Genomic DNA, 232,992 nt, shown 5'->3' with positions numbered 1-232,992 from the left:
TGTTTTCGTTTAGTTGTGTTTAGAGCTTGGCGTTTGACTGACTGACTGACTGAGTTTTGTTTTACGCCGATTTTAGCAATATTCCAGCAACATCACGGCGGGGGACACCAGAAATGGGCTTCACTCATTGTACCCATGTGGGGAATCGAACCCGGGTCTTCGGCGTGACGAGCCAACGCTTTAACCATTAGGCTACCCCACCGCCCCTTTGGCGTTTGAAATCAATGACCCAGTTCCATTTAATGACGTCAAACGAAGCTGAATTTGTTCAGTGTTGATTAACATGAAACAAGGTTGTTTGATTTAACATCATTTTAAGTTGCGCCGGAAATCGATAACCATGTGTGAGAATTGTCATATAACATCGTCAAACGAGGCTGATGTCGTTCAATGTCAAAATTACGGATACTGTTGGTCATGAACCTTGGCCCTTCGTGACAGGGAACTTCCAAACAATTCACCTTTTTCATATTCTACAAAACACTTCCTTCGAAGGAGCGACCAGGGTTGTACAAAGAAGATTTAACCAGCGTTTTCAAAAATCCAAAGCTCTCCAAAAACTGCCAATTACGAAAACATCAACGTCTGAAGAAGGCCTAATTGGGGCGGTGCCAAACACGACATAGGGCATTGATTGACTCATTTGTCTGGGGTTATGCAATTGTTGTGCAACCTTGGCCATGACAGGAACATCCGATAAACTGGCACCAAACCCTAAACACGGCTTCCGCAACAACAACAACATCTGCTGCAGCGTCGTTGCTACCATATCGGTACACACAGACGAGGATTGCCCATGCCCATTTGGGAGGCAACTCGCTCCTTTTGCTCGCCTCCCGAATCTGTAAACACATACTGTCAATGGAGATCTTTGCTCGCCAATCTCCAAATGACATTCTTTCACCAATTTAGCGCGGGAAGCAGCAGACGAGAAACAGACACGCCTGAGGTGGTATGTCTTCCTGTATCTTCGCGGCTGTTGGTGTGAAAAGTTGTGCATTTTCTGAATTCTGTTCGACACGGCTTGGTTTGGGCTGGTCGCTGACGGATGTTCACTGTCAATATTATCAGTAGGTGATGGTTGTCCTACTACCATGTCAGGTCGGCCGTTTCAAAGATGGCTTTTTGTGTAGGGAGAGGGAAGTATGTTTATAATTTCCTGTCCGGCTTCAAAGCCGGTCATCTACACTGACTATGGTGTATCAAGTGGCCAACAGCATGGCGAGATATGATGGGATTACTGGGGAAATATTGACACAGATACGAAACCTCAGTGGTTTACGGTTCGTGTCCACACTATCCGACATAGCCCTACATGTTTGTCCTATTCCCCGGAGACTGACCGCGCGTGTCGTATATTCCACACAACTTAACACATATGCTGAATACTACATTAACACTAAACAGGATGTTTATGTTCGTACACTCAGGCTTGAACTCAGATAAGAAATTCTGAAAAACATTAACAGAGTACCAGCAGGTTACCGCCTATCAACTCTGCAAGCGTTGAGAAAAGGGTGAGGTTTGAAGTAAGATTACCTAAAAAGCTTGAAAGAAGCATATTTACAAATGATATTCTTTATGAATACCATTATTTCATTTTTGAATTTTTCATCTGCATGCCAGATTAATCATATTGATTCAACGTACAACACTGCTAAATCATGAATATCCTCTAAATAGACCTTCGAATCCCAGATAACGGAAGGAGGTTGGCAGCCTCAAGAAAGCCAACATAACTGGCGCCTTTTCTTGACATATAGTCGTGTCGATAATTGCAAAAGAAAGAATGGCAAAATATAATCTGCCAAAATTAAACCATGATGTCCGGACCAAGAAATAATCACTCCAAAACAAGTTCACTCAAGAAAACAAATAAGCAAATACAAACAGAAAAAACGTATCTGTTAATTCTAATTTCCTTACTCTTACCAATCTAACTGTTGAGCGACCTAAGACTCTTAATTTCAGAAAGAAAACACTAAATTAAAATGTTTAATGTTATGTAATGGATACTAAACCCACATTCCTCCTTGTAGTATAGAATCTAAGTTATTGACAACAAGAAAGACAAAAATAGTCCATAGTTTTTCCTTCCAGTGTACATAACAGTATACATAAACCAAGAGATCATACATTAGGAAACTTGTTAAAGTTCACTCTATTTTTAAGGGTTCCGTTAGAGCAATGCAATCGCTCCCATTTCCGTGCTGCATTCAATCGTGTTTGGATGTCGTCGTCATCAAAAAAGAAAATGTCCCCACTTTTAAAAGAAACGAAACTTTAAGAATGTGTCTTCCTGTCAGCGGCTCAGCCTCTTGTTCCCAGTCCATCGATAAGCTAGATGACTCTTAAAACAGTTGAGAAAGGCAAAAAAAGCGACCACTATTGACGTCCGCTTCTTTGATTCCAACTTTTTGGTAGAGTCGCGTGTAGGTTGCCTTTGAAAAGAAGGCGGCTCCTTCAACACAATTGATGGCTGTGTCTGGGTCGCCCCTCTTCAGCAATAGTCTAGGGATTTAGACGTGAAGTCTTTCCAAAAAGAGTTTGTTAAAAATACTTGTCTCCAGCATGGTGGATCGCAGTCTCGCATTGAATACGTCACGTGACTTCGAAACAACCCCCATCACACCCATATTGTGAGACGGAATCAACCTTGAAACAGGGTTGTATGTTTAGATGCCTGGATAACCGAATTTGGATTATAGGTTCGTGCATAAAGTACACGAGCCTATCATATATGACTTACAGTTGGGAATTCCGAGTTACAATTTGTTCCCAGCAACACATTGTCTTTGTATCACATAGTCAGCGACATCCATGTATCAATGGCATACTGAGATATTGGCATTGCATCTATTTTGTATATTCACATAACAAGCGACATATATTCTTGTTAGTACATTACATAACAGTGTGTGAGTTATGTTGTACGCCGCACTCAGCAATATTCCAGCTAATTTGGCTGCGGTCTATAAATAATCGAGTCTGAACCAGACAATCCAATGATCAACAGCATGAGCATCGATCTATGCAATTGGGATTAGATGACATTTGTCAACCAAGTCAGCGAGCCTGACCACCCGATCCCGTTAGTCGCCTCTTACGACAAGCATGGGTTACTGAATATCAGTATTCTAACCCAGACCTTCACGGGTATCACATAACAAGAGACATATATTCTTGTTAGTGTATCACATAACAAACATATATACTGAAAGGCAAAAGAAACGTCGTAATATTAGAAATGACATTTGAGTATCAATGGAGTATTTGAACCTATTTTTTTAAATATATACCAGAAGTCAAGTTTGAGGAAACATGAATCGTGGTCGTATAGCCTGCATTGCCCAATAAAGTATTGTTTGAGATTGAAGTTAGAAATGTTTTTGTTTTTTAGAGAGGGAAAAGTTCCCACAAACACAACATTGAAATCGAGATGCACGTGCATCATAAATGCATTCAGGCATAAATTGCCGGCTTGAATGGCAATCGTTCACTTGTTTTCTGAACACAGCAGCTATGACTAGGTTAACGAGAGATCAACCACAACAAGCTATTGGACGTCTGCACGCTGGTCAACATGCTCGAGTCATTGCTAATGACTTCAGTTGCAGCGTACGAACGATAGAACGTCTTAGAGTGCGATACAACGCCACCAGCAGCACTGATGACCGTCCACGTAGTGGTCAACCCGATGTAACAAACACGTCGCCAGGACCGTCATATCGTCCATCAACACGTGCAAGACCTATTCGCAAGGGCCAGAGAAACAGCTTGGGTGACCATAGGAAACCACCAGCGACCAGTCAGTGATCTACCATTCGGCGACGTCTCCAAGCCAGGAACCTGTTTTGTCGATGTCCTGCCAGGAGACCCATATTCACCCAACGTCACCGCCGGGAACGTATCCAAGTGGACACAACAGCGGCAAAACTGTCGTGGGGGACAATGGAGAGGGGTTATCTTCTCTGATGAAAGTCGGTACTGCATTTCAGTGGCGTATTATTTAAAAAAAATAGGTTCAAATGTTCGATAGATACTTAAATGTCATTTCCAATATTATGACATTTCTTTTGCCTTTCAGTATATTCTAGATAGAAAATGACACAGCTAGCGACACAGCACATAGGTAGCCAATCAAAGTGAAATATCTAGGAAGTTAAGAACACACATGGCGACATACCCAGAGAGTATGTCACATACAGCAAGCGGCATATCATATGGATAGCAAATGATATTGTTAGGGACACAACATCTAGCTAGCGACATCATATTATGTAGAAGATCATATTGTAGCGGGCATTTCTAGGCAGTATATCACACAGCAAGCGACATATCTAGGTAGCAGGGTGCCGTTGTACAAAGAAACCTTAGCGCTACGCCAGTCGTAAGTCTACGTTAAGGTATGGGATCACCTTAGTGGTCAGATCGCTTCGTACAACGGCACCCTGATCACATGGCCAGCGACACTATCATCTAGGTAGTATATCAAATAGCTGGCGACATATCATCTAGGTAGTATATCAAATAGCTGGCGACATATCATCTAGTAGTATATCAAATAGCTGGCGACATATCATCTGGGTAGTATATCAAATAGCTGGCGACAGAACATCTAGGTAGTATATCAAATAGCTGGCGACGTATCATCTAGGTAGTATATCAAATAGCTGGCGACGTATCATCTAGGTAGTATATCAAATAGCTGGCGACAGAACATCTAGGTAGTATATCAAATAGCTGGCGACATATCATCTGGGTAGTATATCAAATAGCTGGCGACAGAACATCTAGGTAGTATATCAAATAGCTGGCGACATATCATCTAGGTAGTATAACAAATAGCTGGCGACATATCATCTAGGTAGTATATCAAATAGCTGGCAACATATCATCTAGGTAGTATATCAAATAGCTGGCGACATATCATCTAGGTAGTATAACAAATAGCTGGCGGCATATTATCTAGGTAGTATATCAAATAGCTGGCGGCATATAATCTAGGTAGTATATCAAATAGCTGGCGACATATCATTTAGGTAGTATATCAAATAGCTGGCGACAGAACATCTAGGTAGTATATCAAATAGCTGGCGACATATCATCTGGGTAGTATATCAAATAGCTGGCGACAGAACATCTAGGTAGTATATCAAATAGCTGGCGACATATCATCTAGGTAGTATAACAAATAGCTGGCGACATATCATCTAGGTAGTATATCAAATAGCTGGCAACATATCATCTAGGTAGTATATCAAATAGCTGGCGACATATCATCTAGGTAGTATAACAAATAGCTGGCGGCATATTATCTAGGTAGTATATCAAATAGCTGGCGACATATCATTTAGGTAGCATATCAAATAGTTGGTGACATATCTAAGTAGTATATCAAATAGCTGGCGGCATATCATCTAGGTAGTATATCAAATAGCTGGCGACATATCATCTAGGTAGTATAACAAATAGCTGGCGGCATATTATCTAGGTAGTATATCAAATAGTTGGTGACGTATCTAGGTAGTATATCAAATAGCTGGAGGCATATCATCTAGGTAGTATATCAAATAGCTGGCGACAGAACATCTAGGTAGTATATCAAATAGCTGGTGACATATCTAGGTAGTATATCAAATAGCTGGCGGCATATCATCTAGGTAGTAAATCAAATAGCTGGCGGCATATCATCTAGGTAGTATATCAAATAGCTGGAGACATATCTAGGTAGCATATGAAATAGCTGGCGACATATCATCTAGGTTGTATATGAAATAGCTGGCGACATATCATCTAGGGAGTATATCAAATTGCTGGCGACATATCATCTTGGTAGTATATGAAATAGCTGGCGACATATCATCTAGGTTGTATATGAAATAGCTGGCGACATATCATCTAGGTAGTTTATCAAATAGCTGGCGGTATATCATCTAGGTAGTATATCAAATAGCTTGCGGCATATCATACTGGGTAGAAAATCATATTATTAGTGATATAACATTTAGGCTGTAAATCACTTAAAGCAAGCGACATATCATCTGAGTATAGCATATCACATACCTAGCGACATATCAACTTATTTTAGCATGAATCTCCGTAATACCTTATCCGTAAGAATGCAGGTGCGTCGGTTTATAGTTCAAAATGTAACATAACTTTTCAACTCCACAATATTTTAAACGAGTTTACGTCTTCGTAAGGCACCGGAGTTCACAAAGCACTCCATAATGACCTCTGCAATTACTTCAGTAACACCATATCCCAAATAGGACCCGGTGACTCGATACGACAGACACAGAGGCAATGACATAGCACACCTTGAACGAAAAGATATCCTTTTTATCAAAATATTTTTTTACAGTTTCCAAAGAGTAAAACAAACACCGTGTTTACACACTGGTCCATAGGGAGAACGAGCTGCGGAGCTGAAAACAATGGACAGTTACTCTGTCGTCATGTTCTGCAAATAGTTTTTACACTTCATATGTATTCAAACAAACAGCCCATGTATAGCATTGTTGAAATAAACTAAGTTTTCACCAACGGTGTATTTTGATTGCAACTGTAAAAGACATTGCACGCCAAGTTCAGCCAGTGAATGCGTCTGTATTGCAGCATTTGATTCAAATACGTGATTGTTGTTTTTCTGAACCTGTATTTTCTGCATGAGTGAGTTATGGTTTAATCCGTTTTGTCGATATTATACCAGAATTCCAACAATTGGCTTTATACATTGAACGCACCTCGAAAATCTAACCTGAGACTTCGACGAGACTGGTGAAGTTTTAGCCACAAGGCTACTGAATATTTTGTTGAATAGTTTACGTATAATATTGAATCTGTGATATTTGACTTGCTCTTTTACTGTCTTTAATTCAGTATATTGATTCATATATATTTATGAAGTGAGTACAATATATTTGTCCTCGTGACTATATGGCTGAAATATTGCTCGATATGAAACATATTCACTCATTCATTCCATAGTTTCTTATATAGACAATAGAACATATACTGGACAAAATAAGTTTGGGATATTGGTAATTATATGATTGATATTTTATCAGTGTGTCAATGATTATTCATAATTTCAAAATTTACGTATATCCCTAACTGTATTTTTGTCCAGTATATAGTACCGTATTCTATATTTGAATTGGAACCCGTGACCTTTCTTGAGGAGTCGTGGCTACGTCCCTTAAATAAACCAGACAACATACAAGGCAAACGACAATAAAGGCTGTATATTATATTTTTGGACAGTTAAACACAGTTGTGGGGAACATAAGGTTGTCTTCAAGTAAAACTCTGCCCCCTGCGTATTCTTCAATTTATAATTATTTTGCGGTTGTACTGAACCCCAGCTATCTCGCAGTACTTACGTAGGTCCCTTGGTCCTCGTTGACAAAAAAAAATTGTTTCATTGTATATGATATATTTCGCTACTAAATATAAACACTGAGAAAAGTGACTGAGCTACGCCGATTTAGCAATAGCCACGACGGGGCACAACAGAAATTTACAGGCTTCACATAGTGTCCATGTCTGATATCGACTCTGGAACTTCAGAATCAGACTGACAGACGAACCCACTGCACCGGTATTAAGAAAATGAGAGTACGTTAAGATGGGCTTCTTCGGAATTATTACTTTTTTTAATGATGGTGTTCGACTGTTGCCAGACAGTTACATGAGAAAGTGGAACTTCGGAATTAAAGGGAAAACATCGGAATCGGAACCGAAGTTATAGAACAAACATATATCCTTTTTTTTTGTGTGGGACCAATTCTTAGTTTTATGTGGCAAAACATACATACATATATGCAATATACATTGTACTTACTCAACTGTTTGGAAGTAAATGACTTTCAACGCCTTATTTATTTGTTTTAAACAACGCACCGTCCTGGCTGATTAAAGGCCAAATGAATGTCGCGTCACTCCATCGAGGTGCACGTGAAACATGTTTACTACGTTCTGTGCACGTGTCCAGGGTTTTGTGAAATGTCGTGTTTTAAATGTGTGTACACATTCATATAAACTGTACAGAAAATAGAGTATATTTCTCTTTGTACATGAATCGTCACTTTAAGCCCAGCTTTAATAATTGATACATTGAACTTAACATGATCAGGTACCAATTTGCTTCACTTAATTGAATGGCAATTCACATGCAGTGGTTATGCCCCATACCTACCCGACACTCAACTTGTTACCTGTCTCAGTGTCTTGTTCTAGGGTTTTGCTTCTTGGGTGAATAATTGGCATAATGAATGAGTGAGGGTACGGTTTTACGCCGCTTTTAGAACTATTCTAGCAATTTCACGGCGGGCCGGGGGCAGGAATTTGCTAGGCATTTTGCACACATGCGGGGAATCGAACCGTGTCTTCGGCGTCACGAGCGAACGTTTTAACCACTGACCTACCCCACCAACAATAATACTAGAATAGGAGCCGTTCCCCAAAGACTTCGTAGTTTTAAGATGATCGTAACTTTACGGAGCAGGGTCTCGATCCACAAAACGTACGTAGCGCTACGACATTCGTAAGCCTATGATAAACTATAGAGTTACGACAGGTCGTAACGTTACGAACGCATTGTAAATCGGGAACCGCGGCCCTGGTAAACAAAAATCATTTCTCCTTCTTGATCTGGAGGCCGATCCCTACATACTGGGTTGCGTCACTTTATAGTGACCGGATATGATCTCCATGGATTCCGAATACAAGATTCACCTTGATGATTCATTGGTTAACCAGGAACATATCCATACTTTTCATATTTAAGGTTTGTATCAGTTAGGAATTTCTGCCCATATTACACTAAGTTGATCGCCTTCTTGTGACTGAAACACTGTTCAAAGTAAGTTATAAATTCACTCCCTCAGGTGTATTTGGTTTGAAAATTACTTACCCATATCTCACACTTGCGCCACCGTTGGTTCAATCTGCTGGTGGTTCGATCACTGGGTTCCATAATACCAAAGACATTAAAAGCTGGTATGGCCAGGATTAGTTCCAACAGCCATGCTGATGATAATTCACTCACTCATCTGACAAGGGTTGTCGCTCATGCTACCAACCACTGATAAACCAGGATGATGCTACCTTATTAATACAGCTTGTTGAATTTCGCTTATATAACATACACACATCTCGGCCTCATGTCATCTGCATGGCGAACACAAAGGGGAGACAACTGTGTTTCTAAATGTCAGGTGTACTCCAGCCTTTCATCAAATGATGACAAAAGAATATATTCATTGACAATGCATTTTTATTCAGCATATATTTAATGAGTCGAATCATTCAGTCAGACGATCTAACCTATAAAAATACATCCCATAATGCACCAGTTGCAGTGAAGCAGACGACTGGACAGTGAAGGGAAGACTCCTTTTACAGCTTAAACTTTCCAAAATATCAACAAAGTAAACAAACTCTTCAACAAGTCTGGACATTCCATGATATGATTAAATGTTCGTACAAAATTTACAATGTGGTGGGTATACTGTGACCACGTGATAGCAAAACACTCCGAAGGTTTTCATTTGATTAAATATCGATTTAACATCACTTGATCAGCCATTTTGATATCTAGCATGTATACATATCACAGAGCATCAATCAAAATAGTTACAAATACAATTAAATTAAATTTGAAATGAAGTATACACTTATGAGTACATTTCAATATAACCAAAAACAATAATTTAACACTACCTCAAATGAAGTGCATAAACAATTATCAAAGGCACAGATAGCAAATTTTGATCCAAAGTTTGTTCTTTGAACATGCACCAATCTATTTTCGATGTGAAATCTCGCAAGCTATTGCTTATCAAAGGCATAACCATAAATGTAACAAATATACAACCTTATTTACATATTTACTCTCGTTTGTACAAATTGTATATTACACAGAATACAATATATTCTACATGAGTATTTCATATGACTTAAAAAGTTAGTATTGCTGAGGTCACATGACCTGATCACATGACACAACAAGATGAGGTATTGCTGAAGTAGGATGTTAAGTCTCCCACAATGCTTTGCATATTGAAGTCAAGGATTATGGTACCACTGTACGATTTCTACCTTTCCCCTTTGTAAGAAACAGCTGCGAAATGTTTACGAAAGACAAAGGCTTGAGTCTTACAAATGGAGGTAGGACTATTAAGTAAGTCTCCTCTCTAGGATCACATTCCATCTGAGTCAAAACCATGTTTTCAATACAACTACACATACATAAAGTTGAGAAAAAATAATAAATAAACTCATTAAGTGTCAACTTATCTAATTTTTCACATAGCACTTTTAGTTTGAATGAAATTAATTATTTCAATCCATATTTCATATTAACAATATTTCATTTTGTTTTATATATTAAACAAAAGTTTTGTATGCAGTGCCATGTGATATACCCTTGCTATCTAACTGTTACAAGAACAGTGACTTGTCATTGTCTATTCTATCGCTGTCACATAGTCAATATTGATAAAACTTGTAAATCTGCTCACTATTCATTTGTTGATTTATTCACTGTGCCTATGCACTGGTCAAAACCTATTTACTCTATTAAGTTACTGTTCTTCCATAAAAAAAATACACTTTCACAATAGTAATACATATCTAAAATAAATACCAAAACTTTTATAAAACGATTAATTTGATTCATGCTAAATGAGGATTGGTGAAATTAATTATCAAATTTTAATGTTTAAATGAAGTAATTTTTGTTATGAAGTGAAATAAAAACATGAAAACAAGTTGAGTAACATAACTGTGACATCAGATGCTGCGAAAGACCCTGCAGAATGAAACCTTCCGTGCTTGATTGGAAGATTCTACCTGCGATGATGTCCCATGAATGGCAGTCAGTTGTGATCAACAATGTTCAACATACACCACTGGTAGCCACAATACTGTGAATACTGTGACAATGTTGTTGGGCTTCGCCACAGTCAGTGTAACACAAGACACGTCCTAGTGAAAACGTCCTAGGAATATTTCACGGCACAGCTGGGTCCTAATGACCAAGAACATCCCACGACAGCACTGAACTAGTCTAGGACAGTAGGTTATTGGCAGTGAGGCTCTACAAGGTTCAAAGTTCAAAGTTCAAATATTCTTCCATTCACTCATTAGTCAAATGTTCTGGCACACTTCCTACACGTTGAACTCTACACACACGCACTCACACATACACACTAATGTCTGCTGCAAGTGACGTCTGCTCCAAGATGACGTCTGCTAGACATATGATATGTCTGTATAACAGTCTATTTCTTGATCAGACAACCCACTTCCACTCTCTTTCCGCCGAAACGGATACAGACTAAGTGTGTCGAGGTCTTCCGAAGAGGATGAGAAGGACCCATAGTCTAACGATTGTGGTCCGAACTTGCGAGTTGAAACAGACTTATGTGTCTTTGTTGAAGAACTATGATTGCTGGCACTGCCGTTACTGCTGTTACTAGATGTGCTCAGACGTGAATTGTCTGCAAGGCGGCGGAAGGGAGGTGGTGACTTGTAAGGTGGGGGTCCGGGACGCGAGGTAGACGTTATTGTGACGGATGACACTGAGCGGGAGGTCTTCTGTTCGGGAGCGTAAAAGTGAGATGAAGTCGTGGTTGTGATATCATCTGACTTTGCAGCAAACTTCTGCTTCAGTTGACTGACACTCCAAGGAAGGTCATGACTGGCTGAGGAGGAACTACTTTCTGTTGGATTATTCACAGTTACAGTTACCAAACTATGTGCTTTGCTTTTCGACTTGTCTACGTTTAACACACTGGAGGAAGTAGAAACGTTCTGAGTGGACACTTTAGAAGAATACTGATTCTGAGTGGAGGAAGAAGAGGCCTGTTTCTCCTCTCTCGGTTCGTAAAAGTATGTTGTCCTCTGTATGTTGTGCACAGGGCTGGTGTCCAGCCGGCCCCTCTTCTCCTCATTCTCTTTGTTAATATCATAATCACGCCTTGACACACGTGGACTGTACCGACTGAGTTTGTTAAGTCTGTCAGCAGAGTCACTCAAACTTCGATGCACACCCGGCAAAGTAAGAGTAGTCTTAACTCTTTCATTGGATTCCACTTTTGAATATGACCCGGATTCATTATTTGTCCGTACACCCTCAGATTTTGAATATACTTTCGAGTCTGGTTTATAGGATCTCGAAGACTCTGGATCATAGCTTGCTCTAGATGAAAGACTGGTTTTCGAAAAAGCACTAGAATTTGATGAGGAACATGATGAAGGCCCATTGTCTCGTTCAACCTCATTCTTCTGGGTCACCTCAGACTGTTGTTCATAAAGCTTCATGGACTGGGCATAAACATCGCGAGGATTTTTTCGATGTTTATCATGTCGAAGAGTGACATAAATGTCTTCTTTCTCTTCATCCTCGTCTGGACTGAAGACCTGGACAACTTTAGAACTCTCCTCTCTAACAGTCCGATATGTCTTTGTCACAGGGTCTGTTGTCTGCTCAATGTGCTGCTTTAGGTGTGACGTCTGCTTCATGACATTTCCACTTTTATCGGAATCATCACTAGCACCATAATATTTCTTAACAGAGTCTGCATAAAGCTTTGCGGCACGAGCACTGGCCTCTTTCTGTCTCTGAGTATCTTGTTCAGAAATCTCCATGAGAGGAATCCCATGTTTTATTCGATAGTTCCTACTTAAAGCTTCCTGGTAGGAAGGAGGTTGATGTGGCCGTTTGCTTTCAAAGTCTAAATTTTCAGAAGATGTTTTTGACTCTGAGTCGTAATTGCGACCATAGTTCCTTAGTAACTTAGATTTTGACAAACTCTCTGGCAAGCTAGAAGTCCTGGATTCACAGTCATCATCACTTTTGGAAGCAGATTCTAAACTATTTCTCCTGATTTGTGAAACAATAGCACTGTCATGACTGGCTTTCACTGGGGTGGAGTCCTTCCTTGGTGACATCCTCTGCCCCTGCAGCCGTGACTGAGAGCTGAGGCCCTGTGAGTACATTGAGATCTGCTTAACAGGAGCACCAGATGAAGAACCGCTTTCAAAACTCGCTCTCCTCACCTTATCACTAGAGTCATTGTCATCAAGACGCTCATCAGAGCCACTGGAACAGTACGTTATTGAAATCTGCGGAGACGTGGCAGCAGGAACTTCTTTCTGCACTGTTGTTTTATATGTTGCTGCTGGCACTGAATGTCTCGCACTTGGGTCTTTCACTGACTCCGAAGTCTTTACCCTCCTTTCCACAGCAGGAGATGCTGGAGGCGAAACTAAGTACCTCATGTTCTGCATGGATTTGAGAGTATATCCACCATAGGTTGCACTCAGATTGGTAGGCGATGTTGATTCCGTAGAGTTCACATTGGAATGAAGAGTTGTTGGATTTGAGTTGGATCTCTCTCTCTCCTCCAGCGACCACAACACACGATCTGAATCCACATCCGGCGTCTGGGGAGCTGAATTAATCGAGGTCCCTCGGGACAGGTCATGCATGTAAGAAGAGTCTGACAACACACTGTCATATGAACTACCGTACGAGTGCTTCGAGTGAGGAGAGAGAGGAGGTGTACTGTCTGTGACGGATGACTGCCGCACCAGTCTGTCCCGTCCCTGTCGGCCTGTTTGTCCCTCTACAGAGGAGACCCTCGGAAGGGTCTCACTGTCCATATACAGATGAGCACCGCTGGCTGACTTGATCAGATAAATGTCAGCGGATTTCCGGTGGCTAGAGAAATCCTTTTCACATTCTGCCTCTGTGCTTTCTTCCACGCTGTGCAGCGAGTCACATGAGATTCTTTTCTGGAGTTGCATCTGACGCAACACTTCTGGCTCCAGTGAATGACAAAGACGAGCACCAGAGGAGTACGATGTTATGTACTGGCGGTTGTAGTTGTCAAAGCTTGAAGACTGCATATATTCTTTCTTTCGACGATATCGAGGAGGGGGAACAGGGTTCTGGTTGTCAAGGTTATCGATGGACCTTGTGTAGATGTCGTTGTCGTGGTCCATGTAGGATGTGCTGCGGTACATCTTCCTCTCGGTTGAGTCAAAGTCGCACTCCTCATCGTTGAGTTGGGAGTCACTGTGGGACAGACCGGAGTCGTGGCTGAGGTTGGATGGCGACAGATGACTCTTTGCCAGTTTGGGACTGGCATCAGCTTCTGTGTAGAGATCGCGGTCGACCAAACTATCAATGGATGAGTCGTCCCGTCTTAGGCCATCTGAAACAAGATAACAATTTTAGCTCAGTCTCTTTCGTAATTGATTCTTATAACAGATATTGGAATATATTTTACGCAGCCATGATTGTTTCTGCTTACATACCAAAAATACCCAACCAATAAACTCTCAGCAAATATGTTTCTGCTTACATCCAAAAAATATCCAACCAATAAACTCTCAGCAAATATGTTTCTTCTTACATCCAAAAAATACCCAACCAAACTCTCAGTAAATATGTTTCTGCTCACATTAAAAAAATATCCAACCAATAAACTCTCAGCAAATATGTTTCTGCTTACATCCCAAAATTACCCAACCAATAAACTCTCAGTAAATATGTTTCTGCTTACATCCAAAAACAAAACAACCAATAGACTTTCAACAAATATGTTTCTGCTTAGATCCCAAAATTACCCAACCAATAAACTCTCAGTAAATATGTTTCTGCTTACATCCAAAAACAAAACAACCAATAGACTTTCAACAAATATGTTTCTGCTTAGATCCCAAAATTACCCAACCAATCAACTCTCACTAAATATGTTTCTGCTTACATAAAAACCCCAACAACTCAACAACCCTTAGCAAATGGTTACAGCATTGCAATTGTAAAACACAGGTTTAAATTTGTTGTAGTAACTTTTATCATGGAAATATTTGACATAAATGTCTACTCACTATTGAGACTGTCTGAGTCTGTTCCTGAGTCCTGCCTCATCTTGTGGTCCACTTCGCCCAACAAGTGAGGAGTATCGTCTCCGAACACGCTGCATGCATTTTTTATCATAAACTCCACCACTGCGACGACAGAGCCCACGTTGACAGAATAATTGGCCATGTCGTCGTGTTTTTGCCATAGCAAACTCGGGGCAATGCAGACGGAGATATTGTTGGCAGTCATCATGTTAACATCTTGATGGTGGTCGATCTGGTACAGCACACTCATCAGGAGCTTCAGCAGGAGCTGGTTGCATAGCGGCATTTCATGATACAACCTGCAACAGAATTATTTGAATAAATAAACCTTGGATGTAACAGGAGCATTTAGAATTTTGTAATGATATTGTCCATAACCCCTTAAAGAGGGCTTTGTACTTTGTACCCATGTTGGATTCAATGTCAAGACTTTGCTTTGACCACAGACGTATGTTCTATGTATAGTTTTAGTTTGACAAAGAACACTTCCACTACTTGCGCTGAAGTTGAATCCTAAAATATAATCATCCAACTGACCAATATCTGATTTCAAGGCATAATAACCTTCACAGATGAAACATTCAGTAAAGTATTTCTTTGAAAGTATTAAACTGTTCAAAATATCATATCATTATACTTAGTGAATAAAATTCAAAAATATTTTCACTAACCAGATCAATAACTCAGTTTGTCATTTTTTTAGACAAGTTATACATGTTTTCTTAATTCAACACACAGAATAGAAATGTCCACCTGTTAAAATGCCAGCAAAAATTTCAGAACAAACTTAAAATTGCTTTACAAAAAAGGAGCGTATGCTTCCTGCTAAAACATGCCTGCACTTTTACAAATGTTTTTAATGAGTCTGCAACCTTCAACAGTCTGGGCCAGGACTTAAGACAAAGACAACAGAGAGAGAAATCATTAACAATGTTGACACAGCCATATTAAACGCCGAATGTTTTTTCCAATTGCTTCAAATTCTTGAAATGGGACGAAGAAGTCAAACAAAGTACGAGTCGGGCCTCAGTGTTGGGAACCTGTTGTGCTATACAGAGATGTTTCTCCGCTCTTCATTCCAAGCAGGTGGAATGCAGGACAAAGTCCACGACATACTGTCTACCCATCAACTTGTGTTTATTCAAATCCCTCTGTCCATCTTTCAAAGCCAGACCATTGCAAATGTCCTCCAACAATGTCAAGATACTGAAATCCTTCCTTCAAGGTTACTGTTGAGGTGTCAGTGCCACTGTTAGAAATGTTTCAGCATAGGCACATTCTAAATCGTGACTAATGACGCTGTCGCCTGAAGGGAACCAGAAGAGCCTTGATTGAGTCCTCAGCCCTAATTCTAGCCTATGTTACAAGTCAGATTCCGTAAACAACATACTGGTAAATGTTTGAAAGTGTGATCTGGGTCTTCAGTAAACGAGGTGCTAATTACAAGGCCAAGTTTACTAATATGACTAAGCTTAGCTCAAAATACAAGACTGTGCAAAGCTAATAGCCACACATGCCGACATGACGAAGGTGTTGACTTGTAAACAGTGGCCAGGCTTGCTAACTGGTAAATAGTATCTCAAGCACTTTTTCACAAAGGTGAGCTTCACACAGAAAATAGCCTACGCAAATACACAAATTACGACCCCAATATCTTTCGTCCCAGTTGTCACATAGCTGCATTGTCCATGAGTGGATTATTTAAGGTTAAGAAAACGGTGTAAAGATAATGTTTCTAACAGTTGTCGATAAAAAATTAGGTTGTTAAAAATTTCAAGAGCCTATAACGAATGATGTCATCTGCTGAAAATACATGAGTTTGTATTTGTGTCTGAACCTGACGAGTCTGTTTGTAATTATCTGGCACTCACTCTATAACACGCGACAGACGCTCGTGTTCATCTTCTATCTCAACAGTCTTCACCCAATGTTCATGGAGGTTTTCTCCGAAGAGGCAACTCGGAAGTGTTCGGAAGTATTCCTGAAGTGAAAAAATAATTCATTTATATTCATCTATCTTTAATAATTATTATAAAAAAACTAACAACATACTGCCACTGAAATGTTTAACAAATGATCATTTGCAGAAGGTACATTGTCAAATGACTGTTTGAAATTAATTATTCAAAAAAATGTTATGGATCAATTAATTCCTTTACATTAATCTAGTTAATCTGTCATGACATGTTAGATGTAGCTGGCATATAGCTGGAACACTGCTGAGTGCAGCGTTAAACCAACCAATGTCAGTTGTAAGGAAAGTCTTACCTTCACAAGGGAACCAATCAGATAGCGGGAGTACTGGTCAAGGCTGACCTCCTCCTCACTGTCCAACTTCTGGCGCAATTCACGAATCTGGCGTGCATTTGCTGACTTCCGCAATATGCCACCTGTAAGGGGGCCCTCTCGGAACAAAATTGTCAAAAGTTCCTGAAAAAATCATTTGTATGGTCAAATGCATATCGAAGAAGGTTTAATAATTACCAAACTCCCCAGGGAGCTGATAACAACATCTGAGACAACACTTATGATAACAATATAACCCCATGAGCATTCACATATAACTATTACACAGATATATTATGTTTGATGGTAGTGATCTAATTATGCCTTCATGCCAACATTAAAACTTGTGACACGATAAAAAAAACTTTCGGTATCTGATACTGAGAGTGAATTCAATATTCCAGGAGGACACCTTCATATGTTTTACAAATATGGAGAATGAAACCAGCGTCTAGCGAACACTTTAACCACTAGACTAGCCTGCCACCCCAATTTAACTAAAACAATAAAAACATTTCAATGCAGTGTTTTCAGTTCAGTTTCTTTCACAGACTTACCATGATTGCTTTGGGTGGTTGGGAGTGTTCGTCACAAACTTCTTCCAGCGGACGTTCGAACAACTTCCCAGGCTTGCTGTTGCCTGGCACGTGTGACTTCTCATCCTTGTTCTTCTTGAACAGCCAACAAGGGCGACTTTTTGGCTTTTTTCAATGACTTCTGAGATGTGTCTTCTACAGGAGAGAAATGTAATGGTTAGAACTGATTACAAACTAGTGTCATACGACAGTGTTTGGTTTGTTTTTGGTGCTATTTAACATCACATGATAGAAATTCCAGCTATGTGAAGGCAATGAATCAAAATAATGTCTTCACCAGTCAATCCAGTGATTGATATTATGAGTGTTAATCAAGCCATCAGGGCAGTGTGACAGTAAAACCAAGTCTACAACTACCTGATCCAGTTGGTTGCATCTTACAACCTTCAACTCAGGAAACCGTTAAAGTGATATTACTGTGAAAATATTCATGTCATGGTTTAAGTGAGTGAGTGAGAGAGTTTGGTTTTACGCTGCTTTAGCAATATTCCAGCAATATCACGGCGGGGACACCAGAAAAGAGCTTCACACATTGTACCCATGTCGGGAATCGAACCCGGGTCTTCGGCGTGACGAGCGAACGCTTTAACCATCAGGCTAGCCCACCGCCCCCATGGTTTAAAAATGAGAATACTATTAAACCATACTCTTTGTTTTGAAATCACTGGGGCAATACAGTTAAATATTCTCCTGTCATATATCAAATGAATAGAATGTCTGTTATTTTTATGAACAACACTTTTTTACGCTGTAAGAAGTATACAGAAATTCTGCACTTTTAACATCTTCATCAATGCAACTGAAATCGCTAGATCAATACATGAGCTCCATTGAATAAACCACAGAAAACCTTGAAAACTATTGATTTTACCAAGTTCCTAAATGACAAAAGCCATGACAATACCATTTTGTAAAGTTTATTTCAAACTGTTAGCATAATGTTTGTTCTCAAAACTTCCATCAGTTGTATTCACTGCCACAAGGAAATACAAATCAGTTGAAATCTTTCAAAAATATTTCTGGACATAACTTTGTCCAGAAATTGAGACAGGTATTGTCAGACGTCATGAAGACAATGGCAGACGTGGCTGGAGAGAACAAGGGGAACCGTGTACATAAAACGACAACTCATCGCCATCAAATTAAAAGCATTCAACAGCACGTTATCCTTTGAGGGTCACAACATTCTGATCAGAGGTCATTGCCAGACGTTAGACAGCAAGAAGTGAAATGAACGACAAACATTGTGGTCAGCTTGATCACACATGCCAACCAACAGGCGGACAACTGGACAAACAACAAGCCAAGGTCACAGTCTTTCTAACCCATGATCGTTAGCTAGTATAGAGGAAGGGCTGGAGTTTGATGCCAATTAAAACACTGGTCTAATTGTGGTTTGATTGTTTGACTATTTTAGTCATCTCGCAAATAACTGCTCAAGTTGGCCTGATTTCGTGGTAAACATTTAATCTATTTTAAAACTGACCAGTGACTTTGAATTAACAGAACATATGGCACAAAGTCACATGTTGATTTGTTTATTTGCATCTTTCGTCCAGTTTCATCAGGAGAAGAGCCCTTTAAATAAGAGTGAGGGCTTCAGATGTTACTTTCTATACTGAAAACGTACATTTGATTTTGGGCAAAACAGCCATAAAATCAAATGAGATTATTCTGGATCTTAAGGCATGATAATCAAACACAACTATGTTGCTGTGCAGGTTCTCATTTGATGTGTTCCTAGAGGATCTTGTGCAGAGAAACTCATCGTTCCGTATTTCAAATCAGAGTAGATTATCCATATGCAAAGTGTTTGATTACATTATTTTTATCTAATTACTGGACTTTCCAAATTATTAAGAGGGTAAATATTACAATAAGGTCTTAAATTCTATTAATTTCAAACTTTCACGTGACACTTTCCCAAAACTGATGTTTTTCTTCATCACATCAAACATACGAGAGTTCAAGAAAACTAACCACATAAAGAAACAGCGTCTCAATGAACGTATTTAATTTGCCGAACATTAAATTAATATTTTTCTCGGGACATGAAACTTGTAAAGCTCAAACAGCCCAGTGATTATTTCAATATGCTGTTCATCTCATGTATCACGGAAGTGCTCAGGTGTCCCAGGGTGCATCTGCTGGACAAACATTTGGCCGATTGACACTCGAGCCTGTCGAACTTAGCACCTTGTCACCGGCCTGATGCCTGGACGTGATAGTCTGTATGTAGACGTATCCTGTGCGTCAATCTCAAACACAGCTTGTATAATGGCCATATATGTGTGAACACTGTGATTGAACCCACAACTTTGATACCCTCACTGCTTGTTGCATGACAGTGGTAATTAGAATATACTCTTTGCTGTGGCAACAAACTATGGAAAGCTTTATATCTTTTTCTGAAAATGTTTTTGAAATGTGCTGTGTCACCAGTACAGTAGTGTCAGTATGAAAGAGACCACATTTTACATATATTATTTATTCAATGAACTCAAAGGTCACCAGGATATTTACCAGAGGTTTCACATCATAATAACAATGCAATCACATAATTATGAATCAGTGAAGAGAGATAATTGTAATCCATTATGGATTTTGAGAGTGTTCCGTCTTTGGAGGTTTCAAATCAGATAGCTCCATAACAACCACATCAAATTTTAATAAACATAAAAGCTGCATTCAACATGACTTTGAAAAACTTTAAATTTTTTAAACTTTAACAATCACTGTTTTCAAATTACAATTATAAGCAACCACTTGACTCACGGGAAAAAGCGTGTTTAAATGATTTTTGAGATAGCACTGACCAACCACAGGTTTCAAATCACAATTACACACCACTGAATTTATCAACTGCATCATTCAATGAAAAGAAAAGCTACAGATTCAATATGAAGGATTTCACCTGAAACCCCACATGATGAAGAAGCTGAGAAATAAGATGTTAAACCATCACACTTACCAAGACTGTGTTTCTTCGGGGACTTCTTGTGTTTGAGAATGAACTCGACTTTAGAATTAGAAGACTCTTCCATGATGGAATCCATGTTGGACAGGACGTCGCTGTCTACATCTCCTTTGGGCTTCAGCAGGTCTCGCACATGGCTCAACTTGATGGCGTACGGGTACTCATGACCTGAACACACGAAATGTTTTTAGGTTGGAATATTATGTCGACTTTGTGGTATAAAAAAAGGAATGTAATTGTTTAGAGGTTCGTATTCCCTGACACAAACCGATTTTGTCAGTTGTTTTACAGTCAGCAATGTTCAGCCATATAATGTCTGCCTATAAACAATTAAGTTTGGTCCAAACAAACCAGTGATTGATATGAGCAAGTCCCCCATGCCAATTCATATTAGCTCAAGGGGCAGTGGTGAAGCCTAATGGATAAAGCCTTCATTTATCACGTCGAAGGCCTGGTTTGATTCCCCACATGGGTACAATGTGTGAAGCCCATTTCTGGTGTCCCCCGCCCTGATATTGCTGGAATATTGGTACAAGCAGTGTAAAACTAAACTCACTCACTCATCTGAGCTCAAGTCAAAGCCTAAACTAAGGTCTGTGATTTAGACCCTGTTACAACAGAAATCTAATTTCATCACCATCACAAGGGAGTAACAACATTGAAATCATTCCTGTATTATGAACAACAATGATTTTATGGATGATATTTCATAATCACATATCTAACACGATAGCCCAATCAGATTTGACTCACTTTCTACAGCTGGTACATCCGACAATGGTGTCACCTCCAACACATAATGAAATCGACAACACAAACAAAACATGGCCAAACTCGACACAAAATCCAAAAATATGATTAAAACGTCTGTGATGGGATCTGGAGTACGACATATCTCATTGTTCAGGACAGTTTGTGTCTCTCCACTGACGTCACAATTCCTCAGATAAGACAGCTGGCAGTGTGGTTACCTATCCCACAATCTCCGCAGATTTCATTCATTGTTCCAGAAGATACACTAGATAGTTAGAACCAAAAACGAGAAAAACATTTTTTTCGCAAATGGTCACATGTCTTGGATGAGTTACAGATCAAACATCAGCATCATCAAGTTTCATATTGCTTTGTAGTCTGATGCAGTTGCCAACAGGTAAGGTTTCATAATCCAGGTGTATCATCATCCAGGTAAGTCATACAGGTAAGATACTACAATGTTTCTCCTATGATGATATACTGAAGTGTGTCCACTTGTACTAGGTAGACATATTAGTGACAGGTAGTGGCAATCAGCTGATTACAGGTGAGCTCGATTACAGGTGATAAAATCCGATCTAGGTGACCTCACCTGTCCAGGTGATGCAAAGCTCACTTGCGTGATAAAAGTAAAAGCTGTGATTGGTACGATGTAAGTTAGCAGGTGTAATTGTGATAATTGTAATTGTAATAGGTTTTCTGCTCAAATTATGCTGATACTTAACAAAATAGGTACATAACCAACAAATAACACTTATAACTAAACAGCAATCTTTGAAATTATATAATCACATTTTATCTAATATATTGTAGTGAGTGAGGTTAGTTTTATGCCGCTTTCAGCAATATTCAAGTAATATCACGGCGGGGGACACCAGAAATGGGCTTCACACATTGTACCCATGTGGGGAATCGAACCTGGGTCTTCGGCGAATGAGCGAACGCTTTAACGATTAGGCTTCCCCACCGCCCCTAATATATTGTAATAGTCACAATGTCAGCTTTAAGAGTAAATATGACTACCCTATATATTTAAACAAATGGAATACATTTCTTGCATTACCTTGAACAAAGTGACACTCTCAGAATTTAGTACCCAATACACTGGAGCACATCACTGACATTGGAACATGTTTTATTTTGGATCATCTGCTTCCTATGTAACATGAATGTACAAATTATGTTAAACAAACAAAACATCCTAATTAAGCCAGGACTTCTTATTTTGGCTACAAGTCACTTCTCTGATGATCACAAACTTGATGATTGACAAACTACATTGCAACATATGTCAGCAGTCTAGACTACCAGTTGTTCGACTTCCATTTTTGTGGAAGCCGCGGTGGCTGAGTGGTCTAGGCGTCTGATTTTGTGTGCTGGTGATTAGGTGCCTGATTCTGAGGGTGTGGGTTCGAATCCTGGATGGGACTCAACCCCAAAAGTACTAGAATCTGTACTTTACTAAGAAAGTGTAATCCCAAATATAACATATGTTACATTTGACCACTTTCTAAAATGGCATTGTGTATTTCAAAACTACATTGTGTCAAGTGAACACCTGGCCACAGGTACCTGTGATTCATTGCTGAATTGTCTTAATAAACCAGTTTTTGTTTACAAACTGACCAAGTTCAGCCTCAGGACAATGACCACCAATATCTGACCACTATGATGTCATTTCATTGTCTGCTAGGACACAACATCAGACTAGTTCAACTTAACAAGATTAGAGTTCCCTCCCTACCAAAACAAAGTGATTAATAACCACGTTCCTGAATATCTGCAAACCTCTTGAACAAGGCACATAATTCAAAACTGACCGCTGACCTCAGGTGGTAAAGGATTAGCCTCAGAAGGTGATTAAGACAGATTAAGCCAGTGGCCATAAAATAATGCAAATGGCTCAGATATTAGAGTTGACATAAATCTCTCAAAGTAACAAATATTATTTCAGGTGTTTGAGCCAGCGGTCCCTTCAGACTTGAATCGTGAAATACTTGAAATACAATATAATCTATCCACAATTTCTGTAAAATATATTAAACAAAACAAAAATCACCACCTCCCACAAAACAAACTTAACTGTTCCAATGATATCAAAAACTAATACATCACTAAAAAACATTATTGACTTACTGAATATATACATGAGTCACCAATGTCTACACATTAACCAGCTAAAGTGTCTTCCGTCAACCAATACAGCTTGTTAAAATTTGTGGACAAATGTCACTGACAACACATGTTTCACCCAAGCAGTAAACAGGGAGAATTATATCACAAGAAGGTGCAACATGTTTTAACAGAAATATTATTCTTTTCCGGAAACAAAGTTCAAATAATTACTGACTATAATCTCTGTAACTGACACCTTTCAAACCTTGGATTTCGGAAGTGAGGCATGTAAATATTACATAGATGTGATGATGATATAGGTTTAAAAATACATCTTATTATCTCTCGATGTTTATACTATTATCTACGCAATGATGCTGGACTTTGATCAACTATCACCAGACAGTATTATCTATAAATATCAATAAAATGACCAATCAATCAGTTACAGCTGAAATTATTGAGGCTATTTTAGTTTGTCCTCAAAAGAACTGCAACCACTGTCTTTAAAAAGGATTTTTACAATTTTTAAATAAACTGATGTAGAACTAATGAAAAATCAATTTAATTACTCATCATATTGTCAATGAAAATACTTTAAAACATGACATAAATGTGTTGCCATGGTAACCCTTATACCGGAAAAGTTACCGGCAATTTAATTGTTATGTAAGCAATAAAGTTATAAAGGGCCAGTTTAAATAAAATTTCTTTTCCTGCCACTTAATTCAATACATTTACTGTCGTATACAAATTGAAACTGGAATAATTGAATATAAACATATATCATATTCCAAAGGTGTCATTTACGAACTTACGTTTTGGTAGCATTTCCTGGCAGTAAGTGCGACCACACTGACATCCAACTTCATGCATTAAAGAAGTCGGCAATAATGATAGCATCTTGGCAGAGTCAGGCAAACAATTTCCACTTTAAAAACAAGTGGTCAATTTTGTTGACTAGTTTCAAGGTCCCTCACTGCCAATAGCCTTCCGTGTTTAGTCCGATTCCAACCAGAAGCAACATGACGACCGTGCTTCGTGATCTGAGCACAAGTGGGACCCAAAAGTCAATACACTGTTTTACTTATGCCAAACACTGGACCATGACTTTTCAATGAGGTCTGCTGTCCAACCGCATGAAGGACCACTCGTCCATGTATGTTTTAGGGACCACATTCTAAAAGGCTTATCTTCCCCATAATGGTCTCCTTCTGTGTTGTGTCGGTGGAGTGTAGCGAACACAACATGTCTGACGTAGAGCGCATGACCATGACAGTTCGACAAAATAGGCAGAACGTTCACCGAGATTGCAAAACATTATTGTGGGTGGGGTCACACTTCAAAAGATGCACTGGGTACATCTGTCTTTAAAGTGGTTTTGATTGAAAAGGACATTTATAAAATAACTGTCACACCCTTGTCCACCACACAAAGGGAAATTGACATTTGAAGTCTACATTTCAGGGTTTTGAAATGTTTGAATAAAATCTGATTGATTATGAATGGTTGCAAGGAAAGCGGCACATGCCGTGTAAGGATTGTATGACCTTTAGTGTAGAAAGGAGTGACATGGTTTCTCAGTATATCTTGTATTTTCTGGGTGTTTGAATATGCTTTCAAATCACAACAGTAGTACTTGAATACTCTCATGGCTGACACACTTATGTATCTTCACAAATCTTATCTATACAAGGCAAGCCAAACACCTAATTCACCATGCAACAGACATAAAAAGTACCTTAATGTTCATCTCGACCAGCTTGGTGCATGGCCATTATAGAGCTGATTTATTACTAAGGGTGGACATAAGAGGGGTGTACTGACATATACCACTGACACACAAATGCCATTCCTTTCAGAAAGGTCTGAACCTGTTGAAGAAAAGGACTGAACCTGTTCTAAACAAGATCTGTCACAAGGACTGAACCTATAAAATTAGACCATTACATAACACAGAACTTATCAACCACCAAGATTGAACCAAGTCAACAGGGATTGAAGAATGTTGACACCAGGACTGAAACGACCAAAACGGATCGAGCTTTAAAAGGGGAGACTTTCGTAATTTCACACAAATAGTAAAATAACCTTATTTTTGGGATGGACTGAGTAATGAATTAAGGTCTGAACCTTGCATTGACAATGTTCCTCCTGAAGCACATCCTGTCTACCTCAAGGCCAGTAACTGTTATCTCCTCCCCAGTGTCACAGGGTACAAGCTGGCCCGATGCATGTACACAAAGCTGACTCTCCACTACAGTGTTCTGCAGGACCCATGTGGTGTATACATGCATACAGAGCTTTATCAGCATGCTTTCATGTATGATACAACTGTCACGTTAACGCACACGCTGACAATTTATTACCCACCCTGGAGATGTCTATGACATCAGTGTATAAGACTATTTTCAACTACATTTAACTAAAATAACTATTTTTTTTAAAACTACATGTGCACCTGTATTTGAAAAACTAAATTACTTTTTAAAATAAACTTCATATTTTACATAATTTGATATGGTAAATATATGAATTGTTTTGACCATCCTAGCAATTTCATTTAAAAAGAAGTATGTTTACACTTTATATTTTTTAATGATGTTTCATAACACATAAACTTATTGACTAATAACAGCCTAAAAAATTGATCACACTAAATAAACAACTTAACGTTATATGGTAAATATCATATGAATTATTTTTAACATGCAAATACTTTGATTAGAAATGTAAAGAAATATGTTTACATTTAAAAAAATGTTTATGTTATTTTATAACAGATACACTTATCGACTAATAAAAGCATACTAACACAATCAACCTAAATAAACAGAAAACATTCTAATTTTTATTGATAAAGGGGACAAAAGAGCACCTGCTGGTTAACCTGCATTCATACCCATAGAATAGAGGCTTATTGTGAAAAACCTGGCTTGGAAAGAACAGTGCCTGTCTCTATTGACTGACAGGACAAGCTGACAGATTTATGTGGGGTGGGGCAGGTAGGAGTATGATCTGATGGGGAACTGCCAGAGGGAATTTTGGTTAGAATGAACTGATTTATGAGGCAAAAAACAAGGTGAATTGTTTAACTGATGGCAGATAAGAGAAATAACCAGCTGAACAAATACTGACCAAGAAGTAAACAAATACTGACCAACAAGTAAACAAAGACCGACAAGTAAAGAAGTACTGACCAATGATAGTGTGCAATATATTAAACATTCTGATATAGGATTACCTAGTTTCACTTCTTATCTATATTTAGAAAAACATTTCACATATAAAAATATCCTTTTCCTCATCAAGGCTAAACAATAAAGTGAGTGAGTGAGTTCAGTTTTATGCTGCATTTAGCAATATTCCAGCAATACCACGGCAGGGGACACCAGAAATGGGCTTCACACAATTGTATCCATGTGGGGAAACGAACCCGGGTCTTCGTCGTGACAAGCGAACACTTTAACCACTAGGCTACCCCATCACCCCTAAACAACAAAGGTGTAGGTCAAACATCTCATATGTAAAACTGACTTACCTATAAGTGGGTAGATTGTTTCCTTTCCTGTCAACACCCACAACTGGTAATCCTTCTGTTCGCTCTCCTGTAATAAAGATAAAAAATATACAGACACGGTACCTAACAAAGATATAAATCAAATGAAATCTAATAATATCAAATACTGATTATACATACACTAGACTGTAAACCTGTAAAACCATAAACTTCTTTGAGTGGCATATTTGGAAGTTCGTGAATCAGATAACGACAAACTTTATGGATGCTTGACAACGATACAAACATCTATATCGAAACCTCCCTCACCCGAATAAGGAAGTTGTTCATCCATAAAGATTGTTCTTATCTGTAAACCATGACTTTCCCCTTTCTCGAAGCATGCGTCAGTCTATTTATGGACATACACCTCGTCTACCACATTCAGATTACAACATTACTCAGTGAGTTTCACATGCTACATCCTGTTAGATGCCTTAATGCTTCTTGTCCACAGTTTACTTTCATTTTCTGTATAAATATCATTATTATTTATTTTATAGAAACTTTCCGATACACAGCTCAAGCAAACAGCAAATACTACCAATACTGTATATAATATTACTTTATGAATCATAAATATAAATAAATGTCATAGTCATGGAACTGTTCATATAAAAACATTTCAAATACAAAATAGATGGAAACATCTGTAATAACTGCAATCTTATTCAGTGAATCATAATTATAATTAATGATATGTAGCAACATAAATTATATAATGACAGGCTCCTTATTCATAAGAATTAATATATTTTGTTGTTTAAATCACTGAGAAATGGTGATAAATTGTGAACCACAAAGATTTATCATTGGTCTATAAAAAATATATCCCAATCACCTTTGGTAAAAGTATTCCATGATGAAAATATGACATCAATATTACATGAAAACACTTATTTGTCTACCAAACCAGATTCACATTTTTCTAGCATTAAATATTCTTAACTTAAATACACTTATATTATATTATACCCTGTTGAAACAAGTATTCATGCCACTAGTTATTAAACATAAAAAGAATTTAACCATACCTTCAGTTTGTGCAAAAAGCTGAGACTTTTTGACAGTAGTTTGGGCCCCATGCATGGCATAGCTAACATTTGCTACAGCAAGACACTATAGCATCCACGAACACAATGACTGACCGATTGCCAACTCCATCGACACAATCCAACAAGTATAGAAATCCAATATGAAAGCTCCAATACTGAAAATCTCGATCCGAGCAATAATGCTTGTTCAATTCAGCCTCATCTCATATAAAACAAATGTGTCCCAAATCGGCCTCGTGGGGACCAAACGCTAGTTATGTCAACAGGCTAATCCAAAAATGTCTCGGATAAACACAGTAGTCTCCCTTTACGACAGCAGATCAACAGGTAATGTTGTCCGTGTGTTGTCGGTCAGCAGTGATTTGAGGGTGTGGATCAAGAGGGGGTTATTTTCAGACTCTTGACACACAGTCTCGACCCAGCTAGATCTACCAATGGACAGAGGCAATCTCAACAGTCATGAAGTTAATCCCAGATTTACGAGGGAGATTAGCCCCCCTCCCCCAGGTTTAACGAAGGCTTGCCAATTAGCAGGCAATTAACGGAACAGGATAATTGATGTTTTCCAACCTAACAGTACCTTGTTCTTCTGGGGTCTATCTAATTGTTCACTTCCTATTGTTGGAATAACACAGGGCAGCCAGTTGGGGCAGCCATTGTTCTATATACAGCTACTGTCTGGCTTAAAACAATCCCAGCCAGGACAACAATGGGGCAATTCTATCAATTAAAACATATCCTCTGATTGTTTGAAGCCTTGTCTGCCCTTAATGACAGTTAAAGGTAACACAGTATCGATTACATTGTTCCAGGGGTGAAATCTGAAACATATTAGTTATCTTAACATTGAATCAAAGTTTGAGGAATTTTTACTTTTTAATGACTGCTTTGAGTGTTGTGCTAGTTTTATTCCTTCTGTTTTTAGCAATACTTATTTTTATCCATGATTTTTATTTACATTTATTTACATTTAATATCATTCTAGTTTTATTCATTTGATTAAACTTTTTATACTAAAATATCACAACTGTAAATTCTTATTATTTCTGAAACATGGTTACAGATTATGGCAGACAACCAAATATCTGCACTCCTCTGTAGAATGCACTAAAGAATGTATAAATGCAATTAATTTTTGATAAACTATGTTCCCACAGACCTTCAATAAACAGTTGAAATAATAGTAAGGTCTGACATATATTATAAAAGAACAAGCTTGATAGTGTTGTATTTACCAGTATAGACATAAATATATAGAAATATCACAGCACATTATAGAGAAGACATAAAAGAAGATGATTTGGTCATGGATACTATCACTATAACATGCATATTCATAATTTCAAAACCATAATTTCATGGTTTAAAGTGACATACTAGCATTTGATGGACTTTTTAAGTGATAAATGTAGAGGGGTGTCTTCTTGTTAATTGTTCTACATATTATGTGATAAAGTTTCCAAATAATTAAGTGAATAATTCTGAAATAAACAAAAGCATAAGCAGTGTATTCTACAATTAATGTGAAAAAACCATGATAAAGTCTTCCTAGTAGCTTTGATTACAGGTGTAACTTTGTCAATTGTAGGTAAGCACTGATTACAGGTAAAACTTACCTGTATAAGCAGCTGTGCCATGCACATCCGCAGTACGTCTCTGGCTTCACAGGTGTTATTGACAGTCACAGAACATTTCTGAAAAAGAAAAGAAATAGTCATAAAAAGCAATACTAAAACAAATGTCCATTTCTTGTCTACACTAACACAGCCAGTGAGTTCTATAACTGTACATTCAAATACTACATTTTGCATGCACATTTTTGTTGAGATGCTCTGGAGAATCATTTTACAAAAAAAGGTAATAAAATATATAACATATGTGCAAAATAAATGTAACTGAGGTAATGAGTATCCTAACCCAATTTTGAAAATGACCCTATCTGCACCATCAGCAGATTTGCAACCAACCTGTAACAAGTTTCAACACACTATAGCAGTGTCAGAAATACATCCACTTTTTAACCCAACGGAAGACAAATATTGTGAAACTACCTAATTTCACTTATTTAGTGAGTTGCCGAATTTCTGCTCAATCTTCTAGAAAATATAGCAGTTTCAACTTTCAGCTGTATTTTGTAAACAATCAATTCCCTTTGAAACACATATGTCAAATAACAAAAATAAAGAGCTGCTATGTCAAGTTTCTGATAACTGCAATTGAAACTACTTAATTAACCCATGGCAAGACAGTCGCATAAACAAACAGAACTAAATGTCAAACAAATTCAATCAACAATCTAAATGATATTGGTTTAATATTTACAAAACTCTCTGCCAGTAAACCAGCCTTGGACATTGATGTCAAAGGAAATCCATTGAACACATCCTCAAATGTGTCAAATAATTCAATGATATTTGCTTAATATTTTCCCAGGCCTTGCCACTAAGTGAATTTAACTGTTTGTGTACATAAGGGTTAATGGTCATTCATCTGTATCAGGCACTGCAGGAAAGGTGTTGCCTTAATTGACACCAATAGCTTGTTGTGTCAACATCTATTGTCTTATTGTTACACACAGGTAAAGTGGATAGTATACCTGTCACTATATACTCAGCTGAAACTTAAATACTTGTACAGACAAGCATTTGTTTGCTTACACTATATTGGTTTGTGATTTTAATTTAATTAACTTCAAAACAGTACATTTTATCTCACTGTTCAAATTTTTAATTTTCTTGACATGGGTTATTTGTTCTCTTTCATTTACAGGATAAGTAAGTTAATGTTTTTCAGCTGACATTTTCCTGGATAATTGACTATTTTATTGTTTTATTATGCCTTATTATGGTGCAGGCTGGTCTGGTGTGTCTACTTGAATGACAATCCTATTCAGAACAATGGGTAATTTCGGCCATGTGTTTTTATTTCAAGATGACATACTGATAGTCATAAACAAGGTTCCACTGATTTTATAACCCATTCTTAATTACATCATGAATGGACATTGCAGTGTTTATTGCAGAATTTATTGATACCATCTGCCTGGATTAAATCTAGTAAACAAATATTAAGATTTTCTTAAGGAAATCTTCAGAGTCAGAGGAAATCTTTTAAAGAATAACACCATTTTTGTTATAGCTTTTTATGTAAATGGGCAGTTCCGAAAACTGTCTGTATTTGCAATCACAGGATGTCTAAAGCCAGTGAATCATAATTATAGAAAGAAATATTTCATAATTGTCCGGATGGAGTAAATATGGTTCTGTTTAAAGAGATTTCCGTTTCTCAACAGATGGGTTGAACATGAGAGTGTAAACCAACATGTCCGTCAGATGAGGAAGCTTTCTGGTCATCCATGATGAGTGGACTCAAAGAGGATATGGCTCCGTTCAGATACAGTCCAGATCATCAAGCCTTTATCTAAATGTTGACCTGTTGTAATTTCATGTTTACTATTAACTCTGATCCGTGCTGAGCCAAGTCCTCCCATATGCCCACATTAGTGGAAAGGCAGTTTTCTTAAACAGATCAATTGCGTTAAGACAATAACGTGTGTTTGCAACCTTCACCTGCCACCTTGTTGAAACAATTTCATTAAAAAACTTTCTTAATTAGTTTATTTTCACGCTAATTGAGTTTAATCAACAAACTGTGGTACACTTGGTGAGTTTAAAGAGACGATATTCTGCCCTTGTGGCGTTGGCAAAATACGGCAATGCACCAACCTGATCGATATGCCTATTGACAACTTTGAGCTGGGTTGTGCGGGACTCCTCTTTCAACTTCTCTTCCTGAATTTGTCTGGAACAGAGTAAAAGACAATAAAGACCCAGGAAGCTTATGTTGAGAAGAACTCAGGTTCCTAACCTGTCTCAAAGGCCTTGCCATAACCCAAGACGTTTGTAGATTATCATAATCTTGTTAAATTACAACATTTGTATTTCTGAGCACAAAGCAAAAATTCCTACACAATTCCCTTGGAAACAAATATGTACATTTGCATGTGAATTTTATTAAGAAATGTGACTTGGGTTCCGGTATGAACACAGGAATCAAATGTTATCCTTTAAAAAGCCATTCAGTTGACTTGGTGCACCTTGTGAATGTAATCAGAATCTTATCGGCCGGAGGATCATATTGCAGTGGATGGTGCATTGTGGGTACCATGACGGGTGACAATCTCCCGGTTGGCTTCAGGTCAAAGCACAAGGTCATCAAACAAGCGTAAATCACTACATCAGTTTGGCCAGTGTCGAAGACAGGAATTATACAGTGAAACAACTTCAAACAATTGGGCAATCCCTAGAAATGGTTTCAAAATATCAAAGGAATCTCGATGATCTTTTTCATATCCAACATAATACATGAATTAACACTTAGAAATTCTCAAGTTTGGAAACAGCTTCAGCATGTCAGTATGGGAATCGAACAATGAAATTTTTGGCTTTAGCTTGACCCATGTAAAATATACATACATTCAGATGTTTGAAACGCAACCAAGTGTGAATAAATTTCAACAATTAAACAATACAACTGCAATGTCAACTTAAAAAAAAATCAGCTATGTGAATTTCAATACCAACCATCCCTTTAAACAATACCAGAATAGCAACCTCTTTTAAAACTATATGACACTATATAATTTATAGCAACACCCCTTTAAAAAGCAATGTCCTTGGAAATAATACCACAGCAATGTCCCTTTCAACAGTACAACAATGCTCCTTTCAACAGTACAACAGCTATGCTCCTTTCAACAATACAACAGCAATGCTCCTTTCAACAATACAACAGCAATGCTCCTTTCAACAATACAACAGCAATGCTCCTTTCAACAATACAACAACAATGCTGCTTTCAACAATACAACAGCTATGCTCCTTTCAACAGTACAACAGGTATGCTCCTTTCAACAGTACAACAGCAATTCTCCTTTCAACAGTACAACAGGTATGCTCCTTTCAACAGTACAACAGGTATGCTCCTTTCAACAGTACAACAGCAATGCTCCTTTCAACAGTACAACAGCAATGCTCCTTTCAACAATACAACAGGTATGTCTTTCAACAGTACAACAGCAATGCTCCTTTCAACAGTACAACAGCAATGCTCCTTTCAACAATACAACAGGTATGCTCCTTTCAACAGTACAACAGGTATGCTCCTTTCAACAGTACAACAGCAATGCTCCTTTCAACAGTACAACAGCAATGCTCCTTTCAACAGTACAACAGCAATGCTCCTTTCAACAGTACAACAGCAATGCTCCTTTCAACAGTACAACAGCAATGCTCCTTTCAACAGTACAACAGCAATGGTCCTTTCAACAATACAACAACAATGCTCCTTTCAACAATACAACAGCAATTGTCCTTTCAACAGTACAACAACAATGGTCCTTTCAACAATACAACAGCAATGCTCCTTTCAACAGTACAACAGCAATGGTCCTTTCAACAATACAACAGCAATGCTCCTTTCAACAATACAACAGCAATGCTCCTTTCAACAGTACAACAGCAATGCTCCTTTCAACAGTACAACAGCAATGGTCCTTTCAACAATACAACAACAATGCTCCTTTCAACAATACAACAGCAATGCTCCTTTCAACAATACAACAGCAATGGTCCTTTCAACAATACAACAACAATGCTCCCATACCCAACTTTGGCAAAACAACGCCGCCACCAGCACAGCATCAATGCCATCAAGAACATCACGCAAAGCACCACCAACTGACAACTCTCAACTTACGTAGTTAACTTCGTCAGCCATTTCTCTTTAGTTTCAGCATCCTTGAAAGTGGCCACGGTGTTGGTAGTTGGCCAGCCGATGACAAACGATCTGTCCTGCGGCCGTGTTAGTTCACTCACTTCCTCGATACAGTTCGCGATCCACACGTCACACAGCTGTATTCGATGCTTCAACTTGAACGTTGTGTTTGACCTGGAACAAAACACAAACCATTATAGTTCATAAACTGACTGACTGAGTATGGTTTTACACTGCTTTTAGCAATATTCCAGCAATATCCGGGTTGGGGACACCAGAAATGGGCTTCACACATTGTACCCATGTGGGGAATCAAACTCGGGTCTTCGGCGTGACGAGCGAACACTTCAACCACTAGGCTAGTTCATAAACAGACCATAAACAATGTCAACAATTAATAATAAATAACGCAGCCAACAAGAAACAAAGCAAGTCTTCTGAGAGATTTAAAGGTGACTTTAAAAGTTCTTAATCATCACTGTTACCTTTAAATGCTAGCAAAACTGTTAAAAGGTCTGCTTGCCAAGAATATTGCTCCTATATAAGAAACAGTTAGGATGAGACTTTAGGACAAGCGTTTACAGCTACGAATCACTTCGTAAACAAAGCAATAGGAAGGAAGCATTATGAATCTCAATAAACAGGAAGAAAGAAGAACAAGAAATCAACAAAATTGGACGTCCATAAAAACAGGAAACACAACAATCAAAGAATTTTTCGAAGGCCTTGGAAAGTTTGCAATATGTTAGCATAGTGAGATAATTATGCAGACATTGTTTTAAACCAACTCTGATATGAGTGACATATTTGGAAAGCTTTGAACGAAGAATGTGGAAGCAATGGAAGGGGGACCTCTGGCCAAATACCATCAAGCCCCAGCACAAATACACGCTATCCTCCCTCAAATGAATCTGTTTGTTACACGATTATAATCAGATGAAGGGTGTACTCACTTCTGCTTAGCGATGAGCAGCAGATCGCTGAAGAGGAAAAGGTAGCGATCCTGCGTCTGCATGCCCTGAAATCATAAGCAGACGTAAATAGTAGACTTCGGTACAATAGTACTTATGGCCTGAAGTTAAAAGAAAACAAAAAGTTAAGGTTTGCTGACATGGATATTTCACAATCTGGGATTATGACTGTGAATGATGAGGGCTACAAAGAATATATATTTGAAAACTTCATTTGTTGGCATGGCTTTATGCAAGAAAGCTCCAGACAATACATAGACTGGGTCATGAAATAGAATATTCGTTCAGCACAGAACAGAGTGGGTGGGATTTATACAGAACTGTTTGAAAAAAAAAGCACTTAGGATAATGCTGGATATGATAATTTGACTCGTTTCAGAAAAAATAAGCAACAAAAAAACAAAAACAAAATAGAATTAAAAAGTTCACTTCTTATTCTGAGGGATCTTCTAAAAAACATTGTGTTGTGGGGTGCAATATTTGTTTCTTCTTTTCATAGTTATTGCATGTAAGCCATGAAGCACTGTGTAAAACATGTTGTCAAAAAAACCAACCCAAATCCCACCCCCTAATTATTAAGAAACTGGCCCTAGTTAGACATTTATCCCAAAAAATGAATTTATTCATAAATATATTAATCCAGAAACTGCGATACTGAAGTTTACCACAACACATCTCCACACATCGGAGTTGTCGTATCGCTAGCTCCCCAAGGCTTGGATGACAGCACTTAGAGGCTAAATACGTGAATGGATATAGTTTTTCAGTTTAAGGAAATTTTCTCAATGAAAGTTAAACATTTCATGACATTTATTTTTCTAAATGGGAAGACTTATCCCAAAGGAAACAGATGCAAATCCATGAATGGACGATGTAAGATGTGACTATTTGACAGGCTGTCTGAAAGAACACTGGGCCTAGATATTCGAAGCTCTCTTAGCACTAAGATAGTCGTAAGTGCCATACATTAACATTAACTTACGACTATCTTAGCGCTAAGAGAGCTTCGAAAATCTAGGCCCTGAGTAGGAGAGTGAGTGGCTTCATAATACCAAAGCATATGTGTATTGTAATCTAGGCTTTGATAAACACTGACTTCTAATCTGATGAAGCTGGTAATTTGTATTTTGTAACTCATTTTGTTTTCTCTTTCATTTAAAAATAGAAGACATGACTGAAGCCAGTTAACTCTGCACAGTGCTTGTGTTGTCGGCTTCACTGTGTGGAGCTCTATTGTTCTGGTTTGAGTTTGGGCATGAACGAAAGGTGTGATGTCACACAGAGACATTATTCCATGCATGATTTCAAAACACACAGAACTGTCAATGTACTGTGCCTTTAATGTAGGAGGAAAATCCGAAGTGATACTCTCTACATATTCATCTCCAAAGCTTTAGTTCTCACTGTAGATACACTACCCATCAAAAGTTTAGACTCGCCTAAAGCACTCACTATATGTTATGTATATATATGTGGTTACATCGAAGATGAATTTCTCCACTAACTTGGGGGAACCAACTGCAAACTTTATGCAGATGAATTGTACGAGGATCATGCATCAAATTGCTAAAAAGCATGTGCAAATAACGTTCATGTGAACAGCTGCGTTTTGGTGTAAAGTTTTGTTAAGAATTTGCCAATTTTCACTGATTTTCATCATTTACTGAATTCATGACAATAATCTTTTCAACGTTATGAATTTGTTTTACAATACATTAGTTCATGTGTAAACAGTACCTTTAAACTGAATGGAATATTTTGCAAAATCAAGTTTAGAACAACTGACTGAAGTAAATGGCTACATTTACACTAGTGAGTCTAAACTTTTGATGGGGAGTATATATAGCAAACCAAACCAAAACTTGGCACCATAAAGATTTGGTTGATATTTTTTTAGTGTAGCACACAAGTTCATCAAAAATATCCTCCCAATAATCATGATTCCTGAAATCTTTTCTCTGAATAGCTCCACTGCCAATCTACAATGCTAAAAAACAGCTGGCCAATCAAACTAACCCCAAGAGCAAGAGAAATTTAGTGTAAGGCTGCTGATATGAATGATGAGTGAGTGAGTTTAGTTTTACGCTGCTTGTAGCAATATTCCAGCAATATCATGGCGGGGGACACCAGAAATGGGCTTCACACATTGTACCCATGTGGGGAATCGAACCCGGGTCTTTGGTGTGATGAGCAACCTCTAGGCTACCCGAACCACAGGAGTTATGAACATGGGAGCTAATAATAGAGGTTATTAATCATAATAGAATGGGGGGCTAATGTACAGTATAGACAATGTACTATTCAGGGTATTGGTAATAATTAATAACCAATATTTTTTTATGGCTGATCAAGCTTTTCTGTGTAATATTAATTGTAAATAGTTATTGAACATAATTCACTTCATACTATTAAAATATGCATGTTGAAGTTTTGCAAAAATTATTTGAATTTGCCCTATGATTTTTTTTATTGAATTAACTTATAAAACACATCACCAATGTTTTACATGCCAATCTGTGATGCAACACAAAAATCTTCAAATGGAATGTTACTTAACATTTCATCTATCATTTCTTTATCCCCTCCAGCACTGCACTGACATGAACCAGAGATACAGATGGGAAACCCATTAATCTCACGTTTTATACGACATATCCTATCCTGCCATGAGTGTAATTGATGTTTTTTCGATTTTTTACCCTTGACAATTGACAAAACAAAACAAAAAATGTCTCCATCAAAGCTGGCAACGAAACCTCCCGCAAAACTGATTAACAAACACACAGAGAGTTTTTACACCGATATAGTTTGTTTTATCATAAAGACGACACGAATGTTGATCACATGTTCAAATACACCAGGGCTTGTGACTCAATAACCACGACAAATAACCTCTATCATAAAGAACAATTAAATATAACCTCCACGATCCTATCAAATATTAGCTATCTGTCCTTATTTGACATATCAACAAGACGAACAAGTTAATGTTTGGTATGGTTGGAAATGCAACCAACAAACACATCTACATTGACAATTCAATACTGTTACTTCGAAACTACATCATAAATCAAATATATGTGATTAGATGGACTATTTACATAACTTGAACTCGAAGTTCAAAATCACGCATATTTGCAAAAGCAACCAGATATTTCATTTGCTTTCGCAGCATTCTTTCTTCAAACATGAGATTTATATGATACCAAATCTCATCATGTAAATATTGGTTTTCAGAAATGTAACGAAGACGATGCTAATATTAACATCGAACAGCCATCCTATGTAAAACATTTCTTTGTGACATTATAAGTATGCAAAAATCACATAGAAAGCTGTTCACATGCGTTCAATGTGTGGGTAAATGTAAACAGAGTCTAGAAGACAATTCCGAAGAAGATATTCTTCGTAAAGGAAATGCGTGGTATTGTTTACAGTATTTATACAGTTATGGTAATGTGGTTTAGATGTATAGAGGATAACCATTACACAGACTCATTGTCTAAGCCATCAGGTGTATTTGGTCAAGGGAGTCAGACAGGGAGATGCATGTGGTCAGTGAGCTAGACATACACAGCTGAGATTACTCTGTCCAGTTAGTTAAAAAGGTCTTCAACATGTGGTGAATTGTATCAGAATTGTAATGGACTCCTGTTAAGTATACATACCCAAGTTAAACATTTTGTACAATTATTATTCACACAGCACTGAAATAGTTCATGTGTACAGTTGAGATCCCGTGAGGTTGGTAGTTTGTGAAAATTCTTATCATTACCTATTTGTGTCAATTATATACATACAGGCATCAAATTACGCAGTATTACAAATAGTTAAAGGTGTCCGATTCAATCAATATATATTTAAAATTGAATATGTATCAGGAATTGTCTTAATTGTTGACTCCTCTTTTTCCCATATTTCTGTTCTTTCTTCTCTGTCCATCTTGTAGAATGATACATACCCAAAATTAAAGTTGTATTTTGTATAATTATTATTCATATACTAGATTTCTTATTTGGTTTCCTTATGTCTAAATACATACTGATGAAAAGAAAAAAGGGAACATTCATAGGAAAGAGAGAGTGAGTGAGTATGCTGATTTAGCAATATTCCAGCAATATCACGGCGGGGGACACCAGAAATGGGCTTCACTCATTCGTTGTACCAATGTGGGTCATAGGAAAGAATATTTTAATATTGAACTCCTTTGCACCACATATACCTGAAAGATCACTGATGAAACGAGAAGCAATAATTTCTCACCCACTCACTAACTCACTGCTTCTTATTAACATGTAGATAACCTGATGCTTCCATTTACATGGTAACTTATTTTATTTCCAATTTAATTTGGAAACATTAATATTCTGCACAATAATTATGATGACTTTCTTAACAGCTTCAGTATATAAATGAAATCTAGAACATAAATCTTTCCATTTTCTAATACTTACCGCTGCAAGCTGGGCTGACCCCTCCATGACATAGAGGCGGTTTCCTTCAGACCCTGGTCGAGTCGAAACGTCACCTTCCTTTTTGACCATGTTGTGTGACCTAAAGTAGAACATTGTGACATTGAGCAGTTTTCAAAATAGATCATCGATAATGAATAGAAGATCTCATTTTCAGTTATGAATAAAGATTCCAGTACTTTTTTCCAAAATTAGACGAAAATATTTTGTAAGGTGATTTAACACCTAATAAAATTCAAGGAATGATCAGATCTCACTTTTCGATGACAAACAGACTTCCAGAAAATTATATTTGTTATAGTTGTTTTATATTTTTCTTTTACACGTTTGAAAACAGAGACATAAAAAAGAAAGAAGAGAAATACTGGCGAGTACTGTTCTATCCATTAGATGTGTATCAGTCAATGCTTAATACAGTTGGTTGAATTGCAAACTTCAAACAGGAATTATTTTTTCTTCATCCAAGACAATTCCAGTGAAATTTGCTATATAACATGATTCACCGACAGGCGATCCTGAGTATCTACATCAACAGGAAGCACACAAATGTGAAGGTCACGACTATGATATCATTGGTGAAACATGAACTAATTCCAAACTTTGCAAGAACATTCAAGTGTTCACTGAAAACAATTCCTGCGTTTCTGAAAACACAATTCCGCCATTCAAACAGGAACTAAATAAAACAAAAGCTAAAGCAATCGTCTTTACCTGTAAAGAGAACTTTCCTCATTGGATTTTATTCCTGTATTGGATGAATCTCATGTGTGTCAACTCGTGGTAGATGTTTCGCGGTTTATTTGTACATAAAACTGCGTCATGTGTTTCGAAGTGACAGTTTTTCTCTGGGTTTCGTTTAATGAGAGTTTGTGTTACGTGAAGCTGTACCATACCGAGACTGTAACAGCTCGGTCACACCGTGGCGTGTACGCTAATCACAAACATCGCCAGTTCTCGGACTGCCTGTGAATAGGGCGGTCAACATGTTCAGGATGACAAATAACATGCAAATACTCTACAGTACTGACGTTCTCAAGGCCAATTAAAAAATATTCCCCCTGCCAGAACAAATCCTTGACACATACTTAATTAGTTTGCCAAATTTAAAACCATTCTACAACAAATTAACATTCTCCAATCATCACGTCAGTGCATTTATATGGTTTTCAGATGAGATTGGTTCTACGTTTCGTGAATATTCAAAATAATTGTTTTTTAAAACCTTGATCTTGAGTGTTAATTACACTTTGACAAATATACATTCACAAATCATTAATCAAACATTCAACTGTTTTTTAGATAGACATGTAGGTTGATGTTTAATTGTCATAGGATAGAAATATATTCTTTTTCTTAAAACTTCTATCTCTGACAGTGTTGAGTATGCAGTGTTCAGTACGTTTTCAACAAAATAGTAAGTCTTAAAAAATTCCTACCAATTTTATAATATATTGATATTCAGAAATGAAAGAAATCTTAGAATTGGTTTATATGTAACAAGGAAAATATTTCATGAAATTATTCATATGTCACTCCATATAATTCTGTTCCTCATTTACATAACGACGATTCGATCAAAAGGTATGGAATTGTTTTCGTAATGCCAAGCACACACAATGAGGCAATACTAAGTACACATGTGGCCGGTCTCTCAATCTCCCTTGCTACTGGTTAGAGGTCACCTGAAATACTGACCTCACAATGCAGTGGTCACTGCAGGTCAGTCGATATAAACCCAGCCGGAAATTCAGCTATCATTTTGGTAGCATGCAGAGAATCTAGACTTTGTCGGTTGATCAAACAAAACAGGAATCCCCTTAAGAGCCCTCCATGGCCAGGAAGACATTTAGAGAAAATCATTAAACTGAAAATAATGGGATCCTGTCCATTTTTGTTTTCCAAACTTTAATTTTGCTTCCGAAATTTTGCTTTTACATCTTTGATTCAAATATAGGCATTGTATCAAGATTAGTTGTGTTTTTTTTATCCATAATTTTGTTGCTGAAATTTGTCTTTTACATTTTTGATTCAAATAATTGGATTACATCAAGACTATTTGTGTTTTCCTATCCATTATGTTGTTGTGAAATTTCTATTTCTAACCTTTAAATTGAATTAGTGGGATAACAAGAAGAACATTTGTTTTTTGTCCAATCCATATTTTACTAACATTTCCATTTTTAAGTTTGATTGAACAATCTGTAATCTGTAATTTTCTAAATTTCCATTTCCCATAACTGAAGGAAAGTTTCCAAACATCCTGGTCCATCATGGCGGAAAACATTTAAAAAAAATCGTAATGAAGAAGACACGTGTCAGTCACACACTAATCCAAGGGAGCAGGTTACGAGGAAATGTTGAATGGCAACTTTTCTGAATATAGTTTCACATTCACTAAAATTAGTTAAAAAAATAATCATCCTGGATGTATTGAAATTCATCGACTTGGTGACATGTTTCTTCCTGAGCTGTAACTTCCTGGCAATGCAACTCAAAGCGAGGAGCGCAAGGTGAGGTATATGATTCTCAACACCTTCCACTCGCTAAATTAGGAAAAATCTTGCTAAAACAAACTAAAAATAATATGTCATGTGTCTTACCATAGCGAAGATGAACTCTTTGACTTCCCACTGCCCAGGGATTTGAACAAGACGGCACTGGGTGCAGACTTTCTTCTTGACGATACGCCCCGTAGCTTCTGGAACGGAAAACATAATTTTGCAATTTTTAGAACAAAATGGTCACTTCAGCATAAAATCGCAGTTCACAAGTGACTCAGGGATAGTTCTGAAATTAAAATTATGTTTTAATAGTCTTAGTTTGATTACAAAAACAAAAACTAAAATTTATGAAATAACAGATTTCAACAATACAATAACAGAGTAACACTACCTTCATAACCTTGGCGAAAGTTGGTGTAAAAAATCACAACTGACCAAGCATCTCAGTGTTATATACACTGACATTATGCATGTGAAAGATGACCTGGTATGATTATACGATATCCATAACGAGGGTCCAGAAGCGATCTGTTGATAGATAGCTACCTTGAAATATCGTACACATGAAACTTGACTCCACGGGATCAACACATCCTAAATGGACGACATATTTGGATTGTTTGAAAATGAGGCTCTCTGAAAGTTGACACCTGCACCAGTAACGAGTACACCTGGATATAGGTAAGGAGGAGAAATGGAAATCTTGATCCTGTTAAAGGTCTACCTGCCTGTGGAAATTAACTTGAGGCTCCACAGGGGTGCGTGATATGGCAGCCTGTTGGTTTGTTGATTTGTACAGGGGGATTTAACTCAGAGGGGGCTTGGCTTGGGGATTAAGGATTATAATTGAAAATGGATGTTTTTTCTTGCATGTGGTTTTGTTAAATGGGTTGTTGACATTTGACATGTCTTGGAAGGGAAGGACAATTGAGGGTATATTGAAACTCAGGAAGGGGGCAGACTTGGAAGAATTGTCAGGGACACAAGGAACTTCATTAGTTCACAAAGGTAGACACGGGGGTGCTCCTAGTGGCACACCTTGGTGGGTGGGGGTGTAGAAGGTGGGGCATGGTGGGGTGCTCCTAGTGCCACACCTTGGTGGATGGGGGTGTAGAAGGTGGGGCATGGTGGGGTGCTCCTAGTGCCACACCTTGGTGGGTGGGGGTGTAGAAGGTGGGGCATGGTGCATGGGTGTGTGGGGCATGGTGGGGTGCTCCTAGTGCCACACCTTGGTGGGTGGAGGTGTAGAAGGTGGGGCATGGTGCATGAGTGTGTGGGGCATGGTGGGGTGCTCCTAGTGCCACACCTTGGTGGGTGGGGTGTAGAAGGTGGGGGTGCATGGGGCATGGTGGGGTGCATCCTGGAGCCACACCATGGTGGGTGGGGGGTGTAGAAGGTGGGGCATGGTGCATGAGTGTGTGGGGGCATGGTGGGGTGCTCCTGAGTGCCACACCTTGGTGGGGGCATGGGGTGTAGAAGGTGGGGCATGGTGCATGAGTGTGTGGGGCATGGTGGGGTGCTCCTAGTGCCACACCTTGGTGGGTGGGGGTGTAGAAGGTGGGGCATGGTGCATGAGTGTGTGGGGCATGGTGGGGTGCTCCTGGTGCCACACCTTGGTGGGTGGGGTGTAGAAGGTGGGGCATGGTGCATGAGTGTGTGAGGCATGGTGGGTGCTCCTGGTGCCACACTTGGTGGGGGTGTAGAAGGTGGGGCATGGTGCATGAGTGTGTGGGGCATGGTGGGGTGCTCCTGGTGCCACACCTTGGTGGGTGAGGGTGTAGAAGGTGGGGATGGTGCATGAGTGTGTGGGGCATGGTGGGGGTGCTCCTGTGTGTGCCACACCTTGGTGGGTGGGGTGTAGGGGGGGCATGGTGCATGGGTGTGTGTGGGGCATGGTGTAGCTCCTGATGCCTGTTGGGGGTGGGTATGATGGGCATTGGAGGATTGGAGGATGTGGTATTGGATTGGGTGGGTATTGGAGGATTGGTATGATGGGTATGGGAGGTGGGTATTGGAGGATGGGTATGATGGGTATGATGTGTATTGGAGGGTTGGTATTTGAGGGTGGGTATGATGGGTATAGGAGGGTGTGGTGTAGGGTGAGGTGGAGAGAGGGGTGTAGGGTGAGGTGCCCTGGTGGACTGTGTGGTCTGATGATGCATGAATTGTGTGTTGGAAGGTGGGTGTGGTGTTAGAGGGGGTGGGGCTATGGTGGAGGGTGGGTGTGGTGTTTGGGGTTGTGGTGGGGAGGGTGGGTGTGGTGTTAGAAGGTGTGGTATTGGAGGGTGGGGATGGTGTTTGGGGTTGTGGTGGAGGGTGGGTGTGGTGTTAGAGGTGGTATTGGAGGGTGGGTATGGTGTTTGGGGTTGTGGTGGAGGGTGGGTGTGGTGTTAGAGGGTGGTATTGGAGGGTGGGGATGGTGTTTGGGTTGTGGTGGAGGGTGGGTGTGGTGTTAGAGGGTGGTATTGGAGGGTGGGGATGGTGTTTGGGGTTGTGGTGGAGGGTAGGTGTGTGTGTTAGAGGGTGGTATTGGAGGGTGGGGGGGATGGTGTTTGGGGTTGTGGTGGAGGGTGGGTGTGGTGTTAGAGGGTGGTATTGGAGAGTGGGGATGGTGTTTGGGGTTGTGGTGGAGGGTCATGGATGGTGTGTTGTGGTGATGGGTGGTGTTGGAGATAGGGTGAGATAGGTAGTACTGGTGATAGGGTGAGATGGGTGGTATTGTTGATGGGGTGAGATGGGTGGAGGTTTGGAGACGGGCTGTGAAGGTGGGTGCCATGTATTGCTGTGAGGATGTGTTGTGTAGTCTCATGTTGTGTTGGTATTTCGATAAAGGAGAACAACCAAAGCTGATCCCTCAGCAAAATCCTTCTTCAAACATTCCCAGCATAATATCTGATCTCATGAGAATCAATGAACACAAGTCCTATACAAATACAAGCTTACACGACACAACTGAAGCCCATAATTTAAGTGGATTTAAACATTTATTTAATACGCAACAAAATAACTCCATTAGAAGATGACTAAATTTATTTAAACCAATCAAGCCTTATATACACACAAGAAATGCAGTCTTTGATAGAAATGGTGGCCCTGTAAGAACAATATTTAAATCTGAATTAAACTGGACCAGAATATCAGCTGTCGTTCATATTGATGAAACAACAACAACAACAACAACAACAACAACAACAACAGCAACAACAACAACAGTAACACCAAAGATCTACATTATTACTACACCAGTAACTGTGTCAGTGTGAGTGTCAATTTTTTAAATTCTTATATTCTTGACACCCTAGGGACTATATATCGCATGAGGGCTTAGAAAAGCTTGAAAATTACAGTTACATAACTTATGTACCAGGATGCCATTGTACAAAGCGTTCCTAGTGCTGAGATGATCATAACTCCCATACCATAACATAGACTTATGACTTATGACTGGCATAGCGCTACGGTTCGCTAACGACATCCTGGTATCCAATAACTGCTGGGTGAACAAAGGCATATTTTTCGAACAAAGCTTGAAAATTAGTCACATAACCATCTTCTCCTACCAGGTACCCAGTAACTGCTTGTAGAGAGGACCCCCACCTTTACTTCAGTATGGGTCAAAACCAAATCCCAAGAAACTCCTAGATGTCAAGCTGGTAAACACAGACACCCATCCAACTACTCTCCAACATTGAACAACTTCAACCGGTTTGTTTCCTGCACACAGGTCGCCCTGCCACCATGTCTTCTCGTTCCCAGTAGGCCATGACGTGATATTACATAATGGTAAGCTGTAAGCTTGGGTCAATGATTATACACACCACTTACAACTAGTAACAAGCACAGATGGTGCCACAATCTGCAAGAACTGGTTTAACATGATGAGGGCTTACTTTGTACTTATTATAAGGGCAATACTAGAGTGAGTGAGTGGAGTGAGTGAGTGAGTGAGTGAGTGAGTGAGTGAGTGAGTGAGTGAGTGAGTGAGTGAGTGAGTGAGTGAGTGAGTGAGTGAGTGAGTGAGTGAGTGAGTGAGTGAGTGAGTGAGTGAGTGAGGTCTTATGTCACTTTTAGCAATATTCCAATATCATGATGTAGGGACATCAGAAATGGGCTTAACACATTGTACCCATTTTGGGAATCGAACCCAGATCTTCAGCTTTAACCCCTTGGCTACCCTACCATGAAAATGGTACTGGCAGACATAAACTCAATGAGGGCAAACCAGGATTAGGATCCTCAATCACCAATCAATTGCTGTCATGTCCAAGAGAGGCAACTCTGCACAGTTATTGGCCACAATATCATAGCAATCCAGTGAGATACAATCCAGTGAGAGACAATCCAGTGAGAGCAAGGATCCATGCATTGGGGAGCAACTGACACTTGTTGCTTCCTTACTGTCACCCAGTACAATCCACACTCAGCCACCATTTTGACCACACAATCTCCAAGGTACCTTTTTCTTTCAAACAAGGCTATTAGATTCCCCATGATGACAAGTTGAAAATCAACATAATTAATTACTCGTATATTTTTATATAAACATCATCTCTATTCCACAAAACCTAATTATTGTGAAAAACTAATTATGATGAGGTCAAAAGAAGACTGAATGGTTAATTGTAATCAGTTGTCATGATGGTAGCATAATGTTTTCCTTCTCATACAAAACTCTCCTGGAAACATGGATATTAACAAGGGTCCTGAATTAACATTGGGATGGACATAAAAAAACACTGACCCCCCAAAAAATAATAATAATTTGTTGACAAATTGGGCGGTCTGCATCTGATCAGAGACCATATTATATGGTCTCTGATCTGATGCATTTTCAGAACAAGCCACATGTGTATTCTGGTTCCAAATGTGACCCACCATTAGGGAGCCTCACCACTGTACACCTACAGGTCAGCAAGCTCTTTAACCTGACAGTTCCTACACTGGCTCATGACATCTGACCCCTGACCGTGACCTTGTGCCAAGGTGACCACAGCAGCTACAGCTAACCTGGTGTCATCTTCATCAGGTCACATGACCTCATAATAATCAAAATCAGGTCACATGACCTCATAATAATCAAAATCAGGTCAAACCCTCAAAATGAAGCATAAAAGCACAAACTTATTCCTTTCAACCAATCAAACATCATATCTTGATTATATCCAAACTGGATCTACACGAAGTAAGTCCCGAAGATATACGACCTAAACGCCCACTCCCAAATACTTGGGATTTGTGAAGTAAGCCTACTTGAGATTGGATCAGCAACATTTGCATGTTATTGCTTCATAAAATGTCATGAATGAACCAGAAAGACCATGACTCTGTGAAGATTGCAAAAATACACTACCGCCCGAAGGTGTGGTAAACTAACCCTGGCCGTTTGCTGAATGAAATTTTCTCACATGCATAACACGATACACCCACTCTCAGTCAGACAATGACGACTTTCTGCGTATCATTTCGACTCATTAGGAAGCAGTCTGAGCTACCCCACACTGAGACTGTTCTCCTGACAAAGTTCACATGCTGGAGCCAGGTTGAGTCATCACAATCAAACCACGGGAGCAGAACGGACACCTGTAATTTACACTTGCTTGATAGTAAATGATCATTGTGTGGTAGTGATTCAACTCAAGGTAACAATCACCACGGAATGGGAGACAGGCACATGCTGTTCTCTATGTTTACTGAATAACCTCACGTCTCAGAGTTTAACTGAACTTTAAACACTGTCAAATTATTATCTCCCTTCATTTGACATATCATGTTCATAGTAATAAGAGAACATGGCAACAAAAGAATGCTATATAAACCATCCATGAGTTAAATCAAATCTTGGGGTGGCACACAAACTTTGTTCAAACATCAATAAAACTGATATTTTTTTTCATAAAAGTTACCAGGCCTTACATTTTCATCTGCTGTTTTCTTAAAAACATCTGCAATACTTGTATTCCATAAATATTGATTGTCATGGAAATATTTCATTTTGTATGGGTTCTGATGAAGATTACTAACGGTCCAGGGCCCCATTCCTCAAAGCGATCGTAGCGCTAAGGTGATCGTAACTTCCATACTTTAACATAGACTTACGACTGTCGTAGCGCTATGATCGCTTTGAGGAACGGGGCCCAGAACTTGGTCAGGGTCAACATATAAAAGGAGGGCGTTTAAAACAGCAAATACTATATGTGGTACAGGACACCATTAATTTATGATTCTGAATTCTGCTGTGATGTAATAATTGTTAGCAGCAAGAACTCCAGACAACACACTTCTGTGACAGTGCCAGGTAGAATAAACATGGTTTCCCTTTACAGATTTTCCCACATAGCTTATCTTACGGCAAAAAAAGAACAAAAACAACGTCCTGTATCGACAGGTCAATTTCAAATGTCAAATAGAATTCTTCTCTGACACTTACACACATTTAAGATTCACAATGAAAGATGTTTTCCATTTTACTAATAGTTATTTTATACCTCAAAGAAGAGTACATACAGAACATTTTCTTGAAATCTAAGTATACACATGACTGACAATACATGATGATAATGTTACACTTGTCCTTTGAGGAAACAATCAATGTAATTGATTTTCTTCTTCCCCGACCAAAATCTCAAATTCTTCAAGGAAGTAGTCATTTGAGCTCTAATCTTCCCACATTATTCTGTCAGCTTATGGGAATCCACTCACAAACATCAATGCAGCCTGCAGCGACTTCACACAACACAGTCTAAGCCCAGAACTACTTTTTATTTATGTGAAGACTAGAAACTTGCATAAATTCCATCAAAAATGTTTTATGTTAAAACTCTAAAATTTCAAAATTGAATTTTTGAGAAAAGCTCGTCAAAGGAATCCTTTGATAATATGTAGTCCTCTTCATGTAAGCCTCGGGGCGGTATGAAGACAGAACCTTGACAATTTGATTTTCTGTGCCATTACCTTTATGAAATATTGGCAAAAATATTGCATCTACACAATAAACCCTTGGGTATGAATAAATTAAAATCCAGGCTCCTTCATATCGCTTCCCATATGCAGTAAACATTCCATTCACAAAATACGACTTTTTAGAGGCCCAAGGTCTCTTGGGTAAGCCATTATGTAATTCTGCAGATAATCCTGTTTACAGATATCCAGAGTTCACATACTGTATACTCCCCAGGGAGTTGAGAATGACATTCAAGCATCAACTAATGCACTGATTGTGGTAATATAGTGCTACAACATGTTCTAGTGTATCAACATTATTTGTACACCAGTCACAAGAAGTTATAAAACATGCTGCTTTCATATCACTTAATGAATTGAATTAGTCAGGTTGTCTTTAACTTCTTTAGTAGTAATCATTATTATTATTATTACTATCATCATTCCTGGGGTTGTGTCTACAACAACTGGCCATCCACTGATACACAAACCAATATACAAGTTACATCTGAATACAACACATGTGTTGTTTACAACTTCTTGTTTATTACATACAGTGGCACTTCAGTATCTATAGATTCTTACACTGTTATCAAGCATAAGAATCTAAGGAAGAGAGATTATATGGATGTCAACGTCTTTATTATGAGGAGCACAACATATATCCTTACACCTTCATCAGGTGAAATGTGATGTTCCTCAAAACAAAGAAGTTGACATCCATAAAACTCTCTTCCTTATGTGTATCACTTCTACATGCCATTCAAAAATCTCGTAGAAATCTACACCGAAACATCGCTCTATGCAATAAACAAAGAGGTGTCATCCATAAAGTTGTATGGATTGTTTACATAAGAACAAACATGGGGTAGTGTCCAAAATAACAACCACCAAATACTGGATGGCCTACACAGAACTAACATTTGAAAACCACTATATCCTAGTCATGAAATTATATTTAGGGTTGCATCCAAAACGATAAGCCAATAACTATGACAAGAACAAAACAGCTGACACCAACCTTCATCAGTCCATACCATATCGTACAGATGAGCAGAATTCAAGCACACAAACAATAACCACATATTTCTAACATTAATTGCTTGAACTCAGATGTATACCAACCTGATCAGAAATATCAGTTGTACGTATACATCAATTCCAAACGAAACAGAACCATTACACTGTCAACATACAGCCAGTATAGATCACAGTCCTCCGTATCCACCAACCTTGCCACAATGGTCTAGAAGTCAATTCAAAACACCTGTATTGTGCTTACTGACTTGCTCAAAAACTAATCAGTCTCATGTGGTGAAGATTATCCCTCAGATTACAATAGTCGATATTCCAATACCATAAGCCATGTGCATTCACCATTGCAATATACACACACTCTCAGCCAGTCAGATCCCTCGAGGCCAATCATCAGCCAATCATATTTACACAGACTGTAATATCCACTCTGAGTATATAATATTGAGCTAGTTAATATGCTTCATTAAACACCAGCACTGCAGGGTTATTTCGTAGGTGACTTTCACCAACAGAGTACAGGGATTTGTTGTCTATTCAGAACAGTACACTAATGTGGAAATTATTTCAACAAATTCTTTGTTGAATGGAAACAGTCCATGCTATGATATACCTAGCTGATTAGACTAATTCAGGTCCAGAATTATAGATTACAGGCTTTTTGGATTCACATGACTGATGTTGCAACAAAGACTACAAGCTTCTTTAGATATTTACTGTCCAGGAATGTGTAACACATTTTAGAACTTGTGATATCATGTGATATCCTGTATCAGTTTCCATGACATCGATGGTGTTCAAGTCAACAAGATATCAGGAATGTGTAAGGTGAAAAAATAATATTTGATAATGAAACAGTTGAGAGTCAAGGAATCCAAAACACAGTTTTTTAGGAGCTGGGAAAGGGATGAATATTGGATGCTTGACTTGAGAAGGGGAAGAGGTGGTTTTTTGGATGATTGCTTTATTACATACATAGTCTGGGGTTTTAGGAGGAACTAAAGATGTACTTTTGCTAAATGAAGGAGTGAATTTAGTTATACACAACTTTGAGCAATATTCCAGCAATATCACGGCGGGGACACCACAAATGGGCTTCACACATTGTACCCATTTGGGCAATCGAACCTGGGTCTTCAGCGTAATGAGTGAACGCTTTAACCACTAAGCCACCAACCATCCTGCTGAATCAAGGAAGATGAAATTAGAAATACAGACATTTTGAATAAACTTTGAAAACAAACATTTTTCGACATTATTTTTCAAAATCTACAATGATCTCAATGATGATGTGACACTCCCCACCTATCCCCAAAATCATCAAAACAATGGAACTCACAGAGCTAGAATGAGAGTTTTGACAAGTTTAGGACATCACTGATGAAGTAAATCTGGGGGACACTGATACTGATATGTCAACACCTTGTCCACCCACGTCAGAGTTGCTAATCCTCCTCGGACATATCATGCCATCCCCAGCCTGTATGATTGATATATTGACGTACGCATTGTATGATACTCACTGCCTGGAAACCAAGATCCCTTATGGCTTGGAGCAAGTGGATAAGTTACTGAGTTTAATTGATAATTGACTTCAATATTTTGTACGTTTAAAGAGGTATTAATGTAAAAGCCTGTGCACACACTTTGTGTAAATCCACTTACTGTAACATGACTTTTTATGTTTAAACCTCTATAAACCACATAATACGGAAGCTGATTCTGAGAAGACCCAATAACTGACTGACTGACTGAGTTTGGTTTTACGCCGCTTTTAGCAATATTCCAGCAATATCATGGCGGGGGACACCAGAAATGGGCTTAACACATTGTGCCCATGTCGGGAATCGAACCCGGGTCTTCGGCGTGACGAGCCAACGCTTTAACCACTAGGCTACCCCACCGCCCCCCCAATAACTACAAACCCATAAAATATTATGTGCACACCTTTGGAAATCACGGATATGAATGTGCATGCCGATTTTTATGCTTATATGTCCACAAATGCAAAAAATATACATTGTCAGTGATTGGTTTTTTGGTTGTTAAATGCCGCCTTCAGTGAAATTCCATCTATATGGCGACGGTCATATTCTCATTGAACATAAATGATGCCATCTCATGCAAATATGTCATTATATCATTTAAACAGCAAGATTAACCAAATACTTCATCAATGGACATAGCTATGGCAGAAAGCAGATATCTGATAACACGGAGACATCATCAGATTGTATACTTCATCTGCCAAAACAGATTCCACTGGGTATTAAAGGAACAACAGTAGTGACAATTATATGATGGGTGGAACAGCTGGATAAAGATCAGGCGCCACTATCCAGCAGGTTAGAAACAGTTACAAGCAATCATTTGTCTACAATTCAAAGTAAACATGAGCCACAAGACAGGTACGTCTGCTACGTCTGTTACTGGACAACAGCAATAACCCATGGTTCTCAAAATATTAACAAGTGGAACATCTCCAAACAAAGTGAGTGAGTTTGGTTTTACGCCACGTTTAGCAATATTCCAGCAATATCATGGCAGGGGACACCAGAAATGGGCTTCACACATTGTGTGGGGAATCGAACCCGGGTCTTTGGCGTGACGAGAGAACACATTGACCACTAGGCTACCCTCTCCAAACAAAGACCCTATAAGGATTTCTTATATCTGATGCCTTAGGATTGAAGAAACCAGCATACATTTAGACTAACACTAAGTCTCTGATAATATGGAATTGTGATAAAAACAAATAACTCCATTTAAAATGAAAAGGAGGCCAAACGAGATGGAAGATTGAGACCCTGAACAAGGTGAAAATCTAGATACGCATAATTACAGGCTTTTACATTACAGAAATGGCTGAGGAAGAGAAAATGGCATGGTGCAGGGACTGGGAGACAGACTAGGTTTGAGCTGAAATGTAATGTCAGTCATATTTTCAGCAATATTTCACCATACATCATCATTGAAACTGTTTGATGATGAAGATAGAGAATGTTTGTTGCAGCAATGGAAATATTTTTCATTACCGGTAATTTTTATCTGAAGATGCACTGACCTGCGTCTTGTCGCGATCTCGAAGTTGAAGGTCATCGTGAGGGAAGCGATCCTGTACGGCCTCAACCTTGTTGTCATTGTCTGCCTCCCGTAATTCATCCTCACGCTCTCTCACCATCTGTTGATGCAAATACATAATCATATACATAAACGTATCATAAATGCCATATTTAATAATAAACTTATGCACAGCCATGAAAGTGTCACTGCACATTGATACAAAGCTTGCCGCTGTCAAAAGTCCTGCAAATTTCAACAATCAAGTGGCAACATCAAATATATGAATTGTAACATACAACGTCAATGCCAGAGATTAACCAGTCTCAATTTTCCGTCAAAAGTGTAAAAGTCAAAATATGCAATACTTATATGAAAAGATCACTGAACACCAGGTGCATATGAATAATACTACAAAATACCAACACCAAGGAATAACCAATCTCAATCATATGATGGAACCGATTCCACTGGACATAAAAACCACAACGGTGAAAATTACAAAAATATTATCACTATAAAACAGTGATAATACAAAGTTTCTGTGAAAAAGGGTAAGCATGTCCTACTGCTCCAGTAACACATACTCTTGATAATTTGCAATCATAATTTGCAATCAAGCAATCTACAATTCAAAGTAAACATGAGGCACAAGACAGGTACGTCTGCTACGTCTGTTGCTGGACAACAGCAATAACCCATGGTTCTCAAAATATTAACAAGTAGAACATCTCCAAACAAAGTGAGTGAGTGAGTGAGTATGGTTTTACACCGCTTTTAGCAATATTCCAGCAATATCACAGTAGGAGACACCAGAAATGGGCTTCACACATTGTACCCATTTTGGGAATCAAAACAGGTCTTCTGTGTGCCGAGGGAATGCTTTAACTACTTGGCCACCCGACCACCCTTGCATATGATGATAAACCAGACAATCAAGTGACAGACCTTCCAGGAATCGGACCATCCAGTAGCTCAGAACAAAACACAATATGGCACATCCTACTCCAGCTGCATATAAATGGTTCCTCAGACCCTGATCCTTGTTTTTGTGATTATTAGACAACCCCTACCACACCGTACAGGCTCCACCTCACCCATCACAACACCAGGATCTAGCAACATTAAGCTCCTGATGGCCCATTGCACATTTACCCAACCATATTTACATTAAATCCCCTTTTAACCTTGACAGAAGTAAACAACTTTCAACAAGATCCACAAGTGACAAAAACACAAATCATATCACATGCAGGATTAGACACACTCAAGCCCATACAAAATAAAAATTTGTAAAATATTACACAAAATAGTCACTGTTTTATATTCCAATTTACTGAAAAATATCATGTCGGAAGTTTATAGACAGAAATTGTTCTTACATACTCATGGAAACATATAAGGGAACACATGAGACAAGTGTTCCTTTATTCTTTTCCAGGTTTTTTCACAAGGTATGTATTCAACTGTGTGTGAAATTTCTGGAAATAAATAAAGGAACACTTGTACTTTCATGTGTTCCCCCATTCGTTTCCATGAGTATATTAATTATTTTCACCACCTTTTTCTTTCATTTTTCAAATCAATATTGAAACTTCTAAAAATACAATTTGGAAATCTGTAAACAGTTTGAAAAATAGGAAATCTAACTGAAAAACTTACACATTTCTCATCTTGTGTAAGGAGCACGGATGAGAGAGGTATGAGCATGGCCGCAGCGGCGCGATGCCTCGCAGGAATGTCACAAACACAACAGTCAAGTATCTCACGACGTAGGTGTGGTTACGCCAATGACTGACAGAACCTTGTAGCAATCTACGATCTAGGGTAATAGAATCGTCATTGGACGAGAGAGCGGATCTGCTCGCTGACATGAGATGTCGGAGTCACACCTGAAGTGCTGAAGGCCATTACACTGGCAGACACTCACAAAACAAAATAACTTTAGGCTGGACCTATTCAGGAAGTTTTTGTCAACTTGAACTTGAAACTTCAACTACGTTGTACAGATCTATATTTTATCAGCTCGTAAACTTTGTCCTAAAGCAAGCATCTACCTGATATTCATATGTTAGACCTATTCAGGAAGTTTTTGTCAACTTGAACTTGAAACTTCAACTATATTATACAAATGTACATTTTATCGCTCGTAAACTTTGTTTTAAAATAAGCATTTTCTTTATATTCAGGTATGGAGATAAATTCTTTTGGCTTACAGATATATTTTAATTTTTTTTATATGAAATTAAAAATAATCATATTCCGAAATTCCAGGAATTCATTTTGGGGCAATTACATAAAAATGTTTTTCAACAAAAATATTTTAAACATGACAGATTAAGTGATAATCTGAAATCATATTTAGAATTGCAGAAATGGGAAATGATTTGCAACATCTTTGACATTAATGAGTTTGTTCTCATGGCAAACATTCTGATCATGTTTTGTAGTTACGTAATCCAATCACCTCTCCTGACCTTGATTACACCAAACACACCGGGACACTAATTGAATGAATAATACCTTCACAGTTGAGCAATTTCCCCACAAACATACATTCCTCCAGAGAGGTGATTATGTCAGAGACACGTGCACATTGCCCATCCCAACTTGTTTATGAACCAAGCCGCCGGGCATGGTGGGATTTTCCATGACCTTGCTCTACCTGAGAATGTATATTACCATATTATCATGTTCCCTTTCCTTGACCATAACACACATACCCTGGCCCGCTCTGTCTGGCACCTTGCATCCATCTTGAGCCACCCTATCTCTACCCTCCCGACCCTTCATTTGTAACCTTAGTAGACCCTTGAAGGTCCGGCTAGAATTGGTCTTCAGTAACCCAGGCTTGTCGTAAAAGGTGACCAACGGGATTGGGGGGTCAGGCTCGCTAACTTGGTTGACAGGTGTCATCGTATACCAGTTGTACGTGTGTAGTTCCATGCTCATGCTATTGATCACGGGATTGTCTGGTCCAGACCATATTTACAGACCAGGCCATATGGCTGGAATATTGCTGAGGTAGGTTTTTAGAAAAAAAGGGAAGTAGGTTCCAGTTACCCAGGATACTCATTCTGCGGTAAAAACAAAGGGAAGCTACCGATTTGATGGGTTACAGGTGCAAATGACTAAGGTGTTTTGTGTAACAGTAAGAGGTTTCCTTATATTCAGTCCAATGCTGGAGATGTGTTGTTGCCACCTGTGTAGGGATGTGGGGCACGGACTGTAGCAGCCTTACACCTGTATCTGTGCAGGTATATGGTATTACCTACGTTGATGGAACTTAATACGGATGACAAGCGTGTACCCACCTGGAGCAGTGCATTCATTTGGAGACCTTTGCCCCTCCAGATTTAGATAATACTTAATGAGTCAGCATCTTCAGCTTTTTCACATATTTCAGAATGAGCAACCAGTGAGTGATAGTGTGAGCAGAGATTAAAGTTGTCACGACAGTATAGAGTTAGGGAATGATACAAGGTGCCTTGATGGAGTACCTAGAGGGTGGGGGTTAGGGAATGATACAAGGTGCCTTGATGGAGTACCTAGAGGGTGGGGGTTAGGGAATGATATTGATGAGTACCTAGAGGTGCCTGAAGATGGAAGGTGCCTTGAGGGTGGGGGTTAGGGAATGATACAAGGTGCCTTGATGGAGTACCTAGAGGGTGGGGGTTAGGGAATGATACAAGGTGCCTTGATGGAGTACCTAGAGGGTTGGGGTGAAGAATGGTACAAGGTGCCTTGATGGAGTACCTAGAGGGTGGGGGTTAGGGAATGATACAAGGTGCCTTGATGGAGTACCTAGAGGGTGGGGGTGAAGAACGGTACAAGGTGCCTTGATGGAGTACCTAGAGGGTGGGGGTGAAGAACGGTACAAGGTGCCTTGATGGAGTACCTAGAGGGTGGGGGTGAAGAATGATACAAGTTGCCTTGATGGAGTACCTAGAGGGTGGGGGTGAAGAACGGTACAAGGTGCCTTGATGGAGTACCTAGAGGGTTGGGGTGAAGAACAGTATAAGGTGCCTTGATGGAGTACCTAGAGGGTGGGGGTTAGGGAATGATACAAGGTGCCTTGATGGAGTACCTAGAGGGTGGGGGTTAGGGAATGATACAAGATGCCTTGATGGAGTACCTAGAGGGTGGGGATGAAGAACGGTACAAGGTGGCTTGATGGAGTACCTAGAGGGTGGGGGTGAAGAACGGTACAAGGTGCCACGAGGGGGGATCAGAAAGATGGGGGTCAGGAGGGAGACAAGGTGCTATGATAGAGGCTATCAATCCCGTTAGTCACCTATTACAACAGGCATGACTGGCTGAAGACCACTAATCCAGATCTTCACAGGTGTGATGAAATTCTGTCAACAGTGGTGACACACACCACTTGATCCCTGAATAAAAATGCCAGCAACTTATTAGAGACCTCAGCTCTAAACATTTCAAAATATGTAACTGAATATCAGGTTGTTAAGAATTAATTCAAATCCTCATAATAAGTGAAGACCTAAATAACATCCTTGCCTAACCCCTAATGCCCTGATTTTGGCAGGGAAGTACATCAGTACAGGTGTACTGTGTGAAGCTATAGGAACATGGCAATAAAAACAACATGTAGTTAATATCTACTCTCAAGTGTATGCCTTTTCATATCATTGATGAGTACATTATATGATATTACAATGCAGTGTATTATCACTTTAGAGTGACGAAGAAATAAATCTGTGGCACATGAGGGGTTTTCTATTGGTAACCAAAATCTTTGAGAATCGACTTCTGTAAGCACCACTGTGTTTAACTGAACCCAAGTGGTACTACAAGCAGAGAATACAACCTCGATGACCCAAACTACTTCAAATTCTATTCACGTTGTATTTGACTATACCGTTACAGAGCATGTCTTACAAACCTTTCTTATTCAGCCCTTTCATATTCTCAAATGCCTTTACAACTATACTGATATCATGTCATATTCATCATTTGAAGTGCAGGATATAAATCTGTGTTCGCAAATAGACCAAAGATGACAGATATTCTGAGTAAATTCTTGCACGCGTTGCTTTCAATGTCTCACTTGTGTTCTACAAAGTTCTTTTGTGAATATTCATATATCGGTTACACACATACAATACACACTCCACCTTCTTTCACATTTGGCCATCTCTACATTAAAATTCATGAGGCATGTGATAAAAAGAAAGACGGTTTAATCCAACAATTTAACCAATGATTCTGCTTGACCTGGTAGGGAATTTGCACTGTCATATCTTGCATAAATCAGGGTCAGAGATGTGGGGTGGGGTGGGATGGGGTCACTCATGTAATGGGTGTATATGACATGAGTATACGACAGCATAGCTGTATACACATAATTCAATCACAATGATGTATATTTAGCAATAAAACTGTAGGGGGGGAAAGAGTTACCCTGTCGTACACCCTGGAAATTGAATAAGGATAGACCAAAATAATCAAGAAACATGTCAATTGTGTCTTGGGATGGTGCATATGTTTACAAGCTGGAGGATTATTTAGTCTCCAACAGCCTGAACTATGTCAAGAGTAAACCTTAGTCAAACAGGTCACTTCTTAGCCACATTTTACAACCTACTTGGTAGATCTCTCCACATGTGTAATGATTCAGCCTGTCACAAATCTGGTCAAGATGAGCATGAAAAGGACGTAAAATTACTTCTTGGCTCTATTTTCAAACTCTTTGATAGTCTTGCAGTGGTTTACAACAGAAAAATAAAGAAATCTGACTGCCAGAACCCAAATAACACTGGACTGTTTTTGCAAACAAGATTTACTTTTATCATTGTCACTAATGATGTTTTAAAGAGCCTTCAATAATTGCAGAAATAACCACTCTTTCAGCAGATATTAGAGACAAATTCCTCTCTGGTATGATCAACTGCATGATCAAGGGGATGCTCTTATCAGACACATATTCCTTGTACATCAGGAATGTCACAGGGGTTTCATGGATCACATCTTAATTTTTCAACATGCTTTTTCTAATTTCTTTGATTTTGGATGATAATTAGCATTATATATAATCCATATTTCACAAGGTCATTATCTGTACTATCTCTATATGCCAAACTTACAGCCTAGAAACCATATATCAGACCAAGCCAGTGATATATGTCACAACTATTTAATATTTCCCAATATATGTAAGTCATGTAGGTAATGTGGAGAGTTGACAACAGATGGTGGTAAGACTGCCTAATAACAAGTTGTGTGAGAGGTAGTATCTGTAAGAATGTCCTGAGGCTAGTTGACATCTGCTTGGGCAATATATCAATGTCAGCAAGTAACATGTTCCTAACAAATCTTTAAAGTCATATGCCATAATCTTACCTAAAGGTATATCATGTAACCCTTGTACACTTGCAGCATCATAGAATGTAAATGTACCGTAAGCATCATTGCTTACTTTTCTTGATAAAGTATTTGGTGATATTTTATTAATTAATATTATTGATATTATACGCACATCTTTTAAAACATTTTACATTTCTAATTTTAGTTTATTACGAAAGTGAAAAAATTGTCTCGGTGGTCCATGCAGTCTTTCTTTTTTATGCTCCAGGAATTTTGAAAATTCTTTGAAAACATTTTTGTTTGTTTTCAGATTAATAAAGATGTCTAGCATAAACCTGTTGAGAATCCAACGTTCATTTTCAAAAGTGCATGGTTGACATTCTATTTTATTATAAAAGCAAAAGAATTTTGGAATGATGCACGCAGACCTTTTATGTTTTATACTCCAGGAATTTGAAAAATTACTCGAAACAGTTTTCATTTGTTTCCAGATTAATAAAGACGTCTAGTTGTATAATTCTGTTGAGAACCCACCATACATTTTCAAAAGTGCATAGTTGACATTTCTTTTTTTCTTGAATTCCAAGAAACTGGAGAATAATGGTTGACGCTGTCCAGTTTGGAGAAATGTTAATCTATAGGCAGACCGCATGACGACGTGTGTAATGACAAACTCACAAATGAAAGAATCAACTGTGCCGCATGCAAGCACCGTGTTTGTCTCAATCTTTGCTACTCTTCACACCTCGTTGCGCTATTAAAGTTTATAAAGTTCAAGTTCTATTCTGTCTGGGGAGATGGGGCCTCCACTATTTGGCCTCGACCCACACTAGCCCTCGTCCATCACCCACAGGTGGGACCAACTCAAGAGACATGTCTGTAGAATCTTGGCACTCTGTGACCCTCGGTTGCACCTTTGGAATGTTGCATGTAAATGTGTTGATTCGTTCGCGCCAACGCCACCAGTTAAGCGTAAGACACATCAAGCCGTCTTGGAACTCGGCAAATGTAAGAACAAATGTTATCTATACAAAGACTCAAGGCTCATCCACTCTCTGGTCAGTCGATAGCAATGATGCTCAAAATAGACAAAGTAACGGTGTGAAGAATGACAGCTACCTTAATCCTTCAATAACTACATTTGCACATGTTTGCGCAAAACAGTGTGAGTTAAAAAACACGATTTATGATCGATAACAGACAAAAAATATCAATTATATAAAATGGAAGGCATCCATTTTTGAGAGCCTCAAACTTCGGAAATGACATACTTTGACATGACATATTTATGTTTCTTCAAAAGTTGGAACATGACTAAACTGAAAAAACAATATCAACTATTTCAAATGAAAGGCATCTTCTACTGAATGTCTAATATTTCAGAAATAAAATGTTTTGATGAGACATATTTATATTTCTTCAAAAACTGGCTATGATGGTTAGCTTCAGGATGTTCTGAAGAAGAAACAGAGCAACTGGGCCGAGGTTTTCATGATGAAGTTGCTGAAGTTTGTCTTAACAAACACTATGTTTCTCATCAGCAATTTAAAAGCATTGTATTAGAACATATTTACATGTCTTGTCATTGCTTATCACTGCTATGTAAGATTATACATCAAATGTTTTGACCTTAGACATTTAAAATTTAACTTTTAAAATGCAACTAAATCTAGCAGTAAAATCCAATAAAGTAAATACCATTTTAATTAAATAAAGTGAGTCAGTGAGTATGGTTTTACGCCACTTTTAGCAAAATACCAGCAATATTTTGTTTATATTATTATTTTGAAGGGGGAGGTGTTTTTGACAGGACTAATGTGGGGAACCGATGTGGCGAGGGAACAATTTAACCACTAAGCTGCGACAGCCCCCCACATTAAATATAGGGAAAATATGGTATTGTATTTTAATTATTATTTTTCAAGAAAATATAATCAATATAGTTACAAATCAAGTTGTGTCTGAAGTATACATAAATCTTTGAAAATCTCGCAAGTCCGCAACTGAGGTGACGTCTTGCCTGTATCTACACTTGACGTAGAAGTATTTCGAACCTCTGGCAACAACGAAATCTTCAGCATCATTAACGGTGTCAAGAATTTTTCTTTCTTTTCTTTTGCATTTCAGACATTCGGAACACTGCTTATCCTTTCAGGTTGACCTTGACCTTTCTGCTAACACTTACAAAAAACATTTGACAAGGTCACAGTCAAAGGTCTCTAATTGTTTTTGTACTCACAAATGTGTAATCTTGGTCGTTAGGAGGCAAAGCTCCGCTTCAGTCAAACAGACGATTGTCTACCAAACTGACCTTTGAAACTCATTCCGCCATGAACCGTTTTGCTTTTTCGCAGCTTCATGCTAATCAGGTCTGTGTTAACGTCTTGTGACATTAACAGTTGGTACTTAGTCTTCAAAGCAGGAATGATGATGTAATTTGGGAAACAAAAAGGCTACTTACATTATTAACCTTGTCCACGGCCTTCTTCAAGTCATCAAAGTCTGTATGACTTGAATCTGTTTCATCGAGAAGATCATTTAAATACTTGTCGTATTCCGGGATGCTCTTGATCTGGAAGAAGAACACAAAATGAAGTATAATGTTGACTTCTTATACTTTGTGTTCTTTTGTCTTTTACAAAACAGAGATGAAATTGCAATTCTTCACCTGCCCTACAACCATCAATGGTTGCAATTCCAAAATAACTCATGACATATCTTTTTCCACGGCATCTGTTACCGAAATCTACAAGTTCAAAGTCAAACAGCCTCGTTTTAAAATTTTGTTTAAAATTTGGGGTTAAAGACCCATTTCTGGCAAACAACAGGAATTTCAAGAATTCTTGGACCAAAACCTCTAGACCTCTCTTGAATAGGTCTGTGACAAAAAACAGTTATAAAAAACGAGAAACTGAAAAAAAAGTAACATTCTTTAGAACCAAGTTTACTGTTGCATTAAGAAGCTTGAGCAGAACATAGTGCAACATTTGAAAGTTAAACTGTGATTTTCTTCGCATTAAACCACATGTAATCTCCCCTGTCACAGAGCCAGGGAGGGATCTAAATGAGGAGTGTCTCTTCGTATGTGATAACTGTAGATCTGTTTGCGTGTGAAAAGATTAGGCACACTCTCATGGCTGCCAGTACAGAATTACTATAACATCTCTGGCAAGCTTTCTTTTGCTTTCGCTATGGTTCTTCTGGATTTTTGGATTCTGATTTGAGTCAAATGAATACTCGATTTGATCTTAGAAGGGTTAAGTGTTAAATAATGACGTGACATGGTGTGACATGACGTAACATGTCTTATATGATGATTATTCAATGAAAGTCCTCAGATATCTGGTCCAACATGCTGAAAATATAGTCTGCTCAAAACACAAGTTTTTTTGCATCCACATTTCTTTTCCCACTAACATTTTTTGTCAAGCTTTTACACAATCCAAGTAAAGCCCTTCTACTTAATTATTTTTAGCAGTCATCAAACTTCCAAACAAGTTTAACAATTTGGAAATAAAAAGTAATATACTACTCAAAAAAGTTTAGGAACGGACCCAATTGCTTGACAGATTAACTATAGTCATATGAAAATAGGCTGTGCTTAACTTCTTTTGAGTACTATCAAACATTAGACTAAGGCTTAGTCTCTGAATATATATAATTTTGATAGTAACAAACAAGCCCATTTATATTGAAAAGGAGCCCTAGGGAGACCAGAGATTCTGAACCTGAGGAAATCTAGACTTGCTTTATTTAGGGCTTTAGCACTGCAGATAGGGCTTGGCAGTAGGGAAATTAATGTGGTTCAGGGACTGTGAGACAGACTATATCAAACATTAATACCTTTTAATTTCAAAACTTTTCCTCGAAAAATATAATTATAAAGTGGTTTGATTTCTTTAAGAAAATTCATACAATATACATGCCCCATGATATTCTGTCTAACAGTTCCTAAACCATAATTTCCCTACAGCTTAGCTCTCTCTGCAATGCTAAAGCCCTAAATGAAACAAGTCTAGATCCTAGGTTAAATCACTGGTCTCCCTTGGGCTCCTTTTCAATTTGAATGGGTTTATTTGTTACAATCAAAATTATATATATTCAGAGACTAAGCGTTAGTCTTGCCCCATTATTGTGTGTGTGAAAGTGCAGGGGTATACCTTTCCTGGCAACAAAAAGCACCATGCCATCAACTGTATTAATGGCCCTGCGTGTATCAGGTAACATCAAAGCATTATAAATCTGTGTCAAGAGGATAAGAGTGTGTGGAACAGAGTCCAAGGAGACGTTTTGGAGCTAGCCTACATCTCGCTATAAGCCACGTCTACATTTACATACGTCGGCCAGTCAACCATGACCAGTTGGCCTGGTCATACTGACATTTCACATTTAAACTCATACCGTAGTGTCACAGGTATAGGCCCACGAGTAAATCTGATTCATTTCTTACAAATTTGAGGGTGGGCTATTACCCATGAGTGACCAATTGCAACATCTCTGATGTCAAATACTTCCAGTCCCAAGATATACATCGTTTCACCCAGCAATAAGCCACGTTAACAATGTCTACAATAAAATAATAAAATACAGTCATCCCTCGCAATAACGCCATTCGCAATCCCACGGATTCGGTTAAACTGCTGGGTAATCCGTGTCTCCAATAAAAAGGTTGCCCAGCAATCACACATCTTCACATCATCAAAAACAACGTATCAACAATCTGATGTTGAGCTCAGAATAATCACGTTGTAAACTAGTGAAATTCAGCGACCCGAGACACGTGTTATGGCGAGGGATGACTATATATTGGGCATTATTATTTATGGAAAAAGGTATTATTTGATTCTGGTCTGTATAAAAATTCAGCAAAATTCAGGAATTACCTCAGTTCAACACTCAATGAGACTGGATGAGGTTGCTACCTATTGTGTTTGATTCAGTGAATGTGTTTTTATTGGGTGCGGGTAGATATTTTGTATCAATTGCAATCATTAAAAGTGGAGGAATATTTCAAATTGTATTGATCTTATTCAATCAATGAAGTGGAAAGTACTGTGCTAATATTTGACATTGTTTTACACCTAACAATCATAAAGAGTGAATGATACAAAGAGTTTTATCACCTGCGAGAGACGGTTTGTATAGAGATTTGACAAAAAATAATAAAACAATAGATAACAAAAAGATAAAATCCTGATGTCATTGAGAGGAAGATAAAAGAACAGGGATCAAATGGTTTAAAACTCACATAATATGGAGATAAACCTGTTCTATTTCAAATTTGGAGGATCACTGAATAAACGCCACAAAACATCAATGAAAGCCAAAAGTACTTGTGTGAGGTTTTAAATGTAACACTTAGTGGTGTTTAAATAACAATAAACCATCACAAAATTTAGAAAAGAATAGGTGTATGTCCATTCTACCTTGAGTTAAATGCATTATATTTTAAACAGACTCAGAGACTCTATTGTGCTTATGCATTCCATTTAGTGATCAGAAACGATGATTGCTCATTCAACTCGTCAAATTTAGTAAAACTAACCAACAGAATTAAATCATCATTAATATCATGGTGGAATGAGCTTTAAACCCTGACGATTTAAAATCAATGTAAAATATCTCAAAGCTTTATTCCCCAACCTGTGGGACATCAGCTTAAGTCAACTGTTCCAAAACTACAATAGACTTGATACGAATAACTCATATTATCACTCCATCAACAATTCTAATGACAATTGACATCTGACCCCAGGTAAGAATACAACAGCCCCAGGTAAGTACAGACCAACAACAACCTAACGAGCAGTCAAGCAGAAAAAACATGGTGAACACGTGGGCTGAGGTACAATAACTATAGCTCTCACTAGGTCCTTGCTGAACAAAGTGGGAGGCAGATCAGACCCCCAATTGACATTCACACCACTGATTTAAAATGAAAGTGTCAAAAATGCCTTCCCTTTAGATACATACTTTTTGACAGGCAGAAAGCTAATTACAAAATATCCTGTAAGTCCGACATTAAAATGTGACATTTGTGACAAAATGAACCCAAATCGAGTTCAGTGACATGCTATCTGCATGCAGTAACTGATCAATTATAATAACATGAGAGAATGTTTGCCTTGATTTCTTTTGGGTGGTATATTATACACATGGTTACAATGTTGAAAGGATCAGGTTTACAAGTCGGAGTTGAAAATTGATTCACACATCCGTTAATGTATTTGTACAAGAAAAACATTAATTTATCTTGTGGCAACACTGCATAACATTTATAAATCTCTTACGTCAATGAAAGTCAGAGAAATATTACACAAATTTGTACTTAGGTTTTGTAAACAGGAAAATGAAGGTTGAAATTCAGAATTACAATGATTACAACCATCAGTGTGTTTCTCAACAAACTTTAACCAAACATTCGAATGATTTCAAAGCGACATACTGCCAAAAATCTAACACTGAGAAATATCCTGTTCGGCATATTATCAAAAAACACATTAACATGATCAACAATGACAGGCGATTGAAAGTATGACAAGACATATTTCATTTATGATTTCCAGGTGATGTAACCGCTGAAATATTTTCAGTGTTGAAACAACGACAAATAACGACCCTCGATGACATAGCTGTCATGTTCTAATCGCAACTCAAACAACAATCAAACAATCAAACACAACGTCTTCATACTTCCACGAAACAGAGCCCTCTATACTACAAGCACCTTGTGGATTGTTACCATCATGTGAGGTATTACAACTGATTTACAGGGATGTCATATGAACACTAAGAATGTTAATGTTCATTTTTTCGACTCGTTCAAGGAAGGATAGGACGTGAGCTCCGTCAAGGGGACTGGCTGACATACATTACGAGTAGGTGTTAAGAAATAGATTCCTTCCAAGACATGCAATAATGTGGGAGTGGTTCAGGCTGAAATATTTATCAAAATGCTAATTCTGTCCATAATTTTTTCCAAAAATTGTGTTAATAAATTTTCATTCTTTGACACATTGTGAATGACTGAATATATGACAATGATAATAATAATAATTATAATAATAATAGTCCACGTTTATAGTGCCTTTCTAGGATGAATATCTTGCTCAAAGCGCTAAATATAAATATATATGCAATTTTTAAAGTCTTATTGATCTACTTGTGAAATTGGTATGCAAATAGTTAAGACATATTTACACTGGAGAAGAATTAACAACACAAACTCGTCATATTGTTGTTAAACATATCTGTTAATAACAAGCTGACAGTTGCTTGTATAAAAAGTCATTGTTTTACTGACAGTTGGTAGAATTAGTTCAACTAAAAACCACCTGAGATATAAAGTGCTGACAGGTATACTTACTGATAGGGCTGTCAAACCACCCAGGTACTCATAACATGATTCTGTTTAGTGTACAATCCCGCCTGAAATCTCTCCAAACGTCACGCACCACGTTGTCACTCTGTGCCGTCCACATTCATAACCTCCACACGGACAACAGGAAATAACTTATCTTCCCTCTCCTGTCTAGGAGGTAGGAATCAAGGTGTAATACAAGCCCCTCGCCCCCAATCTGCTGAGAGGGACCCCATGCTGATGGTCAACCAGTGCCTGACTCAATGCCTGGTTTCAGCGGACAACCTGCCGTGGCCTCTGTAGGACAATACAAAATGGCCTGAGGGCGCCCTGTCTTCACCCCAACACAGGCCACGACGAAGACAGGTGAAACAACAGGCTTCCTCTTCACCTCAACTCGATGGACTGCCCGCTAATGGGGATGGTCACTGTATGGGTATCTGTGAGATACCTTGAGGTACCCAGATATTTGTTGGTATCTTGATATCTTAGGGTATGTTGATGATATCCTGGCATATTTGCAAGATACCTTGAGATACTTCAACATTTTTATTATGTGGATATCTTGTGGTATTTTGATAATATCCTGTGATATTTGCAAGATACCTTGAGATTACCTGATATTTTGTGGCATTTGGATATCTTGGGGTATCTTGGGGTATTTTGATGATATCCTAGGATATTTGCAACATACCTTAAGGATACTTCAATATTTTGTGGTATCTGAATATATTGGGATAATTTTATGATATCCTGGTATATCTGCAAGGTACCTTAAAATATTTCAATATTTTCTAGTATCTGGATATCTTGGGGTATTTTGATGATATCCTGGGATATTTGCAAGGTACCTTGAAATATTTCAATATTTTCTGTAGATATCTTATTTTGATAATATCCTGGGATATACCTTCATATTTTCTGTATACCTGAGGGGTATTTGATAATATCCTAGGGTATATTGAGATGTATGGATAATATCCTAGGGTATACTGAGATGCATGGATAATATGCAGAAAATATCCTAAGGTATCTGCATGATATCTAGTTATATTGGGACAATATTCTATGGCATCATTTCTTGAAACATCGGAATGACATCTTGGGGAATATTCACAATATGCTTGGTCATATGGATGATATGCTGGGATATCAGAACAATATCCAGGAGTGTTTGGACGATATCCTATAGTATCAGATAAAATCCTCCTGTATCTAGAGGTCCCCCAGAGCACCGGGACAACCCAAGGTCATCGGGACAACCCACTAGGGTGACAACAATCAGGCTGATTATAACCTAAAAGGGGCTTCACGATGAAGGGGGAGGGATTAGGGGAATCGGCTGAAACCTTTTAACTCAATACAATGAAAACAGAAAGTTTATAGCTATGGATTAGAAATCCAATGTTCGTATTAAGCCCCTTCACATGAATTTAACTGGTGCTTGAGATTTGAATCTATGGTTGAGGAGTTAGAGATTCTGGTACGGGTTGATTCAATTGACTGAGCTGAATAAACAATCTAATGGCCACAGAACCATGGAGAGTGGGGTGAATGGAGAACATAGACAGTACTAAAACACATAGACCATAAATAGTTTGGATGGATTGCTTTCTTCAGGAAGACAAATTAACTTTTATCTTTAATGTTCAATAATTTAGTCCAAAGTATTTTGTATTTGACAGTACAAAACTCAAACCTCATGCTTATCAGATTATTCCTGCAATGTTGTTTAATCCACCTGGTCATGGTTCTAAACATTATTCACTTGTATACTATTTGCAAACAGAGCTATTTCTGAATATTATTTGCAGCTACTATGTCTACAATCAAGTGAAGAAAGTCTGATGTTGATAACATTTAAACTAATGGTTTCCAGGTTCGATATCACAGCATTGATGACATATTTCAATCAGAAGATTAATAAAGTACTGATATGTCCATAAGAGTTAATCACTGTTGCCTTAAAATGCTGATGTGTTGAACATAATGTTGTCTCTTATTCAACATTTTTCAGTGGTATTAAACCTTGGTGTAATTACGTAGATCGCTCCAACTTTGACACAATTGTGTTTGACTGTTCATAAAATACACCATGTAAATACATCACTAAAATACACCATATATATAATATACCAAGCATACCATGTATATCATAAATATCAATATATCATAATCGAGGGGGATAGTCGGTTAGTCTAATGGTTAAAGCGTTCGCTCATCACACCAAAGATCCGGGTTTGATTCCCCACATGGGTACAATGTGTGAAGCCCATTTCTGGTGTCCCCCACCGTGATATTGCTGGAATATTGCTAAAAGCAGCATAAAACCAAACTGACTCACTCATATTCAAGGACATCATGTATATATATATATCATGTACACCATGTATATCACATGCATCATATAGCATGTATTTATGAAGTATACATTGTATATCACATACCTCAAGTATACCATGTACATCTTGAATGTCATCCCTCCCTCCTGGTGAAGGGGTCATCAGATAAACCCAGGTGTTTCTGCAGCACCTTCTAAAGGCACTCCGATGAAACCGATCACAACCTCTCATCCTCTATCACACCCTGCCCACGTCAACAAACCCGTGTCTTGATACCCAGAATCTGTGACACTTGGGACACTAAGGTCACAAGATTTCCTTGATGAGTTCATATCAGTTCCTGATCCAACGTCCTGACGACTCCATCAAATCTGACCATCTACTATCTTAACTGTTCTTGTCTAGACTGCCTCTGGCTCCATGACAATTCATTTTCTGTCCACTTCCCATTATATGATTGCTTAAACCATGTTTAATGGATAAGTAGACAGAATATGTTAATGATATTGGTAAATAGATATATGCGAATATGACCCCACCCTCAATAAATCTACTAAAATGCAACCGTAATGAAAAACAATTCAGATTTGAATGGTGAGCATCATATGACAAAACACATTATAATTATGATCATATTGACTTGATTTCATATAATTAGACTAATCATCACACTGTGTGATTGATAGGTGAGTTAGTGAGTTTATTTTAGTGTTATGTTAGTGAGCCACTTTTAGCAATATACCATCAATAACTGCATAGATCAGTGTTCATGATGTTTATCACTGGATTGTCTAGTTTCTGGCACCAATCAATTTGGAAATGAGTGATTGAGTTTTACACCACTTTCAGCAATATTCCAGCAATATAAACTGATACAGCTGGGGTCTCACAATCCAGATTGTTATATCACGCTTTACCCATTGTACCCATGAGTCAGTGAGACCAGGGTCCTATACAGAATCACACTATTTTGATTATTTGGTAACCAGATGAAGAATGGTCAAAGCAGACTGGGTTCAAACCCAAACAATTAACCAACACAAAGCCTTCAGATTTCCTTATAACAACTCTAGATCAATCTGAATGATTGGTTTAGGAGACCAGGGTCCCGAATGACACTGATTATTTGGAACCAGATGAAGAATGAAAGCGTTACAACAACTCTAGAGTCTGAGTTAGAGTTAAGTTTTTACGAGCTTTTAGCAATATTCCAGCTATATCACGGCGGGGGACACCAGAAATGGGCTTCACATATTGTACCCATGTGGGGAATCGAACCTGGGTCTTCGGCGTGATCGAGCGAATGCTTTAACCACTACGCTACCCCACCGCCCCCAATCTGAAAGGAGTCATTATGTATGTCCCTACTGAGACCAACAAGCCCCCAAATGAAAGCAGGGCTTACTAATACCCCTGACTGTGACTCAAACTTCACCTGAACAACAAACCTAAACACATTTTAGTTTGAAGTTTTTCTTCAAGGATTTTGTGCATTAAGGGTTAGCTTTCACATACATGGTGAATTTTGATGATTAGCAATTAACCCTTAACCTATGTGTCCCAGGATATTTCAGCCTGGTTGCTGCTGCCCCAGTTCCGAATTAGCATCCACCGTAGCATTAGGTTGATGAGTGGGTTAAAAGTTTAACAAATATAGCCCCATACTAAGGCCAAAAATGTATGAGATGAATCTACTATAACTATACTATAATAAATTTTTCATTGACCTTTGACCATTTCGAAATCTTTAAACAAAAAAGCTTATGAACTTTGAGGCCTTTTGTCTGAAGAACCGTCGATATTGACGAGTAGGGCTGGGTTAAACGTCTGTGGGTCGACAGGACCTATTTCAATTAGCACTTTGGTGTGACAAGAAATATATGACAGTTTACACAGAGATTGCCACTAAGCTCAGACTTCCGCATGCTCACTCAAAAAATATCAGGTTAATACACAGATTTGTTTAGCCCTCTTTTGCCGGCCATTCCTGCTCACATGCCTGAACTCTGACCCCTCAAACAGCCACAGGGGGGCTTTGAAGTACAGAGTTTGTATACCTAATTCTTGAGATCGTCTTTTCTGTATTCCCGAGTATGTATCCACAATCAAATTTCTATGTGTGAAAATACTGTCTGAAGGATGTAATACGTCTTTACCAAAGACAAAATCAAGCTTATGCCATTCCCCACATCATGCAGTATAATCATGACCCTCGTAAACAAACAGTTAACTTTTGGATGCAGGTCTAGGCATTGCAGCTTACATAAAACGTGAGCTCAAGCAAACGTCAAAAACGTCTGGCAATAATTCGTCTTCAAACAGACGGCACACAGATATCATCGCTGGGGGGATTATCCTTTTAACTTGGATGAAACGTGATCAAAAATAATCTTTGTTAAAGAACCCTTTTGGCACAGTTTTTCAAACTTCAGTGTTAATAAGTGGAACTGGCATTGGAATTGTCCAAGAGGGCAGTAAATGGTATAATTTTCAGTGTCACGTGTTGTGGCCTTGGCAATGACAGGGTGAAAAGATTATAGTGTGATGAGATGAGTTTCATTTACGTCTTTTTGTTAACAGTGATCTTTGTTCTTGAAATGTTTTCTTCGCATTTGCTATCATGCTATTTCTTACATCTAGCCTTGAAAATCTCCTTGCTTTGTGTAATATTTCTCAAATCGGGAAGACATATAATATTTAATGGAAGCTGTTTCAAAATTTTCAAATGATTTCAATATTGTTTATTGTTTAAATCATTCCTATTAGAGGTAATTTATACATATGCATTATTACAAGAATAATGAAACAAAAGGAACTAATTGAAAACAACATATAGAAATAAGAATCTGAAATCTTTTTACCATCTACTAAGCTTTAATGACTTGAAAAGGATCTAAAAGATTTTCTTTCGAATTTGAAGTTAAACTGGAACCACCTTCCTCGAAATTCTTTTCACTTTTCACACGAACATAATAATTGTTCGACATTTGTAAAATTTTGTCACATTCTCTTCGCCCACACAAATTACTATGGATTATCAGGTGTTGACATCTGACCACAGCAGAGAGGTAGCTGCACTCGGTCAATCACGGTCAGTGGTTCAACCACGACAACCCAAGTTATTGATGTCTTTTCTTGTCAAACTTCCTTCCTTCGGAGACATCCTCTTGGTGACCAACTAACAGTCGGACCACACAACGTTACACATGGATATCGACCAAATAACTCTTAATGGCCCTAAATAGCTCAACCAGATTTGAGGAATGACATGCTCTTCATTACAAGGCCAGAGTTGGGTTTTTAGTTAGTTTAAACATTTTTTATTCAAAAAGTGAAAAGGATCGGAACTTCACAAGCAACTATTAGAAATGGACACACATGGAGACTGCCATTTAGAAGGGAAATATTATAATACAAAAGGTACAGAGAAAGAATACTACTTGTTTAGCATAACTTCATGTTTATGATCAATCAGATCTGTAATGGCATCTAAAAGAACAGAGAATGTAATCACAGAATTGCAATCACTAACATTTTGAATAGCTTTAAACAGGATTTTTCCATGCTGATTGCATAATGAACTCTCTAAGAAATAACGATGAGCATTTTTGAATGGGTTACCAGATGCACAGGATGGATATTTTCGGTTATTTAAAATGCTGTATATACCTAGACTCATAGACTATTTGGGGAGTTCCGCAGCTATGCAACACAACTATTAAAATGTTTTTGTTGCTTTTAATCAGTTCTGTTGGAAGAAATGAGATCTTCAGGCAAAAGAGGAATATTGTATTTTATTTTGACAGCTCTGCTTCATCTTCCTAATGACATTCAGAGTTAATGAAATCTCTGAAGCAAAACTTGGTACAATGAGTTGTCTAAGAATAGGGTGAGATGATGACCTAGTCAATACATACAAATACATATTTTCATACAAATCTTTTAAAATTAACACTGTAAAGTAAAGGATGATAAATGTGATATTTAACACTACCCATCACAGTTAACAACTCAAAAGATTTAGAAGTGTTCAATTATAAATTCTTCACAAAATGATTAAAACATCCCCCCTATTATAAACTAAAAATAATGTTATGATTATGCAAAACTTCAAAACCTAAAACAAAATAAGAATCTTGAAAGCTTGTTTTCACACACTGATTGGAACACATCCATAAACAGTTGAAGACAGTAACACATCACAGCCCAAAGTTGTAACTAGTTGTCATACACATAGCACAAACGATGCAATCTTTAAAAGCAAAAATAAAGATTTATTTAAAAACTTAATCAAATTGTAACCATGGCAAGTATTTTATTTAAATTACCCTTGAACAAAATACCCTATTCTTCCACTTGATCATGAGATCTAACTGTCACATAACACCGCTATAAGAAAACATTAAATAAAGATAAACAGGGCCCCTCTTTAAACTATGGAGCATTAATGAATTTGATCCTTTGCTTCCTCCATTTGGTGTCACCTTTAAACCTAAATATTGGAGGATGACGCATTTGGTGTGCATATACCCCTTCGCCCAGACAGGCCACTGTTTTACTATGAATAACGCTGTTTTCAGTCACGTTGAGCGCACTTATTATTTCAAGCCCTACTGTGATATTGTTCAGTGTTGTTGATTCAGGTTGAATTTTGCTTATTATGGATGGAGTAGCCTGTATATCCATTAAAACAATATTGAATCTTCATTTTTCATTTGAGTGACAGGCTCTCATTATACTCTTCTGTGTTGAAATGTACACCAGACTTTTCCAGTCAAGGGCACGGATAGTTTGGCGATATTGGTTAATAAAAATATTATTTTTATACACATGTAAACATGAATCAGCATAATAAAATGAAAATTGATGATTAAAAACTTTAAAAAGTATCAAAGTGTAAAATCATAAGTATATTATTTTACAGAACAATTCTTCATGAACTGGTTTACAAATGATTTATTCAAAGTCAAATTATCTTTTGGAAGATTTAATCATTATTGGAATCTGAGTTAATATCGCAGATTATGTTATAATCTTACATGTTTCCAGCTATATATGTATCTTTATGATACAAAACTGACAGCCATTAAAATAAGCTGAATGATAAGCACAGAACTAGACCTCTCTTGATGTATGCAAGATCCCTAAAATCAATTTGGAACCAGAATCATTGTGGCAATCAGTGTCCAATCTTAGTCCATTTCACTGACCTACCACATAACACCATCATTTCTTTCATGAAATATTCAATTTAAATTTAAATTTTATTAAATTTGTCAACATTTTATAAATTTTTAAAACATTGCAAAGATCATTGCCAGTAAAATAAAGATAGCCCAAATAGTAACCAAGTGTCCTCATGTATGGTTTTCACACACTAAAGAAACATGTTGTCTGGCTGATCATGTGAACGACTGTAAAACATATCTATATATAAAGGACAACTTTATCCAGAAACAAGCCATCAGCTGAGTATCTGCAATGTATATTTGACACAATACATCTTGTGAATATTAACAAATACCCTCCAATACCCCTGTCATTGAATGTGAAATAAGACTACCTAAATATTTAGAATACTGTCATGGTCAATTCTGGTGATAATAACCTTTTAATACAATTCATCAACAATGATATCTCACCTCCAATCCCAAAGAACACACATAGCATTAACACACACATATAGTCCATGTATGATAGTTCCAAAGATAGGAAATCATGACAATCACCCTACCTGCGGTAAACAATCGATGATCCGCAATTTCTTGAAATGTTCCACACTTTCAGCCAATATTGTTTGTGTATTGGTGAACCTTAACAGCTCCTTCAGATGCATGCTGTACAGATCAGAATCGAGATTCACAATAACACTTTCAGCATCACCATTTCCAAACGTTGTACATCGTTTTTTGAGCTTCTCTACTCATCACTTGTCTCCGAGACGGTTTTCATCATTTGAGCAGACTCTCCATCCTTCTAACATCTTGTTATATTTAGAAAGCAATAGACAAATAACCCCTCCACACAGAACGATTCTACTGGCTGGTTCTTCCACATGCTGAACTCTGACCTCGCAGTGGGGTCATAGGTCGGATGCTGTTTATACAAGATTCCATCCTCAGGTGTGTTTTCACAGGTAATTTCAAAATATGGCGCTTCAATCTTTTTAAACCAAAACCAATATCCTTTTTAATACCAGTTAACATGTGTAAATTGAACATTTTTGCTTTTGATAAATTTTATTTTATATAACTGGTTTTGTTTTTAGTCTAAAGGTGACATTGTGATCAAGTAAATAACATTCTGTTTGATAATTATTGGAACAACGTAGCGGTAAGTAAGATGTTGGATGATGGGGTGTGGCTGAAAGTGAATACCTGTCAATATTGATTACTTCGCTGATAACAAGATGTTTGTTTGACCTGTTTTTAAAGATCACTCAAAACACAAGTCAATGCAGTTTTCAAACAGTTATTTTCATTTCTTTCAAACCCAACATTGGAAATGTTTTATATTATCAGCTGATATGGTCTATATTGTTTCTGCAAATGTTTTAGTTTTATAAATGGAGGGCTTTTATAACGAAGAGCTCATTTGGGATTTTATGTATTTTTCTCTTTTCCTGAATGTTGTTTTTATGAGAATACATCACTTTGTTTTTCCTGATAATTTGTTGAATCCTTTTTCTTTCGGATGTTGAACTTGAACTGAAATGTTGGTTCTCAGCTGGGTCAGTGGTTGGATATCTTAAAAATGTGAGAAAGAAATCTCACTTGTTTCCTTCTCTGCCAGTGACCTGTTTCCTAATGCCGAGTGAGAATGTGAGAATGTGAGAATGTGAGACTGGCCAGACATCTAATTAGAAACGTTTCTCTGACGCACCTATACAAGCCTGGACACTGTAGAAGCAAATTTGGACGTCAAGGTCTCCCAATGTCAAGGCCAACATGCTGACCAGCACACTGTCATCTGTTTACAAACATGGCACAAAATGTGACGAAAGCATCAGCAAGAGGGATGACGATTCCATCAACAAACACTCTCAACATGACGTGATGTGTCGCGTAGTCCCAGAGTCGACTTAAAGCACACTCTGCACAACCACCTCTACCTCATCCACATGCAAAGACCAGCAGTTTTGAAGATCGTGTTTATGGCGCCGAACCAACTCTCATCCCTCCCTCATCACCCCTCCCACCCCCCAATCACCCTCATCTTCTGTGCATGTCAGTGTCTTGTGTCAACAGCATCTTCTAATACTGGCCCTCTGTAAGCTAAAGTCGTGCACAGGAAGCATAGAGGAGGTCTGTGAAACTGGAGTGACGCTAAATTGTTATGTGTTTTACTGCAGTTGGTCCTTAGCTTTAGCTCCTGACATTAGCCATGTTAGCAGCAGTCAGCTCACAAACATGTGAGGAACTTTAAGTTTATTTAAGGTTCTCGAATGTAGGTGTAAACATTTTAATTCGGTCTATTTTTTATGTAAATTACTGCTTACTCAAATGTGAAGTGACAAATTAAAATCCATGACACGAAGAAAAACAACATATCTCTTGAGTTTCAATTAGTTTATATTTTAGTATGTGTTCCTATTTAATATCATTATTTGATGATAAAAAATATAGCTGCAGGATACCATGGAAACAGCAAAATGTGAAACAAGGGAGACAACTCTTCCATTTCCAATTGTAATGTTAAAGCAATATTCTGAAATTGTGCAATTATTCTCACATTAATTTATCAAACTTATCTAGACCTGTTCAAAGGCAGATATTTGTCCCAAAGTGCAACAAATGATAATGTAAATTACTTATTTGATTAACAAATTCACAACAATATGGCCATGAAGAAAATCAAATTCTGAAATTTGCAAGATTTTTTGTGAACTTGCTTGTTAAGGGCACTTTGATTGGAATCCTAGATGAATCTCTGAGAAGTGTGTGCATACTCCTTCACCACAGAAATTTAATGTTCCAAATTTCTTAAGCCAACACATCACAAGAATCTACTGTTCCCACATATTTAAATATTTTCTAGTCACAGCACACCAGTTCTCACCTGACCTGAGAGTTGTTTGTCCCAGAAGTCTTAATTTCATATTAATAGTGATGCTATCTTCCCATAAGCTACTTCCACGTATGAAGCATGCCTATTTCTACAAGCCTTTATCTATCATCACACAAGGACGAAGCTTTAGGACAAAATGGGCCTCAAGGCATCTTTCAGTCATGACCGTAAACGCTATAGGTATTTGCAACAGCCGAGTTTAACTGTCATTTGATTCTGGTTTCTGATAACAGGTTGGAAAATTAATGTAATTTTCACGAAATATAATTGAATTAAATATGTTATTCAATATCTATTCTTTACATTATCACCCACTCTGATATTGCTGGAATATTGCTAAAACCATAATCACTCTGTACATTATTCTCGCAATCATATCACAGAACGACCTGTTTCATGATATTAGTGCATAATATTTTTAGAATTATGAGATGAATTTAGTCAAAACCAAACACAGAATAATTTCAAGACACATGTTGATGACTGGGATGATAAATCTAAACAATCGAAATACGATACTGGCATACTGGAATAAACTTCTGTGTTATGTTCAGGAAGGACCAGAATGTATATATCTGTAGAGCAAGAAGGTATGACATAAACATGGGGTGGTAGCCAGGGTCGTCGCTAACCACTCAGAACTAATTTTCAGTAACTATTTCACAAGTCTGATGATTTACGACAATAGCATGTCACGTGACAAGGTTTCACCCACCCACACAACTTTCATTCAATGACTGGCGCTGATCCCAAGAATTGTCTATCAGATCAAGAATACCCCATCCTCTCTTTAACGGCCATTATGTTTCACCTCCAGGCATAGAATGCCTCCTATCACAGGGCAAATGAAATTATCTAAAATGGATGCGTAAACTTTCTAGAAACAATCCATCAATCCCTATAATTGAAATAAACAGACATTTGATAATTATTCACACATTCAAATTAATCTCTTAAGACTGGAGCACTTAGATTCATGACCGTATAAAGATGGTTAGATGGGACGGTCAGCCATAAGGTCAATGGATTGTGAGCAGCCCACTGTGAGAAGGAAATGGGATGTGACCCTGATCTGATCTCGCAAACATACATCAACAATTACATACAAACACCGGTGGATGGAACTGCCATGATGGTCATTGTGTGGATGGCATGTCAGCCTTGTCAAATTACATCAATTATGCTACCTTTACCATGAATCACTGACCGCTCTATGTCAATGTGTGGGTAATTATGGTCTGCTATGTCGAACTGAGATAATACATGGACAGTGGATTCACTGGACTTGGCATGGGTGTTACTATTACCCTTTCTGTCTGTGGCACTCAAAGTTCAAGAAGTAGATTAACTTAGAGACTACCTCTGCAGAGTGAGTGAGTGAGCTTGGGTTGATCCTGCTTTAAGCAGTGTTTCAGTCATACCACAGCGTGGCAGTTTAATGTGGGAGAATTGTCTGAAGTGGTGGAGGTCTTAGGTGTTTCCCACTGTGGTGAAACCAACAAACACGAGGTGTTTACCACTGTGGTGAAACCAACAATCACGAGGTGTTTACCACTGTGGTGAAACCTTCAATCACGAGGTGTTTACCACTGTGGTGAAACCTTCAATCAGGAGGTGTTTACCACTGTGGTCAAACCTTCAATCACGAGGTGTTTACCACTGTGGTGAAACCAACAACACAAGGTGTTTACTACTGTGGTGAAACCAACACACCACTGTGGTGTAGAAACCAACGAGGTGTTTACCACTGTGGTGAAACCAACAACACAAGGTGTTTACCACTGTGGTGAAACCAACAATCACGAAGTGTTTACCACTGTGGTGAAACCAACACACACGAGGTGTTTACCACTGTGGTGAAACCAACAACACAAGGTGTTTACCACTGTGGTGAAACCAACAACACGAGGTGTTTACCACTGTGGTGAAACCAACAACACGAGGAGTTTACAACTGTGGTGAAACCAACAAACACGAGGTGTTTACCACTGTGGTGAAACCAACACACAAGAACACAAGAGGTGTTTACCACTGTGGTGAAACCAACAAACAGAAGGTGTTTCCCACTGTGGTGAAACCAACAATCACGAGGTGTTTACCACTGTGGTGAAACCAACAAACAGAAGGTGTTTCCCACTGTGGTGAAACCAACAACACAAGGTGTTTACCACTGTGGTGAAACCAACAATCACGAGGTGTTTACCACTGTGGTGAAACCAACAACACAAGGTGTTTACCACTGTGGTGAAACCAACAACACGAGGTGTTTACCACTGTGGTGAAACCAACAACACAAGGTGTTTACCACTGTGGTGAAACAAACAAACATGAGGAGTTTACCACTGTGGTGAAACCAACAAACTCGAGGTGTTTACCACTGTGGTGAAACCAACAAACACGAGGAGTTTACCACTGTGGTGAAACCAACAACATGAGGTGTTTACCACTGTGGTGAAACCAACAAACACGAGGTGTTTACCACTGTGGTGAAACCAACAACACGAGGTGTTTACCACTGTGGTGAAACCAACAACGAGGTGTTTACCACTGAAGTGTTTACCACTGTGGTGAAACAAACAAACACGAGGTGGTGAAACCAACAACACAAGTTTACCATCGTGGTGAAACCAACAACACGAGGTGTGAAACCAACAACACGAGGTGTTTACCACTGTGGTGAAACCAACAACACGAGGTGTTTACCACTGTGGTGAAACCAACAACACGAGGTGTTTACCACTGTGGTGAAACCAACAAACACGAGGTGTTTACCACTGTGGTGAAACCAACAAACACGAGGTGTTTACCACTGTGGTGAAACCAACAAACACGAGGTGTTTACCACTGTGAAACCAACAAACCAAAATGGAGTTTACCACTTTGCTAAAACCAACAAACACGAGGTGTTTACCACTGTGGTGAAACCAACAAACACGAGATCTTTAGCACTTTGGCAAAAATCCATGGATAAGGTACTAACAAACCTGGATTCACAATCTTAGGTTCCTGTCACATGAAAGGGGGGCAACTCTGCATAGTGAAATGCAGCATCTAATTCACTGGATAACCCATGCCTCCAGACTAGCTTTAAGTGAATAGTTTTAATCAAATTTCCTGTTTTATCAAACCTAAGTCATTAGAACAGATTTGCTGAATTTCTGCAACATTTACATCTCAAAAGTCACTCTTGAAAATTTTGTTGTTTAAACAATTAAAATGTGGAAAATAATGAATGTACACAGAATAACAACATTTCATAAACTTAATGTGCAGAATATTAGAATGTATCATTAATAATTACCATAAAAGTCAAATGAAATTCTCAACATCATAATAATACCAAGCTATAATTACCTCATATAGTCTCACTTCCAGTGACTTAACAAAATGTCTGACAACGAAGTGTTTCCGTTTCCGGCATTACGATGTAACACCTAGCTATATAAGCACCCATTATTCTAAAACTGAAGCCACTTGTCTCAGTCCCTGTCATCAGTGTGATAAATGAATATTAACGGACAATGTTTATTCCTCTACAGTGGATAACCATGGACGTTTTAACCATACGATATATATATTTTTAGAAGCAGGATGTGAAAAAGATGTCATTTATGCATTGTCATCACTCGGATCCTGTCAAAAGTGTAAAAAAATATCCAATGACTTTCAGATAGATAATAGACATAAAACTTGCGGGTAGACATACCTGACCCTTGTATACCAATCTATTCTCCCTGTCATAATGATCAGCCCCACACCCATCATGAATTTCATGAATTATTGTCAGATTATATGGTTTTGGACATCATACATTTTCAGATGTAAATATTCATTCGCACCTTATCAAGGTGAGGTGAAATTGGGTTTAACGTCGTGCTTGAGAATATTTCGCACATATGACGACGTGCATGCGTGTGTTTGTGTATGTGTGGCTGCTTGTACTAGCCCAGACTTAAGCTGGTTTTATAGTGCTAGCCCACTGTGATACCATGCCGCAGTGAAGCATGAATACCCCACTCAGACAACGAGCCGACCAGTCCTTGTTGTACCCATTAATGCCGAGCGCCAGGCTGGGACCAACAAGTACCATATTTTAATGTCTTTTGGTATGACGCGGTCGGGGATCGAACCTGCGACCTTCCGCTCTCCAGGCGGACGCTCTAACCACTACACCACGGAGGCGGTCTTCGCACCTTATCAAGGTGTGTTGTGTCACATAAATATTGTAATACTCAGCTGATGGCTTGTTTCTGGATAAAGTTGTCCTTTATTTATTAGAGATATGTTTTACAGGTGTTCACCAGATCGGCCAGACAACAACATGTTTCTTAAGCGTCTGATAAAATCATACATGAGGACACTATGTTACTATTTGGGGTATCTTTATTTTACTGGCAATGATGTTTTATTGCGGTATGTGTTATCATTACACTATTTTTGTCAAGATGGACATATCAGACAAGATTATTATGGTTTACCGATTAAGATGAAAATGCAAAGAGAGGTCGAGTGATCCTGGAGACAATATTATTATTGTTAACATTTTTATTATTATGAAGATGATGATCACCTTGACAATGACAAGTCAAACTTAACAATTCCACTGAACACTCAAATGAAAAGCAATTGATGCCTCAGCTACTCTTTACTAAAGAAAACCACTTTATCAATTTCACTACAAAACTGCTAATCATTATCAGGTATCCTTTGTCACAACCAACATGACACTGTCAAACATATTTCCTCAAGTTCATATTTGAAACCATCAAAAGCTTATTTACAAACTGTTTTGACAGATAAACAGTGTGGCTTGGTATCAATAGTGATAAAACCATGATAGCTCTGTCACTAAACTATACTGAGTCAATTCAATCCCAGCCACACCCAGCTGACTGAACTATTCCATTTACTCAAGTGATCGAAGTACAAAATAGGGCGATATCTCGCTGATATCTTCATGCTTGCGTTCATTCACAAAATGGAAGGAGAGTAGCCCTTATTAGTTTTGAGGAGGAGATATACATGTCTCGACGCGGACCCTCGTCCATCATGTCCTTTTGTACAGAGTAATACTAGGTCAGGGTGTGACGAAGATGTATATTTTCACAACAATGGGGTTTTGAAGGGTCGAGGATGGAATGCAACCCAAGAGAAGTTTTAAATGATTAAAAAAAATAAAGTTTGAAAGTGTGTACCCTTCCTGTGGCCTGGTGACCTCTGATTGTGCTGTTGCATACCACTTGGGATTACCATTGAATTAAACTGAATCATTTAACCCACATATACGCCACCTGCAGTATCAATATTTACTTTGTTTAAATAAACCCTCTAAGAGATGTTTTCCTACACTGTGTTTGCTTATAAGCATTGATGTAAATAAAAATAATATTTCAGAAATGATATGTCTGAACATACGTGACTCTTTCTTCAAATGTTCACTAACATGACTGGCTTGCATAAAGAAAGTTAAACATTTAAGATTTGATAATGCTTGACTTCACATATCAGTTTATTATAAGTTGTATGTTGGATCAAAGCAATAAACTAAATGATATAATCAAAGCTATGCAGCTCTATTAAAACATCAAAAATAGAAATCAAATTTCAAATATCTAAACAATTCATGGCCATCTGCTGGCTCTAATACCACACTGAAGCATCATGAAGCTGGATAGATAGTCATGGAGAGGTTGTCTCCCTTTATTCAGTCTGCGTCTGCTTCATTGGGGAGAATTTCAATAGAGTGTAGCAACGCTTGGACAACCATGTGGTATTCAGCCCAAGACAATCCCTTCATTGTTAACAAGGTATATGAGAACTTGACTCAATTCACAGCTAAACCAAATTCACCTTAGCTATGTACACGACAATATATCAGGGTGGAGGGTCGGATTTTCTAATCTTTGTAGCGTTTATTGCTTTTATCCACTTGAATCAACACTGCTTACAGGAGCTGAAGAATAGAGAAATAGAGTTTCCCATAAAAGTGGGAAATGCTTACGAGAATGTAATAAAACGGGAAACCGAACTGACAAAATACTTTCTTCTGAATCACGTCTGACCGATATGCTATATTGGAAGGAGCAGACGCCAACACTGCAGTTCATAAAACGTTTATGCCTGATTGGGTACATTATTGAATATATGTTGTCTTTATCGTGGTTTTGTTGTCGTGGTAAACTGGGTTGATGTATGATTTGCACTGCCACGGCTGTAAAAGACACGTGAAATGCGAACTTTTTATGTTTTTTTTATGCCTGTCATTAGTGTCCTTCCTGGTATTTATACCAAGAATAGCATTTAAAATCAGGAACCAGGTCAAGCTTGACCTTTTCTATATTTGTTGTTGCTATACAATAAATAAATCCTGGGAGTTATTTCAGATTGGGGTGGTACCAGTATTTGTTTGATACAAAGATATGTATCGGTGATACCAAGATCAGGAGTTATCGTGATTCACAATCACCGTTATACACCCAACTATCCAGACTATGAACTAAGTAGGTCAAACATAAATGTTGGTTACAAAATTATTCCTGCAAAAAAAACCCCATGATTTAGGATATTGATAAGAAGGGCTAGGGCAACTCCAAATTTACTACCTGGTTCCTGGGGGCCCACCCTTACCCAGTCCTACTGGGTACCCACTGTCTGTACCCATCCCTCTCTACTGATAAGGCAATGTATTCACTTAAAAGTTCAACAACAATTTATAGTCGTTTTTTTTACGAGCACATCTCTGTTGATAAAAATGTCCTCAGGTCATGAATACACGTTGTTGCTAGAGACAGGGAACTAGCATGCGGCTAAACACTGGTACGTTATGTCAACACAACTACCGATGTTCGGGAGCCAAGGTGAAGGCTACACGCCACCACAACTAATTAAAGGTGGTATAAATAAGTAAACATGAAGACCAATCCACCGCCTGACTACGGCCACACCGCGGTATATACCACTCATAGCCAAGGCATTCAGTCAGCTTCACAACGCCGCTGAGCTATACAAAATATTTTCATAGTGTACTTTATTAAGGCAAAGCTGTTATACATGTACTTGATAATACGTCCTTTAGTAAGTGTAAACATTAGAGATGATTTCACAAATATGAATATATATACATTATGATATGAGTATACGTAAGAGAGTGAGTGTGGTTTTACACTGCTCTTAGCAACATTTTATAACAATATTGGGTGGGAGAGACCACCATGGACTTTAAATTGTACCTATGTGGGGAACTGAACCTGTCCTTCAGCGTAATGGATGAATGCTTTACCCACCTGGCTAACTGAATAGCTAGTACATCAGTGTTGTGAATATTTGTTATAAAAATATTCATCATCATTACAGAACTTGTAATGTTTTGCACTCTACTATACTGATAAAAATAAGTAAAGGATCAAACCTGTACAGCTGTGTTTAATAACAATGTTGATAAAATATGTGTATAGAGGCAAGTGATCTTAGCGCTAAGATGACTGCAACTCCCATATTTGATGACACAAGTTCACTGAAGTCACAGCGATGTTGTCATTTATCATACATACTACATCACATACCACACATATTACGTTCCCTTTTTTTCCCTCTTCAGTATATGTCAAGAGAAATAATGTGTTGATGAAACAAATCTGGTAACAAATATGTTACCTATGTTGTGTTGGGGAGAATGTTGTGACATGACGGAGAACTTCCTTGAGGTTCTGGAATGTGAGATACGGACCGTATACCACTCCTCCAGGAACAGAACATGTTCTGTCATGTTGAATACCACTATTGCGCTGATTCAGTCAAACTTTGAATAAAAACAAACACGACACAGAGAGATAAATCTCACCCCCTGTCCCATTGTCTGTAACTGAATCCATTCTCAATTTCGTGGTGTTGTGAATCACGGTCAGTCATCGCTACAAATATCTCAGTGTTCCTGTTACATTCGAGGAAAAAGTTTGTAATTAAGATTAGGTATGTGTAAGGTATGTGAGTTAGTGTCTGAGAGTCAGATGGTGAGGATGAAGGTCTGTGAGTGTTCACGTGTGAGAAGGTATGTGTGTGAGAGAGAGAGAGAGCAAGAGAGCGAGAACTAGAGAGAGAGAGAGAGGTCTGTGAGTGTTCATGTGTGAGAAGGTGTGTGTGTGAGAGAGAGAGAGCAAGAGAGAGAACTAGAGAGAGAGAGGTCTGTGAGTGTGAGGTGTGTGTGAGAGAGAGAGAGAACGAGAGCGAGAGAGGGAGAGAGAGAGAGGTGTGTGGGAGAGAGAGAGCAAGAGAGAGAGAGGTGTGTGTGAGAGAGTGAGAGCAAGGGAGAGAGAGAGGTGTGTGAGAGAGAGAGCGAGCGAGAGAGAGGGGTGTGAGAGCAAGAGGTGTGTGTGTGTGATGTTTAATTAGATATGTGAGTGCTAAGGTGTTGTGTGTGTTAGTGTGAAAGATTTATGTGTCAGTGTGTGAGATGGTGTGTAAGAAGGTCTGTGAGTGTTCATGTGTGAGGTGTATGTGTGTTATAGTGTGAGATGTTTAATTAGGTGAGAGCTAATGTGTTGTGTGTGTTAGTGTGTAATGTGTATTAGTGTGTGACATGTGCATGTGTGAGGTGTTTAAGTACATGTGTGAGAGTTAATGTGTTATGTGTGTGTTACTGTGTGACATGCATGTGAAAGTGTGAGATGTGTAAGTATGTGTGTTACTGTGTGAAAGTGTGAGATGTGTAAGTATGTGTGTGAGTGTGTTTAAGTGTGAGATGTGTAAGTATGTGTGTGAGTGTGTGATGTGTGTTTAAGTGTGAGATGTGTAAGTATGTGTGTGAGTGTGATGTGTGTTTGAAGTGTGAGATGTGTAATTACGTGTGTGAGTGTGATGTGTGTTTAAGTGTGAGATGTGTAATTACGTGTGTGAGTGTGTGATATTGTGTTAAAGTGTGAGTTGTGTAATTACGTGTGTGACTGCTTTAGTGTGTCAGTGTGTAAAGTGAGTGCTAAGATATCTGTTTCAATGTGTGGGAATGCACGTGGGTGAGGTGAGTAGACAGTTCTCCATATCTCAGTCAGTGCTGCTCACACCTACCTAGCACACCTAGTCATTGTTCCCTGTTTTCAGTGTCAAACACCTTTTTACATCTTTTTCCTCGAAGGATCCTTCTAGCACATATATGACACTTCCCTCTGGGTGTGCTCCTAGAGTCTCCATTGTACTGTGTCAGAAACACCCTGCCTCGGTAGGACTTGAGTCATTCGAGGCTACATGTAATCTTTGGTTCAGATAGACAAAAATGATAGGTATTACCTGACAGGATAACATAGACTTTGTTCATTAGTCCATCTTTTTGTGCATCCAATCATCTTGCGATTCACCGATACATCTATCCTCATTTATTCATCTATTTGTACATACACTCATCCATCTCTCTATTCATCAGTCTACCCATCCATCCCATCCTATGTCCATCCATCCCATCCTATGTCCATCCATCTACCCATCCATCCATCCAATCCTATGTCCATCCATCTACCCATCCATCCATCCCATCCTATGTCCATCCATCTACCCATCCATCAATCCCATCTTATGTCCATCCATCCCATCCTATGTCCATCCATCTTCCCATCCATCAATCCAATCTTATGTCCATCCATCCCATCCTATGTCCATCCATCTACCCATCCATCAATCATCCAATCCTATGTCCATCCATCTACCCATCCATCCATCCAATCCTATGTCCATCCATCCCATCCTATGTCCATCCATCTACCCATCCATCAATCTAATCCTATGTCCATCCATCTACCCATCCATCCATCCCATCCTATGTCCATCCATCCCATACCCATCCATCCATCCCATCCTGTCCATCCATCTACCCATCCATCCATCCAATCCATCCCATCCATCCCATCCATCCATCCAATGTCCATCCATCTACCCATCCATCCATCCTATCCATCTACCCATCCATCCATCCCATCCATGTCCATCCACTTCCATCCATCATCCATCCCATCCATCCCATCCTATGTCCATCCATCTACCCATCCATCAATCCCATCCATCCATCCATCCTCCATCCATCTTCCATCCATCCATCCATCTTATGTCCATCCATCCCATCCTATGTGCCATCCATCCATCCATCCTATGTCCATCCATCCCCATCCATCCATCCCATCCTATGTCCATCCATCCCATCCTATGTCCATCCATCTACCCATCCATCCATCCAATCCTATGTCCATCCAACTACCCATCCATCCATCCAATGTCCATCCATCTACCCATCCATCAATCTAATCCTATGTCCATCCATCCCATCCCCATGTCCACCCATCTACCCATCCATCAATCCCATCTTATGTCCATCCATCCAATCCTATGTCCATCCATCTACCCATCCATCCATCCCATCCTATGTCCATCCATCCCATCCTATGTCCATCCATCCCATCCTATGTCCATCCATCTACCCATCCATCCATCCAATCCTATGTCCATCCATACCCATCCATCCATCCCATGTCCATCCATCTAACCCATCCATCAATCTAATCCTATGTGCACCCATCTACCCATCCATCCATCCCATCCTATGTGCACCCATCTACCCATCCAATCCTGTGCCCATCCATCCATCTATTCAATCTTGTGTCCTTCAATCCATCCATTCAATCCTATGTCCTTCCATGTCTACCAACACATGTATCAATCAATGTCTATTAATAATTCATCCATCCATCTGTCTATCTTCACAAGAAGGAAGTAATTCTAGTTTAACTCATTAATTAAATCTGCTCACACTAACAACGACAATTTAGAACTGCTTAGAACAGAACATAAACATTTATTTTAGATGAAGCCTGGGATAACCCACTCGACATTGAATGGACACCCACACAAAAGTACAGCCCCCTGATGTGTATAATGTCTATTCCCCAGATATACAATTTAGTCTAGTGCAATACGTAATTGATTCATTTTAAATATAGACTGTGTGGCCAGGCAGCAATGTATACAAAACCAGGGCAACGTGGCAGACTTTAAACAAAACCCTGATCTGGACCACTTAAGCTTTGCAACATCCTAGGGAATTTAAAAATAACCAAGGACTCGGATTTTATCAAATCTTTCCTCCCTCTTTTATAACCTTTCACCTTTTGACACAAAACCTTGGTCTCCATGGTGACAAGTATGATCCATCTTTTCTTGTCAGACACTCAATCATCAGTTTTTTAGCTTTTGACACTGAATGTTTTTTATGACTTTTTGACACAAACTCCTTTGTTAAATTTGCCACCTGATTTGCTGCTTCTTGTCAGAAATCTCAAAGTGTATGTGTATGGTCTCTCATGATGATTCACCACCCGTCAACAAATATTGGGCCTTCAGTAACCCATGCTTGTCGTAAGAGGCCACTGACAGTTGCCTAGTGGTTAAAGCGTTTGCTTGTCACTCCAAAATCTGGGTTTGATTCTCCGCATGGGTACAATGTGTGAAGCCCATTTCTGGTGTTCCCTGCCATGATATTGCTGACATATTGCTAAAAGTGGTGTAAAACTAAACTCACTCACTCACTCATGTGGCCTAATGGCATTTGAATACACCTGAATGACTACAGACATATTCACTTTTAATTGTGGCTCAATAAGTTTAAGCTATGTTTTCATACATTTTATCATTCAGTCAAAGTCAGTATTGTTTTATGCCACTTTCAGTAACATTTCAGCAACATCACAGTGGGGTCGGAAACGGGTCGGAAAGGGGGTGGGCTTAACATATCGCTTGTATCCAAGTCAAGAACTGAACCCTGGTCTTCTGTATTAAGAGTGAACGCTTTAAACACCATGCTACCCTACTGCCCCAATCATTGCAACAACATTGATGCATTCTGTAAATTATATATCAGCACCTCAGCCATACAATGAGCAGACAGGTATCTGTGGGAAATTACTGCTACTACCCCTTCAACAGAATAAATACTTCGTAATCCCTGACTCACACACAGAACAATACCGGCTCCATAACTCGCTCAGCATCTTGACTAGCTGGTGCTACCACAAACGGTTATTGTCATCCTCGTCTGTGATTACCTGTGATTATCTGTGATTCATGTACAGACGTATAATCTTTACTACCAGTTACCCACATACATAGCGCAGATCAGCTATTATTAGTAACACGTTTAAAGTACATATCACAATGTATTAAAAACATATTTCCAACTATTTTCTTGTGTATTCCTTGTGGACAAATCTTGTATGGGTACATATGGTCTCAGACTGATATCAACTCATCATAAGGCCAGACCAATTTTATTTCTTGTTTTACGGATTTGCCGGTCGTATTATTTTAAGAATAATTTTTTTTTTTAAATTTCCACACGCAAAATATATAATCCTCATGTTTTTATTGGACAAAAATGTAAACTTACAAAAAATAATTTTTTACTTAAGGTAGTCTTAGCTCTAAGGTTGTTCTGTACAACATCACCCAGGCCTGTAACCATTTGCCATCCCAAAACCTAAGATATCATGTTCAACTTCCTGATTGTTCTGTTTGTGTGTCTGGGTCTGTTATCACTCACCAATCTTTTATGTATTTCAACAAACATGAAAACAAGCAAGACCTCTGTTCCTTTAAGCTTTCATTACATGTCACGACTGAAATACTGTTCAAAAATAGTTCGTACCAAAATCATGGAAAAAAGTCAACTGTTTGGTCAATGAATCTTAGAATGAATAATTGCATTATAATAATTTATTTTTTTTAAACAGAAAGGATACATTGATTTTGACCTTCAGGTTAAGTAAATAAAAGGTCATCCTTCATGTTGGATCATTATCTGCGATACCATCCCCTATTTGATTTGTGGTGTATCGGGTACTATCCTCCTTAAGCCAAGTTCCATCAGCACCATCCTCTGTTGTATAAACTAACGAATGTGGGCGAACTTTCATTCATCCCAGGACAACATACCACCTACGCTTGTGTCCATCTCAGCTCCCTGAATATAATTAATATTGACCCACCGATGACTGACCCCTTGTGGTCTTCCACACCTCCATCATCAAAGAGTTCCAACAAAACGGAAATCATCAACAGATCTTATCGCCAACTTACGAAATATTCAGGCTTATCTTAATCACATCTCCTATCCCCAATTTTCAATTGTCAAGCAATGGTAACTCTGCCCCTTTTCAAGAAACAGCCTAAGGTATTTCCGCTGCACGATTTTTACCTCGTGGTTGTTTTTCACCTGCCTGTAAACATCCCCTAGACTCGTTTTTATCATAAAAATAAGATCAAAGAGATCAAAATCAATTAAGACATTTGAAATGAAACATCTGCATCTACAGTTTTCCTTCCCTTATCCAGGTAAATAGCCCCAGGTTGTAGTCAGTAGGTTAGTGTAAGTAATACAGCAGGTAAGTACAGGTAATTACAGGTAATCACAGGAAGGTGATGGTGACATCAATACCTATACCTCTAGGGATGCAGAGATCAAGGCAGATCCAGCAAACAAACACAACAATTATCTGATGGAAAACATTATAGTTTTCATTCTGTCCATATATCTGGGTTTTTTCACACCAAAACACAACAATTATTGGGCAATAAAATAACATTAATTTTTTACCTTCAGACCAAATATCCACAGATTCAAAATAAAATTTATAATATTTTACTGAGGCATTTCCTATTTGTCTGGTGGTTGTAATACTCTTCTTATATTTCACAATGTTTTAACATTATAGATAGATTTTCCTGATATTAAACCATTATGATGATATGAAACTATTTCAGTGGCCATTCTGAACATATGTTTGAACAAGTAGCCCTGATGCAAATATTGCTAATTATCCAAAACTAGAGAGAAATTCCACATCATCACATGTACAAATGCTGTTGATTCGTGAAGCCAAGGATTCCCCATGGATCCCAAAGATTTTCATGATTTTCTCCATTACAGATTCATCTATGAATAAGTGTTTGCCACTGATATGGCAATGTCCCCCGCCGCTAAAGAATGGAACATCTATATTTACTATTTTTTATTTTTGGGTCACATACAAGATGCCTGAAATAACTGGTGTCTGCATAATCAGCCAATGTAGGCTGTCAATTTAGGATGTCAATGTTTTATGATAATTGAAAACATTGGGTGCAATGTTTGCAAATATGAGATCCCCATTGCACCAAATTTGAAATAAGTTTAAAAAGCTGTCAAAGTGTCGTGGTGACCTTGAAGATAAGGTCAAGGTCATGCAAATCAACTGGTGTCTGGGTAATCCCCCAATGTAGGCTGTCACCAAATTTGAAGACATTGGATACAACAGTTCATGAGATATCGCTTTAACAAGAATCGGGACGGACGGACAGACGCCGCTGAATACATAGTCCCCGTTCCGTGTTGCAGAGGGGGACAAAAACAAGTGTTCCATTCTACAGTGAGTGAGTGAGTATGGTTTTACGCCACTTTTAGCAATATTCCAGCAATATCACGGTGGGGGACACCAGATATGGGCCTCGCACATTGTACCTATGTGGGGATTTGAACCCGGGTCGACAGCGTAACGAGGGGAGTGGTTTAACCATTAGGCTATTCGACCGCCCCCAATCCTACAGAGGTTATCTGGTACAGGGTTCAACATTCATATATTACCTAGAGATTAAGTAACGGGTTATGAGGAAATAGAAAATATACACCCCTTATGTTTACATGTGATAAATGTAGATATAGGGGCCTTGACAGGACTGAAATGTTAACCCATGACACATAGTATATACTTGAGGATCTTCCATTCAACTACCTGGCCATTTGGACCAAAAATGTGTAAAAATACTTTATCAAGCTGTAATTCTCATCATGTGACTGTTTTGTTCTTAACACTTAGGCCAGACCAATTTTATTTCTCGTTTTCCGGATCCGCCTGTCATATTTTTTCAAGAATAAGAAAAAAAATACAAATTAATTGTCCCCACTAAAAAACAATCCTAATAATTTTATTGGCCAAAAATGTAAACTTACAAAAACAATTTTTTTAGACTGTTTTTTGCCCAATATACACTTCATAAATTGCCAAAAGTAAAATACTTTGAGTATTTAGAAGGAATATTACTTTGACTTGTGATTTTATTTTATTTTTTCCCCTCCTGCCTTTAGGCTTTCTGAGGACAAAAATCCATAAAACAAGAAATAAACTTGGTCTGGCCTTAACACATCTTAACATTTTTCTCCAAACTTCTCATATGTGGTGTTGCTTTCCCATAAACTGCTTCAAAAAACTAAAAAAATAGATTTAGTTTTTAGTAAAATATAAAATTACATTTACGAATGAGAAATTCCAAAGATATTTCCAAGCTATCAGTAATTATATAACCTTTCCTGCAATTTTTTAAAGCCATTAAAATATGATATAATTGCAACACCTCATCAATCAAAGCATTTTACAACTGATGTGAACACGATTAGTTAACAGTTCAGTTACCCCATGGCCTTCAAGGCTGTAAATCAATGACACTATAAAATAAGCTGAATGAGCTGTTCACAAAAGACATATTCTGAAGACTTATTCTGTTACCTCAAGTGTACAAATTTAGGAGACATTTAGTACAATTAGAGTAAAATCGGTGCAGTTTATGCTGCAAGTGATCCAAAGGTGTTACTACTATGTGTGTTTATGTGTGACAAGCGTACATGCAGGTATTTCATGCATCTCAAACTCAAAGGATGTGGTTAACTGTAAGCTAAACCACTGGAGGTCAGCGTTGAGCATTCCTAACCACTCCTTTCCATTCTTTACCTGAGTTCACTGCGTAGTTTGATCACAATGATTTTACTACCTGCTGCTTTTTTAGGGTACCTTGAATGGCACTAGTTGCTATTCATATATTATCTGATAATTATATTGGAGGTAGTATTCATTCAAATATTATCAGCTGTATACTATTGGATAATTACACTGGAACTAGTTTTCATTCAAATACTATCAGAAGGAGAAACAGTTGTCTTTCAAACATTTATATCTAAAAATGGTTATGTACTGTGAATAATAAAACACTGAGAATGTGTAGGAGCCACATGTCTTTCAAGTATTTATGAAGTGATGGTACTAGAGGTTGTTGTCAGTCAAACGTTACCGGACAGTAACAATGAGCCACATATGATAACGTGACGAGATGGAGATGAATGGCATGATGATAATATTGTGATGGATGAGGTGATGGCATACTGATACATTTACATAAAGTTACACAGGAAAGAAACTTGATTCTTTATACATCCATCCGATAACAATGTAGTTTACTGACACAATAACGACCACACATCATACAATAAAATTTGATATATCAACATTTCCAAAATTTGTAAGATTGCTGGAATTCAAGAGGATACAATAAGCATTTTTATACTGTCAGCAAAATATTTCTCATGGTTAAATGGTATTTATGAAATATACTACTCAAAGGATGTGAAGAAGTATTCTGTCAGGTGTTCTTTAAATTCTATTGAGTAGTATATATTAAGTATTTGTCTTCTAGACTTGAGTGAGTATGGTTTTATGCCACTTTTAGCAATATTCCAGCAATATCTCATGACAGGGGACACCAGAAATGGGCTTCACACATTGTACCCATTTGGGATTAAAACCTGTGACTTTCCGTGACGAGTGAAGGTCTTGGGAATACTCATATTCAAGCTGATGTCATAAACAAAAAGATAAGCAGACTGTCTCAAATGGCAGCAGTAAATTTAATACCAAGACAATTAACGTCATATACTTTTGGTTGAATTTTTCAGCATGGCATTATGGTGGCCATCTTGGATAAGTTCAAAATCCGCATCATGAATAAGTTAACTATCAAACAAGCTTTCTCATCCAGGGTTCCAACAGTTGGATGAAAAACATGAAAAGCAACATCAATGGATTTGTGAAAGATGTCATCATGGCAGCCATCTTGAATCAATTTAAAATCAGTGTAAAGAATATTGTAAGGATCATCACCAAAGTTTCCGTCATGTTAAGTGGAGGTCAGATGATGTGAAATTGGACAGGTCATAATCAGGGTCTGGCAAGCCCACCAACAAAATTGTAAAGATATTTGACAGAGCTAAGAAAGTAGAATTGTAAAGGTTGTAGCGAAAAGAGGGATCGGTGAACCTCCTGTGGTGAGATTGTCTCCGGTATCAACATGTTGTCACAGTGTGTCTGATAACATCTGATACAGGGGACCTAGGCCACTCAACCCTCACTTCAACATTTATCTTAAAAACAAAATATTGACAACACTGTTATGACTCAGTTTGAGCTGTAATAACAGGAAATATTTGCCTGAACACTAGCTTCAAAGAGATTTTGACACATACAAGCAATAAACATTAAACAAGATTTCATAAAGAGTATTTACCACACAACTAAAGTTTGACAGGCCCACCAGTCTGCAACTAGTTTAAATCTTAAAGTTCCAGTTTTCGAACAAAAATTTAACTGATATATCTTATGTTAATAAAAACATAGTCTGAAATTACTGGTGGACTAGTTTGAATTAATTTAAGGTGTCTATTCTAATTAATTTGATTAATAATTTAGTTCACAATGGAAACGTATATGTATATAGATATGATCAAAATGTCCATGTATATTTTCTGACATCTACAGTTAATTTTTATATTTTATTTACAAGAAGGTTGGCATTTTTTTTTGTTTTAACAAAGTGGAAAATCCATCACATTTGGGGATTCACATATTCAGTAAACAATGAAGGGGAAACACTTTCAGATAATTTGTCTGTAGGCCCGTGTTAACAATATAATGGTGTGGGTGTTTGACACAGAGGCTCAATAGGGCATTGACATGGGTACAACCGACATGTACCACAGGCACACACTGGAAATATATACCAATATAAATGTGTGAGTGAGTGAGTGAGCGAGTTTAGTTTAGTTTTATTCCGCTTTTACCAATATTTCAGCAATATCGCCATGGGTGACACCAGAAAAGGGGTTCACACATCGTACCCATGTGGTTTAATTACAATAAGTTAAAAAGTAGATACCTGTATTTTCTGTTATATCTCCTGATTATGTAGCAGGTATACTGGCCTGACACGTCAACGTGATATACATTGTCTCACCAACAGACAGGGCCAAAAGAAGTGCAGGTTATTATGGGGAAGTTGTCACCAATCCTGGAAGGCTCTTCCTGTTTTCTCAATACTAAATGCCTATCAAAGACTTCTTTCGACATCATGCCTAGATTAATTTGCATATTTCATTCTTCTCCCTCAACAAGGACGGACATGCAAATGATAATTAATGGAACATTTCATATAAGTTTAAGTATTTAAAATACACTTGTCATGAAAACCTGACAGACGTAGTCTTCCAAGACAATGGCATTGGGACATGAATTGTTTGTGAGGAATATGAATGAATAAATTTGAGAAAGTTTTAAAAATAATGACCATACATATGTTAATCACATATGTGAGTCAGTTTGGATTTAATGGCTTGAAGAACAAAATTGTATTTGTTGGAAAAACTATAAAACAAATGAGTGAGTGAATGAGTGAGTATAGTTTTACGCCACTAGCAATATTCCTGGCAGTGGACAATGGAATGGCTTCACACATTGTACCCATAACGGGAATCGAACCCAGGTCTTCTGGGTGACAAGCAAACACTTTAACCATGAGGCCACCCTTCCGCCCCACCAAGAATACAACATTGATGTGGAGCAAAATTATTCTTTCCATTCTATCATCAAATCACAATGGAAACTATGGTAATAAAATGTTAAGGGGATAATGAAATACCAAGAGAGCAAGACATGGAGAATATTTCCAAATTTAATGTTCAGTGACCTCTGTTTTGAGATGATTGATTGACCTGCCTTTGCATGCATTTATGATGTTTGCCTCTGGTTGCCACTTATTGTGAACACCTGGTACATACCTATTTGAAAGTGATTCATGAACTCATGCTTACGATAGAGTCCTGAATTGTAAATAAAGAGAGCATTTCAAATGAAAAGAGTTTGTTGCTTGTATTCATCGCATCCTGTACTGAGACACCTGTGCTGAAGACAATCGGCCTTGTTACAGGTATCAACTGCAGTCTCTCCTCGTTACAGGTAGCAAGAGCACAGGTGACAGTGCAACAGAAGCTTTACGTTTCTCCTCAGATTTTCTTTAAGGAGGAGCAACTGTCATTTACAACCAGTTACATCCAACATCAAAAGAATGTCCGTAATTTAAGAAGACAATCTGTATTTTATGTGCCCCAGACGTGAGAAGGATAAACACCAGACAAGGCCCAATCCTATTACTTTAACACTATCATGGTCTGTTTAGGACAAAGCTGAAAATAATGACTTTATAACATGATGTTGGTTTCCGCCATTGTTTTAAATAGTCTTAGTCACGAAGATGGAAAACCAATAACAGCCATGATGCTTAAATGAAGTACAGTAACAATTCTTTAAAATATTCTAAAATATTTGTCAACATAATTATGGAAAATAATAATTTTAAAAAGACTATACTACAGAACAAGATTTGAACCAAGATTTGACTTTCAGTATCTTGAGAAAAAGAATATTATGCTTTTGCCTGCCATAATCCTGTGAAAAAGTCGTCAGGTTTTCAAGATTTCAATACCCATTATGTGGACTGAACAAATTAATACCCTGCCTATCATGCCATTCTGTAAACAGATTACCTTGACACAACAGTTAGTTAAATGAGATTTTTATCTTAAGTGGAACAATTTTTATGGACAGACAACTTCTCTATAGCAATAGATGCAACGGTTTGCTGTAAATGGTAACACCCTATCAAGCCTGCTGTACACCCAACCATCACATCAACTGTAATAAAGAAGTTGTCTATACATAAACATTGTTCCTCTCTATAATACCAGCTTCTGTATGCCACTTAAGGAAGAGATGTTTACCCGTCTGAAACTTACAAAACACAACAGGTATGTTAATTCATTTGGGTGGATGTGAGACATGAAACCTACCTATAGTTTCGCTGTGTTTCACCGTGTTTCACATCCTGTCTGAATTGAAGGTAACCTGACAAGCATTTGATAATTCTCCTGCATGAATAATCACACAAGTAGATGGAATGAACCAGCCAGCGAAACAATACCCAATCAAAGTTCAAGTGTCTTCAATATCAAGAAATATAGGCTGGAGCCAAATGATTCAAATTCCTTTCAGTGCAATGGATTCAAATTCACATTTTATTTATGATTTAAAAAAAATAAAGTTGTATATGCATGACAAGGTATAATTTAAGATGCTGACAATGGGGACGTAATTGTATAAAGAAATGTCGGAGATCTGAGTCACCTGACATAACATTGCTGATAATGATACGATAATCATACTAATATGATGCGTCGATGATAGCCTTGTCAGGGCTCAATCTGGTGGTATCAATGTATGACCATCTCGTGACTGGGAATTACGGTAAGGAAGATTAACCGAATCCACATTAACTAATTTGTGAAGAAAATATGTCAACGATTACAGATGCAATGTAACCATGGATTGTCGTGTTTGTAAGCTTACGTCATGTGTGTTTTATCGCTGGGTAAATACATTCCAGTGTTGTGTAAAAACAGGCAGGCTGAATGAAAGACTTAGTGTGTTTAGGTTAACAATCATTGTCCAATTGCCGTTGGCTTGTAAGTTACTTGTAGTAGGAGTGTGAGAGGGTGAGTGAGTGAGTGAGTGAGTGAGTGAGTGATTGAGTGAGTGAGTGAGTGAGTGAGTGAGTGAGTGAGTGAGTGAGTGAGTGAGTGAGTGAGTGAGTGAGTGAGTGAGTGAGTGAGTATTGTTTTATGCCACATCAGCAATTTCCCAGATATTCGCAGCGATGAACATGTGTGTGTCTTCGCATATGTGTATGTCTCCAATAAATTTCATCAAAATTTAATAAATTTTATCATTTTTTACATAGAATTAAGAGTTCATATTTAAAATGTAGAAAAAAAAATACTAACTAATATTTGACAAAGCTGCTAGTTAAAATTCACAGAACAACTTTCACAGAAATTGTTTTCAAACATCAGCATATATCTAATCCAAATAATAAGAACACTAATTCCTGTCTTAAAAGCTATGATAACAAAAATGTATTAATAAAAACAAGGGACATATTTGAGGCCAGATATTTTAGAACCAGGTCATGTGACTGATCTGACAACACAGGCATGACAACGTGATCGTATCTCCCGATCGTATCTCCCGACACAATATTACCAGGTGTAATTTAAAAGCACATATTGTTGAGGATGCAGTTGAACATATGATCTTTAATATACTTATGTTGACACAAAATACACCATGATAACATCTACCATTATTCTGCTAATGAAATGTTATCATAAAACAACATTGTACACTGAATATTCCATCAGAGTTGTTATCAAATGCTTATCTTAAAACAGTGTTTTTCAAATCCAATGAATGAACAACACTGAACACATCATTTTGTTCTTTTTAAGTTTATCTGGTCAATATTCAAATAAATATAATTTCAAAAACTGTGTTTTTCAGAAGTGGTTTGAGGCTGACTTCTTAATAAAATATATTAAAAAAAACATGAAGATACATTGTGCGATTCTATAACACTCAGCAGATTATGTTTTTTCTTTAAACTTTATCTGGTCAATATTTAAATAAGTATAATCATAAATACTATTTCTTTCAGCAGTGGCTTGAGGCTGATTTCTTTTTCAAAATGTAAAACCCATGAAGATACATAGTGCCATTCTATAAACAGCCCAGGTCAACAACCAGAGAAAAAACATAAAAATTATAGAGCGTTGATGTGGCTGTTTTGAGGTTAATTTCCTCAACAGAAAGTTTGAAAAAACATGATGAAGATAAACACTGGGCTTCACCTTTAAACTGTTGTTGGTTTCACCAATATGGCTACCCTCTCTGACCTTGATTACTTTGAGATTTCCTCCCTTGTCAAGACAACATACAACTCATATCACTGGAGTACTAGGGCTGTGTATTGGCATATAAACTGTATTACAATATATTGCGATCCAGGTATCCGTATTGCTATATGTATTGCAATATATTGGGAGCTTAAGTGTTTTTGACAGTAAGTGACACAAATTCTACATGTTGATCCTATTTTCTGCATTATAAGTCCCACAAAATATATGTTATTCGTTTGATAACAGCAATCTCAAAGTTAGGTTGCATAGTCAGGGATTTTATTTTCTTTTTACACAGTGTATATATATTAGTATTACAGTATGCTGTTTTGTCATTGAATAACAAAGGAAACCATCTGTTGTGAATGAACGTCTGTGTAGATTGCATCTTAAACCATAAACATAATCACAAAAACTTCATATATGTTTTTTACCCAATATGCCGGTTCTCAAAAAAAATATTACTAACTGTATCGTTTGAAAAGCGTATTGCAGTATACTGGTATGCTGTGCAGTCCTATGAAATACTGTTCAAAGGAGCGTTAAACCCAGCTCACCCTCTCTTAAACCAGTCCAGATTCAATCTCCGAGATATCATTATTTATGCTGCTTCTCATGTTATTACAAATTATGTTTACAATGATATTTTATTGTAGTACCGAGCTGGTCAGTCCGGGGACACTTTCAATAGCTGTTATAACGTTCTACTAACACACAGAAACCCCTTTAAAAGAACTGTCATATCGCCACGCCAAGTTTCCGCCACAACCTTTCAATCCCGGTCCTGTGTCTACTGTTCCCTTGACATGGGTATTGAATTATTTCTTTACACATAAGTACAGCATAGAAAAGTTCATCTACCTGCCCCATAGAAACAGTTGTGGCTAGAGGCAGCGGGATAGTGGGAAATTTCTGCTTCAATAAGTTTAATCAAAAGCAACAAAAAAACATTCTGGCCTAGCCAGGGGTGTGTGACCTTGTCAGACAGGGAAATCTTTGGTCAGGAGTGGCGATAATGTATATGGTGAAGACGGAGAGTTATACCCTCATGTGACCACTGGGCAAACTGACCAATCCTGACAGCTCATTCGTCATATCAGACCAGATGACCGATAACTGTCATATAAACATGGCGGAAAAAAAACCCTGCTTTTGAAAGGCACAAAGCGGTTAGTTTTGCTCATAAACTAAAATGAACAGAAACAAAGCAACGGTCAGTCATTGGTGTCTAATGTGATGGAATGGATGCTTTCTTGTTGACCCTAGCGTTTATGTTTATGGTATTAACAAAAACTCTTATTTTGATATAATGGCCAGTGGTCGTAGGGCAGATGTGATCAGCATTTCATGACTCAAGGCTGATAGATGGTATTAGAACTTAGGGAAAATTGTGAAAATATATAAAATACCTGCGACATTGCATGACTTTGGTGAACACCTGGTGTCATCACTGTTTTCAGTGATCACTTAAATAATTTTCACTGCTATTTTATACACAAAATGAACCTGTTTTGGATGGATATCGAAAATGCTTGTTCTCTGGCATGGAAATGTATATTACATTTAATTTCATGCCTAGTGTGATATCCTCCCTTGATATGTCTATTATAGCACAGCATGGTATATTGTAATTTTCAGGATCATATCAGACACTTATGGTACAGAATATTCAGCTTATAAAGTAAATCAGTAATATTCTTTTGAAAAAAATACTTTAGTCAGAATATATCGGCTTAATGCAGGGGAAAAGTTCAAACTATGAATGTGAAAAACATTCAACATTTTGGTGAAACATCAGCACAGGCATGGTAGGGAGAAGTTAGCATACATAAAATATTTTATTCACCATTAAACAAGAAAAGAATAATGCTGGTGAAACATTATTTCATGAAACACAAAAGTATCATACACCATATGCTATTGACGGTTGCTGACATCCAACATCATACAAGATGAACTATTCAACATTAAACAGTGAGTAATATTTAGCCTTATATTGTTATTTATGAATATTTAGCGTGTACTTTGAATTATTACATATTGGAATTGATACACATGTAATGACGGAGTTTGAGTTCACCAAGTATTCAGGATAGGTTTCTAGGTCTAAAGGCAGATGTTATGTCAGTTCTTTCCCTTTCTAAAACACAATTCATCTACTTTTTGACTCTGTGACAACACGAGCTTAATAATAGACTGTACTGGAGGGCCTATTACACAATGAAAAGCATTCACTGACTTGAATAAGGAAGTTGCTGCAGTTCTTCTCTCAGATAAAGCCACTCCTAAACCATTGTGAGCCTCAGTGAATAATGCTACAACACTGTGAAGGGTTAGAGCAATCATGAAAGTTTACTAGCATTTATTCTGAGGTAACGTTTGTCAATTCTACAGGAAGCAGACGGTTGGTTATGTGTGTGTATTTAAAGACAATCTTTATGTGTGGAGCTCCAGCTATTGTGTTGTGATGTCCAGATGGTTGGGGGGAGATCTGGTTACTTTGGTCTGACCAGTGGTAATGTCTGGATAACATGACCAGCGGGCTGTGTCATTGTGTCCAGTTATTGTGTTGTTGACATGTGTAACATGGTATAGCAGTAATTACACATAGGTGGGTCTCCATCATGGTGAGAGTGAGGTGGTGGTCACTGACAGGTGGACAGACAGGGAGACATGGATGGGAAGCAGTGTGAGAAATAGTTTCCAAATTTTGCTAGCCAGTCGGGCCAGCTATGCCTGAAAGTTACTAGCCCACAAAATAATTCAGTCTAGCCCAAAATTTTAATGTGGAAACAAAGCAAAAAATTACAAAAAGGTAAATTACCATCATTTATCAGGCCATAAACTTGCATGATTTAAACGTGTATTATAACTTAACAAGTTGGAGAGAGTGATATATTTAAAAAATGACCCCATGAAAATTCACTAGCCAGTCGGGCCAGTGACTGTGGAGATTTACTGGCCCTACTGGATTTTTACTAGCCACGGGATAGCGGGTCAGTGGCTATTTCGCACACTGATGGGAAGACAGTGAAAATTAAGAAGATAGAAAGATTAAGAAAATACATGTTATTGTACTAAATTGCCATTGTGTGTCAGGAGTTAAAAAAAGTTAACACTTCATGGATTACATAATTTGAACACATCATCCTAATATGAATTGAAATAATTGATCCTTAGAGTTAAACTCACATTAACTGAGACAGTGTCCACATTAAACTTTACAGAACTGATCCAGTGAGTGATTCAAACTTTAAAGTCAATAGTATTTCTGACATGTACTATATGGCTGTACAACTAACCTAAGACATGATGTCCTCAGTAAATATAACTGATCTAAGTCAGGATGACATCAATACATGTAGATAACAGATACCAAACCTGATGTCCTCAATATAAATAACTGATCCAAACACAATGACCTCAATAACTTTATAACTTATCCAAAACATGCCATCCTCGATATACATAACTGATCCAAAATATGATGTCCTCAATACACATAAATGGTCCAGAACACGATGTCCTCAATATACATAACCGATCCATAAAATGATGTCCCCAATATACATAAATGGTCCAGAACATGATGTCCTCAATACATGCCCATACATATCCATAACATGAAATAAATAACTATTAATGCAGTGATCACAAAGACAAATCCCACACTTATCAACTTGTACAGATCAAACTCTTACCTTCTTAGAGACTAACAAAATACAGGAACCATGATGAGTACTGTGTAAAACACATCTGTTGCAGCCTACCCAGACTCGCATTGTAAATCTAGACCTGAACTTTCTTCAAATGAAACCTGTTGCAGACTAGCCAGAGTCACATTGTACAATCAAGACCTTAACCTTCCCCAATGAAACCTCTGAGAGCACCAACCATGTGACAGGGAAAAAAGGATATTCTGTGATATAAAACTAAGGACTGTTGACTCTTGTCGTGTTTGACATGGTGCACGATGCACACAGAAAGGTTCCATCATGTCATGCCTCTGTCGGTGCCAGACAAACAATGGTTCAGGGTGTTCGGTGTGGTCATCACATGTTGTAAACAGCAGACTCAAATCTGGCAGGTCTGTTTCAACTTCAAACAACTGCACACATTCAGCATTATGTCTACATTTTAATGTGTCTGTCATATTTGCTGTTTGGCTCCAAAGATGAGGGTTGGGACTGATGGACTGAATAAACATGGAAAATTACTATAGACATCGATTGCACACAACAAAAACCTTTATGTTTTCTAGCAATATGGCTATTTGGCTAAAACTGAAATATATTTTTTTCTTGATTTAAATAGGACTCGATGGGAGATATAAACACCTACTTAAAGGTGATCTCCCATTAAAGAAATATCTGTAAGCGGTTTAGATTGTATAGTTTGTTGTAACTAGAAACTGTCAACTGATACAATAGCTTCGGACACTGGAATGGACTTGGAACATCGTACATATGTTGGAAACAAAGCTGGGTCTAAAAGGTGATGAGCGACGACTTTAGTCACAAGGCTACCTCAAAACCTGTGTGCTCAACTAATGATTATTCCGAATACAAAATTGGGTGTAACAAACAACCATTCAGAAATGAATTTATGTCAGGTTTTCAGATGGTAGTAAACAAATGTTTTAAAAGTTCACGAAAAATATTGTTTGCCAATTTGTTTTCTCAAATGGACAGGGGCGGTGGGGCAGCCTAGTGGTTAAAGCGTTTGCTCGTCACGCCGAAGACCCAGGTTCGAATCCCCACATGGGTACAATGTGTGAATCCCCTTTCTGGTGTCCCCTGCCGTGATGTTGCTGGAATATTGCTAAAAAGTGGCGTAAAACCAAACTCAGTCAGTCAGTCAGTCAAATGGACAATGCATTTTCCATAACAACTTGCCAGACTCCAGAAACCAACAGTTCAATTAACAGACGCCAATAATTCTGGGTTGAAACCCATGAGTCCTCTCACATGCCATGGTTTAATGGTCCATATACAACTGTGGTGGGATGCCAACCAAATTAAGGAGATAATCAACAATAATCTGTGACAATATCTTGACATCAAGGACGTGTAGGCACACAGCTATTACAAAGATGAACCAGAGGATAATCTTGTAGCACATGTCGGCAACATCAGGTACAGTGACAGGGATATATATCACACATTCAGACAGAGGCCAGTGCATTTCAGACATGACATGTGACATGTTGGATCACAACAGACAATGCTTTGACCATCTGCCACGTGACCAGAGAAACTGGACACGCACAATGGCAACAGGAGTTTTGAGTGACTGATGAAGGCGAGGTAACAGACTATTTCCTTGTAGTCCATACATCACTAGTGACAGTGAGAGACCCACAGCAAACTGCCACCATTCAGTGAGGAAGGGCTTATGGCTACAGCATGATTGTAAAATGCCTGGTCTGATGTACAGAAGATTTGTAATTCTCTCTTGGGGCGATAAGCACCAGATGAATGACACAATATATCATTTACTTGAAATGGCCAAGCCACATCAACAATATTTTTATCTATTTTTTGTTTTGTTTAACACCACACTCAGCAATATTCCAGCTTAATGGTGGTTGTCTGTAAATAACCCTTCGACAATAATTTCTGTAGGTTATCATGGAAATGGTGAAAAAGAATCCCTTCATCATTAATGTTGCAACCTCAAACCAATGTATAGAATATTTGGATATACTATGGTATCCAAGGATCCAAGAGCAAAGAATTAGGAATAATCTACCCTGAGGAACATGGAGGCACACAAGCGCAGTGAAGTGATATTAAAAATTATCATGAGAAATATCTAAATCTTAGATACTATTTATTGGGTGGCAAACGGATTCCATAATCACATTGTATATTTCCTCTCATGACACCATGTTTTATGATAGAGACCTATCTAACACACCATTCTCCTGTTTCCAGCTGGCACCAGACCCTCGTGGCATTTGAATAACCAATTTCACAAGCCATTGAAAACCTCACTGAGTTCTGAATGCATAAATATAAAACAATTACCTGAACAAAGGTGGGATGATATCCGAATCAAACTCATCATAAACTAAAAATTCTCCAATGGGGCATATCTTGAACTCAACCTTTCCTATCTTGCAGATTTTTTTTGTTCATAAGTTAAACCGGGGTTAAATCATCTTGTAGACAATATTTGTCTTGTCTGCAGGTCAGACTTGGGTTAAATCACCTCTCATATCTATTGAGAGTATTTTTCATGATTCCAAATTGAATGTCAAAGTCTTAAATCTTGGGCGATGTTATCCATGATAACAAATTCTATGGGGCATGTAACATAATCTCACATCTCAATCATCACACAATTAACTGACAATGCATCCTGGGAATACCTAACATTCGACAGACGTATACCTCGAAGGAAACTCATGACTTGATGTCCCCATCAGATGTACAGGACTATTCCAACATCACGACCAAATTCTTATCTTGAATACAGACGACCAGGGAGGTCACATGATTTGAGACAAGTATTTGAAACGTGCTTAGGGACGTGATACTGAATGGTGTATTGTGCTGACCTATGACACGACTTATCCTCTCTATTTACATACCATGGTACTGAAGTAAATCTTTCTATCTTCCATCAGACAAATCACCGCAGCATATTCACAAGAAACTTCAAACACCAAATACTCATGACAGCATTTTCAACAGACCGAACAAGATCGCCTTTTCTAATCCGAACAGTATTCATTTGTTCCTTTACTTCGTAATGTCCACTGATCATATGTTACATAGAAATTGAGATCAAATACGAGGACTCTTTCTGGAGTTTTGTCTCGGTCATGTTCATCAAACACTCACGGTTCACTGCCACGATCCACATCAAACATCACAGTAATCGTGAAGTAATAACACAATGGAGTTTCATAACGTCTTCATACCCCATTGACTGTCACCTCAAAGCTATGTTTGGACATGGTAGGAGTTTAAATCATGGCATACAATACTGATACAGGGAGACGTCATTGTTACTGTGGTGTATTTGTTTTGGAGATTTTAATGTTTTGATGGAAAGGTATTCCATCCAATATCACAGCTGAACATTTGACATTTTGTATATTTGTTCAGATTTGTTTCCTTCTGGTCAAGTGACGGGTCAAACAGAAGATCAGATCACGATTCTTCTAACATGACTGTTGTATTTTTGTTCAAAATATTTTGTAAATTGAGAGATGCAATATTTGATTAAAGAAATATTTGTTGAAGACTTACCTCAAACTCTGAATCAACCTCAAAGTCAAGTTGTGCAATAACGTATGTTTGAAGAGAGAACTCCGGAGGTTCCACTGTTGCATGTTTTGTAACTTTAAATCCATCGGCTTCTACTTCATCTTTATCTTGTTTGTATTTCTTGGAATTTTTCCGAATATTCCGTGGAGATTTTAATGCATCTTTGAAGGCTCTCAATCTCGACCTTTCACGTGGAGAGACATGTGGGGAGTTCGAAAACACTTCTTTCTCAGGTGACTCTAAACTATTAGAATTAGGCTGTGAGGAAAACCCAAATTCGTTGTGTGACTCTGAATCTGTTGAAGCTTGGTTCACTACAACAAATGTTGGTCGCTGTGAACCAATGTTTCTCATAGATACTGATCGTCCAGGAGGCTGGGGTGCTGGCCGTTTCTTTTTTTTCTCCCGTGATTTCCGTAATGATCCTGGGGATATTTCGGAGCAGCTGTAGCTGACCAATTCAAGCTGTGAGTCGGATATAGCAGGTTCAGATATCTCGCTAGAGACTGAATCAACATCGCTGAATTCTGAACTGAGACCGGATGACAGTCGTGATATCGTGAGATGTGACGTCCCCACCATCGCCAAAGATGGCGCAGAAGCATGTTTCTTAATCATTTTGCAACTCTTGTCCGTTCTATATCACAGAATTATCCATGTTTAACAGTACGGCCATTACTCACAAACAGCTCTATAGTACAACAAACCGTACTAGTTCATCCAGTCTGTCTATCTCCTTTGCAGCCATCTCATATCCAGGTTAAACCCACACACTAGTAAAATGAATATCCACGATTTGATTGACACGATCACTTTGTCACTTTGTAGTACATTCACTCCACAAATCCATATTTCATATCCACTGTGAGAGAGGTAACCGGGGTATGTGGTATGTATTCGCTGTCCCTATAGTCACACTGCCTCCTCTCACAACAAACAGGCCTGAAGTAAAGCTTATGTGAACTTGGTTTCACTCAGGTGAAGCTTACCTGCTTGATGGATCACTAATCACAACGAGAACACTCAGCTTACAGTTATATCACTGCCTTCTAACAATCCACTGAGTATATTATCAGTATAACACAGCCATCTTATCCGTTGTTTCCTTGCCCGTCTGCTCTGCTTGTGAACACCTATGATTACATCTTCTGTCTATCCTCTTCAAACTACGGAGCAACAGGCAGTGTTAACATGAAGCAGCTAAGCGCGACGTCGCTCCAGGCATCCCAGTTCAAAGGGAATTAATGAAGCAATATGAACAAGTCTGTGTGTCTGAGCGTCCAGAGATCCTGTGACCTGCTCTACGACCTGTTTTCTCCACCCTCACAACCTTTCATTACTATCTGCATTCCTGATCCACCCAATTAAGTGATGATCTGATCGTGTGTACAAGCAGACGCACAAGCAGACGGTCACATTTAGCCCGACATGATGAATGATTCACAATCAGACCACCTGACACACCTACACAGAGAATATACACACTGGCTTGATAAGTGAAATCAAAAACAGTGTGTAAACTGTGGGCGTCTGTGTACACGGATCTTTAGAAAATTGACAGCTGGTAGCATTTAATGCTGGATACAGGCACTGAAATCTGTTTTCAATAAATCTGCTTTTGTAATAAAGTTTTGATAAGTTTTCTTATACACAATGATGGCTTTCAGTCATAGTGCTATAGTGAAGGTACTCGTAATGCACATCTACTTGTCTGTCTGCCTATGAAAATATGAACTTATTCCTGAAATGTTTATGCTAACCTGCAGAATATTTTGAATTCCAATTTTAGCTCCACAACCAAACAGAATCAATATATAAAAATTCTCCAATGTTGAATAATGATCTCAGCTCTGAGACTGGCGCAATCAAGCACCATAGATCTGCACTTACACTTACATATTCCAAGTATTTTGAACACAACAATCTATGTTCAAATATTCAAATAGGTTTTGTATGTTCACACTCAATTGCAAAATAGAAAAACTTGTTATACAGCAGTGAAAGAGCAAATAAGGACCACTTCAGCCCCAGCAAACCTGTCCTGTTAAAAAGCTAGCTATGTCTGAAGGAATCCACAAAAGATGCATCTAATTGACACCTTCAGAAGCAGACGTCAGTTTGGGAGGAGAAGAAGCAGACGTCACTTTGGGAGGAGAAGATGTCTACTGAATCAGAGTCACATATCATCCCTGCTATGGTGAGATCAGCTCCAAGTTTACACAGCCAGTGAATATCCCGATTAACAAGGCCAAGCCCTGGTCAGTTGTTTCAACGTTGTCAGAGTCATTAACTCCCCACACTAAACCTTCAGTAATTGCTCCAGGGCTTACTGCAAAGCCCTCAGGAGGCACAGCCTGCGTCACCAACGGGTAGTCTTGTATGAATGTGGGTAGTGTGAAAGAGTGAACGGAGGCCCTGGATATTATAATTACCGGTGGGAGGGTGGAATACCTACATACAGCGCTTGGCCGCTGATGGGATGCGGATCCTCCGAGGACAATACAAGGCAAATAATCCCGCACACAAGTGACAATCCCTTGTGACAATTCATCATAAAACGCTGGGAGACCATCTCCCTTGGTCGGAGTTCAACCTGACACTAACCTCTGCCCCTTGTCTCCCCACGTCCCCTCCATATCCCCCAATGTCCACCCTTCTGTGAGTGATAGCAGTTATTATCAGCATGCTTGGAATTCACAGAGATTTGCAGTCATGACTTCCATGTCCTGTTAAATTTGCAGATTGATAAATCTGTTGTCAGGGAAATCTACTTTTTTTCCATTGCTTGCTTTCTAGCACATTAGGATACTTGAAGTTATTTTTAAACTTTGGATGTTTTTATTACACCTTGGTGACAATTTGTATGAGAATATTACCTGCAAACTCAACCATGTATCTCGAATAACAAAATCAAAGAGAAATGTATCAGAATTAGGCAACTAAATATTTTTGACAAACATCTTCCTCAGATACTTGATAATTCTCGTGTTCATGTAAACTTACACACACTGACAGCTTCTCAGTAAATCTTTGCCACAATGGGCGAGGAAAAGGACACCAAAACTCCCATTTTCTGGTTTGTTGGTCACACAATGGTCATCTGATCTGCCCTCAGCCACAACACAAGCCCCAATAGATGGGTGGTCACTTGCAGCTCCCATACCACCTGCCGCAACCTACCAATACCTTTTGTTTCAAGCATTCCTTAGTGCCTCAGGCATATTTTCTTTATGTTTTAAAGATCTAAGAAAAAAGGATAGCTGTCAAAAAATATAGCTGGTTATGTAACAGGAACAACAGGATTGCATAGGACCTCATCCCACCCTACGACCTTGTAAAACAGGCTGGGTGTGGATGTTGGTGTGGATGTTGGTGTTGGTGTGGATGTGGTGTGGATGTTGGTGTGGATGTTGGTGTGGATGTTGGTGTGGATGTTGGTGTGGATGCTGGGATGGATGTTGGTGTTGGTGTGGGTGAGTAAGAGTACGCTCATGTCGGGGTAAATTTGATACATATGCTCCTTAAATAAAGTTAAGGATCATACAGTTCTTTCACATAACTTTAGTTAGTCTTTCAACCCATGAAAGATTCATTTTAGTAATGTGGAAGAACTGGGGATCCTCAAATGTTTAGATATATTGATGTGAAACATAGGTAATTTTTGTAACTTATATGTGCACCTATATGAATGTATGGATGGTCTTGCTATACATATACATGTATGTACCTATATTGGATACACGTAATGACTTTTAATAGTAAAATTCTTTTTTATCCTTTGCACATCAAAATTTTGAAAATCTGTGGTGAAAACAGGCCTGGTCTGTCTGTCTGTATATATTAAGGTAGGTATTAGTTGTATGTATGTATGTATGTATGTATGTATGTATGTATGTATGTATGTATGTATGTATGTATGTATGTATGTATGTATGTATGTATGTATGTATGTATGTATGTATGTATGTATGTATGTAATGTCTAATGCTTAGTCTCTGAATATATATAATTTTGACAGAAACAAATAATTTATATATATTGAAAAGCATCTCCAGCAAGATGGGAGATTTAGAACCTGAGGAAACCTAGACTTGCTTCATAAAGGGTTTTAGCATTGCAGAAAGAGCAAGGCAGAAGGCAAAATAAACTTGGACTGAGAGACTGATGTCTTGAAGGAGTAACTTAACGACCAAATATAAACACCCTACCCTGAAAATTGTTGAAGACAAAGAAAAATATCAACAAATGATCAACCCATAAATATTATTAGACTTCATCCAAAAGTATTAAAAATGTCAGCCATTTGGCATTTTATTCTTTTTTATTTTTGTTTGAACAAGTGATCAAGACATCTGTGTACATAGACAGATGTGATTCATGTTTGCTAAGACTACCTATATACTGTATTCAATAAACAAAGAAGGAAGAAAAACACAATGCTTTTCTTGATCAATAGTCAGTTGTGGACAATAAAACGCTGTGAGGTGGGTGTCTGGTCGTGAGATGTGCTAGGATAAAATTGTATAATTAATTTATTATGACCTAGGCGGCAGACTGATGAACTGACATAAACATTTACACCAGATCAGAATCAGTTGTACAACCAGCAGTTTTCACCCTCAGTGCAGATAGAGACATATGGCAGCTGTAATTGGATGACTTTGTGAAAGGATGTAATGTTTATTTTAAATGTACATCAAACCAGAAATAAAATACTGACCATGTTTTTCAATATTTATTTCTGTTGACATCACGTCTGCAGAATGTGGCACAGATATTTACAACCCCATGACATCTGGTGCAGAACTGTAGTTGGCGTGAACTAATTACGACAGTCAATTTTTGTTTTGTTGCTGCTCTTAAATTGAGGCCAGACTGAGTACACATGTACATATTTTGCTGTTGAGAGCTCAGATATTTAAAACAAATTTAACATTACAATAGAAGTTTATTGGAAAATATCTGATGTTGTATAACCTTTTAGACTCATCAAACCGAAGATGCATGTTCGATTCCAAACAAGCTGGGGTACTCCGCCATGATACCGATGGAATATTGCTAAAAGGGGGTTAAAATCAAACTTACTCAATACACACTCGTGTATCCCTTAACTGTGAACACCCGGGTTAGAATTGGTCTTCAGCAGCCAATGTAAAATGCTAAGTGATTGCCTAAAATTATAAGTGAGTGAGTAAGGTTTAATGCCGCTTTTTGCAATATTCCAGCAATATCATTGGAAATGTGCTTTACACACTGTACCCATGTGGGATCGATCCTTGGTCTTCAGGATGCCAAGCAGACGCTTTAACCATTAGGCTACTCCACAATCCCACTAGAATCGTTAGAATAATTCTGCATCATTCGTAAGTTTTTTAAGTGAGCGAGTGAGTTGAGTGAGTTTAGTTTTACGCCACACTCAGCAATATTCCAGCTATATGGCAGCGGTCTGTAAATAATCGAGTCTGGACCAGACAATCCAGTGATCAGCAGCATGAGCACCGATCTGCTCAATTGGGAACCGATGACATGTGTCAACCATGTCAGCTAGCCTGACCATCCGATCCTGTTAGTCACCTCTTCCGGCAAGCATGGGTTACTGAAGATCAATATTCTAACCTGGACCTTCACGGATATGTAAGTATTTTAACTTGATTGGATGTCCCCTCCCCATCAGTCTCCAACACTGACAAAGCTTCATTCATGAAAATTTCTGCTGTGTCAGCAATGCCTTTTGACGATTTCTGACAAAAGCACCCTGTACTTCAGACATGGTGTGTAAATGACGCACGGGAACGTTAAATTTGTACATGATTGTCACATGTCTCGACAATATGTTCTTTTATGCAACACCGACACAAAAACTGCCCATTGGTGCTTTGAGTTGCACCAATTTTAACTACCACTATTATTACAAACATGGCTCTTTCTTTTCAAAAAACCTTCATCTCAGTCTTGAATTCCAAATATGATATCCTTTGTGTGATGTTTACAAAGTTTTCCAATACGCTAACAATATAGCTGAACAAGAAAATGAATGTAATAATATATAGCTTTGAAACTGAACAAAATGCTGTTCAAAGAATTTTAATATTTTTTTCTTTCGGTCATATTTACTTAGGATCTGGATGTTATTTCAGATTTGGCCATAAACATTCTCTCCCGTAACGTGAATCTAACATGAAAATATTAATCTAAGATCTAGCAGTGAGCTCCTTGTGTTGGTGGTCTTGCTTCAGGCTGTTACTTGTCATAAGCACATCAAAGATTTTTGTAATATTTGTGACATTTGTAATTGTAAAATACTAACATGTTTGTGTACATAAGATTTGAAACAAGTGTTGATTTTGAATTTGGAAAATAAACTGAAGTATCACTTGAATCCAATATTTTGAAAATGTGATTCAACAACATGAGATTTCAAGTGAGCAATCGAGGTAAATACTTTAACCATTAGGCTACACAGCAAGTGTATTCTCTGACACATGATTGGTTGGTTTGTTGTTAAACGCCCATTCAGCAATATTCTAGCTATATGGTGGCGATCTGTAAATAAATGTCCGGACCAGACAAACTAGTGATCAACAGCATGAGCATTGATCTGCGCAATTGGTTGTAGTATGAGAGACAGTCCCTCCTGGTTTTATTAATCAAGATGTGAAGGTAGTAAAGATAAACCGATAAACCAGAGAACTCCATCTTTAAATATTCCCTGACACATTCAAAACACTACTCATTCATATGCACACCCCAACCCCCCTTTCAACCATAGACACATTCACTAGATCATCAGGGTCCACTTGCACACAGCGACCTTACTACTACGACCATCTTAAGACCATGAGAGTATGGGAGTTACGATCATCGTAGCACACAGATCGCTTTATGCAATTGTGACCTGTCCTTCATGTAGTTATCGATCATAAACACTCACTCACTCATTACACTTCTGCTCACTCATCTATTCCACATATCTTCATCTCGAATCCACAACCACCATCTTGTTTGTCTCCCAGAACCAACAGAAAAATAGTAATGAAACCCAAATAAAAGTCTAGAAATATATTGAAAGTCTAGACTGTGTCAGCTCTGAAGTTATGCACTATGCCGGGCTCCTTTCTATATTATTATATTATATTTGGCATATTTCTGGAACTAAAGGTTATTCTTCCACCTTCCAATTGTCCAAAAAATATCTGTACCTTCTCACTCAGTCTGAGCTACATCCCCTCACTCCTCTACAGCTACATCCCCTTTTTTAAAACCCTTCTCTACAACCACGAGCTACTCTAAACATCTCCCCATCCTCGTCCTAAAAACATCTGTACCTTCTCTCTGAGCTACTCACTCACTCTGAGCTACATCCCCCTCGTACAAAACACCTGTACCTCTAAACATCTCCCCATCCTTGTCCTAAAAACATCTCCCCATCCTTGTCCTAAAAACATCTGTACCCTTCTCACTCACTCACTCTGAGCTACATCCCCCTTTCCCTCCCTACAACCACCCACTCTAAACATCTCCCCATCCTCGTCCTAAAAACATCTGTACCCTTCTCACTCACTCACTCACGGCATCCCAAAACAACCCTCCTAGTCTGTCTCACAGTCCCTGAACCACATTATTTTCCCTGACTAGCCCTCTAATGCTAAAGCCATAAATGAAGCAAGTCTAGATTTCCCCAGGTTCAACTTCCTCTGAATCTCCCTGGGGCTCCTTTTCAATTTAAATGAGTTTATTTGTTACTATCAAAATGATATATGTTCAGGGAGTAACATTAGTCTGCAACCCTCTCCACACACGCTCCTCCTCTACCTATTACAAGAGAGTGGTATGATAAAGACAGCACGACAAGCCAATAAGAAAATGTAAGCAAATACATCTCTTTATATGGACAGAATGCAAGCATATGCCAGTGACTTCGCCACCCTCAGTAAATATTCCGCACACACCTGCACAGCTCCTACCTATTCTGCACCATCATTCATGCACACTAAGCAGAAAATACTTACCTAGGTGCGATATGATTTGTTATTTAAAATCTGCAAAAATTATGTTTTTGTAGATCCTGAAAACCTAAATGTTGACAAAATTTATTCAGCATTCGTGATCTTGTGTCAACTCAATTACATGTTAATGTATTTCTGTAGGGATAATGGCGGGAGCGAAAAAAGCGACCATTGTCCATTTTCAGCCGAGAATGAAATTGAGCAGAAAAGGAAAATTTGTATATACAGCCCCATGAAATGAACATCTATTTTGTTCCAGGGTCTCGTCTCGTCTTATAACTATGGACGATTTCATTGCAAGCAAGAAATCCAATCTTACTATCAAAGCTGAATTATAAAAAATTCAGGTAATAATATTTCAACCGTAAATTTTAACATTAGTTAAAAATCCTCGTCAATCTTGTAACTGATCAAATCTGACTCAAGAAACAAGCGCCATGTGTTCGAAGTCAAGGGGTCACAGTAGCCATTGTTGGGATCTGGCAGGAGTGTTGAACATGATAGCTATATATGTGACAGAGGCTTGTCTGAAAGGTAGATGGAAATCCTTCACAGCTCTCGGCTCTCCATGATGGAGGACAATGGAAGAAATCCGAGGAGAAGTATCACGAACCACACGCTGTCCGTTAAGGGTTTCATTATAACAACAGTTTGCATTTATCAACACACTTCTGTCACGGGCTGTAAGCAGGGAGAATATATACCTCTTTGTTAAAAAATATACAGGAAATCTCACCTGAGTGTATTTTTATCAGGTAAAATATATTGATTAAAAATGTATTTAAATATATCAACATGAGTTGAAACATTAATATTCCAAGTCTTGCTGAGCATCTTAAAACTTTTAAGGGACACATGTTGAAATATTTGATATCCAAAGAAAAGAAGGTGAGGTTCTATTCATTTTCTAAACAGTTTTTCAGTTTTGAAACCGTGATGACCAGTTTCGCTGTAAACAGTACAGTTCAGCTTCAGTGGCAGAGAGATTAGTGATGTCATTTGATAGTGACAATAATCTTCAAAACCTTGTGATGCCATTTCAATGTAGGGGATATTGATCAAACCATGGCATGGAGGAACATGGTGTTCTTAGTGGCATTGATGGAATCTTCAACATTTATCACAACGAAGATCAATATCATATGTAGATAAATTCCCAAATATATACTTGTGGAAGATATGAAAACCCAAGAAGTGAGGTGAGGTGAGGGCTGTGTATTGCTGAGAATATTGCTAAATGACGAGCTTGCATTTCATGTGTAGTCAGTCAGTCAGTCATAAGTAGGGGATATTGATCTAAACCATGGCATGGAGGAACATGGTGTTCTTATACTAACTGTCAATCTGGCATTGATGGAATCTTTAACATTTATCACAACGAGGTCAATATCATATGTAGATAAATTCCCAAATATACACTTGTGGAAGATATGAAAACCAAGAAGTAGTGGTGCTTGACCTATTTATAGGTGTGAATGTAGGATATAATACAAATATACAGTCACTATTATATCATACACTTACTTGAAATAGTCTATTCAAACAAAAATCATTTAATAATAAAACTGTTTTCCTACCACAAATCATTCCTCATTTTCGGTATTAAAAGCAGCTTACTACAACAAAAATTATTAATTTTAAAACTGTTTTCCTACCACTAATCATTCCTCATTTTTGGTATTAAGATCAGTTCAGTAAGCACACCATGAATATGGCCTCAAAATACCTAATTTAACACAAGGACCATACAACATTTCTTGTCATGTCAAGTGAATCCTGAATAGCAGTATCAAATAATGGCCCAGAAATAACATCATCATATTAAGGCTTGATGCAACAGTTCCTCCAAGATCCTAATGTGGACAAGGACTGAAGTTTTATCTGTCTTCGGTTGAGTCCATTGTTTGACCACCCACATCCCCTCAACATTGTTCGATTTTATTGCCGAAAAATGTAAATACTACTTGGCATGACTCCGCCATGGTTGGCAGTGATTTCTGGGTTAACAATTCATCGAACAATTTGGTTCCAGTTTTGAATTTATGATATCATAAAGGCAGTTAAGTTTAAGGACCAGATCACCCACAAAGGCCATAAACTCCAAGCCAAGGAGTTGAAAAAGAAGGCCTTTATCTTCCGAAACTTCCCATCCCCTTGACTATATTTGTTGTGTGCACGGTAAGGATTTCTTATTGGAAACAGGTTGTGGAAGACTGTCCCATTTGGCTAATTCCTTTGTTCAAAGTAGGTGATACATGATAGGGTTCTTTCAATATCAAATTTTACAATGCATTTTATTTTCTACCTTGCTTTTATGATTCATATTTTCAACAACAATATATTTGAAAGCAAGACTTTGTTGCCATGTTTTAATATAACAAATGACATATATTTCATAACACTATCACTTTACATGGCTAAAGATGGATCCTTGCTTTTTTAAACTTGAACCATATTTTGTGTCAACGCAAAATGGTTCTTGTTACAACCTAACCCTCCTTTTGTAATTTTATAATTTTCAAATATTTGGTAATGATATTCGAAAACCTTCAAACAAGCCACAAACATAAACATCAATACCTGAATGTTAGTACAAAACACATATCTGTTACATGCTATTGTTCTACATAAACCTCAGAACAGTTTCTGGTGTTATTCAGGGACCTCAAAACACCCTTCATTGTTATTACCAGAACCCATCTTCAAAACTCCATTGTCATACAATACTTGTATGATTGCTTTCAAGAAGGCGAGTCCCCTTGCCTTTCTGGAGAGAGACAAGCACCCCCTTATTGGCCTTCCACCCTCCCACCCCTTCAAGTGTACACAGGATCGTGTTTCAGCTCCTTCACTGTTAGACTCTGCTGTCCCAAATGCCCATCTCTTTGCGGAGTTGACAGTGTCAACATAAACTGACCCGCTGTCACCCCCACTCCATCCTCTGTCCATTAACCATGGAAACACACATGTTACTAAGGGAGGGTTTTCTGACTTTACCTTCATCTTGTACTGTGCCTTCATTTCAAAATGTTTTGAATATTTGGATAATTGTATCTTTATGTGACATCGAGAAGCTGAAGTGTCAATGAAGCTGACTTGTGAATTTAACTTTCAGCATGAAGACCAAAATATCGCATTGAAAGAAAAAATTGAGCGTGTTTACTTTTACGCCACATCAAGCAATATTCCAGCAATATCATGATAGGGGACACCAGAAATGGGCTTCACACGTTGTACCCATGTGGGGAATTGAACCCTGGTCTTTGGCATGATCAGCGAATGCTTAAACCATAAGGCTACGTACCTATACCCCATCGCCCCGAAAAAATTATAATTTCAAATAGAATCTATGACAATTAATAAAGGGACAAAACCCTTTCCACAGATTCTGCCCCAATTGTGGCATATGTCACAAACACCTGCAAAGGCAAATCAGCTATTCAACTGCAAAAAATACAGGAATATGTGTACAATTCAAAATAGGGAACAGCATTGTTTTTGTCAATGTGGAAAATTTCTTAATGTTCCATAATACATTTTAAGCCAGTCCCATCTTCAACATGGTTATAATAGTAAAGATGAGTGAAATTACTAAGTTATTGTCAACTCAAGATCCAATACAGGTGTGAAAACTAAAACATACATCATTACATTATTTCGTGATGATCTGAAATACTTGTTCAATACTATCTTGAAATACCTGAATGTTCATCTTAGCAACCAATCTTATGGTGACAACTGCAATATTGTCAAGGCCACATGACGTAATTATCTGGAAAACTTGTTAAACTTTTATTCATTCTATCTTGAAATACCTGAATGTTCATCTTAGCAACCAATCTTATGGTGACAACAGCAATATTGTCAAGGCCACATGACGTAATTATCTGGAAAACTTGTTAAACTTTTATTAATTCTATCTTGAAATACCAGAATGTTCATCTTAGCAACCAATCTTATGGTGACAACTGCAATATTGTCAAGGCCACATGACGTAATTATCTGGAAAACTTGTTAAACTTTTATTAATTCTATCTTGAAATACCTGAATGTTCATCTTAGCAACCAATCTTATGGTGACAACAACAATATTGTCAAGGCCACATGACGTAATTATCTGGAAAACTTGTTAAACTTTTATTAATTCTATCTTGAAATACCAGAATGTTCATCTTAGCAACCAATCTTATTGTGACAACAGCAATATTGTCAATGCCACATTATCCTGGCAGAATCTCACAAAGCTTCAGTTGACCATTGTGTCCTCATTTTAGGGAGCGGAACTCCACCTTTTATATACTGTGAGATAATCTCTGTAATAATAGCAGGAATGTAGAGAATACACCCCTCTCTCGTTACCCCTAGACATGATATGACCTCGGGTATCATAGTCTTGTCGCAGGAGACAGATTCTGGATCTCGCAACACCAGGTAAAACTGTGGGGGTCCCCAATACTGGAGTACTCGACTTTCTCTACTGCTACAGAGCTCTGTTGTTGGTTGGTTGGTTGGTTGGTTGTTGAATGGTAGCCAGCACTGTTCAAGCTAGATTTTTTGCAGAGTTTTTGTTTGTCATTTAACGCTACACTCAGCAATATTCTAGCTAATTTGAGTACAGTGTCCTTACAGTGAGTGAGTGAGTTTAGTTTTACGCCATCGATCTGCGCAATTGGGAACCGATGACACGTGTAAACCAAGTCAGCGAGCCTGACCACCCGATCCTGTTAGTCGCCTCTTTACGACAAGCATGGATTGCTGAAGACCAATTCTGCCTGGATCTTCATGGGTTTGATTTACAGACCAGACAATCCAATGATCAATATTTACAGCAATGTCCCAAATACAGGGTCTTAACAGAAGAAATATGGTACAGACCTTATCATTCATATGTTTGTTTGCCGTACATTCTGTATATTCCACGGATATGATGTCAACCTGATAAAAATGAGGGTGGACCAGACAATCCAGTGACATCGGGTACAATGACACATAAGTAACCAAGTCGCTGACCACCCAGTCTGACTGGTCATCCTACAACCACTACAAGCTGCTGGGGACCCACCCTGGACCCCGATGGGTGACTTATCTCCCAGATCATCACAAATCCTCAACTAGGAATGAACTAAGCCACTCTCCCATCTTCCAGTGTTACAGCAGCTGTTTATTGTAGATCTGTATCACAGCATAGCATTGAGACCCAAGTAGGCAGGTAGGTAATTCCCCATCTTCTTATGCTTCCTGTTACAGAATCCACCTGTGTCCAGTGTTGTATCAGAGCCCAGTCAGCGGTCAGTCACTGGCCACTGTGGCAGACTGGCTGACAGTTACACAGTGTACTTACCATACTTCACGTGTCTGTGTGTGTATATTGCCCATTATTACATGCTTCTCTATCGTAACAAGTCTGGGAGGATGTGTCGTAAGTCAGACTTACATCTTCAGCAACCCAAACATGGCGTGCAGAGATTTTGAATTCTTCTAAGGGTACTATGTACCACGTAATCAAATCTGAACTTGTCTTTGAAAATTATCTCACATATATCCCTTTTTCCTTGGCTCTTAAATTTCTCTTGTTTAGTACTTCCTGCCATCGTTTACATATAGAAGTAGGTAGTCGGCACAAAATTCCACCCCGAAGAAAGACTGTGTAACCTCTGCCCTTTCTTCAAACATAATCGGAAAACATATATCCCAAACCATTATGTTACAAAACCCAATGTTTTAAGATTTAACGATTTGTTTAACTGTAAACGAATTAGCTTTTAAAAAAAAAAGTGTATATTTTGTAGTACAATCATGAAAACTGTACAATCTTCCTTGTAAACCATCCCGCCATCCCATGTATTCTTAACTGCATATTTGTACCTTATATGCCCGAGTATCCCAGCCTGAGTGTAATAAATATTCTGTCCTGTTCATTGTAGGTTTTGTAAGTCAGTTGAAATTTAATGTTGCATCGACCACGTCTCTGCCATATAGCACGGGAGTAATCACATCTCCATTTATTCTAACCGCCATATAGCAGGAATATTGCTGAGTATGGCATAAACTAATCCCCATGTATTCTAAACTTAAAACTATAAGGAAGAGAGTTTTTATGGATGTCAACTTCTTCATTATGAGGAACACAACATTTCGGAGTATATCCTTACTCCTTCATTCCTTCATTCCTTCATTCATTCATTCATTCATTCATTCATTCATTCATTGAGTCATGAGTGAGTTTAGTTTTACGCTGCTGTTAGCAACATTCCAGCCAGGGGACACCAGAAATGGGTATCACACATAGTACCCATGCTGGGAAATCAAGTCCAGGTCTTCAGCATGATGAGGCTTTCAACATGAAACTACTCCAAATCTTCATTAGTACTCTGTATACAGACCCGTGAAGATCCGGGGTAGAATAGGTCTTCAGCAACCCATGTGCTTGCCTTAAAAGGCGACTATGCTTGTCGTAAGAGGCGACTAACGGGATCGGGTGGTCAGTTTCGCTGACTTGGTTGACACATGTCATCGGTTCCCAATTGCGCAGATCGATGCTCATGCTGTTGATCACTGGATTGTTTCGTCCAGACTCGATTATTTACAGACCGCCGCCATATGGCTTAAAACTAAACTCACTCACTCACTCACTCACTCTGTATACACGTTCAACAAACCACTTGTACAACACACTGAGGTTAAAAACCTACATTGCATAAACAGGCCACATGAAGCCATAAAACAAATATAATTAATTTGAATAATATAGCAATATAAACTTTGATGTTTCAAAAAATCAATATTGCCCTGAATATACTGCAACATGTGTCGCTACATCCGCATCATTTACGATGATGAAAGTAGCATCATTCATGCAGTGAAACACACAGTCACGCAATTAGTGCTCCATCAATATAAACAAAACCAGGCAGCACATGCTTAAACAATTCCATATGCAGCCCCAAGCATAGACTAACATCTAGTCTCTGAACTGAACATATTTTACAAAAAAAATAGAAAATAAAGAATAATCATAAAATATAATGAAAAGGAGCCAAGAGACTTTCTTCATTTCCTAAAACTGTGGAAATCTAGATTTGCCATATATTTTAGTTTTGCATGGTCTTTCTTGGATATATATGTTTCAGGGTCTGTATGACAGACTACTCCTATACTCGGTGTCATACGCGACTCTATGATCAGTGGCCTTGCGGACTGTTAGTATAAAACATCTACTCTGCATCATACACACGTTTTAGAAACTGGTTATGATAATGATACCCTTGAACCAACAAATAAACGTTATTGTTTTTGGTTCTTTAAAATGTTATCATGGCAAGAAAAATGTTATGATGCATCTGCTCTCATCATTGAAAATGTATAGTGAGTGTTCTTTTTTTTATCTAACTTCAGATCACCTCTGACAACATTTTCACAAATGATTATGCATTTTAATTTAGGCATAATTCCAAAGAAAACTCATTGACTACAACTGTCCCCTCAATTAGCCAAGAAATATGTAAATTTTAAATCAAGTTGATTAAAGTGAGGGTTTCAAAAAACATTCAAATTACTCTGCAAGGTTTTTATCCATAATTGAAATAAATACCATATTACAAATAAACAAACAACTTTTGAAACAGTCATTCTCCAAATATGGAAATACTCTCCGCGTCCCAATGACCATGCCTATATATGGAGGTATAGAGCCCTCACATACCGAGATTATCACTGTATACACACAGATCCCAACAGTAAATCATACTGACACTGCCCAGTGTCCAACATGTGGATGGCCACGGAGACAAGCATGAAATATGTGGCCCGTTTGCCTGTGTGGCTTGACCGTTATAGCTCACATCATGGGCCCTTCACACTCTCGGGCTTTACTACTTCACCCAACAAAGCTGCGAGTCAGCAGCCTGACAATATTGCTACTTAAATGTTGAGAAGAATTCAGGCTTGTCTGTAAGGAGTATTATTTATTATTGCTGAAGGGGTCGTTGTCGGCACAGGTACTACAGATACGTACCCCAGGTATGTTTCTGTATACAGAAACGTACCCTGTACACTAAAATGTCCATATTCCGTGATCCAAAACCGAAACCGTATGTAGTTCAACTGATTCCGAGTGGTATTCATGTGAATAGCGAAATATCCATTACTGTGTATTCTCATTACTTACATGACGTATCTAATACAACAGTATGACAGTTCCAATGGGAATACGACACAATGGGAATGGAATGGTCCTAGGGTACATTTCTGTATTCTTATTATGGCCAGGGTACGTTTCTGTATACAGAAACGTACCTGGGGTACATATCTGTAGTACCCGTGCCGACGACCCATTCAGCAGTATTATTAATGGTTTTGTTGATACGCTGTATTGTTAAACAGGATATTTCTTGATAAGAGGCTTTCTCAACAATTATATCATTGTTATGAATACACAATACCTGTGGTATTACTGAGAAAGTGTAATCCCAAATATAACATGAGTTATGGTTGGCTGGTTGTTGTTTAACGCCACACTCAGCAATATTTCAGCAATATGCGGTCTGCAAATAATTGCGTCTGGACCAGACAATACAGTGATCAACAGCATGAGCAATGATCTACATACAATTTGAATATGATGACATGTGTCAACCAAGTCAGCGAGCCTGACCACTTAAGTTACCTCTTATGACAAGCATGGTTTACTGAAGATCAATTCTAACCCGGGCCTTTACGGGTCTTGAAGCATTCAGAATGCAATGTATTCAGTGAAACTTCATATAACGACAGACCATTATCAATGAGCCTGACCACCCGACCCAGTTAGTTGCCTCTTATGACAAGCATAGGTTACTGAAGCATAGGTTACTGAAGATCAAATTCTAACCAGGAAACTTCTTCACGGGTCTTGAAGCATTCAGAATGCAATGTATTCAGTGAAACTTCATATAACGACAGACCATTATCAATGAGCCTGACCACCCGACCCAGTTAGTTGCCTCTTATGACAAGCATAGGTTACTGAAGATCAATTCTAACCTGGACCTTCACGGGTCTTGAAGCATTCAGAATGCAATGTATTCAGTGAAACTTCATATAACGACAGACCATTATCAATGAGCCTGACCACCCGACCCAGTTAGTTGCCTCTTACGACAAGCATAGGTTACTGAAGATCAATTCTAACCCAGATCTTCACGGGTCTTGAAGCATTCAGAATGCAACGTATTCAGTGAAACTTCATATAACGACAGACCATTATCAATGAGCCTGACCACCCGACCCAGTTAGTTGCCTCTTACGACAAGCATGAGTTACTGAAGATCAATTCTAACCCGGATCTTCACGGTACAGGGCAGTGACCAACACACAAGATGCAAATTAATACATAGGACACCTTTCAACACATAGGCAGCTGTCACACAGTCCATTAATATACAGGACACCTTTCAACTCACCTGATTCCTACCAAACATAAGCACATCAACACACAGGACACCATAAACTCAAAGGACACATCAACACACAGGACAAAATACACCCTTTGAAGCACAGAACACACAAGAGACACACAAATACTTCTTTAACACTGACAATACTGCCATTTGTAGTGTTCTCACTTTTGCCAGATTAAATCTAAAGAAAACCAACAAAGCAAGACCCATATCTATCACTCATCAAGACCCATATCTATCACTCATCAAGACCCATATCTATCACTCATCAAGACCCATATCTATCACTCATCAAGACAAACATTATTCTGTTAAGCACCTGCAACATATTGAGTGTTTGTGTGACAGAGGACTGTAGACTGCTGTATCATCGCCAGGGTTCCCCACCTCCACAGGTCGCCCACCTCCATGGATCCCCCACCTCCATGGGTCTCCCACCTCTACATCCACGGGTCTCCCACCTCTACAGGTCTCCCATTTCCACGGGTCCCATTCCACAGGTCTCCCTCCATTGGTCCCCGACCTCCATGGGTCTCCCACCTCCACAGCTCTCCCACCTCTACAGGTCCCCCACCTCCATGGGTCTCCCACCTCTACAGGTCCCCCACCTCCATGGGTCTCCCACCTCTACAGGTCTCCCATTTCCACGGGTCCCATTCCACAGGTCTCCCACCTCCATGGGTTTCCCACCTCCATGGGTCTCCCACCTCCATGGGTCTCCCACCTCCACGGGTCCCCTACCTCTACAGGTCCCCCACCTCCATGGGTCTCCCACCTCTATAGGTCCCCCACCTCCACGGATCCCCCATCTCCATGGGTCTCCCACCTCCACGGGTCTCCCATCACAGCCACAGGTCCCCCACCTCCACGGGTCCCCCATCAAAGCCACAGGTTTACACAAGGTAGGACTTCCACTGGAATAACTGTGTCATATAGACGGGTCACTAGGATATACAGGTGTTAATGGTTTATTTATACAGCTTATTATGACTTATATCCTGACTTATGAACGTACATCTTCTCCGTCAGTGAGTGGCGAAAGCTCCCTCATGCGCGACGTGTCAACCTTCTCACCCGGACAGCCCCAACGCTACTGTGAGTTAAAGGGGTACTAGCTCTGGCCTATTGTGGGACATTCAAAAGTACCATTGTTTGTCTGATGTGATCCTTTATGATTGCCATGTTTACACTACAAAACAATGCTTCTACATTACCATGGCAACAAATACAATTTCTTGGCCTTGACAGCTATGTACTCACCCATTTAGGTGAGGTGAGGTAGGGTGAGGTGGGGTGGGGTGGGGTGAGGTGGGTGAGGTGGGTGGGGTGAGGTACAGTGAGGTGAGGTGGGGTGGGGTGAGGTACAGTGAGATGAGGTGAGGTGGGGTGAGCTGTATGCATAAGTCGTGACTCTTAGAATCTCACCCTCACCCTATGTATCAACATAGGTTGATCAACAAATACTGTTCAAACCAACATAAAACCTAACTCGCTGTAAGCACATTTAATTGTAGGCCCTCTAGAGAGGAGAAAGCAGGTGAAAGGGCACCTGTGTTTCAGTTTGTTTGAAGTGGGATGCTAACGAGGCCAGGTTAGCCCATCCAATTAGAGAGGTATGTCAAGCATTGCGACAATGTGTCAGAAGTCGCAATGTATTAGGGAGGATTATACCATGTTGTGTGACACGGATCAGGCTCGTTATGAATGGACACACATATAGTAAGATGGACGTCTCAGACCCACATTCCTCCAGATCTGACTCTGCATTCCTTGACTGACTTTTCTTCTCAACCTTTCTCCGTATCGTAATCCTTGCTATAGTTTTCCTTTTGTTCGTTTAACACTCCTTGTCTACTATGTTTGGAGTAAATCCAAGTGACTGGGTTATGGGGACAAATTCCGGATCCTATTACTGACTTGCATAGCTGCACATGCTAGTGTTACCTACTATAGTACAATGAGACAGCGTGTATGGGTTGGAGAGTGAGTGAGTGGGCGATGGAGACAGAGTGACAGAGTGAGTGAGTGACTGAGTATGGACTGTGTGGGTGGGTATGAGTGTAAGTGGATGAGCAAGCAAGTGAGTGAATGAGTGATTATAGTGTGTGAGTGAGTGAGCATGACGAATGTGAGCTTAAATGGGTGGGTGAAAAAAAAAAGAGAGAGAGAGAGAGAGAGAGAGAGAGAGAGAGAGAGAGAGAGAGAGAGAGAGAGAGAGAGAGAGAGAGAGAGAGAGAGTGATTATGGTGTGTGGGTGAGCATGACGAATGTGAGCTTAAATGGGTGGGTGAAAAAAAAAAGAGAGAGAGAGAGAGAGCAAGCGAGTGATTGAATGAGTGATTATAGTGTGTGAGTGAGTGAGCATGTGAGTGAGCTTAAATGAGTGGAGTGAAAAAAATGAGAGAGAGAGAGAGAGCAAGCGAGTGAGTGAATGATTATAGTGTGTGAGTGAGCATGACTAATGTGAGCTTAAATGGGTGGGTGAAAAAAAAATGAGAGAGAGAGAGAGAGAGAGAGAGAGAGAGAGAGAGAGAGAGAGAGAGACAGAGAGAGAGACAGAGAGAGAGTGATTATGGTGTGTGGGTGAACATACGTGGGTGAGGGAGGGAGGAGTTGCTGCAACTCTACAACCCCACACCCCCTCTTTGGATTTGCATGTTGTATATAAGTTCATATTACACTTAACTACAAGTAGATATACTCTAACCACATAATTTGCTTTTATGTTTTGAGATTCAAACAATTACAATTTCCCATTAAGAGTTTGTGAATTATTTAAAATCAGAGATCATAAAATAAAATTTTATATGATCTCTGTCAAAAGTCACAAGAACTAAAAATCCCTCGTTAGACATATTCACAAAACCTAACAGACATAAAACAAGTTCATTACAAAGCAATATTTTTCCAAAGATTTGTTGAGGAAGGGCAATTCGTTGTTTTATAAATATTGCTCTAAAAACAGAAAAAAATGCTGTTTTTTAAACAAAGGAAACAAAAACATCAATAACAGGCTGGTATCTTTCATTTTTCTTAAATCCAAATTCATCTTTCCTGTCCTTAAAAGTGCACCGTATTGATTGTGACCTGCTCATGTGTGTGGCCTGAGTCTGGGCCCACGATCCACTGTTTACGAATGATTCTTCCGTTAGCGCCAATGTGTGAGGGGTAATTTGTAAAGGCAAATACCAGCATTGCTGAAATGATCCCCTCAGTCCTTCATGCAGTGCACCATTGAGAAAAAACGGTTCACCTCGAACAATTTACATCACATTTGTCTGCGATGTGTTTGAAGACTAAATGGCGAGTCTGTACCTGAGACCCACGCCAGAGAAGCAAATGTTTTTTTTACAGTCAACAGTGTTGGAAAATAATTCATTGCATTATAATAAAGCTAATAAAATTCTTTATGTACACTTCAGCATTTGTGTCACTGAGTGCATACTGTCGGGTAAACGTCATATCGACAGACCCATTAACACGATATCCATTATTATTGCTATAAAAAGAATAATAGAATGTGGGTTTAATTTCAGGATGAACTTATAAAATGTTTGGATAGACATATTTTCTGTCAGCAAATAACTGCTGTTTTGAACAATACTGAGCTTGTTCGTTTATAAGAGCATCTCCCTCAGAGTTGAAATTATACAGGAATAATACCAGGTAGTTCATTCAGTTTTCAGTCTTTGAAATTTTGGATATGATTTTCTGCTTTACGGCACATACTAAATTACAGCTTATAATTGACATCGTGTAAATTTGATATACATGCGGCTGATCATATAGGTGCACGCAGTGATATATCGTGCTTAACTTCGTATTACAACATTCCAGGCTTGTACTTCAATACAAGGATTTAGATGAAGTTATGTTGTATATCCATTCATTCCAGATTCTGAACCCTCCAATATCTTTGTCACAATGATGATTTTTTTACAATACTATTTCCCTAAATAATGTTTTTGTTTGTATGAAATACATCATTCTGATTCATTTTATATATTATATTTACATGTCTTTAAAGTATATATACAAACAAAACATTTTTGTTCTTTTATCAAAATTGAGCAAACTTTGGGAGTGAGTAATTGAATATGGTTTTACGCTGCTTTTAGAAGGCCCAAAGCCTGAAAGGTTGATATTACATATGGTAATATTTATTTTCAATCACTTATGAGAATGTACACATGAGAATATTATACCAGTATGAAAATCAGAATATAGTTTTGAAATGTTAGGATGACAGTGCAAAAAATATTTACAGAACAAAAATCCCATTCCAAGAAATCATTCACTGAGATGCCCCTTTTATAAGAGAACCCATCCAACAAAAGGTGAAGGTCATTCAGTTTAGAAATTCTTTTACACACAACTGTCATTTTGTGATTATCAAACTGTGTGACGCAGATAAGAATTAATCATATATGTTCCACACGTGACTTGATCTGTAATTAAATAACGCTATATTGAAAATATTTCAGCTTGAATGCTTATGAGGGATTGCAAACTTTGAAACGGGCTGACACAAATTGCAACGGTTTTGTCCTTGGCCCTGAAAGGTACTTCCATTCCGTTTGTTGACGTTATGAAATGCAAGAGTGATTGTGAGAGTGCACCCCCCTGAAGATTCCCGTTGTCTGCTCGTATCAATATGTGTGAAAAGGGTTGAGTAGATGTCTCCCCTGCTGACACACATGAAAAGATCTCACAAAAACACATTATGAAACATATATATATTGAAAATAACTCAGTATGGAATATTTCGAGCTTTCTTGAATAGAGCTGACCCATTTTTATGAAAGAGAAAGTCTTCTTTTTCATGAACATCTGTTTTATTATATGACTTTTGAATAGTTTTACTGTAAACACAAAAGGTATATTTGAAAAGGCTTAAAAATTACGGCATGAAAAAAGAAAAGGTGGTTTTATTGCAAGTTTTTATTCTCACTTTGCAGTAGAAGTATCATTTTTGTCACCAATGATTTAACACTTTCATTACCATCTCTACAAGCATGACTTACACAGAGTAACATTATGATGTAGTTTTTTCAACTGGAGACTCTATTGATGCTTTCAACATCTAAATGCTGACATCAATCAACAACACCCATCAGTGTATAAAACTCAAGTAGACATTGAAAACATAATCACATCAACCTTGTGACTTCCATGTCTAAATTTGGTCCAGTGACAGTTCAACCTTGAATTTCAACCAAAAATGACAAAATTGACCAAAAACTTTTATGAAAAATAATCCCAAAATAAACATTTCCTGAGACATTTTAACAGACGCTAATTATATTTACAGAATTTGCATAATGACTTGTCCAAGGTCACAGCCCTGATGTCAGAATCGCCAAAATCGTCACAAGGTCAACGACACCAATGAGTTGATCCCTGTGAAGTTCTGTTCATACTGGTGATAATCTGCGAAGAACACACCATTCACAGCCACTTCCTCAATCGACGTAACGTCTGCCAGTTCATTAACGATCAAGGTGGAAAAGGCAACACCAACATCCCCGAAGCGTTGACTATAGACATATACTTGTGAGACCCGACAAGGATGTGACGAAAATCAAACACGCTAACACCTGAACGGCGAAGGTTTGCATATTATTTTTTGTTGTTGACACAATTCATAAACACAACAGTGTCTTGTGTTCCTAATTCCCGGACTTGGGAACTGTTTGTTAATATTCTATGATGACGTCAGGACTTTTTTATGTGAAAGTGGTCTTTGACGAGGATGTTCTCACATTCATGGGAAGTGTCCCTCCCCTGTCAATAACTACATGAATCCCACCATCAACTCATCACAACCATGTTAAAATTCTGAAAAATATCTGTGGAGCATCTGCACCCAAAATTTGAAGAATCAACTTGAAGGCTTAATAATTTGTTAATTTGTTAATATCAAATACAAAATCTTCTTTAAAATATTTCAATAAATTGCATTTTTAAACCAAAAGTGAATATTTAAGTTTTTCTCCATTGCATTAAGCATTTTTTCCTTATGAGAATTAACACTATTATCCTCCACTTACTTACTACCTTATACTGTTTAATCAATCAATTAATATCTTTTAGATACCAATTTTGGAACAGATCATTAAAACTTATAATTTTTAAAATGAAACATATTTTAAGAGAGAGAGAGAGAGTGTGTGTGTGTGTGTGTGTGTGTGTGTGGTTTGGTTTGGTTTTGGGTTCTCCCCCACCCAAATTAAATTAATAAATAATAACAAAAAAATAACAAAAAATAACTAAAGACCACATTGAAAATAATGTTTTGCAATGGCAGAGCCAAGGTGAGGTTCAGGGGGTTCAAACCCCCTGAACTCCCCTTTGAAAATTTCTGGATCCACCTATGTCATTACACTGGAATCTAAAGCTATGAACCTAATGGCTTCAGATTGTTTGTATCTTACAAGTAACTGAATCCTGCTACATGAGAAACATCATTTTAACATTCAAACTATAAAGTTTCCTCAAACCATTCAAAACCTATTATCAGCCATTGCCTTCAAGAACCATTCACGTCTGCACTTCTAGCTCACCCACCAAGGGGAACAATTACAGAATTCATTCATGCACTGCGTAAGAGCTTAGTACTGTGTGTATTACAATGTTCATGACATCTGGTGAATGTTAGTGTGTTGAATACAGAACATGTAGATGAACTAGATGACTTGTCCCGAACTCATCCAGCACTCGGGGTAACGCTGAAGCTTCTGGGTGTCATCTCTTTAACTGTCAATCATTTTGTAAAGGTCATTTGGTTAAGTAAAATAACTTTCAGGGATTTATTGAAAGGTGAAAGAAAATGTTCCGAAAGTGAATTTTACTTTTGTGACGAGATCATGCTAGGGTTGATGCAGTTGACTCTAAACCAAGGATTATTTTATTTTAAATAGGAACATGCCCTTTAGCAAGCATTTCTTGGTAATTCAAAACATGCCTTTTAAAAATTAAAATTGATGTAACTTTTAATAGTTATGAAGAATTATTAAGAATTTATATGATCAGTTATACCACAGATTAAGAAATCACAAAAATGTATTGGCTCAAGAGAGAGAATCAACATGTCTCTTCTACTTTCATAATTACCAGTTTCTCATGACTTCTCTTTTTTTCCCAAGAGACATATATAACATCATAAAAATCAGTTTGATTTTTCAATTTTAAACTAATTAACTGACAAAATGAATTAGCTAATATTTGTCATAGGTATCTTAAACTAATGCATGCTAAATATTCAATTAATGCATTGCAAATCTTGAAGTTGAATATGTAGGTGTATTGTGTGAAGTCACATAAAGGGAGGCAACTCTGTACACAATGTATTGTAGGTGCTCGTGTTGGCTGGTAGAGCTCACACTCCCATCTAAACCATAAATCACATCAGTTTCAACACAGCTTCCTGGCCCACATTCTACAAATATGACACATGTTCACATCCAAATGGCAGGACATCCATTTGTTCTTCCCTGAAAGTAAACCCATGCTAAATATTTTGGAAAACTAAAGTTGTACTTACAGGTAAAAAGAGCAGCGTGTCTATTCCTAACTTTCCCTGTTCTTTCCTTAAATTGCAAAACTCAGCGAAAGTTGAATCAGTTGCACATTTTTCTTCCAAAAAGCTGAAAATAAAGAATCCAAAGTATGTAAAAAACACAAACTGAAATAAAATCTTTAGCTTAAACAATCCCTTTAGTATATTAAAGCCAGACCAATTTACTTTTTAAGACACCTATAAGTTTTGAAAAAATCAATCAACAAATTTCTAAATCATATTTATATATATATAATTTTTTAATTTTCTTTGTCCTCCTGACTTTTACATACTGACCAAGATATGAAACTGGTCTGGCCATATCTGAGTCAATATTAACTTGTGAATATTGTTAACATGTCTGACATAACTGACTGACTGACTGAGTTTGGTTTTACGCCGCTTTTAGCAATATTCCAGCAACATCACGGCGGGGGACACTAGAAATGGGCTTCACACATTGTACCCATGTGGGGATTCGAACCCGGATCTTCGGCGTGATGAGTCAACGCTTTAACCATTAGGCTACCCCACCGCCCCTCTGTCATAACAGTTAGAAATGACTCTTGACACATATTGTCGCCATGCTTGACATACCGCTCTAATTGGATGGTCTAACCTGTCCGTGTTAGCATCCCACATCAAACAAACTGAAACACAGGTGCCCCTTCACCTGCTTCCTCATCTACAGAAACTTTATGGTGGATTAACCTAGTGCTTAAAGTGTTCGCTCATCACGACCAAGACACAGGTTCGATTCCCCACATGGGTACAATGTATGAAGCCCATCATTTCTGGTGTTCCCCGCCATGATATTGCTGGAATATTGCAATATTCGGCGAAAACCACACTCACTCACTACATGAAATGGTAAAAAGAGTGAGCTGGCTTCAAACATTGTTCTATTCAACTCATGGCGAGTTGACTGAAAGTGGCAGAAACATCTGCCTAGATGCAAATCTTAAATATCAACCCTTCCTCTGAAGCCAAACATGGGTATGGTGCACACAAACCAGTTTCAGATTTGAACCCATACTGTATGAATCTACTTGCTCCAAGTACTGACTGACTGAGTTTAGTTTTACGCCGCTTTTAGCAATATTCCAGCAATATCACGGCGGGGGACACCAGAAATGGGCTTAACACATTGTGCCCATGTGGGGAATCGAACCCGGGCCTTCGGCGTGACGAGCCAACGCTTTAACCACTAGGCTACCCCACCGCCCCTTGCTCCAAGTAACACTGAAAGATGCTGTGGCATAAACTGTGGTAAAACTGCCTTACCTTTTTGTGTTAAGGTAGTTATCGTAATATTCTGCGTATTGGTTCCAGAATTTGCTTGGAAACAGATTGCCTGGAAGAAAAGTACAAACTTGAACACATGTTCAACATAAACACACAGAATCTAAAAAACATAACAAAATCAAAACAGCACAAGTCAGGATTTCAGTAATCTGTCTCACAGTCCCTGAATCACACATTATTTTCTCTACTGCCAAGCCCTATCTGCAGTGCTAAAGCCCTAAATAAAGCAAGTCTAGATTTCCTCAGGTTCTGAATCTCTGGTCTCCCTAGGGCTCCTTTTCAATTGAAATGGGCTTGTTTGTTACTATCAAAATTATATATATTCAGCGACTTAGTGTTAGTCTAGGATTTCAGGAATAGATTTCCTGTAAAATAAATACTCAAACATATTAAACATAAACACATGCATAATAAAATGAACACCACAAAACAGTTAAAACTATCTTGTTCGATTAATTTCCAGTACACTTAAATTACTTACTTACTACAACATGAAGTGACCTTCATCTCACCATCTACACAGTTGCTATGTGAGGAAGTTCAGGTAGGTATTACTTACATTGTCTCAGGTGTCAGGTGTTGACATGAGAGTGTGAGATGTCGCTGGTTCGTTATATGAACAATGCTATTAATTACCTGATACCAGATCATAGTTGGGTTTTCACTAGTATTTGTACATTTAGGACTATCTGACATTAAACAGATGTCTCCAAAACATCATCATCATTATCATCATCATCATCATCATCATCATCATAAACCGATGAAATGAAAGGACAATCTGTCTTCATTGCAGTATATGATAATATTTTGTATGCATTTGGAATACAGATACTTCTTTTAAGTGAAGATAAACAAGTTAACTAAATGTATGGCTGTTTCAAAGTGGTTCACAATGATGACAAGTTTTTGAGTTTTGTTTATAAAATTGGAGATAGCCAATACCCTAAAATCTATGTAAATCTATGCATTTTATACGTAGTACAAACAGTGCTGGTATAGATTTTTCTGTGGACCTGTTATGGGTTGTCAGACTTCAATTTTTGTCAATGCCACAGTGACTGAGGCTGAAGGGGGTCGTTGTCGGCACGGGTACTACAGATATGTACCCCAGGTACGTTTCACTATACAGACATGTACCCTAGCCAAAATCAGAATAAAGAAACATACCCTTGGACGATTCCATTCTGCATTGTGGAGTTTTCTTGATCGGAACTGTCATACTGTTGTATTAGATGCCTTTGAATGCGTTATATAAGAGCATACACAGTAACGAATATTTCACGGTGCACAACGTACACCACTCGCAAACAGCTGAACGGGAATAACTACATACGGTTTCGGTATTGGGTTGCGGAATATGGACTCATCCGTCGTTTAGGGTACCGGGTACGTTTCTGTAGTTTATCTTTGTTTAGGGTACATGTCTGTATACAGAAACGTACCTGGGGTACATATCTGTAGTACCGGTGCTGACAACGACCTCTTCAGCGTAGTGTTGGGAATTGGTGTAAATCTCATATTTGATGATTGGTTCATTACAACCGATCAATCATCGAAAATAATTGGTTAGCGTCATTTATCAAATTTTCCTGGTTATGTTTGTTAATGCACAAAAAATAAAGAAAAAACATGTAGTTTTCTCATTTTTTTCACAAATTGCACAAACTGCATTTGCAAATTTCACATCTTTAAAGGATGACTAGTGTGTTAGGAACATACATTTCCTGGAGTTGTTAAGATAAATTTAATCATGACTTGGAACGAGCTTGTAGTGCTTATGCAATGCAGAGACAAAATCAACCTTTTGAAAATATTGTTATTGCAAACAAGTGTTCCAAAATTGTTTGTGTTCGATTATGAGAAAACATGATCGATTGCTTGGTCGTTTTGTCATTGCGACCAATCTTCGATTATTTCAATTAATCGGACCACCACTACTTCAGCGTGACTGAGTGGGTTAGATGGCTGACTTTGTGTGCTTGCAATTAGGTGCCTGACTGAGAGAGTGGGTTCAAATCCTGGAAGGGACTCACCCTAACAAAAGTAATGAGAAAGTGTAATCCCAAATATAACATATGTTATAGCTAATTACGAAAGTACTTGTATCTGATGATTAGTTTATGTTTCATGAAAATTAATTATGAACTTAATTACTATCATTAAGATGGCTTTTGTCCATTACTATTTATTTAACCATAATAGATCTATAGGGAAGTAGTATCAAGTAAGATATCAAACAGGATCAACCAGCAGAAGTGAATGAAATGGTTTTAGAATCGGTTCCTTTGTCCAATCAAAAACCTGCTGGTTCACGAACATTCTAACCCTACCTGCATGGAGTGAGGTCACAGTGAGGTCAGGGGTTACACAAGGGGTCTCCGGACTGACCAGTCTACAAAGGGCTTCACAGTTGACTGACTCCCAAATCGCACAGTGGTGAGTACCGACAGATTGAAGTGAAAACGATTTCCTTACATAAGAGTATGATACAGCTGCAAGTGATTGTTCTCTCACAAAAGCCATTTAAAATCGGGGAGCATGGATCCTGGTACGGAGATTGTTATGTTAACGCCGAGCCATGATTCACCAACCTCGTCAAAATCAGACAATGCACACATTTTACTGCTTCCTTTAATCACTACCGGTAACATTCTGATTTGAAGTTGATAAAATCGACGTTAATGTTGAAAATATGTGAAATATGCCACCATTAAACTCAAATGCTTACGGTACCATTAGGTAAGGTGCTTCAACTTCCTAACACTTGTCATGTTTTTGATATACTTGTGTAAACAAACATAAACGCCCATTAAGACATGGATTAACATTAATCCCACCTGTACAGCAAGTGTGATGGGTGAAACGACCATACTCTCAGTTGCTGTTTGTAATGGAAAAGCACAAACATATAATTATATTTCAACCTTGCATTTACTCTGGAAAGTTAAGAAACACAGCGTTTAGCTGCCACAATAGCTAGGCTCAATTGATGAAATCTTGGTGAGAAATTTCTATAACATTTATGGCAAATGCATTTTGTCGGAGTCCACAGTTGCTTTTAAAAAATTGCTGCCGTGTACATCTTATTAATCGAAAAAAAGTTTTCATAATGACACTCACTGCCAACCAAATGAAGTCTGTTGTGTTTTACCTTGACTTACAAAACTGTTGGCCCAGGAGACGCCTAACAATTAAATTTAAGGGTCCTGTAAAGTTAATAAAATGGTTTTGTGTATTAAGATTCGATAATTGCTTTAATTACAGAACCTTGTCCAGAGGTTGGTATATTATTGTGTCACTCACAATGCATTTCTTTTATTTCTCAGGTCTTTGGTGTAGCATCATAAATATGCATACAGTTTCATATAAATAATCATAAAGTGTAATACAAAATATAGAGATCCTTAAAAAATCTCATTTTGATGGAAATAATTGTTGTAAGTGGCGACTAACAGGATCGGGTGGTCAGACTTGCTGACTTGGTTGACAAATGTCATATGTCATCGTATCCCAATTGCATAGATTGATGTTCATGCTGTTGATCACTGGATTGTCTGGTAGAGACTCAATTATTTACAGACCGCCGCCATATAGCTGGAATAATGCTGAGTGCGGCATAAAACAACAAACCAAACCAAACCATTTGCTGAAAAAGATAATTTCATTTACTCATACAAGTCATTCCACAATAAAATAACAGAGGAAAGGAATCCAGTTGTCTGGAAAAGATACATTATTGATTCAAATTATCTGGAATCAAGACCATTATAGAAGACACTGAAAATTTAGCCAAATACAATGTTCCCAGAACTCCCATCATAGAGTCCTTCCTTCAAACCACTAGTGAACATTTACAGGGTGCTTCAATCACTCCCATCATAGAGTCCTTCCTTCAACCACTAGTGAAACATTTACAGGGTGCTTCAATCACTTTAACACTGATGGATGGGTGCCAACTCTTTATTGTTCATGTTGTGGTATAAATCTGGATAATTGTTAAAAAAAAATAGTTTGCAGTAGCTGTATGGTATCTTCTCATACAAGAAATATCTATTTCAAAATTATGCTATTCTCTGTCACAAGTGATCACAAATATTTTCCAATCAGAATAAACATTATAATGGCTGCAGACTCAACTTAATGATAAACAGTTTAGCAATGAAGGGAACATCTGTTGAAATTCTAAGAAAACCCCTGCTGTGATAACTGGCAATATGGCTAACATACTGCTCTGTAATGTAAGTCTGGTATTGGAAGGAATTATATATGAAATTAAAAAATCACTCTCAGCAAAAGTGCCAAAAGTTAAAAAACAATATGGCCATAATTTCCTTGTTCATTTAGTGTGATCGATGAAAGAAAGAAAATAAACAGCTAAATGTATGTTTGATGAAATGAACTGCTGCCAGTCAAACATCAAAGGTACGTGTTGTTGCCATTAAACAAGAACAGCGCCCACAACAGTTAATTGTGACACTGTGATGATCTCCCCAGGCTAGGAAGGTGTTCACTAACCCTTATAATCATGTAATTGACAAACAGTGTGTCGGCAGACGTCTTCCTGAACCATTCTTGGCAGATCTTTGTGTTTCTTCTTGGAAGCTATTTTTCAAGAGGTGAACATTCATGAGTGAAGCCTGTAAAGTTTTCTCAACTCAGTAAATGCTGAGAGTGTAGTTTTTGGAAGATAGCATGAATCTACTTTGGGTTTTTAAACCACAATTCTTGTATCATAATGGTGGGATGTAGAGGTGTTGGGATGGGAAGGAGAGCGTTAGGATGGACAGGTGCTGGAGTGGTTCGATAGTGAGGTGACGGTGTGGTCGGGAGTTGAGGTGGTGGATGGTAGGTTGGTGGGATGTAGAGGTGTTGGCATGGGAAGGAGAGCGTTAGGATGGACAGGGCTGGGGTGGTTCGATAGTGAGGTGACGGTGTGGTCGGGAGTTGAGGTGGTGGATGGTAGGTTGGTGGGATGTAGAGGTGTTGGGATGGGAAGGAGAGCGTTAGGATGGACAGGGCTGGGGTGGTTCGATGAGTGAGGTGATCGTGGTCGGGTGTTGAGGTGGTGGATGGTAGGTTGGTGGGATGTAGAGGTGATGGTGGGAAGTTGAGGTGGTGGATGGAGGGTGCTGGGGTGGTGAGAGGTGATCGTGTGGTCGGGTGTTGAGGTGGTGGATGGTAGGTTGGTGGAGGTGTTGGGATGGGAAGAGGTGATGGGAGAGGTGCTGGGGTGGTCTCGGTGATAGTGAGATGGTAGTGGTTGTTGGGATGGTGGATGGTGGTTGGTGGGATGTGGAGGTGTTGGGATGGGAAGGAAGCGTTAGGATGGAGTAGGCTGGTGGGGATAGTGAGGTGATGGTGTGGTCGGTGTTGAGGTGGTGGATGGTAGGTTGGTGGGATGAGAGGTGTTGGGATGGGAAGTTGAGGTGGGATGGATGGTAGGCTGGGGTGGTTCGATGAGAGGTGATGGTGTGGTGGGTGTTGAGGTGGTGGATGGTAGGTTGGTGGGGATGAGAGGTTGGATGGTCGGAGCATTGAGGATGCTGGGTGGGTGGTAGGTTGGTGGGGATGAGAGGTGATGGTGGGGTGTTGAGGTGGTGGATGGTAGGTTGGTGGGATGTAGAGGTGATGGTGGGTTGAGGTGGTGGATGGTAGGTTGGTGGGATGAGAGGTGATGTGGTGGTGGATGGCAGGTTGGTGGGATGAGAGGTGATGTGGGGAAATGTCTGATTGGTTGGTTCGCTGGTTAGTTTGTTTGTTGTTTAAAGCCGCACTCAACAATATTCCAGCTTTATGGCAGCTGTCTGTAAAAAATCAAGTCTGGACAATCCAGTGATCAACAGCACGAACATCGATTTAGGCAATTGGGATACAATGACATGTGTCAAGCCTGACCACCCGATCCTGTTAGTCACCTCTTACGACAAGTATGGGTTGCTGAAGACCAATTCTATGCCAGATCTTCACGGGTTGGAAATGGAGAGAGGTAGAGGCTATGTAAGGTGGTGTGGTGTTTTGACACTGATCACCTGGATTTAATTCTCAAATTGGATATATCATATACACATCAGTCCACACAGGTGTTGCACAAAGTAGGTTTTTTACATTACTCTATTAAGTGAAGTGCATTAAGTAGACTTAATATCTTTTCTGATAAAAGTACAAGCTGTAAAAATAACAAGGGGGATAACTCTGAGCGTGTTAAGGCAGGCTTCTGTGGCCACAGGTGACAGGAACCTCATAAGAGCAGATGGATGCAGACCAACAAATTCATGAACAAATCTTGAAATATGACACTTCATTTCCTGACTTTTAAGTTAATTTAATATTATAATATTATCCAGGATCTGGAGCACCGACATTTTACAACAATTTCTGATTTAAATACAAGCAGTTAAATAACTAATAACAATATTTGAAAACACAATTGTGCAGTCTGCTTATCAGAATGAGCACTGTTTTTACTGTATAGGATTTCTGTCATGAGTGAGTGAGTGAGTGAGTATGGTTTTACGCCGCTTTTAGCAATATTCCAGCAATATCACGGCGGGGGACACCAGAAATGGGCTTCACACATTGCACCCATGTGGGGAATCGAACCCGGTCTTCAGCATGTCGAACGGACGCTTTAACCATTAGGCTACCCCACCACCCTTTCTGTCATGAGAGAAGTCAAAATGTTAACATATAATTAATCTCAAATCCATTCATTGTAACTATATTTACTTATTTACTAATTATATTTACTTATGCAAGTAAAAGAAAGTATGGCTTTACGCCACTTTTAGCAATATTCCAGCAATATCATGGTGGGGGACACCAGAAATGGGCTTCACACATTGTACCCATGTGCCCGGGACTTCGGCGTGACGAGCAAACGCTTTAACCACGAGGCTACCCAACCGCCCCTTATGCAAGTAAAGCATTAAAACTACTAAATATAACGAGGTATGCTATCATGATAAATTTCCATATTACAAAACAGGCTTTTATCATTTGAAAAGAAAGGAAAAAGAAAACATTTTGTTTCATAGCACTTTAAATTAATAAAAGCTATGAGTGTGTGTTTGGTTTTATGCCACTTTAGCAATATTCCAGCAATATCACGGCGAGACACCAGAAATGGGCTTCACACATTGTACCTATGTGAACTGAACCCAGGTCTTCAGCATGATGAGCAGACACTTTAGCCATGAGGTATGGTGTTGAGAAACCTTGACACATAAACATGATAAACAGGGCAAACCAGGATTCAAATCCACAATCAAAGTGTTCTGGCACGTCCAAGGGAAGCCACAACAGATGACTGGGTCTCCCAGTAAATAATGTGGGGCAACTAATTGTTAAGGGCATATTTACTCCTCGAAAGAATCTAAAAACACTGTGATTTTTATGTGGCAATTGTTTATCTGTCATGACAAGTCATATCAACTAATGTCATACAAAGGAAGTGGGGGAGGTGGGGTAGCCTAGTGGTTAAAGCGTTTGCTTGTCACGCAGAAGACCTGGGTTCGATTCCCCACATGGGTACAATGTGTGAAGCCCATTTCCGGTGTCCCCTCCGTGATATTGCTGGAATATTACTAATAGCGGCATTAAACGAAACTCATTCACTATAAATGAAGTAGGTGTCTTTAATGTCTTTTTAGTGGTACATATTTATAAACAATCAACACGAGCAAACGTCAGGTACACGAAGATGCAGCAGACAATAAGATGGCTGGGGGGTAGTGCTGTTCCGATTAATTGAAATAATCGAAGATTGGTCGTAGTGACCAAATGACCAAGGAATCGATCACATTTTTCATGATCGAACACAAACAATTTGGGATCTACTGTTTTAGTGTTCAAAATGCTTAACATATCTTAGAAGTTGTCAGGGCCTGAATTCTTAGAAAACTCACTTCTTACTGAAAAGTCATGACTGAATATTTCTTGAAGACTCTGGCAAGTTTATGCTCATGATACATTAGTCATCATTTTACATTGGATGTGAAATTTGAGTAGTTTCTAAATAAAAGAAAAAACAATAGAAAACCACATGTTTTTCTTTATACTTATATGCATTAACAACCTGAACAGGAAAATCTGAAAAATGACACTAACCAACTTTTTTCGATGATCGCTTGTTGGTAATGAACCAATCATCAAGTGTGACATTTCAACCAATTCCCAACACTACTGGGGACACTCACCTAACTTTGTGGTATGAGTATTCCAGGTTTGAATCACACTTTCCAGCTGAAACACAAAAACAAATAATTAGACAAAGAAAAGGTGAAAAAGTATGCGTCAAACATAAAAATCCCCAAGGGCAACATAACTACAAAGGACCAACAGTTCATATTATTGGCCATTTTATTGATAGTATCTTCATACCCAATAACATGAGAACACAGAGTCAATAAATATCCTGCTGGAGAAGACCTGTGAGTATCCATTCAGGAAATGTTAAAATGATAATAAATATATTTTTTGTTATAAAATCTAAAATTTTAGGCTTTTGTCTGTGCAATATAACCAGTTTACTGGTATTTACCGGTTCAGACATGAAAATGATACGTATTGCGATACGCTGATCAAAAACCGGTATTTTGACTTGCATTCGGAAAACTGCGCATCACTCGGAAATCATTGGATATTTCCGTTTTTTACATTGGAAGTCAAGTTAAGTTCGGTTTGAAGTTGTGTTCTTAATTTTTGTTCAAGTGTTTCACAATGACCAGTGATCTCTGATATGTACTGACCAGGTCAAGTTGCTGTCTAAAATCTCAGGATTTTTATGAGAGTGGAGAAACTAGTTCAAACTTGTACCCACTGTGTTGATGGTAAATTGTTGTTTTACTTGTTTCATTTGTGCCAAATATTATTTACATTTTTATTATGTCATGATTAAAAGGTTTTTTTAAAGCTTAAACAAGCATAGTGATTTTGTTGTGTTTTTGCTTTATAAATCAAGCATTAACTCGATTATAAGTAGTTTTTTTTTGTTAAATATATTGCAATATATTGCAATAAAATCGCAATAATTGCTTTCGCATCACAATATGAAAATTGTCTACAATACCCACCCCTAATAAACAGTACTGCTCAAAGGCACAACTAAATCACACTATGGCAAGAAACTAAGTTTAAGTCAAATCCTCACTACATTCTTAAATATCTTGTGATGAAGCAAGAACATATTGAATTACATATGCTGTTGAAATTAATATTTACCTAATGAATAATCCGCATGAAGGTCAAACATCACTTAACATTGATTCATGTAAAGGTACATATCGGAAATAATCAGCTAATTAACACATGGATGTTTGAAATGTGTTTGGTAATACCTATTTCAGCTATAGGTACCTATTCAGTACACATCCATATATGATCCTTTATACTATACTAATGCTGTATAACTATATAGGTAATACATTTGATGAATAATTTAGCTCTTAAGATCCCCCTGTCTAAATGCCATCTGTATCTTCAAGAAAAAGAAATATTTGCATATACTTCATGCACAGACTTTGAATGGCATTTGGAAGTGATACACATGAAGAGTGAACACTAGTGGACAACAACTTCTGTAATATGAGGAACAAGACATTTCAGAGTACAGTCCGTTTGAGTCAGAAAATTTTGACACAGTTCACTATTTGTTCACTAAGAGAAAGGGACAGCCAGGTGTGCGAGAAAGGAAGGAGTCTGCACAGCACAAGCTAATGAATCAATAACTTGGTGGGCACTTGTGCACGTGCTTCTCTAACACCTGGCTGTCCCTTTCTCTGCACTCCTCCCTCGTAACAAATAGTGAACTCTGTCAAAATTTTAATGATAGTTTCTTAAAGAACTTTTTTGGTGGAGTCCGGAAAATTTTCAAATATAAGAAAGCTGTTGGGTATTAGTAAATGATAAACATGTGTACTATTTATATTTATGTGGCAATTTTGTACAATGATAAAATTTGCAATTCATCGGTCCGTTTCTGACTCAAACGGACTGTACATTCTTACTCCTTCATGAGTGAATGAAAACTAGGATGATGATACATGTATTTGGTGATTTTATGGTTGCTTTCCAACATCATGTGTATTTCACACACAGAAAAACCAGGAGTGAGTGAGTTAATATTTAACGTCACATCGGCAATATCTCAGCCATATCGTGACGGGAGGAAAACCAGGAAGCAGACAGCTATATAATAATAATAATAATGGCCATTTATAACGCGCCTTTTCCACACACGTGTGCATGCTCAAAGCACTAACACATTATCATCCCGGATAACCCAAGCTGCCTGTGAGGTGCTAGAAGGTTATTAGTCACATGACTTGTCCCACCGGGTACCCACTTTCTGCTGGGTGAACAGAGGCAATTTTGAACAAACTCACTTGCCTAAGGTGAGACCACATGTGTCACGTGTGCTTCGTTGTGGGGCAGGACTGAAGTCCTCAAAAACTCTCCGCGCTCAACTTCAACTGAACTCTATGCATAGGACCACACACCACCACTATATATGTGCATGTGATACGACAACAGTGATAAGATAACAATGGTGGACATTAAACATGGAAAGTCAGTAGAATATATTCTGGAGCATTGTGTTCTTCATTCATTCATTCATTTTCATGCTGCTGATCACTGGATTGTCTGGTCTAGACTCGATTATTTACAGACCGCCGCCATATAGCTGGAATATTGCTGAGTGCGGCGTAAAACTAAACTCACTCACTCACTCATTCATTCAACACGAACACACATGCACAAACATCTTTTCACAACATCAATAATCTTGAACAATACTAAAGAAGTCTATTAAAAAGAACCTACAGTTAAAAGCACCAACATGGTAACCATCACCCTCTGAAGTCATGAAGTATGATCAACTGTCCTGTCCTCACCTTACCTGACTACAAAGGTTGGACTGTCTAATGTGTGCTTACTTTAAAACTGAATGTTATGTCTCCACAAAAGGGTGTTATTTTTCTCCCATTGTCTCAATGGTCAGGCAACAGGTTCAGACACAACCCCTAGGGCCGTGTGCCCTCAACCACTCAATAGTACTGCTGACTTAAACAATGGAAGAGAAATATTTATAAAAACAACCCCGTAGAACAAGTCTAGTCGGCTTAATGGGTGGCTTGGAACAAAGATGAAAGTATTAGGAGTCGTTTGTTTTTTGTGTTTGAGGTTGATGCGCGGACATGTTTTATGACAAACTGACAACCCTGTGCCGACTTGTGGCTTGGGCTGACAGTGTTCCTCAGCTGAAACACCGTGGACGAAATGGGACAGATATTGATCAAATGACAGCGGTGGGTTGACTGTTTGACTGCTGAGGTAGTTGACTGCCTGACTGGTTGATTGGTTGATTAATCAGGTGAGACAGTTCATAGATTAGAGTGGTTTAGTGGTGTACTGTTTAGATAGCTAACAATAATACAAAGAAGGTCTTTGATGAACACAATTACTTTTGAAGACTATGATTTGGTTTGGTTTGTTTGTTGTTTAATGCTGCACTCAGCAATATTCCAGCTATATGGCGGTGGTCTGTAAATAATCGAGTCTGGACCAGAAAATCCAGTGATCAATAGCAAGAGGATCGATCTACACAATTGGGGTACGATGACATGTGTGAACCAAGTCAGCGAGCCTCACCACCCTTTCCCATTAGTCGCCTCTTACGACAAGCATGCGTAGCTGAAGACCAATTCTGATCCGGAACTTCACGGGTTGAAGACTATGAGGATATGGCACCATTTACGGATAAATACTTTTAAAAAAACATTTAAAAATAAAAAGTAGGCTCACATACAGTCCCAGAATCAAATTTCTTTCTTTTTATATACTTAAAATAATAATAACAAAACCCCATAGAGGACTGGGGAGGAATTAAACATTCCAAGTATTCCATGTTTAACTTGAGACTTGGCTCCTTCAATGAGCGAACTTGCTTCTTTTGTCGTTATGCCCTAGTACTCATGCCATCAATCATTGGTTTGTCTGATCCAGTCAGTGTTTAGCAGAAATATCTTCACACATTTGGTAAATTGACTGACTGATTTACAGCCCATCGTCAATCATGGTATTTTACAGACATAGGCACATGAGGATGTTACGAATTTGCGAATTTGGGTTCAGTATAATTTGTCAACTATGAGAATTTCTAAGCATCAACTCCAGACCATACTATTACAAAGAATGCACTACCCTATTGGACATTCCATTGCCTCCATATTGAAATAGCACACTAACATTAATACTTACAGATTATTAAACATAGAATTGTATGGCACCATAATCCATTAGTCCAGGAAATAACTACACCATCCTTGATAAAAACATGACCTTCGTCCATAGGTTCATAAGGTCTTTCACCACCAATACTCCACTGTCACCAAATAATGTTCTTTGAACAAGCATATTAAACAAATCCAATCCAATCGGTATAACCACAATTTAAAAATAACACGTAAATCCAACATCGAATCGTCAATATCTTCATAAAACTACGACAATGTCAGTATGTGAGCTGCAGGTGCAATGTACGTAGTGCACATCTCACACAGACACGTACCAGTTGAGGTAATGCAGCTGTATGTCTGCAGCCAGGAATCTCAGGTAAACCTCGAGATGCAGCCCCTCCCATCTTTACCTGGCATGGAGCGTGGTCGGGAGGAACGTGTTACATAATGGCTACAACTGACTTGTCTGTACTCAACACCACCTAGTTCCGTGTCAAGTACTCAGACATGTATACCACTCAAGTTTAGATAAGGATGCAGATATTTTTCTGTCACCCATGAATTTATATTTACCTGCACACATTCCTACTTTTCAGGCTCAAGCTATCCTAAAATTTCCTAAATTTCCCTATTCCAGGCCCCGATTTCTCGAAGTTTTTACTCAAATATCAAACTGAGTTTGACAATTTGAAACTGCTGGATATTTATCTCAGCTGCATTTTTGAAATATAAAAGCCCAAACAACTTAATTATTCTATTCACCAAACTCAAATTGTCTACTATGTTTGAGTTTAATATCGGTTTTATTTCATTCTGGGAAAAATGTGTTTTCTCAAATTTGGGTAAAAACTCTAACTTAAGTCAAAACTCAGACTTAAGTTTGTTTCAAGAAATCGAGGCCTGTTATAACAGTTAAAACCAATTTTCTCAGACTCACACTTTATTTCGTAGATGATTTTATAACTTTGTAAAGACAAATAAGTTGGAATTTATCTCCCTGACATGACCTGTAAAGATTATGAAGCTTTAATGCTTGCTTATTCATTATTGCATTTAATGAAAAGTTAAAATAACTGTAAAAAAATACAAACTATAACATAATCCAATTTTGAAATAGGTTATGATTTTTCTCCTAAATGGCTTGCAAGGTCACTTTGGAATGAATGCTATATATATATCCTTGGTTACTAAACAGAATGACAATTAAACATTTATTTTAACTGGGGATACAACAAAACATATAAAATACATGCATTGCCATGGCAATCGGGGATGCTATTGATATGGCATCCAAGACAATGGTCACATTTACTCCCAGGCAACGCTCAGCATATCCCTATTAAACGTTGAGTGGTATATTAGGACAAGTGTTTTGGATCTTAAAACTTACAGTTTTTGCTCAATATATAGCTCACAGTTTATGAAAAAACATGAACATATATCAGACACACATTACAATGAAATAACACACAAATGCTTTGAGAAATTGTGTGAAATGAATTCAGTCATGAGATGCAACGGTCAATAAATATGAAAAAACCCATATGTCCAAATATTAATCTATTATTTTTCACATACAATAAAAATTACCATGATATCTATATCTTAAAACCTCTGATAGATGCAAGAAATAACATACATATATCTGTCAAGGAGGTGGAATTATTACTCTTCATGTCCTACTGGAAATTTCAAAATTTGAACTTTAAGAAAACTTTGAGCTAGTCCCTAAATGAATTTTGTCATTATATATCATTGTTTATTTATCTCCTGAGAAAATCAGCCTTGGGTCAAAGACGAAAAGTACAAATGCGGACACTTTTCAAGATAGTTCTGCATAATGCATGTGTTGAATTGAACAAAACATAGGTCTCCTTAAAATGAACATATTTAACGACTTTAACAACAATTTCGAAAATCTTTCTTGCGTTCCTAAATAACACAGATCCTGTGGGTCCTTAACATAAGGAATTCTTTTATTAATAAGTCTGAAGGAAATATTTTCTCCTGAATTTGGAGCAAATTCTCGAACACTTACCATCTTCTTGAAATCCTGAGGTTTCATGATTAAGTCTACTTATTCCACCACAACTTAATTATCCCACCAGAATAACATTCAAACTGATGCTTGATGACTTTGTTTCTGTAGTCTTGGGTACCTCCAACCATCACAGCACCAAACTACCAGTGACAAAAACAGCCTCCAATATACAGTCTTCAGTCTACAGACCTACAGACCCAACTGCCAGAAGCTGTCCTCATCCCTGTTAAAGCATCACACCCTTGGTTTTAGAGTGATGCCACACACACCCAGTCTCCGTACCTAACACTAAGACAATTCCTCAGCCGTCTCCCACAACACCCCTGACACAAACACTGAAACATACCCAGCCCTTCGATTTTAATGTCATTGCCAGGTTCAGAGTGTATACCAGCAAATGATTTAAGGCTTTTCTTTATCCACTTGGATCTCTTTGATAAGGCTTAGATGCTTGGATGAAAAAGGTTGTACGTTCTCAAAACTGGACATTACACCCTCTGGGTAAGCAGCAGACAGCTTGTAATGTTTGGTTCAAGTTCACAGAACGGAGATGACCGATCATCGCCTTGTTGTACAAGAAGCTGGTCGAAGGGGACACCTAATCTTCCATCAAACAAAATGGTCGCCCATAGTGTCATGGAGGCTGATGTTCCAGACATGTTTTTTTAAAGTGTTCTACTTGTAGATGTTGAAATGGAAATTATTTGACAAGAACTTAACTTGAATAAACAGATAGCACCTACTTCTTTGCTAAAGTGTGTAAAAAATATTTTGTTTTCATTAAAATAAATATCAGTGGCTTTATACACACTGAAGTCTCGACTTTTGGAAAAGGAGAAAATAAAAACAAAAAGAAATAAATTGTATGCTTGTCTAATCAATACCAAATAGATATTTATTCTAGAGCAAGGAATAGTTTTGGAAATACGAGTACTAAAATGTATTCTTTAAAAAAATGACTTTTCTATATCAACATCTAGAAACAGATCAGCCATGGAGATAATAAGGTATTTTATGAACCAAATTCCTCAAAATACTGTAATTTTCTCTTCAACTTGATGTCAGTAAACTGTTATCAATGTAATATTTGTCACCATAGTGTCCACCTGTTGCTCAGCAAGCACCTGCTCCAAGAATAAAAGCACTGGGTACAGAACTCAAGATAACATATCTAAGCTGATAAAACATATATTTATATTTTTATATTCTGAGAGTTAAGAGGTCATGTTTTTGTTCCCAACTCACTATGGTTGAGACATCTTTGTTTGTCTGACATGTTACAGCTACACCGTTTCTGTTCTTGAAGGCTCTCATTTGGAAGCAATGAGGTAGAACATAAGTAGCAGTTTGCTTCTAAATATAGAATACTCCCCCACATGATTGTAGGTACATACATTCCAGACAACACTGAACAACAGGAAATCTGAGGTATAACAGAGAGAACTTGTACGACACAGACTATAAGTTCAAATAGTTTCTTTATTTAATGCTGTTTCCTTAAGTCCAAATACCACGTTTGTGTCATGGTTGGTTCAGTTTTGTCCATGTTGTTCGATCAGAGCATCAACATTCAGGACTCAGTTAAGCTTTGAACAAGTTTTATGGTTGACAGGTTGAAGTCATTTCAAAATCTGATCCATCTATAACAAAAATTATGTCCTCTGCAATTTCCTGTTTTGACCATATGTTCCAACTTAATCAAAAACATAATTTGGCCAGACAAAGTTTCTGTTGAAAATCTGTTAAGACTCATTTAGGGTAAGAATTTTAATATAACATATACAGTGCAACCAGAAATTATTGAGAATTGAAGATTGTAATATTTTATATTTTTTTCACTCATTACTCACATATTAAATGTGAATATTAGCAGAACATAACTCCAGATTCAAAGACAGGTGAACAGTTAGTTTTTTGTCAAGTCACCATGGGCAGCAATGCAGGCTTCAATGCGGCGGGGCATACTACTGATCAAAGAAGTTAGGAAGTCGTTTTTCATGCTGTCCCAATATCGGACCACCTCTGGTCATACTATTTCTGGCTTTGAAGATGTAGGTTGGATAAATATTTAGGTATTTTTCACAATCATCCCATTGTCAGCTAAATTTCTTTTTGTCTTTGCAAAACATTATAAATAAAATATAATACAGTCAAAAGAATATATCAGTTTCCTAAATCTACCCAACCATATGAAGCTCAGATCCCATCTTCTTATCCCTTTGTGGGGCAGTGAGTGAGTGAGTGAGTTTAGTTTTACGCCGCACTCAGCAATATTCCAGCTATATGGCGGCGGTCTGCAAATAATCGAGTCTGGACCAGACAATCCAGTGATCAACAGCATGAGCATCGATCTGCGCAATTGGGAACCGATGACATGTGTCAACCAAGTCAGCGAAACTGACCACCCGATCCCGTTAGTCGCCTCTTACGACAAGATAGTCGCCTTTTTATGGCAAGCACATGGGTTGCTGAAGACCTATTCTACCCTGGATCTTCACGGGTCTGTGGGGCAGTGGGGTAGCCTAGTTGTCATAGCATTTGCTCGTCATGTGGAAGACCTGTGTTTCATTCCCCACATGGGTACAATCTATGAAGCCCATTTCTGGTGCCCCCTGCTGTGATATCGCTGGAATATTGCTAAAAGCAGCATAAAACTACTCACTCACTCACTTCTAAGGCCTTTGTCCTTAAATATACCTCGTTCCATTTACACAGCTACAATTTTTCCAGAATATACTTTCCACCTTCTCCCAATTGTCGGACGAGATATTAAGAAAATGAATGATATTGTTAGGGCTCTTGTAACAAGTACTTGATTAATCTTTATCTTTACAACCTGGATGGGAGAGTGCACGCAACCGACATCGAGATGAAGTGCTTTCTCTGGAACAGTATTATCGGCAGCAGACGGCAGATTGGTAATGCCAGTGATTACAACCGTGCGCCTTGGATAATACACTTTCATCACTGGTGATACAAATGAGTTATCTGCTATGCATGGAGGAAATCGGTTATCTGTTTTGTGGGTTCTGGGTATCCACAGACAAAGTGTCATATTATGAAGTTACCATCAGTAAGCCATTACCTGGAAAGATTGTCAGTGTTAGTCTTTACTTTCCTGTCTACTTTCATGCAAGAATTTATTTTAGTGAAGGTAATATGGCAAATGTCTCAATCCAGCCAATGAGGTTTTAATGACTATGCAATTTCAGTTATATAACAAGAAAGCCATAAATGAGTATAACAAGAAAGCCATAAATGAGTTCTATCACAAAAAAGGCTGATGTTATATCACAAGATGGGGTCGTAGAGTCTACCATTTTGGTACCCGTGAAGATCCATGTTAGAACTGATCTTCAGCAACCCATGCTTGTCGTAAGAGGCGACTAACGGGATCGGGTGGTGAGGCTCGCTGATTTGGTTGACACATGTCATCTTATTCAAATTGTGCAGATTGATGCTGTTGATCACTGGATTGTCTGGTCCAGATTCGATTATTTACGGACCACTGTCACATAGCTGGAATATTGCTGAGTGCGGCGTATAACTAACCTCACTCACTCACCATGTTGGTGACAGCTGCAGTGTGGAACTAGTGAACCAAGGATCAAACCAAGGATCAAAACAAGGTGAAGCTGGAAATGAGGATGAGATGATCCTGGTAGACAAGGGACACTTGTCTTCACATTGAAAAAGGCACCTCAGACAACTGTACCCCATGGCCCCCTTCACCTGACCACAAGCTTCAAGGATCACAACCACCTATATATATTTTACTGGGAGTCATCCAACTAATCAACAGCCATTGTAGACACCTGGGCCTAGATTTTTGAAGCTCTCTTAGCGCTAAGATAGTCAAAAGTGCCATACATTAACATAAACTTACGACTATCTTAGCGCTAAGAGAGCTTCGAAAATCTAGGCCCTGATCCCAGAGCTGTCACTATATGTAAGATTTCTCATTTCTGAGGGACGTCGAGGTAGCCTTGTGGTTAAAGTGTTTGCTCGTTTCACTGAAGACACGGGTTCGATTCCCCACATGGGCACAATGTGTGATGCCAATTCCTGGTGTCCCCTGCCATAATATTGCTGGAATATTGCTAAAAGTGGTGTAAAACCATACTCACTCACTCCAACTCATTTGTGAAGAAGTCACATGCCACATGTTGTCTGCAGTGCCATGTCTACATTCAGTTATTTGGGAACAACACAGAAAAACAACAATTTTGTTGTTGACATTATCAGCATGTTTCTTGTTGTTTTACCATGACACACTTTTGCATGTCAAATATTTTCCATCACTAATCACAGAATCCCGAAGAACAGAAGATGAATTATACAGAGCAGACGCCATTTTTAACCATCCTTTGAGTCAGTTTTGGCAGCAGACCTGCTGCATATTCTCTGGCTCTCTGCCAGAACTATGTACAATTCAATCTCCTGCAAACTCACCAATTACTGACAGCAAACAAATTTATTTACAAGAATCAAACGATCATCCTGGTAGATTGAAATTTCTTGTTGAACATGACACGCTAAAACCAAGAAATTAGCATGGGACAGACACTGGAGGTGTCGGGCTAAGTGTTGATTCACCGCATTCTGAAGTCTGTGTTCACAAGCCGCTGTTGTGTAAAGGATGTACTTAGATGCACAGATAGCGCTAATCCTTGTCAAGCTGGGGAGAGGAACTACTCAAGGACTTGGTTTGCAGGTTTAGAGTGAGACCATAAGTGAGTGAGTTTGGTTTAATGTCACTTGGAACAGAATATAAATCATGTCATGTCGGTTTAATGTGGGAGGAAGAGTCAAAGTGAATTTGTTTGATCTCCGATGGTTTCCATTTAGGAAATATCTTACAACTTGAGCATGGTGCTGGCATTATGTAGGAACTTGATCAGGGATTTGAACCTATGTTTATTGGCTTTCTGAGTAGGCCTCCACAGACACAGCGGTTTTACGCTGCTTTTAGCAATAACAGGGAACACCAGAAGTGGGCTTCACACATTGAACCCATGTGCAGGAGTGAGTGAGTGAGTGAGTGAGTGAGTGAGTGAGTGAGTGAGTGAGTGAGTGAGTGAGTGAGTGAGTGAGTGAGTGAGTGAGTGAGTGAGTGAGTGAGTGAGTGAGTGAGTGAGTGAGTGAGTGAGTGAGTGAGTGAGTGAGTGAGTGAGTGAGAGTGGTTTGTAGTGACAAAAGATCTCTGGAGGTTATTTACATGGGGCATTTACTTGAACCACCTGATTATCATTTAACCCTTTCTAAACATGGAATGTTTTACTCACACAAAAGAGTAAATCATTTCTCAGAAAGGGCACTACTTGGGTGCTTGGTTAATATTTTACTGAGCACTTCTGAATCTAGAGTGTGTGTGAGTTGGGTTTTACGCCGCTTTTAGCAATATTCCAGCAATATCACGGCGGGGGACACCAGAAATGGGCTTCACACAATGTGCCCATGTGGGGAATCGAACCCGAGCCTTCGGCGTGACGAGCGAACGCTTTAACCACTGGGCTACCCCACTGCCCCCCGAATCTAGAGAGCAACAGTAAGAAGAAAACACAAATAGCTATTTCAATTAAATTAAATTAATTATTTAAATATGTTGGTGTGTTTCCAATATTTTACACCAGCAAACAAAAAACTGATTAACAAAGTATCAGGAACTTTGATCAGTCAGGGAACCCTTCCTCATCTGATTTAAAATATTGCATAACCTTCCTGATACCAACATACCAGCTACCACACAACTACCATTGAACAAAGGAGGAAAACTAAATCAGGAAAATAATGAAGGGACATCATGTGAGGAGAAAAATAATAGAAGGACATCATGTGAGGAGAAAAAGAATTGGGGACATCGTGTAACAAGGATAACTATATCTACATGTGAGGCGTGTCCTTTATAAAAGTATCGGCAGGTCTGTGCTGGATTTATGCAAACATGTCTGAAGTCTGTCTCCCAAGTTCCTGAAGTCCTTGTGACCTAGCCACAGGTTGGAGTCTATCACATCACGCCCACCTTCAGCCTGCCATGTGCCAAAACACAGACAACACACACAGGCCACACAATAACCCCACCAAACCAGACTGTCAGGCTCACAGGCATTTTAAACATTCTCCCTAATTTTAACAGTAATATAAAAACAAAATGCTTCAGATTTTTATGGTCACAATATTTACTAAAATTCATTTCAACTAACACTGCATGATGATAAATCATGGCATCACAAAAATACAGAATATTATTAGTGCCACAGATTTAAGTTTGATCAGTGTTCAATTTGCTACCTCAACAGTTTGAACTTGATCCATCAAATACTGTTATAATAGATTCTTTGTATTTGATCTACTCAGAATACACAAAAAAATACCACATCACTATGCTAGTGACCTACAAAATTATCAGAATACATTCTGAGTAAGGCCATATTTGATTTCTTGATGCTAATGCACAAAGAGACAGAATTTAGACAAAGAAAAGATTTAAAATAAATTATGAAATGTTTTCAGGTATGATGTGTGGATTCATTAAAATAAAAGATTCTTCAAATAACAAATTAAAATGTTAATAATAGCATACAGGAAGTTAAATGCTTTTGGTTTTCATTTGTCCCTTTTGAATTCAAAATGTAGAAGATTTGTCCAAAAGCTCTAAAATATTGGCCCTAAGACAAATTGTATCACATCCAGATTTCAGTACATGATCTGACAGTCTGCATCAGTTTGATATCGAAAGGAGATATCTGGATTATCTGAGATCAATAGCTGATGTCAGTCTGACATGAGGAGTGGTCTCCTCGAGGAGATAGTGAAGCACATATGACATAAACTTTGACGTCAGATCAGAGATGTTGCTTGGATACCAGATTAAGTTGCTAAGAAACCACAATTGTAATACAACGATTTCATTCACTGTCTTGTAACTTGATATGCTCACTGACATAATCAGCTGATTGGAAAACAAATGCTGTTTTCCCTGCAACAAGTATAATACAGTACTGATAGGGTGACAACAAACTACAGACAATCATACACTTTGATAACGTGTGCCCAGGTCATTTCATCATCATGAATAATCATCAGTGCATAAATTATCTAAATCAAACACTATCAACATCAGGAAACCACATGTACCATATGAGCAATTTAGCTCACAACAAAATAAAGGTTGTTTTATATTAGTTAATAGCTAACCAATCAACACATATCTTGTGGTTATGTCTCTCACACAAAAGAGAGTTTAACATTTTTTGAGTCTTCAAACTGAGTTTTCAACTTGGCCACTGTTTACACATATCAAACAATCCATTCTCAGCAAACTGAGTTTTGTTTTACGCCGCTTTTAGCAATATTCCAGCAATATCACAGCGGGGGACACCAGAAATGGTCTTCACTATTGTACCCATGTGGGGATTCGAACCCGGGTCTTCGGCATGACGAGCCAACGCTTTAACCACTAGACTACCCCACAGCCCCCATTCTCAGCAAAACTTACTGTAGTAAACTTCGTCACTAACTGAAAAAGGATTTTACTTGATGTACACTTGTAACTTGTAAACAAAAGTCTTCATAAAGAAAATGTATTAATCCTCTTTCTATATCTTTCAAATGCATGCCTAAATTATAGATATGAACAATCTTCAATTCATTTTCATTCTGAGGGTTATGAAAATATGTCACATGTATTTTGAGGCGAGGGGTGGCGTGTAAATATGCTATAAATATTAGGCGTTCTAACAAATTATGATACAGTCCTAATACTAACCATTACTACATATTCAGTCATATTTAACAGGAAATATATCTTTAATGCATTTGCTGTGAAGCCCATTTTTAATACATTATAAGTAGTTTTAGGAACATAGTGGTAGTCTTGTTAATTACCAAATTTAACACAACGGAAACAAGAAATAGGTTCCACATACTTATGTAGGGAATCAAACCCAGGCCATGGCATGAAAAGTTAACACTGTCACCACTACCCTATCTCAAGAACCCTTATATGATTGGGAGTGGCGGAGTAGCCTAGTGGTTAAAGCATTCGCTAGTCACACTGAAGGCCCGGGTTTGATTCCCCACATGGGTACAATGTGTGAAGCCCATTTCTGGTGTTCCCCGGCCATGACATTGCTTTAATATTGCTAAAAGCAGCGTAAAACCATACTCACTCACTCACTCATTATACGATTTATCATGGATTAGAGTTATGTGTCATTCATAATTTATTTTCAAAACCAAATATCAATTTGAATTTTTGAAGTATTACTTAGATTCCATGCAGGCAGAAAGTAAACATGTGTAACCAGTGTGAGTTCTGCAGCTTTGGTCTTGTTTACAATAATGTCTGTGTGATAATTCCTCCATTACACTAAGAGCCACGTAGTCTGTGACATTATTAAATATCTAATACAATCAGGTAGGTTAATGTGATGAACTTACCTTTGACGCCAACATTGCACTGATAGAGAGGATAGGTTCCACTGCCATAAACAGCATCCGATGGTCCTCCTTGCTCAAAGAGGAGTACTTCCTGCAATAAACAACACCCACGTCACAGACAGCAGCATCGTCAAATGGTATTGACCCATATCACAAGAACCAAGAAAATCCCTTGATTGATGGCGTCCTAATTTGATGATGAAGATGGATCAAGGAAAATATCATAGCATTTTCAGCAGCGAAGGATCCTTGGATTACTCAAAGGCTTGGATGGAATCGGCAACTTTGGCGCTAACGTTTCCAAAAATATCCTTCATGACCACTTGCTGCCAGCAGTGACAACTTCTGATAATTTTGGCGCTGCTTCTACAATTCGTTCAAATGGGTCTCGCGGGGAAAAAGCGCTCAGTGTGTGACTTTCCAGGACCAAGATTACACACAATGTGAAAGTATAATGAAATGTTTCAAATAATGCAAAACAACGCTGTATGTGCCAAACACGTTCTTGAACATATTTGCCGTCTGCTTTGTGTCAGAGTTCAACCTCAGTGACCCAAAGCTGGGACGATAGAAATGTACCTGATGTAAGTTTTAATTCATTGAGGTTGACCCAGCCACTGAATCAGCAGTAAACAAACACACGTCTGCCTCTGCTCCGGCCTTCTTGCACCCTGTAATCCCCCATGATGCCAAGCGGCTGAAATCGTCGGGATAAGCCTCAAAGGTTTTACACACAAACACGACCCCTCATATCTCTCCAGGACAAATTAACAAGTTGGAGTAAATGTGTTTTTCCATCTTGACATCCAAATACAATTTTGTGGAATTTGGCGATTGTTGACGTTTGAAACTTGTTTCAATAGGAGAATGAAGATTGTCGTGGTGCAGGCTCTTGACACATAAACACCAAACACTGATCCCATTAGAAAAGAATTTCTTTCTTACAAATCTCTTTCAATGTCGTTTTGACAATTCTAACGATATCATTTTTATATTTTTCATTATTTGTGTGAGAACATGAGAATTACATCTGCAATGTTTATTTTGTCAAAAAACACAACAATTCTTTCAAGACCTCCACTGTAGTTCTGTTTTTCTTGTCTCATTTTCAAACATTAAATAATAAACATTTGTTGATCAAAACCTGGAATAATACCTTAGTAAAATAACAAAGATGTCTTGTGTTATTCTTAAAGTACTTTCTGTGCAAGTAACACAGGACAATTAGAATTATGAAATTTATGAAAGTAAAGTTGATTGAATTTTAATTGGTTGATAGAGATTTGTGTGACACAAGTGTCAATGATAGTAGCAGAGGTCACAGATGAAGGGGCAGTAGTACTTGTGATGGTACATGTAGTAGTAGTAGCAGTAGTAGAAGTAGTAGGAGGAGGAGAGGTGGTAGTAGTAGTAGTAGTAGTAGTAGTAGTAGTAGTAGTAGTAGTAGTAGTAGTAGTAGTAGGAGTAGGAGGAGTAGGAGGAGGAAGAGAGGTCGTAGTAGTAGTAGTAGTAGTAGTAGTAGTAGAAGTAGGAGTAGGAGGAGTAGGAGGAGGAGGAGGAGTGGTAGTAGTAGTAGTAATAGAGAAGGTAGTAGTAGTAGTAGTAGTAGTAGTAGTAGTAGTAGAAGTAGTAGTAGTAGTAGTAGGAGGAGAGGTGGTGGTAGTAGTAGTAGAGGTGGTAGTAGTAGAAGTAGTAGTAGGAGAGGTGGTGGTAGTAGTAGTAGTAGTAGTAGTAGTATAGGTGGTAGTAGTAGGAGGAGGAGGAGGAGAGGTGGTAGTAGTAGTAGAAGTAGTAGTAGTAGGAGAGGTGGTGGTAGTAGTAGTAGTAGTAGGAGAGGTGGTAGTAGTAGTAGTAGTAGTAGGAGAGGTGGTAGTAGTAGTAGTAGTGGTAGTAGTAGTAGGAGGGTGGTGGTAGTAGTAGTAGTAGTAGTAGTAGTAGTAGTAGGAGAGGTGGTGGTAGTAGTAGTAGTTGCATGGTTGAGAGTCAGCTACGGTAGGACTGCACCAGCTGTAAACTAGTTCCTCACCTAAATACATTCCTCATCTAAATACATTCCTCTGAGTACAGTTAATCAAATGTTAATCCAAACAACTTTCACTTTCCTTAAAATAAGTTAAGAGAAAAGTCTAAAAGGTTCCAGAAAACTTTCAACTGTTTGAGCCAAACAAGGACCAAATTCCAGTGGAGAGTATCTTGCATACAGGCCACCATACCTCCCTGATCCAGGCATATATCAGACTATATTCACTCCACAGTAGCAGCTAGCACCGTCCAAACATGCCGAGCCTCTCACCCCGTCTCAGCCACTCACCCCCGACTAAACCACTCACCCCTTCTAAACCATTCTCCACTCTACACAAACAGTTTCTTCACAACGTATCTTTCTTCAACTCTCACAGTATTTATTTCTCTTAATACCCTGACCTAACACATCTTTCTTTAAATCTCACAATATTTATTTCTCTCAATACTCTCTCTCAACTTATCTTCAACTTCCACAATATTTATTTCTCTAAATACTCTGTCCCATGCTCAGAACGCCCATAGTTAAAGCCTTAAATGCAGGTAGTTAGTCTCATGTTTTAAACAAATTGACAATTTAAACCTATCACTCCCTCCCTCGGTTTCCACGTAAAAATGCCGTAGTTTTTGTCAGTCATTCTGTTGCCAGATGGGTTATTTCAGCACGTGTTGGATATTCCTGTTTTGGAAAAGAAGTAAGACAACAACGGAATGTTTTACAGTGTTTAACAAAGCGCAGCTGCCCTTTTGTAAAGGGGCTATTCCTGGTTTACGTATGTTTATTGTAATAGGAGCTAAAACAACAAGTAATGTGTTAGCTCAAGGGGTGGACAGGAAGCTTCAGCTAGCCGTTTCGGATGACAGATGTAACAAAGTTATTACAAGTTGGACATTTGTTGACGTACAATACAAAAATACATCCGAGTGGAATTTATATTTTTGTTTGTTGTTTAACTCTGCACTTAACAATATTCTAGGTATATGGCGGCGGTCTGCAAATAATTAAGTCTGGACCAGAAAATCCAGTGATCAACAGCATGAGCATTGATCTACACAATTGGGATACAATGACATGTGTTTACCAAGTCAGCGAGCCTGACCACCCGATGCCGTTAGTTGCCTCCAACGGCAAGAACGGGTTGCTGAAAACAAATTCTAACCCGGATCTTCACAGGTCGTGAAATGTTTATCACATTTAACAATCTACTGTTGTGGTGATTAGGTGACAACTAATCAAATATCACGATATTGAGATTTCTGAAAAGTTGATATTCTGGTTATAAAATAATTGTTTAAAACCAAACTTTATTGCATACTAGCATTTACTGTGTTTATTCAATGTCATACAAATATGGGAGGGGTTTTTGGATCCTTAAGGCTTTCTTTCTGCTTCAGTGTCTGAATCAAAGCGTGTCCTAAAAATCTTTATGATTTAATTTTAGGTTTGACGTGGAAAACCTGATTTATAAAGTCTTAATTTCATAAACTGAACATAAATGTTCTGAGGTTAATATGAGGTAAAGTTTATTTGCTTTTATGGCCTTGACCCATAATGAACATACAGTAGAAATATATGTCCTTTAATTTCAGTGTAAATAGTTGTCATACTGCCAGTACTGTGGTCTGAGGTCACATCTTCAAATGACTGTCACCTGTACATACACTTGCAACATCTGACCCAGAAAGAGGCTCTCCATTGGAAAACTGCCATCCCTTGGAAACTTGCCCCTGTGAATCTGCTCCTCCGCCCACCTCCCCATATAATGCCATAATCTGTTACTATGGTTACATGACTACATGCACTATAAGACAAACAGTGACTATCATAACAAAACACAGAAACTCTGTGGCAAGATGGGCTGTTAAAATACTTTAATTCTGAATATTCAGGCCAGATAAATATATTCATAAAATACATCTTGGTGTGTTTTATATAATAAGTATTGGTAGATGTAATAGCTACAGTCTAAGGGTGAATTTAGTTGTTCAAGGGGAAATTTCAATGAAAAATACTACTCAACTTTAATAAGGATATCAGGTGAGGGTGAAGAACCTAAGAGACAATACATTATCTGAATGAGAACTGTTGATATGAAGCTGAAACATGACACTTTCATGGAAATACTACTACATGTACAACAAGCCATCAGTATCATTCAGTCCCCACATGAACTGACCATATTCCAGTCTAATGTTGGGTAGCATACTTCAGTGGCTGGGAATAGTACTTCAAAAGTTCCTTAAGATAATTGATGCAAGCAATGCAGCCAATCTCCACAATTGTTACATCACCTATTCGGATACATCTAAACTCTCTGCCCCTGAAATAACATTTAGTTGTATGAAAATAGCATATTGTTGCTAAGCAACAGGAAGAACATTCTCGTTATCCAAGACAAGTTTCATATGATTTTCACTAACCCTTACATCACTTCACTGACCTTATTGTTTAGCATATACTTCACCTCATTTGAGAGCAATAACACTTCCTTTCAAAACAAACTTGAAGATATTTACTTGAAAAACACACGTAAAAAAAGATATATTAGTCATGTAATTAGAAGAATTTACTTTAATTCCCAGAAATTGCACTAACGAGGATATCCGGGGAAAACGACGAGTTAACAAAGTGCCGAGATTCCTAACTGACAAGGGCATTTAGTTAGTTGTTAGAACGCCAGCATCCCTGGAACCCCTGCACCAGCAACCACTGTGGTGAGAAGACAATGGCAGTCCAACTATTCTATGACGCATCGCTCAGTTGAACTGTGCATCACACTTATATTTGTATACAGGTGGCACCTTGTACCAACAACAGGAATGTATCAGCGAACATTCCAAACTCCAGTATGAACCATAGCAATGACAGTGTGTGTACTGTGCGGTGTGGGTGAGGGTGAGGGTGAGGGTGAGGGTGAGGGTGAGGGTGAGGGTGAGGGTGAGGGTGAGGGTGAGGGTGAGGGTGAGGGTGAGGTGAGAGTGAGGGTCACAGTGGGTGAGGGGTGAGGGTGAGGAGGGTGAGGGTGAGGGTGAGGGTAGGGTGAGGGTGAGGGTGAGGGTGAGTGGGTAAGAGTGGTGTGGGTGGGTAGGGTGAGGGTGAGGATGGGTGAGGGTGAGGAGGGTGGTGGTGGGTGAGGGTGAGGGAGTGAGGGTGAGGGGTGAGGGTGAGGGGGTGAGGGGTGAGGGTGAGGGTGGGTGAGGGTGACAGGGGTGAGGGTGGGGTGAGGGGTGAGGGTGAGGGTGAGGGTCACAGTGGGTGGGGTGAGGGTGAGGGTGAGGGGGGTGAGGAGGGTGAGGGGGTCACAGTGGGTGAGGGTGAGGGTGAGAGGGTGAGGGTCACAGTGGGTGAGGTGAGGGTGGTGCAGGTGAGGGTGGTGTGGTCAGGGTGAGGGTGAGGGTGAGGGTGAGGTGAGGAGTGAGGGAGGGTGGTGATTGAGAGTGAGGTGAGGGTGAGGGTGAGGGTGAGGAGGAGGTGAGGGTGAGGTGTGGGTGTGGTTGAGGGTGAGGGGTGAGGGTGAGGGTGAGGTGTGGAAGTAGGAGTAAGGATGAGGGTGAGGATGAGGAGGGTGAGGTAGGGTGAGGGTGAGGGTGAGGGTGTGGATGGGTGAGGGTGAGGGTGAGGTGTGGGGTGAGGTGAGATTGAGGGGAGGATGTGGATGTGGGTGTGGGTGAGGTGAGGGTGAGGGTGAGGGGGGGTGGGGATGAGGGTGAGGATGAAGGTGTGGATGAGGGTGAGGGTGAGGATGAAAGGTGTGGAGGGTGTGGGTGAGGGTGAGGGTGTGTGAGGTGGGTGAGGATGTGGGTGTGGGTGAAGGTGAGGTGTGTGAGGTGAGGGTGAGGGTGTGTGAGGTGTGAGGATGTGGGTGTGGGTGAAGGTGAAAGTGTGGGTGAGGGTGTGAGTGACTGTGGATGTGGGTGAGGGTGAGGTTAGGGTGAGGATTTTACAGGGTGGGCATGATTTTATATGATTTTGTTCTTCAGGGCATGGGCAAGGGGTGTAAGTTCGGGTTGTTTTACATGGTGGGAATTCATGTAAGTTTATGTGATTGTGTCCTTCAGCTGTTCAGCAAGGGTGTGGGTGAATGTGATGGTTGAGGGGTGAGTGTTGGCATGTTGGGTGTAAGTATTACAGTGAGACGTAGTGTACCTAATGAGCATAGCAGTGTTACATCTTAGGACAACACCAAGCAATATGAAAAAATAGCAATATGTTTAACGTTATCAACCATGTGAACACACAACAGTGGCTCACAAGCATAGATAATGTATCTGAACCACGACTCTTTCAACATTAAAGCAGAAAAATCCTCCCACAAATGATCCCAAACAAAAGCAGGAACCAATAAATACTGATCACATTTTACACAAATCTTCCAATCTTCAACCATTACCTCACTATATACCCCCTTCCTTCATTCCACCCAAACAATGCTGAGAAAACCTATCTAAACAACCGTATTCCCGATATCCAAAAAACTATTCCAAGTGCTGCTTCATATCAGGTTCAATGTACTGTTTCACGCCACACCTGTATATCAGAACATCAATGTAAACCTGCTGTCGATGTTGATTCTGCGATTGCCTCGATCTGTGTCTACCTGATCCAGCGTAAGGCTATCAATCTTTCCGCAAGTTTGTACTGAAACAACTAAGAAATGCATATGGGTGTGTCGGTCTGTGCGAAAATGTTTACAAGATTGGGATAATATTTGTTTTCAATGTCTCCGACAGGTGCAACGTGGGAGAACTCTATTGTGCCAAAGCCAGCATATCACGTCTCAATACTGCCCTTTGAAAAAATAACCAGAATTTACTCTATACCGTGCACGTATTCTGTTTCTAAATGTTTTTAATTTACAATATCAGTAAACGTAAAACACAGTTAGTCAGCTCTACATTATACACAGCAATAAGTTCACCAAATGCATCACAAGTAGCCATAGTAAAGATTTTTTTATTATTACTTATACATCCATCTTAAGCCCCCAAATTTGAAAATATATATATTCTGGTCAAATCAATATTAAAAAAATATTCTATATTATATAACACAAAATCTTACTGCTACAAGATCCACTGAAGGTCTTTATGTCCTTGTATTTGCAGGTCCTTCATTAAATCATCTGTGTGTATATTACAAGTTTTCCAGAAAATGTTACGAGTATGGTTGAAGCAGCCATATGTGCAGCAGGATAAATGGCTTTGTGTATTTGGATTGGCGGAAATGTTTAGATTATATGACACCTGTATGCTGTAGAATAAAAGTTTATATTCCCTACCTTGTGAATGTAACCTTAGGGAAGAAAGGAGTTATTTTTATAGATAAATGGTTTTGAATCCAAATTCTATTTTCTGCAGCATCTACTGATGCTTTTCATACAACTAATTGCTAATAGTGAAAAGTTTTTGGACAAATTCTAGAAGCGCACACCTGGTTATTTGAAGCATTTATTTAAATAGTTCACAAAAAGTTCTTTCTTCAGGTTGTAATAAATTAGTTTTCATTTCACATCTTCTAAAATAGAACACATCGTGTTTTGTCATGTACACGCTAAAAAACACATTCTATAAATTGATGATAAAACAAGAAAACATTTGCTCTTAATTAACCTGACACTACAAAAAGAGAACAGCAAATATGTGAGAGATTGATCATTTGATAAACAGGTGCTAAATTGAAGAATGGTACACAGGCATTATTTAGAGAGCTAACTTTAGGAATTTTGCCAAACACAATAGCACTGGAGCATAATACACGCCTCCCCTGCTGTGAACACCAGCTACCCTCACTTGCACTTGGAGCCAAGCTGGAGCCTGGACAGAGTCAAGGTGGAGCTTGGTCATAGTCGAGATGGAGTCTCACGTTGGAAGAAAAAAAAATGTAAAAAAAATGTGTTGTCATGAAAATAGTATACACATCTGCATGTTTTATGTTTTTCACTTATTTGCATTTCATTCTTTGTGAAGATGCTTCAAATGGATAAAAAAAGAGAAATAAAAAGGATTCTATAAAACATTGCAGGAAAGATGTAACCAATGTGTTGTCATGAAGATAGTATGCACAACTAATTATTTTATTATTTTGTTCACTCAATTGTTTTTCTAGTGCTTGCTTTCAATAAATAACAGTACAGAATTTCTGAAGATGTTTCAGATGGATAAAACAACCAGAAATAAAATAGATTTTATTAAACATTGCCGCAAAGATATTATTAATTGGGCTTAACAGAGCATGTAAGATTATTAGGTTTTGCTGTAGTCATCAATGTAACAACTGTATATATACAATTTGTCGGCTGAACATACATTGACAGTTGTATTTACTTTCAATCTTTAAGAATCCTTAATGAAGGTGTTTGTCAGTTTTGTGATTGGATTTTAGAATGAGATTTCTTTCAAACGTTAACTTTATTCTCATAATATAGCATGAATAATTAATGGCCGAGCGCTACATTGATTGTGTTACAAGTAAGACATCTTCACAAAATTCATATATGCATTTTTAGAAACTTGATTTTGGATTATTGTTTTTATTAAAGATCTAAAAAGATCTTCAGAGGCAGATTACAAGTTTCTTGCTGTGGAGTGCATCCTTGTAAACTAGAGGGTTGTTGAGTGGTCGAGTTAGTGGTTGTGTAATTGGGTTGTTGAGTTAGTGGTTGTGTAATTAGGCTGTTAGGTTAGTAGTTGTGTAATTGGGTTGTTGAGTTAGTGGTTGTGTAATTGGGTTGTTGACTGACTGACTGAGTTTGGTTTTACGCCGCTTTTAGCAATATTCCAGCAACATCACGGCGGGGGACACCAGAAATGGGCTTCACACATTGTACCCATGTGGGGATTCGAACCCGGGTCTTCGGCACGACGAGCCAACGCTTTAACCACTAGCCTACCCCACCACCCCAATTGGGTTGTTGAGTTAGTGGTTGTGTAATTGGGTTGTTGAGTTAGTGGTTGTGTAATTGGGTTGTTGAGTTAATGGTTGTGTAATTGGGTTGTTGAGTTAGTGGTTGTGTAACTAGGCTGTTGAGTGGATGAGTTAGTGGTTGTGTCATTGGGTTGTTGAGTTAGTGGTTGTGTAATTGGGTTGTTGAGTGGTTGAGTTAGTGGTTGTGTAATTGGGTTGTTGAGTTGTTGAGTTAGTGGTTGTGTAATTGGGTTGTTAAGTGGTTGAGTTAGTTAGGGTTGTGTCATTGGGTTGTTGAGTTAATGGTTGTGTAATTGTGTTCATTGAGTTGTGTCAACTTGCTGTTGTTGAGTTAGTGGTTGTGTCATTGGGTTGTTGAGTTAGTGGTTGTGTAATTGGGTTGTTGAGTTAGTGGTTGTGTAATTGGGTTGTTGAGTGGTTGAGTTAGTGGTTGTGTCATTGGGTTGTTGAGTTAGTGGTTGTGTAATTGGGTTGTTAAAGTGTGGTTGTTAGTTGGTTGTGTCATTGGGTTGTTGAGTTAGTGGTTGTGTAATTGGGTTGTTGAGTTGTCGAGTTAGTGGTTGTGTAATTGGGTTGTTTAGTTAGTGGTTGTGTAATTGGGTTGTATGAGTGAGTAAATGAGTGTGTGTTCTTCTATCCAGTCAGATATAATCGACATGTATCCCGGTGGCCAGAAACATTTGGCTGGGCTAGTCAACCCAGTGACTGAAAGCATGAGCAACTCTCCAGGCCTCAAGGGCATGGTGACCCACAATGAGAAAGGTGAAAGACTACATCTTGTCCACCATAGAGGGCCTTTGTGAGCAAGTGAGTTTAGTTTTACACTGCTTTAAGCAATATACCAGCAATATCACAGCAGGGGACACCAGAAATGTGCTTCACACATTGTACCCATGTGGGGAATCGAACCCGAGTCTTCGGTGTGATGAGTGAATGCTTTAACCACTAGGCTACCCCACCGCTCCCAGGGCTTTTGTGACATGTAGAGGGTACTGAAACACATTCTTCCATGGAAGCACCTAAAGGTTGCCAAGTTGAGGAAATATTCTCAAATGAGATGTGACTGAACAAACAGCTATGTGAGCAAGAAGACAATTACCTCTGCTGATTGTTCGTATCAGAGAATTATAAGTATTTATAAATATTATCAGGTAAAGAATTCAATTTCTTAGGATAAAAGAAAAAAATCCTGAGATTTGAATCTTAATTATATTGTTCTTTTGGTGGCTGTAATGAGTTGTGGGTCCATTATCTCTGAAACATCTTTGAAGATGTGCCATGTTCTATTCCTGAAATGTTCCCGCATGTGGTTTATAGATCTTAACACCCCTTTTTGTCTTTGGCAGATATATCAGGTACTGCCTACAGCAAGTTTGTTGTTGTCACTGTTCAGTTTCATCATCCTCAAACAACACGAAGCTTGCTGGGCACCTGCCAACAGTGGGGATACAGGAAGATGGCAACAAGATGTGGAGGTGGCTGGGGTGGGGGGGAGGGCTGGGTCCTAGGGGTGGGCTCCATTAGCTGGTGGTAGGGGGCAGGGTAGTTTGTGGTTGGTGGGTCAGGGAGGAAGGGGAGGAGGGAATTAGGATCCATTAGCTGGTGGGGCAGGGTAGTTTGTGGTAGGTGGGGAGAGGAAGGTTGGATCCATTAGCTGGTGGGTCAGGGAGTTTGTGGTAGGTGGGAGAGGGAGGGAATGTTGGATCCATTAGCTGGTGGGTGGGTAGTTTGTGGTAGGTGGGGGGTAGTTTTAGCTGGTGGGTCAGGTAGGTGGTAGGTAGGTGGGGAGAGGGAAGGTTGGATCCATTAGCTGTTGGGGCAGGGTAGTTTGTGGTAGGTGGGGAGGGAGGAAGGTAGGATCCATTAGCTGGTGGGTCAGGGTAGTTTGTGGTAGGTGGGGAGGAGGGAAGGTTGGATCCATTAGCTGGTGGGTCAGGGTAGTTTGTGGTAGGTGGGGAGGGGAAGGTTGGATCCATTAGCTGTTGGGGCAGGGTAGTTTGTGGTAGGTGGGGAGGGGAAGTTGGATCCATTAGCTGTTGGTGGCAGGGTAGTTTGTGGTAGGTGGGGAGGGGAAGGTAGGATCCATTAGGGTGGGAGGGTAGTTTGTGGTAGGAGCTGTTGGGGCAGTGTAGGTGGTAGGTGGAGGAGGTAGGTGGGGAGGGAAGGTAGGATCCATTAGCTGGTGGGTCAGGGTAGTTTGTGGTAGGTGGGAGGGGAAGGTTGGATCCATTAGCTGTTGGGGTAGGGTCCATTAGCTGTTGGGGCAGGAGTAGTTTGTGGTAGGTGGGGGGAGGTGGGGGAGGAGGGGAAGGCAGGATCCATTAGCTGGTGGGTCAGGGTAGTTTGTGGTAGGTGGGGAGGGAGGAGGGAAGGTAGGATCCATTAGCTGTTGGGGCAGGGTAGTTTGTGGTAGGTGGGGGGGAGGTAGGAAGGTGAGGATCCATTAGCTGTTGGGTCAGGGGTAGTTTGTGGTAGGTGGGGAGGGAGGAGGGAAGGTAGGATCCATTAGCTGTTGGGTCAGGGTAGTTTGTGGTAGGTGGGGGAGGGAGGGAGGTAGGATCCATTAGCTGGTGGGTCAGGGTAGTTTGTGGTAGGTGGGGAGGGAGAAGGTAGGATCCATTAGCTGGTGGGTCAGGAGTAGTTTGTGGTAGGTGGGGGGGAGGGAGGAAAGGTAGGATCCATTAGCTGTCTGGGTCAGGATAGTTTGTGGTGGGTGGGGAGAGAGGAGGGAGTAAGGTAGGATCCATTAGGTGGTGGGGCAGGGGTAGTTATTAGTGTAGGTGGGGGAGGGGTTGGGAAGCCCCAGCATCCATGAGTGGTGGGTAAGGAAGGTAGTTATGGGGTTGGGGTTGGGGAAAGCCCCAGAAGCTGGTGTCAAAAAGGTAGTTATTCGTAGGTTGGGAGGGGAGAGCACCAGAAGCTGGTGGGGCATGGTAGTTTGTGGTAGCTGGGGAGGGGGTAGGTGTATGATAATTGGGAAGCAGGGAACAAGCTTGCATGTTTTCATCATTGCTGAGACAGTGAGCAGGTAAGGTGGAAATTAGAGTGGGAATTATAGAAAGTGGGAGATAAGGTGGAGAGGGAGGGTGTGTGTATGGGGGGGAAGGGCCTGGGAAGGATTGCAGATAGCTTGGAATGCTGGGTTGGGGTGCGGGGAGAGTGTGTGTTGGGCATGCAGGGGGATGGTTTGTGTGTGCCAAGTTGACCTTCTAAAGGAACACCTAACTGTGAGGCAGCTATTTCGATGAGGAGCTTAGTCTGGTACCACAAACTTCAAACCAAAATTATTTTATTCTAAAAAGACCCCCAAAATACTTATCTTTACAAAAACATTCCACATGCTATTCAAGAACAAAAATCAGGAATATATTCACATAATTGACCAGTACAAAAACCACAATTTCCTTTTCGAAACACACAAATTCTTAATCAGCATTCCAAATCTAAGTGACTACAATTATTCTAGCCAATAACAAGAACCAATAACAACCCTTAGCCATTTTGAGAAAATTAAAGAATCACTCAAAATTCCTCAACAGGAATAACCACAGCTGAAAACAAGTTTTCTCTTCGCTAAAAAAGATTGAAGATGATCTATAGGGACAATGAAGACATGCACTCACCTGAGTGGTTCCGCATAGCAGTCAAAGATGCATTGCAGGCTGCTACAGTAATCCCGCTCCGTCTGCAGTAGCTCTTCCGCAAGCCGAAACCGCGGATCTAGAGCCGAGAAAAATATAAAATCCAGTTTGATTATTTTCTTAATGACGGACTGCAAAAAAGTAAATAACAGTTGTAAAAGGCCTATGAAGTTTGTCAACACCGAGAGAGCCCATGCTAGAGTTTACACGAACTTCAAGGCTCAAGTCAGCTTTCATACAATTGTTCGGCCTGCTCTTAATTTGCACCTTGACAGGTAAACAAAAGTTACAGGTGAAAGAAAAATTCTTTTATCAACTGAATGACCTTTTATGGCATTGAGCCAAGATTATAGATATTTGTATCCTTGTTCAGGGCCAATGACAGTGTAGTGGTCAAACATAACTATCCATATTCGGGGCAGATTGCAAGCAAATGTGAGATGCTCTCACCAAATAGTTAAGTCACAGTGTTGATTACATTTCCTAAATGTACATCATCATGTGGTAATGTGTTTGTGTAAGAGATGGACGGAACACTGTGGTCTTGAGGAGTTGACTGAAAGTAGGCAAAGCACTAGATTTGACAGTTCAACCACAGCACACAGAGTCTCTTTGAGGCCTTTCATATTGAAAACAATGGCGGCCGGTTGATGTAAGTGATAAGAGCATGGGAATTGTATATGCTCAGATCACTGATTGGGTGGGTGGAAGCCGACATAAGCATATCACAGTTACTATGATTGTAAGAACTTTTAATATCCACTTAATAATCCCCACCCCCACCTCCTGAAATTACCCAACTGACATAATGAGTGAGTGAGTTTTGTTTACGCCGGTTTTAGCAATATTAAGGCAATATGATGGCGGGGGACACCAGAAATGGGCTTCGCACATTGAACCCATGTGGAGAATCGAACCCGGGTCTTTGGTGTGATGAGTGAACGCCTCAACCACTTGGCTTGGTGAATGGATAGATGGATCATGAACGGATGGACTGATGGTCAGAGAAGTGGATGGATGAGCAGATGGATGGATTATGAATTATAGGGAGTAACACTGTTGGATAGATGGATCAATCTGATAGTCGATGAATGGAATGGTGAAAAGCATGAATACATTAGTATGATGTATGGTAAGTTGGCAGATGGTGAATTGATGTTAACAGGCCATGTGTTGACAGTGATAAGTCTTTATAACACAAATACAAGTCGGGTCTAACTTGCAGTACTATTCATCTCAGTCATACACCTATAAAAGTGTTTAGCTGTACAGTATCTGTTGCAGTGCATAATACCAGTGTCTAAAACTGTATTCTGTTCAAATATTCTGCAACATTAATATGGTGTTGTTTACATATGTGACATGTGCATACCGAAATACACTAACCAATGTCCATTAGCTAATGATATGTTTCATAACTGTTTCATGAATATATATATATTTATATCCCCGTTCAGCTGCTTCCACAGCTCTTCATATCACCTGTAAATATGTCCACCTGGAATAACATACATATGTTTCTGCTGGTATTTGTGGTATTTATCGAAGCGAGATCTGTGTCACATGTTTCCCAATATACATGGAAATTCAGGAAGAATACTTCTCAAAAGAGGTGAAGATCCAGGATAGAATTGATCTTCAGTAACCTATGCTTGTCATAAGAGGCGACTAACGGGATCGGGTGTCAGCCTCGCTGACTTGGTTGACACATGTCATCGGTTCCCAATTGCGCAGATCGATGCTCATGCTGTTGATCACTGAATTGTCTGGTCCAGACTCGATTATTTACAGACCTCTGCCATATAGCTTGAATATTGCTAAGTGTGACATTAAACAAACAAACAAAAACCCAACAAACAAATAAATAATTTATTTTAAGGACCAGCTGATTCTTCTCCATAACTATAGGTTATTTGGTTATATGTAAAAGATATGTACATTCAGACCTGGAATTCATCTTTAATACAGTCGCCCAAATCCACTTTTTACAGTACTTTTAAATCCTTTTTCCATACAGAGCAATACCTCCACGATATTAATCTTAGAAAATTCCACGTTTCATTATCCAGATTTAGATGCTCTTCACATGATCTTATGACCGAGAAGGGCAGATATTATAATATTCCAAGAGAAAACAGATTGTGCAAATTTTGTGCACTAAATGTAATTGAAGATGAGTTCCACTTTTTGCTGGTATGTCCTTACTATGCTGATTTAAGGACAAAATGTCTACCACAATATTACTATTCATATCCTACCATGTTTAAATTTAATTTGATAATAAACTGTAATAATACAACTTATATTCGTAAACTTGGTATGTATATCCACCATGCTTTTGAACATAGAAAACAACGTTTGCAAACATTGTGATTGTATGCCATTATTGTTCTCATACCTTGTACTGTAGGCCTGTGGCCTCTTCAGTAATGGAATAAAGAGCTGATGACTTTTTGTGTAATACATATATACAAATGGATGAGTCCTGATTTACATGTTTCCTAGTGTATAGATTAGCTCTACCATTAACTGGGGTTTTGAAAGCGACAGCCTCTAACAACTCTAGTGAGTTTAGTTTTATGCCACTTTTAGCAATATTCCATCAATATCACAGCAGGGGACACCAGAAATGGGCTTCACACATTGTACCCATGGGGGGAATTGAACCCGGACCTTTGGTGTGATGAGTGAACGCTTTAACCACTTATCTACCCACCACCCCATGACAGCTCTAGATAAATCTATGAAAATACAAAGGTCAAGAGGAACTGGGACACAAATCAAGTAGACAACTTCTATTAATTCCCTTCAGCTCTCAACACACCAGCACAGGTAAATATTTCTCTTCTTTCCAGTCAAAGATAAAATGCTTTCCTATCCTGCCCATGCTCCTGTATTGATTCAGGCTGTCATAAACTGATACAAAAAGGCGATAAAGTAGAGCTCCAAGCTGTTTCTCTACCCTTTGCTTTGAGAGTAAATACCAGTGCCGAGTTAATAGATAGAAGAGAAACAATCGTACGCTCTTCACGGCACGCTTCCTGTGCTCATGACCAGCATCCACCTACACTGTCTGACGTACATTCACCACGCCAATCTGGAACGTGTGATGTCATCTCGGATAGCATCCAGTCCGTTTACGTGCCGTCGACGGTGTTGTTTCACCTTGACTTCACCTGAAACATCTCTGCCTTGCAGCTATGGTGGGACCCTTATCGGTGGCAGACGGCCTCATTTTGGCAGAAATGAACAATTCCATATGCTATTATTCACGTAAAGATGTGGATGTTAAACAATAACCCGAATGTAATATTTTATATTTTAGCTCTTGTTGTTTTCATTTGATGGTCAAGTGGACAGTGACTGGACAGCTTGAGGTCTGTGGCTGGATGATGCCCTGGCTGTGTCATCCAAAAGACACCAAAAGTTGGTACTTCCTGTTACTAGGGTTACTATCGATATAGACCATAGAGTTCGATGATCGTTAACTAAATATCGATAAATTATCGATAAACATTGGACATGTAAAAAATGGCTGAAAGAAGTGAATATCATTTCACATCCCCGGTGAGTGGCGGCATGTTTGTGCATGGATTATTGTGAGCGAGTGAAATGCTACAGGTCTCTCCTCCAGATCTGATGCCCAGTTTGCATCTACTTTATTTATTGCATATATCTCAACAGGTGAACTTGTTTCTGTGACTTCAAGCAAATCATCAACAGCGAGATCGCTATGCTGTATGCTTGACTCTAATGTTTAAATTCGGAAGGGAGTAAAACACTGGAACATCGAACTGGCAGACTGTTAACTACTCAACCTTGTATCACTTTCAAGGAATCAAATCTTAGACATCACTGATGGAGGACTGGGCCTGCAGGAGCACGAGGAAGAGCCAGTTGGCCTCCCCTCATGTTTGAAATGTAAATCTGACATGCAGTGCAGTTTCCACAGCCTGCACCCCATTGATGACAACTTCTGGCAAGAGTGAAGCTAGATATTTTTCATGGTACAGACAGGAGGATTACACTCATCTGCCAAGTATTTGTACCATTTCTTGACTGCATCCTCATCCACTTACATGGCCGCCTAGAATAGTACCTCCCACAATCCACTAGACTGGTTCTTCACCCTCTTCCATCCTCTAAACAGGTTTCCCATCCACTTCTACCACCCACTAGACTGGTTCCTTATCTACTTCCACAAATATCCAGACTGGATCCTCACTCACTTCAATCCACTATACTGGTTCCTCTCCTGCTTCCATCCTCTAGACTGGTTCTTCTCCTGCTTCCATCCTCTAGACTGGTTCCTCTCCTGCTTCCATCCTCTAGACTGGTTCCTCTCCTGCTTCCATCCTCTAGACTGGTTCCTCTCCTGCTTCCATCCTCTAGACTGGTTCCTCTCCTGCTTCCATCCTCTAGACTGGTTCCTCTCCTGCTTCCATCCTCTAGACTGGTTCCTCTCCTGCTTCCATCCTCTAGACTGGTTCCTCTCCTGCTTCCATCCTCTAGACTGGTTCCTCTCCTGCTTCCATCCTCTAGACTGGTTCCTCTCCTGCTTCCATCCTCTAGACTGGTTCCTCTCCTGCTTCCATCCACTAGACTGGTTCCTCTCCTGCTTCCATCCACTAGACTGGTTCCTCTCTCCTGCTTCCATCCTCTAGACTGGTTCCTCTCCTGCTTCCTCTCCTGCTTCCATCCTCTAGACTGGTTCCTCTCCTGCTTCCATCCTCTAAACTGGTTCCTCTCCTGCTTCCATCCTCTAGACTGGTTCCTTACCCGCATCCACCCTACTACACTGTTTCCTCTCCCACTTCTGCCACCCTCTAGACTGTTTCAACTCCAACTTCTAGACTGGTTGCTCATCCACTTCCACAACTGTCTAGACTCCTTTCTCATCCACTCAAGTGATTCCTGACCCACTTCCAACAGCCTCTCATCCGCATCAAGGTACATGTATATATGACAAAGCATCGTATTTACTGAACCTCACCGAACGACCTTGGTTCATTCAAATGTCCGTGATATTTCTGGCGTGATAACAGAATACCAAACCAATGTAGCATGTTCCATCTGGTGCCATGTCACTGGCGCCATCGGATCTGCACCCTGACAAGAAGCGGTGCTCACCGACTTTCCTCAGTGTGCGTGGGTAAATGCCAGCCGAAAGATGAGACCGCACAGCATGTCTGCCACTAGGGGGCAGCAGGGGAGGGGCATTGTTACACCTGCTAACATACGTAGACAACATACCTGCCCACACTCGGGTCAGTGCTTTAGCTGAAGGTGGAACAGTAGCAGTAGGCAAAACTCTGCTACCATATTCATATATCTACCGGTATGTATGTCAAAATGATGATGATGAAGATGATGATGATGATGATGATGATGATGATGATGATGATGACGACGACGATGGGGTTGGTAATGGAGGTTGTTATGGTGGTTGTAATCACAAGATGTTACCGACAATGATGATGATGATGATGATGATGAAAATCCATTCACACTGTGCTGAACCTCACCTATAATAACTTCAGTGAAAGTGGGGTGGTGGCTAGCCTAGTGGTTAAAGCATTCGCTCGTCATGCAGAAGACCCGGTTCTATTCCCTACAAAGGTACAATGTGTGAAGCCCATTTCTGGTGTCCCCCACCATGATATTGCTGGAATATTGCTAAAAGCGGCGTAAAACTAAACTCACTCACTCCAGTCAAAGTATCATTATGGCATTACAAGACAAATAATAATTTTTTTTATTTTATTAAAGATTTTTTGGTCTTTTTTCAACTTATTTTCATTGAACTTAATCATAAAGTGCCTGTTACTAAAGCAAGGCTCTATGCACAAAAAATAGCCAATAAACAGAAATTCTTTTATAAATTTTTGATATTCCTTCAGCAAGAAATATTAATTGCTCTTCATAACAATTGAAGGCCTTTAATTAGTAGTTCCTCCATGCTGATGCAGACCTCCCTTTACCAAAATCATTTCAAAGTCAACAGGGAAGCGGTGAGTTCTTTGTAACTATAGCGATGAAGGGAACAGAAACAGATCTGCTTGATGTGTAATTGTTCACTTTTATCTCCGGGCATCAAAGTGACTGGCACTCACATGCTGATGTTTGGAAGAGAGGTGTGAAATCAGCCACATTTAGTTCCAGACATGCGGTGCAAAAGGTAAAGAGTTGAGAGATGTTTTGAGACATCTGATCATTTCCGTCTTGAGTGACGAGGGTCCGTTCCACTTAGCCTGAGCTTAGGACTAACGTAAGCCTACGCTAAAGTGCAGGAGTTATGATCATCTTAGATCGCTTTGTGGACGAACCTGTTGTGATACATCTGTACTGAACTCTTAATTAAATTTTCTATTAATGTCGCAGTCAGAAACATACCAGCTAGTGATGGCAAACTGTAATTAATTCTGGACCAGTGAGTGATGTCATGAGCATCGATCTATACAATTGCAATTCAATGAAATATTATGAATATCCTACTGTGACAAATAGAGGATATTATATGTATGCCTGTGACATACTATGTTTACGACACAGGGCCTAAATGTTGGTATTTCCTGAGCGAGAGCGAGGGATATGCCGATATTTAGCCACGAGTGTAGTAAACATAGTATGATATGGGCACGAATATAATATTTTGTTTATTACCGAAGTCGTCAAATTGAGGTAAATAAACCCAAATCTACTTTCAAACATAGGCAGGCTACCTGCCGTCATCGCATGTAGAACGCAACGTCACAGAAGAAACATGACGTCATAGCATTGTTCATGACGTCACGTCACCATGACAAAGTGATATTTTGCCCTAGGGCATCGTATGAAAAATATGAACCCCGATATTTTCGCCCTTGTAGGTAATGAAATATAATATGCTCATGTCTTTTAACCAAACATCTGTTGTTAGAAATTTGGCCTGTTGTATTTACCATGACTCGCAGCTTAGACATGCTACAGTAAAGTGAACTACCTCATGTACATCTCTGCAATACCCTATATCTATATACTTGTGTAAAGGACCAATCAATGTTGTACCAGGGGCCGTTGATCACATCTGTACCAAAAAAGAGAAATAGAGAAAAAAAATCTGGACCAGACAATCCAGTGAGTGATGTCATGAGCATCGATTTACGTAATTGCAATTCGATGACATGCATCAACGAAGTTGGACCACTCGGTCCCATTAGGTGTCTCTAGTGACAAGCATGGGTTGCTGAAAGCCAGATGAATCTGAATCTTCAACAGTTGGTACATTTTTGTACCGTAATACAGAAAGGTGTACTTGGAGTACCGGTATGTTTGTAGTGCATGTAGTATCTGTGACAACAAACCCAACAGAACAAGTTTAGGATACTGGAAACTCCATAGTTTAGTTTTACGCCATGCTCAGCAATATTCCAGCAATATCACGGCTGGGGACACCAGAAATGGACTTCACACATTGTAACAATGTGGGGAATCGAAACTAGGTCTTTGGCGTGACGAGCAGCCACTAGGCTACCCCACCACCCTTGTGAATGAATGAAAGTCTAGCAAAGGGCTTGGCTTGTGAAAGGAAAGGCTTGAGGATTACATTCCTTCACACTGGACTGGTGATCCCTAATTCTTCAAAGCTGGTTGGATATTCTCCATAATACACTTAGCAAACTGAATAGTAGGAGGCATATAAACTCTGCTCAGTGAGTGAGTGAGTGAGTTAGTAAGTGTGTGTGGGGGGGTGGTGGTGGTGGTGGTGGTGAGTGAGTGAGTGAATGAATGAATGAATGAAAGGTGGGAGTAAATGAATGAAAAGTGAGTATGAGAGTGAACATGAATGAAAGAAACATGAGAGAGAGAGAGAGAGACTGACTGACTGAGTTTGGTTTTACGCCGCTTTTAGCAATATTCCAGCAACATCACGGTGGGGGACACCAGAAATGGGCTTCACACATTGTACCCCTGTGGGGATTCGAACCCGGGATCTTCGGCGTGACGAGCCAACGCTTTAACCACTGGGCTACGCCCACCGAGAGAGAGAGAGAGAAAATAACATGTTTTGTGTAAAAAAATGTTCATTCAACATGAATCATATAAACCCTGCTGAATGAATGAATGAATCAATGAATGAATGAATGAATATGAAAGAGAATCTGAAAGAAAGGAGAGAGCAGGAAAGAGAGAAGGAGAGAGAGAAAGGGAGAGGATAATTTTGTTCAGATATTTTTTCATTCATCATGATGGCTTGTAGCTTCTTGTAATTAACATAAGATCCGGAAATGTTCCATGCTTACTCACCCTCTGGCTTTTGTGCCGACGGATCCACAGACTCATATTTTTCAAACATGTTTTCAAATGACTTGGTGACAGTTGGGCTGCCATTGTCCAGCTTGAGGATGGACTTGGTGGACTCAACGATGACGCGGTAGCTGCTGACCTTGTACTCCATCGCAGCATCGACGTACAATGTCTTCAGGTGCGTCTCATCGCGGCCACTCAACTGTACACAACACAAACAAGACATTGTCAGTGGAGGTGAAATAAATATCAGACACAACAGTCTCGACATGTACAGCACAAATGAGACACTGTCTTTGATGGAGAAATTAATGTCAGACACAACAGTCTCGTCATATGCAGCACAAATGAAACACTGTCTTTGATGGAGAAGTTCAAATCAGACACAACATTGTTGCTTTACACAACCAAAATGAGACACTGTCTTTGGTTGATAAATTCAAATGAGACACATGTTCCAGATGTGCACAACACTGTCACTGAAAGATAATTCAAATGAGACACACTTTGCTGATGAGACACTGTCATTGGTTGGATAATTCAAATGAGACACACTTTCATTGTTATACACAACAAAAATGAGACACTGTCATTGGTTGATAAATTTAGACAATTAGACACGCTTTGCTGAGGAGACACTGTCACTTATGGATATTTCAAATGAGACACAACAATGTTGCTGTACACAACAGAGATGAGACACTGTCCATATTCCAGAGAACCAAGTTCCTTCATGGCTGAAACTTCAACTGGTGCCACAGTTTGGATGACTGAGTATCCTATCACAATGTAATCCCCAAATTGGTACCTGTAAGAGTTTACTTTGCAACCATTTCATGGAAGCCATTTTGGTATCATTTCCAGAACATCTCAATTTGTTGACACAAGGTAATCTTCTAACACACAGATATATAACCTCTTCAGATGAATGAACAAGACTAGAAAGCAGACAAGATCCTCCAATCTACAAGTCTTCACAAAACCCAACAGATATTTCCTGTTTTATTCAAACACAGACATCTGAATACGCCTGGACATTCGTAGCACATCTTGCCACCATCTTGTGACATTTTCTGGACACTTCAGCTCAATACCATCACAATGTCCCTCACTGGACGTCTCCCACTGTAGAGATAGTATTTACTCTCAGTTGAAGGTTTGTGTAACGTCTCTAGATGTAACTAATTAATGGATCATCTCAACAAGTTCTACAAACACCAGGGAACGACTGACATTCGCATAAGACCTTATTACAAAGCATCACTATTTTATAGAACACAATATACAACCACCAACATATCTTGATATTATGCATAGGTTTTAATTAAATTTTCAAAAATAACAATTAAATCAAAATGCCCTCAATAAAATAATATTTCATTTCAAATTTTATGTCCTGTTTCAAATGACACAAACTGCCATTTTGTATGATTTGCTACTAGTTGACATGCTGTCTGTTAATACCTGGTGTCGTCATTGATTTTCAATGATCTATCCATATTAATGTTTACCTTTTATTTTTACCTTTCACGTTTAAAGCCAGAATGTGTTTCAGAATAATATTCAAGACTGATTATTCTCTGGCACTGCAGTTTCACTTTACAACACTGAAACAAAGCTAGAAACCAATTCAAGTTCAGAATATACTGTATTTACTATAATTGCTAACAGCGTCCATATGTACTCAGTGGAAGCCATATCTCTACATGCGATGAAGGGTACTTCCTTGATCTCACAAGATGCTACTTGGCATGAGACAAATAACATAAAACAAGTGCATCATCAACTGATCATGAGCTTTGTAAAAGTGTATCAAATGAGAGATAAACTGCAATTACATAACATGGCGTTGAGAAAAATATTGTTATTTTTCTACTTTTATCTATTCTTTCTAAAACAAAAGACATCCTAATTTATATTATGCATTGGACCACTTCATGAACCAAAGCTTTTTCTTCATGGGTGAGTGAGTGAGTGAGTGAGTCTAGTTTTACACCACTATATGCAATATTCCATCAATATCACAGAGTAGACACCAGAAATAGGAATCACATTTCCTTTAAAGAACATTTGTAACTGTCTCCACTCTTGTGTCCTAACATCACAGGTAGTTGTAAGGATATCAGCATCATGTACTGGCACCATTTCAAAACATGCAAAGTCAACAGAAATTAATCCCTGAAATAATGTTTACTTGTGTGTAAAATTCATCCCAGATATGATATCCAGCTTCCGAAGGGAAGCAAACTCCATTCATCTGTACAGTTTATTTCCTGAACAACTTTAGCAAGCTTAAAGGTAATCTGTTACAGTCATCGTAATGCAGTCTCCATTATAGATATCCCACAGGCTAGAAAACATAACCATCACTGACTTTGTATTCAACACATCTGTGTTCCAAAAAATCATTGTGTCCTTGTTTTCATCACTCAACAAATATATTTCCATTAGATTCGTATGAAGCAGCTTTATTTTTCTCTCTCATCACTGATGTTTCTCATGACACAACATGGCCTTGATAATCAAACCTCAAAGGACTCAACACATCTTTGTTTCACAATATCATCTCATCCATGTTTTCATTACTCAACAGATATGTTTCCATCATGGTCATAAGAAATCAGTATTATTTTTGTTCTCTCTCATCTCAGATGTTTTGAACATCTCAAGGTAACAGCCATCACTTGGCACAAAAATCCTCATTCAAGACATATATGCTCCACAATATCCATGTTTTCATTACTCAACAGAAATATATCCAACATGTCTGTATAAAATCCAACAGTCTTTTTTTCCTCTTATGTTTGACACTTCACCATTTCATGATAACAGCCATCACTTGACCTTGACAACAAAACCATCAATGATGTCAATTCAACAAATCTTTGTTCCACAATATCATTCTGCATCCATGTGTTTGTAACTCAGCAGAAATACAAGTCAACAGGTCTCTATGAAATCCAGCCGTCATATTCTTCTCTCATCTCTGACGCTTCAACATCTGAAGGCAACAACCATCACTTGGCCTTGACAACAAAACCATCAAAGTACCTTCATTCAAAACATGTCACATATTATTCTGTGTCCTTGCTTTCATTTCTCAACAGAATTATATCCAACATGCCCGTGCAAAATCCAGCAGTCTTATTCTTCTCTCATCTCTGACACTTCAACATCTGAAGGCAAGAACCATCATTTGGCCTTGACAACAAAACAACCAAAGGACCTTCATTAAACACATATATGTTCCAGAATATTATTCCTTGTTTTCATTACTCAACAGAAATATATCCATGTCCATGCAAAATCCAGCAGTCATATTTTTCTCTCATCTCTGGTGCGTCACCATCTCATGACAACAGCCATCACATGACCTTGACAACAAAACCATCAATAACTTGGACTTTCTATTCAACACATCCCATTTCTCAGCACTAGTCACCATGCTACAGCTACCCGACTGATGTATCCCACATGTTTGCATGAAATCAAGCAATATCATTTTGCTAAGCTCGTCTCCAATCTTTCCACATCTCATGGCCACAAAGTTGCTTTATTATCTGCTTCACTGACCAGAATGAAATGTATCAACCTCATCAAAATTGACCTGACTCACCTACAGATGTACCTATTGTAGACATATGTACTAATTCCCTCACCACTATCCCAGAACTCCCAGTGAGTCACCATAGCCTCCAAGTGTAATGACATTATTATAATCAGAAAATTAAACATCAAAGGGGTGGCTCTTCTGACCTGATTTATGATGGGAAAGGTGTTTAAAAATCAATATAATACAATAATTATTATTATGAAATGTGCCATTTCTTTGGAAGATGTAATTAACTTGTTGAACTTGAATTAATTGTCTCGTATATTTATTTTAATATTCAATAAGGATCCAAGATGACAGGCATGAATGGTCTTCAAATGAACATTCAAGACAACAGCATTGGAAACCTTTGAGTTATGAGAATACTGGGCGTTTTCTTTAACAGTATAATGTACAGTAACTGATTACTGAACTAATATTAACTTTCAAATAATATTACCTTATTCTGAAAGGCCATAATGACACCATTAGATTTCTATTCCACTTGAAAACCCTTTCTCACATCTGCGTGTGGTTCACAAGCACCCACACGCAAAGAATATCGAAACGTGTTGCCTTGTTTCTTGAGCAGTCTATGGCAGCAGTCTGTAAATAATTGAGTCTGGACAAGACAATCCAGTGATCAACAGCATGAGCATCGATCTATACAATGGGGAAACCATGACATGTGTCAACCAAGTCAGCGAGCCTGACAACCCGAACCCATTTGTCGGCTTTTATGACAAGCATGGGCTACTGAAGATCAATTCTAACCTGGATCTTCATGGGTTTACATAATCACGATTTGAACCTAAGATGATAGGTACAGAGGTACAGATAAGCTGCGTATCCACATTAATTACGCAAATATTTATGTGAAAACTCAATACATATTAAGTCTATTGCGTACAAGTATGCATGAATTTTTGTAAATACTCACTAAATGTGATGTTACATGCATACACACAAAAATGTCTAATCATAGCTTGCGTACCGGTGGATAGATAAACTGAGGTATATTCAGAGGTTCTATTTCAACACATGAACTTGGCAACTTTTAGTCTTTCTTGTCGTTTCTCATATTACAGATCCAATATAAATAACATTTAAACTTTATTAGATTTTTACAATCAATGGAAAATGGCAAAATACCCAAATGAGTTTGTGTGAGGTGGGTACAATTTATTTGTTTACTCAAAGGAAAATTAGGATACCCCACTGAGATGAACACAAGCGAGTACATAACTCAATTACCCAAAATGTTATCTGTAGCTCTGTAGGTATCTGGCACTGTCAGTTTTGGTGGTAACACAACCGTTCTCATCATACACCTCATATATGTAACACAACCGTTCTCATCATACACCTCATATATGTAACACAACCGTTCTCATCATACACCTCATATATGTAACACAACCGTTCTCATCATACACCTCATATATGTAACACAACCGTTCTCATCATACACCTCATATATGTAACACAACCGTTCTCATCATACACCTCATATATGTAACACAACCGTTCTCATCATACACCTCATATATGTAACACAACCGTTCTCATCATACACCTCATATATGTAACACAACCGTTCTCATCATACACCTCATATATGTAACACAACCGTTCTCATCATACACCTCATATATGTAACACAACCGTTCTCATCATACACCTCATATATGTAACACAACCGTTCTCATCATACACCTCATATATGTAACACAACCGTTCTCATCATACACCTCATATATGTAACACAACCGTTCTCATCATACATACACCTCATATATGTAACACAACCGTTTCTCATCATACACCTCATATATGTAACAGCAGTCTTATTGTACACATTAACTGTCCAGTCAACAAATAGAACAAATATGATGGTCTGATGGTCAAATGCCATAAAGCAATTAATCATGGCCAGTAAATATGAGAACCAAGGTGTTCCCATCACCTGAAGCAAAATTTTAAATAGCAGGGCAATGAATGACAGAAAATTTACTGAGGAAAGATTTTAACTGATTGTTTTTCAGTTAACCACAGGACCATGCAGCGATGTTCCTGTGGTTGTCATGTTTGCTGATGGGGTGGTGGGTTAGCCTAGTGGTGAAAGTGTTCACTCATCACACTGATGACCTGGGCACCGTTTCACAAAGCTCACGTAGCGCTACGACTATCGTAAGTCAATGTTGCAGTATAGGAGGTAGGAATGCTACGAGGACAGTTATGAGATCTTAGGCCTACAAGAGCTTTGTGAAATGGGGGTCCAGGGCTCCATTCCCCACATGGGTACAATTTGTGAAACCCATTTCTGGTGTCCCCGCCGTGATATTGCTGGAATATGCTAACAACAGTGTAAAACTAAACTCACTCACTCCATTTTTGCTGAGTGAAACAATTATATTAATAAACCCCTGCACAGTGAATGGGTTTGATTCCCCACATGGGCACAATGTGTGAACCCATTTCTGGTGTCTCGGTCGTGATATTGCTGGAATGTTGCTAAAAACGGCGTAAAGCCTTCATTACTAACTGATGACTGTGAAAACAATCAGACAGGAAGGAGGTGAGGTGAGGTGATAATATTGAGGTAATGAGGATGGGGATGAGGTCAGGGTGTTATAGCAATTACTCTCTGTTGCTGATGCTGGACTACCACTAATATATACAGAAAAATTATGAGAGGTTTTCAACAACTACGTTGTGATGTCACAGCTAAGGGAGATAACTGCATAACTCTTTTAAGCATACCACTAGGGATAGCTATGACTTAGTTAAATGTGGGTAACAGAGATATACACTTTTATTTCACTCTGAGGTACTAACTGATTGACGTTGTGAGATAAGCTAAGGGAGATAACTGCATAACTCTTTTAAGCATACCACTAGGGATAGCTATGACTTAGTTAAAATTTTCATTTCCATTCTGTATGTGTCTGTGGAATCCACAGGAAAAAGGCAACCATAATCCAGAGGGAATGTTACGCCTATAATTTAAGGTGTATTCTCTCTTTGCCTGCACTTCAATTGGCTACAAGCGGATTAGGGTTAACAGTCCAGTGCCTGCACAATTATAGTCTGTTTAAGTAAGTGGAGTTCAGTACCCACTAGCCGACCACACTGAACACAGTTCATAATGATTAGTCAACTTAGTTATTAAAAGTAATCAAATATGACATGATCGAGGCATGGGGTTATAAAACTGCACAATCTGGTGGGATTGTGAATGTGATTATTGTGTCATATGAAACAAACAATACACTTGTATGTATTTATGTATAATGCACAGTGCACAAAAGTAATTATTTCCTGGTGTAACATTTAACACATATTTATGTATTTGCTGATTTAAAATTTCATCACACTGTCATACAATTCATTTTTGTATATTTATATACATGCAATATTGTGTATGCATATGATGCTACATGCAATATTAGTAAAATTAAAAATGTCACCATATTTTGAAATAACTCATATTTGTATATTTGATATTGCTATATGCAATAACCGAAATGTGATAAACTTTACTTTAATTTTTTTTATTTTTTACCAGCAAGTGCTGGCATACTTGTTTTTCTACTGCAGGCTATAGCTTTCATCCCCATTGTTGTAAGGATCGGTCCGGTTCAATTATATTTAATCCCAAAACAGTAGTGCAGGCAAAAACAGAACACCCGTAGTATACACCTAGGCTTCTGAGGGCTTCACACAGGTCTGGGGCTCGTTCCATTAAGTGATCTTAGCACTATCACCACTGAAGTCAATGTGAATGAAAGTAACAATCATCTTAGCGCTAAGGTTGCACTAAGGGAAACGTCCTCCAGTTACTTGTAAGATAAACAACATAATACATCTTATTTTACCTTGTCTTGGAACACTTGTATGCTATTATCAATCATATGTGTAAATATTTTGTACTTTATGTAAACACCCATTATCACAGTGACAGCTTGGGTTTTGTTTGTTTTTTGTTTGTTTATTGTCATCAATATGAGGGCTGCAAATAATACGTCCAGACCAGATAATCCAGTGACCGACATCATGAGCATCGACCTACGCAGCTGAGATACCATGGCATGCATCTACCAAGTCAGCAAGCCTGATCCTGTTAGTTGCCTCTTACGACAAACATGGCTTGCTGAAGATCAATTCTTACCCGGATCTTCAAGGGTAGACTTTCTAAGAAGCATATACTATTGGATGTATTGACTTCTCTACCAGTGTATACCATAAAATATGCTATTAAATAACTTCTGAAACAATGTATACTTTTTATACATTAATTCAGCTTGTGTACATTCACCTATGCTTAATTATGTATTATTTGTACTCATTTGAGAGACTGAACCAGAAACTATTTAGATGAACTAATTACCATTAAGATCTTAGGAATTACTTGAACAGCCACAGACTAGATGTTACATCCTCGTCAATGTCATCACCTATGCTGCTGAGGCAGGTCTATCAGTGAAATATCATTTCTCTTAACTGAGCACCTTCATGTTCGGAACAGAAACTATTTCCCTAAGAACCTCTGTTGTTCTAGAAAATATCCTTCAATCAGATAACCTGTTGTTTTATGTAAGGAAGTAATGGCTTGTGTGGAAGATCTCTGCTCTTAAACTGAAGCACTTAAAGCAAAGATGGTTTCGCACATTTCAAAGAGCTGGCATGAACACATTATGTTCAGGAAACAGTTAATATTTTTGAATTATAACATAGCAATCTAATGCGGAAAATATATCAATACAGAAATTTCTCTTTTTATACTTATTATACATCTATTCATGTATCGCCAAACAATTGAAATTAAGATAGAAATGACAATGATGACAATGATGATGCTGTTTTGATTAAAGATGTTATACATTTTCAAAATTAGTTCACAAATAATTGTACATAAAATCAACTGCATTATTTCAACAGAAATTATAACAGTCCCTTTCCTTATTTTGATTCCCCCATCACAAAAACGTCAACCATTCACAGAATTAACATAAAAATTAAAGCCAGTCTTTACCGATCCAGATTTCCCAATTCTGTAAAGAATCATTGGTACATTACCTCGATACAATCATGTCCACAGACAACATCCAAGAGACAAGTTCCAAATACCTGAACTTCAATCAGGAACAGGTACAGTGTCATATGTTTATGCAATGTGTGAATGCCATCGCATGTTTACATTATAAGGATAGCAAGTGGTTAACCCATATACGATGCGGAGTATTCCATGTGTCAACATCGCGACTGTCATGGCTGACCGTTGGCTAAGCCTCCAGGCAACACATGGCTACAAGAGGGATTTCAAGGGGAGGGTCATGAGCTTTTCTCTCGGGCGTGGAGTGAACACAGAAATATTTGGACACAATATTGGCCAATAACTGGCCATCATTGGTTACCTTCGAGCACATGTACTTTCACAAATGTCATTGTTTCGGTAAGGATTATTTGAAGATACTTTAGACTTTTGCAAATCAAACCTGCAGGCACAATTAAACGTTCTGAAGTCTGGATGTAGACTTATTTATAATGGCAGATTGCTTTCAGATTAAATTTTCATAAATGTGATTAATCCTTGGATCATTCAGTGTAGCAGAGTAGTTCAAGTGTTTGCCTGCTTAGGACATGACCTCAGTTTCATTCCTTATACACTGGTACATTAATCCTTGGATCAGTCAGACAGTGTAGCAGAGTAGTTCCAGAGACCTAGTTCATGGATCAGTCAGACAGTGTAGCAGAGTAGTTCAAGTGTTTGCCTGCTCAGGACATGACCTCAGTTTCATTCCTTATACACTGGTACAGTAATCCTTGGATCAGTCAGATAGCGTAGCACAGCAGTTCAAGTGTTTGCCTGTTCAGGATGTGATCTCAGTTTCATTCCTTATACTCTGGCACATTAATCCTTGGATCAGTCAGATGGTAAAATCTGGTTGTTAAAGAATCTGCTTGCTGAGGATATGACCTCCTTATACACTGGTACAAATATCCTCGGTTGGGTAACATAGGAAAATCCAGTAATTAAAGTATTTGCTCGCTGTCAGATTTATGATTATTCAACAGACAACCTCCATCTTGATTCAATCTTCTCCCCTGCAGACATGTATCATAGCTCAGAGAATATTTCGGATTAGATCAGGATCATTATGTGAAATGATACTCTGATAATTGCATATAAGCATCTTAGGGATTCTTAATGCTGATTGGTCAGTTGAAGACCAATGATGTTGCAGTGGTTAAATGTTGTGAAGAATACAATCATCCATAATTAATGATGTCACACACTGATGACATATTGCCATCTGAACAATAGGCTGTCTTCAGTGACGTTTCACAGTTGGGCTGACATGTCATACATTTAATTCCTCATTTTCTCCTAAAATGTCAATGAGCGATATGCACACGTGATACATGTGGTATCCCCCGAGGTATGTTTGTTAAAAATTGCCTGTTCATCCAGCAATAAAGGGGTACCCAGTGGGATAAGTCATATGACTGTTAACCTAGCATTTTACAGGCAGCTTGGGTTAACTGGGGTAATGATGTCTTAGCGCTTTGAGCATGCACAAGAGCGTGGATACAGTCTCTATATAAATGTAACATAATGATTATGATGATTATATAGTATAGGAGGCTGGGAACCCAGGATTATGGATTATCTGTCCCTTGTGAATGAATGCTGTAAGTCTTGGGATTAACACCATTACTTCCCTCAGGACAGATAATCAGTAATTCCTCGTAGTTCGTTGGTTATCCTCTAAGTATGACCGAACTGGTCTTCATACTAATTGTACTTATATGGTTATGTTAAATAAAGCACCAATTCTAAAGAAACTTTTGAAGATTGCTGAGCATGAAAACAGAACAAAGTCTGTTTCAGTTACTCACTCACACATATTCAACCATTTATTCACTCCCAGATTTTTTCTCATTCATTATATATCCCATAGAGCAGTATAAACTAGACACTTAATTGACTGACTGACTGAGTTTGGTTTTACGCCGCTTTTAGCAATATTCCAGCAATATCACGGCGGGGGACACCAGAAATGGGCTTAACACATTGTGCCCATGGGAATCGAACCTTAGGGTCTTCAATAAATGCCAACGCTTTAACCACTAGGCTACCCCACCGCCCTTGGACACTTAACACATAAGACAACCAACATATATTTACTCAAAACAACCAATAAATGCAGTACCATCTGTAATCTGAACACTTTACACTTAGAACAACCAATAAATGCTGTACCATCAGTAAATCTGAACCCTTAACACTTAGAACAATCAATAAATGCTGTACCATCTGTAAATCTGAACACTTAACACTTAAAACAACTAATAAATGCAGTACATCTGTAAATCTCCGAACACTTTACACTTAGAACAACTAATAAATGCTGTACCATCAGTAAATCTGAACCCTTAAACACTTAAAACAACCAATAAATGCTGTACCATCAGTAAATCTGAACACTTAACACTTAAAACAACCAATAAATGCTGTACCATCTGTAAATCTGAACACTTAACACTTAGAACAACTAATAAATGCTGTACCATCAGTAAATCTGAACACTTAACACTTAAAACAACCAATAAATGCTGTACCATCAGTAAATCTGAACACTTAACACTTAAAACAACCAATAAATGCTGTACCATCAGTAAATCTGAACCCTTAACACTTAGAACAACCAATAAATGCTGTACCATCAGTAAATCTGAACCCTTAACACTTAGAACAACTAATAAATGCTGTACCATCAGTAAATCTGAACACTTAACACTTAAAACAACCAATAAATGCTGTACCATCAGTAAATCTGAACACTTAACACTTAGAACAACCAATAAATGCTGTACCATCAGTAAATCTGAACACTTAACACTTAAAACAACCAATAAATGCTGTACCATCAGTAAATCTGAACCCTTAACACTTAGAACAACTAATAAATGCTGTACCATCTGTAAATCTGAACACTTAACACTTAGAACAACCAATAAATGCTGTACCATCAGTAAATCTGAACACTTAACACTTAAAACAACCAATAAATGCTGTACCATCAGTAAATCTGAACACTTAACACTTAAAACAACCAATAAATGCTGTACCATCAGTAAATCTGAACACTTAACACTCAACCAATGCTGTACCATCTGTAAAATCTTTAACACTTAGAACAACCAATAAATGCTGTACCATCTGTAAATCTGAACACTTAACACTTAAAACAACCAATAAATGCTGTACCATCAGTAAATCTGAACACTTAACACTTAAAACAACCAATAAATGCTGTACCATCAGTAAATCTGAACACTTAACACTTAACACAACCAATAAATGTAGTATCATAACAATGATGGCTGTAGATCTGGACACTTATCCCTGTAGACAAGCAATATATTCAGCACCATCACAGCTCTGGCAGAATCCACCTGCACTTCCTGGCAGTCAGACCTTGATCCCAGCACAACACAAGTTGCCGTGTGTCACTGTTTGGCAGCACATGGTGCTGAAAACATCCCCTCATTTCCTGGCACTTCTGTAAGATATACACCGCAGCAAGCAGCTCACCAGAACCTCGTTAATTACAATTATCTGCTTGACTTGTCTGTGGGTGGTTGTGTAAGCTAGGGACAGGTTCTCCTATTTTTTTGTAAATCAGAGGATTTAGAAAAACATTGAAATATCTCCACACAGTAGCAGCAAAGTGGGTTTTCAGCTACTGCAGGGCAATATGACATACTGAATGAGTGAGTGAGTTTAGTTTTACGCCGCGACTCAACAATATTCCAGCTATATGGCAGCGGTCTGTAAATAATAACTTGTACCAGTACAGTGAGTGAGTGAGTGAGTGAGTGAGTGAGTGAGTGAGTGAGTGAGTGAGTGATTAGTGAGTGATTAGCAATAGTCCAGCAACACATTATGTCCATGTGGGGAATCGAACCCGGGTCTTCGTCGTGACGAGCGAAAGCCTTAACCACTAGCCTACCCCACCACCCTGTGCCCATATTGGGAATCAAACCCAGGTCTTCAATGTGATGAATGAACCCCTTAACTACCCCACCACTCCACATCCCAATGACAAAGTGACATGAACCAATTGAGTGTCAAGCAGAAATATTTCACTTAATTCCACACTTGGACATTTTGAGTGAGTGAGTGAGTTAATATTTAACGTCACATCGGCAATATTTCAGCCATATCGTGACGAGAACATATTTGACATTGAAATGGAATATATGTATATTATAAAAACCTGTCGACAAAGGACAGTAAAACAAGTAGAATATCACAATTATAACTATAACTAGTGTGGAAAGTTAAAACTGATAGCACTATTTGGGCAATACAACATAAAAACAGGCTATAGATCGCCAACAACAGAAGGTAGATCACCATACTAGGGACTATGGGGACTTACAGTACCTTTGCTACCTGCATGGACCCTAGTTGGAATTACACCATCCCTTCAGCTGCTGGCGATTGTAAGAAATGTTAGCCAAAATTATAATAACAAGAATACTACGTTTAAAAATCCTGGTATGTTTAAACTGACTTGAATTTGTGGACTTGGACATTTTGAAATAAACGCTTATGGCCCTCTGTAATGTCTACATTGAATCCCATCCTTCTTCAATACCTGCCTACAGCAGTCCTGCCCAGTCTATGCTAAACCAGACCGCCTCCGTGGTGTAGTGGTTAGAGCGTCTGCCCGGAGAGCGGAAGGTCATGGGTTCGATACTCGACCGCGCCATACCAAAAGATGTTAAAATATGGTACTTGTTGGTCCCTGCCTGGCTCTCGGCATTAATGGGTACAACAAGGACTGGTCGGCTTGGAGTCAGTATAATGTGTCTGAGTGGGGTATTCATGCTTCACTGCGGCATGGTATCTCAGTGGGCTAGCACTATAAAACCAGCTAAAGTCTGGGCTAGTACAAGCAGCTGCACATACACATACACACGCATGCATATCGTCATATGAGCGAAATATTCTCAAGCACGGCGTTAAACCCAATTTCACCTCACCTCACCTCACCATGCTAAACCACCATCTCACCGCACCAAGAACAATGTTCATCCCACCTCACATCCACCAACCCAAATACGCCAAAACAACTCATTGATTACAAACAAAACCAATCCAAAATATCTAATATGTCCCCGATCATAATCCATTACAGTGCTGATATTCCTAATCAGCAGATCCCATAACAGTTACAAATATAGCTCCACCACAATGTGAGATGACATGTTTGTGTCTGCAGGTATAATAGCCTGTGTTCCGCTACAGGTAACGGGGCTGACATATTTCACCTGCTCTGATGAACATGTCACCTGGGAACCCTTTGATCCTGCTGAGGAGTTCAGATGGGAGATTGTTATGAATGTACACAGTGTCAGGTTGACAGACAGCCGAGTCTCTGTGTTTGTAGGCCAGGAATCATAAACAGATCATTTACATAATCTATACATTTGAAACAAGCAGTATGGAGCATGTCCGGATTAAACCTTGGTTATTTAGAATATCTGGGTCAGTATGTTTGGAGGAACTCATATTTCATCAGCCTCGAGCACATTCTAAATACTTAATAACATCATTCTCAGTCTTTGATGTATCATCTATGTTACATATGGCTTGAAAGTTGTAGTGACATATAAATAGATATTTGCCATGAAAAACTAGATATATTAATTCTTATTTTAATAATGAAGTGGCTTGCTAATTTGTTTGTTGTCTAATGCCATTATTATGTGGCAACTGTCTATAAACAATCATGTCTGGACCTGACAATCCAGTGATTAAAATTGTGAGTAAGGCACACTGCCTCTATCAAAGTCACTAATCCAGTTGGTCATCTCTTACTGCCATCATAGGAAAATATATTGGGACAATTGAATGAACTGCTTAAGAAGATGATGTAAAGAAATGATTATGACTAAAATACTCATTTATAGCATACCATGTTGAATAAATCTCTGCAAACTGATGAGTGTATGTAGGGAAGGTAAAGAACGTTGATATAACCGTGAAGAACATGGCACAGATGCTCATTCTGTTCTTCACATTGAATAGATTTCAGAATCCAGAATTTATGGTCATTCTATGTGAAGGGCCCTTCACATTCAACAGATTTCAGTATGAAGAACAACGCATGTGTGAACAGCCAAGCATTTAAGTGATGGGGTACGATAACAGCCTTGGACATCTACAGTCCTGCAGGTACTGAAGTAGCAACAGACTCTTCACCAAATGCCACAACAGTTTGTGTTGATCTGAGATGTAAAGCATATGGCAGACTGGAGTGTATATGACATTTATTTTACACTCAGGCATATCTGTGTCTACCCTAAATGCTGCCGAAATGTACCTTCGGCCTTACATCACAATCAACAGAAATGTAACTTGACTGGATTGTTAGGTTGGCAACTTGGATTGTTGGGTCGGTTACTTGGCTGGATTGTTGGGTCGGTTACTTGGCTGGATTGTTGGGTCGGTTACTTGGCTGGATTGTTGGGTCGGTTACTTGGCTGGATTGTTGGGCCGATAACTTGACTCTGTTGTTGGGCCAATAACTTGGTTGGGTTGTTGGGCCAATGACTTGGGTGGGTTGTTGGGCCAATAACTTGGCTGGATTGTTGAACCAATAACTTGGTTGGGTAGTTGGGCCATAGCTTGGCTGGATTGTTGAACCAATAACTTGGCTGGATTGTTGAACCAATAACTTGGCTGGATTGTTGGGCCAATAACTTGAATGGGTGGTTGGGTCACCAACGTGGTTGGTTTGTTGGGCCATAGCTTGGCTGGATTGTTGAACCAATAACTTGGTTGGGTAGCTGGGCCATAGCTTGGCTGGATTGTTGAACCAATAACTTGGCTGGATTGTTGGGCTATAGCTTGGCTGGAGTGTTGGGCCAATAACTTGAATGGGTGGTTGGGTTGTTGGGCCATAGCTTGGCTGGATTGTTGAACCAATAACTTGGTTGGGTAGTTGGGCCATAGCTTGGCTGGATTGTTGGGCTATAGCTTGGCTGGATTGTTGGGCCAATAACTTGAATGGGTGGTTGGGCCACCAACGTGGTTGGGTTGTTGGGCCAATAACTTGAATGGGTGGTTGGGTTGTTGGGCCATAGTTTGGCTGGATTGTTGAACCTATAATTTTGCTGGGTTGTTGGGCCAATAACTTGGAGGGATAAAATAGAAAAGTCTTATTGCCTGGTTCAAATCACTTGCATTCAAATGTGGTTGTTAGAAATGGGATGATGAACACCCTCATGATGAGACTGGGATGGGAATGAGAACATGATTCTTTCAGAAGGTACATTCTCTACCAGCTGTAGGAGAGACAACGCCTCAGCTAGCAGACAATCACAAACTTTGGTAAGGTATTGCAGTTGCTCTTTCAATAGAGATTCTCCGAGACCTAGTGGGTGGCCGCTCCACCATGTACCATCACCAACAATCGTGATCAAGATATCGGCACAAAGGGGTAACACTATACACCAAAACTAATTATGGTTCTTTTTAGTTCATGAAAGGACTGGAGGTGAACACATTTACAACTGACACCATTTTCATGATCCTGTATATACCAGATAATGCAAATCATCATACTTGTCTATTAAATACATTCCAGAAACTGCTGACACACTGATGCATTGATACTCCCATCAAGTCATTTATAACCTAAAACATCTGAAATGCCATACATACTGCTCAATACAAGTTAAAGAATATCCAATTTATTGTATGACTACAGTTAACCCACCACGCCTTGACAGATCAACTAGTCATGTGAAAAATCAGGTGTTATTGGAGTTCTTTTGACTTTAAATTGACTAAAAATTGGCATTTTAGAAGTTGGGAAGTACAATATTGACAAACTTTATGGATAGCAACTTCTTTTATTTCATCGTTCAACATTTCGATACAGATTCTTGAACCACTGTCAAGCAGGAATGATAACATTACAAGAATCTGTATCGAAACATCGCAACCCTGAAATGAAAGAAGCTGTTATCCATAAAGTTTGTCAATATTGTACTGCCCAACTTCTAAACTGACACTCAAAGAAATTATCCATAAGACATGTTATGATTTCAGAGATTTTTGTTAGTCAATCATAATACACTATTAATATTTTCCTGAGAGGAAAAGTGTTTCCCAATTTCCTTATTTTCAAGGGCTTGTAATGAGAGACAAGACGACCTCCATGTTGTCCATATGAAGCAGTGAATAATCAACACTATCGTGCACTTACATACCACTGGAAACCTGTTAAAGTTAACCCATCGACAGATCAGTCATGTGAAAAATCTGGTGTTCTGTAAGTTCTGTTGACATGTAAAATTTTAGCAACCTAAAAACTGCAAATCTGTGTAAAAAAATAAAATCTAGTTCAAAATGTTCAAAAGTTTTAAGATGATAATCTCTACTTGTTATCTACAATTCTCTAAAATTATAATATTTCATGTGGAATCATCATACACTATTTATAATTTCCTGAGGGGAGAAATCATTCCCGATTTCCTTGTTTTCTTGTAATGAGAGTCAGACGACCTCCATGTTGTCCATATGAACCAGTAAAGTAATCAACACCAACATGTACATCTGTTGGTAGTAATCACAACACAGGGAAACCAGTTTACCAATATAAGTATGCATGTACAAAAGTCCATTTAGGGCACTCAGACAGGATTAGCCCCCGTGTAAATATATCCTCGTGATTTACACACCAAGCATGTAAAGCTAGTCCACATGTAACACTGTTGAAACCTTCAACATGAATCACACTCACTTGTGTGCCCAGGCTAAACTATTAACACATGGCAGAAAGCTGATAAACAGATTGTTAAGTGAAAACCAATAAGTATTGAGACATCATGATTGGATAGATGAAAACTTGTTGAGGCAAATATGAAATTCAGACATTAATTTGGACATGGTTCAGAAGTCTGTCTAAAAGATTGTATATACATATCCTGAGCGGAGTCTTCTCTGCCTGAGATAGCATCAGTTTATCAGAGGAGTTATTCAAGCTTGAAACACTTTTCCCTTCCGAAAACTTAATGAGCCCTCCATGTTTAACACAAGCTACAAGCAGAAACACTGATTCTGAGAGAAACAAGAGGAACACAGTGCCACTTAAAGAGAAGCAGAGTTGTTGAGAACTAATTTTCAAATCTTCTAATGATGTGTACTTAAAAGAAACCCTTACTTTAAACATGAACAATCTACTTCCCAAGATTATGAACCCCCAACATTGCCTATTTCAAATTTTCCATTTATAAAATGTTCATAACTGGAAATTTATAGTGTTTATGAAAAAACTGACCTGAGTGTCTAGATCATATATGCAAATGAAGCAGTTAACCTCATCCTATTCTCAATTGCAGCATCTTTTCTCTCCTTTTCAGCTTTAAATTAAGAGACTTTAGGACCTTGACACTGAATTGTTAAAATATAAAAATACTTTTACAGAAATTTAGACAGAATTTCATTGTGGTAACCCTATGTTAACCTAGCCCTATCTTGCAATCATAGCTGTGGAATATCTGCATTTAATTTAAATTCAAAACCAGACTGGATGACCAAAACTGACAAGCATTATCAACAAAATTAAGAGACATATATATTATTGAGTAATATTATGACACAAGCAGACCTCGATAACACAGCCATAAAAGGAACTACTTGGATTCCACATTTTTTGCAATGAAATCACAAAAAGATACCAGCAAAGATGATGATCCTTTGATGAATGAAATACTTTCAAAAGCAAGTTGAATTAATTTTGATGGTCAAAGTCATCCTTGCAAGAAAAAACAAAGTACATACTTACACAAAACTTGCAATCCAAGAATTAAATCCATGACACATGGTAATCCCCAAAAGAACCAACTTGTAACCAAAACTTCCTTGTCAAATCTAATAAAAAAAGTCCCTCTTCTTTCAACCTGGGTGACTTCTTCAACTTCTAATGCTCATTCAGGCAATGGTGAACTTGTATTGTCTGTGGGAGACAGTAGGCTACAGATGCGTCCCTCACAGTACTGCAAGCCGATCTGCCCACGATGCCAGGATAATAATAGTCAGATCAGTAATTGGCTCCACACCTTAGACAGCTCTCTCCCTGGTCACATCAGTTCCACTATTCCACCACGAGGGCACTTACATCTGCATCATCTGTTTACAACAGTTGTCTCTTCTGAAACGCTTCTCAACTTTTTGAGGAAATATTCCTTGCCAGAACAAGTCTTTGTTGAAGTGGTATGGTTGTCACTCCACCAGTGTCTGTCTCTGTGATGTGGTTGCTAGACTTACGCGTGTACATGCTAGAGCGTTTCCCTGTCCGGTGTTTCAAGCTGCTTGTAGACGTCCTCGGTCATCCAAATCAACACAGCTACTGATTAAAGATTTAGACAGGCTAATCCCCCACTTCAATACCTTGCACATGAACAAAGTGTTAAGTGGAGGCACAACACTGTTTCAAATAAACCTGTTTGTGTCTGCTCATGTCTGCACCTCTCCACTGACATAGCTCTACCTATGTATACACATACATGATTGGGAGGAAGTGGGATGTACGGATATGTCTACGGATATGTCTTCGGAAGAGGTCAGACACATAGAAAATGTGAGAGCTATCTTGGAAATACTTGGCGATATTGTAAGAGCAGTAATACCACCTATTTCTTAGTTACTGGTTTAAAATGTAACAGTGTTTAATAATTCAAGATCTGTTAGGAGAGAGTAAAATTGTCTCAAAATAGTCGTTCAAACAATATTTTTCGCATGCCAACCATTCTAATTAAGAATTTGAGGCTAAAGTATAGTTGAATTTGAAAGAAACACCACAATGCTGTTGACAAAAAGACATACATATTTCAATTAAGCATTTTCAATTTTAATATGCAACCTTTCTTCAATGAAACCAAAAAGATTTTGTAAATATATTCTTGTCAAAATAGTGAATCTTCCATTTGGAAAGTCATGGACTTAACTTAAAGTGTGATGATGATGATATTTGTTATTATCATCATCATTACAACATTGCCTCATGTTGACACATCAGTAAACCAGGAAGAGAAACAATCCTGTTTCAACTGGTGTACCACCTACATCTTATATCTCTTAATCCCTGGATTATCCCGTGTCAATCTGAGTGGGATTTGCCTGCCAGCTACTAACATAACCTAGGTGCAAGACTGTAACACTGTTATTGATTCATACAATTAAATACCGGTAGATTGAGCATGGGATGGTTAGTAGCTCACTTTGGGATTCTCAGGCAAAATACATCCCAGCACATCATGACATGTCTCCATTGGGGATTCCTGGTCTGAATATATACCCAGACCAATTGGCTCGTGTCTCATTTGGGCATTTCCAGGCAGAACAAATCTCCAAAACCCTGTGCATGTCTCATTTGGGGATTCATGTGCAGAGCATGTCTCCTGAACATCGTGCTTGTCTCACTTGGGAATTCCCATGCAGAAAATATAACTAGAACATTGCTCGTGTCTCACGTGGAGATTCCCAGACAGAAAATATAACCAGAACATCGCTTGTGTCTCACTTGGGGATTCCCCGGCAGAATAAATCTCCAGGACCCTGTGAGTGAGTGAGTTTAGCTTTAATCCATTTTTAGCAATATCATAGCGGGGTACACCAGAAAGGCTTCACATATTGTACCCATGTGAGGAATCAAACCCAGGTCTTCAGCATGACAGGCGAATGCTTTAGCCACTAGGCTACCCCACCTAATGTCTAAAAGACGGATTGGTGTGCTCCTTCCCGACAACATGCAGTGTCACTCATGCTATCATTGATTGACTCATTGATTGAGTGTTGTTTAATGCTGCATGGCAGTGATCGGTAAATAATCGAGTCTGGACCAGAAAATTCAATGATGAACAGCATGAACATCAATATATGCAAATGTATCAACCAAGTCAGCAAGTCTGACCACCCGATCCGTTAGTCGCCTCTTATTACAAGCATGGGTTCCTGAAGACTGGTTCTAACCAAGATCTTCACAGGGGAGACAAGCATGGGTTACTGAAGACCAATTCTAATCTGGATCTTCATAGGGGAGACAAGCATGGGTTACTGAAGACTGGTTCTAACCAAGATCTTCACAGGGGAGACAAGCATGGGTTACTGAAGACGAATTCTAATCTGGATATTCACAGGGGAGACAAGCATGGGTTACTGAAAACCAATTCTAATCCGGATCTTCATAGGGGAGACAAGCATGGGTTACTGAAGACTGGTTCTAACCAAGATCTTCACAGGGGAGACAAGCATGGGTTATTGAAGACCAATTCTAATCCGGATCTTCACAGGGGAGACAAGCATGGGTTACTGAAGACCAATTCTAATCCGGCTCTTCATAGGGGAGACAAGCATGGGTTACTGAAGACCAATTCTAATCTGGATCTTCATAGGGGAGACAAGCATGGGTTACTGAAGACCAATTCTAATCTGGATCTTCATAGGGGAGACAAGCATGGGTTACTGAAGACGAATTCTAATCTGGATCTTCACAGGGGAGACAAGCATGGGTTACTGAAGACCAATTCTAATCCGGATCTCCATAGGGGAGACAAGCATGGGTTACTGAAGACCAATTCTAATCTGGATCTTCATAGGGGAGACAAGCATGGGTTACTGAAGACCAATTCTAATCTGGATCTTCATAGGGGAGACAAGCATGGGTTACTGAAGACCAATTCTAATCCGGATCTTCATAGGGGAGACAAGCATGGGTTACTGAAGACCAATTCTAATCCGGCTCTTCATAGGGGAGACAAGCATGGGTTGCTGAGACCAGTTCTAACCCGGATCTTCACTGGGATACAAGCCTGGGTTGCTGAGACCAATTCTAAGCCGGATCTTCACGGGGAGACAACCATTGGTTGCTGAGACCAATTCTAACCCGGATCTTAAAGGGGAGACAACCATTGGTTGCTGAGACCAGTTCTGACCCAGATCTTCATGGACCATTCATGCTATCAACCACTGGCCAGCATGGCTCTTGCTGACCACAGCACAGGACACCTCTCTCACTTAATTCTCCCCAATACCTATGTCCGTAAATCTGGTAACACCAACACACCAATATAAAGTAATCTCAAGTAATGGCCATTCCATCTCCGATCAGTCAACAGTATCAGCCTTACTGTAAACACAGGGCTCGGTTGTTAAAACACTCCCTCCATGTAGCTGGTGTTAACACAATCTCAGATGCCTGTAGCCTGTGGGAGTATTTATAAATATTGTGGCCATACATTTTTAAGTGAATGGCATGATGAGTTATGACCACACAGATTTGGTTCCTCAAATTCTGACATTTTGCTGTCATGTATAAAAACTAATGTAAACAAGTGGTATGAAACTTGTATATATACAAAATATTGTTATTTTCAGCATGTATCGGAATGTGATGGCGTGGATATTTGATGGATTAATGGTTAGGTACACATGTATGTGATTGTTTATTTTAGTCAGCTGGGCTTTCATAACTGGCAGTTGATAAACGCAGAAGCAGAGACAGGTATTGGCGTGACTCATGTCTAGCAGTTGTAGCAGGGTGTGGAGTGAGTGAGTGAGATTTACGCCGCTTTTAGCAATATTCCAGCAATATCATGGCGGGGGACACCAGAAATGGGTTTCACAAATTGTACCCATGTGGGGACTGACTGAGTTTGGTTTTACGCTGCTTTTAGCAATATTCCAGCAACATCATGGCGGGGGACACCAGAAATGGGCTTCACACATTGTACCCATGTGGGGACTGACTGAGTTTGGTTTTACGCCGCTTTTAGCAATATTCCAGCAACATCATGGCGGGGGACACCAGAAATGGGCTTCACACATTGTACCCATGTGGGGATTCCAACCCGGGTCTTCGGCGTGAAGAGCCAACGCTTTAACCACTAGGCTACCCCAACGGCCCCCCCCCATGTGGGGAATCAAACCTGGGTCTTTGGCGCGACGATAGAACGCTTGAACTACTAGGCTACCCCACCACCCATGCAGGTCAAGGAGTCATCCCACAGATGACATCCTTACCATGTCAACTTGCTGACGGGGTTAACCTCTTTGGTCATGTTGACAAGGTGACTGACTTTGGATCAGAAGGTACGTGGTTCAAATAAATTTTATGGCAGCTACACAGTTTATCCCAATACAAGGAAAGCAATCTTTTGTTTCCTGTTTGTTATGAACCTGAATAAAAATGGACTCTTATCTCATGACACATTGGAATCCCCTGGTTTTGGAAAACACAGTAGTTGTCTGCCAGTTTGTTGGATCAAGAGAATGCTATGTACAGAAACTGGTTTCAAATAGTTTTGCATTTTTAAGTCAGAAGGTTACATTGCTAATTTCTGATCTTGACAACACAAATGGTTCAGCTTTTATCAATGACAGGAATATGTTGCTAATTTCTGATGATTAAAAAGCAAACCATTTATATTTTTTCAATCACAGGAACTTGGTGCCAGCAACTAAATATTAATCTTACAGTTTCATTTTGACTTGTCAGCTTGGTGAACTTTGCCCACAAAATGAAAATAGGTCTTTTGAAAAACACCATATACCACCAATTTCTAAGCATACTGTGATATACATTCATTAGTGTTTCGTATCTTGGTATTGTGATAATACTGGAAATACCAAGTACCTCTACCAAGGAGGCTGAAGTGAGTGAAATAGCGATATTCCAGCACTATCACATCAGGGGACACCAGAAATGGGCTTCACCTCATATGGGGAATCAATCCTGGGTCTGCGGCGTGACGAGCGAATGCCTTAACCACTAGGCTACCCCACTGCCCCGCTCTACCAAGGAGGCTGAAGTGAGTGAAATAGCAATATTCCAGCAATATCACATCAGGGGACACCAGAAATGGGCTTCACCTCATATGGGGAATCAATCCTGGGTCTGCGGCGTGACGAGTGAATGCCTTAACCACTAGGCTACCCCACTGCCCCGCTCTACCAAGGAGGCTGAAGTGAGTGAAATAGCAATATTCCAGCAATATCACATCAGGGGACACCAGAATGGGGTTCACCCACTGTACTCATATGGGGAATCAACCCTGGGTCTGCGGCGTGATGAGCGAACACTCTAGCCACCCCAATGCTCCCAAGGTGGCTGAAATTGTACTGTATCTGGTGTATAGGAAATGGAATATATCAAACGCCTCGTTATAGTAGACAAGATTTCTTCTTTTAAATACATGACGATGTCGCCATGATTTCATTGTCAAACATGACCAAACATCTCAGACAATGCCTATTTCACTATTTATAGAACCACTGATGAAACAAAATAAATTTTTTAGCATAAATCGCCTAACGCCAACACAACTTGACAGATACAATTCCAAACAAGTTATAAAACACCAACAATGAGAAGAAAAATTTACACATCAAATTAACTAATCCTCAATTCTGGAACTCATACTGAGTAGTGGATTTCAGTTAAAGGTCACATGCAACGTAAAACAAAAAAAACAACTTTGCAGATTCTGATACCTTTCGGTACGGACTTACGAAACAAATCATCAAAAATGCAAATTCAACTTAAAAAGTTGAAAAATAACGCAATGAAAAAAACAGCGCGAAATCGTAGTTCAACGATTCACTAATTTTCCCCCAGCGCTTGGGGGAATTCAAGTGGTTTCAACAGCTGGTCTGCGCTCATAGCACATGCACAGTGAAATAGGTTCGCGCAGCTTGGAAGCGGGTTGTCCTGTGAAGAAGAAGAAGAAGAAGAAGGCTTTGGTGTGAGTATTTTCTTACTGTTTAGTTGATATTTCACAGGCGCGAGCTTTTTTATATGTTATGACAGTAGATTAACTGTTTATATAATTTCATTTGTCTATTTCACCACATGTTCTTCTTACCGAGTCACTTTCTCAGTTTGATGCTTAAAAGCAATGTCATTATTTAGCGTTGACAGAATTTCTAACTGTGATATAGATATGTCGTTGTCACAGACAAAACTCAATGTCTGTTTTATTGACACCTATGTGTCTGCCTGCCTGTCTGCTAATGACAATATTCAATACACAACTTCGATCACTGACCACATGCAATTTGAACTTCACACCTATCAGGCTATACACCATAAACAAAAACGCATTGATTTATGGCCTGAGTTCAGTCTCTGTCACATTATGTAATTACACAGACAAGCAGGTGTGATACTTGTTCACATGACATGTTATGATGTCTGTTGATTGCAAAATGTTATACACAAAAAATGAGCATGTATTTACAAAACCCAACATCTCTATATATACACACACAATGAGCCGTGAGGGCATCTGCTAATGAACCAGCCGTTACACTTGAGTGCACACCCACCCGCTCTGACTGGGTTCGGTATCCCGGCTGCTTCGTTTCTTGGGAAGTAAACCCAAGTACAAAATATTGCACTTTTGATTTGCGATTGTACGCTTATAATTTTGTTTATATGTTTTTTCATAACCAGCAATGTATATTATATGTCATGAATAAGTGATAATTGTGTTTTAATTATGTTTGATTTTTTGGTTGCATGTGACCTTTAAGAAAAATGTACATCTAAAGAGAAATGAACCCTGAAACGCTTTTTCTTTCAAAATGTATATTTTTCCTTATTGTTTCAAGAATCATTTCTAAAATCAATATCCAAAATTGTCATTTCAACCACTGACTCTGGAACAAAAGTTTTTAAAAAATATGTCAAGCTGCTCCTCAAATGTCATGTGAACTCTGAACACGGTAACCATATTTCCGCCAGTGTGCTATGTTGTCGATGTAGTGTATGTGGAAGATGTTGTCCGAGCTGACGATGCAAACACCCGCAGATGTAATATTGTCTACATCTATACAAACAGTCGTCTCATCATGTCCCACCTTTGTAGCAATAGGACTTAACACGCCTCTGTCAGTGTGTGCGGACACGACCACGGGTGTCCAATACAGTGGAGGTCCATCTCATCAAAGGATTCGTGTCATTGTAAACCGGTCAAATGTATTGTTGTAGTGGGATTACGATACCTGCATACATTGATGTGCTTGTATACTGAACACGGAGTATGTAGGTGACGGGTAATTAGGTTAAACTGCCACCTGTCCCGGAATGGATTTCAGGTGGTGGACATGATGGGTGATGAGTGAGTGAGTGAGGAGGCATTTACGTTTCTTTTAGCCATATTCCAGCAATATCATGATGATGGACACCAAAATGGGCTTCACACAATGTACCCATGTGGGGAATCAAACTTGAGCCTTCAGCATGGTAGCGAATGCTTTAACCACTCGGCTACCTGACTGTCCCTGATGGGTGATGATGTTGGGGCAAATATAAGGAAAATGTCTTGTGGTTGCATTGTAATATTGAGGTGAGGTGAGGTGAGGTGAAATTGGGTTTAACGTCGTGCTTGAGAATATTTCGCTCATATGACGACGTGCATGCGTGTGTATGTGTATGTGCAGCTGCTTGTACTAGCCCAGACTTAAGCTGGTTTTATAGTGCTAGCCCACTGAGATACCATGCCGCAGTGAAGCATGACTACCCCACTCCGAGCCGACCAGTCCTTGTTGTACCCATTAATGCTGGGCGCCAGACAGGGACCAACAAGTACCATATTTTAACGTCTTTTGGTATGACGCGGTCGGGGATCAAACCCGTGACCTTCCGCTCTCCGGGCGGACGCTCTAACAACTACACCACGGAGGCGGTTCATTGTAATATTGAATATATTCTCCTGTAGCATAGTAATGTGTGGACACACCGCCATCAACATACAAAATATCTCAGCAACCAATGTATAACACTGTCTCCTGTCTCAGTTCAATGCTTGGTGCAAACAAACCACAACCACTTTGCAAAATACTAAAACTATCTCAGCAATGGACATGTACCACTGTCTCCTGTCTCAGTTCAATGCCCGGTACAGACAAACCACAGCCAATAGACAAAATACCATGTCAGTGTCCTTGTAACACTCCCAACACTGTCTGCTGTCTTACAGCATTGCCTGGTACATACAAACCACAGCACATACACAGAATATCACCAAAACTCCTTGACATACAAACTGAATACATGCAATAATTCTCAACAGTATAATATAAACTTGACACATGTAAACATTAAGTAATTTGAACTTTCATTTCTTAACATGCTTTAGAAAAATTACCGACTGAAAATCAATGAGCAGACCCCAGGAACAGCATTGAACTGTATTCAGTTACACTTTTACTAACAAGTTCACCAAGTTGTTACGGATTGTCTGAATGGACCGGAAATCAGCTGCCAATTTCCATATTTTTGATACACAAACACTGTGGAGATGGACTCATCCACCTTCCTGCTCAAACTCTGATGGGGTATAATTATTAATAAGGATATTGGAACCACATGCTCTCATAATTATTATTCTATGATTGTCCATAAACACACATCAACACAAACAGGCCAAGTCATCCAAACCAACAGCAGTTCTATTTTTTTATTCCCTGTCGTCCCAAATGCAATGATCAACACGACAACAGATACCGAAGTGTGAGCCAGCAAATGGAATCCTTGGTAATATGTCAGACATTCCTGTGCATTAACAACTTTGTTCTTATCAACTGGCTTAGTTGTGCATGGGGGGTACTGTTTCTCTCAGTACCTGCGGCTGGTAAACACTGCTGTAAACACTGTCTGTTTGTTTGTTTGCCTGTTTGTTTGTTGTTTAACACAGCAATATTTCAGCTATGTGACGGTGGTCTGTAAATAATTAGGCGACTGACATCATGAGAATCATTCTCCTCGACTGAGATATGATGTCATGTATAAACCAAGGCAGCAAACCTGACAACCCAATCCTGGAAGTCGCTTCTTACATTTGTTTGTGGGGCGGTGGGGTAGCCTGGTGGTTAAGGCATTTGCTCGTCAAGCCAAAGACCCGGGTTAGATTCCCCACATGGGTACAATGTGTGAAGCCCATTTCTGGTGTCGCCTGCCGTGATATTGCTGGAATATTGCTAAAAGCGGCGTCAAACTAAATTCCCTCACTCACTACATTTGTTTGTTTTTAATGGCCATGTTCAGAAAATTCCAGCTACATGACAGATGTCTTTCAATAAACAAGTCTGGACCAGACCATCCAGTGACTGACATCATGAGAATCATTCTCCTCAACTGAGATATGATGACATGCAGTAACCAAGTGAGCAAAACTGACAAGCCTGACCTGTTATTCACTTCTTATGTTTGTTTATTTGTTTGTGTTTAATAACACACTCAGAATATAGCAGCTATATAACCAAAGTCTTTCAATAAACAAGTCTGGACCCGATCACTGACATCATGATTATCATTCTGTGCATTTGGGATATCATGGTATGCTTCAGATGAGTCAGCGAGCTTGACCATCCAATCTGGCTAGATGCCTCTAAAATTTGCTTCTTTTCTTTTAAAAGCCACACTCTGACCAGCTTGGCCACCCAATCCTGCTGATCATCTTTCATGACAAGCATGGGATGGAGAAGACCAATTCTGACTAAGATTGTCCTCAAGTCATAAACATACTGTATACACTGTTTCTGTGGAGTTAGTCTCTCTCACAGTCCCTGAACCATTTTCTCTACAGCCTAGCCCTTCCAACAACGCTAAAGCCCTAAATGAAGCAAGTCTAGATTTCCCCAGATTCAGGACCTCTGGTCTCGCTGGGCTCCTTTTCAATTTAAATGGGTTTATTTGTTACAATCAAAATGATGTATATTCAGAGACTAAGTGTTAGTCTACTGTGTAGTATATGTTATGTATTGCGCCATATTGCTGCCGGAGATCTGATTACAACATGACATACCCACCAATGCTGCAGGGAATAAGTATAGGTAACTGTCTACAACATTTCCACTCCACTCTGGTCTCAGCAGATGGTGATTATGTCAACCTTAGTAACCACATATAAACATCTGTACCTAGTCTGTCATACAGACCCTGAGCAAATATATCCAAGAAAGCCCACACAAAATGTGGCAAGTCTAGATTTCCATAGCTTCAGAAAATGAAGAAAGTCTCAGGCCTTTGCATTATATTTTATTTTTTTACTATGAGTTATTTTTCTGTAAAATATGTTCATTTCAGAGACAAGTTGTTAGTCTAATCTGTACCCACAACACAGTGACGGATGAATGGCTGACTGTCTACAACATATCAAGCCAAGGGACATCTGAGCAGGTGGTGCTATCGTCCACCTCCCACAAATAAACATCTTCACCCACCAGCATAGCCAGCTTCCGGTTCAACGGAGTGAAGGAACAGGGGACTTAAATTTAAATATGCTTTCATTTATCCTGTTACGCCAGAAGTGGGGTTTTTGTAGAATAAACGTTATGAAAATTTTAACAATAACGACGATATATAGATAAAATAATCCCCAACAGTTTAACAGTAAAATTATGCAAGATGATATTTGTGTTTAATTTCTGCTTATTCTTGTTCCTTCACTCCGTTGAACTGGAAGCTGGCAGGGGTAATGGAGGCGAAGAACAATTTGACATACCACAAGTTGCGCTTAAAATGTTGAATTAAATATATTGTACGTGAGTAATTATTAAATATGAGGCTTGAAATCTGAGAGCACAACTCTGTGAGGAAATGGGTGTCTACCTGTGATGGTGGCGATATTTTATTTTGATATTAAAAACATTTTTTCAAACCGAAGCAACTTTTGCCAACCTTTGCTCCCTTCGCTCGAATATGGGAAGACTGGTCTTTTTCTCTTTGTTGCGCAACCCTATTTGCGCTACAGTTTGCATGTGCATGAACAAATCCGCAGAATTCCGGGGATCTGCGGAAAATTCTCATCCCTGACATTAACATTTTGCAATCATGCCAAACACATTCTAATTGAAATTGCAGCAATCTGGCTTCAAACCCATTATCACAGAATTCTGGCACTCGAAAGGGAGACAACTTTGCTAAGTGACTGGCATTGCTTAGGAAGACTGGGCTTTAACATTCTGACTTATCACTGGTACAAAGGAAATCCAAGTATTTACACCATGTAGTCACCAAGACCTAGTACCCAAAGACATATGGAATAAATTAATTTAAACACTGGGCTAAAGAAACATTCACATCTGAATAATACCAGTATCACATATCTTTGAGGTGATAAGCAAGGTACTCGATGTGTCATATCAACCGTTAATCAGTTGTGACTGACAAGTGTTTAGTCTGTTGAAACTCACCAATTTACTTGCTTTCTCACCTTGGATAAACAATGGCCTCTGTGAGTGACAAAAATAACCACAATCAGACTAATCCGCAGATCTATCCAATATCACGGCTGCCTTTTGGTCTCCCAGGTTCTTTTAAGAAAAGCTTTGATGCTATTTTCAAGACAACTGATGTTAGATTATGTTTATGTATCTGAGAATGTGGTTAATTAAAAGCAGAGACACTGGGTGGGAATTTCTTCATACATGTTATATACATGTCATCGGTTTTTGTAAACATTTCAGCTCCCTCAGAAGTATACATCTCAAGCTTCTTTTCCGGCATTATAAGGTTTGGTATTCACATCACAATCTCATTCCAGGTGATGGTGGACATGTTTCAGGAAAGTCACATCCTACGCAGACATAATCTGTCAGAGTGTGGGGTAGGACTGAAGACCTGGAAACTCTCGGTAGTTATGCCAGCCAAGTGTGACCACCCATCCACCTACTCTCTGTCGCCAGCTTCACCTGATTGTAACCCATGCACAGTGAGGAAGTGATTAGTTTTACACTGTTTTTAGCGATATTCCAGCAATATCATGGCAAGGGACACCAGAAATGGTCTTCACACATTGTACCTATGTGGGAAATGAAACCCGGGTCTTTGGTGTGACGAGCGAACACTTTAACCACTAGGCTACCCCACCACCCCTTTATCATCACTATCAAGCATTTGAGGTCCCAATATATCATCACTGTCAAGCATTTGAGGTCCCAATATATCATCACTGTCAAGCATTCGAGGTCCCAATATATTATCATCACTGTCAAGCATTTGAGGTCCCAATATATTATCAAATCACAGTAGGTACATTGCAATTCTTTTTTTAATTTTGTGTGTGTGACAATATGCACCCCTTACTCGGTCAAGACAACATAACCTTAATATATAGAATATACGATATAGTGTCATTTCATTCATTCAACTCTACAGACATTTTCAAGTTTTCCTTTCAGAAACAGCAGCTGTTCCCATAGCTCTTACCACCATCTAAAGCACTCTCTTCAAACCGATCTTGTCCAGCTTTGATGTTCCCCAGAAGATGGTTTGGATTACTGACCAAACTGACCACTAAGACTATGTAATCCAGGCTAAGTAGCTGGAGCCTCTCCTGCATAGACAACACCCTCCCAACAGGTGCTTGCTATCTTCGGATGCAGCTATGCACTCCACCATACTGAACCTATTAGGTCTACCAGTGGATGGGTGGGGAAGAGTTTAGGCTATTGAATCACATTTTGTAAGGTCATCATTTTTTTGCTTCTTGGATAGAGCCTTGTTTTCTGAGTTTGATGTTGAGATGAAATACATAAAGTAATATCAGCTTCCTTCAAGGAACTGTGCTTTGAGATTTTTGGCTTTTTGTGAGTGAGTGAGTGAGTGCGGTGGTGGTAGCAAAGTCTAGATATCAAGAATAGTGAGTGAGTGAGTGAGTTTTATGCTGATTTTAGCAATTTTCCAGTAATGTCACAGAAATGGGCTTCACATATTGTCCCCATGTAGGGAATCGAACCTGTGTCTTTAGCATGACAAGGGAACGCTTTTAATGGTTACCCCACATTGGGTATAAACCTTTTGGGTATGTTCAAATCAACAGTTAAACAGTGTTCAACAATAAAACATTCTCCAAACATAACATCAGTTCAAGTTAACACCAAAACATGTTGCAAAAACAACAGTGTTATACAGAATACCAAAACATGTTGCAAAAGCAATAGTGTTCTACAGAATACCAAAACATGTTCCAAAAACAACAGTGTTCTACAGAATACAAAACATGTTCAAAAACATCAGTGTTCTACAGAATACCAAAACATGTTCCAAAAACAACAGTGTTCTACAGAATACCAAAACATGTTCCAAAACATCTGTTCAAGTTAAGACCAAAACATGTCCCAAATACAAAACAGTGTTCAAAACAAAACTAAACACCAAAACATGTGTTCCAACCCCAAGAGACCTGTCCGCCCTGAGAGATCCCACCCAACCACCTCCCCTTCTCCAAGGTTACAGGTATCAGACTCCAGTACACATGCCAGCTATTCTCAGACCTAATTACATGGAGATAACAGCCAGAGTGTTGCCTGATATTTCACTGTTTGTTTGTGATCATGTGGGCAGATGTTCCTGGCTGTCTGCTAATGGACCTAATTACATGCTAATCACGCCATGGACATGTTTATCAACAGATATCAATGTTTTAAGCAGATATCAAGGCTTATAAGCAAATATAAATGTTCATAAGCAGATATTAATGTTCAAAACCCGATATCAGTGTTTTTAGAGAGATATCAATGTTTATGAAAAAGGTATCAGTGTTTACGAAAAAGGTATCAATGTTTAAAAGCCGATAGCAATACAATCTCCTGCAAATGTATCCATGGAACTATCCCATAAGTTTCAGTTCTTCTGTTGATAAGGTTTCAGACACAGTCTCTTGTTGCATGTCATGGTTTACCAAAGCGCTCTCTTTAGCATAACGATACATTCAAATCTTAACAAGTGTTTGCCACTGATATGGCAATGTCCCCCGCCACTAAAGAATGGAATATCTATTTTTACTACTTTTAATTTTTTGGTCACATACAAGATGCCAGAAATGACTGGTGTCTGTATAATCACCCAATGTAGGCTGTCAACATACTTGAAAACATTGGGTGCAATGTCTTATGAGATATCGCGTTAAAATAAGTTTGAAAAGTGGTCAAAGTGTCGTGGTGACCTTGAATATAAGGTCAAGGTCTCTCAAATAAATGGTGTCTGCGTAATACCCCAATGTTAACTGTCACCAAATTTGAAGACATTGGGTACAACAGTCGATGAGATATTGTGTTAACAAGAGTTAAAAGCGTGCAAAGTGTCGTGGTGACCGTGAAGATAAGGTCAAGGTCACCGAAATAAACTGGTGTCTGGGTAATCCCCCAATGTAGTCTGTCACCAAATGTGAAGACACTGGGTACAACAGTCCATGAGATTTCCGTTAACAAGAGTTAGAAAAGTGGTCAAAGTGTCATGGTGACCTTGAAGATAAGGTCAAGGTCACCAAAATAAACTGGTGTCTGCATAATCCCCTAATGTAGGCTGTCACCAAATTTGAAGATATTGGATACAACAGTGCATGAGATATCACGTTAACAACAGTTTGAAAAGTGGTCGAAGTGTCGTGGTGACCTTGAAAATGAGGTCAAGGTCGCCCATATGGACTGGTGTCTGCATAATCCTCCAATGTAGGCTGTCACCAAATTTCAAGACATTGGGTCAACAGTTCATGAGATATCGCGTTAACAAGAGTTAGAAAAGTGGTCAAAGTGTTGTGGTGACCTTGAAAATAAGGTCAAGGTCACCCAAATCGACTGGTGTCTGCGTAATCTCCCAATGTAGGCTGTCACCATATTTGAAGACATTGGGTACAACAGTTCATGAGATATCGCGTTAACAAGAATCGGGACGTACGGATGTACAGACGTACGGATGCCGCTGAATACATAGTCCCCCGTTCCACGTTGCGGCGGGGCACAAAAATATGGAAACTTTGAAATATTGGTGTACATGATGGCTGACAAGATCAAATGGATGACAACCTTCTTTTCACTATCTTACACCAGCAAGTCTTTGACTTCTGTTAACCTTCAAGACAATATCTAAAGTTTTCCCCAAAAGATCCTGCATTCCAAAAAATGGCACCTGTCATAATTCATCTTTTAAACCATCACTGCTCCTGGAATCAGCATGTCCTTAGCTTTACAAAATTCGATAATAAAATATTATTCATTTCATTTTTGGATATCAACCAAAAAATTTAATAAAGTAATTCCTTGAAACATTCGGCACCATAGTTTCTACAGTAAAGACCATGGATGGTAGTTCTGCAATAAAATTCCGGACAAATTCAGACAGGGTCAGGAGAGGATCTCATGTCAGTATGAGCTGATCTTCAGAAGAACAAAGATGGCTTGCAGCTGTTCTGGTATATATATATATTCTCTGCTGATAAACCACTGCACTCTTCGACAAGGTAGCACAAGATGTGATAAGCCTCTTCTACTACCTGACATATAGATCTCGTTAAGCCCATCCCACCTACAGAGAGTGCTTTCTGATTATGCTAGACAATTTCACTTCATGAACGTAACAGGTAAACTTTAACATTTGTGTAACCTGCAAAACACAGGTTAGAGTGACCTTCAAATCCATCACTCTAAGGAAACAATTTATTCTGGTGGTGGGAAAATAATCGATGGAATATCCTGCTAGGCAAAGGTGCCAGGCAGATGGGTTGGACCCTGTACTAGCCGTTATGGAACACATGATGTTATTATTATAGAAAGGTAGAAAGGAAAGGGAATGTATGGAGGATGCGATTCTGATGCCACTGCTCCAACCTTTCTCCTGACAGAGCTAGTTTCTAAATATTAGAATATCATCTAAATATTAGAATGGCATCTACATGATTGTGATCACAAAAGAATTCACCTGCCAAAATGCAGTTTATTAACATTATATCTATTTCAGTTTGGAAAAAGAGCCTCTGATCAAAAAACAGTATTTAGAAATTTGTAACAAAATTTATGGGTGGAGTCTATCCACTAATTATAAGATGGTTTTGAGACATTTTGGTTTAGCTCCATGGTATGTTCATCTCATGTTTCACAGAACTAGGACAGTGAGTGAGTTGGGTTTATACACCGCTTTTAGCAATATTCCAGCAATATCAGAAATGGGCTCCACACATTATACCCATGTGGAGAATCGAACTCAGGCCTTCGGAGTGATGAGCGAACACTTTAACCACTAGGCTACCAACCAACCCTCAGAACTAGGAGGACACAGGCAGTTAATATCTACCAGTGTGTTGGAAGCTGCCAGCTGTAGTTATGTGCTCACAGTTCATGCATCATATTCAGATGGAATCTGGCATCCAAACATACGTCCAGAGGATATCAGGAACAAAATCTCATATTGCTGGATACCATACATGTCCATATCACATCGGTCACCTCACCTCAAATGTCCATATTACAGTGCTGACAATCTAAAATGTCCTTATCATATTGCTGGACACCTGAAATGTCCATATCATATTGCTGGACACCTGAAATGTCCTTATCATATTGCTCGACACCTGAAATGTCCTTATCATACTGCTCGACACCTGAAATGTCCTTATCATATTGCTCGACACCTGAAATGTCCATATCATATTGCTGGACACCTGAAATGTCCTTATCATACTGCTCGACACCTGAAATGTCCATATCATATTGCTCGACACCTGAAATGTCCTTATCATATTGCTCGACACCTGAAATGACACCTGAAATGTCCTTATCATATTGCTCGACACCTGAAATGTCCTTATATATATGCTTCGACACCTGAAATGTCCTGAAATATCATATTGCTGGACACCTGAAATGTCCTTATCATATTGCTGGACACCTGAAATGTCCTGTCAAATTGGTGGACACCTGAAATGTCCTTATCAAATTGGTGGACACCTGAAATGTCCTTATCATATTGACACCTGAAATGTCCATATCATATTGGTGGACACCTGAAATGTCCTGAAATGTCCATGTCAAAATTATTGCGGACACCTGAAATGTCCATGTCAAATTGGTGGACACCTGAATTGTCCTTATCATATTGCTGGATACCTGAAATGTCCATGTCAAATTGGTGGACACCTGAAATGTCCATGTCAAATTGGTGGACAACCTGAATTGTCCTTATCATATTGCTCAACACCTGAAATGTCCTTATCATATTGCTCGACACCTGAAATGTCCATGTCAAATTGGTGGACACCTGAAATGTCCATGTCAAATTGGTGGACACCTGAATTGTCCTTATCATATTGGTGGACACCTGAAATGTCCGTGTCAAATTGGTGGACACCTGAAATGTCCGTGTCAAATTGGTGGACACCTGAAATGTCCTTATCATATTGCTCAACACCTGAAATGTCCTTATCATATTGCTCGACACCTGAAATGTCCTTATCATATTGCTGGACACCTGAAATGTCCATGTCAAATTGGTGGACACCTGAAATGTCCTTATCATACTGCTCGACACCTGAAATGTCCTTATCATATTGCTCGACACCTGAAATGTCCTTATCATACTGCTCGACACCTGAAATGTCCTTATCATATTGCTCGACACCTGAAATGTCCTTATCATATTGCTCGACACCTGAAATGTCCATGTCATATTGCTGGATACCTGAAATGTCCATATCATATTGCTGGACACCTGAAATGTCCGTGTCAAATTGGTGGACACCTGAAATGTCCATGTCAAATTGGTGGACACCTGAAATGTCCGTGTCAAATTGGTGTCAAATTGGTGGACACCTGAAATGTCCATGTCAAATTGGTGGACACCTGAAATGTCCATGTCAAATTGGTGGACACCTGAAATGTCCATATCATATTGCTGGATACCTGAAATGTCCATGTCAAATTGGTGGACACCTGAAATGTCCATGTCAAATTGGTGGACACCTGAAATGTCCATGTCAAATTGGTGGACACCTGAAATGTCTGTGTCAAATTGGTGGACACCTGAAATGTCCATGTCAAATTGGTGGACACCTGAAATGTCCATGTCAAATTGGTGGACACCTGAAATGTCCATGTCAAATTGGTGGACACCTGACATGTCCGTGTCAAATTGGTGGACACCTGAAATGTCCGTGTCAAATTGGTGGACACCTGAAATGTCCGTGTCAAATTGGTGGACACCTGAAATGTCCATGTGTCAAATTGGTGGACACCTGAAATGTCCATGTCAAATTGGTGGACACCTGACATGTCCGTGTCAAATTGGTGGACACCTGAAATGTCCGTGTCAAATTGGTGGACACCTGAAATGTCCATGGAAATTGTTGGACACCTGAAATGTCCGTCACGTGTCAAATTGTTGGACACCTGAAATGTCCATGTCAAATTGGTGGACACCTGAAATGTCCATGTCAAATTGGTGGACACCTGACATGTCTGTGTCAAATTGGTGGACACCTGAAATGTCCATGTCAAATTGGTGGACACCTGAAATGTCCATGTCAAATTGGTGGACACCTGAAATGTCCCTGTCAAATTGGTGGACACCTGAAATGACCATGTCAAATTGGTGGAACCTGAAATGTCCCTGTCAAATTGGTGGACACCTGAAAAATCTACATCATAAACAAGCAGCCTAAAATGTCCATTACAAAGAATTTCATTGGCCAAATGGCAAAAGACACACCAAATGACACACCTAACGTTGATTATAAATGTTCTAGATACTTCATTAGAGAAATGTAACATTTGTGTGTTGCTATAAAAGTCACCAGACCTGCTGGAACATTACTAACGTTTATCGCATGTATAGGGAATAAATAATGACAATCACGACTGAAAAATGATTTTTAAAGTATCCCTAGTGCTCTTTTCACTCTGTTTTAGAAAGGGATTTATCAATTATTCAATTGTAAGGGAATCAAACTTAGGGGCAGTTTGACAAGCAAATGCTTCTACCAAGTGACCCATGAAGATCAGGGTTAGGGTTGGTCTTCAGCAACCCATGCTTGTCATAAGTGCAACTGATGGGGTCGGATGGTCTGGCTCACTGACTGGTTAATGCATTTAATTGTATCCCAACTGCGTAGATCAATGCTCATTATATCAATCACCGTATTGTCAGGTCCTACATTAACTATTTACAGAATGACATCAAATAACTGGAAAATTGCTGAGTGTGGCATTGAACAGAAAAACCCCAATTCTAACTTGTGCCTACCTCAAGTTGTCAGACTTAGTTCAGATGCAACTATATGTCCCCTTTTCATTTGACATTAAATGCAAAAATGATCCTCATTTTTTATATATGAAGTCCTTTGTTTCTTCACAGATTCTTGGGATTATTTTAGCCATAATATTTACCAGGTTACTCTCTTTTTCAATTCATGATGTATGCATCCATCAGGTAGGACACTTTTCATATGTACATTTGTAACATGCTGCCATGACCTTTCCTTCAGAGTGGGTGTGAATGAGTTTAGTGTAGCAATATCACGACAGGGGATACCAGAAATGGGCTTCACACATTGTACCCATGCGGGGAATCAAACCTGGGTCTTTGCCATGACGAGCGAACACTTTAACCATTATTCAACACCAACGCCCCCTTTTCCTTCTGAAACCCATGAGTTAATATGGTGGGCAAGTGGTTAATGTGTAAGTCTTGTTATGGTTCAATATCAAACAGTGTTTCCCTAATCGACACAATTAAACTGAATCCTTGTTCTGGTACTGAACTTGGCCATCATGCAAGTCTGCATGTTTTTTCCCCTAATGTAAGATTTTTATTGAATATGTCAACAAAACATATGGGATAACAAACGTGATAAATTATGATGTTGCAAAAAAGGACGTAAATACTACACATTACATACTTCATACATCAAAGAATCAACAAAGAAGTTTGTTTTTCTTTCTAAATATTACCTGGTGAATTGGGTGGCACCTTGAACAGGAGCAGAGCGAAAACATTTTAGAAATGGATCTGTTTTGAGCTGTCACTGCTATCACTTGAAAAGATGGTCACATTGCATGTTGCCAAGCGTGTGACAGTATGGGGTTGAGTTTCCAGTCTTGGTGAAAATAAGGATGAAGTTGTTCCCCCATTTTGACGCCCGAGAAGTTGGACTTCACAAACCAGTTGACTAGTATGAACAAAGGTAGATAACTCCAGCTTCGCCTGACAATCTACTCTAACATTGCGTAATACTTACATGCGAATACCCCGCTCTCTATTTATTTTAAAACAATTAACTTTTCATTGTTAGCGAAAAGTGTCAGTCTAATGATGCTGAAATTTGGTAAAATCAAATAATTTGTTCAATACTGAAATGATTTTGTTCCAATTGAATGTAAGATGTAACTATAGATCTATTGTCAAATTTATTAAGAAGATACAGATGTGACAGATAAAAAATATTATCAAAGATATAAAAACACGTCATGATAATCGTTGTGTCACGACACATACTGATAAATGTGGACGGCTAATTTTATAAACAATGTGAACGATGCGCTTACATTAATCACCACCAGTTAACTCTGTTTTGTTACAAACCCCAACCTATGTTACTTTGTTGTAATCTTTTTGCAATAAAAACAAACAAATAATAATTAACAGGCAAATGTTACCACAAATAAGAATTACTCAAACACTTTTTAAAACAACTGCCGCAAATAACTTCCTTGCATTTCAACAAAATAATATTATACGTGCGCTTCGTACACTATTTTTGAAGCCCATATAAAATACTTGAACACAAATCACCCTGCTGTTCACAACATGAGAACACCCAAATCGTAGTGATTTGAAGTCGCAAACAACGAATCGCAGCCGAATTGTAATACATTGATTTTGTCCTAATTCCTACTACAAGTCGCAAGCTCTCGACCTATCAAATCGCGGAGATCTGTGCCCACCTCAGGGTGACACGTCCTTGACACGACTGAAACAAAATGTCAAAATTTGACATATCCTTACGGAGAAAATTCTTCAGTGACCATGGATCTTCCTGTTAAAGCTTTCGAAAAAGCTAATGATAAGATCCAGGCGTGTTCCGCCGAAGAATCCAGCTGCGGACCCACACCGATTTAGGCTTTCTCTTCTTTTTCAGTTTCTGCGATATGTAGACTGACATGAACGTCAGTGTTTTTTCTTCACTCGATGGTTCCATGTTATCGAGTCATATGAGAATCTCGTGAGATGTAAGTTGTATGCGACTTAAAAAGTACACAAATGCAGTCGTTACGATCTTTGTTGTTACTACAAGTCGTATGCTACAAGTTGTTACTACAAGTCGCACCGTGAGAACGCACCTTTAGAAATTGGGAAGTACAATGTTGTCAAACTTTATGGATAACAACTTTTTTTCAGCTTCTTTTATTTCATGAGTGCAACTCTTCGACAGCGGTACAGGAATCGCTATGGAAACGTTGCAATCACGAAGTAATAAGAACAATATTAAAGTAGTGAGTTTAATTTCAGCAATATTCCAGCAATATCACGGCGGGGACACCAGAAATGGGCTTCACTCGTTGTACCCATGTGGGGAGACGAACCCGGGTCTTCGGCGTGACGAGCGGACGCTTTCCACTAGGCTACCCCGCCGCCCCCAATATTAAAGTAGATATTCAAAGTAAGACAGCTGAAAATGTCTAACAAACAGTAGTAAGTTGCTGCCGTGTTATGGATAGCTGCGTGGATATACCGTATTTTATCTGATAGGCGCCGAAAGTAAGGCCGGTTTAAAAAATAAGCACAGTACACCCAGCAACCTCAAAAAGCGTCGGGCCTCAAATAAGCGCCGTGTCTGGAAGTCCGTTGAAAAAATATGCGCCCGGGCGCTTATTAGAGGAAATGCGGCAGCCTTGAACAGCTTCAGTTACACAATCATAAATCATCCAGTCACCAGTAACAGCAGACATATTAACGAATCAATAACTCGGTCAGGTTCGCCCCATTCCGTAAGTCGGAACTGCTGAAAAGTTGTATCAGGGATGGCAAAATAACACCTTCATAATTACACTTAGCATTATCAACAAAGTGATTTTAGCGCTAAGATGATGGTAACCCAGTAGTGGAAAACAGTTTGAACATAGATAGTACTGTACATGACGTCACAATGTCAAAAGGTCAAGGCCTAAGTCAGGGAAATGTTATCATAGTTTCCATACTATTTCGTGAAAGCTTGTAATATCTTTTGAAATCACATTCCCACAAACTAAGTTCCGCTTGTAGCTGCAAAAACAAGTGCGGCACATTTCAACGAAGTGACGTCATCACTGAATGACGTCATGAATAAATGCAGCGTGAAAACGCCGTCTATTTCTACACGTGCTCATGTCATGTCAGTGTCACGAGAAACGTTTGGAGAAGATCATCCTGTCAGATACTACCGGGTATGCTGATCTCATCCAGTGACTTGACAAGTTGATATATTCATGAGGGGCACAGACACGAGTGTAAATGTCAACGTTGTCAGGTCACGAGATGACAAATACATGTCATGTGATACGAACACAAGTGTTCTATTTGTTATGCATATTCTTAGTTGTTCTTCGCGATCAGGGGCGGTGGGGTAGCATAGTGGTTAAAGCGTTCGAACCCGGGTTCGATTCCCCATATGGGTACAATGTGTGAAGCCCTTTTCTGGTGTTCCCTGTCGTGATATTGCTGAAATATTGCTAAAAGGGCGTAAAACTAAACTCACTCTTCGCGATCATGCCCTGAAAACCAAACAGTCATTCAGTCAGACTGAAAATGTTCACTAGTCTATCTCACAGTCCCTGAACCACATTATTTTCCCTACTGCCAAGCCCTATCTGCAGTGCTAAAGCACTAAATAAAGCAAGTCTAGATCCTTGGGGCTGCTTTTCAATTTAAATGGGCTTGTTTGTTACTCTCAAAATGATATATATTCAGAGATTAAGCCTTACTCTAAGTGTTCACCTGAGTGAGCTATTGATTTAATATGTCTAGATACATACGTGAGTGAGTTCAGTTTTACGCCGTCAATATTCCAGCTATATGGCGGCGGTCTGTAAATAATCGAACCTGGACCAGACAATCCAGTGATCAACAGCATGAGCATCAACCTCCGCAATTAGTATACGATCCAGTTAGTCGCCTCTAACGATGTTCACGGGTCTTACATGCATACAGATTTACATATATGTAACACGTCAACGAGTCTAGATCATCCAATGGAACATATTCCATTTGGCGTAAAGGGGTACGTAGTGGTGAGTGAGTGAGTATAGTTATACGCTGCTTATAGCAATATTCCAGCTATATCACGGCGGGGACACCAGAAATGGGCTTTACACATAGTACCCATGTGAAGAATCGAACCCGGGTCTTCAAGCGAACGCTTTAACCATTAGGCTACCCCAACCGCCCCACGTAGTGGTGAAAATGGTATATATGGATATAGATATAGATATATATGGATTACTGGAAATCTGTAATGACACCAGGTGTCCGCTGAACGGATCATCATATCCCGCCCTACTTCTTAGAGAAGCAGCGATGCGGTGGGGTAGCCTAGTGGTTAAAGCGTTCGCTCGTCACGCCGAAAACCCGGGTTCGATTCCCTACATGGTACAATGCGTGAATCCCATTTCTGGTGTCCCACGCCGTAATATTGCTGGAATATTGCTAAAAGCGGCGCAAAACCATACTCACTCATTACAGAGGCAGCGTTACTCACATAATTTGCATAAATGTGTTTGATGTTTGTTTGCCCTATCTATAGATCTACTTAGTCTACCTACTTAGTCTACTCCCCATGCTTGTCGTAAGAGGCGACTAACAGGATCGGGTGGTCAGGCTCGCTGACTTGGTTGACAAATGTCATCATATCTCAATTGCGTAGATCGATGCTCATGCTGTTGATCACTGGGTTGTCTGGTTCAGACTCGATTATTTACAAACCGCCGCCATATAGCTGGAATATTGCTGAGTGTGGCTTATTTTTAAAACTAAACTCACTCACTCATTTATTCTACCTACCACAATATGTCGGCCGTCGACGAGGTCCAGCACAGCGTACACATCACCGTGAGGGAGGGTCTTCTTCATCCGACGCCCAGGCGAGGGCAGCTTGCCCTCCTCTGCGATGGTGACGGGCGTGGCGATGGAGTTACGGTGGGACAGTAGGCCCCCATCGATAACCGACCCCGACCTCTTCCAGAGGTTGAACCTTGGTGTGATGGTGTCGAGTGACCAGCGCCTGCCCTTCCGCTTTGCCCCCTCCTCTAGGCGTGCCTCACTCATTGCACTCAACACATCCTGAAACAGAAGGTCAGAGGTCAGGCTGGACAAACACAAAATATTATACGTAAATGGATATACGTGTTTTGAAAACATTGGTTTTGTTCATCGTTCCTGGGGTAAATAACAAACCAGCATGGAGGAGTGGGGCGATTTAGTTTTACGTTGCTTTCAACAGTATGTCAGTCACATCGCTAGCGAGTTTGTTGAAAAGCAAAAAGTGACACTGGTCATTGATTTTTTAAAAACCCACCATGCTTACAGATGAACTAAGGTAATCGCAAGGTATCTGGAATTCGAACTGTCAACGGATCCTGGTGGTCTAAGGGACGCCACTCTGTACATATATTTGAGGCGTCTTAGATCACAGGCCCAACAGTTCCCCGGAAACGCTTTGGCATACACACCCACTGTACTGACAGATATGGTGATATCACATGCAGACCACGTGTTATAGAGAGGCAACGTGTTGTGAAGGAATTTGATCTATTGAGGCGTTATGGGGGCAAATCATTTCGCAAATCCAGAGGTCATATTTAGAGGTCCCTGATGCAGACGGCACTGCTGTCGAAAAAACATTATGAACCTCCGTGAGTGAGTTGAATCTTTATGAGTGAGTTGAACCTCCTCCGTGAGTTAAACAACAAACAAACAAAGCTTTATGAACCCAAACTGTCGGGTACCCTGGAACAATGGCACTGTTACACTCAATGCTTCACCCACAAAGCTACGATCGTCACTCCCATTCTTAAATATAGACTTACAACGACTGAAGCACACAGATCACTTTGTGGAGTGAGTGAGTATGGTTTTACGCCGCTTTTAGCAATATTCAAGCAATATCACGGCGGGGGACACCGGAAATGGGCTTCACACATTGTACAAATGTGGGGAATCGAACCCGGGTCTTCAGCTTTAACCATTAGGCTACCCCACCGCCCCCACTTTGTGAAACGGGTCTGGTTTAGTCTGGGGATTTACATCTGCAAGTGCTAACATCTGTCAGTCATTCACACTTCCTATGTTGCAACATAGGGAACCATATGTGCCCCCTGACTCCAGCCTACTGGTAAACTAGCAGCTGAGGAAGCCTATACTTGAAGCACTGTATTCGTACTTGGTCTTATAATAGAGAGGATCCGTCGTCAGTGAGACATGAGAACACTTTCATCACTTGACTACCCCATGGTAGGGTGTGTTAGCGAGTGAATGAGTGAGTGAGTTTAGTTTTACGCCACTTTTAGCACTATTCCTGCAATATCGCGAAGGGGACACCTGAAATGTGCTTCACACATTGTACCCATGTGGGGAATCAAACCCGGGTCTTCGGCGCGACGAGCGAACGCTTTAACCACTTGTCTACCCCACGGGCCCGGATTATCCCAGAGACCAGTTAAATGCCTTTGGTCTGACCGCCTCCTTGGTCTAGCGGGTAGAGCATCGTCCCGGAGAGTAGGTGGTTCGAACCCCGACCGCATCAAAACAAAGGAAGGTAAAATATGGTACTTGTCGTTACCCTGCCTGATGCTAGAATTAATGGGACAGAACAATGAATGTTCAGAGACAAAATAATGTGTTTCAGTGGGATAACAGTTATAAAATGCTATGATATTTTATTGGTCGAGCACTTGTACACGCAAACTCACGCACGCGCGTACGCACACACGTGCATACACGTCGCTATGTGACAGCAATGATCGTTACGCGGCGTTACACCCCATGTTACCTCACCTCACCTTTAAATGAACAGTTTGGCAAGGAAGGAACTATTAACCTTGAGTTGTGGTTCTTTGATGACGGGATCAAGTTTCTTCAGTGTACGCTATGCAGTGAGTGGTGACGGACGTGCACACAGTGGAACTACGAGAAAGTCAGGCGCTGGAGATTGATGTGTTTAAAATCGGTAGTTTGGCAAACCAATCTCTAAACACGACAAATAACTTTGCATCGTTATCTCGGAAAATAGCTGACATTCCTGGGCTAAGTAATTGTTTGCACATTACGCATGTTCGATGAGTACAGGTAACACGACCGCTGATTACAGGTGAGTTAGTAAGTATTCACAGGGAGTTTGGAATGTACAAGTTTTGTCTTGTCAGCACCATCCTGTGTTTAAGTGCCACTGGAGTGTCTTTGTGTTGCTCATCAAATATAAGCTGCATGGATTTACGTAGAATGGGTCTTTAGCAACCTTTTCTAGTCATGAGAGGCGAATATGCTTGTTGAAAGAGGATCGGGTGGTCAGGCTCGTTGACTCGACTGATAGATGCCATCGTATCCCATGTGCGTAGATCGGTGCTCATGAAGTCAATCATTAGATTGTCCGATCCAGACACGACTACTAACAGACCTTCGTCAAGTAGCTGTGATAGTGATAAATTCGGCTTTAAACAAATAAACAAATGTGCATTACCGAACCCCCTTACGACCCCTCAAAATTCCTGGATCCGCCGGGGTGTGGGTGGTGGTGGCGTGTGTGTGGTGTGTGTGTGTGTTCACTTATTTTTCCTTGTTTTGTAATACTATATCCTACTAACATAACCGCTTCCTTAGTGTTGCGGATACAGCCCTTCCCTGTAGAGTTGAATGTAGGTAGTTCGATCCCCGACCACACAAACAACCGTGAAAAGGTTCAGTTGATACCCTGCCACACGGCAGTCGGGTGTAAAACAAATTTTGAGTCGATATACAGTGTTTGAGGGGGGTGTCCTTGACTAACACAATACATCCGGCTAGTACACGCATACTAAGGGACGCACGCACACACACACGCACGTACACACACAAATTATATTCATTGAAACCCTGCGACACCCACTGCTAAACGCAGGCACCGCAAAGTATGCACAATAACGGATTCATGAACATCCAAAATGACCTTTCTTTAGATTTTGATCATGAATTTGAAAGGAGCAGGGCCGTTTTTCGACTACAAAGGAGTTAATTGGCTACGAATAAGAAACTGTATCTATGAAAACATTGGGAATATCGACCATGTCAACAACAGCCGGACATGCATGTAGACAGTCCTGAAACACCTGGATGGTTGGCTGTTTGTAACATCATCTTGGTAACATCACTATTATCCTCCTATTCATTAAACAATCTATTTGGCGATTTTGTAAAGTAGGCTACACACATTTGCTAATGGTGCCACCAAAATATACGTCACAACCTGAGCCGCGTTGATAGCAATAAGTTTATGTAAAAATGTGGAAAAACCCCATTCAAACGGACACCAACGTGGCCAGTGACATGGCTTAGTGGCTAAAGTGTTCACGCGTTCGGCGAAGGTCGTGTTCGATACCCATGTGGGTATAATGTTTAAATCCGCTGTGGTATCCGCTGTGATATTGCTGTAAGATTGAACGAAATGCAGCATAAAAGAATACTCACCCATTCACTCACAATCCAATCAGAGTTATTTTAACACATTACAAACTGACTTGAGTACTTCTTCCCGCGATCTTCAATCCCACTTTAATTCAATCCAATTAGAATAAATCCCTTGCTTATTCCCGTTCCTCCTCTAGCTGAGTGAATGATTTTCAGCGGCGCTCAACAGATACTTCACCTCCAGTTGGCAGTTTGAGTAGATAACTGTAAACCACAAATTTAATTCCCGGCTTCTTCAATACTCAGTGAAGCAGACGACCGGTCTAGCAGACGATCAGATCACCATCGTCTGCCGAATATTGGCGGGATTAGTGAACAGCTGCTTCTAAACCGTGTCTTGCATAACCCTGAAGAGCGGTCAGGCAGCGGCCAGTAAGAAATATTCAAAGCATCTTGGTTTCTAGCTAATTCAAACACTAAAGTGACTAACTTTTCAATAGATTTTTATTCTAACATTAAACAACAGCTTCTATGTGATAGTAACCTCAAAACACGATTGTGTTTGCTTCATGTAACACGTTCAATGACGTATCGTCTGAGACGCTTGTCTGAGGCACCGATTGACGCCAGATCCCTGGTGATTGCGGAGGGGCTGATTTTGGGGGGAAATCGGACACCGAAGGCGACGATGTGGACAATTAAAATCGTGAAAACCGACAGTTAAGCCACGTAATGGATAATTAATGGCTCGCCTAATTTGAGCCAGTCATACCATGGTACATTCAAGCGTTAACCATAGGTGTAGTAGTGAACTCAACGCCCCAGTCAATCTAATAGTGTTTAACCTGTGGGTTCTTCGTTTAGCAATGGTGGGGATAGTATTTCTCAGATTGTATGACACCTTCCCGGTGGTTGCCTCTGACTGGGTTCTGTCTCTCATTGACCCTGTTCATCCGCTCTGAATGTAGATCATAGATAACGCATGGCATCTTATCGACTTTAGTTATGTAACTTGTTGCATGTCTGAGATTGTTCCGGCAGTCTGAAGCAAGGTGTGGAATCCTGGTCTGACTGACGTGCTGTTTGAATGGAACCTGCTGTGGTTCGTGATCAAAGCAGTTCAAGTATTGAGTAAAATTATGTTTGGACTCCCAGATCACCGCTCAGTGATTCAATGCTCCACACAGCTATTGCCATCAAGAGAGGGTGAATATGGTTTTACATAGACTAACGCCTTTCCTCTGAATATATATAAGTTTAATAGTAACAAATACACTGAAAAGGAGCCCAAGTGAGATGGGAAATTATATACCTGAGGAAATCTAGACCTGCTTCATTTAGGGCTTTAGCATTGCAGGGCTAGGTAGTAGGGAAAATTTATGTGGTTTTCAGGGACTGTGAGACAGACTACATTGCAGGGGGGGCTAGGTAGTAGGGAAAATAATGTGGTTCAGGGACTGTGAGACAGACTACATTGCAGAGAGGGCTAGGTAGTATGGAAAATAATGTGGTTCAGGGACTGTGAGACAGACTACATTGCAGGGAGGGCTAGGTAGTAGGGAAAATAATGTGGTTCAGGGACTGTGAGACAGACTACATTGCAGGGAGGGCTAGGTAGTAGGGAAAATAATGTGGTTCAGGGACTGTGAGACAGACTACATTGCAGGGAGGGCTAGGTAGTAGGGAAAATAATGTGGTTCAGGGACTGTGAGACAGACTACAATGCAGGGAGGGCTAGGTAGTAGGGAAAATAATGTGGTTCAGGGACTGTGAGACAGACTACATTGCAGGGAGGGCTAGGTAGTAGGGAAAATAATGTGGTTCAGGGACTGTGAGACAGACTACATTGCAGGGAGGGCTAGGTAGTAGGGAAAATAATGTGGTTCAGGGACTGTGAGACAGACTACATTGCAGGGAGGGCTAGGTAGTAGGGAAAATAATGTGGTTCAGGGACTGTGAGACAGACTACATTGCAGGGAGGGCTAGGTAGTAGGGAAAATAATGTGGTTCAGGGACTGTGAGACAGACTACATTGCAGGGAGGGGGCTAGGTAGTAGGGAAAATAATGTGGTATTCAGGGACTGTGTGACAGACTATCCGGGAAGGGTCTGTATCCTTAACACAAGGAAGCGGTTAGTGAGATGGAATGTTACAAATCAACCACCCACTCACTAACTCATTAGCCCCATCAGAATGTTAATTTCATTATCAACATGTTGACATGTCACCGTATAACCCACCAATAATATCCTTTCAGCAATATTCTAGCAATATCACGGTGGGGGACACCCGAAATGAGCTTCACACATTGCACCCATGTGGGAATCGAACCCGGTTCTTCAGCGAGCTGAGCGAAACCTTTAACCACTAGGCTACCCACCGGCCTACATTCAAGCAAACGTACATCTTTATTCACTGCAACATCTAGTTTAGCTAGCAAACAGGTAAAACGTCGTTGCTTTTAAACGCGGCTGTAGATGTCAGAAATGCATGCTGGCGATTGAATATTACATAACAATGCGGCCAGAGTGTACCAGGTGTATGACAGCTCATTGACAAAGAGGGTGCACTAGGTAAAGGGGTTGGGTCCTCGAAGACCCTAACATGCAAAGCGATTAAAATATCATTTGTTTTGTTGGATGTTTTTATATTAACGCTGCACCCAACAACATTCCAGCTGTATGGCAGAAAAATAGAATACTATTGAAGAGCTGAAAATATTTCGAAATGTGTTCACCAAACTGTCACAGTCATGTTGTACTATATTCTTTTGTCAGTGACAATAAACATGATGCGCGTTGATTTCGGCACTACCCGAACTAACCCCACCCCACCCCCACCCCCTCTCATTGAGAAGCAATCCCCCAAACCCTGGACTTCATGATTGCTTGATTGTAGTCTCAGGCATCTGACTATGACTTGAATCTGAAGGCTGTTAGTAACACCAGCACAGGTTTGAAAACGTATTAAACGTTCATTGACATAGAGCTCTCTTTCTAGCCGTACATATACAATTTCGAGACACATTTTGACGCAATCTGGACCAGTATGGCGTCATATACTCACGTGACTTCTGAATCCGGCAGATTAGAAGAATGTTGTGTAAAACATAACTTGCATTTTTACTCAAAATTATTAATCAAAAGTATTATAAAAATCAGTGTAACATATATGATCATTCCTTATGTCATTTTTTTCACATTTGGCGTATGGTACTCATCCAGCATTTATACTATTTGAAAAGTCTAGAAGATTTCAAAAAGTTGTCTTTTAACAAAGTTTGTCAGGCAATCAGGTTTCGGCACTCTCCAATCCTTTTTACACTTATACATAAAACCCTTACTTCCTGAAGCGAAACAAATCGCAGTCAAACAATTTGTACACAATATTCATAAAAATCCTTCAAGGGGACACAGTAATCATAGAAAAAACTATTTTATATCGTCGGTGTCCTCAGTTCTGTAGAAAGTCGTGAATAGGTCAGAATCTATAGGACTCCATCTCTTTCGCATCACAGAAAGCCCCACATGTCAACGTATTTGAGTAGTCACTAGACAGAACCAGGTCAGGTGTAAAATACAGCAGACCGTTTCGCTATTATTACCCTTAATTCACTTTATGTCATTCGCTCTATAGAATGAACCCAGTCTATGGATATATGAAATGAGTTGTAACCCTGCTACATCGGCTAATAACAGACTTATGCCATGGGTGAATATGTGGTTTATACAGGTGTGGGTTGTAAATATATATAATAGTCCGCCCTTAGCAATAGACACGCTTGCCGTCAATTATAGGTTAGTGGTGACCATTAGAATATACATCTATATAAACTGGGAGGTTGGTTTCTGTCAAAGGCCTTTCTTGTTGTTTGGTAAATTGTTACAAGTAGTTTTATGTATACACATATTTCGTTATTATTTTATAGATTGTAGGGTCTTTATAAGAAAGATTTAAACCGCTCCTATCTCCTTTAACTAGAGTTGTTTCTTGAATATGGAATTTATTGACAGGTTTTAAACTTGTTGAAAAGCAGCAAGAGAAAACACTACCAAGTTTGATAATGCTGGAATTAAAAGCAAAGGAAATGATGGCCCAGCTGTGATTTATTTTTACGGATACACGATGTTTTGGACCTGAAGTTTGCAGTGTTTCGGTGCAGTGTTTTCATCCTAGTGAGTTCAGTTTTTCGCCGCTTTTAGCAATATTCCAGCAATATCACGCGGGGGACACCAGAAATGGGCTTCACATATTGTACCCATGTGGGAATCGGACCCGGAATTTCGGCGTGACGAGCGAACGCTTTAACCACTAGGCTACCCCACCGCTCTTCAGCCTAGTAAGGTTTTGATGACCTTTTGGAATTGCTTCTTTCTTTTTTCGTCACTTTATTAACTGCCCGCGTTTTAAAGTGTTTAATTGTTTAATCTATTTTTCAATGTATCATAAAAGATATTCTTCCCCAAAGAAGTGTTTCAAGTAAAATTTCAATAAAAACACGCTTCAATTAATTCAGAGCAAAATCCGGAAAACCGATAACCATACTCGATCGGATAAGAAAATATGAAAGAAAAACAAAAAAACAAGGAAATCTCCACGTCACCAAAATTATGATAAATTATATACTTAGTGAACTTCAAGCCTTTGACAAACAAGAATGGTGTTAATCCACCAGCATCTCAATTTCTCGAGGAGCATCGAGATGGAAAATCATGAAGAAAACCACAGATGTAATCTTACCTCTAAAATATGAAAAAAATTCCCCAGTCCCCAATGATGCTGATCCATCGCGTCAGTTACGGGTTCCACTACCCCCAGGCACGCTGGTGGAGGGGTTGGGGATTGCAGTGTACTGTAAGCTAGTAGCCAGGAATGAAACACAGCATCGTGTACCGAACTTGAATGTGCCATTCATTTTCCCACCTGCTACCCAGGCTTAAGCAACGTTAAGAGTACGTACGGGGTCAACAGTACAATTCAGTTTGTATTATAAATTAGATCTAGTTGAGCGGCGAACGCGTAAATTCCCCTCTCGAACTGAAGGAGGTCTGTTGTAAAGCGTTGATGCCCCCGGTGGCGGTAAGGTATGGAGAGGCTTGTATAAGATTAAGATCAAGATCGCTCTGACCCGACGAATTTATGTTAGACCTTTCCAAAGTTGTTCATCATGCTGACGACGTTCTCATGCAGTCGTAAGCTCTCTCACCTGAGCGTTCAAGGAGCTTTCAACTGTTGCTAATTGATTAGTACCCGTCTCGAGAGGAAGTTATGGTGAATAATTCATTAATGTATACAATGCCACCTAACGCTTGACTTTTCACACGGCTTTTATGAAGAGTTTTGTGCGATGTATTGTACAGATATTGATTTTGGAGGTGTTAGACATACTTGTGTATGTATATTAATCGACTGGAACTCTGCTTAGGGTATTCATGCATTAGTTGCTAGGGGAGTAGTATGAATACTCGTGTATTTACCTGAGTGATTTAAGGTAAACACTGATCATGTACGACGAGGAAGTAAGTCGTTTTACATAATTCATTAGTTCCATGTAATGTTTATAAAATGGTTGAATTAAGTTTGATTTTGTTTCACTGCATATAGAAATAACGGATATTCGAATACAAAACACAAGAATTTCCAAATATTTGGTTTGCGAAAGTGTTTTTATTAAATAGAAGAAAAAGGTACTTCATGAGGGTCGACCATGTTAGGTCAGCTAGAACTGTTACATTAAACATGCGATGTATGGTGTGTCGGATGTTGTGTTGGATGTTGGGTCGATGTGATGTTAGATGTTATGCTTGTGTTATGTTATGTATAAGTAGGATGTTATCTTGGATATGATGTTATGTGTTGTGGCATGAAGGATGTTATGTTGTGTTGGATGTTGTGCTAAATGTTATGCTGGATGTTGTGTTAGATTTTATGTTTGGTGTTGGGTGATATGTTGTTTTTATGTTATTGGCATGCTGTGCCGGATGTTAGCTATGTGAGTTTATATATCATACGCCAAAGCCAGAGAACAACCAGTCTCAATCATCCGCCGAAACTGACCCCATTTCTCCATAAATGGAGAGGTGCCAGTTATATGAACGAAAATTGCCGAAAATATGCCGTGACACCAGCTGTCTGAGAAACGCAAAAACAGAAGATTAATGGAAGTAATATGATGGATATGATAAGATCAGACAAAAATATTTGTAAGAACTTACTGAAGTTCCGTTATGCTTAAATGCAGCTCTCATGTCCTATTCTCTCTGTTATGAAGTCCTAGCTTGACAGACTACGTCTCAAACCCTATACATCCTATCCTGCATCACGGTGCTCGGAAGCACGAGACGCAGCTGAATATGCAGATACGGCGACCACGATAAACCAGACACTGATTTCCTATTCATCTACCATGTTAAGCAAACTGGTTTGTATGATAGTCCGCGCTACCCGGAAGAGGTGGCAAGGTATGACATGATAACACGGAGCCTGGCAGGAAAACACGCACCCGGATGTGTAACCTGTTTATATAACTCTGTTTGTGGGACTGGGTGCAGACACAGGTTGTGGTGATGGGGAAGTAGGACTGAGTGAGTGAGTATGATTGTACGCCGCTTTCAGCAATATTGCAGCGATATCACAGCGGGGGACACCAGAAAGGGGCTTCACACATTGTGCCTTTGTGGGGAATCGAACCCGGGTCTTCAGCGAGACGAGCGGACGCTTCAACCACAAGGCTACCCCATCGCCCCCAAGGGAAATATCTGCTTGCCAAGAACAAGAATAAAGGTTTCTCACGAGTCGTTCTTCCCATCGACTACTAGATTGTGGATTCGAACAATTCATCCACAGAGGTAAGAAATTGTACTTCACTATCAAAGTTTAAATAGAGCAAAATAACTGAGCTCCACTGTACTTTTCTTATGGTATTAGAAAATTTAACATATTACATACGCAACTACGTCATGGAGCTAGTAGATTCAGTTACGATCTGTACAGAGTAGGGCTAATCATTAGTCCATCCTGCGCATGTGGAAACCCGTGCGAAAATGCTCATCACTATTTCTTAGAATGTTCTTTATACAAACAACATAGAAAGATCATGCTTAAAGCTATTCAAGATGTATGTGGTAGTAATTCTGTGATTACATTATCTGTTAGTTTACACGGCATTGCAGATCTGACAAATCATAAAAATGAAATTATATTAAAAAATGTACATCAGTATATATGCAAATCTAAACGTTTCCAGTAGACTTCTTTCTATACACCTTTTGTATTATAACATTTCCCCTGAACTGTCAATCTTTCTGTCTCTGTTTCTAATAATTGTTTGTTATGTAATTAGTTATTGTAAATATCTTTGGAGAGGGGTTTCACAAGTTGTGTGAACTAGTCTCCGATCCTTTTCACATTGTGAATAAAATATGTTTAAACTAAACTAACCCATGCTTGTCGTAAGAGCTGACTAACGGCATTAGGTGTCAGGTTTGCTGACTTGGCTGACACATGTCATCGGTTCCAAAATGCGTAAATCGATGCTCATGATGTAGGTCACTGGATTGTCAAGCTATATATCACTGCCAAGGATACCAGAAGTGAGTAGGGGACTCGGGCCTTCGACATGACGAGAATGGTGGAAGAGATCACAATGGCGGGTTAGGAGTGATTGTGTATAGTTTTACGCCGCTTTTAGCAATACTCAAGCCAAATTCCAGCAACAAAACGGCGGGGGACACCAGAAATGGATTTCACACTTTGTACCCATGTGGGTAATTCTCTGGCGTGACGAGCGAACCACTTGACTACCCCATCGCCCCTTGAAGGATATGGTAGGTGACATATCATAGTTGTAGCAGGATTAAGTCAGTTTGGTTTGAACAGTACTTGAGTAGTGTTACGGCGTGTCAGATTAACGTTGGCGTCAAGCCAGACATCGTAAAGGTCGCAGAAGGTTACCGCTTTTTAGGAAACAACAACAACAATGGGAATTGTCCTCACAAACGAAGGTTTCGGTCAATGATAAGCGGATCCTGCTCGACTAAAGGACGCAACTTCGCACAGATGGCTGCGGAACCTGAGACGACAGGGTTGCCTGTGTCCCAAGCAGACTGATGGGTGGACCAAGCAAGGGAACGCTTAATGTCTGTACCAGTTGATCTGTGGGAAGGTATTTGGGTTGAAGAACAGGTTCACAGTGGGGTGGGGTACTTGTTACACAGGGCCCCGTTTCACACAGCTATCGTAGGGCTACGACTGTCGTAACTCTTATACTGTAGCATTGACTTACGACATTCGTAGCGCTACGATAGCTTTGTGACAAGGGGCCCAGGAGTAAAGGAATGGTTCAAGTTTATAGTAACGGTAAACGATATTGTGACAAAAAAATTATTTGTAACTTTTGAAACACTCCATCATAAAAACGTACTACTTTTTCATCTATATGCAAGCAGTTAGTATCTGGCATGTAAGCTTTTTAACTGAAAAAGAAGCGACATGTTTTCCGGGTTTTTATCGGACCAGATTGCAGTTTTCTGAACAACCGAAGTCACACCCAGTGAACTGAATGGAAGGATCGTAAATAGTGTCACATACAAATCATATTCCGGTTTTACACAGCGAATGGGTTGTAACCTCCACGTTATCTTTTATACACGGCCATGGTGTTATCACAACGTCAGCTGATTGACAAATGAGATACGTTATACAGAGATAAGATTTCTGCTCAGAAAGCTGGTGAACGGGAACGTGTTGGACTATTCTAAACGTATCTATTGATATTTCCTTAAATATTTATGAACATCTGTCGCATTCGAATTAAAAACTATGCATGCACGACAGCTCATAGGTATGTATGTTAATCTGCCTCCGTGCAGGGGTAAGGAAGTTTAATGGTATGTCGGCGTGACGTGAGTTTTGAATTGCGGTCGGAAACAAATGGGCACTTCCTAATGTATGTTTAATAATTTTCCACGAAATTAATCAGGGTCAGCTTCGGTCAGTAATCTGTTCTGACACCCGGATGGTTTATCTACCTACCAACTTACCCACCTACCCACCAACCTACCCGTGAAGGTCCGGGTTAGAGTATTGATCTTCAGTAACCCATGCTTGTCGTAAAAGGCGACTAACGGGATCGGGTGGTCAGGCTCGCTGACTTGGTTAACACATGTCATCGGTTCCCAATTGCGCAGATCGATGATCATGCTGTTGATCACTGGATTGTCTGGTCCAGACTCGATTATTTACCGCCGCCATATAGCTTGAATATTGCTAAGTGTGGCGTAAAACTAAACTCACTCACTCACCACCACCTACTCACCTACCCACCAACCTGCCCACCAGTCCATCTGCCCACCTACCCACCAACCCACCTACCACCTGTCCAATTACCCAACTACCCATCTATCTTTTCTATCGAGTTCTTTTCCTAATCAAGTCTGGAACAGGCAAATCCGTTAGTCATACCACCGCTCAGAATCAGCTTATATACTATGAGTGTTCACTATTTAAGACGAGTTTTACTAGTAGTATGGCCGCCGCCAGGCGTACTGTGGACCTATTCCCTTAAAGGATTCCCTTAAAGGGATTCAGTGGACAGGACACCCGAAACAACTGTTGACATGCATGCGTGCACTGCGCAAGTCAGTATCATCAGGCAATACATCCCGCAGATTTTGGAATATCAGTACCATCTGACCGTCTTTGAGTCCGGAACACAGTCTGCAGCCACAATTTAATACTCTCTGTCTCCAAGACCTTAGAGAATGCATCAAAGGTGAGTTATAGTCATGTCTAGAATTATTAGGCAAAACTAGGTTGCCTCAGCTCTTTTAATAAAATAGGGATTGTTCTGGGCTCCATTTGGGACAGTTTTGTAGATTAATATATTTAAAAAAAATTTTGATTTTAACTGATTAACTAAAGTAACTGTATTTCTAGGACTAGACAATGGTCACTCGAAACATGGCCATTGGTCACAATACATTCTCACATAGACATTGGTCATTTAAAGAACCATGGACAATGGTCACTCGGCGAAACATGGCCGTTGGTAATTCGGACAGTCATGGACAATGGTCATTCGGACAGTCATGGACAATGGTCATTCGGACAGTCATGGACAATGGTCATTCGGACAGCCATGATAATGGTCATTCGGACGAGCACCATACCTATGTAATGGCCAACAATAGTCTGCTCATCGTCCGTCAGAGTAGCGTCGTATCTGATGTTATCAGATAACTCCAAATACCAGGTCGGGAAGGGTTGGCTTGTTGTATTGTAGTTACACAAATAGATGACTTTACACAAAGCCAGGCCACCACCTCGCCCTCAGGGTAATCTATGTGATGATAATACATCCTCGCACATATCTCCATCCCTTCACGTTCAACTTGACCGTCCGCAGTGACCGGCCTCTTCTAGGTGGCGCTGTTCCTCGCTACTATGTAATACATAGTATCAATGATATCACGACATTGGCTCGGTCATATCACCCTTTATCACAGCAGAAGTTATATGACATGACCGCAGCAGCTCTGACGTATCCCATGAACTAAACCACACAACCACAGATCATACCTACACCATAAAGCTGCAAGGACATATCACCGCAAAGACTTTAGTATATTACTGCAAGGGTTATAACATCACCATAACATCT

At 39.2% G+C, this 232,992-nt stretch overlaps 1 protein-coding gene across 1 annotated transcript; it reads right to left on the bottom strand.

Moving 5' to 3' along the window:
• Positions 1-9,265: 9,265 nt before the first annotated feature.
• Positions 9,266-227,135, bottom strand: LOC124274839 (serine-rich adhesin for platelets-like). Its single transcript, XM_046710203.1, is given in 24 exon segments — positions 9,266-14,231; positions 14,911-15,227; positions 16,800-16,909; positions 17,197-17,358; positions 17,772-17,921; positions 17,923-17,945; positions 20,782-20,955; positions 27,197-27,263; positions 29,886-29,963; positions 31,995-32,070; positions 34,027-34,218; positions 34,998-35,062; positions 39,470-39,569; positions 42,088-42,185; positions 53,027-53,143; positions 61,811-61,921; positions 131,334-131,436; positions 132,633-132,702; positions 140,852-140,897; positions 155,376-155,466; positions 167,946-168,042; positions 176,250-176,451; positions 218,736-219,014; positions 227,073-227,135. Coding segments are annotated over 24 exon segments (5,745 nt in total). The 5' UTR covers positions 227,121-227,135; the 3' UTR covers positions 9,266-11,262.
• Between the last annotated feature and the right edge of the window lie 5,857 nt (positions 227,136-232,992).

The sequence above is a fragment of the Haliotis rubra genome, unplaced genomic scaffold, assembly GCF_003918875.1.
Source record: "Haliotis rubra isolate DU_JTF1 unplaced genomic scaffold, ASM391887v1 Scf195, whole genome shotgun sequence".
Classification (NCBI taxonomy): domain Eukaryota; kingdom Metazoa; phylum Mollusca; class Gastropoda; order Lepetellida; family Haliotidae; genus Haliotis; species Haliotis rubra.
This window is presented reverse-complemented; position numbering and strand designations above follow the sequence as displayed.